This window comes from Ochotona princeps, chromosome 10 (assembly GCF_030435755.1).
Source record: "Ochotona princeps isolate mOchPri1 chromosome 10, mOchPri1.hap1, whole genome shotgun sequence".
In the NCBI taxonomy this organism is placed as follows: Eukaryota; Metazoa; Chordata; class Mammalia; order Lagomorpha; family Ochotonidae; genus Ochotona; species Ochotona princeps.
This window is the reverse complement of record NC_080841.1, coordinates 43,565,921-43,773,216: the sequence shown is the minus strand read 5'-3', so window position 1 is coordinate 43,773,216 and position 207,296 is coordinate 43,565,921. Positions and strand designations below refer to the sequence as shown.

The window sequence follows — 207,296 nt, the reverse complement described above, 5'->3', positions numbered from 1 at the left end:
CAGACAGGAAGCGGTCAGCGTGGACTCACTTATAGCTTACTAGGTGGGACACAAAGATTAGTTACTCCTTACTAGGGCATTGAAGATTTCTCTGCACACCCCTCCTTAAAACTGTTCTGCACCTAAACTGTTGACATATGTCTTGTTAGAGTTATAAGCCAGTCTAGACTTCCTGAAAAAAAAAAAAAGGCCAGGTTCAGCAAAATTATGCTTCTACACTATAAAAAGCTAAATACTACAATGAAAATAGACACGAGACAACTGAATAATAATCCATAGACATTTTAATGTGTATAGTACCCAGTTGTATATAAACTAAAATTGAAATGTCAATGAAGAAGTCACAGGATGTGGTTAAGAACTTGCATTTTTTTTCACATATTGGTTACTCAGTGCTATGCCCGCTAATTCCATAACGTTATAAATTGTTGCTGATGTTATGTTGGGCCTTTTAATTGATCGGTATGATACTCTGCTGGCTCTACCTCCAGACCAGAGATAGTCTCCCGAAGAAGCCATTGAACTTATCTGGACAATAAGATACTGGACTCTATGCTTGGTAGATGCTTGCAATGAAAGAATCTCAACTGAACGTGAACTGTGGTTATGCAACAAGGTGGAGGAATCCACCATGGGGGGAGAGTTTGGGCAGGGGTGGGGGGAATCCCAATACCTATAAAACTGTGTCACATAATGCAATGTAAAAAAAAAAGTGATACATCATCTGTCAAGCTTAAAAAAAAAAAAAAAAGAAGAAGCCTGTTGAGTTGGGAGCAGTGCATTGAAGGATGAGTTAATCCGCCAACATCTCAACCTGGGCGCGGGTTGGAATTGCAGCTGTTGCACTTCCCATCCAGCTCCCTACTTCTGACTTGGAAAAGCAGCAGAGGTCCCAAAGCCTTGGAACCCTGCACCCAAGTGGGAGACCCAAGGGAAACTCCTAGCTCTTGGTTTCAGACTAGCTCAACTCTGTCCATTGGAAACCAGTTGGGTAGAGGATCTGTGGATGCAAGATCTTTCAGGCTTCTCTCTCGGTAGCTTTGTGCTTCAAATGAGATAAATCTTAAGAAAATGCTTGCCAATAAAGGATGATCTGTAGTGGGCACTATTCAAAACAAAATAAAAAAAACAGAAGCCAACTGGGAACCCTGCTTCTCATAGGGGGGTACTGGGTACTCTGCTCCCAGTCCAACCATAGCGCTCCAAACAAAGGTGTTTTCAAATCTAACATCTCAAATTTGTTTCAAGTTTATTTTAAAAATTTTCTGTGTGTTTTTATTGGAAAAGCAGATCTACAGAGAGGAGAAGAAAGGATCTTCCATCTGTCAGTTCACTACCCACATGGCTACAACTGAAACTGGGCCCATCTGAAGCCAGGAGCCAGGAACTTTTTCTGCTTCTCCCATGCAGCTGTAGGGTCCCAAGGCTTTGGACTGTCCTCAACTGCTTTCCCAGGCCACAAGCAGGGAGCTGGATGGGAAGCAAGGCCACTGGGACACAAACCGGCACCCATATGGGATCCTAGCATGTGCAAGATGAGGACTTTAGTCACTAGGCTATCTTTCCAGGCCCCCTTAACTTTTATTTTCAAGGAGTTTTAAACTCCACCAGATTTTCGCTACTCCTAATTTTTCTCCCCCTTCTTCCCGCCCCCCTTAGGATCCCCTAGTTCTGGCAAACAAGTTGAATAATGTTTTTTAATACCATTATTTGTGTTTTCACAACAGGGTAGACCCCAGTGGCTGATGGATTTTCTGCTCATGTAAGTCCTTGGCTGCAGCCCCTGTCGTGTGGAACCTGTATATAAAGAAGCCAGCTCTTCAGTGTCTGGTGGCAGCTGCTGCCACCTCATATAAGTACAGTTCCCTGAGTGTTGTTTCAGTCCCCAGTCCAGAAGGCCTCAGTGTCCCAGGCAGCCAGCCAGGCAAGCATCTGACCAGTTCCTCTTGTGCATCATCTTTCTTCTTTCAGCAATAAGCCCAGCTCTGTTGGACTAATCTCCTCCTTGTCAAATGGCCTTCGTTATAACTTATTTGACTATGTCTCCTGCATTTATGAAGGGCAGCAGACACTGTCAGCCCGAGCTTAGACAAAATCTGAAGCTGAGCAAAGATAGGTTACCTACTCAAATCTGTGCTCCAAGAAGACGTGTGGACTTTACACATGAAACTTCTTCAATTACCTTTTGGCAGAGAAAGGCTGGTTTAGCTCTATTTCAATTTATCTATTTGAAAGAGACAGGAGGAAGTCATCTTCCATCTACTAAGTGACTCCCCAAATGGCCACAGTAGCCAAGACTAGGCCAGGCCAAAGCCAAGAGGCAGAAGCTTCATCAGGATCTTCTGCATGACAGTGTTCCCTCATCCTTGGATTGGCGAGATCAACGACATTTCAGAACCATGGAAACCACCTGGGCAAAACACTCGGAGCATGTTTCGCTTCGTGACACTGGATCAATATTGGATGGCCATTCCGCATCCCAGGGTACTGGGGTGGTTGGGAGGCTTGGTGTGACTTCTCCCCTTGTCTCCCTCCTCCCCCCCAGAAACAGGAAAAAGAAATGGAAAACTTGGAAACAATGATCACACACTCTTCCCTGAAGCTCAATCCTAATCAACGATGTAATTACCATCTAAAATAAAAATTTAAAAAAAAAACATCTCCCACAAGGCTGCAGGGGCCCAAGCACCTGGACCATCTTCTGCTACTTTCTCAGATGAGCCAGCAGGCAGCTGGGTCAGAAGTGGAGCAGTGAGGACTCGGCTCAAATCAGCACCTATATGGGACGTTGCCTTCGCAGGCAGTCTCGATATGCCACAAGACTGTCAGAAAGAGCAGTTTTTTGAAAGTCCCTTACCCTCACTAAATTCAAACCAGCCCACAAGGGACACATAAAACATGAATCTTCCTTTTCTCTGTAAAATATTGCTTTCTCTCCATTAAGTTACCCAGTTTTGCTTAAACTGGAAGAAGGATGCCTCTTTACTGTCACTCTTTTCACATTGACCAAGGGCACTGCCACCTCGCCTGAGGTATGGTCTGATTTTCTCGCTAAACTTCTCCCACAAAAGAGAGCCCTACACCCTGCCTCTCCTTCCTCACCTACTTTTCACTGGAAACCTTTTCAGCCAGGCTTCTGGATTTTTTTCTTAACTCCAGCTCATCCAAATTATCTTCTCAAAATTCACCAGTGACTTCTGTCCCCCACATCTTTGATTTCTTTGTAATATAAACTTCAAGGAATCACACACCCCACTTTGTTGTGAAATATATATGTGTATGTTTTTAAAATATTATAGGGGAAAAAAATCATAGGAAGAAAATTTAAATTTGAAAGTCAAATATTTTCACTGCAATTCATCAAGAATCTCAGAATTCATGCTTTGTTTTTCTTTTTTCAGATTTATTTATTGGGAGGGCAGATATACAGACAGGAGGAAAGACAGAGAGGAAGATCTGTCTGATGTTTCACTCCCCAAGTGGTCAAAATGGCCAGAGCTGTACCAATCCGAAGCCAGGAGCCTCTTTCCAGTCTCCTACATAGGTGTAGGGTCCCAAGGTTTTGGGCCATCCTTGACTGCTTTCCCAGGCCACAAGCAGGGAACTGGATAGGAAGTGGAGCAGCCGGGATTAGAACTGGCGCCCAAATGGGATCCCGGCATGTTCAAGGCAAGGACTTTAGCCACTAGTCTATCGCACCGGGCCCATGATTCATGCTTTAAGCAATATTCAGTGAGTGCCAGATTGCCATTAAACATCCTTTTATTATTATTAATGGAAAGGCAAATTTACAGAGAGAAGGAGAGAAAGACAGAAAGGTCTTCACAATGATTCACTCCCTAGAGGGCTGCAATGGCTGGAGATTTGCTGATCTTAAAACCATAGCTGGGAGCCTCTTCTGGGTCTCCCACATGGATGCAGGCCTAAGAACGTGGGCCATCCTCAACTGCTTTCGCAGGCCATAAACAGAGCTGGACTGAAAGTGGAGCAGCCAGGACACAAACCAATACCCACATGGGATGCTGGCACTTGCATGACCCACTGTACTGGCCGCTAAACATTCTTTTTTTTTTTTAACTCTTTTTTTTTTTTTTTCTCCTTTCCTCTGGTTGCCTCAGCATGGTTTTTTTTTATGTTTTTTTTTTATTCTTAATTACATTGTATTATGTGACACAGTTTCATAGGTACTGGGATTCTTTTTTTTATTATTCTTTTTTTTTAATTATTTATTATTTAACTTCATTAATTACATTGTATTATGTGACACAGTTTCATAGGTACTGGGACTCTTTTTTTTAAATTATTCTTAATTACATTGTATTACGAACTCTTTTTTTTTTTTTAAAGATTTCTTTATTTTTATTACGAAGTCAGATATACAGAGAGGAGGAGAGACAGAAAGGAAAATCTTCCGTCCGATGATTCACTCCCCAAGTGACCGCAACAGCCGGTACGGTGCCGATCCGAAGCCGGGAACCAGGAACTTCTTTCCAAGGCTCCCATGCGGGTGCAGGGTCCCAAGGCCTTGAGCCGTCTTCAACTGCTTTTCCATGACCAAGCAGGGAGCTGGTTGGGAAATGGAGCTGCCGGGATTAGAACTGGCGCCCATATGGGATTCCGGCGCGTTCAAGGCGAAGACTTTAGCCGCTAGGCCACCGTGCCGGGCCCTAAACATTCTTTTAAAGCACTGGAGATTTAGCAGTGCAAAGGAAATTCAATGTTTAATTTCTGAGAAATACAAGCTCAAGTGGTATGAGACAGATGAGAGATAATTTCTGGTTATGCAAAGCACAATAAAAGAAATACATGGGCAAGAACAACTTAAGGTAGGAAGGGAGTGGGAAGAGAACTTTAAAGAAGAGCTTGACTTGAGAGCTGCAAGATGAGAGGGATTCAGTAATGCAGAAAAACTGGAAGAGCAATATAGCCCTAGAGAATGGTAAGTATGAAAGTCCTGGGTTGGCAAACACTGATTTCCACGTTTTTAAGATCTTTCTGGTGCCACAGGCTAAATGTCAAAGAAGAAGAAGGGTTAAGAGGGCAATCAGTTAAGAGCCATCAAAGTAGGCCTGCTTGCGGTCCTGCAAGTTAAGCAATTAAGCAGTTGCATGAACACTGCATGCCTTGCAAGAGTGCTTGATCTAGTCTTGGTTCTTCTGTTTCTGATCCAACGTCTAGCTAATGTGTTTTGAAAAAACAGTGGAAGTTGGTCCAGGTATCTGGCCTCTACCACTCATGTGGGAGATCTGGTTGAAGGTCCAGGTTTCCGACAGACCTGACTTAGCCCTTGGCATTGTGGCCATTTGAGGAACTGACGGAGCAGCTGTTTCTGTTTCTCCCTCTCTGTCCCTCTGCCTTTCAACTATTTTTTTTTAAAGAGCTATTGTAACCATTTTATCTAGGGCATAAAAGAGAAAAAATAGTTTAAACCAGAGAAGCAGCAACAAAACAGGAAGACTGAAGTTGCAACTTAGAGGTTTAGTATGATAACAGAGAACTGTTCATTCAGATTTTGCGAGATAAATGTCAGTTCTCTCACAAGGGCGGTTTTGACAGAGAGGTGGACTCAAATAGGAAATGGAGTGAGTTAAAGGGAAAGGAAACTGAGAGAACAAAACCCAATGACTTTCTGAGAAGTGACCTTCTGATTATCTCATGGGACAAACGTTTGTTCAGTCAGTATCACACTGGATGTCTCTGCTGCCCTATACTGTAACAGTTCACTCCCTGGAGCTAGATGTTCCAGTGGTTCCTCGTTCTTTGTGGAATGTGTTTGGGGGAAAGGAATGAAATCTGATAAATGCTGTCCACATATTTTAATAGACTTCTGTGAGCTCACTAGCCCTTTGAAGATCATTTTTTAAGTTGTTTTCAGATTTATATTTTTTTATTTGAATGGCAAATTTACAGAGAGAAGGAGAGGCAGAGAAAGATCTTAAATCTGCTAGTTCACTCCACAAACAGACTTTAACCGCCAGAGCTGAGCTGACCCTAAGCCAGGAGACAGGTCTCTTGGATCTCTTGGACTTCCCAAGGCTTTGGGCCATCCTCCGCTGCTTTCTCAGGCCACAAGCAGGGCGCTGGATGAGAGGTGGAGCTACTGGCACTAGGATGGGCACAATACAATGCTAATGAGGCAGGTGAAAGATTAGCCTGTTAACCCAGCACACCAGCCCCTTCAAAGCTCATTATTAAGTCCCAAAAGAGTCTAGGAACCCCACATCAAGAATATGGTCCTTTTAATTAATTGGTCTCTTTCCTTTCTGGGTTCCTTGTTCCTTTAGTTACTCTCTCCTGGCATCAGTTGTAGTCTATTGTTCTTGTTCTGTCTCTCAATAACCCACTGATTTTTTTTTAAAGATGAATTTATTTTTATTAGAAAGATTTACAAAATGAAGGAGAAACAGAGAGAAAGATGTTCCATTCGCTAACTCATTCCCCAAGTGGCCGTAATGGCCAGAGCTAAGCTGATCCAAAGCTAGGGACCAGGAGCTTCAAGTCTCCCACACAGGTGCAGGGTCCCAAGGCTTTGGACCGTCCTCGACTGCTTTCCCAGGCCACAAGCAGGGAGCTGGATGGAAAGCAGAGCAACCAGGACACAAACCAGTGCCCATATGGGATCCCAGCAAATGTAAGGTGAGGACTTTAGCTACTAGGATATTGTGCTGGGTCTGTCACTGAAGAAATTAATAAGAGAAAAAAAATTTTTTAGAAAAAAGGGAAATAAAACCAAAAAACATAAAAACACATGAGTTGTAGGAAAAACAGTATACTGAGAAGGAAAGTTATAATATCAGGTGCTTATGAAAAAATAGAAGCGTAGAAATATCTCAAATAAAGTATCTAACATCTAATAATGCATCTCAAGGATAAACATGAGCAGGAAGCAATAAATGATAAAAATCACAATAAAAATAAATGAAATTGAAATTTGTAATAAGGAATAGCAAAGAAGATGAGCAAAGCAATCTTTTAGCCAGACTAGCAAAGAAGATCAAACTGAGAAAATTAGAGATAAGAAAGAAAGCACCCTAAGAGATTAGTAAGGTGATCTCTTCCTGCTGTATGGATCCTTTGATCATAGTGCAATGTCCTTCTTAATCTCTTTTTTTTTTTCATTTTTGATGTGAAAATCTACATTATCTGATATAAGAATGGCTACACCAGTTCATTTTTCTTTCACATTAGCCTTGTATATCTTTTTCCATCCTTTCATTTTCAATTTCCACATATCTTTGCTGGTGAGATATGTCTCTAGTAGGCAACAGATAGATGGGTTTTGTTTTTTGATCCAGTCTGCTAATCTATGATGCTTGATTGATTAGTTTAGTTAATTTGGATAGGTAGTAATTTGGGCCTAACATTTTAACAATAGGTTTGACTTAGTCTTCTTTTGTTGTTTTATTGTGATGTTATCCACATTTGGCTTTGGTTTTGCTAGGTGCTATTAATTTCTCTGCCAATAGAAAAACTTTAAGTACCACTTGTAGGGTAGGTTTGGAAGAAGCAAATTCTTTGAGTTTTCTTTACTATGGAAAATTTTAGTTTCATTTCCAAAGACAAAGGAAAGCTTTGCTGCGCAAGTTATTCTGGGCTGACATATTTTTCCTTTTAGAATCTGAAATATGTCACTCCATTATCTTCTGGCCTGTAAATATTCCTCTGAACATTCATCTATGAGTCCAATTGGGGTTCCTCTAAATGTTAATTAATTATTAAAGTTTTTTTTTTATTGCAAAGCCAGATATACAGAGAGGAGAGACAGAGAGGAAGGTATTCCATTTGATGATTCACTCCCCAAGTGACCACAACAGCCGGTGCTGCACCAATCCGAAGCCAGGAACCAAGAACTTTCCTCCAGGTCTCCCACACAAGTGCAGGGTCCCAAGGCTTTGGACCATTCTTGACTGCTTTCCCAGGCCACAAGCAGGGAGCTGGATGGGAAACCGGGCTGCTAGGATTAGAACTGGCTCTCATATGGGATCCTGGTGCATTCAAAGCGAGGACTTTAGCCACTAGGCCATGCTGCATCGGGCCCAATTAATTTTTTTCATGTGCATATTTAAGGATCTTTTTTCTATGTTCAACTGAAGAGAGCTTGATTATCATATGTCATGGTGAAGATTGTTTTCGTTCATTCTGTTGGGAGTTCTATGCCCCTCCTGGATGTTGTTTCCTAATTCTTTCTCCAGGTTAGGGAAGTTTTCCTTTATTATATGATTGAATACATTTTTTAAAGATCCTTTTTTATTTAATTGGAAAGTCAGATATACAAAGAGAAAGATCTTCCATCCATTGGTTCACTCTCCAAATGTCCACATCAGCCAGAGCTGCACCAATCCAAAACTAGGGGCCAGGAGTCTCTTCTGGATCTTCCGTGTAAGTGCAGAGTCCCAAGGCTTTGGGCTGCATTCTGCTGCTTTCCCAGGCCACAAGAAGGGATCTGGATTGAAAGCGAGGCCGCTGGGTACAAACCAGTAGCCATATGGGATCCCGATGTGTTCAAAGCAAGGACTATAGCCACTAGGCTATCATACCAGACCATTTTTAAACCCAGCTTTCCTTTTTTTTAATTTGTTAATTATTATTGTTATCATTTTATGATACAGTTCCATAGACCCTAGGATATCCCTTTCCCCCTTTCAAGTCCCCCCAACCACTGAGTTCCCCTATATTATTACTATAATATAGTTCTTCATAAACAATGATATGTCCATCATTGTGGCCATGGACAATGGCAGAGTTCAGCATCCCATTGTCAAGATATAGTGAACAGTTCCATTGGGAGTCTGTCTTTGATCTGGAAGTAGCAATGCATACTACATTGTAGCCTCACATCTAGATATGATAGTCTCTATTACACAGTTACTATACATCCGCTTAAATGAAAAGCCACAACAACAGGAAGAAAAGTAGAAATTCACAACACCATAAAGTGAAATAACATGCTGCTAGACATGATAATTTCCATTACACAATAATTATACATTCCCTTAAATGAAAAAAACCACAAAACAGAATCAACAACAGGAATAGAACAAAATGTACAATGTCATGAAGTCAAATAACATGCTGCTGAATGACTAATGTGTCACTGAAAAATGAAAAAGAAAATCAAGAACCTGCCTGAAGAAAATGTTGCTACTGTATGGGCTATGAGTCAGTGAAGAATTTAATGAGGAAGAAAGTATTTTGAAGAGATGAAACTATATGAAAAAAAAAATTCAAAATCCGTGCCTGGCGTCGTGGTCTACCAGCTGAACTCCTCGTTTGAATGAGCCGGGATCCCATTTGGTCACTGGTCCTAATCCCGGCAGCCCTGCTTGCCATCCAGCTCCCTGCTTGTGGCCTGGGAAAGCAGTCAAGGATGGCCCAAAGCCTTGCGTTCCTGCACCCACGTGGGAGATCTGGAGGAAATTCATGGCTCCTGGCTTCGGAGCGGCGCAGTACCAGCCGTTGCGGTCACTTGGGGAGTGAATCATCGGATGAAAGATCTTCCTCTCTGCCTCTCCTCCTCTCTCTTTATATCTGCTTTGCGATAAAAATAAATAAATCTTTAAAAAAAAATCAAAATCCGTGAAGTACAGTTTCCACTTATCTTTGTTGACTTGAACTTTTGATACCTTCGGACGTGCCACTATTCCTTTTGGTATGCTGGTTATGATGGCTGGTTTTTAGTTTTTATTTGTGTGTGTAAATGTTTATTTGAAAGGAAGAAAGACACAAATCTTTCATCCACTTGTTCACTCTCCCCAAAGCTAGAGCTTCGTAAGGCTGAAACCAGGCGGCCAAAACGGGAAAGCTTTCCCATGTGGGTTACAGAGATTCAGCTATCATCTACTGCCTCCCAGGGCTGCATCAGCAGTAAGCTTAATCACAAGCAAGCCAGGACTTGAGCTCAGCCTATATGGAAGGCTGGCATCATAGATGCATCTTAGCCACTATACCATATTGCCACTCTTTATTTTTAATTAATAAATAAAATTATGTACAACATGATGTTTTCAAATAAACACACTGTGGAGCTGTTAATTAGCGTATCTATTACCTCACTTTTGTGTGTGTATATGTGTGAACACTTAAAATGGCCTCTCCATGATTTCCAAGAATACGTTAACTATGTCATTATGTTGTAAAATAGCCCTCTTGAGTTTATTTCACCTTTCTATAGTCTGTGTCTCCTGAATTTTTTTAAAGATGTATTTTTATTTTGTATTGCAAAGCCATATATACAGAGAGGAGGAGAGGCAGAGAGGAAGATCTTCCATCCCATGATTCACTCCCCAAGTGATATAATGGCTGGTGCTGCACCAATCTGAAGCCAGGAGCCAGGAACTTCCTCCAGGTCTCCCACATGGGTGCAGTGTCCCAAAGATTTGGACCATCCTTGATTGCTTTCCCAGGCCACAAGCAAGGAGCTGGATGGAAAGCAGGGTTCCCAGGATTAGAAATGGCACCCATATGAGATCCGGGCACATGCAAGGCGAGGACTTAGCCACTAGGCCACTGTGCCAGATCCTTACTGGTTTTTTTTTTTAAATTTTATTTTTATTAGAAAGACAGATGTCCAAAGAGAAGGAGAGACAAGAAGATCTTCCACTCACTTGTTTACTCCCCAAGGGGCCGCAGTTACCAAAGCTGAGCTGATCTGAAGCCAGGAGCCCAGGAGCTTCCTCCATGTCTCAGGTACATGTCTCAAGGCTTTGGGCCATCTTGCACTACTTTCCCAGGCCCCAAGCATTGAGTTGGATGGGAAGTAGAGCAGTCAGGACACAATCCTGTACCCATATGGCATCCAGGTGCATGGAAGGCAAGGACTTTAGTCACTTATTAATTGCATCAGACCCTTTAGTGGCATTTTTACTACTGCATCAAGCTTTCGCTTTTACTTGGTGGCTTTGAAGGCACAAACTTCCATGAATCCTAGCCAAATGAATTTTAGCAAGCTGAGAGACCTTGAAGTTGGAGCTTCCCCAGGAGAGCCTCTGGGGACATATTCCTGACAGCAAGTTTACAGTCTGAGGCTGGGCCAGTTCATATCACCCACTGGTAAATCTGAGCACCTGGAGTATGGGTCAGGCTGGGTTGGACCACAACACAAACCAGTTCACAAGAGGGCTGGGACTGGGGGCTGTCTGGCCTGGGCTAGGCTACAGCCCCCACCAGCATGAGCTGGAATTGGGGGTGGGCTGTGCCACACCAGGTTACAGCATCCACTGAAAAATGCTAAAGTGAGCCATGACATGCTAGACTGGGAGGCTCCCTAGCTGGACCACAACTCCCACTGGTGAGTGTGAGTTGGGATGGGGATATTGAGCAGGGTTACAACACCTGTTGGCCTCATGTGAGCTGGATCAGGGGAAAGCCAGGCTGGGTTAACTGTTCCTACTGGTGCATGCATAAGCCCGAGAGAGTATGAGTGTGGGTTGGGCTTTGCCAAAGCATGAGCTAGCAGATACTGGCACTGAGGATGAATTCTGTCAAGTTAAACTGCAGACCCCTGGAGAGTTTAAGATCTGGATGTGAGAGTGGGCCCAGTAGGGAAACAGTGGGCACTTCCCTCTTGGATTGTCATGTTGACTGGTAAGTCTGAGAACCAGGACTGGGGCAAGCATGGCTAGACAGAGTGGTGCCCGCTGGCACCAGTGTGGACGGGATAGTGGGCTGGTTGGGTTGAGCTAGGCTTCAATGCCCACTGAAATGTATGAGAGCTGAATGGGATGTGGGACAGACTAGACCAGTCTGCTGTACGTACTGGCAAGCACAGGAACCAGGGCAGGGGACAGACCTCATGCAAGTTATTGTGGGTCGCTCTGACTAGCTGCAGCTTTCACTGGTTAGCATGAGGGCTGAATATGTGGTGGACAGGATCGGGCCAGGCTGTAACATCCACTGATTTGTGTAGAAGATGGAGCTGGAAACAGAACTGACCCAGCAATTACAACCACTAGCATGTGCATAAGCTGATTGGGGCAACCAACTGTGGCGGACCCTGTATTTGGCAAACACACACAAGAATCAGGTCTGGGATCACTTCTGATGAAGTTTCTTTGGGAATCCTCCAACTGATTTGCTGGATTCAGAATTCCAACCATGCAGAGAGCTGGGACTTCTCAGTGGCTTAGATGGAGAGTGGACAGCATATCCAGGTGTACATGGAGGATATGGCAGTACATTGGAGCCTGAGGAGGACACCTGCTACCATGACAGAGGACAGAGGACAGAACAAATCAATCAACTACCCTAGCCGAGTGTTGGCAATGTATGCCTGAGCAGACTCTATGGTAGACTATGTCAACTAGTCGATCCTGGAGAGATTTCATCATGTTTGGCGTGGTGAGATTGGCAGTATTTCAGAACCTCTTGAGTAAATCAAAACCCCTTAAGCAGGACCTTCAGAGCATGCCCCATGCCAGGGACCCTGGGGTGGTATTGGGTGGGTTTCCTCCCTCCCAGGGTGCAGAGGCATTTGGGAGGCTGAATGTGGCTTCTCTGCCTTCCCCCCTTTCCCCCCAGATACAGGAAGGAAAAAAGGGGGAATGTGGAAATAATGGTCTCACCCACCTTCCTGTAGCCCTTGACCTTTATCATCCTAACCAACTAGGTAAAAATCATCAAAAATAAAAATAATTATCATAAAAAATATTGCAGTCTGAGACTAAAGCATAGAAAATCTAATTCTGCCTCCCTCTTCCACTTTGAAGGACCTCTCCCTATTTTAGGATCATCCAATTGAGTCCTTTCCTTCTCTCTGTAAATCTGTCTTTCCAATTAGAAAAATCTTTAAAAAAGAAGCATTCTCTGTATGTATAGCTATCATTTCCCTTTGCCATATACCTCAACACATTCCTAGGTTCTATGGATTAGGCCACGGGCATTTCTTGGCTCTGTTGAGCCTGTAGAATGCCTTGCTCACACAATTCCTCTCAACAGATTTTCAGTCATGGCTTTATCCTCATGGATTTCATCTGTTACCCATATTTCAGAATGTGTGAGATTTCTCTTGCATTGAAGAGAATTTCTCATTCCAAATGATCTTTTTTTTAAAAAAAAAAAAAGATAGATTTATTTTTATTGGAAAGTTAGATATACAGAGAAGAACATCTTCCGACCGATGATTCACTCTTCAAGTGGCCTCAGCAGCTGGAGCTGAGCCAATTCGAAGCCAGGAGCCTGGAGCTTCTTTGAGTTCTCCCACACAGGTGTAGGGTCCTAAGGCTTTGGGCCATCCTGGAATGCTTTCCCAGACCACAAGCAGGGAGCTGGATGGGAGGCAGGGCAGCTGGGACATGAATCAGTACCCATATGGGATACTGGTGCCTTCAAAGCGAGGACTTTAGTTGCTAGGCTATCATGCCGGGCCCTTCAAATGATCTTTCAATCTTTATTTTAATTGGAAAGACATATTTACAGAAAGGAGAGACAAAGTTGGATTTTTATCTTTTTATTCTTTTACTTTCCTCTTAGTGTTCCTAAAAAGAGAAAAAGATAAGCAAAGGAGCTCAGTCCCCGCATACTGGAGAGGATGAATACAGTGTTCTCCCTCCGCTTCCACTTGGCAGGGCTAGCAAAAAACTTCATCTTGGGCAGTGTTGCGGATTTCCTTCTCTCTCTTAATAATGTCAGTTTGTACGACATGCAAGCAGTGCCTGAGGGCATCTCCTCTCTAGTGTTATCAGATGACACTGGCAGAATTACAGTTGAAACTGAAGAAAGCTGTTTTCCGGCAGGTTCTTGACTTTCCTGCTACAGGCAGAGCTGGCTTGGAGTAGGACTGCCCTGTGGACCAGGCCAGCTAGCCCAGTTTTCCTTGCTTGTCTCCTGAGAGGACTATCAACATTCCTGAAAACTCCTGGCTAGGACTCCCCTCCCAGCAACCCCTACTCTTTTTTTTTTTTTCCTAAAGATTTATCATTATTGGAAAGCCGGATATACAGAGAGGAGGAGAGACAGAGAGGAATATCTTCCATCCGATGTTTCACTCCCCAAGTGAGCCGCAACGGGCCGATGCGCGCCACGCCGCCGGGCCCTGGTTAACTTTCATACTTGTAAAGTTTAAAGTTCTGCAAGTCTTTAGAAAAACCTGAGACTGTTGAAGACATCAAGCCAGGAGTCCCAGAAGGAGCAATGATTTTGAGGGCTAAGAGTAGGGGTTGGGGCCCGGCGGCATGGCCTAGCGGCTAAAGTCCTCGCCTTGAACGCCGCGGGATCCCATATGGGCACCAGTTCTAATCCCGGCAGCTCCACTTCCCATCCAGCTCCCTGCTTGTGGCCTGGGAAAGCAGTCGAGGACAGCCCAAAGCTTTGGGACCCTGCACCCGCGTGGGAGACCTGGAGGAAGTTCCTGGTTCCCGGCATCGGACTGGCGCGCATCGGCCCGTTGCGGCTCACTTGGGGAGTGAAATATCGGATGGAAGATCTTCCTCTCTGTCTCTCCTCCTCTCTGTATATCTGACTTTGTAATAATAATAAATAAATCTTTAAAAAAAAAAGAAAGAAAGAAAGTTAACCAAAACAAGAAGACACAAAATGGCCTAGAACCAAGAATGGACCATTATACCATAACAAGTATGTTGTCTTCATAAATATTCATCCATTTGTATTCCTTGTGGCCATATATATTCATGTCTATGAATAATTACACTATATTGAGTTTTCCTGCAATAAATTATTAAATTACAATTCAACCAGCTCATACTTTTAAAATTCTTTTTGTATTACAAATGCTGCTGCAATAAATATACTTTAATACATACTTTTATGTAATTTTTGATTTATTTTGAAAGAATTACAGAGGGAGGGAAAGACAGAGAATGATCTTTTATCACCCAGTTCCCTGCTCAGACGACCACACAGTCAGCACTGAGCCAGGTAGGAGCCTGGCAGGAGCCTAAACACTTGAGCCATCATCCACTGCTTTGTTCAGGCCATTAGCAGGGCTCTGCATTGGAAGTGGAGCAGCAGGGGCTCAAATCAGTGCTCACATGGGTTCCTGTGCTGCAGGTAGCATTTTTAACCAGTAAGTCACAACACTGGCCTCCATTTTTATGTATCTTAAGAACATCATAGTGAAAACATAAAACAAAATTATATGACTCAGCTATTATACTGAGTAAACATAGCTAGAGAAATGAAAAAAATATATATCCATGCAAAAACCATTATTATGATGGTTTTTACACCATTATTTTTTGGTAACTGGAAAATGGAAACAATCCAAATGTCCATTGGTTGATGAATGAACAGAATGTTTTTGATTCGTACCATGGGCCATACTTAGTCATAAAAAGGAACGAAGTGTTGGCATGGCATGGAGAACACTGTAATCATTAGGCCAAATGAAAGGAGGCAATCATGGAAGGCCACATATTTTTTAAATAGTCTGCTTATATGAAATGTCCAGGACAGGCAGGTCCTTAAAGACATAACATACTGAGCAAAAATGTTTAAAATTGGATTGCAAAGATGATTGTGTAAGCCTATAATACAATTTTGAATACTTGAGATTATACCAAAATCACTGAATTGTATTCCAAAAGGTGAATCTCAAACTTTCTTTTTTTTTTTTTTGAATGGGTAGATTGTGTGGTGCAGTGAGTGTAGCTGCTTCTTGGGACATCTGAATCAAATACTTAAACATTGGATCCAGTCCTGGTTCCTTGGCTTCTGCTCCAGCTTTCTGCTGATTCCTGCTAATGCACAAAGGCCTGGGAGGCAATGGATGATGACTCCAGTGCTTGGGTCTCGGTCAGCAATATGGGAGTCCCAGCTGAAGTTCTGGCTTCGCAGCTCCGGCCTGATCCAGTTCTGGCTGTGGCAGGTATTGGGGAAGCAAAACTAGTGGATGCAGAATCCCTTTGTGCCTTTCACGAAAATGAAAATAAGTAGATAAACATTATTTAAAAATTATTCTTTCTCTAATGAAAGGGGGGGAGGTGGAGAAAAAATTTTTAGAAATAGCATGTCAGGATAAGTATTGAGTCTCCCTCCCCGCTTATGTTTTGTTTTGCCTTTTTTTTCATTTATTCATTTGAAAGGTAGAATTATAAACAAAAAGGGACAGAGAGATTCACTTTGCTGGTGTACTCCCCAAATAGCTGCCAGGCCCTGGTTGAGCCAGGCCTAAGCCAGGAGCCTGGGACTCCATTTGTATCTCTCACATGGTGGCAGGGGTGCTGAGGAGTTGCACTGGAAGTGGCATTAATATGGGATGCTGGCATTGTTGCAGGCAATACCACTGCCCCTCCCACACACGCACTTACCTACCTAATTACTTCAGGTAACCTCATCAAATTTCATGGCTATTACACAATCTACATGTCCATGACTTCACAAAGTCAACTTCCAGCTTGGCTTGATCCCTAATCTTACACGCATGTAAATTTTGGCAGCTTCTGTGAGATTTTCCAAGCATTTCAAATTTCTTCTGAAAATTGATCATCTAATCCCAACCTATTGCACCATCACCTACTCAGTTTCTGAAAAACTGCAAGCATTGTGGCATACAGGGTTACCCACTAGCATGAGTCACATTTTTACTAACTTCACATCTACCTTTTTACTAACAACATGCTCAGAGGCAGCAGAATAAGATTCAAGGATTTGTGCACCTGCCAACCTTCCAGGCACACTTGGATTGAGTTTCTGGCTGCTGTTTTTGGCTTAGCCCAAATCTGGTTAATGCAGGTATTTGGGGAAGTGTATCAGTGGATGGAAAGACTAAGACCTTGCTCCCTATTGCTCCGTCTCTTCAGGAGAAAAAAAAATCAACAACTAAATACCATCTTGATTTCCCTTTCCATTAACCCTACATCCTATCTACCACTAATTCCTTTTTTAGAAAAAATATTTATCTTTATTGAAAAGGCAGATTTACAGAGAGGAGAGACAGAGAGATCTTCCATCCATTGCTTCACTTCCCAAATGGTTGCAATGGCCAGAGCTGAGCTGATTTGAAAGCAAGAGCCAGAAACTTTTAGGACTTCGACATGGGTACAGGGTCCCAAGGACTTGGACCATTCTCCACTACTTTCCCATGCCATAAGCAGAGAGCTAGTTTGGAAGTGGGGCAGCAGGGATACAAACTGGTGCCCACACGGGATACTGGCACTGCAAGGTAAGGATTAGTTAGTGAAGCATTGTGCAGGACCATACAAATGTAATCCTGTTTTTTTTTTTTTTTTAATTTTTATTGGAAAGTCAGACTTACAGAAAGGAGGAAAGATGGAGAGGAAAATCTTCCATCTGATGATTCACTCCCCAAGTGAACACAACGGCCAGAGTCAAGCCCATCCAAAGCCAGGAGCCAAGAGCCTCTTCAGGGTCTCCCACGTGCGTGCAGTGTCCCAAGGCTTTGGACCATCCTTGACTGCTTTTCCAGGCCACAAGCAGGGAGCTGGATGGGAAGTGAGGTTGCCAGGATTAGGATTAACACCCAAATGGGATCCTGGCACATGCAAGACAAGGACTTTGGCTACTAGGCTACTGCATTGGGCCCACAGATATAATTCTTTAAAAAAGATTGATTTGTCTGAAAGACAAAGTTTGAGAGATAGAGGGACAAATAAAGAAAACATAGCTGCAATATGGCCAGGGCAGAGTTAGGACAGAACTGCATAGAAAATGAAATTAAAAGATAGATTGATTTTGGTGCAAAAATTCTGAAATCCATGTACTTGGTCTTCATAAAGGGTGACAGTATTGTGGCATAGTGGATCAAGCTGCTATCTGCAATATCAGTTCGTGATTTGGCTGCTCTATTGCCCATCCAGATACTGCTGATGATCTGGCAAAGAAGCAGAAGATGGCTCAAGGGCTTAGGTCTCTGCTAATCATGTGGGAGACCTTGATGAAGCTCCTGGCTTTTGGCTTAGTCCTTGCCCAGTCCCAGCCACTGCAGCCATCTGGAAAGTGAACCAGCAGGTGGGAGATGACTCATTGCCTCTCCCTTTCTCTAAGGCTCACTCTCAAATAAATATCTTTTTAAGATTATTATTATTGAAAAGCAGATTTATAGAGAGCAGGAAAGAGAAAGATTTTCCATCTGCTGGTTCACTCCCCAAATATTTGCAATAGCTGGAGCTAGTTGATCCAGACCCAGGAGCCTCTTCTGGGCCTGCCATATGCATGCAGGGTTCCAGGGGCCGTAGACCATCCCCCAGTGCTTTCCTAGGTCACAAACAGGGAGCAGAATGGGAAGTGAAGCAGCTGGGATATGAACCAATGCCACCTCTTGTAGGGAGAGGATTAGCCAGTTGAGCCATTGCTCCAGCCTCAAATAAATACATCTTTGAATAAAGCTCATGAAAAGCTGGCATTGAGCTGCCACTTAACAAATCAAGTGCTGGCTCACGTCCCAGCTGCTCTGCTTCCCATCCATCTTCCTGATAATTCCCCTGGAAAAGCAGCAGCAGATGACCCAAATACGTGAGTGCTTGCCACCTACATGGAAAATCCGAATAAAGTTTCTGCCTCCTTGTTTCAGCGTGGCCCTGAGGCAGCCTTTCTGGCCAATTAGGGAGACAGCCAGCAGATAGAATATCTCTGTCTCTCTGTCTCTCTGTCATTTTGCCTTTCAAATAACAATAATGAAAATCTAAAAATAACAAATCTGTTTAAAACGTTCACAAAGTTGTATCCTATGAAAAAAAATTATTCATGGGTCCCAAAATACTTTCACACTAAACGGTGTTATCTTTCTACTTTGTAAATCTTCTATTAAAATCTATGAGAGGAGCTGAAATTGTGGCATAGTGGGTAAAGCTTCTGCCTCTGACACTTGCATTTCACATGGGTGCAGGTTTGTGTCCAACTGCTCCACTTCCAATCCAATTACCTGTTAATGGCTGGGAAAAAACAGAAGATGGCCTATATGTTCAAGTCACTGCCACCACGTAAAGAAACTAGGATGAAGCTCCTGCCTTAGGCCTGGCCCAACCCTGGCACTGCAGACCTCACAGCTGTCACAGAGGATGGAAAATATCTCTATCCCTGACGTCATGTAACTCTTTCAAATAAATATCTAACAACAACAAAAGCTTTTTTTTTTTTTAAGATTTATTTATTTTCATTGCAAAGTCAGATATACAGTGACCGTAGTGGTTGGAGCTGAGCCAATCCAAAGCCAAGAGCCAGGAATTTCTTCCGGGTCTCCCACGCGGGTGCAGGGTCCCAAAGGCTTGGGCCGTCCTTGACTGCTTTCCCAGACCACAGGCAGGGAGCTGGATGGGAAGTGGAGCTGCTAGGATTAGAACTGGTGCCCATATGGGATACTGGCATGTTCAAGGTGAGGACTTTAGCCGTTAGGCCACTGCGCCAGGTCCAACAAAAGACTTTTGACAGACAGAATTGTTTTGCTCATCATGTATCTGGAATAGCCAGGGCAGGCCAGGTCAAAGTCTGAAGACAGAAATTCCATTCTGGTCTCCCACAGGGTAGGCAGGAGCCAAGTCTTTGAGCTGTCATCTGCTGCCGCCTGGGGTATATATTAGCAGGAAATTGGAATGTTGAGCTACAACTTGACCCAGGCACTCTAACATGGGATGCAGACATTCCAAGCAGTATCTTAACTGCTGTGCTAAACATCTATTTCACAAGTTTTTTTTTTAAAGATTTATTCATTTTATTACAGCCAGATATACAGAGAGGAGGAGAGACAGAGAGGAAGATCCTCCGTCCGATGATTCACTCCCCAAGTGAGCCGCAACAGACCGATGCGCGCCGACCCAAAGCCCGGAACCTGGAACCTCTTCCGGGTCTCCCACGTGGGTGCAGTGTCCCAATGCATTGGGCCATCCTCAACTGCTTTCCCAAGCCACAAGCAGGGAGCTGGATTGGAAGTGGAGCTGCTGGGACTAGAACCGGCGCCCATATGGGATCCCGGGGCTTTCAAGGAGAGGACTTTAGCCATTAGGCCACGCCGCCGGGCCCTTCACAAGTTTTTATATCCAAATTTCCATGACAGTTTATTTTAAAGGGTTTACTTGAAAGGTAAAGCAATACAGCAAGGGAGATACATACAGATTTTCCACTGGCTGACTCACTCCAATTGGATACAACAGCTAGCATTAAGAAAAGTGAAAGACAGACTTCTCATCTGGGACTACAATATGGGTAGCAGGGGCTCAAATACTTGAGGCCTAACCTGCTGCCTTCTTAGGTGCATTAGTAGGGAGCTGTATTGGAAGTGGAGTAGTGGAATACCAGCAACAAGCAGTGATTTTTTTTTTAAAGATTTATTTTTATTGCGAAGTCAGATATACAGAGAGAAGGAGAGACAGAGAGGAAGATTTTCCATCCGATGATTCAGTCCCCAAGTGACTGCAATGGCTTGTGCTGCGCCAATCCAAAGCCAGGAGCCAGGAACTTCCTCCGGGTCTCCCATGTGGGTACAAGGTCCCAAAGCTTTGGGCCGTCCTTGACTGCTTTCCCAGGCCATAAACAGGGAGCTGGACGGAAAGCACAGCTGCCGGGACTAGAACTGGCATCCATATGGCATCCTGACACGCTCAAGGAAAGGACTTTAGCCGCTAGGCCACCGTGCCGGGCCCTAACAAGCAGTGATTTAACTTGATGTATAACAAAGCCATATTCCCACGAACTTTGAAAAACACATTCCTTAGCTATTAAAAAAAACCAAAATGCAGGTCTTTGTGGCCAAATGGGTCCAACTGGAAACCATAATGCTAGGGGAAATGAGCCAATCCCAAAAGGTTAGATACCACATGTTTGCCTTAATTTAGATGAAATGATGTCAATATGAAAAATGGTACCTGTAAAATGTAATATTATCTCAGCCTCAAACAGCCTATTCCACATGCCAAAAGATACTGTGAAATAACCAATAAAGCAACAATCAATGTGAGTCAGACTGCTTATGATCTACATCAAAGAACTGTAAAACCTAATATACTTTTTTTTTAAAGATTTATTATTATTGGAAAGCCAGATATACAGAGGAGGAGAGACAGAGAGGAAGATCTTCCATCCAATGATTCACTCCCCAAGTGAGCCGCAACGGCTGGTGCGCGCCGATCGGAAGCCGGGAACCTGGAACCTCTTCCAGGTCTCCCACGTGGGTGCAGTGTCCCAAGGCATTGGGCCGTCCTCAACTGCTTTCCCAGGCCACAAGCAGGGAGCTGGATGGGAAGTGGAGCTGCCGGGATTAGAACCGGCGCCCATATGGGATCCCAGGGTGTTCAAGGCGAGGACTTTAGCCGCTAGGCCACGCCGCCGGGCCCAAACCTAATATACTTTTAATACCCTATGTTATTCCATAATGGAGCGGGAGAGCAGAAAAATCTTCCATCTCCCTAGAATGGGTGAGGTAGATATGAAATACAGCCTACCAGGATCATAACTGGTAACTTATAGACAACAGACTCAATTCAGAATTAGACAATAGTTGAACTACAAAGACATATAGCAGAAATCAAGAGCGATCCTGACAACCTCTTAACAGGAGGTCATATGCAAAGAGCAGGGGATGGACCCCAGAGCAGAGCAGGGGGACAGGAGGAGGCTTGTATCCCAACCCTGAAGACTCCCGGATCCTCACCAAGGTCTATCAGTACGAGCACCAAGGACTACATCCCAACTACCAAGGAGACCACGGGGAATTGGAGTGCCCTCGGAGGCCAAGAACTCTGAGGTCATCCACTCCCGCTTGAATCTACCACATGGGATGGAAGGAGCCCAAATCCTTCCTCGCAGGATCCAAGAGCATCAGAACAACAGCCAAGAGCCCTGAGCAGTCTGCAGAAAAAGAAGAACAGTAAACTTCCTTTGGGACTAGGGAGGGGAGCTCTCTCTGGTCCTCGCTTGGTTACAACTTTGAGTCCACACCCTCTCTGGCAATGACCATCAGGATCGCTCCGGAAACCCCTCAAAACAAATAACCAAACAAACAAACATACAAAAAATCTAGAATAGATAGAGAACAACAAGGAAAGCCTAGAATCAGACAGGAAGCGGTCAGCGTGGACTCACTTATACCTCACTAGGTGGGACACAAAGATTAGTTACTCCTTACTAGGGCATTGAAGATTTCTCTGCACACCCCTCCTTAAAACTGTTCTGCACCTAAACTGTTGACATATGTCTTGTTAGAGTTATAAGCCAGTCTAGACTTCCTGAAAAAAAAAAAGGCCAGGTTCAGCAAAATTATGCTTCTACGCTATAAAAAGCTAAATACTACAATGAAAATAGACACGAGACAACTGAATAGTAATCTATAGCCATTTTAAGGTGCATAGAACCCGATTGTATATAAACTAAAATTGAAATGTCAATAAAGAAGTCACAGGATGTGGTTAAGAACTTGCATTTTTGGGCCCAACGGCATGGCCTAGCAGCTAAAGTCCTCGCCTTGAACGCCCTGGGATCCCATATGGGCGCCAGTTCTAATCCCGGCAGCTCCACTTCCCATCCAGCTCCCTGCTTGTGGCCTGGGAAGGCAGTCGAGGACGGCCCAAAGCTTTGGGACCCTGCACCCGTGTGGGAGACCTGGAAGAGGTTCCTGGTTCCCAGCTTCAGTCGGCGCAGCACCGGCTGTTGCGGCTCACTTGGGGAGTGAATCATTGGATGTAAGATCTTCCTCTCTGTCTCTCCTCCTCTCTGTATATCTGGCTTTCCAATAAAAATGAATAAATCTTTAGGAAAAAAAATAACTTGCATTTTTTTTTGCATTTTTTTTAACATATTGGTTACTCAATATTATGTCCGCTAATTCCATAACGTTATAAATTGTTGCTGATGTTATGTTGGGCCTTTTAATTGATCGGTATGATACTCTGCCTGCTCCACCTTCATACCAGAGATGGTCTCCCCAAGAAGCCGTTGAACTTATCTGGACAATAAGATACTGGACTCTATGCTTGGTAGATGCTTGCAATGAAAGAATCTCAACTGAACTTGAACTGTGGCAATGCAACAAGGTGGAGGAATCCACCATTGGGGGAGAGTTTGGGGAGGGGTGGGGGGGAATCCCAGTACCTATAACACTGTCACATAATGTAATTAATTTAAAAAAAGAGAGAATTCAAAAAAAGAAAGAAAAAAATTCACAAATTCTGAAGTAATAAATAGGCTTACATGAAATCTTTCATCTCCAGCTTGTCCCTTAAGAGCCTCTTTAGGGTCTCCTACATAGGTGCAGGGTCCAAAGGCTTTGGGTCATCCTAAACTGCTTTCCCAGTCCACAAACAGGGAGCTGGATGGGAAGCAGGGCTGCCGGAATACGAACTGGCGTATTGGATCCCAGTGCATGCAGGTGTGGAAGAAGAGGACTTTACCTGCTAGGCTACTGCACTGGGCTCTCTCTAGAATTGTTTTAAGCACTTTATTTTACTAAATTCTTTTCCATAACAGTAACTCAGTATACAATCTGTTACAGGGAGGTGGGTGGTGTGGCAAAATGGGTTAAATAGCTGCCTTTAAAGCTGGCATCCCATTATCAGCACCCATTCAAGTACCTGGCTGCTCAATTTCCAATCTAGCTCCCTACTAATGTGCTTGGGAAAGTAGTGGAAGATGGCTCCCGTGCAGAAGATCTGGATGAAATCCTGGCTGCTGGCTGTGAACTGAGGCAGTTCTGGTAAGTATAGTCACTTGGGGAATAAAGCGGTAGACGGAAGATCTCTCTTTCATTAAACAAATCTTAAAGAGCAAAACAAAAATCCCTTATCAAATCTTGTGTTTTCTTGTTTTTGTCTTTAAGTAGCTTTGAGTTCTGGGTAATTTAAGAGCAAAGGTTTACTAGACTATTGGATGGCTGATAGGATAAGTGATCTGAGGAATCAGGTTTAGGTAAAGAACTAAAGACAAAAAAAAAAAAAGAAAAAAAAGGACTAAAGACAAGAACCAGAACAGCAGGTCCTATGCAGCCATTTGACTGGAGCCTGCTACCAGGTGACTGGACAGGTTTCTTCACTCAAAAAATCACCCTGGGGGCCTGTGGGCCTGTGGGCCTGGCAAGATGGCTCACCTTGTAAGCACCATGATCCCACATGGATGCTGGTTTGTATCCCAGTTGCTTCACCTCCCATTCAGCTTTCTGCTTATGGCCTGGGAAAGCAGTAGAGGACGGCCCAAAGCCTTGGGACTCTGAACACATGTGGGAGACCTGGACGAAGCTCCTGGTTCCTGGAAGGCTCAGCTCTGGCCATTGTGGCCACTTGGGAAATGAACTAGCAGATGGAAAATCTTTCTGTCTCTCCTTCTCTCTGTAAATCTGATCTGCCTTTCCAAAAATAAATAAAACTTAAAAAAATCATCCTGGGGGCGGAATCCAAATGGCCAAGATGAGGTTATGTATTCACTTCCATATAGCAGGTCGGTAAAAGGAAGACTATAGCAATGTTCTGGGACGCATTGCAGAGTTAGAGTAGCTAAGCTTTATGTAACTGGGAGGTGCTAATCCATCCCCCATAAAATAAATAAAAAGCAAAGCTGTAATTGGGTAGAATTAAGGAAAATAACCTATAAGTAATACAAGTGTTCCCTTATGTCTTATTAGATAAAAGTATAATGAAAATAATCTGGGTCAATAGTACAGGTTTGCTATTGTTCTTCTTTTAAAGGACAGGGTACATTGTTTAAGTGGAGAAACATAAATGTCAAGAGGCGTTTTGCTGCTGTTTGACAATGAAGTCAGTATTGCAATGGGTCTTTCAGGAGTAACAAAGACCTAATTTGGTCAGTAATATGCACTGACATGTCTTCAGTTTAAATGTCATATGTAACCTTTGGTTTGTAATGTCTCCATGAAATACTTAGCCAAGTCATTTTCTCATTTTTTACTTTGGTGGAGGGGGGTGGTTTGTTTCTTGTAGTTACAGCCTTAATATTACTAATTACAATGACATGTTGGGGTCAGCTTCGTGGCACAGCAAGTTAAGCTACAGCCTGTGATGTTTGCATTCCCTTTCAGAGTACTGGTCTAAGTTCTAGCTGCTTCACTTCTGATCCAGATCCCTGCTAACATGAATGGGAAGATTAACATAGGATGGTCCAACTTCTTGGACCCCTGCCACCTGCATGGGAGACCTGGATGGAGCTCTGTGTTCCTTGGGTTTCACAGTGTCCAGCCCAGGACTTGGGCACCATTTGAGCACACCAATGAATGGAAGATCAACTGCCTTTTAAGTAAGCAAATAAATCAGTAAGAAATTATGCCTTTTAGGCTATAGATACAGCAAAGAGTTGGAGGTGGGGAACTATTTCAGAAAACAGTGTCATGAAAATTGGCACGGACACGGGAAAATCGTGTCGACAGGCAAGAATAAACAGACAGGGTTAGATGAAGTTAAAGTGTTTAGCAGCCGCAGGAGCTTTGACTGTGAGGGGGGTTTTGTCAGTAAAGAATGGGCTTTTGAGCAGAAGTATAACACAGATGTAAATAGTTAAAACTAACCAGGCAGTTGTGTTAGCAAGGGCTGGAAGAAAGCAGATACATGAAGACAAGACAGGTAACATCCTCACCACAGTGATTAATTCCAAGACAGGAGGAAACCACTAGTGTGACTTTGGGCTTGTTGCGGAATGATAGTAGTGATTTGTGATCATTCAAAGTTACTTTCCACACTAATAACATTTTTTGGGGTGCTAAATATTTTTGACTTTCTCTGAACTACATTTCCCATTTTTTACTTTACTGCAAAGGCAGAAAGATAGATGGAGACGGACCTCTCCCATCTAATGCCCAAATATTGCACTGGGTTTTCAAGGTCGAACCAAGTTGAAGTTATAACTGCAAACTCAGTTTGGGTCTCCCACATGGATGGCAGGAACTCTACTGGCTGCCCTATCACTTGCTGCTTTGAGGGTGTATGTAAATAAGAAGCTGGAATTGGGAGAACTGGCCCAAACCTAGACCTCCAGTATTGGATGTGGCCATCCCGAGCAACATCTTGACTACTAGGTCCAAAGCCCATTTCAATTTTTGTTTATTCATTTGACAGGAAGAAAGATTGCTTTGATCCACTGGTTCATTCCACAAACGGAGCTTGGCTCAGGTCTGCTTGGATTGTGGTAGGAACCCAGTTACCTCACTTATCACTTCTGCCTCTGAGGCTGCACTAGCAGTCAGCATGAGTCAGAAGTCAGAGTGAAGTGCTTAACACAGGCACTTGGGTATGAGATGCAGGTAATTGCCAGGCTAAAGGCTTGCCTCTGAACTATCAGTATTTACAGTGATTGTTTTCCTAATCCCTGTTAAGACTGAAACACCACATGTTTTTATCTCAGTGCTACTTCATTTACTGAATGCTTGACTTTTTTTTTTTAAAGATTTTTTTTATTATTATTGGAAAGCCGGATATACAGAGAGGAGGAGAGACAGAGAGGAAGATCTTCCATCCGATGTTTCACTCCCCAAGTGAGCCGCAATGGGCCGGTGCGCGCCAATCCGATGCCGGGAACCAGGAACCTCTTCCGGGTCTCCCACGCGGGTGCAGGGTCCCAATGCACTGGGCCGTCCTCGACTGCCTTCCCAGGCCACAAGCAGGGAGCTGGATTGGAAGTGGAGCTGCCGGGATTAGAACCGGCGTCCATATGGGATCCCAGGGTGTTCAAGGCGAGGACTTTAGCCGCTAGGCCACGCCGCTGGGGCCCCGACTTTGTTTTTTTTCCTCTTCAATTTACAGAGCTTTTAAAGTTGTTATTGATATTGGAAATGTAGATTTACAGAGAAGAGAAAGAAAGATCTTCCAGCACCTGGCTCACTTTCCAAATAGCTTCAATGGCCAGAGCTGAGCTGATCTGAAGCCAGGAGCCTCCTCTGGGTCTCCCACATAGGTTCAGGGGCTCAATTGGCCATTCTCCACTGCTTTCCCAGGCCATTAGCAGGGAGCTCGATGAGAAGTGGAGCAGTTGGGACATGAACCGGCTCTCCTATGTGTTGTCAGCACTTACAGGTAGAGGATTAGTCTGTTGAGCGATGGCATTGTCCCAGTGCTTTTTAAATCTTAACTGGCCAAGTGGGAAGTTTTGGGATTCAAAAAACTGAACAAACTTTCACTTTTATCAAACCACAAACACATTTTCCCAAAATGTTCTAGAAAATCTACTAGTATCTTTGAATTGTTATTTTGGTTCAAGTGATATACAAACTTTTTTCAATAATCTTAATGATTAATTTTCATTAACTTAGTTTTGAAATCTGCTTCTTTAGGATTGACAATATTAGCTTTAATAAATAGGCTTTTCTTTCTTAAGAAGTATTGAATCCTGTTAGAATTTGTAAAATTGAAATGTCTTAAAAAACCTTTTTACTCTTCACATATCTAACTGTACACATTTTACAATCTTTATTACATGTTTTGGTAAGATTTATAAATTACTTTTACAGTCTACCATTAGTATTGTCGAATCCACTGAAATAAAATATTTTCCCTTATTCATGATAGCAACTCATCCTCAAGTATATTTTTTCACGTCCAGTGATAAAAATAACTCAAACATAACAAGCTGATCATTCACCCAAAGCAGAGTGTGTTATAAAAAATGTGCATGGCAAGGTAAAATGTTTTCCAGGTGTCTATGACAGGATACTCATCAGTCAATGGTCATGAAACATTCTAAACAATTATCTTGAACGAGTAATACTGCTTATATGACTAATATTATTGCTTGTGGCACATTTAAAAAATATTTATCTTTATTTGAAAGGCAGTGAAAGTGGGGGAGATCATCTATCTGCCAGTTCATACCCCGCAGCAATACCAGCAATATCTATCTGCCAGCAATACCCAGGGCTGGGCCGGATCACAGCCAGGAGATAGGAGAGGACCAGGTTTCTCATGCGATGGCACGGAGCTGAGCACTTGGGACATTGTTGGCTGCCTTTCCAGGATCATCAGTGGGAAGTTAGACCAGAAGCAGAGCCAGGACTTTTACGTGTGCTCTGATGGGGAGATGGCACCCTGAGCCAAGGCTTAACTCATTGTGCCACAACGTCTACCCCTTAATGCACATTTTAAATTCATTTAGAGGCAAAGTGACAGAGTGAGCTTCCTTCCACTGGTTCACTACAAAAATGCTCAAACAGGACATCGACATTAAGGAGAGGAAACAATGTAATCCTGATCTCCCAATGATGCCACCCAGGGTCTCTGACAGGAAGCTGCAGTGAGAAGCTGAGGCAGGCATCAAACCCAGCTACTCCAAAACGAGATGTGCACTTTTAACCTACTAGACCAAACCGCTAATTTTTAGTTAGCCAATTCAAAATACAGTAACACTATGCTATAATACGGTAATGTCTTCAATAACATAAATATTACAAGATTGAAACAGAGCAAGTCTGTAGTTAAGTTAGCTTGGATGGAGTGGTAGGGGCTTGAGGAGCCAAATGCCAATTGCATTAAATCTGTATTCAATTTATTGTTGGGTTTTTATCATGAGCTTTTTTCTGTTTTTTCTTTTTTTTCTTTTTTTTTTAATTTCCATCTTTCACTTTTCTTTCTTTCTTTTTTTTTTTTTAAAGATTTATTCAGTTTATTACAAAGTCAGATATACAAAGAAGAGAAGAGACAGAAAGAAAGATCTTCCGTCCGATGATTCACTCCCCAAGTGAGCCGCAATGGGTCGGTGCGCGCTGATCTGAAGCCTCCGAAGCCGGGAACCTGGAACCTCCTCTGGGTCTCCCACGCGGGCGCAGGGTCCCAATGCACTGGGCCGTCCTCTCCTGCTTTCCCAGGCCACAGGCAGAGAGCTGGATGGGAAGTGGAGCTGCCGGGATTAGAACCGGCGCCCATATGGGATCCCGGGGCGTTCAAGGCGAGGACTTTAGCCGCTGAGCCACGCCGTCGGGCCCTTTTCTGTTTTTTCAAACCCCAAATACCAGCCATTATAGCATCATTGTGACAAGGACAGATTGGAGTGATGTTACAGGAAGGAACCTTATTGAAATGAAAATGTTTTCCAAACTTTTAAAAGCATTTAGATGTACATAAAGAATGGATGTTACAGAACAGCCCAGCGCTATGACTTGCTCAGTTAAATGCTTGAAGAAAACATCAGATACCTGGTGCCTGACAAGTACTCGGTAAATGTACACTCCTTTCCCTTTAGTACATTTATTTGAAAGAAGCAATGGATAGATCTTGAGGATAAAGATGAAATGAGACAAGGGCCTCAGGAGATGGGGACAGAATCAAGAACATCAGCATTCCTTCAGCCTTGGGCTGAGGATAAATTTCTTTTGATAGAAACCACAGACTACGAGCCTGGCGGCATGGCCTAGCGGCTAAAGTCCTCGCCTTGAACGCGCCGGGATCCCATATGGGCGCCGGTTCTAATACCGGCAGCTCCACTTCCCATCCAGCTCCCTGCTTGTGGCCTGGGAAAGCAGTGGAGGACGGCCCAAAGCTTTGGGACCCTGCACCCGCGTGGGAGACCCAGAGGAGGTTCCTGGTTCCCGGCATCGGTTTGGCACGTATCGGCCATTGCGGCTCACTTGGGGAGTGAATCATTGGATGGAAGATCTTCCTCCCTGTCTCTCCTTCTCTCTGTATATCTGACTTTGTAATAAAATAAATCTTCCAAAAAAAAAAAAAAAAAAAAAAACCACAGACTAAATGAAGACAGACCTGACAGAGAGGGGAGGAGTTATTAGAGATTACACTTGAAGAGAAAAAGATTACACTTGTGGAAAAGCAACAGCACCAGAAGTGAAGATGGATAAATTTGAAATCTGCACTAGATGCAAAACACAAGTTATTGGGGCTCCTGAAATGTTACCTTGTAATAGCTACAACAGCAATTCAGAAAATGTTTCCCAGGCATATCTGGCAACAAGACCAAAGAATGCAGTGGCTGCATTCATTCAGACCAGGAACTGCTAAGGGCGCCCCAGTAAGCAGGAAAGTGATCTGTGAATAATTCTCATCGCCCTCCCAGATGGGGATGATGCAGGGCACAGATTAGGCAGAGAAGGCAGTAAAATAGAAAAGCGGACTGGAGGTGTGAGGGATTCTACATCTCGCTTATGTCAGTGACTTATGGCAACATAACTGACCTACCCTTAGTCTTTATATTTGGGAACATAAAATCCGTTTGCATTTCAAAACCTCACAGTTTAGAACATACTTTTATTTTTACTTATTTACTTTTTATTGGAAAGTCAGATTTACAGAGAGGAAAGAGAAAGAATCTTCCATCTGCTGGTTCATTCTTCAAGTGACTGCAACAGCCGGAGCTGAGCCAATCCAGAGCCAGGAGCCAGGAGCTTCTTCCGGGTCTCCCACATGAGTGCAGGGTCTCAAGGCTTTGGGCCATCTTCGCCTGCTTTCCCATTCCACCACCAGGGAGCTGTAAGGGAAGTAGAGCAGCCAGGATACAAACGAGTGCCCATCTGGGATCCTGATGCATGCAAGGTGAGGACTTCAGCTACTAGGCTACTGTGCTGGGCCCGTACATACTTTTAAAATAGTTAAAAATCACACTGCCTTCTAAAGGGCAAAATCCAAGTTTACTTGGGTCATCACAAGATCTTCCTTTATGTAAAGAAAAAAACAAACCTCATTTGCCATCTGCTTAGTATTAAGCACATGAGGTTTCATTCACTTTATCAGATTTAAACTATTCATTACTCTAATTTTCTTATGTATTAACAGCTGTAACCACATCAAGTGAAATAAAGGAATTTCGATTATTCTTTATTTATCATTTGTTAGGATGCCAAAAAAAAAGTCACGAGCACCAGGCCAAAATTGATGTGATCAGACAAGGAATAAATCTACTTAAGTATTCTTTATTTTTAATCACATGTAATTTCTTTTCAGATTTAAAAATGTTTTAATAGCATGAGCTCATAAATAGGAAGCACAAATTATTACAATCGGTACGAATGCCCATGTTTTCAAAAAGTTTCCTTATTACTGTGGAAATAGATGACTACAGTTATTCCAAAAATTAGTAAAGAGAACATTCAACTTTTCAGAAAGATTTAGGCTGAATGCTTCTTACATAACAATTTCTCAAACAAGTATATGACTTACCCCCAGATCACATCTGCAGAATCAACAGAGCAAAATACAGCATTTCTAAGGAAAACAAACTTTCATTTTGGGATGTCAGGGTACCTGATACTAGAATTTGGTTCCTTTTTTCTCTTCCTCTTAATGCCCCAGACTGCTCTGAGTGGCTTGTATTTGGAAATTACACAGATGGGACAGCAGGATTAAGGCACTAAGAAGCCAGTGAATGCTGGATGGGGTAGCCACTGGCTATCTTTCAGGTAGGCAACACTTCCACTTCATTTCATCAAGGAAATTAGATGCCTGTTTCCTTTCAATTCAAAGTCGGCAGCAATGTGTGGGAAGTCAAGGGGTACTTGTCCTGGCCTTCTACTGGAGGAAAGCAAACTAACCCTCAAAGATTCTCACTCCCAGTGATGGGGTTTTTCAAAGGCTTTCTTCTAAAAGTCTTATTCCACACATTATTTCCTTCCCAACAGAAGAGAATGATGCTCCCAATTACTAATCAATGGGTTTGGAACACACAAATTACATTATAAGGTGAGGGGGAGGGGAGAATGAGTGAGTAAATTACACAAACTGAAGACACCTTGATTTACTAGCAGACTTTGGAGGTGAGAAGAGGAAGATAGAAAGAAGGGAAGAGAAAGAACCAGGGTACTTACTGTTTAATCACTATCAGCGTTTTCATAGAAGACAGCTTCTAGGAAGGATACTGAAATATTCTTAGCAGCATTTAGGTGAAAAAAAGGGGTTTATGGTCTGGGCTGTAGCCTTAATAAACCAGTTCCAAGTAGTCACAGGCTTGGAGCTGGAGCAGAGGAACTGGGAACTGTCCATACAGTACAGCTAAGAATTGCCTGTATCAAAATTCCTGGAAACTGAGGTCTTATTTTTTTTCTTTTATCAACAGAGTAAGCAGACACTTATGGTAGCAGAGCAGAAATGGTCACAATGTCCTGTCACGGCAACTCAAATGAGACCTACACAAATATGGCTCTGGATTCTTTCAATTTTGTATTGTGATTATGTATGTACAGTGGGGTTGAAATTGAAAATTTCACTCATATTATCCCTATTTTCTTGCTTTGGGAAATTAATAGCTTGGTCTGAATTTGTAAAAGGGTGATAAGGCTGAAAGAAAAAATTTAAAAACTAACTAAAATCAGCTATCAGATCCCATCAAGAATGGTTTATTCATTTTCTTCTTTGTACATCTTGCTTAGGTGCTGTACTAGAGCTACAAGCTCAGGGTTCCCACCACAGGCATCGATCTGTTGGTAGGCTTTAGATTCAAGCTCTTTGAGAGTATTCCGCGTGTATTCAAATGAACCTACATCCTCAAGATAATGCACACAGTATTTTTTAATATCTATGTTTTCTGTTCTCTGGCGCAGGATATTCTGCACCTGGGTGCTCTCAGGCCTTGACCAAATAGCATGAATAGTCGGGAATGAGAACTTTCCCTCTGTTAGATCTTCACAAAAACTTTTGTTTTCACTATATTCTTTGGAGCGTAGATTAGCATAATCATCTCTAATCTGGAAAAAGAGTCCAAGTGTATTCAGCAGCGGCTTTAAATCTTCTTTGTAATCAGAGAACAACTGCATGAGACCCACGGCCAATCCAAACAGGCCACCTGTCTTCTGCAGTACCATAGCTCTATATTCTTCTTCTGTGGGACATGTGTAATTATCCCTCCAGTAAATATCTAGGCCTTGTCCCTGATGGAGTTCCAAGAGCTGGCGGGTAAAAAGTGTCACTGCATCAGGGTGATCAAGGGTTAAGACTTTCTCTAAGCCAAGGAAATACACGTAATTGGCAGAATTGATGACAGATGGAATTCCATAGATGCTGTGTGCCACTGGGAAGCCACGTCGGAGTTTTGAGTTGTCTTCGATATCATCGATGAGCAAACTGGCATTATGTAACATTTCTGTCACTTCGATGATAATCTAATAAAAAATAATGGAAAATTCCTCTTTATTTGAACTACTCAGAACAGTTTACACCTATGTTAGCAGATAATGAAAGTCTTTTAAGTTTTTAAAGCTGGGCCCAGCGGCATGGCCTAGCGGCTAAAGTCCTCGCCTTGAACGTGCCAGGATCCTATGTGGGCGCTGGTTCTGATCCTGGAGGCTCCACTTCTCATCCAGCTCCCTGCTTGTGGCCTGGGAAAGCAGTCGAGGACGGCCCAAGGCTTTGGGACCCTGCACCCGCGTGGGAGACCTGGAAGAGGTTCCTGGCTCCTGGCCTTGGATCGGCACAGCACCGGCCGTTGCGGTCACTTGGGGAGTGAATCATCGGACAGAGGATCTTCCTCTCTGTCTCTCCTCTCTGTATATCTGACTTTGTAATAAAAATAAATAAATCTTTAAAAAAAAGTTTTTAAAGCTAATAATTATTTAGCAACTCCAACATGAAATAATACATTGCATGAGCATTAAGTTAGGTCAAGTGCTTAAGAGTATTATTAAGGGTAACAATGAGATTAAAATTGCCTAAATACCTGTAGTTTGTCTTCTGGAACTTTCAGCCAATGATTAAATGCTTGTGACAGTTTGGTTCTCACTTGTTTACCTGAAATTAAAAAATAAAATTTGATGGTGGGGTTTTTTTTGTGTGTTTTTTTTTATTTAATTATTAATTATTTAACTTCATTAATTACATTGTATTATGTGACACAGTTACATAGATACTTGGGTTCTCCCACCCCTCCCCAAACCCTCGATGGTGGGTTTTTTAATCACAAGAAACACATGCAGTAACTTCCTTGAAAAATGATCAGACTTGACTTATTCAGCCTCAGGAATCCATTACCTATTGCAAAGCTTACCTTCCACTGAGAATACCCACTCCCTACCAAATACACACACAATACACTTTAGTCACCTCCTGGCTCACTCCTTTCTTGCATTTTCTTTTTTAAGGATTTACTTACTTGGAAGACAGAGTTACAAAGAGCAGAAGATAGACAGACATATATAGACACACAGAAATCTTTCATCTGCTGAATCACTCTCCAGATGGCTGCAATGTCCAGGCCTGGGCCAGACTAAAGCCAGAAGATCTGGGTCTCCTACATGGGTGCAGGGCCCTTCTTCCACTGCACTCCTGGGCACTGGATCACAACAGAAGTGGAGCAGCTGGGACTTGAACAGGGACCCATATGGGATGCTGGTATCTTAAGTGGCAGCATTATGCACTACACCACAACATTGGTCTCCAAATCTTTTCATCTTATATCAACGATTACGGAATGAAATTGGCTTTTTAGGAACTAGTTTGTTTCATTCTTTTTGAAAAGGAAGGCAGGAGCCAGTGCTCTGGCTCAACAAGTTAATCCTCCACCTACGAGATCCAGTATCACAAATGGGTGCCATTTTGTGGCCTGGCTGCTCTACTTCCAATCTAGCTGCTTATGATCTGGGAAAGCAGTGGAGGATGACCCAAAGTCTTGGGCAACTGCACCACTATGGGAGACCCAGAAGCTCCCGGCTTCTGATCAGCTCTGCTTTGGCTGATGCAGCCACTGGGAAGTGAATCAGCCATTGGGAGAGCTTTCTGTCCCTCCTCCCGGTATAGACCTTTCATATAAATAAATCTTTAAAAAAAAAAAAAGGCAGTTTGGCTATTTAAAAAATTTTTTTTTGTATTTTCTTTTTAATATTGTCTACACAGTTGAGAGGGATGCACGTGCTTATGTGGGCCTCTGATTAGGGTAGGGAGGGTCAGGTATGCAGGAAGGTGGGTAGGACAAAAGTTTTTTTTCCTCCTGTGTCTGCAGGAAAGGAGGAGGGGGCTGCTGCTCCTCGTTGTCAAACTACATTAGCACCTGGGGGTTGGGGCCAGTCACCTGATGATGCCTTAGAGACGTTGATGTGGGGAAGAATGTTCTGAGAGTGTTACTTGAGTGGTTTTGATAGTACTAAAAAATTGTTTTGTTGCTTCAGCAAGGAGAAAATCTTTCCAAGGTCTATTGGCTGCCCAGGCCCACTTTAGTGCATCCCCAGGCCCAAGAACATGTTGCAAAGCTTGGCCAAGGAGAATGGTTCAACCTGTTCTGCTTTCTATCCTCTGATGAGGCACTCGATGTCCTTTGCTGGTATAGATGAACTAGCTGTCATGGTCCTTGTGTGCATATGGGCATGCTGTCCACTGCACAGGCATCAGTATCTGAAGAGGCTCAGTCCTCATACATGCACTCCAAGGTTAGACCATCGATCTTGTGATTTCCCTGTGGCTAGGGTCTGAGTCCAGCGGTCTATTTGGGGAGTCTCCCAGGAAACCTTGCCTGGGGTGACATCAGACTTCTCCCAGTCAGTGCAGGGTCAGATTTGGTCTGCTATCTGCACCAGCCGATGTATATATTGGTGGATGCAAGCAACCTGGTCAGTTTCGTCTCAGCTCTGTATCTCACATAAACCCATAAGTGCTGTGGCCCAGCCCAGCCAGACTGCCACAGAACCAGTTCTTACACACAACAGTGGATGCCAAGGTTAGTCAGGCACCAAGCCTGCCCCCAATCCTGATTTTTGTACATGCTGGCCTCTGCTGTGGCCTAGCCTGGTCCAGCTGGAATCCAATCCAGCTCTTGTCCATACCCATGAGCACTGTCTTAGTTCTGTCACCCCACCCAGATCCAGTCCTCTGGTATGCTAACAGGTGCTATTGCCTTGTCCAGCCTGGTCTGCCCCCAGTACCAGTTCTCACTCTTACCCATGGAAAACAGAGGTCTAGCAGGGGAGTCCTGGAGGTTCCCCTACTAGGCCTGTTCCCAGCTTTAGGTCTTAAGAATGCTCAGTCCAGGATGCCCCTAGGCCAGCTCTAGCTAGTGAGTGCAGCAGACTAGCCCACTCCAAACTCCACTTCTCATATGAACTGGTTGGTAGGTATTGCTGTCCAACCTGGCTGGTCTGCACCCCATCTTGGCTCTCACTCATGTCAATGTGTGCAGTGCACTCACCCTGCCTGGCCCATCCCTAGACCCAGCTCGTTTGTATGCCATTGGGTTCTGCAGCCCAGAGTGGTCTGAACTGCCCCAAGCTCTGGCTCTTGCGCTCACCAGCAGGAGCTGTGGCTTACTAGGGGAGTTCTCCCAGCTCTTGTGCTTACCAGTGGGAGCTGTAGCCCAGAAGGAGAGTCCAGAGTTCCCTACCAGGCCTGTTCCCAGCCTTGGGTCTTGTCCATGCTGGTGGGTACTTCAGCCCAGCCTGGCATGGCCTACCTATAGTCTCAGCTCTCACTGGGGGTGTTGCAGCCTAGCCCAGAGGGGCACTGCCCACATCCTGTCCTGGCTATCATGGATGCCAAGGCTTGGCCCAGTCTGGCCTACACAGATGCTGTCCAATGCTGCAACCTGGCCTGGACCAGCCTGCCCCCAACCCTGGTTCTTTCACTCTCCAGTGGGAACTGAGGCCTAGCAGAGGAGTTCCCCAAAGTTCCTCTAGTAGGCCCACTCCCAGCCCTGGATGTCACACATGCCGGCAGGTGCCACAGCCCTGGTTGGCATTGTCTGCCTTTAATCCAGTCTTTGCATGTGCACGTGGTGCTATAGCCTGGCCCCATCAAGCCATCTCCTAGCCCGAGCTCCAGTTAGTATCAGGTTGGTTCCTGTCAAATGAGTTCTGTGGTCCGGCCTGGTTTGGCCCATTACCACCCCCACTTTCTATACACATCATTGGGTGCTGCAGTACAAGAGGTGAACCCACAAGTCTCCTATAGAATCTATCCCCAGATCAAGTTCTCTCATGTTCTGGTGGGTCCTGTGGCCCAGCCTGGTGTGGCCCACCTTCTGCTGACACTTGTGGGTGGGTGCAGTGGCCTAGCCTAGTGAGGCCTTCCCCCTACCAGCCTCTGCCTTTGTGTGCAACAACAGATAGCAGGTGATATATTATTTAGCCTAGCTCAGGTCTCCCATGTGGGCAGGTGCCTTAGCCTGACCCAGACAGACAAACCCTGTTTTCCCACTTCTAAACCATTCCATCTCAGCTCTCTTGCCTACCTGTGGGTGCAGTAGCCTGGTCCGTGGAAGACCCCAGAAGTCATTCCTGCCCTGTCAAACATGCCCTCAGCCATTTCCACTCCAATATGTTCCCAGACTCCCGTTCCCTGGGCAATCTGCAGCAACCTCCACCCTGGCACGTCTAAGCCTAGTGTACCTACTTTCCCCACAGATCTTAAAAAAGAAAAAAAAGGCAATTATGCTGACATACTGGCATAGTTCGAACAAATTTGGCATTCACCAGGCCCAGAATGCCCTTCAGCTATTAGTTACCTAGGCACATGGCAACCTAGGCAGCTGCCCACAACTGGGGGTTAATGATAGTTAATTGGCACTGTCAATCTTATAGAATTTAATGAAATATACTTTGCTACTGGATTACTTCATAAAATTATCTTTATAAAAATATCTACCTTTAAATTAAAGATTTAGAGGTGGGGAGCTCTGTTATGTTCCATTAAATGACAGCACCACACACCTTGAAAATAATTCTCTAAAAAATTATTTATTTTTATTTTATTTGAAAGACAAAATGAAACACACACACACGGCATAAAGCGAGAAAAAGAGAGAGAGATCTTTTGTCCATAGTTTCACTTATCAAATGCCTGAAAAAGTCAGAGCTGGGCCAGGCCAAAAACAGAAGCCTGGGACTCAATCTCTGTCTTACCATGTGGGTAGCAGGAACCCAAGGGTTTGATTCATCACGTGCTGCTTCCTGGGATACACAATTAGCTAGACTGGAAGTCAGAGGAGCTGGGACTTGGATCAGGTGCTCAATTTAAGATGTGGGCATCGTTAAGTTGTATCTTAACTACTATGCCAAATATCCAATTATGAAGATTCCCTTTTAATATTTCAAATTCAGTCAAAAGTTAATCTCTTTGTTTTGACTAAGGTACATTTTCAATATCCACTTTTGCTTATGTGCAAAGCTCAAGAAGTCTTTGGGTGGGGAGTTACCACTGGAATTAATTTCAGCCCAAGTATAAAAGAATGACAGACAAGTAAAACATAGTTCATTTAGCAAAAACCATCTCTGAGCTTCCTGCTAAATGAATCTACAACAATATCCCAATTTCAGGAAAATGGTTATATAAAAAGCTATGTTTCAGTAAACACAAGCATAATGTTCCAAGTCCTGTTTTCTCTGTATTAGTCATCTAAACAAACGAATATACATACTCCTATCATAAAGGCAACTGGGACAAGATTTTTTTTTCTGCAGAAAGTCTGAAAAAGAGTGTCTCTGACAGGTCTAGAAGTAGCATTTTCTGCCTACTAATTTTTAAGTTATGTGGCCAGGGTAGCAATTACATAGTTTACACATCTACTCTCCTTTCCAGCTTATGGTCAGTATGGGCTACACCTAACATGTTCAACTCTTGGAAAGTAGTGCATACCAATAAGAAAAGTTCTGAAGATGAAGAACACAGAGAATTGATGTGCACTCACCTTTTTCTATTGAATATTATCTATAAAACAGCATAATAAATTGCTTAATTTGCCAGTATTGTGGCGCTCTGAAATGGGATGGCAGCTTTGCAAGTGGCACTTAGCTGCTGTGCCACAAAGCCAGCTCCTAAACCTGGGCACTCTGATGTGGGTGTCTAAGCAGTTTCTTCAATGTAAGCTGTGACTGTACCATGTGGGGTACTTCAATGGAGTTTCTGGCTCCTGTCTTTGGCTTGGCCCAGCCATGGCTGTTGCTGGTATTTATGCAGTAAACCAGCAGATGGAAGATATCTCTTTTTGTGTCATTCCACACTTAGAAATAAAGTAAATACAATCTTTTTCAAAAAAGCAAAATGCAACATATACATATACATGAGTAGGCAATTTTTAAGACAGAAAGCTGTGTCCCATGTGACATATCCTTTCACGGGTATATTGTGAGCTACATTGTAAATACTGTAATAAAGTAAAGCTTTTCATTGTTAAATACATCTGCATAAATTATACATATCCTTAAACAGTGGAGACTTTGAATGTGAGGCATCCACGAGCAACAAAATACCCAATGAAGAGGCAGCTACTGTGGCTCAGCCAGTTAAATCACTGCTTGGGACACTGGTGCAAATCCTAGTCACTCCCCACTTCCAATCCAGTTTCCTGCTAACGTGTCTGGGTGGCAGCAACTACCTGGACAGGGAGACTTGGATGGAATTTCTGGTTCTTGGCTTTGGCATGGACCAGCTCTGGCTGTGTGAAGACTCCTTTGTCTCTCCCTTTTTGTTTGTCAGTCTGCCTTTCAAATAAATCATTGTAAACAGTCAAAAAATGAAACAAAAGCCCTTCAATGAGGTAACAAAATGCTTTGACTATTTTTTAATTTAAACTGTCAAATATTTTGGTTTCAAAATTTCTACTTATTTATTTTTATTTTATTTGAAAGGAAGAGGAACAAAAATCTTCCATGTACTGGTTCACTCCCCAAATGCCTGGAATGGCTGGTATTAGGCCAAGTAAAAGTTGGGAGCCAGGAAATAAATCTGGGTCTCCTGAGTGGGTAACAGGGGACACTACTAGCATCGGAGTAGCCATTTCCTGCCTTCCTGGGAGCACATTAGCAGGAAGCTGGATGCAAGAGGAGTCGGGACTCATACCAGGTATTGCAACGGAAGTGAATGAGGTCCTAAGTGGCATCTTAAATTCTATGCCAAAAGTCAGCTTCAAGTCTTTTTTTTTTAAGGTACATTATATAACTGAATTTTAAAAAGGATGGTTCAAAAATTACCTGCATTCAGGTCCAACCTAACTCCAGTGAGGCTGGCCTACATTCAGAACTCAACTAACAATACCTGCTGGCGTGGATGTGGTGAGAAAAGTACCGTCCTTCACTACTGGTGGGAGTGCAGGCGAGTACAACCACGATGGAAATCAGTATGGAGAGTGCTTAGAGAATTGCAAATAAACCTGCTATAGACCCAGCTAAACTGCTCCTAGGAATATACCCAAAAGAAATTAAAACTGCATGAGAAAGGGATCTGTAATCCTATATTTACAACAGCACAATCTACAATAGCAAAGACATAGAAACAATCTAGATGCCAATCCAAAGAGTAGTAGTAAAGAAACTGTGGTACATCTACTCCCTGAAATATCATTCAGCCACTAAAAAGAATGAAATTACACCATTTGCAACCAGATGGTCCCAACTAGAGACCATTATGTTCAGTAAAATAAGTCGATCAGAAAAAGACAAACACCATATATTCTAATATAAGGGTACCATACGCATATTGAAATGTATAGTGATGGGGTAATGGAGACTACCATATCCAGATGTGAGACACAATGCAACTTGCATACTTCCAAAAGATGGACTTCCAATGAAAGTGCTGGACATATCTAGACCATGGGATGACGGACTGTCTGACATTGTCTGTACCAGCAATGCTGGGGCACACTTAAATAGCAGACTAATGGAATTGTAACTCCTTATGAAGGAATGTACTGTTGTGATAATATGGGAAAAATCAGTCCGGGGGGTGGTTGGAGGGGTATTCCAGACTATATAGAATTGTACGATAAAATTCAAAATTTCAAATAAAAATTTAAAATAAAAGGAATATGCCTCCTTCAAACCTGCCCTATAAAGGATACTTAAAGATGTTCTCTTAACAGAGAAGAGGAATAGCACCCATCAAAGCCAAAAGCAAATGTGAAGAACATCCCAGTAAAATAACAGAAGACTAAATCAATGAACAACCCACTGCTAAAATGACAGGACCAAATTACCACTCATTCATATTAACCCTGAATGCAAATAGCTTAAACCCACCAATCAGATGTCATAGATTAGCAGACTGGATTGAAAAAACAAAACCCATTAATTTGTTGCCTACAGAAGACATATCTCATCAACAAAGATAAGTGGAAACTCTCATGGATTTTTTTTTATTTAGTTTCATCTCTTCAAAACACTTTGTTCCTCATTAAATTCACTGACTCATTAAAAAAGGAGAAATTATAAATCTTTATTCAGCATTTTTCTCATATACATTATCTTAAATAGAAAACAGCAAGAGTTGGCAACTCTGTTTAGTCACATGTAAATGACCACCACTGCAGGAAATTATTACCCTAAATGACCATAGCTAAACTGTTACCTGGTAACTGAAGCAAATACTTATAGGGTTCTAGAAGAATTCTTTGGACTGTCTCTTGAGTCTTTTCCATTGTCTTATCTGTCAAGAAGAACATAAAGATGATTTCATAAACCAAATTTGCACATCGAATTGCAAAGAAATGAGTACCTCAAGGCATTTTTGAAAGGTAGATTTTGGGTTTGGCTTCCAGAGAAAATTAACATATGAAAGACATAATTTACAAAACCCAAATGATTTTATTTTTATGTAATACTTACAATAAAGTAGACTAGCTGGCATGGATGGGCAGGGGACAAGCACTAGTCATTACCAAGTATGGGGTTTCCTTTTGTTTGTGGGGATCAAATGTTGTAAAATTAGATTGGGGCAATGGTTGCAGATCCCTGTAAACAAATGAATCATATACTTCATTTATTTCTATTGAAATATTTACTTATTTATTTTGAAACAGTTATAGGCAGAGAGAGGGACAGAGAGAGCAGGGACAGCAGACATCTTCTGTCTGCTGCTTCACTCCCCCAGTGGCCATGTCACGGCAGCCAGTGCTGGGCCAGGCTGAAGTCAGGAGCCAGGACCTTCAACCGGGTCTCTCACAGCAGCAGCAGAGGCACAGACACCTGGGCCTGTTAGAGTGTTCCTGGCTCTGCACTGGCCCAGCTCAGGCTGTTGTAGCCATGTGGGGACTCAATCAGTGATTAGAAGATCTCTCTTTCTCACTCTAATTGTATCATTCAAAGAAATTTTTTTAATAAATTGTTCTATAATTCATTACAAAAATTAGTCAAAATATCTTCCTATCAACATTTGGATGGTATGTTCTATATAAAGTTTAAAGATAATTCATTACTCTGGCATTTTTCTCACTTTATTTCAGAAAATCTGGCTTAAGACATGCATTAACTTAAGCGTAATTGTATTTATTAATTTTTTCTTTTTTTTTTTTTTTGGTTTTCGACAATCTTTACATGGTTAATTAGGGCACAAATGTTCAAGGGCTACAGGAAAGCGGGTAAGACTATTATTTCCACATTCTCCTCTTTTTCCTATATCTGGGGTAAATGGGGAGGTAAAGGGTTAAGCTCCACCCAGTCTCCCACTCATCCCAGGTCCCCGATGTGGGCATGCTCCAAGGGTCTTGCTCAAGTGGTTTTGATAGTTTAACAGTTTTGAATTGCTGCCAGTCTCACCATTCCAAGTAATTTATTAAAATATCAAAAAGTTCACGGAGAGTAACAGCAAAAATATGAATCTTGGTGCAAGAACTTTAAATTCATGCATATACTGATGAACTTTTGGGAAGACCCTCATATTAAGCATCTTAATCTTTTTAAGGTTATTTTTATTGGAAAGTCAGATTTATAGAGAAGGAGAGAAAGAAATATCTTATGCCTGCTCATTCATTCCTCAAATGGCTGCAATGGCTGGAGCTGAGCCAATGCAAAGCTGATCCAAAGCCAGGAGCCAGGGGCTTCTGGATCTCCCATGCAAGTGCAGGTTCCCAAACATTTTGGGCCGTCCTCGACTACTTTCCTAGGCCACAAGCATGGAGCTGGATGGGAAGTGGAGCAGGCAGGATATGAACCAGTGCCCATATGGGATACTGGCGCATGCAAGGCGAGGACTTCAGCCACTATGCTATAGTGCTGGGCCAGCATCTTGTTTTCTTCAACTCTTGCTTGTTTGAAATGCAGAGCAACAGATAGGGTGAAGACATGGAGAGAGAGAACTGTTAAGAGGGCCAACTGGGATTCAAAGCACCTCTTGTTAGGACGCCAGTCTTTGTGATGCAGGTTTAACTCATTGCATCACAATACCGGCTTCTCACATCTTTGGTCCAGCGATTTGAGGTTCAGTACTTTTGTCTCTTGCCTCTAGGGACTGTGAACTGCTTTCTAGGATCAGGAGCCCTCTTCTAACAAACCTTTCTGGATTCAGCACAGATACAACACAAAATTACACACAGCTCCTATCAGCTGCTTCTCATTCCAACAGCTCGTGTTGGGCTAGGCTGAGAATGGATGCTTAGAATTCAATTTGAGTCTCCTACATTTGAGTGTTCCTCTGCAGCCTGCTGCCTCCTATGGTACACATTAGAAGGAAACTGCAAGTCAGGAACATAGCTGGGACCTGACTCAAGCACTCATATAATGGATGCAGGGTATAGGGGTATCAGAGCCATCTTTACTGTTTCCTTTGCTGATGAGGAAACTGGATCAGATGTGCAGCAGCAGGGACTCAAACCTGTGCTGATAAAGGATGCCAGCTTTGAAGGAAGCAGTTTAACCCACATGCCATACACCAGCCTTGTGATTTTTAAGTTAAGTCAAATATGTTTTAGAGGCTGTGAAAAAAAAAATCACATTTTCCTCCTAACCTAGTTAAGTAGAAAAGCATACTGACTTAAACACAGAAGGATGCACATGTAAGAGATGCTTTGAAAAAGCCTCTTTAGTACTGTTCAATAAAACTCTATAAACTCAATCTTTATTCTTACTGTTTTGAATCTTCTTTTTTCTAACCCTGAGGACAAAGTAACCTGGGCCTGGGAACTGTTTTGAGTTCCACAACTCCCTGAGAATGCACTTGGAAAAGCAACTGAAGACAGTCCAAGGACCCTACACTCACATGGCACAGCCAGAGGAAGCTCCTCGCTCCTGGTTTTGGCCTGGCCCAGTCTGTCACTGCAGCCATTTGAGGAGTGAAGCAGATGGAACAACTCTGTCTCTCCTTCTCTCTGCAACTCTTTCAAATAAATAAATCAATCTTCAATAAATAAATAAATCTTTTAGTTCTGGGTTACTAAACAGATGTATTGCACAGAAGTTAGTGCTAACCTTTTTTAGAATTGTTACAGGCTGACAGTATTTCTCAAAATAATATGTACAGATTTAAAACATGTACTCCTTCCTTTGTTCTCTCAGAAAAATTTGAGAATATTCACTCAACAAGTCAATGGTCCTTTCCCACAAGATGTTTATACACAAACACTGTCAGTGGTGACGAAACAGGAACCTCAATTTTTCCAGGAACTGAAGACCAATCAGTCTCATTTTTCTTAAGAGTCCAGGAGCTCCTGGGCAGGTGTGTGGCCCAGAGGTGAAGTGTCAGCTGGGATACTTGCATCCCATATTAGCATGCTTCTGAGTTTGAGCTCTGACTCCACTTTGGAGTCCAGATTCCTGCCAATGTGCACACTGGAAGGCAGTAGGTGATGGCCCTAGCAGCGGGGTCCTTGCCACTCCCAGCCTCGCCCCTGATCTGGGTGTTGGGGTTATTTGGGGAAAGGACAAATGAAGTACAGTTGCAGTGGAACAGCCTGATGAAGCTAAGCAAGCGCCCTGACAGGCCCTAAAACAGTGTTTTCGCTGATCCATAGTCTTTTTGCTTTACATAAATGAATCCCACTAAGCTTCGGTGGAATTCTTTCCTGCTTCTGTCCTAACCTTCTGCTTTTTCATGAAAATTCCTCGCTGATTGCCATCTCCTCGGCTACTTCAGCAGTCTTCTATGGCAAGTTTCCGGGGTTCATCTTGGCTGCAGCATATGGAATACCTGGGCAGGTTCAGGCTCCTCAGCTTTCAGCTGCACTGCCTGCTCCTGTGCCTGCGAAGCAACAGGTGACCCCACCCATCCTGGGTGCCTGCCACCTATCTGGTAGAGCGGGGCGGTGTTCTGGGGGCACTGGCCTGGCCTGGCTCTGGCTGTCCTGCGCATCTGGGTGGTGAGCCTGCAGAGGAGGGTCTCTACTTTTTTTTTTTTTTTTTTTTATCCTGCCTCCTCTTTCAAATTAACACATACGTAGACAAGCCTTTACACACACACCCCTGCACTCACACCAGGTGCAAGCACAACCGGTGCAGCCTTCCAGTTCAAACACAGTCCCCTCTCTCTCCTCGCTGAGGACCTTGGGAAGAAGATAGATCTCTGCTCTTACGACTCCAGCAAGAACACCAGAAAACGTGCTGAAACTGAGCAGCACTCCCCGCGGCTTAGCCTTCACTTCCTCACCCTGCAACTCCTGACAGCTGACTTTCCAGCTCTGTCTGCAGCACGGTTCGCACTCCCGACCCCTTCAGCTCTTCCCTGCCTAAGCCAAACTCCTGTCACCTTTCACACCAGCTGCCACTCCTCTGTGGTTCCACTGCAATTTCTCTGTCTCTCTCAGGTTCTCAAACAAGGGTCAATGCCAGCTAAAGCGCCGAGAGCACACGTGAGGGACTTGGATGCCACGTGCCTGTCCCGTGTGTCAGAGTTTGAATCACAACCCCAACTCGCATTCCGGAAATAAAAATTCCACGCAGTATACTTTTTTTTTTTTTAAGGGTAGGGTCTAGTTTCAGAGTTGCTAAACAGACACACAAGCGAGGTGCAGAGGGAAGGCGAGGGTGGATCTGAGGGAAGACACTCAGGCAGCGAGTCGGCTAGGCTGGTCCGCATGCCCTCTTCCGCCCTCCGGGGTCGCCTCTTCCTGCTCTTCTCTCCCCGGTCTCCCGAGAGGGGATGGAAAAGCCATACACAATCCGGTTCAGCATCCGGGTCCTCTCCTTCCTTTCTCTTTCCCCCTCTCAGCCTCCCCCGCCCTCCTGCCCATCCGGGTCCCCCCACCCCCAGCCACCACTGCTGCCGCTCTCGGTTCAACGGTGAGATCACGACTTACACGCCGCCGGTCCGAGGAGTAGCAACACCCAACATCAACTTCCCACTCTGCCGCTGAGAGCGAGGCTCCTCCTGACGCCTACATGAATCCCTCCCCCTACTTCACCACCGAACTCTCCGCCCTCCTCAGCAGCCAGCGACGCCGCATTACTCGGTGCAAGAAAATGCGCCATCCCGGTCTCACTGCGCAGGCGTCGTTGCCGCCTCCCCAAGGCCCGGTCGTCCCGCCCCCGTTCCCTGCCCCTCCCGTCTGGCGCGGCGCGGGGCACTGTGGGATATGCAGTTCTCGCTGACCAAGGTTTGCGCGATGGACCGGGAGGCTGGACTACATTTCCCGGGAAGCTTTGAGGAGTAACTTTCTGTTTCCATAGAACTGGTGGGAAAATGGCGTCGTTGTTTGTATCCTCCGGGCCAATAGGAAGAGAGCATAGGCGGGTTTTAAAGAACTCTGACCAATCCAAGGTCGTCTGAGGGGCCATCCGGGAACGAGGTAGGGGAGGGGAAAGAAAAACAGGGGAGGGGAGAGAGGAGGGAAGGAGGGGGAGGCACGGGGAGGGGGGTAGGTAGACCGATGTTTGCCCGTCAGTCGAGTCCGGAGTGAGGAGCTCGGGCGCCGAAGCTGAGGGAGACTCTTCAGCTTAAGCTTGCCGCCGCCACGGCCGCCGCCTGGACCTTTGCCTCGAGGGAGCCGCAGAGGACCCATCGCCATCGTCCTCTGGAGGGCAGCGCGATTGGGGGCCCGGACCTCCAGTCCGGGAGGGATTTTTCGTCGTCCCCCCTCCCCCCAGCGAGGAAGCCCGGGCGGCCGCCAAACAAAGGTACCAGTCGCCGCCGCGGGAGGAGGAGGAGCCGGAGCCTCAGCCTCAGCAGCCGCTGGACCCACCGCCCTTCTTCCCCATCTCTCCCCCGGGCCTGCTGGTTTTGGGGGGGCGGTGGAGGAGAGGGGACTCTGGACGTGCCTGGGTCAGATCTCGCCTCCGAGGAAGGTAGGGACATTTTCCGGGGCTTTCGCGGTCTCCTAAGGAGGGGTGGGGGTTCTTGTGGGAGTCCGTGGGCCTGGTCGAGGAGCAGGGGAGCAGATCGCTGTGGTGGTCTCACCCGCGCCCCTGTTCGGGGCCTCTGCCTCCCAGGGGCCCCCGCAGTTGCCGAGTCCGAACAGCCCCTGCCCGGCTGGGCGGCCGCACACTCAGCGGTTTAGCGGCCCTCGCTGGGGGGCCCAGGCGGGGTGTGTGTGTGTGGAGGGGTCCTCTGTTTCCGAGGATCTCGCTCGCGCTGGTCTGGACGCGGGCAGAAGCTCTGCGGCGGGCCGGTCCTGCCCTCGGCCCTGGGGCCCGTCTGGCCGGTGTGGCCCCTGGGGTGGGCCCCCGGCCGGGCTCCGGCCCCGACGTGGGGCTGCCGCGGCCGGTGTGGGGGGGCGGGGAGCGGGGAGCAGAGCCGCTCTGCTGGGCGACGAGGCCCTGGGGAAGGCCAGCCGGCCAGCCCCATGTCGGACCCCGGCCGGGCTTGTGAGTTTCTTCACTGACAGAAATGGCGTCATTGTCGGAGACGGGAAACTCCGTCGGGTCCCGACAATGGGGACGGGAAGCTACCGAGCTGTGTAGGTGGCTGGGTTTGCGGGGACGGCGAGGCCAGAGGAAGCCCCATATCGGATCGTGGTGATCTGGGGGTGGTGGGCTGGTGTCCTCCCGATCTGGGCTTCGGGACATCGCTGGCTGGCTTCTTTCCCTTCTCCTCCGCCAGTGCAGAGGGGTGCCGGTGGTGGTAACCGGGTGTCTTTTGTTTCCCCTCCAGGTGCAGGTGAATCTGGTGTTTTCGAGGGGAACGCGGTCCCAGAGTCATCATGAAGGTATGTGTGCCTGCAGAAAACGAACGCCTGCCTGGGTTTTAGGATTCAAGGAGCAAAGGGGCTGGAGCCGCGGCGCTGTGGGGAGAGGAAGGTGTGTTTGGTGGCCTTGGCGCTGAGACCTGTCCCCCGAGGAGAGGGGGATGAGCTGGGGGCAGGTGCACGGGCTAGGCTGTTCTGTTGGGAGTGAGTTAGAGGGTGTCTCCTGGAGGCTGATGGCTCCGTAGAGAACGGAAGCTTTTTATAGGGAACGGTCAGAGGAACCGCACGCGTGTACAAGTGTTTTCAAAGGGAAAACAAAAAGCAGGTCAAGTCATCTGACTCTAGAAACGAAACTGGATTGTGGTTCTATCGGTTACCCTGCTGAAAGAAAATCTTGTTTAGTGTGCGAACGGGACTGTGGATATATTTTTTTTTCCCTAGTAGAAAACCTGTTTGATAGCCACAAAAAAAATCCTCCTCATCTGAAGATTTTAAGAGGGAATTTTGGTGATCTTTCCGCAGTCCAGAGCTGGCCGTTGTTCTTTGTGTATGTAGGGATTTAGGCTTGTGCGTTTCCCCTTCCCCCCTCCCCCCTTATTATTGATCTCTTTGGTCTGCAATTGTCAGTCGCTCTGTTGCATTGTAATGTTCCGGGAAAACGGATGGCCGGGTTCCTCTTCAATGTAAACATGTTGACTAAATGGAGGATCTCTTTTGAAAAAACGCAGTTTGTCTAGCTGGTGGGAGAAATTATAGCAGTAGAAGTCCAGGTGTTTTGTTTTTTTCACTTGTGAGGATATATACATGACTCTATAAAAAGCACGAGGTATCTGAAAGGTTGATTCAACTGGTGGGAGTTAGGTGCTGGCAGGGATTTTGTCATCCGTTGCAAATGCAGAGGCGCTGTGCTGGGATAGCGGGTTAACAAGCGCAGCAGCACAGCACCGTAGGTTAGGGTGTAAGTGTCACTTAGTTCTGACAGTTCCTTTGAACTGGTTCTTCAAAAATATATCTTCAGATCAAGACTGCCTTTTCAGTACTTCATCTGAGTTCCAATTTGTAATGAAATTACAAATTTCATTATTTATTTATTTATGAAAATGTAAACAAACATTATTGTAGTGTTGTTTGTGCAAGAAAATAAAAGCTGTGGCTTTTGAAATCCTCACTATTGGAAGTACCTTAGTCCGGTTCTTTCTTGAGTGTGGGCACCATGAGCTGCCTGAGACAGCTTGTGCGGGCTGAGTTGCTGTCTTGCTTTCTTGAAAACATAACCAGTGATGTTTGAGAAACAAACCTCTTTTGTTAGAACTGCTGTGTGGAACAAGAAAAAAGTTGATTTATTAGCAAAACCATGTATTTCCCTGGATGTTGGCTGAAAACTACTTATGGGCTGAGTTGAATAATATATACTAAAAAGTGTTAGAAGCTGAATAAATTCAGGGTTTAGTTTGGAACAAATGTTGTAATCTGTCACAGTTCCCAGTGTAGTGCTTGACACATCTTTGGTACTCTGTAAATGTTTACTTAAAAGAGATTTAAGTTGAAGGTCTTTTAGATATTCTTCTCTTCCTTTAGTTTTCCTTAAAGAAAACAAACAAGAAAGCAAAAACTTGTCTGTGAAAAATGAAAGTATATTTGAAACCTTAGTTTTAAAAATGGTACTAGGCAAATGCAAATTTTTTGGTATTATTTTTGACCTACTAGTTTTAAGTGTTCACTATTTCCATTCTTACTGCTTTTTATAAAAATGTACTGTTAATGTGAAAAGATTTTAAAAGGAAAGAGATATTTTTAACTTTATATGAAAAGAACTTCCTGTTGTTGTAACAGGTACTCTTATGGAATTTACTAGTAATGATTGGTGCTAAAAACTTACTTCTTATACCTTTTACTCTACCAAAAGATGACAAGCTGCATATGATTCATATTTTGCCTTAGCAAAAATTGCAACTCCAACATATTTGATGTTGATTGTATTGAGCCTAAAATTTTTTTTCATATTCCCAAATTCAATATAACAATGACAATTGAGCTATAGAAGGATTTATACCATTTATTGCATCTTACCAGATATATTTGTACTTTCAAGCAAATTTTGAAATTTGAATTGTTCTATTAGTGACAATTTTTTTTTTTGTTAAATTACACAGTATGGTGGTAAGTGAAGGAGGATTTATTAATAGCTTCTGATCATTTCTTCAAAATCCCAAAATAAAGAAAAATATCCTTGCATATGAGACAACTCCAAAAAGCTAACAGAATACAGAATATGTGTATTTTGAAAAAAAATCTATGCCTGCATTTTAAAAATGTTTGTACCCAGATTCATTTTCCCTGAACTTTTTGGAGTACTCCTCTTATTCCATTCAAAATATTATGTTTGAGCAGAACTTTTCATGTAATATTACCTTTAGAAGACATTTATGTAAAAACAGTTCTTTTACTGGCTAGTGTACTTTTATGTGGCTATATTTTTTTGCACAATATATTTTTGACAAACATGTTTGTAACACAAAAGATTTGCTGTATAGTGTGTTGAGTTGTTGAGTTTATTTGTTGTGCTCTTTCAACATCAATAGTAATACATAACTAGGAATTGATAGATTATTAGATTATTAACCTATTATTATATAGATTTTTAAAGATTTTTAATTTCTATTTGAAAGGCAAATTTTTCAGATAGAGGAGAACTAGAGAGAAAAGGTCTTCCACAATTGGCCACAACAGCCAGAGCTAAACTGATCCAAAGCTGGGAGCCAGGAGTTTCTTCTAGATCTCTCATGTAGAGACTTGGGCCATCCTTCGTTGCTTTTCCAGCCCGTAAGCATAGAACTGGATTTTAAGTGGAACAGCTGGGACAGGAACCGGCGCCCACATGAATGCTGGTGCCACAGGGCAGAGGATTAGTCTGCTGCTGACTGCACTGGTCCCAGAGTTCATAAAGACTTAATTTTAATTATGTCACATTTATTTCCTACTTTTCTCCTAACACTTTTTCTGCGTTCATACTATGCTTGTTATTAACGTCATTACATTGCAGTAAACTTTCAAATGAAATTGGGCCAGACGAGCACAATATTGAAGGGGAAGAGTGATTTAACTGGTTACACTTAGAATATGGGTAGGTATGTTTTTTCACATGTACATTTCTGTCTTCAGTAATCACTGACCATGTAAACCATATAAAAATATATCACACAAAAATGGAGTGATGACAAATGCCCCTGTTAAAGCCCTGTGCATTAAAAATTTCACTCCTTTGCAGTCCTATTAACTTCCTTCTCTCTCCTTTTCTTCCCTCCTTTTCATAAATTATTCATCTATTTTATTTTTTAAGTTTTACTTATTTTACTTGAGAGTGAGTTACAAGAGGTAGGGAGATGAGAGATGGATTTTCCATCTGTTAGTTCACTGCTGGCTGATCTGGAGCCTGGAAACTTCTTCCAGGAATCTCACATGGGTACAGCCAGCTACCTTCCCAGGTCATTAGCAGGGAATTAGGATCAGAAGTGGAGCAATCAGGACTCAAACTGGTGCCCGCAGGGAATGCTGCTGCCCAAAGTGGAAGATTAGCTTGCTATGCCACTGGGCTGGCCCCAAACCTTTCGTTTTTTAACAACTCCTTCCATGTGTTCGGCTGTGTGAAATATAGGTGAAATCAAGGAACTTAAAATTTAGCACAAGAAAAATAAAACATACAGCAAACTGAATTATAAGAATACTTATCATGTAACAATTCTGGTGAGTACTCTGGGATGACAGAAGAGGACATCTGATCCAGAGAGCTAGTGAAAGTTTTCTGTTGGACTTCGTGTTTTAACTGAATGTTGAAACTTTCATTTGGCAAAGAGGATTAAAAAGAGAAAGTAGGAGTCAGTGGTTGGGATGCCCTTACTACATTCGGATGCGGAGTTTGGGTTCTGGTTCCACTTGGTGGTTTTAGTTTCCTTCTGGTGCGTACATACTCTGGCAGGCAATGGTGATGACTGGTGGTTGGGTTCTTGCTTACCCACGTAGAGAACCTAAATTGAGTTCTTGGCTCCCAGCTTTGACAAATCATGCCATTGTGAACTTGCTCTGTCTCTCTACTTCTCAAATAGTAGTAACAGTGTGCTTCAGACAAGAAAGGGTTAGCACTGGAAGATACACAATCGGTTGATGTTTCTAGAGATTGTAAATAGTTTGCTGTGGCTGAATTAACATAAAACATGCTTTTGGGGTGGGCTAGAAAGGCAGTGATGGAAGATGTATGAAGTGAGGGGTCAGAAATTTTCTTGAAAGCTGCATAGAATCACTGAAGGTTTTTACGAATGCCTGAAGATGCTCGATTTGCATTGCAGAAAGATTTCATAATGCTGTAGTAACTGAAAAGTGACATGTGATTGGAAGCAGGTGCGAAGTGAGTGAGGGCCTGAATTAACGCGGCAGGAGTGGGGCAGGGTAGAAGGTCTGAGGCATTCAGGACCTAATTCACTCAGAGTGGGGGGAAGTGTGGCTGTTTTGAACCAAAAAGTAAATTTTTATTTTAATTCTATTTTCCATGAATTTTTGAAGTACTCTTACATGGTATTTGAAAAGTTTTAAGATTTGTAATATGGAGAACGTGTTCAGTGCTGTATACTTGTGATTGCTTTGATGAACAGGTAATTTTGTAAAACATTGACATGCTTTCGGTCCGTATTGCTAATTCTTTGCTTATCATATCTTTTAAAAAAGCTAAATGAGTACGCAGTTCACTGAGAAATGTGTTTTTTGGTCAACTTGGCCAGTACACTTCATCACTGCACAGACTGTGTGCCTCGTCGTGCCAGACCTGGTGCTAAGCCTAAAGCAGGGAGCAGTGCTATTCAGAGTAGGAAGTTAGAGTGACAGGAGGTGCTGCTCTGAGTGGTGATGGAGGGGCCTCCTGAGGAGGTGACTTTATAAGTATGAGGACATGAAAACGTGCTACAGGAAGCCTGTCTGTTTTTTTTTTTTGTTTTTGTTTTTGTTTTTTTTGGGGGGGTGAAGAGCGTTCCTGCAGGACAAATGAAAGCAAGAATGGAGGTTAAAAGTATTTGGCTTGTTTGAACTTGGCATATTGAAGGAATGGAAAGGCCAGTGGGACTGGGGTGGTGAGATAGGAGGCTAGAGTGTCGTAAAGACCCATACAACACAAGGAAGGCATTATAGGCCATCGTAGGAACTTAGATAAAATCGAGTGTCTTAGAAAATGGTTAAGGATCTTCAGCCAGAGAGTGAAGTGATTGGATACAAATTTTTGGAAACTGTAAGTACAATGTACAGAGCGTAGGACAACAGGGGTGGGAGTAGGCAGCCCAGTTGCAGGACTGTCAAAGAGAGTCCTGGTCAGAGAAGTCACAGGATGGGTAAATATTTGAAAGCAGGGATGAACAGATTTGAATGGATTGGATATGAAGTCAAGATTCTGCTTGCTGCTGCTTGCAGATGAGCAGATCAGTAGCACCCTGGGGTAACTGTGCTTTACAAAACCTTTCTGTTGTGATTGCTTGGTGGTGGTGGTGGTGGTGGGGTTCCTTGAGTTGTGTATAGCCAGAGGCATTGCCAACTCCTAGGCTTCCTTGATTAGTGAGCAGTAAGTATTGAGAGGGGCATTCTCAGTTTTTTGTTTTTGAATTTTAAATGGTGAGATACAGTTGTTGTGCCATGAAATTCAGACTTTAAAAATTTAACAGTTCTTTACTTTTCAGTATTTTAATTTCTGTTATCTAACTGTATCTATATTCACTTCTGTTGTCTAACTCCAAAACATTTTCATCCTCTCAAAGAAATCTCTGCCCATTAGCAGCCACTCTCCCTTATCCTCTTTGGAGATCCCTAATCTATTTTTTTAACCTGTAAAGATTCGCCTGTTTGGGACATTTGGCATCAGTGAACTATGTGTCTTCTTTCACTTTGCATGATGTTTTCAAGGTTTATCCGTTTTATAATTTTTCGTGCTTTTCTATATATCTTTAGAGATAGATTTATTTTTCTTGGAAAGATTTACAAAAAGAAGAGGAAACAAGGGAAAGATCTTCTGTCCACTAGTTCACTCCCCAAGTGGCTGCAATGGCTGGAGCTGAGCTGATCCAAAGCCAGGAGCCAGGAACTTCTTCCAGGTCTCATGCAGGTGCAGGGTCCCAAGGCTTTGGGCCATCTTCTGTTGCTTTCCCAAGCCACAAGCAGGGAGCAGGATGGGAAGTGGAACAACCGGGATAAGAATTGATGCCCATATGAGATCCTGGGGCATGCATGGTGAGGATTTAGCCACTAGGCTATCGTGCAGGGCCCCTGAAGTGGAATCTTAATCACTCTGCCAAATGGCTCCATCCTCTAAGGTTTATCCAATTTATTATATGTGTCAGTACGTTGTTCTGTTTTTATTGTTGAATAATACTCCATTTTATGGATCTATATCACTTTTTAAAAATGAGATTTATTGAAAGGCAGAGTTATAGACAGATGAAGAAACAGAGATCTTCCATCAACTGTTTCACTCTGCTGGCGGTTACAGTGGCTGGTTGGGCCAAGCTGGAGTTAGGCGCTAGGAACTTCTTGTGAGTCTCCGACATGGGTGCAGGGTTCCAAGCACTTGGGCCAGTTTCTGTTGCTTTTTTCCCAGGCACTTTATCAGGGAGCTGAATCAAAAGTGGAACAGCCAGGACTTGACCTGGTGCCCGTATGAGGTGCTGGTGCTGCTGGCTATGGCTTTACTTGCTAGGCCTCAGCACCAGTCCTGAGAACCCTCTCAAGATAAAAATCGCTACATTTCTGCTATTGTTAGTAGTTCATGAAATCTTGACATTTAAGTTTTCTGTGGAAATAGTGTGATTTTCGAAATCTTTTTATTTTCTTTTAAAAAGATTTATTTATTTATTTATTTGAATGGCATGGTTACTGAAAGAGATATTTTCGCTCCCCAAATAGCCACTACGACCAGTTCTGCGCCAGTCCAAAGCCAGGAGTCAGAAACCAGGAGTTTCTTCTCAGTCTCCCATGTGGGTGTGGATATAAGGAACTGGAGACTAGGACCATCCTTCCTTCACTGTTTTTCCAGGCTTTTGCAGGGAGGTGGACTGGAAGTAGAGCAGCCAGGTCTCAAACAGGTGCTATAAGTGGGGCTATGCTGTGACGCTATCCCTATTTTATTTGAAAGTTAGAGAGAAAGAGAGTGTGAGAGAATCTTCTTCTATGAGTTCTCTTTACAGGTGGCTGCAACATGTAGGGCTGGGCCAGGCTGAACTCCCACATGGTCTCCCTTGTGGGTGCAGGACCCCAAGGATTTGGACCTTCTGCTGGGTTTTGCAGGCCATTTGCAGGGAGATGGCTCAGAAAGGAGTATTTGGGACATGAACTGACACCCATATAGGATTGGGTGGTGACTTTACCCAGTATGCCTTAATACTACCCCCAAATGTGAGAATATTTATATTAAAATTGGAAACGTTGGGTGTTATTTATGAGGTCAATATAAAATTGATGTAATGAGTGTACAGTGGATTTCAGGATATTTTTGCAATGAGATAAGCTTCTTTTAGATTTTCCACTGACTTTTAAAAATGGCTTTTGTGTGATTGCTGTTAACATTTTGTACAGTTACCTTAATGGGATTATCTGAGGCAAGGATAATATCTAATTGAATAGCTATGTGCACTTTTCTTTTTTAGCTGTTAGAGGTAAGTTTAAAATTCAGCATTGCCTTGTATAGTGTTGTTGTTTTCCCAGCTTTACATTAATGGTGGTAGTAAGTTGGTGGAGGAACTAATTCTCTAGGCCAACACTATTGATTTGTAAGAATGAAATCTTTCACAAAATAATGCATATCACTTGCTTTAAAATTTTCTTGAAGATTTATTTATTTATTTGAAAGGCAGAATTACAGTTAGAGAGAGGGGTGGAGAGAGATCCGTCTACTTAACTGATTCATTCCCGCAAATCATGGCAGCTGCAGGGACTGGGGCCAGACTGAAGCCAGAATCTTCTTCTAAGTCTCCCATGTGGATGGCAGGGACCTGAACACTTGGGCCATTGTCTGCTGATTTCCCACGTGCATTAATGGTGAGTTGGATCAGCAGTGGAGGAACTGGTGCGGTAGCCTAACAGCCAAAGTCCTCACCTTGAACACGCCGGGATCCCATATGGGTGCCGGTTCTAATTCCGGCGACCCTGCTTCCCATCCAGCTCCCTGCTTGTGACCTGGGAAGCAGTCAAGAATGGCCTAAAGCCTTGGGACCCTGCACCCACCTGTATGGGAGACCTGGAGGAGGTTCCTGGCTCCTGCCTTCGGATTGGCTCAGCTCCAGCCATTGCGGCTCACTTGGGGAGTATAAATCATTGGACAGAAGATCTTCCTGTCTCTCCTCCTCTCTCTATGTATCTGCCTTTCCAATAGAAATAAATAAATCTTTAAAAACAAAGAGAGAGAGAGATAAAATAAATCTTTGGAAAAAAAATAAGTGGAAGAGCTAGGATTCAGATCAGCACCCATATAGGATGCTGAAATTATGGTGACCCTTTTGACTGCAACATCACATTGCCAGGATTGCATATCATTTTTAAGGTGAAAATTTTAGTCTTATTAATTGGGAGATACAAGAAGAATGATAGATAGCAGTATGTGTTGGATAGTAAGACATTTCTTGAGTTTTTCTTATTTAAGCCATTTTCTTGGATCATGGATAAATTTTTGACAATATGATTTAATTCTAGGATTTTTGAAGTTGCATTTAAAGGATTTGTTGTTACCATCTGGTAATTTGATATTTTCTTGATGTCATTAAATAATTGCTCATTACTATTATCAGATTTCACTGAAAATCACTCTTGGGACTGTCTAGTGCTGTGGGGTTGTAGGCTACGCCTCCCTCTGTGGAGCCAGCATCCCCTGTGGGCACCGTTTTTATGCTGGCTGCTCCACTCCCGATCCAGCTCCCTGCTTATGATCTGGGAAAGTAGAAGAAAATGGCTCAAGCCTTTGGACCCTGCAACCAGATGGGGAAACCTGTGAGCTCTAGACTCTTGGCTTTGGAGTGGCTCAGCTCTGGCCATTGCGACCACTTGGGGAGTAAATTAGTGGGTGGAAGATCTCTCTTTTTCTCTGTTTCTCTTCTCTGTGCCTGTTTTCCAAATAAAATAATAATAATTCTTTTTAAAAATCACATTTTAAAAACACTTTAACAGCACAAATAAGGTTTATAAACTTAACACACCTTTGAGCAAATGGCGTTTAAAGGAAAGGATTCTCTTTTTTACTCATGGTAGAAATTACACAGGAATGTTACTGTAAAAACCATCTTTGTTTGGTTTAAGTACTCAGTAAATAGTGACACTTGGTGATTAAGAGCATATGGCTTGGAAAGAACGAGGTTTGTTTTCACTCCTGTTCTTTACTTGGCTGCTGAGTTTTGGATAAAGTTACTTATTTTTTAAATGAAAGTTAAGTACCAATTTTATTTTATTTGCAAGTTGGAGATAATAATAGCTACCTTGTAATGCTGTGTGAGTACTAACTGAATATATTCAAAATGCATTATGCTAGCCTGGCAGTGTGGCCTAGTGGCTAAAGTCCTCGCCTTGAACCCCCTGGGATCCCATATGGGCGCCGGTTTTAATCCCGGCAGCTCCACTTCCCATCCAGCTCCCTGCTTGTGGCCTGGGAAAGCAGTTGAGGACAGCCCAAAGCTTTGGGACCCTGCACCTGCGTGGGAGACCTGGAAGAGTTTCCTGGTTCCCGGCTTCGGATCGGCACAGTACCGGCCGTTACAGTCACTTGGACGGAAGATCTTCCTCTCTGTCTCTCCTCCTTTATGTATATCTGACTTTGTAATAAAAAATAAATCTTTTTTTTTAAAAAAAAAGAACAAAAAACCAAAATGCATTATGCTGGGACCAGTGTTGGAAGGCAGTGGGTTGCAATGTGGGCCTCGCACACAGGAGCACAGATTTGATCCTGCCTCCCCTGCTTCAGACTTAGCCGTTCCCTGATGCCCCTGGGAAGAAGCAGAGGGTGAGCCAGGTCCGTGGGCTCATGCCAGCCTGCTGGAGTCTAGGCTGAAATTCCTGTCCCTTGGCTTCCTCCTGTCCTGGTTGGTGGAAATCACGGGGAAAGTAAGCCAGTGGACCAAAAATCGCTCTGTCTTTGCCTTTCTCTCTGGTGCTCTGCATTTCAAATAAGTTAGTAAATCTTTCAAAAAAAAATTGTTTAGACTACTTGGTGTAGTCCTGCATTGTCAGTCCTTGGAGACTGTACGGGGTCCTATTAGCTGATAGGGAATTTTTTAATCAGTTGCCTGAGATAAAATTGCAGTTTCTACACCAGGTTGTGGAGTGTTTTCATACACTTTCTGACAAGGTGAGTGTTCTTACGTAAGTTGAATAGTAGTTACAGCACCTACCCACCTAGTAGGGGATGACTAATGACTAAGGGTAATTTGCTACATAGCAGGTTCTCAGTAAATTGTAGTTACTGTTAATTAATTCTATACAAGGAATGTGTAAAATCTTACCAATGTAAATAATATTCAGAGTGACTTAGTGATCATAGTTTTAAAAATTAAGTTAAAAATTGTTTTAAATATATATTTTTAAATTTACTTGAGAAGCCTAGTTACAGAGAGAGGAGAGGGAAAGATGCTTCATCTACTGGTTCACTCTCCAAGTGGCTGCAATGCCAGGGCTGGGACAGGTCAAAGCCAGGAGCCTAGAGTGTTCTTTGGGTCTCCCATCTTGGACGAAAGGGCCCAAGCACTCGGGCCATCTTCATTGCTTTCCCAGGAATGTTAGTGGGGAGTTGGAGTAGAAGTGGAACAGCCAGGGATCAAATGAGTACCCCTATAGGATGCCAGTGTTACAGGCAGAAGACTAAGCCATGCCACAATGCTGGCCTCAAGTTTTGTGGTTTTTTTTAAGATTTATTTTTATTTGGAAAGCAGATTTACAGAGAGAAGGAAAGACAGGCAGAGAGAGAGTGAGATATCTTCCATGAACTGGTTAATTCTCCAAAATGGCCACAGTGGTCAGAATTGAGCTGATCTGGGTCTCCCATTTGGGTGCATGGCTCAAGGATTTGAGCCATGCTTTGCCGCTAAGCAGGGAGCTGGACTGGGGGTAGAGCAGTTGGGGCATGAACCAGTGTCTGTATGGGATGCCAGTGTCACAGAGAGAATTAGCCTGTTATGCCACCATGTCAGCCCCATGGCCCCTGAATTTTTGGTTTTTTTTAAAAAGATTTATTTTGTTCATTTGAAAGACACACACATACACACACGTTCCTTCTGCTGATTCACTTCCCAAATGGCCTTAACACCAGGACTGGGCCAGGCCAAAGCCAGGAGCCTGGAGTTTCCTCTGGATCTTCCATCTTGGTGCAGGGATACAAGCGTTTGGGCCGTCTTTCACTGCTTTCCCAGGCTTTTAATTAGGGATATGGATTGAAAGTGAAGCAGCTGTGACACAAACCATTTGGTATGCAGTATCATGGGGTAGCTACCATGCCAGCTCTAGCAAGGGCTAGAGCTGAACTGGTCTGAACCTGGGAGCCAGGAATTTCTTCTGAGCCTCCCATGTGTGTACAGGGGCCCAAGAACTTAGGCCATCCTCTGCTTTTTTTTTTTTTAATATTTATTTATTTTTATTGAAAAGCCAGATATACAGAGAGGAGGAGAGACAGAGGATGATCTTCCATCTGATGGTTCACTCCCCAAGCGGCCGCAATGGCCATAGCTGTGCTGATTCGAAGCCAGGAGCCAGGAGGTCTCCCATGTGGGTGCAGGGTCACAAGGCTTTGGGCCGTCCTCAACTGCTCTCCCAGGCCACAAGCAGGGAGCTGGATGGGAAGCTGGGCCTCTGGGATTAGAACCGGCACCCACATGGGATCCCGGCGCGTGCAAGGCAAGGACTTTAACCATTACACTATTGCGCCAGGCCCATCCTCTACTTCTTCTCCCAGGTCTTAATCAAGGAGCTGGATTAGCAGTGGAGTAGCTGGGACTCTAATAGGCACCCAAATGGAGTTGCTGCATCCCAGGTGGAGGATTATATTGCTGTGCCACTGCGCTGCCCACCTCCCCCACTTGTATGAATTTTTTAGCTTAAAAGTTTACTTGGGGGAAAAGTTGCATATTTATAATTGAAAAACATGTTATTCTAGTCTTTTTAGAATCATAAAGATAAAATATTTAGTGCAAAGTAAGCCAGATTTCTTCATTCCAAGAACTGTCTGCTGTCATTTTAACCTTTATTTGGCAGGTACCTTCCTCATGTAGAAGGTATGATAACTTGTCTTCCTTTCTAATTTGCTGTCATCTTTTTGAATGGGATTCTCTTAGGGGAAAGGTTAATAAAACTTTGAAACCTAAAGGATTGTTACTGGAGAAGGTGAACCACTGGAGATACTTGTTTTGGGTGGTACAATCACCTTTAGTTTTGCTTATATAGTCCAAATTTTTTTTTCCCAGCTTTTGATCATATCACTGTTGGGATGTGGAGCTGATCTGGCATGGTATGTTTGTGGGGACAGGGCAGGTGAGTGACAGGCCCTGCCAGGGTCCAGAGTCTCTGTTGTGGGGGAGAGCTGAATAGGCCCGAAGGCAAAGGAAGCACTATTGCTGTCAGAGTTTAGTGAGGTAGCTTATACATACTTAGCTATTTTAATTTTTGTTTTAAAATATTTTATTTATTTATTTGAGTGTTGGATTTACTGAGAAGGAAGGAGTCATAGAGCTTCCAGCTGCTGATTTACTCTCCACATGGCTGCAGTGGCCAGGGCTGGACCAGGCTGAAGCCAGGAGCCAGCAGTTTCTTCCAGATTGCCCACATGGGTGTCAGGGCCCAAGGTCTTGGGCCATCCTCTGCTCCTTTCCTAGGCACATTGACAATCACAATTGGAGGCAGTGACTTTACCCACAGTGTGACAATGCTAGCCTCCTAAAATTTATCTTGATACGGATATCTACTAAGGGACTAGTTTCTGGTTTTTTTTGTTGTTGTTGAACATTATTGCTGGAAGCTGCTCAGTGAAGTTTTTTTTAAAAAGAAAAATCATGAGCTTTTAACATTTAGTAAGTCATCTATTTTTACTTTGTCTCAAGTTAAAATATTTTTCTTTTCCTTATTATTTATTTAAAAGATGGAGTTACGGAGAACTGTATTGACCAGGGCTGAGCCAAACTGAAGTCAGGAGGCAGAAACTTCTGTCAGGTCTTCCACATGAGTGCAAGGGCCCAAGCACTTGGGCTATCTTTACTACTTTCCCAGGCACCTTAGCAGGGGTCTCAATCAGAAGTGGGGTAGCCTGGACCTGGAACTTGAACTGGTACCCATATGGGAACCAGTGCTACAGGTATAACTCACTTTGCCCCCGAAACTGACCTCTGTAATATTTTTCTAAACTACTTCTACTCCAAGTAAAATTAGAAGTTACAATAAAAGCAGTAAAGTTTTTTAATGATTATTAAAAATTGTATAATTAAAATTGTAATACACACTTCTGGTCTCATTTCCTGTATTTGTGCATATAAAGTTACAATTACTTTTTTTTTTATTTCTAAAAGTGGACTCATATATATTGTGCATAGCTCCTTTTTTTGTTCTGTATTGATACATACCAATCTTATTATTTTAATTTGTAAAGATTCATTTATTTAATTGTCATAGTGACTGATTAAAAGATCTTCTGTCCACTGATTCACTCCCCAAATGGTTAGGATTGGGCTAGGATGAAGCTGGAATTGAGAGCTTTGTCTGGGTCTCTCCTTATGGTTGTGTATATTCAAGTAGTTGGTCCGTTGTCTGTTGCTTTCTCAGAAATATTAGCAAAGAGTTAGAATTAAAGTGGAGCAGTTGGGCCTCAAACCAGTGCTCCAGAATGGATTCTAGTGACACAGGCAATGATTTCACGCACTGTATCACGGTACTGGTCACTGTATCTTTTTTTTTTTTTTTTTTATGGACTTAGCAACATTTTATTTTCTTCAATGTGTTGGTTTCTCTATTTGCGTATGACTGACCACTATGATTAAGCTTAGCCAGTTATGCCTATACAGGCCTCACGGCAGTGTTTAACCCTCAGTAGGTATTCAGTAAACATTAATATATATGAATCTAGTGCTATTGGATGGTGAATAGAACATGCATGTGCTGCTTATTATGGCTTATTATTGTGTGAATTATTATTATTATTATGGCTTCTTATTATGTGAATTATTATTGCAGTTAGTATCAATGAAAGCTTGCCATGTAAGAGTGCCGCTGGAAGGATAGATGTGAGAACTGGTGAGTGCCTTCTTTTGCCGTATGGCACAGTAGTTGGGGAAATTCTTTTTTTCTTTTTGAATATATATGTATATTTAATTGTAAAGGCAGATCAGATTTACAGAGAGAGGGAGAAACAGAGAAAGCTCTTCCATCTGCTGATTCACTCCCCAAATGGCCACAAGAACTTCTTCCCCAAAGTGTACAGGCAGGGAGCTGGATGGGATGAGGAGCAGCTCGGACACAATCTGGTGCTCATATACCGGCTCTTGCAGAGGGAGAATTAGCTAATTGAACCATCACACAAGGCCATTGGGGATATTCTTAAGGAACCTATACTGTTCTGTGGGATCCCTAGTAGTATTTGTTGGAAAGATTAATTTGGGGCCACAGCATTGTAGGCAGTGATTCCCAAAGATGTCCAGGGTCAGAATGATTGGTTTATAAGGGATTCCTTAGTACTACACTTACATAATTTTTAAAATGGCAATTAGCATTTTAAAGTTTTATAATCATTAGTTATTTCTTAGAAGAACCGTTGGAAGCAGATCAACAGCATTTTTCCCTTTTTATGGTTGAAGAAGCAGATGCAAAGATGTTGAGTGATTTGCCTACAGGCACACATTAAACTGATTGCAGAACCTAGGCTGTAGTTAGTAGACTGAACCATACTGCCTTTCTGCTAGTTATTAATTATAAACAAATAATAAACTTGTTGCCATTTTGTGACCTTTTCATGGCTTTATTGAATAGTAAGTGAAGTTTAGGAACTTTTGCCTACTTTTTATTGTTGGAAGATAGCAATTTTAAAGCCAGAATTTACTTGCATTGGGTTATTAAGCATTTTTATGTAAATTTATCCTGTTAAGAATAGGAGAATTCTATGAGGATATATTAAAATGAATTACAGCAGTGAACATTTGGTACAGTGATTAAGATGCTGTTTAGGGTGCCTGCATTCCACGTTGGAGTGTTTGTTCAAGTTCCAGTTTGCTGACGATTCTGCTTCCTACTAACACAGTGGTTGAAGACCCACGTACTTGAGTCCCTGTCACCCATGCGGAGATCTGGATTGAGTTCTAGACTCCTGGCTTTGTTTGACCCAGTGTAACTGTTGTGGAAATTTGGAGAGTGAACTGTAAATTTAAAAGATCTTATCTTCATATAAAATGAAAATAATTGAGATGTAAGTGGATTCCTGACACGTTTGTAGAAGACCTGGGTTGAATCTCTGACCTGTTGCTTTAGCCTGGCCCAGCCCTCGCCATTGCACATGTTTGGAGTGAACCAGCAGGTGACAGTTCTCTTTTTCTGTTTCTCTACCTCTGATATACAAAAATAACAAAAAACCAAAACAAACAAAGAAGCAAGCAGAGAACAAAGAAAGAAAAGAAAAATGTACTATAATAGACTTAATTCTTAGGAGAATCTTTGCAGGCATGATGATATTATTATAGGGTCCAGTGCGGTAGTCTAGTGGCTAGAGTCCTCGCCTTACATGTGCCAGGATGCCATATGTGTACAGGTTCATATTCCAGCTGCCCAGCTTCCCATCAGCTCTCTGCTTGTGGCCTGGGAAGGCAGTGGAAGATGGCCAAAAGCCATGGGACCCTGCATCCACGTGGGAGATCCAGAAGAAGCTCCAGATTCCTGGCTTCAGATTGGCTCAGCTATGGCCATTGTGGCCACTTGGGGAGTGAGCCAGTGGAAGGAGATTATTTCTGTCTCCCCTTTGTGTAGATCTGCCTTTCCAATAAAAATAAATAAATCTTTAAAAAAAAAATTACTGGGCCCAGCACAGTGGCCTACCGGCTAAAGTCCTTGCCTTGGACAGGCTGGGATCCCATATGGGTACTGGTTCGTGTCCCAGCTGCTCCACTTCCTTGCTGCTCCCTGCCTGTGGCCTGAGAAAGCAGTCGAGGACGGCCCAAAGCCTTGGGACCCTGAACCTGCATGGGAGACCCAGAAGAGGCTCCTGGCTCCTGGCTTCAGGCTTCAGATTGGCTCAGCTCCCGCAGTTGGGGCAGCTTGGAGAGTGAACCATCGGACGGAAGATCTTCCTCTCTTCTCTGTCTCTCCTCCTTACTGTATATCTGACTTTCCAATAAAAAGTAAAAAAAAAAATTATTATTGTAAATTAGTAAGAAAAGGCAAAAGTGTTTTGAAGAGCTAGTATGTAAGATAGGAGAAAAGTGAATCTTCAGGTTATTTTGCTGCAGCTTTTTGATTTGAAGGTTGAATTGCAGCATGGTGACCCAGGTAGCCACAAGAGGCCATGAGGCGTTTTGGATTCAGAGCCCAACTGTTCTTCCAGATGATAACATAGAGGGTTAACTAACTTAAAATATGCACATAACCTAGGTGGCTTCTCTTGAGTCCTTTGTCCACCTGAAACACTTTTTGTTTACTTGCTTAGACATCATTTCTTTTACTGCATGCCTACTCTCATTATAAGCATTTTTCTCTAATTTATGTTTGCCACCTCTTCCCCCAGCACCAGTGAAGAAAGAATCTCTGCTGTAATATTTTTACATTGATTTGGTGTGGGAGAGTTCAAATAATTCACAGCTTGTAAAGAGATTTGATTTAAGGAATCATTCAGAGCCTGGACATTATATATTCACTTTTGGAGTGTTAACACAGAAAGTTTGACTGGAGTATATTGTAAATCTTTGATAATAATGCTTATTTGTGGGGCTGGCAAGGTGATGTAGCAGGCTAATCCTCCACTCTGTAGCTGTGGTGTCCCATATGGGTGCTTGTTTTTGTCCTGGCATCTCCACTTCTACCCCAGCTCCCTGCTTATGGCCCAGGAAAGCACAGAGTATGGCTCACGTCCTTGGAACTGCGCACCCATGTGGAATGTCTGTAAGAAATTTCTAGCTTCTGGCTTCCATAAGCTCGGCTTCAGCTGATGCAGCTGTTTGGAAGCCGATAGAAGGCATTCAGTCTCTATCTCTGTAAGATAAGCCTTTCAAATAAAAAAAACAACTTTAAAAAATTGTTTTTGCTCTTTAGTAGTTAACATTTCTATTTTTTTAGTAACCATGCTAATCTAAATTCATCTTTTGTTGGTATGGGAACTTTACATTTCTCACGGAGTCAGACTCATCAGTTTCATCTTGTTCTGAAATAGAATTAAAATATTTATCAGTCTGTCCTGGTCATGTTCTGTGTGTCAGCGTTATGGTTTTTGTTGCAATGATAATTTTGCTGCTACTTAGTGTTTAACATATATCATCCTGTTATTTACATTTTTTAATTTAGTCCTTTGATCATCCTGAGGGTTATAAAGGTGCTTAAAAGAGTTCGTGGAAGAAAGAATTAAAAGCTAAGATAGGCAGGGCGTTATGGTGCAGCAGGTGCTGCTGCTTGATATGTGTCCTTTACTGGAGTACCGTCTGGTCTTGCTTTCTGTTAATGCATCTGGGAGGCAGCAGATGGTGGTGAGAAGTTCAGTGCCAGTAGGCTGCTTTCCTTCTAGAGGGTCCACAGGGTTGGTTTCCTTGCCCTTTTCCTATTTCCAGAGGATTTAAATGTTTGTTTCATTGTCATGGTCTCCTCTGTTGTCAGAGCCAGCAGGGGTTCAAGCACTTGGGACTTCCTACTTGGCTTTCCCTGTTACATTAACTGGGAGCTGGACAGATCTTAAACCAATGCCCATATGGGATGCTGGCATCAAAACAGTGGCTTAACTTGCTGCAATACAGCTCCAGTCTAGAATATTTACTTTAAATAAATGTTTTGTATTTAATTTTTAAAAGAATTTGTATTTAATTTTTAAAAGAATTTGGTTTTTATTTGTTTTTTTAAAGATTTATTTATTTTTATTGCAAAGTCAGATAAACAGAGAGGAGGAGAGACAGAGAGGAAGATCTTCCATCCAATGATTCACTCCCCAAGTGACCTCAACGACCGGTGCTGTGCCGATCTGAAGCCAGGAGCCAGGAACTTCTTTCTGGGTCTCCCATGCTGGTGCAGGGTCCTGAGGCTTTTTTTTTTTTAATTTATTTATTCTTATTGGAAAATCAGATATACAGAGAGGAGGAGAGACAAAGAGGAAGATGTTCCATCTGATGGTTCACTTCCCAAGCAGCTGCAATGGCTGGTGCTGAGCCAATCTGAAGCCAGGAGCCAGGAGCCTCTTCTGGGTCTCCTACACGGGTGCAGTGTCCCAAGGCTTTGGGATGTGCTCAACTGCTGTAATAGGATTATGGTTTTTTTAATCCATTCAGCCAACCTAGATCTTTTAGTTGCTGAATGTAATCCATTTACATTCAAAAATTAGTGTGGATAGGTAAGAACTAAGACCTGTCATTTTATTTACTGGATTATGATTCTGCCTGCTATGGTAATAAATTTGGTGGTGGGATGTGTTTCATTGTTTACTTCTAATGCGTGACATCTTGCAGGGTTTCTTGTAAGACTGATGGTGGTAGCGAATTCACTTCAGTTTTTGCTTATGTGGAAAATACGTAATTTCTCTTTCACTTTTGAAGGGTAGTTTTGCTAGAGGTATAATAGTCTTGTTTAGATTTTTTTTCTTAAATTTTGAATATATTGGCTTCTGCTGGCATGTGGGCTAAGGGTGCACACTTGCAAAGAGTTTAGGGATGGCGCTGACCGGCATTCAGGGACCTAGGGCCCATGCTTAGGCAGGTGGAGTAAGCCTGGGGATTTCCTCATGTTCTTGATCCAGGTAGGGTTGGGGAGGGGAGAGGGGAGCCCTAGATTAGCGTGCTGGCATGGTTCATTGGTGGACTGGTGTTGGGAAACTAAACATGATTGGGTTTTGGGTACGTGGAGGGCTACGGTCCCAGGACGTAACATGTACCAGAGGATGGGGTGTGGGGACCCATCTATGAGCTTGGGTTCCTGGTGGGTAGGCAGAGCTCCAGGCCAGTATGCTACCCAACCAGAGGACTAGGCTTGGAAAGACTTGGCTGGATAGCCCATGCACTCCCTGGCACAGAGACTCTGGATTTCTCAGGGAAGGAGACACGGGGATATGTGAGAGGGAAGGCTACTGAGGCAGTATGTTATAGGTGAGGAATGACTTTCTGGGGGACTTTGACCGACAAGGCCACTGTACTTGCAGGTAAGTGAGGGAGTGAGACCAAGTGGTTCGAAGGAGGGAAGCTGGAAGACCTTTCTGGGTCAGACTGATGTACCACTCACGTGGGAAACCCAAGCCAGGCTAGTGAGCATCGACCACTGCTGACTACCACCCACCAGTGCACACTAAAGGCAGGGCTTGGGGGGTACTCTTGGCAGGAATCAACCGGAGTACCTGCCGGTGACTGTCAGAACAGGGGATGAGTAATGTTAGCCTGGGCCAGGACACTAACTAGCATGCTAGAGAACCAGGTCTGGGGTCATATTCTGTCGGGGACATGTGGACCTGCCCCTGGGAAACTACAATGCCATCGAGCTGGGAGTAGTGACAGGATGAGCGAGGCATTACCGTGGAATCCCCCGATACTCATGGGTACTGGGGTTGGAAATAGGCTGGGCTAGTCCAGGATGCGGCACCCATAGGCATAGCCAAGAATTGGGTGTGGGGCGGCCAGGGTGCTACATCCACCAGCATACACAAAGGCTGAGACAGAGGCGCAGACTGTGTCTCATAAGGGCCTTGCACCCACTGGCGCATTTGAGATCTGGTGTGGGAATAAGCCTTGTGGGAGAACTTAGGGAACTCCCCTATTGGGCTGTAGCTCCTGCTGATGAGCAGTGATTTAGGCCTAGGTGTTGGTCAGGCCGGGCAAGGCAGGTCCTCCTTTCAGCAAAAGTGTGGGTTGGTTCTTGGGGTGGAGGTGGGGGCAGGTCAGGCAGGCACCAGGATGGGGTTCAGACCGAGGGCTGGCCAGGCCAGGCCAAGCTGCAGATCCGATGGCAAAGGCCAGGATGGAGGATGGGCTATGTTGGGTTGAATGAGAGCAACAATGGCACGTACAGAATCTGTGAGTGGGAGCAGGCCTGGTTGGGGGGCTAATGGGACACTCCGGCTGGGCTACAGTTCCTACTTGGTGAGCACAAGAGCTGGAATGGGTGTGGCAAACTGAACTGGACATGACTGCAGTATACCTTGGCATGGTTATGGACTGTGTCTGGGGTGTGTTAGACTGGGCTAGGCTCTAGTACCCACTGGTGCTTGTGAGAGCCGTGGTGGGCATAGGATGTGCTGAACCATTTGAGAGCTGGATCTGGGAGTGGCAGGGCTGGGCTGTAGCACCCAACAGTAAGAGCTAGAATGGGTTTGGGCCAGTCAGGCAAGGCTGCTGTACTGCCAGGACAGAATGTGGACCAAGTCAGGCGGACTAAGGACCCAAAGGAATACATGAAATCTGCCACTTGGCGGTAACCTGATGGAAGAGCTTGGGAAATTCCTCTTTCAGGATGCAGGCCCCGCAGGTGAGTGCAAGAACCAAGACTGGGAGCAGCCCAGACTAGGCCAGGTTGCAGTACCTGCCGGCATATGTGTGGGTCAGATCTGGGGGCTGGGCAGGCCAGGCTGGGTCAGTTTATAGCACCTACTGGCAGAAGTGAGAATGAGGATGGGATACAGGACAAGCCAGGTTGGGCTGCAACACCAGCCTGTTACATTAGAGCCAGGATTGGGGGCTGGCTGGGCTGGGCTAGGCTGTAGTACCCAGCAGCATGAGCTGGAACTGAGGCAGGCCGTGCCATATTGGGCCGCAGCATCCACCAGCACATGTAAGACTGGGGTGGGGGGTCATGAGCTTGGCAGGGAACAGTGGCTATTTCCCTGCTGGGCCATTGCTCCTGCTGCTGAATGCGAGAACTGAGACTGGGGACAGACCTGGCAGTGCAGGGCTACAACACCTGTTGGTCTGCCTGCAAGCTGGATTAGCGGGAGAGCTAGACTGGGCTAAGTGACCATATCCACTAGTGCATGCATGAGTCAGAGTAAGTGCAAGCTGATCAGGCTTTGCCATAACATTGGCTGGCAAGTGCTGGGAATGAGGGCAAATCCTGTCAAGCTGGACTGCAGAGCCACCTGGAGAGTGCAAGATCTGGGGCTGGGTGTGAGCCTACTAGAGGAATTTGGGCAACCCTCTGGTGGCTTCAGCTCCTGTCATTGAGCATGAGGACTAAGACTGGGAGTGGACCTGGCTGGACAGACAGTAGCATCTGCCAGCATAAGTGTGAGCTGGACAGTGGGATCAGATGGACTGAGCTAGGATGCAACACCCATTGGTATGTACAAAAGCTGAATGGAATGTGAGACAAATCAGACCAGTTTGCTGCACATAATGGCATGCGCAGGAACCAGGCCTGGAAGTGGGCCTGGTGGGAATAATTGGGGGTCACTCTTAACTGGGCTGCAGTTTCTGCTAGTGTGGTGGACAGGATTAGGCTAGGCTTCAGCATCTTTTGGTTTGCCTAAGATATGGGGCTGGAGACAGAACTGACCCAAAAACTTCAAACTCCAGTGTGTGTGTGGCTTTTGTGGGTGAAGGATTGAGCTGGACCCTTGACTGACTGGCATGCACAAGGATTCAATTTTGGGGTTGCCTCTGGTGAGGTGTTTTTGGGGATCCCCTAACTGGACCCCAAGTCAGAACTCCAACCATGGGGAAAATCGCAGGATCTGTGGTCTGACCATGGAAGTACATGTGTCAGAACTGGGCCTCCTCAGTTGCTGAAGAGGGTAAAGTGGCTGGCATACCCAGATGCACATGGGGGACATGGCAGTACCTTGGGGGCATGCAGAAGACCTCTAGTATTATAGCAGATAATGAAGGGCAGCAGAACAAATTGGATAACTCCCAACCAAGCTTTGACAGCAAGTATCTGAGTGAATGGAGAACGTAGACTGTAAGGCATTGAACCTTGGAAGGATTTCCTCATCTTTGGAGCAGCAAAATCAGCAGCATTTCATAACTGCCGAAACCACTTGAACAGTACCCTTAGAGCATGCTGCATTTTGGGAACCCTGGGTTGACATTGTGTGACCATCCCTCATCTTCAGGTATGATGCGGTTAGGATGGTGGGTGTCGCTTCTCCCCTTCTCTCCCTTTTTCCCCCAGATGCAGGAAAAAGAAAAATTGGAAAAATTGTCTCGTCCACCTTTTCCGATTCCGTGACCCTTTCCACACTGATCAGTGGTCCACATGGACCCTTCTCAAGTATTATTATTATTAGAAGTAAGACTGACTTTATAATGTACTATATCAATCAGTGGACGACCTCATTGAGCGAAACTGGCAGCGATTCATAACCGGAGAACTATTAACACCACTGGAGCACATATCTCAGAGCATGCCCCACATCCGGGACTCAGGGTGGGTGGGAAACCAGGTGGGGCTTCTCCCTCAATATCCCCCTTTACCTCAGATACATGATGGAAACAATATGGACATAATAGTATTACCCACTTCCCTATACCCCTGAACCTTTTTTTTTCTTTTTCTTTCTTTAACTGTAATTAACTATGTAAAGATTGTCAACAACAATACAATAAAATAGATTAAAAAAAAAAAAGTAAGACTGAAAAAAAAAATAAACAAAACTTGAATATATCATCCCATTCTCTTCTGGCCTACAGGTTTCCGTTTAGTAGTCTGGTGTTAACCTATTCATTTTCCTTTATATGTAACTTGACACTTTTTTCTGTATTTACTGTTTTTTAACCTTTGACCATCTGATTCAGTATGCCTTGGTGAAGACTGTTTTTGGCTGAGCTGGCTTGCGGTTGTGTGAGCTTCTTGTATTTGGATGTCCGTGAATCTTTGGCTGCTTTTCATTTAGCAAGTTCTCAATGCCATTTTCCTTTTCTTCTTCAGGAATACATAAAATATGAATATTTGGTCATTTAATGCTAACCCATTTTTCTCATTGACTTTCTTCATTGTTTTAAATTCTTTTCTCTGTATTTTGGTCTGATTCTACTATTTCCCAATTCTTGTCTTTGAGGTCAGAAGTTCTTTTTTTCCCCTTGGTCTATTCTGCTGTTAAAGCTCTCAATCATTTTTTATTTCACTGATTACAGATTTCATCTCAAATGTCCATTTGTTTCTTAATGATTCTGTCTCCTTAGTAATTTTCAATCATATTGTTCATTAAGATTCTCTTATTTCTTTACTCTGAATTCTCTTGTATTTGGTTGAGTTTACCTACAATCATTTTTTAAACACTCTGTCATTTTTTTTCTTTATTTTTGACGTTCTTTACATAGTTAATTAGGGCACAAAGGGTCACGGGCTACAGGAAAGTCGGTAAGACTATTATTTCCACATTGTATTTGTCATGTATCTGGGGTAAAGGGGAAGTTCAAGGAAGAAGCCCCACCCAGTCTCCCAGCCATCCCAGGTCCCCAATGTGGGGCATGCTCCCAGGGTCTTGCTGAAGTGGTTTTGACAGTTGAACAGTTATGAATTGCTGCGAATCTCACCATTCCAATCATGATGAGGTCGCTGAAGAATCCACTGATTGACATAGTCTATCTTAGAGTCTCTGTTTGCCCAGTTTTTCACTGCCAACATATGGCTGGGGTAGTTGACTCACTTGTTCTGTCCTGTATTTTCATGGTTGGGGTTCTGATCCAGCAGTCCGATTGGGGAGATCCCCAGAGAAACTTAGTCAGAGGTGTTCCCAGACCAGATTCTTGTGTGTACTTGCAAGTACAGGACCCCGTACAGTACATTGCCCTGATCAGCTGGTGGTTGCAATTGCTGGGTCGGTTCTGTTTCCAGACCTGTTTTCCACTGGAACTAATGGGTGTTCAGTCCAGCCTGATTTTGTCCAGCACACACTCGGGACTCACATAACCAGTGGGGGCTGCACCCTAGTTGGAGCGACCCACAATAACCCCCACCAGGCCCACCCCTATCCTGGTTTGCCAGTATATGCAGCAAACTAGTCCAGTCTGTCCCACATCCCATTCTGCTCTCATACATGTCAATGGGCGTTGAAGCCTAGTTCAACCCAACCAGTCCAACTATCCAGCCCACACAGATGTTGTTGGGTGCCTTACTGTCTAGCCACCCCAACCCCTGTCCTGATTTTCGTGCCCTCCAGTGGCAGTGGTAACCCAAGAGGGAGGAGCCCACTAGTTCCCTTCTAAAGGCTACTCCCACTCCTGGATTATGCACTCTCCAGGTGATTCTGGTGTGTAACTTGACAGAATTAGCCCCCAGTGCCAGCTTCTGCCAGCTGATGCTGTGGCTAAGCCCAAACAACCCTCACCTACTCTAATTTTTGTTTGTACCAGTAGGAACAATCAGCCTAGCCTGGCTTTTCCCTGATCTAGGCCACATGAGGCCCACAGGTGTTGTAGCCCTGCCTAGTCTGGTCTGCCCCCATCTCAGCTCACGCTCTCCAGTAGGAGTAGCTGTCCAGCGGGTGGGGGGTGTGGCCCACATTCCTTATGCTGGCTCCGCCCCCTCCCTTCCTGATTCACACATGTGCTGGTTGGGCACTGCGGTCACATCTGTTACAGGTCACTTCACCTTGACATTCCGTAAACTGCACTGGTTTTTGTCGCTACAGAACCTGGCTCGACCCACACTCTGTTCTGTTGCTTGGTTCAGCCTGTTCTGCCCCTGACCCATGCCAAATGTATGCTACTGGGAAACTTTCCATGGCCTGTTCTGGGCTGTTTCCTATCATGCTTCTTGCGCTTACCTACAGGGACTGTATCCTGCCAGAGGAGTTGCCCAGGCTCCTCCATCAGAACCTGTCTCAATGCCAGATTTCGGGCATAGCATGGAGTCAAAGATCCAGCCCTACTCAGTTCACCTCCTGTCCTAGCAGGAACAGTGGCTTTTCCTGCTGGCCTTCAACCCAATCTGGTTCTTGTTGTTGGATGTTTCAGCCCAGCCATGGCTTGTCCATACCCACATGGAGCTCACACATGGCTCAGTAGGGGCTGAGACCTAGCCTAGTCTGTCCCACATCTACCCTGGTCCTCCAGAGCACCAGATGGTGTTGGAGTCTAGGCCGGCTTGGTGCATCCAGTCCCAGTCCACACTTGTGCCAGGGAAGACTACAACCGTATCCTGATCAGAACGTAGCCTCCATTCCAGCCTCTTAGCTCCCCAGTTGGGCCTGTTCCCAGCCATAGATCGCTCGCCTGCCAGTGGTTGCTCTGACTCAGCTTGGCACAGCCTCTCACCTGTCCTGGCCCCTGCCCTAGATGCTGTGGCTTAGTGTCCCTGGTTCATGCAGACCAGTAGGTGCAAGAGCCTAGCCTGGCATGACCTGTGCTCCATCCTGATTTCTAACTTTGCTTGTGGGCTAAGGTTTGCTCAGTCCTGCCCAGTCCACCCTGTTCCATTACCAACCCACACATTAGCCAGCTGTTGGAGCTACTTTGTCCAGCATCTCTGACCCCCAGGTCTGGACCATGTGTTCACCAGCGGGAGCTATGACCCGCCAGGGGAGTTTCCCAAGTTCCTCCACTTGACCCAATCCCAGACCCCGTTCTCATACATGCCAGTGGGTTTTAGACCAGTGCCTGGCACAGTCTGACCTTCCATTTGGCCGTGTATGAGCTGGTGAACGTGGCAGCCCATCCCACCCCACACCCTACTTAGGATGCACATTCAGGTGCTGCTGCTTTGACCAGTCCAGACTGTTGTCGGTTATTTTACCCGTGAGTGATGGCAGGCTCCTTGGTCACACCTAGCTTAGTCCATCACCACCCCAACTTTTTTTTTTTTTTTTTGAAGATTTATTCGTTTTATTACAGCCAGATATACAGAGAGGAGGAGAGACAGAGAGGAAGATCTTCCGTCCGATGATTCACTCCCCAAGTGAGCCACAACGGGCCGGTGTGCGCCGATCCGATGCCGGGAACCAGGAACCTCTTCCAGGTCTCCCCCACGGGTGCAGTGTCCCAATGCATTGGGCCGTCCTCTCCTGCTTTCCCAGGCCACAAGCAGGGAGCTGGATGGGAAGTGGAGCTGCCGGGATTAGAACCGGCGGCCCATATGGGATCCCGGGGCTTTCAAGGCGAGGACTTTAGCTGCTAGGCCACGCCGCCGGGCCCCACCACCCCAACTTTTGAGCTAACCAGTGGGGCTAGTATTTCCACGGGGTTTGGCCCACACATTCTCCACAGAATCTATCCCCGGATATGGTTCTCTCGTGTGCTAGTTAATAGCATTGCCCTGCCTAATGCATTTCTTTTGTTAAAAAAATTTAATTATTATTTTTATTGGATAGAAGAGAAGAAAATACAGAGATCTTCTGTCCATTGGTTCACTCCCCAAGTGGCTGCAGTAGCTGCAGCTGCGCTGATCTGAAGCCAGGAACCTGGAACTTCTTCTGGGTCTCCCATGTGGGTGCAGGGTCCCAAGGTTTTGGGGCATCTTCGACTGCTTTCCCAGGCCACAAGCAGGGATCTGGAAGGAAAGTTGAACAGCAAGTATTAGAATGGGTACTCATATGGGATCCTGGTGTGTGCAAGGCAAGGACTTTAGCCGCTAGGCTACTGTGACAGACCCTATACCTGTCATTTTATAGATTAACTTCATTTTAGGACCTAATTTGGAGGATTATTGTGTTCTTTTGACGCAGCATGCTACCTTGCTTCTTGTCTCCTATGTCCCTATTTTGATGTCTGCCTATCTTGTGTGTCTGGCCCTTCTTTCTTTTTTTTTTTTTTTAAAGATTTATTTTTATTACAAAGTCAGATATACAGAGAGGAGGAGAGACAGAGAGGAAGATCTTCCGTCCGATGATTCACTCCCCAAGTGAGCCGCAACGGGCCGGTGCGCGCCGATCCGAAGCCGGGAACCTGGAACCTCTTCTGGGTCTCCCCCACGGGTGCAGTGTCCCAATGCATTGGGCCGTCCTCGACTGCTTTCCCATGCCACAAGCAGGGAGCTGGATGGGAAGTGGAGCTGCCGGGATTAGAACCGGCGCCCATATGGGATCCCGGGGCTTTCAAGGTGAGGACTTTAGCCGCTAGGCCACGCCGCCGAGCCCTGGCCCTTCTTTCTTATAGAGCAGGCTTTATGGGAAAGAGTTTATGAATTAGCTGGAATAGTCAGAGTCACCTGTGTCTATAAGAAACACAGTGGTCTAATTGGCTACAATTTGAAGGCATAAAAATGTGGCTTTGGAGTGAATCTGGGTTTTATTGAATGTGTGTCTGTGGTCCACAGAAGAGTTCATTGTCAGACTCCCTGGCCAAGTGTGAGAGTCAAGATCTTGTTTTTGGTGCTGTCCTATTGGCAAGCCTGAGTGAGCAGGGGCTTGTGGCACCAGTTGCTGTGCTATAGGACTAGGTGATGTGGATGGACCTTTACTCGTCTCTTGCTAAGCTTATAATACCAAGAACCTTGGTCCTAGGGTTATGGTAAATGAACTGAACCCTATTTGAATCCTACTGATTGCTTCTAGGTAAATAGGATTTTACCCTAAAGGGTATGAACTCAGACAGGTTGACTTGTACATAGGTTTTCCCCTATTTCCTGTGGGTAGATTCCAGTGGCCTCAAGAAATTTAGTGAATTGTTAACAGTCCTTGTGTTGCCAGGTTTAATTTGGTCATTACCCATATTACTCAGGGTGGGAGCATTTTTTTCTTATGAACTGCGTCTGGTGTTAACCTCCAGAAGCTATGGCAAATGCCTTGGCTCACTTAAGAGTGTATGAGTGTAGCTCTGGGACTAATGCCCCCAAACTCCCCGAGTTGCAGGATATAAAGCATCTGTTTTTTTGTCTTACATGTCACCCTGAATTTGACTACAATGCTGATAAGAGCAGAATACAGGCGTGTTGTGTGGCTTTTTGTTGCACATTATGGCTCTATATCACCACTTCTTTTTTAAAAGACTGATTCTTTTTGTTTGAAAGGCAGAGTTAGAGAGACATGAGAGAAAGGCAGCTTGAGAGCGATTGATCTTCCATTTCCTGCTTTACCCCTCCAAATGTCTGTAGTGGCCAAGACTAGACCAGGCCGAAATCAGGAGCTAGGAGCTTCTTCCAGGCCTTCTACCCATGCACCATTGCTTTCCCAGGTGCACTGGCAGGGAACTGAATCAGAAGTGGGACAGCTAGGTCTCAAACTGGCACTTGTACAGGATGCTGACTTTGCAGGTGGATGTCTAACCTGCATAGTGCCAGTCCCAAGTATTTCCATTTGTTTCTTTTCCTTCCTTCCTTCCCTCTTTCCTTCCTTCCTTCCTTCCATCCTTCCTTCCTTCCTTCCTCTCTCTCTCTCTCTCTCTTTCTTTCAGATTTATTTGTTTATATTGGAAAGTTAGAAACACAGAGAGAAGAGACAGAGAGAGATCTTCCATCTGCTGGTTCACTCCCCAAGTAACTGCAATGGCTGGAGCTGAACAGATCCTAAGTCTGGGAGCCAGGAGCTTCTCCCTTGTCTCCCATGTGGGTACAGAGTCCCAAGGCCTTGGCCAATCCTCTGCTTTCCCAGGCCACAAACAGGGAGCTGAAAGGAAAATGGAGCAGCCAGAATAAGAACTGTCATCAATATGGGATCTCGGTGCGTGTGTAACACAAGGACTTTAGCCACTAGGCTACCGTGCCAGTCCCCTACCCATCATTTCTTAATCTTTTGTTTTATGTTTTCTAGGCTTTTATGTCAGATGTGTAGGTCACTAATTTTTTTTTTAAAGATTTTTAAAATTTGTAGCAGAAAGTCAGATATACACAGAAGGAGGGAGAGAGAGAGAGAGGAAGATCTTCAGTCTGATAATTCACTCCCTAAGTGGCCGCAGTGGCTGGAGCTGAGCTGATCTGAAGCCAGGAGCCAAGAACTTTTTCCGGATCTACCAAGTGGGAGCAGGGTTCCAAGGCTTTGGTCCATCCTTGACTGCTTTGCCAGGCTACAAGCAGGGAGCTGGATGGCAACCAGAGCTGCCGGGATATGAACCTGTGACCATATTGGATCCTGGTGCGTGCAAGGTGAGGACTTTAGGTGTTAGAGTACTGTGCCGGGCCCTGAGCTTTTATTTTTACCATGGAATTGCCCATTACCATTAATTAATAATGGGAGTGCAAGAAGGAAGGGTGTGGGTAGTAGAAAAGGGAAACTGAAGAAAATGGGAGAAAAGTTGCTGCGAGTTGCCTGGTGTTCTGATGCCTGTTTCTTTCTCCAATCACATTCCCATTCCTAAAATATAATAATTTACTCTAATTATTACAGGGAATGGAGAACTGTTACTTAAAGTTAAGGTTTTACGGCAAAAGTTTTTTTTTTCCCCTATGTAAGTGTGAAGCTGTCTGTAAAGATTGAACCCTTGTGGCCCAACACGATGGCCTAGTGGTTAAAGTCCTCACCTTGAATGCGCCAGGATCCCATATAGGCCCTGGTTCTAATCCTGGCTGTTCCACTTCCCATCCGGTTCCCTGCTTGTGACCTAGGAAAGCAGTGGAGGATGGCCCAAAGCCTTGGGGCCCTGCCACCTGCATGGGAGATCTGAAAGAAGCTCCTGGCTTCAGATCGGCATAGCACTGGCAGTTGCGGTCACTTAGGGAGTGACCCATCAGATGGAAGATATTCCTCCTTGTCTCTCCTCCTCTCTGTATATCTGACTTTGCAATAAAAATCTTTTTAAAAATGTATGGAAGCAGGAAAAACAGAAATATAATGGGAATGATGACTGAAGATTCATCCAAAATTCTTATAGATATTAAAGTGAGTACATAAGAACATATCAGAACTGCATCCCATGCTGAAGGCCTGCCCTTCAGCTAAGAGGTAGGAAACCTGATTAACTGCTGAGGCAGAGTATATATAAGCTTGAGAGCTAAAAACAACAAGGGCTCGATATTCTTTTTTTTTTTTTTTAAGATTTATTTATTTTTATTGGAAAGTCAGAGATACAAAGAGAAGGAGAGCCAGAGAAAGATCGTCCATCTGCTGGTTCATTCACGAAGTAATTACAATGGCTGGAGCTGAGCCAATTCAAGTCCGGGAGCCAGGAGCTTTTGCCGTGTCTCCCACGGGTGCAGGGTTCCAAGGCTTTGGCACCTCTACTGCTTTCCCAGGCCACAAGCAGGGAGCTGGAAGGAACTGGGGCTGCCAGGATTAGAATTGGTGGTCATATGGGATCCCAGCGCATGCAAGGCGAAGGCTTTAGCTGCTATCACACTAGGCCCACATTTAACTGTTTTTAAATATACACTTGTGGAGTGCTTACAGATATTTGGGAAGGGAAGCAGCAGATAACAAAATCTCTCAAATAAAGAAGTGAAGTTAAACAATAATATCACAAAAAAGCACACATAAAACTAACATTAAAAACGGTGAACTCAGCATAAGCATAATTAAATGTCTCTGATCAGTTCATCACATTGTATTTTAAGATCATTTTACTTGGAGAACAGGTCATTTAAGCCTTGAAAGATTAATGGAGATTTATTGACCTAAATATGTTGAATTTTCTTTAGTATAAAATTTGTTATTTTTCTTTAAAATTTCAGAAGGAAATTTAAAACTGCATTTAAGTAATATTATATCACACTTAATGTTAGATATTCCATGATGAAATGTTTTATTTGCTTAATCATTTTATGATTGTAATTAAAAGTTCATTGTGGAAAACCTAGAAAATTAGACAAGAAAAAGAATGTCCATAACTCATGTTGCAGAATTAACTCACTCATTTTGGTGTATGCTTTCAAGTCTTTACATGTATATTTTTAGAAAATTGTTTATAATTGTAATTCTTCTTTGTCATCTTTAAAAATTAGCACCTGAGTGGGAAAAGCAGTTTTCTGTGTAAGTTGGATACATAGAAGTTTTTAAAGGACTATACATCATACTACCTGGTAGACAGTGCAGTGTGATTCTCAGTAGATACCAAATACTGCACGCTTTTGCTACACCGATGAGCTGTTTGTAAAAGTCACAAAATTTGCGTTTTCATTTATTTGTTTATTTACCTGTTTGAAAGGCAGAGTAAGAGAGAATAAGATGCAACTAAAGAGATCTATTACCTGTTGACTAACTAAATGCCCACATCAGCCAGAGCTTTTTCTGTTTACCTGCATGCTGTTTTGATAAAAATGAATGTAAAATGAATGTAAAACATATTGTTTTCTATTAAAGTTAAATAATATCTTACATGATTAATCTTTCCATGTCTATTTAAATCTGATTAACTTGCTTCAAAATATTCTTGTTCTTCCTTTCTCCAATGTTAATTGTATAGCTTCTATGAAACATTGCTATGCAATAGTTCTTAAGTTGTTTTTAGATCTGTTGAAAGCACAGGCTTTGTAATTTGAAAATTCTGTGGTGGGCCCAGCACGGTGGCCTAGCGCCTAAAAGTCTTGCCTTGAACGCACCGGGATCCCATATGGGCACCAGTTCTAATCCCGGCAGCCCCACTTCCCATCCAGCTTCTTGCTTGTGGCCTGAGAAAGCAGTGGAGGATTGCCCAAACAAAGCCTTGGGACCCTGTACCCTCATGGGAGACCTGGAAGAAGCTCCTGGCTCCTGGCTTTGGATTGGCTCAGCTCCAGCCATTGTAGTCACTTGGGGAGTGAATCATCAGACGGAAGATCTTTCTGTCTCTCCTCCTCTGTATATCTGACTTTGCAATAAAAATAAATCTTTAAAAAAAAGAAAGAAGATTCTATGGTTTATTGCAGTATCTACAGAGATCCACAAAAAAAAGATTTTTTTTGTATCCTGTTTGTTGAAGTTTGCTCTAAATTTTTTTACCCATTGTTCACTGAACCTTCGTTTATCTGAATTTGATACACACACACAGAGCTGATTTCTGTGTTGAATATATACATATATGTACATTTCCACAATCCACCAAAGATTGAATTGCCCTGAGCTGATTATATATTCTGAAGTAGTCTTGAGTAGAACAACATTACCTTTTATGAGTTAGAGACAATATTAAGGAATACAGATCAGTTCAATTGTAGAGTGAAATCTTGTACTTATTACACAACATAAAATGTTTGGTTCTTGAGGACATGAGAATGTCAGGGGTGTAACAGTTTTTGCCCAGGATCATAGAGCTGTAAGAGTTGACAGCATGAAACTAGGTTAGTTATAATCCCACGAAAGGTAACTGTGGTTTTGAATATTTTAATCATTTCAATACCACTATATTCTGGTGTATCAGTGTCTTTATTTTATACCAACTTCCCCTTCTTCTGAATCAAAGCATGTATGGATAGGCTAATATTTTGCCAAAATCTGTTTACTCTCCAATTCCTGCAAATACCTCGACTGAGCCAGGAAGAGATAGATAACTGACAACTCAATCCGGGTATCCCATAAGGAGGTCAGGAAACCTGCTCCCAAGAGTGTGCATTGTCGGGAAACTGATGAGTGTCAGTTCCAGATATCGTGATGTAGGATGCGAGTATGTTAGCTAACCTAGGTTAAATACCTGCCCCAAACAGGAAATCATTAAGATTTTTAAAATTTTTTTAAAAAGTTTTATTTATTTTATTACAGTCAGATATACAGAGAGGAGGAGAGACTGAGAGGAAGATCTTTCATCCGATGATTCACTCCCCAAGTGAGCGCAACTGCCGGTCCCAGTGCTCTGGGCTGTCCTCAGCTGCTTTCCCAGGCCACAAGCAGAGAGCTGGATGGAAAGTGGAGCTGCCGGGATTAGAACCGGCGCCCATATGGGATCCCAGGGTGTTCAAGGCGAGGACTTTAGCTGCTAGGCCACACCGCCGGGCCCAAACATTAAGATTTTTTACTCCGCAAGAACTGTGCCATTACTAATGATGTGTAATACTGCTAAGTAACATGTTAATTTAATTTTTATATTTCTTTTTAAAATGTAAGTTTTTAATGTTTATATGGTTGAGGGATCAGCTCCCTTTGGGCCTCCAGTTAGGGTGGAGAGGGTCCAAGTATGGAGGAAGGTGGGTGGGACCAATGTTTCAATTGGTTTTTTCCTTAGTCTGCTGAGAGGGAAGGGAAGGGGGCCACTCCTTGCAGTCAGATTTCATTAGCACTCAGGGGTGAAAGACAGTCACCTGGTGATGCCTTATAGACCCTGATGTAGGGAAGAATATTCCAAGGATGTTACTTGAGTGATTTTGTTAGCCCTGAGACGTTATCAACTTTGCTGCACAAGGGTTGAGAAAAATCTTTCCAAGATCTTAGCCGACCAAATCCACCTTAGTATATCCACAGACCCAGGAACATGTTGCAAGGCTTGACCAGGAGAGTGATCCATCCTATGTAGCTTTCCATCCTGTGAGGAAGCACTCTACTTTCTCTGCTGGCCTAGATGAGTTGGCCGTCATGTCCTCTATGTGCATCTGGGTATACTGTCCACCTCACAGGCATCAACATCTGAGCAGACCCAGTCCCAATACATGCACTCCAAGGTCTGACCATATATATTGTGATTTTCCCTGAGGCCAGGATTTGAGTCAAGGTTGAATTGCGGAGTCCCCCAAGAAACCTCACCTGGTATGACCTCAGCCTTGACTCTTGTGCACCAGCCCATCAGTGCACATACTGGTAGCTGTAGCTGCCTGGTCACTTCTGCCCCTAGCCGCATCTCTCATGCAGACTGATGGATGCTGTGGCCTAGGCCAGCCCATCCCACAACAGGCCTTGTCTTCATGCACACCAGTGGGTGCTGTGGCCTAGTTGGGTGACCCCCAATTATCCTCATCTGGCCCACCCCATTCCCAGCCCCAGTTTTTGCATGTGCCAGCATATGTTGCAACCTAGCCCGATCCGTGTCACATTCCCATCAGCCTGCTCTGCCTTCAGATCTGGTCCACATATATGCTGATGGATACTGCAGCCTTGTCTGCCCTGGCCCATCCCCAGCCCTGGATCTTGTTTTTGTGCTCACCAACAGGAAGTGCAGCCTAACAGGGAAGTGCCCACAATTCCCCTACCAGGTCTGCTGCCAGCCCCAGATCTAGCATTGGCCAGGGGGTTACCGTGGTCCAGCCTGACGTGACTTGCCCAGTCCTGGCACTTGCCAGCAGGTATTGTGGCCTAGCCCAGTGTGGCCTAGCCCAGTTCCAGCTCTCATGCTCACCACTGGAAGCAGCAGTTCCTCTACCAGGCTCTTCCCAGCTCTAGTCCTGCTGACAGGTGCTGTGGCCCAGTTTGGCATGGCCTGCTTCCAGTATTGACATTCATTGGCAGGTGCCTTGGCCTGGCCCACCCTGGCCTCCTCCCAGCCCCAGCTCCTGTGAGTTCTGTTGTCCAGCCTGGCTTGGCCTGTCAGCACCCCCAGTTCTCACACAAACCAGCAGATGCTGCAGTCCCGCAGCGGTGAGCCCACAGATCCCCTACAGAATTTGCCCCCTGATTTGGTTCTGTCACGGTTCAGTGTGTGTGTTTTGGCCCACCTCATGCCCATATACTCCCGGGTGGGTACTGCAGCCTATCCCAGCCAGGCAAAGTCCTTTAGCCTCAGCTTTTGTGTGTGTCCACATCTGCCACATGGGCGGGTGCTTGCCCTGACCCAGACATGCCCTGCAGTTCCCACCCTCTAAACCATTCAGCTTCAGTTCCCTCTCCTATGTGTGAGGGCTGTGGCTGCTCCGTGGAAGACCCCCAAAATCACTGCTCCCCTCTCCAACATACCTCTCATGGTTGGTCCCCATTCCAGCATGTTCCCAGACCCCCTTCCCCAGGCAATCTGTAGCCCCCACCACTGCCCAGCCACATTCAGTGTGCCTGGGTGACAGGGTGGCACGTCCAGGCTCAGTGTCCCCCATGTTCCCCGCATATCTTTAAAGAAAAATAGAATAGGGAGGCTATACAACTGTGCTGGCACACTGATATAGTAACACACAGTGTGCATTAACCAGGCCCAGGATGCTCATCAGCTTATTGGCTCTTTTTCTTTCAGAAGTGTAACACTTGCCTAGGTTCAAGGAAACCTAGGTAGTTGCATACAGCTGTGGGGTAATTTTATATTTCTAATTCTTCCACATTTTCCTTGGTTTTTTGAATGAGATAAAGAATGAATTTTTAAAATTTTTTTAAGATTTATTTATTTTTATTGGAAAGGCGGATATACAGAGAGGAGGAGAGACAGAGAGGAAGATCTTACATCCAGTGGGTCATTCCCCAAGCGGCCTCAACAGCCAAAGCTGAGCCAATCTGAAGCCAGGAGCCTGGAGCCTAATGGATGCAGGGTCCCAAGGTTTTGGGCCATCCTCTACTGCTTTCGCAGACTACAGGGAGGGAGCTGGATATGAAGCGGGGCTGCCAGGATTAGACCTGGCAGCCATATGTGATCCCGGTGCATGGAAGGTGAGGACTTTAGCCACTAGGCTATCGCTCCAGGCTCATTTCCTTGTATCTTAAAAGTAAAATTTGGTCTGCTTTCAGTAGTGATCTCTTATGTATTCCACCAATTTGCTTGCAAAGGACCAAGCATGTTCAAATTACGTTTACTGGATATGTTAAAAAGGATAAGGAAATGGGAATAAAATCATATTTAATTTTTTTAATTAGGGAGTCAGGTAAGGAAGGATTATAAATATGAGATTTGAGAATATAGACAGTGTTTTTATTCTATTGTGTGAGTGTCTAAGAGCTCATGCACAATAAAACTAAGAGAATGTGTTGAGGGCATCCAATACTACCCTAGGAAAGTTTGTGAGACTTGTCAGTTGTATTTTCAGCTGTGTTTTATTTCAGCAACTGGGTACAAAGTATAATCAGCAAGAGGAAAAGGTGCATGTTGTGAAGTCTGGGAGAAACCAGGTGCAACTTTGTCCCAGTAGAGTTACAAAACAAAACAAAAAACAGTGAGAGTTTGATACAGTGGTTAAGAAGATTCTTGGGATGCCCACATCCCATATCAAAGTATCTGAGTTCTGAGTCCTGGCCCAGCTCCCCATTTCAGCTTCCTGCTACTGTGTACCCTAGGAGACAGCAAGAGTTAATTCAAATACTTGCATCCCTGCCATCCACTCCTAAGGTGACCCAGGTTGAGCCCCTGTCTTCTGGCTAGGGCCTGGCCCAGCACCATAGTGCATTTGGGAAATGAGCAGATGAGAGATGAGCCCGCAGGTGAGAGATCTCTCTTCATTTGTTTCTAACTGCAGGTCTCCAACATGGGTGCAGAGTAAATAAGGTAGAATGTTACCAAGTAGCCCATCAGGGGCAGGGGTTTAGCATAGAGATCCAGAAACGGGGTACTACATTCAAGTCTCAGATCTAGAGTAACTAGGTTCATTTTAGTGCCGTGGCTGCTTGGCTGCTTACCCTACTTGATAATGTGAGCTGTACAAAGTAGCAAAGTTCAAAGTGAAGGCTCAAGTTATTAGGCTCCTGCCGTCCATCTGTTTTAAGCTCTCAGCTCTTGGCTTTAATCTTGGCCCTTGCCCAGCTCTGGCTACTGGGGACATTTGTTGAATGAACCTGTGAGTGGGAGATGTCTCTGTCAAGTGCTTGAGCTTTCTTCCACTGCCTTTCTTAGACCATTATCAGGGAGCTGGATCAGAGGTGGAACAGCCAGGACCACTGTCTTGATATGATGCTGCTGGTGCTGTGCGAGATGGCTTACCAGGTACACCACAGTGCTTGCCCCACTAGTAAATGTTTAAAAACCATAAATAACAGCAAAATCCAGTTGGCCCGTCTACTGAGAGGAATTATGAATTCATCATACTGTAAATTTGAAATTATTTGAAAATAGATATTTATTGAGCATGTGCGTATCTTTTTCTGTTAATTGTCTTTTATATTCTGTGCTCACTTCCCTCCCCCCCCTTTTTTGTTTTTTGTTCTACTGGATTGTAAAAGTTACTGCTCGTGGAAGAAAAAAGCTCTCTTCCAAACATACAAATCATCTCTGGATACTGCCTATATTTGTTAGTGTTATTCTTAAAATTCAAGTTATTTTAGGAATGTAGTTACAAATTAATTATATGAAAACTTTAAATCCACATCTATTAACCAGAATAGTATCTGCATTGTCACGTTTGTCCTGTGTTAACATAAGAATATCTATATATCCCTAGAAATTTAAATAAATCAGAAGAGATAAGATTCTAAGTGGAATTTTTAGCATTCACAGTCAGATAAGAGGAATCGACATTACTAAGTGCTATAGTATTTAAGATCTTGTTCTGATTACCACAGAAACAAGGGAGCTTTCACAGGTAACACAGGTAGACAACTTCTTTTGCCCTGAGAAAAAGTTGCTGTTATTTTTCTCTTGCGGGTGAGGTCAAAACCTTATTCACATACACATGAATCCTGTTTTGCAAGTTACATTATTCTTACAACAGTTTTGAACTTATCTGGAAGTTATAAGAACCTAGCGGTGTGATCACTTTACAAATCATAAGGCAAAATGAAACTATAATTAACTTTATTGTTCTCCTCTATCTGTCTGGACATAATTAGTAACATCTACTGACATGGCAGACAAAGCAGTGAATAGAATTTCTTAAGATGTAACAGGTCACTAGAGATTCATCAAGAGAATGCTTCTAAAAATTTGATTGCAAACAACATCGTTAAGATTTGCACAGAATTTTGCTCAGTGACAACTTTGAGTTTGTGTATCCTCACTTCCCCACCATGTGGTTATTCAGGAGAATGGCTTTTTCTCAAATTTATTTGGTGAAATGTACATCCAGAGGGTTATGATAGGCCAGGTTTTGCCTGTTCAGTATCCCAAGCCTAGTAAGATGAGTTAGTCCTTGAAGAAAATGACATTGATTTTGTCTCAAATTCAGCTACTTTCCTTCAGGCAACAATAGTTAAGAACAAAGATGTCAAAAAAAATTTGTTTTGGTATTTGTGTTTCTGAAAAAGGAACAGTTCAGCTCAGAAACAGGAACCCAGATTGTAAGTCTAATTTGTAATATTTCAATAATACAGTAAATGAACTATTGATTGAGACTTCTTATTCATTTTTGTATGCCCTGTTCCTAGATTAATGCATACATACAGGAAGAATCCAGGGAAAATATATTGAAGCAAAGGAATTAGGCATTATGTAGCAGCTTTCATGAGATTTCTTATAAGCTGAAGACTGGCTTAATTTTAAAGCTTATATTGAGAGGCACCGTGTATTGCGAGGTAAAAAGCATAAATTCTGAAAAGAGAATAAATACCTCAGTTCAAACTTACTGGCTATATGATCACTGAGACAACTTACTTCACTTCTCTGAGTATAGATTAGCATTTGTAAGGTGGGTGAATATTGGTAAAATTAATACAAATATACATAAGTTAAAATATTTTGTAATATGTATCTATTATATATTACATACTTAAATATCATTCACTGAACATTTCCTTATTTTCTGGCACAAGATAAAGAAACTCTTGTTCCTTTTATAGATGCCTTTTTTTAATTATTTGAGAGAGAGACACACACACACACACAGAGATATATGTAACGAAAGCTTCATGTGCAACGATTCTGGCTAATACCAAAGCCGGGAGCCAGGATCTGCCCAATCCAGGATTACCCTGGGCCAGTAGGAACCCAATCACTTGAGCCGTTCTGCTGCTACCCTGGGTCTGCATTACCAGGAAGGTGGATTCAGAAGTGCAGCCAGACATAGAACACAGGTACTTCTGTATGATAGTGGGTATCTTTAATAGGGAGGCTAAAAGCCTGTCCAGTTGTTTTTGTTAATGGCGGGACTGGGTCTTGAAATCAAGATCTAGGTTGCTGCTCTATTGTTATTTCCCTGTCTTCCTGCTTGCCCCTGTCAGGGGGTGGAAATGATCTTTCATTTGTTCCAGGGCCTATTTGGTGGAGCTAGGAAAATATAATGTAGGCACACACACATCTTTAAGTATTTTTTTGTCTCTGTGTTTATGACACAGCTGTTAGTTCAAACCATGTTTCTAGTTCCGGTTTAATACTTAAGACTTTGTTGTCTTTTTCATTTCATTGGCAGTAAATAAATGGCTCAGGATATTTATTTATTATTATCAATCAGTTTACTTACTTGGTCTGTGCAGCAAAGCTTCCAGCCTCTTTTATCCGTTCTCAGCTCTCTCATGTTCTCAACTACAGGATCTGCCTATATCTCCATGTGTCTCCTAAACAACTAGGATGTTGGTGGTGCTGATCTTGCTGGAACCTGCTGGCCATTAGGTCCGAGGGCCACTCGGACCTACCTATTTTGACCCATAGGATGCCAAAGTTGGTATTATTTTTGATATGGGACCAGTGCAATGCACTGAGCTGGAAGTGAGTTCACTCCCAACTCAGCACATGTGTAGTTTACTGTTGTCCCTGCAGTCTTAAAAGTTTTCCCACACAATGCACAATGATGCCTGATGTGCCAATGTTGGAATTCTTGATCTGCTGACCGTTAGGTCTGGGAGCTACACAGACCTGTTTTGGTTGGAACCTGTAGTATGTGACCTTGGTGCAATGCACTGAGCCAGAAATGAGTTCACTCCCAGCTTAGTGTATGCACAGTCCCATCTCACAGCCTTGTCTCTCTACACAAGATGGCTACCGATGCATCTCTGGTGGGGGTCTGAGCTGTGAAATCCACCTTGTTCCTGCACCACCTGTTCAGGATCTGCTGCTCTGACTCTGCTCCTGGTCAAATCAAACAAATCAGCAGGATGAGCAGTTCTTTGCCTGGGTTCACCTTCTGAACTCCCATTGAACTCCCTTTCCCAGCTAGTTGCCAGTGGAACACAGATCAGCGCTTGCTGACTGCCACTGGGGTGTCTCGTCATTGCAATACCATTCCTTTGTCTCCACTGCTTTTCTGTGTCTGTCAGTCTCCAGGTGCCCCTCTGCTATTGTTCTGTCCACTCCCTATTTCCTGAAATGTGCCTTCTCTGCTTCACCCTGGCCAATGATTCTTCGTCTGTTTAAATGTGTCTTTACCCTATCCCTCCATCTTGATTATGTTAACCTTATTTTTTTTAAGTGATATATACTCTTTTAAAGTGATATATATTCTGTTGTATATAGGTGTGCTTTTCATTCATTCATTCTCTTGAAATAATTTCAATTATTTTTTACTAACTTTTTGGTATTATCATATTCAAGTAGGTCACTTTGATAGACTTTTTCTCATTTGTGTGTTCAGTTACATTTATTGCTAAATTTTTTTTAGCATCAAATTTAATGATGTTAGGACTGGTGTTGTAGTGTAATAAGTAAAGCCATTGCTTGCAATACCAGAATACCCTAGAAGCACTGATTTGAGTCCCAGCTGCTTTACTTCTGATCCAGCTCCCCACCAATATAATATGCCTGGGAAAGCTGTGGAAGATGGCTTGAGTGCTTGGACTTCTGCTCCCATGAGGGAGACCTGGAAGAGGCTCTTTGCTTTCCACCGGTTTCTCCTTTTCACCTTCTCTGAACTTTGCCTTTTAAAGAAATAAAATGAATCTTTAAAGAGGGAAAATACTGCAGTGTCTCAACAGGCTAAATCTCTCTATGGTGCTAGCATCCCATATGGGTTGCATTTCTAGTCCCGGCTTCTCCATATCCATTCCAGCTCCTTGCTTAGGGACTGGGAGAGCAGTCAGAGGATTGTTCATTGCCTTGGGCCCCTGCACCTACATGAAAGATCCAGAAGATGCTCTTGGCTCCTGGTTTCAGATTGGCTGAGCCTTGGCCATTGTGGCCAGCATTGTGAATCAGCAGATGGAAGATCTCTTATTGTTTCTCTCCTTCTCTCTGTAAATGTGCCTTTCACATAAAATAAAATCCTAAAATCTTAAAAAAAATACAATTACTCCAGTAAGACATCATCTGGCATGCTTTGCTTTTTAAAAGATAAATCTTGAATAATTGTGTTTCTTATTCAGTGTCAATATTAACAAGCCATTTAATGAATTGATTTAGCTATTGTCTTTCAGAAACTTATTTTATGTATTTCATTTAGTGATGCCCAGAGGCACATTAAAGACTATTATAGGCTTATTTTTCGTTTCTATGCTTCCCTGGTATTTTGGCATCTTGAAGGATTGTTACCTACGAATAATTTTTAAATTGCCTATGTTTTGTGGTGTTCCCATGGAATTCTGTGGTAAATGCCAGTAGGACATTTGGTGGGTTGACTAGAGAAATACTTACTTGTTTAAACAATGCTGGATAACGGAGGTAGCTGTTACCGTGACAACTAGAAAAACCTGTTCTGTTTGCTAAACAAAGAAATGGTAATTTTGCAGTTCAGAATCCTTTTTGGCATGGAGGTATTAAGCAGAAACACTGTAGTCTCTGATATGATCTATGATATTGACTAAAATCAGAAACAGAGTAAAGGAAGCTAAGAGATTTTTTGTTTGTTTTTTTCTGGCTGAATATATACATATGTATATCTCTTAGAGTTAGTATTGCTCAAGGGCTTCTTACTTAGCCTACAGACACAGTTCTTTGTGTATTTCAACATTAAATATAAATCTGTTGAACCCAGGATAGATGTATGCGCTTGGTGGTCTTTCCACCCTTCTCAAAAGTTTCTTTTTTTAAGATTTATTTATTTTTTATTGGAAAGTTAGATATACATAGAGGAAGAGAGACAGAGAGGAAGATCTTCCGTCCATTGATTCACTCCCCAAGTGACCGCAACGGCCAGTGCTGCGCCGATCCTAAGCCAGGATCCAGGAAATTCTTTCTCGGTCTCCCACGCGGGTGCAGGGTCCCAAGGCTTTGGGCCATCCTCAACTGCTTTCCCAGGCCACAGGCAGGGAGCCTGATGGGAAGTGGAGCCGCTGAAATAGAACCGGCACCCATATGGGATCCCGGACTTCAGCCTCTAGGCCACGCTGCCAGGCCCTCAAAAGGTTTTAAAATGCTTCATGTGGAACATCCCCAGAAATACTAAGCCTCCCATGATTAGAATTCGGTGTTACTACTTCAATATCTGAGTTGAATTATGGGTATATTTTAAGGAAACCTCTTCCCTATGTATACAATGCTTTTTTATACTCTTGTAAACTGGCATCTGCAGTATTTATATGGAAATTCTTCATGAATTTGCCTTTACTTTTTTTTTTACCTTTTACTTTTAACCCATAATTTTTCTATAGATTATTAGGTAGTAATAATTGCCTTTACTTGGCAAAGCAGTTTGTGTGTAGCATCTTGTTGTTCATATTTGTGAAATAGGATCTGTTAGCGTATCTTAGAGGAGGCACAGAGAACCCACCCAAAGATTACTTTAGTAAGTGATAAAATTGAACCTAGACCTCTAATTCAGGAGTTTATACTTAGAATTACTATGCAAAGCTGTATAGCCTTAATAAGAAAATTCCAAATAACCTAGAGCCCAATTCACTACAGCCAGGAAGAAGATTTTGTTATCTTTGTGATGTGATACTGTATCTGGGATTTCCTTCAAAATAATAAGGGTTTGAGGGGAACAGATAGCGTGATTGATAAAACAGAATTGTCTATGAATTGTTAATTGTGAAAGCCAGATTATAGATATTTGGCTGTATTATGTTGTTCTGTCTTATTTTGTATGTGTTTGAAATATTCCTTAGTATGTATTTTGAAAAGCAAATAATAACTGCCAGTCATAAAAAACAAAATAAAATTTTCATTTTAGAAATAACAAAGGTTTACTTTGAAAAACCTTCCATTTTCTTGCATTTTGCATATTCCCAGTAATTTGTTAATGAAAAATAATGTAGTGTTGGTTAATTCCTATCTTTCTTATATGTTAATATAGTTTTTCCTGTATATACCATTATTTCCACATTTCTGGAAGTGGAGGAAAGTATATCATTTTACAGTTACCAAACATTTTTTCAGTATTTTGTAATATTTTTTCATTAGACTTTATATTTGGAAAATTGAATTCTAATCAGTATTGAAACATTGAAGTGACTTAGTTTTTGATTTGTGGTTATTTATCGTGTGCAGTCATTTAGATGAAATTTTGTTTCTTCAATATTGAAAGGAGAAAAAGGAGCTAGTATCAAGTCAGTTTCATTGATATAGTGAATTTTTTTGCCCACGTCCATTGTTTCAAAATACAGTAACTGTAAGTAATTGTTTACCTCAGATATCATAACTATTTTCTTTTTCATATTAATTCTCAGATGTGGAAACTGACACTTAGAGAAATTTGCTGGCCTCCATAATCTCATATAGGTGGTGCCTGGGATTTGAGACCATTATGCTTTGAAGCCTGTGGTGTCAATCAGTACACTCTGTTATCATATTGGACTTATGATGGTGTGATGTTTTGTACCCTGCTAGATTTATATACACAAGTCTGACCATGTTGCATGTGGCTTTACACTTGGTCACCAAGAAGTGATTGAATGTGGTTTTGATTTTAGTTTCCGTAAGAAGTTTCATTTGTATTTTAGATAGCATTTAAAAGTAGTTTTATATTTTCACTTCTATGTAATTATGTATGTCAAAGCATTCCATTGAGACTGTACTCACAGTTCTTTGATATAGACTTGTTATAATGTCTTAAGGGCCCGACACAATAGCCTAATGGCTAAAATCTTTGCCTTGCACGTGCTGGGATCCCAGAAGGGCGCTGGTTCTAGTCCCAGTGGCTCCACTTCCTGTCCAACTCCCTGCCTGTGGCCTGGGAAAGCACTAGAAGACAGCCTATAGCCTTGGGAGCATTGACTTCGGATTGGCACAGCTCCGGCTGTAGTGGCCTCTTGGGGAGTGAATCAGTGGATGGAAGATTTGTCCCTCTGTCTCTCTTCCTTTCTATATATCTGCCTTTCCAGTTATATCTATATAAAAAAAAGTCATAAGATTCTAGTTATTAGGTGAGAATTTTGGAATAGAAAAGGGACCTAAGATGAAAGAGAAACAAAAGTAAGATATGAACATAGATCATCATTGTTCCTATGTTCTTTCTAGCAAATTAGCACTGTTCTCACAGTGTGTTTCATTATTGGTAGCTTTTATTAGACTTTGGGTTTCTCTTTGCAAGTCTTGCTCTAAGAGTCATTTCTTTTGTATGCCTTGTTTTTGTGTGTTCTAGCTTGAAGGAAGGAAAGTATTATCCTTCAAAATAATAATTTACCCTCATGATATTTGAAGTAATTAATATTCTTTGTCAGCATGGGTTTTTATGTTATTGAAGGTAGAAGTTGAGCTTATTTTGGAAAAAAAAATCTTCTCTAGTTTAAGAAAATCAGCCCAATAAGCATGTCTGGTTCATTGTACTTGAAATGTTTCCAGTGTCTGATGTGAATACTAATGAAAATAATACAGGCCTGAGTTTATATGTATTAGTAATCTAAAGCTGTTGCTTTGATTCCTTTTTACTGTTCAAGAATCTCTTTAAAATTTGAATCCGATCTTTAAATATTTGTCTTTGAGTATGTACAGTCCAGCTTACAGCTGACCTCTTGCTCTCTTCTACATTTGTACTTTTGAATTCCTATCAGTTTTCTTTTAACTCTACTATTTGTCTCTGAAAATAAAATTTTGCCAGTTAGCAAGGCAGGATGTGCTAGTGGAGGGTGCTGCAAGTTGTGGAAAGTTAGGACCCTTTTTTCAGGAACACTGCCCTGCCAATTAGACTTTCCTCTCAGTGCCACTCCTTACTACTTGAACCACAAAGTAAATTTTAAAATTCCTGTTTAAATGACAGCATTTTTTTTTAAAGATTTATTTATTTTATTACAGTCAGATATATAGAGAGGAGGAGAGACAGAGAGGAAGATCTTCCGTCTGATAATTCACTCCCCAAGTTAGCCACAACAGGCCGATGCGCACCGGTCTGATAATTCACTCCCCAAGTGAGCCGCAACAGGCCGATGCGCACCGGTCCAAAGCCGGGAACCAGGAAACTCTTCCAGGCCTCCCACGCGGGTGCAGGGTCCCAATGCACTGGGCCGTCCTCAACTGCTTTCCCAGGCCACAAGCAGGGAGCTGGATGGGAAGTGGAGCTGCCGGGATTAGAACCGGTGCCCATATGGGATCCCGCGGCGTTCAAGGCGAGGACTTTAGTCGCTAGGCCACACCGCCGGGCCCTAAATGACAACATTTTTTAATATGCTTAGTGTAAACCATTATGAACTGATCTACTGCGAGAAGACTGCCACACTCCAGTTAGCATGTCCATTACTACCCATGATGTATATTATATTATGTAGCAGTTTTTGAATGAAGTACTGTAAGGCCTAAAACCAGTAGTTTATCTGGGATTTAATCATAATGTTAGCCAAGGAAAATGGGATTTTAAGTGATCTGAGGTAGATAAGTTAGAAATGCATTTTTTTTTTTAATTGGAAAGGCAGGTATACAGAGAGGAGGGGCAGAGAGGAAGATCTTCCATCCGATGATTCACTCCCCAAGCGGCCGTAACCGCGGGTGCAGGGTCCCAAAGCTTTGGGCCGTCCTCAACTGCTTTCCCAGGCCACAGGCAGGGAGCTGGATGGGAAGCTTGGCTGCCGGGTTAGAACCGGCGCCCATATGGAATCCCGGAGCGTTCAAGGCGAGAACCTTAACCACTACGCTATTGCACCGGGCCCTAGAAATGCATTTATTAACTTAAGATGCAAAAGTAATGTAAAACTATCTAGTTATAGTTACTAATACAAAAAATTCAAAAAATTGTGGTTATTATCTTTTAGTGAGGGTAAACTGACAGCATGAATGAATTGAGATGCAGACATTTTGTTGTAGATTTTTAAATCATATAGTTGATTAAAAATCTTATGTTTGATTTTTGAGCTTTAAAAATAATGTTTAAAGAATTTAAATAATGTTTCAAGAAATACGTGGAAAGGGGACCATCACAATGGCTCAATAGCTAAGTCTTCACCTTGCAAGCATCAGGATCACATGTGTAGATGCTGGTTCGTATCCTGGCTGCTCCACTTCCCATCTAGCTACCTGCTTGTTTTTATTTGCAAGGTAGTGTTAGACAGAGGGAAAGAAAGATCTTCCATCCACTGGTTTACTCTGTAAATGGCTACAACAGCTAGGGCTTAGTTAGGCAGAGAGGAAGTTCATGTGGATCTCACGTATGGCTCGCAGGGGCTTGGGACGGACACAGATGGTACAAGGACCATTTTCTACCCCGTTCCCAGGTGCATTAACAGAGAGCTGGATCAGAAGTAAAGCCCCAGGGATCTGCCCTGGGTTCACATGGCATGTCAGCTTTGCAGGTGACAGTTTACTGCTGCACCACAATGCAGGCTCCATAGCAGATTTTGGCTCAGTAGTTTTTTGGGGGACTTCCCAGATAGGGTTCCATCTGATAGTTTTTACCTGGAGTGTAAATGCATGATTTTTGCGGGGTGCGGAGGGGTGGGAGCAGTGTTTTCAGCTTGGAGTTTTCTGGTTAGATAAAACAGAGATGTTCTGTATTTGGATGGCTATCAATATATAGCCTAAATTTTAGAAGATATATTTTCAGACCATAAGCTTCTTTTTTTTTTAAAGATTTATTCATTTTTTATTACAGCCAGATATACAGAGGAGGAGAGACAGAGAGGAAGATCTTCCGTCCGATGATTCACTCCCCAAGTGAGCCGCAACGGGCCGATGCGCGCCGGTCCGAAGCCGGGAACCTGGAACCTCTTCCGGGTCTCCCACGCGGGTGCAGTGTCCCAAAGCTTTGGGCCGTCCTCAACTGCTTTCCCAGGCCACAAGCAGGGAGCTGGATGGGAAGTGGAGCTGCCGGGATTAGAACCGGCGCCCATATGGGATCCTGGGGCTTTCAAGGCAAGGACTTTAGCCACTAGGCTACGCCGCCAGGCCCCAGACCATAAGCTTTTAAGGCCTGCCTGCTAGAAAATGGATCTTTCTCTTTAAGTGATCATACAGTAAATAAATACATATTTGAATGACTTAATTAGTAAATGAACTTATTCATAATATGGTATATATATTTAATAGTAAGATTTACATAATATACATTTAGAACATTTAAGTAGAATTTTTGATAAACATTTTACATATTTCAATTTAATTCATAGATTGATTTGGTAATAACACTCACCACTATAGATTTCACTTTAGCTACAGCAGCATTATGTACATGATTTTGAGTTTTGATTGTTGGAAGAGATTAGAGTTTAAATGTCAATTTTAATTTTGCTTTTAAAATTTTAATTTGACATTGCTTTGCATTTCTAGGCCCTCGATGAGCCTCCATATTTGACAGTGGGCACTGATGTGAGTGCTAAATACCGAGGAGCTTTTTGTGAAGCCAAGATCAAGACAGCAAAAAGACTTGTCAAAGTCAAGGTACAGTACTGTAGATATTTGTCTACTGTTTGCAATATTTAGTGTTAGATATTTGTACTCTGATTTTTTTCTTTGTCGAAGAATTTGTTTTTCTGAACAGTAAGTTTCCAGGAATTAAAGTTGTGAAGATATGCCTAAAACATGATTTTGAAAGTACTCCATTTGGAATGAAATTAGATTATCATAGTTCACATTTTGAATGTTGTTTTACAATAGGCTTGATATTATTTGTGTTGTTAGTGTTTTATATATTACAAGAAAAATGAAATTGACAAAGAGCTAATGATTTCTCTATGGTCTTTACATTAAATTTGGAGTAGAATGGGAAAGATCATAATTCCCAGTTTAACCAAAACTCAGGGTGTGACTTATAATTAATGGTGTACATAACAAGGAAATAAGATACATCTGATTTTTAATTCTTTTTCCTCTGTCCTTCTTGAAAACTGTGGAATATTTAGGTTTTGTCTCAATAGAGTAAAGGTATAGTTACTTATATTATAATAAATTAATGTGGACAGATGAAATATTTGAGTATATGCAGTGTTATTTTTATTGTGGCATTTCCTGTTGTGTAGTTTCACACACTTGTGTTTTCTGAGCACTCAGTTTTTCTGTGCTACTATCCTTGGATATTAAAGGAAGGGAGAACGTTTTATCAGTGCTATTACTTTTCTGTATCAATTTTATGTGAGTAAGGGAAAAGTCTTCCATTCTGGTAGTGTCCTCAGCAGAAGTTAGCATGAAGATAACACTTTTGTGCCAGTTAGGAAAAGTGTTCTCTTGGGCAGGAATTCTTTTGACCCACAAATCACAGGCTGGATTGTAGCACTTGCACACTTAGCTAGGCTTTCCTGTATGTCGTGAGTGAAGCAAGGAAATGACATGTAAATTAAGTGAATGAAGTTGTTTTAAGTGTCTGGCTCTTCTGCATGTGCTAGGGCATTTCACAAAGTTCATGGAACAAGGGAATTGAAAGATGTTTATTTTAGTGTGAAAAATGTTGAAATCTGTGCAGATATTTGTTAACAAATACTTTTTTTGTGAACCTTTTGAAGAATTCTTGTATTGATTTTATCAGGTACCTTATACCCTATAGATAAAAAGTATTTAAAACTTCTCTAAATATTTGCAATTCAAGGTTAATGATTTTCCTAGAGGGTTGTATTTCTTAACCAGTTTATAGTTCAAAGTAAGTATATTTTTGACAAATTTATTGATACATTTCTTCACAGGTTTTCATTTATTGTATATATCCTTACTGCTAAGTACAGTACAAAGTTACTAAAACTCCAGTATTTAGGCTTTTTAGTCTGTATCTCTGAATGGTTTACAGTTTAGGGAAAGGGCACAGATTCCTAACACTTTGCATTGGGAGGAAGTGTGGTAATGCCTTTGTGTGAAATAAAGTTGCTTGGGTTACCAGTACAAGGCAGCTTCTTTCCTGATTGGTTGGTGAGTGAGGCTGTTACCTTAAATCATTACCACATACACCAGACAAGACCATGTTAATGATTCATTCTTGTAAGAACTGTTATCTTAGGTTGAGAAAATAATTGTTTTTGCTTCTGAATAGGGGAAGCTATCATGTTTTTCAACACCAATTAAAATTTCAAACTTTATTTTAACCTAGTGTCTACTGTTCTAATTTCCCACTCTGTGACTTTTAAAATAAACAGAGTAAAGTTCTGAAGGTAGACTCCCTGTGTGTGAATCTCAACTCCACCGTGTAATTTTACTATATTTACTGTCCTTCTGCTTTCATTCTTTTTTTTTTAGTTAATTTATTTGAAAGGCATAGTGAGAGAGAGAGAGAGAGAGAGAGCGAGCGAGCGAGCAAGGGGAGCAAGTGCTTCCATCCTGCTGGTTCACTCTTCAAATGGCCACAATGGCCAGGATGGAGCCAGGAACCTAGAATGTCACCTGAGTTGCACGTGGGGGTGACAGAGACCCAAGTTCTTGGGCCATCTTCTCCGGTCTTTCTGTGCATGCTAGCATGGTGCTAAATGAGGAGTGGAGCGACACGGATTTGAACTAGCACTCAGATGGGATGGCAGCATTGTAGGCAGTGGTTTTTAACCTGTTGAACTACAACACCAACCTCTGTTTTCTTGTAAACAAAACCTACCTGAAGGGGATATTTTGAAGATTAAGTTTTTGATAGTTGGGTTTGATAGCTTTTGCTAAATGCTTGCTGCTATTGCTTGTTGTTAAGCTAGGCCTTCACAAAATAATATAGTAGTTAAAAACTTAATATACATTTTTTTCCTCATTTTTAGGAAAAATAAATTGTACAACTAAACTTATAAATAAGGGGTGTGTACGATATTGAGTAATTTAGATGTGATATTATTGGTCATTTGTATTTTTAAAAACCTAGATGCACTTTGGGCACTGGCCTGATTTTTCAGTGAGTTTATTTAGAGATTGGGATTTTATATAAATTAGGCAGCTGTTATTTTACTTGTAGTGAAAAATAGTGTATTATTGTGTTTGTATTGCTTGAATATTTTTGGTGACTAATTAAGTTTTAATCTCTAGGTGACTTTTAGACATGATTCTTCAACGGTGGAAGTTCAGGATGACCACATAAAGGGTCCACTAAAGGTAATTCATTTGTTTATTATGAATTCTCATGTTTGGGAAATAGTAAGCATACTTGGTCATTTTTTCTTTAATTCATTGGCTATATTGTTACTGAGTTGATAGAATTAATATGTGATTTTTTTTTCTCCTGTGAATGGATAGAAAAAAGATTGGAACATCATATGATAATAAAACCTAACAGTTTGTTCCAAAATGAAATGAACATCAAGCAAGCCGTTGAATGCTTTTGCTTATAGGCCTCAGTTCTATATTTCATTAGTAAAATGATAGATTTTTGGGGATTTTTGGATAATGAACTGGGAGTTATATCTCTTAAGTTTATTGGTGATCCAAAAATTAGTGAGAAAGTTTTTAGATCTTTCAATTCTTTGGAGCAACTACTAGCAAATAAATTATTTTGATTAGTTAGGCAATTCTAAATAATGAGCATGTTGATATTCCTAATAACTAAGGAAAAACTTTTGTGTTCATTTTTTTCTCATAGGCAGTGAAATAAGTTATTTTACTTTCTACTAGTGAAACTAAACGGAATGTGTGGGTAGCACTATGTGGTCTTTGGTCCTTTCAAATGTCCGAAAATAGACTTGTCTTGCTAAGACAATGTTAAAAAATGTTAAGTGAATTGAAGAAACATTTGTTGCAAGAAAAATGTTTTACTTATTAAACAGTTTCTGAAGACTTGTATATATATGTTTATCTGCTAGTTTTGTTGTTCAGTTTTAAAACTTTCAATGACATCTCTGGGGTGTTAGTAATTTGCTTATATTGTAGGCATTGTGAAGATTGATAGTGTATTTATCAGCAATTTCCTGATCAAATAAAAATATTTTAAGTGATTTTCATTGGTAGTACATTCTAACTCTTAAGGAAATCATACAGGTATAGTATAGTGGTAGTAATAATAGTAGAAGCAGCAGTAGTAGCTTGTTACTAATTAATAATATTTGCTACTATTATTTTAAATTTATTTCTGTAAGGGAGTAAGAAGCCAGAGAGATGTACTTGTGTGATAGCTATCATATCTCTGATAGACTCTCCCAAAGCCTGTTATGGCTGGTACTGGGCAGAATGCAGCTGACAGGTGGGAGCCTGGAATTCAGTCCAGACCTGCTTGTGGATGACATGAATCCAGTTACTTGAGTCATCACTGTTCCTTGCTATGGTCTGTATTAGCAGGAAGCTGGAATCAGGAGCCAAAACAGGGCATCAAACCTAAATACTGATGTGGGACGTGGCTAAATACCTTCCCCATCGAGCTACTTTTTGGGCTTTTTTATAGATTTATTTATTAATTTTTTTTATTGGAAAGGTAGATTTATAGAGAGGGAGAGAGAGGAAAAACAGAAAGATCTTCCATCCACTGATTCATTTCAAATGGCCACAACAGCCACAGCTGAGGTGTTCCAGATCCAGGAGCCAAGAGCTTTTCCCAGATATCTCAAGTGGAAGCAGAATCCTAAAGCTTCAGATCATCTTCCACCGCTTTCCTAGGCTGTAAGAAGGGAGCTGAATGGGAAATGGAGCAGCCAGGACACAAACTGGCATCTGTATGGGATCCTGGCTCTTGTAAGGCAGAGCCCAATTTCATCATCGCGCTGGTTGCAAGAGCTGTTTTTTTGTTTTGTTTTGTTTTGTTTTATTGTCCCTGCCCTTTCCTAGAAAAGTGGACATCTGGAACCAATGTCCGTTTCACAGGTAGTGGTTCCCAAGGTGGGTGTGTGTGGAGAGGTTCCCAGGACCCTTTTAGAAACATTGTACTGGCAAGCACTTTTCACAATAATATTTAGGTATTTGGCTTTTTCCTTAGGCTGACGTTTTCACTGATAGTAGCAAAGCATTGATGAGTGAAACTGCTGGTACCTTGACAAATCAAGTCATAGTCACTTTGTTCCTCACCGTCATGTAGTCCATTAAAAGAAAAAAGGGCAGGTTTTGGTTTGCTTCTCTTTTAAAACTTTTTCTTAATTTTTTCAAAAACACTTTAGGTAGGAGCTGTTGTGGAAGTAAAGAATCTTGATGGTGCATATCAGGAAGCTGTTATCAATAAATTAACAGATGCAAGTTGGTACACTGTAGGTAAGAGAATGAATTTTCTCATAAAATATATTTTTAATTATACAAATAAAACTTTAATATCAATAAAGCAAAATTTCTTTTACTCACTTTCTCTCCTGATACCACAGATGTTACTGTTGTTTTTCCAAATCTTTAAAAAAATTATTTTCAAAATGTATGTAACTTCACATAATTTGCAGTTATTTAATGAATTAATACATATATTATGCAGTTCGATTTCCAGCTTTTTTATTTCCAGGTATATCTTAGAGAAATTTTTTTCTTAACGAGTTTTAAGTGAACAGTTCAATAGTGATATTCACATTGTTGTATAGCATAGATATTTCTTTTGACATTATTATATTAATATTGATACACCATTACGTATTCTTTTTCCTATTGATGTTTTTGCCAGTTTTCCGACTATATCATTACGTCCTGGAGATGTAGACATTATCCTGATATATAGACTGAAAATTCAACATAGATTAAAAGGAAATGTTCTTTTAAAACCTTAATAATTATTGAAAATTACCTTCCTAAGAGACTGTTAATTTATATTCTGTGACTGTGGCTGTATCTGTTTTACATATCTTGTCACATTTGATGTTATTATTATTTTTACATTTTTCACAGTTTTGGCACAGTAGTAGCTCAGTTTTGTATTGGTGTGTTAATCTAGTGGCATGATGCATCTTTCCATGTTTATTGAAAGAAACGTAATTTCATTTATATTCTCTATTACTAATTGTCCTCTGTTCCCCATTCCCTCCTGTTCCTGTTGACATGACTCATCTCTTACTCTTTTTAGGATATGCATTCTTTTCACATATTCTGGATAATAACATTTTACTAATTAACTTACAAATGCGTTCCTTCTTATGCTTGCTTTTTTTTAGGTGTCAATTTATTTTTTTAAATTGTGTGGTACAGTTTCGTATAGGCTGGGATTCACCCCCGACAGATTTTCCCCATTTTACTACAATGGGGTAGTCCTCCATAAGGAATCATAATTCTTTCAGTCTCTTATTTAAGTGTACCCCGACATTGTTGGTACAGACAATGTCAGACACTTATCCTTGCTTTTTATTTATATAGTCAACTTTTGTGTGATTGTCTTTTCCTCTGTAGTTTCAGTATTGTTCTTTGCTTTTTTGTTTTGTTTTTGTTTTTTATGTTGGAAAGACAGAGTTAGAGAGAGGAGAGATAGAGGGAGATCTTCCATCTGTTGGTTCACTCCTAACCTAGGTGTTGGCTGTAATGGCTGAGATTGGTACAAGCTGAACTTGAACTGGTGCTCATATAGGATGCCAGTACTGTAGGTGGAGGCTTAGTTAGCTCTGCTACCGTTCTGTCCCCTACACTTTTAGTTTTAAATCTTTTTTAAGGATACCTTTCTTTTGACAGTTTTATAAATTAGTATTTTAGCGTATTTTAAATTTCTTCTTAATTTTATTTTTGTTTTACAAATAGCATTCTATCTTGCCTACAATTAACTTTTTCTAAATATTTGAAATGATGCTTAAGTATTACTCTTCCTGAATTGGTGACTAATTATCCTAGTATAATTTTTAAGTGGTAGTAATTCTTACTCCTTAATGACCTCAGAGATCAGACTTGAACACCTGTTAGAATGTCTCTTATAATGTCAGAATTTAATATAGCTTTGAAATACCATATATATTTTTTGTTTAAACAAATTTGGAGGGAAGGTAAGAAACAATCTTAATAAGTATATAAGTTGTAGTGTTGAGCAGTTCTATATAGGTATAATTCTGTGTAGGTGGTTCTATTTAGATATTAAATATGGTAGTTTTGTAACATGGCATTTTTATTACTGATTGGCTTACTTTAAGCATTAGTGTATTTAAATGTAGCATATCCCAAAATCAAATTCATCATAAAAATATACCAGAAAGTTTGATAGTGGATACTATGAAAAAATTATGTATCAAAGACTTTTTCACCAAAATTAATTTTAATTCTGCTTTTATGTGCATTTTTTTGAGATCTGTGTGTATTCTGTATCTAGAAAACCAACTATGCTAACATTATAGTTTTTGTAATTCAGAAAGTTTTTTTAATAGTTTTCATTCATGTATAGTGAATGAACAAATAGAAGTATCCATGCCTTGGTTTCCTTAGGTGACTCTGTTTCTTTTTTTTAAACTTGGAAAATATGTTACATGAAGAGAGGGAGATTTCTTTTCATTGGCTGGTTCACTCCCCACGTGAACTGCCATGGCAGATGCTGAGCCAGGCTGAAGCCAGAAGCTAGGAAAACTACTACATTTCCCACATGGATGCAGGGGCCCAAGTATTTGGGTGGTCTTCCACTGCTTTCCCAGGCACATTAACAAGGAACTAAATCAGAAGTAGAACAACCTTTGTGTGCTCCGTGGCCTGATGGATAGTGCAGCCACCTTTCATGTGGGTGTCCCATATGTGCGCCAGTTTGAGACCTGGCATCCGGCTCTCTGCTAATGCACCTGGGAAAGTGGCAGAGGATGGTCTAAGCCTTTGGGCCCCTACTCTGACATGGAAGAATTGAAGGAGGCTCCCTGGCTCCTTGCTTTGGATCTGCCCAACTCTGACTGCTACAGATATTTGGGGGTGAATCAGTGGATGGAAGGTTTTTGTCTGTCTCTCTCTCTCTCTCTCTCGCTGTTCCTCTCTGTGTAACTCTGACTTTGAAATGAGTAAATCTGTAAAAAAAAAAAAAAAAAAAGTAAAACACCCAGGACCTACCTGAACTGGTACCCATTACGATTCCAGTGTTGCAGGTGGTGGCTTTAACCCATTGTATGTATTGTGCCAGCTCCAAAAGAATAGTTTTTAAATTGTGCAATGTTGTGATTTGGTATATGTACATTATGACTTGATGATTAAAATAAAATTAGTTAACGCTTCCATCGTCTTTTAGGAGATATTTTAGTACTTTTAATCAGTAATGTTTACCCGGGTATGAAAGTTTGGCATTGTCTGGAGACATTTTTCATTATTTCAGCTGGGAAGAAGTTGCTGCTGGCACCTGCTGAGTAGAGGCTCAGATGCTATTAAATGTCCTATGGTTCACAGGCTAATGTGCCAAGGTTGGGAAACACTGTTTAAATAATGAAAAGACAACCATATTTTAGGGCTAATTCAATGCTAGCATTTGTAATATTTCTGTGTCATAGGTAAATGTGTCAGTAGCCTAACAGTAAGAAAACTTCTTTCTTTTCCTGTCTTGAGATGGGCTAATTAGCATATAATTGCTTTCCTCCTGAAATGTCAACTTTTTGTTTTTATTTGCAACTTCCTATTTTAGGGGAGATGTTTTCATTTAAGTTATAATTTCTGTAATCTTATTAATCTTTCCAAAACCTTCAGTAACTTCTATCTCTGCTTCCTCTTATAGTGTTTGATGATGGAGATGAGAAGACACTGAGAAGGTCCTCACTGTGCCTGAAAGGAGAGAGGCATTTTGCCGAAAGTGAAGTAAGTGATCATTTACAACTGAACATGTCTTAATGTTTTGCCTTGAGGGAAGTAAATTTCTGTTTTCTCAGCAGAATCAAATTCATTACTTTATGGCATCATTATGATGTATTCTATGAAACCAATTTTAAACCCAGCTTTCCAACAGGAGGAATTATCCTCTATTTCTATTCTAGTATTTATCCACAAAAGAAATGTACCTGCTAATTATTTTTAAACAGGTTGTAGATAGACTTGCTTAGTTTGTAAATAATTGTTGAGAATAAATGTCTGCTTTGTAGTCCATTTGAACCCTTTTATACCCAAGGATGTGTAGATACTACACAATATTCTCAACTACTAATTGACATTTTTATAGTGTCTTCCAAAAGAAGCTCTTCCTGAAATAGTCTTCCAGTCTTCTATGTCTTTTAGTTGTTTTCGTTTTCTTCATAATTTTTTTTTACCCGTTCTTCATTATTTTTATTAGACCTTGACTGAGTATCGTCTGTCTTATCTATCTGATTATTCATCCTGTTGATTGTCTGCCTTACTAGAATCTGTCTCAGTGACAAGGACTTTGTATGTCCACTTTATTCCTGTAATGGTTCCTGGCATAGAGCAGGAAAGGCATAAATTTTAGTTTACAGTGTATCACATTTGTGACATTATATAGTAGTTTCTATTTTTTTCCCCAGCCTACAGATCAGAAATTGTTGGCCAGAGCTATTTTTTTTTTTAAAGATTTATTTATTTTTATTTGAAAGTCACTTACAGAGAGAAGGAGAGAGAGGAAGATCTTCCATCTGATGATTCACTGCCCAAGTGCCTGCAAAGGCCAATTCATAGCCAGGAGCTAGGAATTTCTTCCCGATCTCCCACACAGGTGCAGGGTCCCAATGCTTTGGGTCATCCTCTACTGCTTTCTCAGGCTACAGGAAGGGAGCTGGATGGGAAGTGGAACAGCTGGGATTAGAACCGGCGCCCATTTGGAATCCTGGGCAGGTGCAAGGCAAGGACTTTAGCGCTAGGCTATTGTGCTGGGTCCTTGTTTTTTCTTTGAGAATATTTTTACTTCCCATAGTTATTGAATTCCCATTTAAATTCATGTTCTTTGTATTAAGATTCTGTTTCCAATTTTGTTGCTTCCTGTAATTCTGACTTATTGTATTGCTTGATATTTCTAGACCATGGTTCATACTTTCTTTTGGTTCCTGCTGAGCCCTGCTGCAGTTGTTACAATCTTAGTTGTTACTTAAGACTCCTAAAAATGCTTCCTCCTCCAGAATGACTTTTGTGAACTGTCAACCAAAATTTGATCTCTTTATCCCTTAATCCTTTTGCATTTCTTGCTTTGTGATCTTGTTATTTTTCTTAATTTCCCTATGCTATAGGATTTTAAGCTGCTTTGAAGAGTAAATGTGTTATTTTTATCTTGATAAATTGTTCTTTTCCCAGGAGTGTTTTCTACACAAAAGCCTCGGTAAATGTATATTGAATCATTATAGAGGTTTAAATTTAGGAATAGTGGTGAAGTAACAATTCTGAGTTCATGTAATCATTATAGGTAATTGATATCCTTCACAAAGAACATGTACATGATGATATTCAGTGAATAATACTTGATTTTTCATCTGAATATTGCTTGACCTGAAGAAATATCTAAAATATTGATTTTGATTTTAAGTGGAGAATTTTCAGTCAGAATGGTTTGTAGTAAAATGGAGGAAGTAATATGAATAAATTGCCATGTGTCCTTTCAAAGAAAATATATGAGAGAGGAATTTATTCTACAGTTTATATTCCTCCCTTAACTGATATTTTAAGAAATGGTTTTAATATTTGGACTTTGAGAGGAAAGCTATGTCATATTGGCTGTGTTTTGGGGCATCAATGCCATTAATAAACTGCATACTTAATCTTAAAAGCTTGGAAATGTAGTATTTTTGTGATAGGAGATCACAGTACCATTTTAAAGATTTATTTATTTATTTTATTGAAAAGGCCAATGTATAGAAAGAAGGAAATAGAGATCTTCCGTCCGCTGGTTAATTCCCGCAAGTGGCTACTGCTATGGCCAGAGGTGAGCCTATCTGAAGCTAGGAGCCAGGAGCTTCTTCAGGTCTTCCATGTGGATGCAGGGTCCCAAGGCTTTGGACCGTCCTCTACTGCTTTCCCAGGCCATAAGCAGGGAGCTGGATGGGAAGTGGAGCGGCTGAGATTAGAAACTGTTCCCATATAGAATTTCGGTGCATGCAAGTGAGGATTAGCCACTAGGCTGCAACACCAGGCCCAACGTACCATTTTAATCCATTAAAATTTCAACACCTGAACCACTGATTCTAGCCATAATCAGCTTCAAATATCTGCTTCCCACTACCCAGCATCTGTGGAGCAGTGCAAGAATTTCTACGGCGCATTTACAATTTGAGTATTCTGAAGTTTTCAAGAACTCTGTGCATTTACTCCATGCAGTTAAAAACTTAAGCAAATTTATAAAAATCCTAGCTCTGTATTTTCTGCAGCCCATTTTAGGTAACTGGCCTATAGACATTTTCCTCTGAGGCGTGTGGAATTTTCTTCGTTCCTGATGTAGCTGCTGGGCCATAGAGACACTGCGTCTTACTCACTCACCATTCATACTAGAGAAAGGGTGTGCTTTTTTTTTTTTTAAATTTCAGAATTACTCCCTCCCCCGCCCTTAGAATTACATTTAAGTGCTTCCTAAATAACTCAGATTTTCTTCCCTATAACAAGTGAAATGACAGTTTAGCAGAAGGTGGACCCAGATCATTGTATTTTTCCTGTTTCCTTCAAAATTTGAAATTTTCACCTCTAAGGAACTTAATGTGGAGTTACTGACAAGTAATTATGTTTTCTAGAGGAGTTTACATTTGGCATGAATGTGCTTTAGACAGCTTTTGCTTTTTACCTGCTTTAAGTTTCATTGGCATAGGATTAGGTTGTATACAAACTGAATTTGAAACATTAAATAGTTTTGCCTGCCTTTTGAAGCACTCTTTATTTCACCATCCCTTATGGCTAGTACATTTTCCCTGTATCCTCTTCTTTATTATTGAGTTAATATATGTTAAACACATTAACATCTTATGAATTGTACAAAAAATAGTTAACGTACTTCCCTTTTTCACAAATGTGCTTAATCATTGTTTTCAACAAATTTTTCTCATTTGGAAAAGTTAAAGTATGTCCATATTGCCTAGCAGTTAGATCCCATACGCAAGTACCTGGCTGTTTATGCAGACACTAGAATACTGTGGTAATGGCTTGGTAGATGGGTACTAGAACCTTGCATTGGAAAGATCCTTACTCCTAGGCTCTCGTCCAGGCCTGCTGTGTTTGTTATACACATTTAAGAAGAAAATCAGCATGGAGGAGCTGTCTCTCCCTTTCTCTCTGCCTTGCAAGTTTTTTACTGCTAATATTGATAATTAATCTTCTTGTGTTACTTACTAAGTATTTTATGTTAGGAATTGAGCATGTAGTTGACCCCCACCCTGAGATTTTTGGGTCCTTTAAAAAGGTGTGATCTCTCACATGCTGTTTTATGTTTGTTTAATTTGTGTTTTGATTATTAGGAGGTTCCTGTCGATCACCATACAGGCAATGAATTATCTTGAGAGAGTCGTTAGTTTTCCCCTAATTTTTTCTAGTAACATACTTGATTTTAATTTCTTTCTTTCTTTCTTTTCTTTTTTTTTGAAACTAGAATTTTCCAGCTATAATGAAGTTGTATGTTAGCCTTCCTTTGGGCGAGCTTTTCATCCTTAATATCGTATTTTAAGATTTGAACATATCCTTAAGATGCTTTGGTTTAAAAAAGAAAAAAAAAGGAAATACTTGGAAAGTAATAAATTATGATGGATTTCTGTTCTTGCCCACAGACCCTAGACCAGCTCCCACTCACCAACCCTGAACATTTTGGCACACCAGTCATAGGAAAGAAAACGAATAGAGGAAGAAGATCTAATCATATGTAAGTCTTTTCTTGTTAGTTGAACCCGACATCATTTCCCCTTCTAGTATTTTTTTTTTAAAGATTTATTTATTTCGGGCCTGGCGGCGTGGCCTAGCGGCTTAAGTCCTCGCCTTGAAAGCCCCGGGATCCCATATGGGAGCCGGTTCTAATCCCGGCAGCTCCACTTCCCATCCAGCTCCCTGCTTGTGGCCTGGGAAAGCAGTTGAGGACGGCCCAATGCATTGGGACCCTGCACCCGCATGGGAGACCCGGAAGAGGTTCCTGGTTCCCGGATTGGCGCAGCACCAGCCGTTGCGGCTCATTTGGGGAGTGGATCATTGGACGGAGGACCTTCCTCTCTGTCTCTCCTCCTCCTCTCTGTATATCTGACTTTGTAATAAAATAAATAAATCTTTTAAAAAAAATTGTAATTGACAAAATGCTAACTGGATCTAGTAGTAGTTTCAGATTCCTCACCATGTGGGATTGAGGCTCTCCTTGGTCAGCCAGCCTTTACAGCTTTGTCTTTCTGCCTCCAATTTGTGTTTTGGTACTACAGTCAAAGAGGGCTTGTCATTAATCCCTGAATACAGCGCTTATTTTCTGATATCATGCTCCTTATTCATGTTTCTCTTGTCTGTTCTGTCTCCCTTCCCTGTCATTGTCATGCTCATTCTTTAATTCTCAGAAGTGCTTTTACTTTTATATGAGCCATTTTATGTCTTTTCTGTGTTTCTCTGAAACCAGATTTGTTTTTGTCTCTGCTCTGAACTGCTGTTGTATTATCTAATGTCAAAAACAAGATTTCTTAGTATTGTACTCTTTGTTGTCCTTTCTTAATGATTTTATTGGCTGATAGTGGCAGTTCTCCCTGTGTCATTTTTTTAAAGATTGGGGGAGCAATTATCCTGGACTGATTTTTCTCCTTTAATCTTTTATAATAACACCAAGTAGAAAGACAAGACTTTTAAGAAAATAATGTGCTTTCTTCTAATAAAGTCCTATTCTGTAGAAACAGAGATCAATTAACTTTAAGTTAGCCATTTTATACATTTTTAGGATGTATGATAAAAATTTTGGAATACTTTTATTCATCATTGTTTTGTTTATTCTTTGTGAAGATAGATGAAAATATTTTGTTTTCTCCCTAGACCAGAAGAAGAGTCTTCATCATCGTCTAGCGATGAGGATGAGGACGAGAGGAAACAGGTTGATGAGCTACTGGGCAAAGTTGTCTGTGTGGACTATATTAGTTTGGATAAAAAGAAAACGTTATGGTTTCCTGCATTGGTAAGTAGCTCCAGTGTAAAAAACTAAAGAAAAAAGATACTTTAAAAAAAAATATTTATTTTTTTATTTTTCTTATAGGGAAGTCAGATTTACAGAGAGAAGGAGATAGAGAGAATAAGATGTTCTATCCGTTGATTTACTCCCCAAGCGGCTGCAATGGGCAGAGCTGAGCCAATCTGTAACCAGGAGCCAGGAGCTTCTTTCAGGTCTCCCATGCATGAGTGCAGGGTCCCAAACCTTTGGGCCATTGTCCACTGCTTTCCCAGGCCACAAGCAGAGCTGGATGGGATGTGGAACAGCCCAGGCCCAAACCAGTTCCCATCTGGAATCTCGATGCATACAATGTAAGGATTTAGCCACTAGGCAACCACATCAGACCCAACAATGCGCTTTCTAACTAGTGTTTTTCTTAAGTTGAAATGGAAAACTATTGTAGCATTTAGTTCACACAAGGAACATTTCAGAAATGTCTTTGAGGGGTGAGCATTTTTCCTGTTGGTGAAGACACACACCCAGTACCAATATCTGGTGCCTGGTTCCAGCTCCTTGCTTTTCTCTATGGGAGACTTGGATTGAGTCCCTGGCTCCTGAGTTTGTCCAGCACAGTCCTGATTGTGTATGTTATGGAGTGAATCAGCAGATAGGGACTCTGTAGCTATCTCTGCCTCTCAAATAATAATGTAAAGCAGTGTCTGAGTACAAAGAACTCTTGAAGTCATCCAAGAAGTGCAAAATCTTGATAATCTCAGAAGCTGCTTATTTGAAAGTTGATTATACTATTCTATTTTGGGTATGAAATTGAAATTCAGAGGTCAGCCTTGTGGTGCAGTAGATTAAGCCATAGGTTATGATGCCGGTGTCCCATGTCAGAGTACTGATTTGTCCCTGCTGTTGTACTTCCAATCCAGTGTCTCTGACTGGGAAAATAGCAGCAGATGATCCTAGTACCAGATGGAAATCCCGGATGGAGTACCAGGCTCCTGGCTTCAGCCTAGCCTCCTGCAGCCATGGTGGCCATGTGGGGGGAACCAGATTCTGTCTGTCTCTCTCTTACTTTGCCTTTCAAATGAATAAACAAATCTTCAAGAACATTGAAGTGGAACCTGTGACAATTTCCAGCCTCTCCATAAAGCCTAGACTGCAAAAGAAGCACAGAATCTCTTTGGTTAACAAAGATATCTAAGCATTTTTTTGCATACTTACCTAACCAGGCTGTTTACCTCTTTGATAATGGTTTTGCCCTTACCTTAAATAGTCCTTTCATAATCATGGCAGCCATTCTACATTACCCTAATTTCTGACTTTCTGTGTAAGAAATTCTTTTTTGTTTTTAAGATTTATTTGTTTTTATTGGAAAGTCAGATATACATAGAGGAGGAAAGACAGAGAGGAAGATGTTCCATCCAATTATTCAATCCCCAAGCAGACGCAATGGCCAGTACTGGACCGATCCAAATCCAGGGGCCTGGAGCTCTTCCGGGTCACCCACTCGGGTGCAGGGTCACAAGGCTTTGGGCCGTCCTCGACTGCTTTCCCAGGCCACAAGCAGGCAGCTGGATGGGAAGCGGAACCATCGGGATTAAAACCAGCGAGCATATGAGATCCCGTGGCGCATTCAAGGTGAGGACTTTAGCTGCTAGGCCACCATGCCAGGCCTTATTTGTTTTATTTTGAAAGGCAGAGTATACAGAGACGGAGAAGGTATTTTATCTGCTGATTTGCTCCAAAAATGACTGCAATGGCCAGAGCAGAACTGATCCCAGGTTGGGACTTCTGGGTCTCCCATGTGGTTACAGAGCCCCAAAAACCTGGGCAATCAATCCTCTGCTACTTTCTCAGGCCATAAGCTTAGAGCTGGATCATAATAGAGTATGGCGACTTGAACCTGTGCCCTTATGGGATGCCAGCATCACAGGCTGTAGAATTTGCTTGCTCCAATAGAATTTCTTTTGAGAGGCAATGAATCCAGTTTTCACTCCAGCTTCTTTGTAAAGCTCCTGGGTGCCTGTACTTGGAGGAGATCTGGATGGAATACCTGGCTCCAGGGGCTTCATCCCAGCCCAGTCTTGGCTGTTGTGGTATCTGGGGAGTAAGCCAACAGAAAAAAGATCTCTTGCTGTTTTTCCCTGTCCTGTCAACCTTCTTTTCAAGTAAATATATACATGAATCTTTAAAATGTTTTATGTGTGTTTCTCAAATAAAAGAACATGGAAATTATTACTGGGCCATGCATGGTAGCCTAGTGGCTAAAGTCCTCTCCTTACCAGCACTGGGATCCCATATGGGCACTGGTTCTAATCCTGGCAGCCGTGATTCCTATCCAGCTCGCTGCCTCTGGCCTGAGAAAGCAGTCTAGGATGGGCCAAAGCCGTTGAACCCTGCACCTGCATGGGAGACCCGGAAGAGCTCCTGGCTGCTGGCTTTGGATTGGTGCAGCTCCAGCCGTTGCGGCTGCGTGGGGAATGAATCATCGGAGGGAGGATCAAGTTATTACTATGCATTATACCCTCCCAATTTTGGACAGCTGATAGGGTTTAAATTTTTCCCTTGTTTTTCAAACATACTTTAATTTTTAAATTTATAAATATGAAGAGTACAGACTTCAGGTATTTTTTAGATACAGCTCTGAGAACCATCGTTCCTTCTTCAGTGTTCCTTTTTTTCTTTTAATGTTTACAATAACATACTTTGAGTTTAACAGTCATAAGCTTAGTGTACTGCTAAGCATATTTTAACAAATGAAAAGTAAAAAGATCACTATTCCACAGAAATACAGGCAAGAGTTAAAAATAATAAGTCAAAAGATGTCACTTTCATTTTTAAACATTTTGGGGAGTTATATTCTATATTAAGAAAATATATCAGAGAAATGATACTTGTCTTTTTTGGGACTGCCTTATTTCCCTCAGTGTACTATTCTCCAGTTATTTCTATTTTGTTACAAAAGACAGGATTTTTAAAAAAACTAAATAGTGTTTAATCATATAATTTCATCAGCTTTCCAGTCATCGGTTGATAGACATCTGGGTTGATTCCATATCTTAGCTGTTGTGCTTGATTATTTTTGAACTAGAGTGTGAAATTGTGTTCTAAATTAAAAATGTCTACATAATCACAGAAACAATATTTGTGTTTCTAGTTTTTAAGTAAAGAGTAAGTTTTATCCCAGTACCTATGAAACTGTATCACATAATACAATGTAATCAATGAATAATAAAATGATAAAAAAAAAAGTAAGTTTTGTACTTGTTAATTAACAATAACTTGTTAGGAAACAGTTGCATATTTCTGGTAGTATAAATAGCTGTTTACTCTGATGTGACACTATAGCAGGCTTTTTAAGTAAGATTGTATCTTTCAATCCTGACACTGGAAAATAGCCTACATATCCCCATATTTATAGTAAGCAATCTTAGTTTTGATGATTCATAAGATCCTTCTTTTCCTTTTTCTTCATTAAGTTGCTGTCTTCCAACCAAACTTCATTGTAATTCAGCATTTAGAATATTATTTTTTTGGTGATTTCATTCCTTGTTATGGTTTCAGTTGAGAAGATAAGTGAAATACCTTAGGGACCAAGGAAATAATTAAACCTGGGTAAACAGGATTAAGTGAAGATTAAGGTTACCCTGACAGAACTGGAGAGCCAGCCTATGTACTCGCCATTGAACTCTGCCCAAATGTATCCCGTATGAGTTATTTAAAAGAAAAATCCTTATCACTGCAAAGAAAAATGGCTGGTGGATTTGACTTACACACCCCAAGTTTTGGACCCCTGATATTTAGGCTTTTGGCTACCAAATTGCTTAGATTCCAAACCTCTGTGCTCAGCTTTTTTTTAACATCTCTGTCAGGGATTCTTTAGCTACTTGTAAAGGTAACCCTCAAACTCCTTCCTTATACCTTCTCTCTTGTATTTATTCCTTTTACAGTAAATGACTGTCATCTACCTGTGTGTGTAAAGCAGAAAACTCTGTGTCCTATTTTCCCTCGTGTCAACCTCTCTGTTTCTGAATATTTTTCAGCCCCACTTCTCTTTTCATGAAAGATATGTGTGTTTGTTTGAAAGTTGATAGAGGGAGGGGGAAGTAACAGATCTTCTGATTACTGGTTCACTTCCTCGATGTCTGCGAAAGCTAGGGCTAGGGCAAGCCGAAGCCAGGAGCTAGGGAGTCCGTGTGGGTCTCCCATTTGTGTGATGTTCTGCTTTTCCAGAGGCTTTACAGAGCTGGATTAGACATGACACATCTTGGTTTAGACTCAAACCCTGTCTCATATGAGATGCTAAACCCTGATGCCAGGTGTTTTTGAACTGTTGTACAACATTTTTTTTTCTTTTGAGAGGCAGAGAGGTGACAAAGAAAGCTAACATCTGCTGGCATACATCCGAAACACCCCCAGTGGCCAGGCTGATCTGAGAGCTAGGACCTGGATTTAGGTCTGCCACATAGGTGGCAAAAAACTGACTACTTACCTTGTTCCTGCTGCCTCCTAGAGCACCTCAGGGGGGAGCTGGAATCAGGAGCAGAGCCAGGACTTCAGCTCGGGGAACTCCAACAGGAGGTGCAGGCATTCCAAGCAACAGCTGAACCACTGAGCCAAGCGCCTGCCCTCAGAGTAATCTCTGAAAACACAAATATTCTGCTGTTTCAAATTTCCATATTTTCCATTTCAGCCTAAGGATTAATGTGGCTTCCCAGGTTCTTGATATTCTGTCCTTTTCTTAGCCACGAGGCAGCTCCTCAATTAAGGCTCTCACTCTTTTCTGACTACAACTTTATCCATGGCTGTAATCTAGGCTTAGCTCTGCTTCTACTTTGAATACTGCATTTGTGCCAGAAGTCTGAATAACTCAGACAGCTTTATATAAAGATATCAATTCCATTTAAAATTAGTTATGCACTGTCCCTCTGTATGTGTAGCTCAAACTACAATTGGTTGTAGAACTTCAGGCTTTCTAAACCATTTGTAAAAGTATTTAAGTAGTCGTCATGTAGTAATTACCTGAAAATATACTCTTAGTTATAATCATTTTGTGTTTTTTAAAGGTGGTTTGTCCTGATTGTAGTGATGAGATTGCTGTGAAAAAAGACAATATTCTTGTTCGATCATTCAAAGATGGCAAGTTGTAAGTATAATTCAGTTGGTTTGAAAAAACTAAAAATATTTGCTGTTTTCCTACATGGCTAGATTGACTAATGAATTAGTTCTTTCCAATGATCTGAAGATGTTAATTTACATCTTCTGAAAGGTTTTAAGGAGTGACTGGTTTTCATGTGTAGGTGTAAAATCTTATGTTTTTGTATATTCATTTCTAAATACAAGCTTTAGACCACTTGGCCATCCTGACAATCCCGTTGTTCATTTCTAATCTAGTTTCTTAGTACTTTCTATTTTTGACATTTGCTCATATAATAGTAACTGAGGATTTATTGAAGCAAACTTGATATATCTCACATGTCACATTGTATTTATTAACATTAATATAGTGTGCCTGAACATTTCTTCAGGGTTTGTTCTTGACTATCTTATTATTAAGAGTTTCAACTATTTCTTATATCTAGTAATTGTAGTAATACTTGGGCAATAATTGACTTGCTCTGTGATCTGATGATTAAAATGACTTGCTGTAGATGTTTTTAAGGATGCAGAAAGTAGTTGATTTCATGTAGAACCCTTTTAGTGTGGAGTTTGCTTTTCTTAAATGCAAACTAACTAGAGAAGTCAGATGTTTTGTGCTGAAACTTGTTTTATATCAGTAGTATAGAAGAGTTATCTGTCATGTTTGAAGGCTTGGTGTTTGATTTTCAGGTTCTGAAGTGTGGCTTCTAAAAATAATATATGAAGCTAATTTTAACAAAATTGAGATAACCAGGGAAATTTGAACACTAAAATAAATATTGACTGGATGTTGTTAAGAAATTGTTGGGGATTGGTAGGGACTGCCAACATTATGGCACAGAGGTAAAGTTGCTGCCCACAGTGCTGGTATCCCATATGGACGTTGATTGGAGTCCCAGCTAATCTGCTTCTCATTCATGTCCCTGCCAATTTGCTTGGGAAAGCAGTGGAAAATTATCCAAGTGTTTGGGCCCTTGCCACCCGTATGAGAGACCCAGGTAAAACTCCTGACTTTGGCCTGCACCAGCACTTGCTGTTGTAGCCATTTGGACAGGGAATCACTTGGTGGATAAGCTCTTCATCTCTCTGTATATCTTCCCTTCCCTCTCTAAAACTGCCTTTCAAATAAATAATTAAATCTTAAAAAAGTTGTTCAGGGGTAGAAGAAATGGAGAATGTTATTATTCCACTGGTTCACTCCCAAATGGCCACAATGACCAGGTCTCCCATGTGGATGCAGGGTCCCAGTGGGGCTTTGGGCCATTCCCAGCTGCTTTCCTGGGACATAAGCAGGGAGCTGGAGGGGAATTCGTACAGCTGGGACACAACCTCTTGCCCATCCGGGATCCTGGCCTTACAAAGGAGGATTTAGCCAATTGAGCAATTACTCTAAGCCTAAGAGTGTATCTTAAGTATTCTATTCTTTTCCTCCAAAGGGCAATTATGTGAGGTGATGCATGTGTTAGTTAATTTGAGTATAATGATAATTGCACATGAATATATAGCAGATTACTACATTGTATACTTTAAATATATAAAATTTTGTCAATTGATAAACCTGCAAAACTGACTTGTATGATTTTTAGATATGTGATAATAGTATGTTTATATATTTTTAAAAATATTTATTTATTTTTAAAAGGTCTCAAAGATTCATAATGAAATACCATAAAATAAATTATATAATCTATGGGATTTCCTTCATTAGTCCAATTAGGATAGGAAGACGTAGGCATGAAGATAGATGGAACAGTAATTACGGGTTTATAATTATTGTTTTAGGATTCATTGTACAATATATAAATACAACATATTTGTATCCTTTTAAAATTTTCAAACTAGAAGTTTAAAATTGGCAGGCTAAAAATCTGAGATAGTTTTCAGGCTTTCGTTGATTTAACTAAACCTGGTGCGGAAGTTAAAGAAGGTATTAGTTCAAAATCAGAAATTGCTGATAACATTTGTCAGTACCTCACCTGGTTGTTGCCATCTGGTCTTTTTTACTATTGGAGAATTCCGTGAATTGAATTTTGTATTTGTGACTTATGAATCTCTTTCTAAATCTTACACCAAGTAACTTCTTATTCTTTGTATTTCATTTATACATTTTCATTATTCTGCTTGGGCAGAGGACTCAAATATCAATTTGAGGATATTTTGGTGTTTATAAAACATATCTCTCTTTTTTTTTTTCATCTGAAGATGATGTTTGATAACCAGCAAGAGCATTAACAGATGGTCAATATCAGGGAAATGCAAATTAAAATTACAGTTATATAAGACATCTCTTAATATGGGATCATCCTCTAGTTGATTTTGTCATGATTTTTGCAATCCTGTTTTTGATGACTTATGTTGTAAATGGCAGTATGTCTGTATTTTCAGTATCTTCTTGAGTTGTATAATTGAGGAAACTCAATCTGTCATATTATTCTTTCTTTGTAATTAAAAAATAATATAGTACTTCAGTTCCAAGAAAAGATGTCCATGAAATTACAAGTGATGCTGCACCAAAGCCTGATGCTATATTAAAACAAGGTAAGGATAATCCTGAAATAGATCACAGATAATTGAAAAATGATTAGGTGTTTTGAAGAGTGAAGTTCCTTTCCTCTTAAAAATTTTGTTGCAGTTGTTTGGGGTATGCATTTTGCTTAGTGGATAAAATGATAGAACAACAACTCATTTCACAGTAGCTGGGAAGCTATACACTTAAAGTTATGTAGAAAACAGATAAGAAAATGTATCATCAATAATTGATATTCTGTTGCTTTTGCTGAAGAAATATTAGTTACTGGAGAGGGTTCTAGAAAGAAGCAGAGTAACTTTGAATTGGTTGAAAAAGTAAATGAACAGGGACCCGACATGGTGGCCTAGCGGCTAAAGTCCTGGCCTTGAACACACCAGGATCCCATATGGGCGCCGGTTCTAATCCCGGCAGCTCCACTTCCCATCCAGCTCCCTGCTTGTGGCCTGGGGAAGCAGTCAAGGATGGCCCAAAGCCTTGGGACTCTGCACCTGCGTGAGAGACCTGGAGGAAGTTCCTGGCTCCTGACTTTGGATTGGCACTGCACCGGCTGTTGTGGTCACTTGGGGAGTGAATCATCGGATGGAAGATCTTCCTCTCTGTCTCACTTCCTCTCTGTATATCCAACTTTGTAATAAAAATAAATAAATCTTAAAAAAAAAGTAAATGAACAGCCCTAACCCAAGGACTACTAGTTTTGATTGAAGAGTATGATAATATTCCATGTGTTACTTGATTTTTGCCGTTTTAAAGAGTTGTTTATTACCTCTTTGCTGTTATTCACTGAATCAAGTAATATGCTATATAAATTGCCTCAAGCCATCAAGGTTTTAGGGTTTATATCTGTATTGTAAAATCAGAATAATTATGTCTAGCTAGTTTAAGTTATTAAACTAGTTTTAATTTAGGTTTAACTAGAGCTGTGAAGAATATGTTCATAGTTGCCATTACGTACTGAATGTTTATTACAGGCACTGTATGCTTATGACACAGTAATACTTAATAATTGTTGGAAAATATGAAGTGATTTTTTCTGTATTAAATTTGGTTTTACTAGATAAACTTAATTTCTGTTCAACAGAAGAAAACTGTGGTTTTCCTCTTATATTTGTTTGAACCAAAGTAACCTTTCAGTGATCCCAGTTTTGCCTTCTGTAAAACTGCGTAGAACTCAAGAGCTTATGAATTACTTCATTAAAAGACATTGTAGCAAGAAGAAAAGATGTTGAAAAAAAAATAGGTGCTAGCCTAGTACCTAATTGATAGTACTTAAATGTCAGCAATATTTTTATTACCTTATTTAATAATTATAGACAAATCAGTCATCTTAATTTCTCCAGTTCATATACTTTGGATCTCTTTTCAGCCTTTGACCAGGCACTTGAATTTCACAAAAGTAAAACTATCCCTGCTAACTGGAAGACTGAATTGAAAGAAGATAGCTCAAGCAGTGAAGCAGAGGAAGAAGAGGAAGAGGAAGATGATGAGAAAGAGAAGGAGGATAACAGCAGTGAAGAAGAGGTAAGTGAGATTAGTAGATACCTTTAAAAGTATGTTTGTTAAGATTTGACATAAAGCCATTAATCACATAAACCTTGTTAGTCTTAGAAATAGTTCGTAATAAAATTGTAGTTGCAGTACTCATTTTAGTTAAGGAATTGCTTGCTTACTTTAAAATACACATGTGATCTAATAAGTGTAGGTATGTTAGCAAGCTCAAAAATGTTTCCTAATCTTGCTATACTTTTAATTTATCAAGTGATTAAGAAATTATCCACTTATTACCTAAACTTGCTTTTTCATCACCATGTTACCACCTGTCACTGAAATATTTACCCCTGAATATAATGTTTAGAAAATTATAAAATATATCTTCCTTCTAGTATTAAGACAAAAGTCAGAGAAGTAAAGATTGATAACTATTTAATTTTTATCTGATAGAGATGAGTGGATAGTTTATATATATTTAGATCACAAGTCAAGTATCTGTGAATCTGTTTGAATGAAAGAACTAAACTTTTAGCTTTTTTTTTTTTTAAAGATTTTATTTTTATTACAAAGTCAGATACACAGAGAGGAGGAGAGACAGAGAGGGAGATCTTCCATCCGGTGTTTCACTCCCCAAGTGAGCCGCAACGGGCAGGTGCGCACCAATCCAAAGCCAGGAACCAGGAACCTCTTCCAGGTCTCCCATGCAGGTGCAGTGTCCCAAAGCTTTGGGCCGTCCTCTCCTGCTTTCCCAGGCCACAAGCAGGGAGCTGGATGGGAAGTGGAGCTGCCAGGATTAGAACCGGCGGCCATATGGGATCCAGGACGTTCAAGGCGAGGACTTTAGTCGCTAGGCCACGCCGCCAGGCCCGAAAGTTTTAGCTTTTATTTCAGGTAATCTGGCAATGTCAACCTACCTTTAGCTGTTTCTTGAATATCTTCATAAAGTTATTAGGTTAGAGTGACATAGAGAAAGCTAATATGCTTGACTATGAAGAAAGTTGCTTTGAATGTGTTCAGGAGACTGAGGTAACTAATTGTCAGTGTGTGTATTTAGGTAAGTCATGAAATTCTGCCACTTAACTGCAGTAAACTATTAATGAAATGAGACTGGGAAGTTATAATTTAGTCATCTGTATTGACAGTGGTATAGATATTTCCCTGCTTTGATCTCTGACAACTTTCTTTTTAAAATGCTGAAATGAGCCAGCAAAACGTTGCATAAAACCTTGGAGTGACTTTCCATTACTGTCAAGTTTCAGTGCAGGACTTTCGACCCCTGCCTCTTTTTCCTCACTGATTCCCTTGGTATATCTTCCCTCTTTTGAACTTTATGTTGTTGCAGTATCATCTTGTTTATTTATTGCTCAGCCTTTTCACGTACTAGTACCTCAACCTCTGTTTCTTTTCCCTTTGCTTCCTTCCCATCCTTCAGTAGCCTCATCAATTTGCTAAATCCCACATATATACCATCTCTGTAAAGGGAAACCTCTGTAAACCATCTATTTATTTGAAAAGAGTTAGAGAGGTGGGGGGGGTCTCCATCTGTTGGTTTATGCCCCAGGTAGCCACAGTGACCAATGATGGGCCATGATGAAGCCAAGAACTTTTTTCAGGCCTCCACATGAGTGGGTGACAGAAGCCCAAACATTGGAGCCATCTTCCACTGCTTTTCCTAAAACATTAGCAAGGAAAGCACCAGATGATGTCCCAAGTTCCTAGGACCTTGCACCCAGTTGGGAGACATGAAAAAGGCTTTGGACTCCTGGCTTTGGATCCACTTCAGCTGTTTTGGCTACTGGGGTCGTGAATCAGCGGATCAAAGATCTTTCCTTCTGTCTCTTGTTCTCTTTGTAAATTTGCTTTTCCAATAAAACTAAGTAACAATAAATGTTTAAAAAAAAAGGTCAAGCAAATTGGAAGTGGAGCAGCTGGGACACAAACTGGTGCCATGTGAGGACACTAGTATAGCAGGTAGCAGCTTTACCTGGCACTCTGCAGCACTGGCTGCAAGGACCATACCTTGTAGTCCTACTAATGGTGTCCATCAAAGTATGTCACATTTTAACATATAATCAACAAATATTAGCAAAACTTTTGTTGCTTAGTGATTTTTGGATTATCTTGTAAAAGTGAATCAGATTTCTACTTGAAACATTTTCTTAAGTAACACACATTTTAAAGAGGAATAAACTTGGCAGTTCATTAGGACAGATTTTCTTACATTTGTATCTGATCTATATGAACTAAGTTTTTTTATTTAATACATACAGATTATTTGGTAGAGAAACAGGTACAGACAGAGAAGTAACACTGCTGGTTCATTTGTTAAATGTTGGCAAGTCAGGGCTGGGTCAGTTTGAAGCTGGGAGCCAGAAACTCAGTCCAGGTCTCACCCATTGGCAGGATTTCAGTTACTGGAGCCATTACTTGCTGCTTCCCAGAATGTTCATCAGCCAGAAGCTAGTATTGAAACCCAGATACAACCACATGGTACATTGACATCCCAATCAGTGTTTCAGTAACTATTTCAAATGTCCACCCTTGGGTAGTGTTTGAGTTGATAAATGTGAATACATCATCAGCAAATAAATATTTGTCATTAATTTTTCTCTGACCTGCTAGCAAACCTAGTAATTTATCAACGTGTCAGTTTTAAAGTTGGCCTTCCTTTTTACTAGTTTTAAAAATAACAAAACAGTTCTCACTGGAACACTAACATTAGGCCCATGATTTTCCAAATCAAAAAGTGATATGTTCAGATGGATTTAGAACTATCAATTGAACTTTTTCTATTAGAAATATTTTTGCTTCAACTAGAGTAACTGTAAAACTTTGCTATATATTTTCAGTCACTTTCTGCAGTTACTCACAATCATGATCTTTAATGGCAGGCTCCATAGGTTATTTTTCCTTTTATTCGATTCAGCACCTGTCCTAGTGCCTACCCTTTAAGGTGCTCATTAAATGTTTGTCGAATGGATGAAAGTCATTGAATTGGTGAGTTCTTCAATCTTACCTACTACCCTGCTCCTTGCAGGTTGCTTCAGGACCAGCTCCCTACGGCCACAGCCCTTGGCCACAGCAGCAAGAAGCTAGTCCCTCCCTTGTAATTGATAAATCGGGGAATTATTTTATTACTTGAAGATTTTCATAAGTCTGAATCTTCAGGTATTGTAGATCAAGTTTGTTCCCCACTTTACTGATTATATAAGCTTGACATGCTATACAGTGGGGCTGTATATCATGAATACTTGTAGTTACAGCTAATGGGGCTCAAGCCTGTATAGTTCTTTAAGGACCAATAATAGCTTTGCTGTTAAGCCCTTACTAAGTTTTAATATAAATGAGAGTAGGTCTTCTTGGGCCTGTGACCCTAACTGAAAGAATGGTAAAACGTTCATGGCTGGTTCTGCTAGTGTCTTTTTTTAATATGACAATTTGTATTTGGAAGTCCAGCTATTGAGATTCTTCTGTAAAGCATAACGTGTCTAGACTTACAGCATAGTTTTGAATAGCTTAGTATTTAATTATTTAGTAAAAACTTTTTTGAAATGTCTTAATGAGTATTAAAGTGCTTGTAGGAAATCTTATTCTATAATTAAAACACTTAATTAAAGGTTGTAATATTTTTTCTTCTATGCTTAACGCTAGGAAGAAATAGAACCATTTCCAGAAGAAAGGGAGAACTTTCTTCAGCAGTTGTACAAATTTATGGAAGATAGAGGTGAGTTTTTTCTCTTTTATTCATACTTATGTCTTATGTTTCAGTTAGATAATTAGCATTTTAAAAATAATTCTATTTATTAAACTTTGTATTACCAGTAATTACCACTGTCTGACTTGGTTGAGGAATTTGAGACCATTTAAATAGATACTATATCCATGGAAATATACAAACTTGTCTGGGCACTTCCCCATTTCTCCATTGGGAGTCCACAGTACTAATTTTTTTTAAAGATTTATTTGTTTTTACTGGAAAGGCAGATATACAGAGAAGAGGAGAGACAGAGAGGGAGATCTTTTATCAAGTGGTTCCCTCCCCAAGTGGCTGTAACAGCTGGAGCTGAGCCAATCCAAAGCCAGGAGCCAGGAACTTCTTCCAGGTCTCCCATGTGGGTGCAGTAACCCAAGAGTTTGGGCCGTCCTCAACTACTTTCCTAAGTCACAAGCAGGGAGCTAGATGGGAAGCGGGGCTGCTGGGATTAGAACCGGTGACCATATGAGATCCCAGCGAGTTCAAGGCGAGGACTTTAGCAGCTACGCTATCCCGCTGGGCCCCAAAGTACTATTAAGAGACCATAGTGATGTGGAAATCTAACTGCTGGTTTAGAATCTGCACAAAGGAGCCTGATGTGATAGCCTAGTGGCTAAAGTCCTTGCCTTACATGCACCGATATCCCAACTGCTCCACTTCCCTTCCAGCTCACTGCTTATAGACTGTGAAAGTAGTATAGGATGGCCCAAAGTCTTGGGATACTGCACTCATGTGGGAGAGCCAAACGAAGTTCCTGGCTCCTGGTGTCAAATTAGCACAATTCTGACTGTTGCAGCCACTTGGCAGGTTTACCAGTTGATGGAAGGTCTTTCTCTCTGTCTCTCTTCCCTGTAAGTCTGACTTTACAATAAAAAAATATAATAATATAAAAAGGAAACTGCACAAAGACCCTGATTGAAAAGTTTCCTCAAAAATCATTGCTTGGGCCCAGGGGAGTAGCCTAGTGGCTAAAGTCCTTGCCTTGCCCACGCCAGGATCCCATATGGGCACCAATTCATGTCCCAGTGGCCCCGCTTCCCGTCTAGCACCCTGCTTGTGGCCTGGGAAAGCAGTCGAGGACGGCCCAAAGCCTTCGGACCCTGCACCCACATGGGAGATCCAGAAGCAGCTTCTGGCTCCTGGCTTCAGATCAGCTCAGCTCTGGCTGTACTCGTATTTGGAAATGCCACAACACTGTAGGAATTAATGTCTTGTAAATCCCTTTTTGTAATTCTGGTATGTAGATGCTGGCACTGTTAGTCTTCCTTTGTTTTCATCATGGACACCACAATACCTTTTCACCATTTGATGTAAGATGTCTGTGATTCCTGTACCATTTTTGGTGTGAATAGAAGCTCAGCCTAAGAAGTATGATGTTTCTTAAACTTTTGTCTAAGAGAAATGAAAAAATGAAATAAAAGTGATTACTAAATGTATATGAAAGAAGAGTAATAAAACATGATGAAGTCAGGCACACAGTTTTGCAGAGTACTCCCCATGGATTGCATTTGTCGTCTCCACAACTACTTTCTAATGGCTTTAGTGTCCTTGTCCAGCCTTCTGCATGTGTGGATGAGATAAATCTGTAGCTCTGTCCTAGAATTATTTCTTAGGATAGTACTAAATTAATTAATTACAAATAGCAACCATAAAAACAGTTTTCGTAGTAAAGCAGTGGAATATTTATCATCTCAATATTTTCTGCAGTTTTATCAAATTGTATTTCAATAATTTTCACAGCTTTGTTTTGTTTGAATTTCCTTATGTAGTATTTTATTCTCTTTCTTTCCAGAGGGTTGCAAGTGGAATTAAATCATTAAAAATTTCCAAAAATGCAGTAATCAGGAAATTTAAAAATGTGAAAAAGGCTTGGGAATAGATACCAAGTGTTTGCTCCACAAGGGATTTTTTTCCTTTTAGATTCTACACGAAATATATTCCCTGGTATTATTTGAATCTTTTGAAATTTTAAGTTAAATGTAGCATAACTTTAATACGTTTTGTGTTTCTTCTAACAGGTACACCTATTAATAAACGACCTGTACTTGGATATCGAAATTTGAATCTCTTTAAGTTATTCAGACTCGTGCACAAACTTGGAGGATTTGATAATGTAAGTATATTCAAACATGAGATGTCTTTCTCATTATGTGTATTTCTCAGCTCTCTGTTGTCTAAAATTATTGCCTATTGGTAAGAATGTAAGCAGATAAGGAAAAGAAAATGGAGAATAGAGTTTAGAAATGTAGAACTGGCCTCCTTTGATAATATGTACGTTTTTAATAATTTTTAAAAAATTGAACTTTGTTTAGTGTGTCTAGCATATGAAATTCCTATATGTATCTGATACAGTGCAACAGTACTGGTAGACATTCTTTTCACTTTTCAAAGTTTTAATGAATGGAGCAAAAAATATCTTCTTGACCTTATACCCATCTTTAAACTTGACCTTGTCCTCCTTTGGGGTTTTAAGTTTGAAAAGTTAAGATCTCTGACAAAATCATTGTTGTTCCTAGTGTTGGCCCAGCCCAGCAAATATGCACATGGGCATAAGGTGATTGTAGTTTCTTTCACTTTCACAGAAACCTTATCTTTGATTTCTTGGTAATTTTCTTCCTGCCCATCGCAGCTGTCACTCTACAGGGACAATCTTGTCAATGCCATGCAATCCCAGTGTATGTCTGTAGGGGCAACAAGAGGTGCTATCATCAGTGTTCTTTTCAATGACCACATTGTGTCCCAAATTGGCTGGCCAGACCCAGTACTCCTTTACTGGGTTTCATGAACTTATCCAACCTCTTGGGCCTGCAACCACTGTCTCTTTTTCACTAGACTATATATTTGTGTTCTTAATCCTTTCTTAATGCCTGGGACAAGGCAGAAAATTACTATTTTAAAGTACTGTGATATGTGACATTCATCAACTTGAGAATGTTCTGTAGAATAAAGTGCTTTTACTAATTTCAGCAGAGCGAGTTTGATCTATTAGCATTTAAGTTTTATGGGAAATAGTCCTTTAAAATTTTTGTTTCATTAGAAATTTTGATTTAGGAACCTGGATAGTTTCATATTTACTGTAATTAAGTTTGTTCAAAAGTCAAATGGGTTAATATGTTAACATTTGTAAATTTGGATTAGTATTTTAACATTTGTAAATCTGAAGTTTGTTTAAGTACTGAAGATTATTATAAGCCAAATTCAGAATGTATCAGGTTAGATATTTCTTTGAAATTTGAATCACTAAATATAAATATACATTTGTGTTTGTGTGTGTATTTGCATGCTATATCCATTTTTATACTCTGCATCAAAATGTTATTACTTTCACACTTGAACTTAGCCATAAAGCTGAGAACTAATCCACCTTTCAATTTTGGAATTTTCATTTCATTTTGTCCTCCTTTAGATTGAAAGTGGAGCTGTTTGGAAACAGGTCTATCAAGATCTTGGGATTCCTGTCTTAAATTCAGCTGCAGGATATAATGTTAAATGTGCTTATAAAAAGTAAGTTAGTGTGCTTGATATGGTTGTCACTAGTATTGTACCAAGAAAACAGAATAGAATTTATCATATAACTGGTGCTATTTCTTTGAAGTAATCAGAAAGCTTTACTAACAGTTTATGATAGCCTTTTCTAGACTGCGTGTTACAAATATTAAGATTTATGAGAAATGTGGAGTAGAAGTGTTTTGGAGCCAAGTAAATTTATAAAATACTTACTAGAGATTTAAAAGCTGATGTTTTTGCATTGAGCATTTGGTGTAGCACTTAGTACATCTTCTTTGCATATTGGAGTACCTGGGTTTAAGACCTGACTCCAGTTTTAGCACCACTCTGGTTGCTCTGTGAGGCAACAGGTGATGGCTCAAGTATTTGGATTCCTGCCACCGCTTGGAAGACCTAGCTTGAGGTCTGGGTTTCTTGATTCAGCCTGGCACAGCCTTGGCTGTTGTAGGAGTTTGGAGGATGAAACTAATAGAAAATTTGTTTTATTATTATTTTTTTTGACATTAGATTCAAAGGAATCTGCTTGTGAAATCTGGTTCTGCTAGTTTTTACCTGTGCCCTTGGGTCACTTACTTATTATAATAAGCTTCAGTCTCTGTATTTGTAAAATTACTGATTACTACCTACCTCTTGAGATTATTCTGATGATTAAAGTATACTAAGGAATGCAATGCCTCACAAGTTTAAAATATTTGACATATAGATGCAATGTGCATTACTAAGACTTTTAATAGATATTACTATAACTGTTGTCCAATGTATTATTACTGTCTTCTTAGTACACATTTTTTAAATGAACATTTGATATTTTTATTTGTAATAGATAGAATGATAATATGACTTTCTGAAATCTTACATGGATATACCTCCTAAAATATGTTTATCAAATAATTTCGTGTTTCCAGATACTTATACGGTTTTGAGGAGTATTGTAGGTCAGCAAATATTGAATTTCAAATGGCATTGCCAGAAAAAGTTGTGAACAAGTGTAAGGAGTGTGAAAATGTAAAAGAAATAAAAATTAAAGAAGAGAATGAGACAGAGGTCAAAGAAATAAATACTGAAGAAGACAGGACTGTAATACTGAGAGAAGAAAAGCCAAGTGAAGATGAAATTGAAAGAAAGGAAAATATTAAACCATCTCTGGTAAATCAGATATATTGTTACTTGTCCTTTGCCTTCTTTAACATCCCCCATCCTCTGTAAAGTTCTCTCAAATAATTTATTATATAATATTACAGTTTTATTTGTACATTTCCTTCAGATGTGACTTTTATGTAATTTTGATAATATGTGCTCCAAATACCTGTTAGAAATTTTTGTTTAGTTTATTCAAAATGGCAGAGTTTCTTAAAAGTAATAACTTTGTCAACTCAGTGTTAGTTTTGGTTGTATTCCTTCTCTTGCTAAACAGTCAAGATCATGGATAGTAAAAATTTTTACTTTGGTTGGTTTAGTTCCTTTGATCTTTTTCCAGGGAAGTAAAAAGAATTTATTAGAATCTATACCTACACAGTCTGATCAGGAAAAAGAAGTTAATATTAAAAAATTGGAAGAAGATGAAAATCTGGAAGACAATTCTGCAACTAGGGTAGATGAATCTCTCAACATAAAGGTAGAAGCTGAGGAAGAAAAAGCAAAATCTGGGTAAGAAATTTGTTTTTGGTTATACTGAATTTTGGTTAGCCAAAATTTTTGTTTTGTTCTTTGTATGAATCTAAATCTGATTGATATAAAAATGCTTTGCCTTTATTATATAAATACATCCTTCAGAGACCCTACCAATGTAAATCTGTCGAGAAAGATCATATTTTTGATCCATTCTTGCTCTCATCATTGAAATTCATATAATTTTTAGATAGAGAAGAACATTTTACTGAATTAAGTTGTGCTCAGTGACCAGATAATATAAATTTGGAAATATGTCCTTTTCTAAGTTTTGTACATGATATATTGGTTATATATTCAAGAGTTGTGTTTATTTCTTAAGCAAAAAAATTAGAGGAAAAAGTACTAATTAGTTTTTTAAAGGCCAACATTGTTAAGATGCATTTTGTGTGACAGTTACATTACTAACATTACTTGTTTTGGTCACTTTGCAATAATAAACTTTTTAATAATGCAGTTGATATACTTCCAGTGGAATCCTGGATTTCATAGGTAAACTTTGGAGCTTAATCTTGTTTCTGAGGTTTTAAAAACATAAAAATCTCCATTGTTGATAGTCCATTTAAGTAAGAGTGACCAGGATTTTGTGACCGTATCATGCAAACAAGGAACATTCAAAATATTCATTTAGTAAGACTTTTTGTTATGTTTTGTTATGTTTCTTTGTGTATGAATATGTATTTCAAGTACATATTCCTTGCACTGGAGATTATTTCAACTATCAGGCAACTGAGTAAAGACTTGTTTTGTTTTGTTTTGTTTTTACCTAAAATCTCTTGATAATCTTGAGTTCTTCTGAAATTTTGTTGGCCATTTGCAGAAAAACCTGGAAGAATATACTAGTCTACTAGATGAATATAGTAATAATGTTTATTTATCATACTTTGTTGTGTTTATTTGTGTATAAATGTGTATTTGCAGTACTCCTTCCTGGAGACTATTTTACATAGTAATAAACCTAGTAAGGATTCAGCTTCAATAAGGATTCAGCTTATTTCATACAAATCTGATGTTTAGATCTGCTGATATTTTTCGGGCATCTGCTGTTTGCCAGGGCACTGTGATGAATCTGTATTTTACTTATTATTAATAATTGTCATTAATTGTTCAGGTGGGGGTTTCTGATTATTGATTGAATTGTACTTTTAGGTTTTAATCTGTTTGACCTTCACCTACATGCCCTTTTTATGTATTGTAGGTGTTTATAATTATAGGCATGCACCACATAACAATGTCTTGAAGCATGGACTGCATTTGAGAGTGGTCCCATGAGTTTACAATATAGCCTAGGTATGCAGTAAGGTATACCATCTAAGTTTGCGTAAGAGCACGGTGATGCTCATACAACATCAAAACTGCCAAACAACACATTTCCAAGAATTTATCTCCATTATTAAGCAGTATGACTGCCCTGATTTGTAGATACTCTTGAAAAGCATTATATGTTGTAAACATCTATACAGTATCTCTCATAGGGAATACGTTACAAGAGCTTCATTGGATTTCTAAAAGCACAGATACTAACAATCAACATACGTACACTCATGAATCATGTAACAACAGGAGCCTTATTGAGAAATGTGTTATCAGGCAATTTCATCACTGTGTGGACATCAGAGTGTAGTTATACAAGCAAAAGTGATTATCTGTTCTTAGGGCATGTAACCTTACTGAACTAACTTCATGTACGTGGACGTTCTTTAACTGAAACAGGAATACAGTGCTTGATTGTCCTATGTTGTTTCTTATAGATACCCTATAGCATTACTATGTAGTGCCAACTCGTGTCTTAGAATTTGGGGTGCTTCCTTTGCATCACTACTGTTATGCTATGGAACTATTTAAGAAAAAAAAGTGGGGGAAGTTATTTAAATACAGGTATGGGCTGTGACAGTTCATCTGATAACCAAGAGGCCTACCAAGTAGCTGATGTGCCACTAGTGTACACAGCTTGGGCACACTAGACAAGGAGTTGATTCACATCCAGGATGGATTGTAGTAGACAAGGAGAGATTTTGTCAAGCTGCCTTGTGAATTATTTATTTCTGGAATTCAGCACTTAGAGTTTTTGGACAAACCTTGACTGTGGGAAATGAAACTGAAGGATGCAAAGCTACAGATAAAGAGGCCACTCTGTAATTGACTTATGAATATAATAAAGAATTTTATAATTGCAAAGGATTAATATGCAGCTGTTTTAAGTTATAAGGTATGGGAGATTTAAAAAGTCAATAGGTAAAATGCCTGACTCAGTGTCTGACCCATAATAGTTTGTTTCTTTGTAAGAGGTATAACATCCAAATTGAAGGACTTGGTATTTCTTTAAATTCAGATATATTTGGTTTTCCAAAGCGTAGTTTTCTAAAAGACAACCAGCTTAAACACATATATTATTTTATGTGTGTATATGCTTATAAACTATGTAGTACATGCATTGACTTAGTTTTTGAATCAATGTGTTGGTTGCATTTTATGGTTTCAGAGAATGTCTTTCTTAGCAATCTGTCTTGCATCTCATTTAGCATATGGCCTTCTGAATTTACCACTGATTTTTTGTTTAAAAAAATATAGGATAGGTTTCCTTGGTTTATTGCCAGTAATTATGTTGTTTATTTGTTTATTCTTCAGTGTATCATGTCAGTGAATTTCATTTGGTTTGTCTCTGAGGTTGACATTACATGCAGTTTTATTTTGAGTTGCTTTTGTTTTATTAAAGTATATTAGGTTTTTATTCTAGTTTGAATGAAAATTTGTTCCTGACTACTACTTTTAAAGTATGGTTTTGTTATTATTGCCATTTTACAGGTGTATTCTATTTATGATGTGATATAAGATACAATTTATTTTCATTTTTTTAAATACAGACTTTTTATTCTTTATTTTTCTTCTCTTTATGATGATTCTGAGATGTATGATAAATCTCGTTACCATGACATACAAGAATATAATTTCTTACTGACACACAAGAATATGATTTTGTAACTTAAATAAGTAGTATTTGTTCAAAAAATTCTTAAACATAACATTTTAACGTGTTCACAATTTATCACCAGTGGCACCATTTCTACTAATTTCTTAAGATATTATCATAAAATTCATCTGATTTTAATTTAGATTTTAGCTTTAAAGATTTATTTGAGAAGCTTGAAGGTGGCAGTCCAGGATGTAGGGGGGAAAAGATACCTGCATATACTGATTCGTTCCTCAGATGCCCACAGTTGCAGGGTTCAGCCAGGTGAAGCTGGAGGCTGGAACTCACACATCGCCTGCTGCCTCCCACACTGCATGTTAGCAGGAAGTTGGAATCAAGAGTGGAACTGGGCCTTAAATGTAGGCACCCTTATAAGAGAGGCAGGTTTTCTAACCAAAGGCTTAACTGCTAGGCCAAACATTTGGCACAGGCATTAAATACCTCTTCCTTTGACTGTCACTGAGACTTTAAAATACAAGTAAGCATTGTAGATTTTGTGACATTATTTCAGATACTATTAACACAGTTGGTACTTCTTTGTATTTTTTACTTGACCTCCCTTCATCCACCTTCTGTAATGTCCAAAGACAGAAGAATGTGATGGTGTCTTAGTGTTTCTTACCTTATTTTTGTTGCTTGTATGCCTAATGAGGAATGCCAAAGTATGTCATCAGTAAAACAGGTTTCATGCAAGAAGGAAAACCTTGATTATCTATGGAGGAAGGCTTTTTATACAAATAGTATATCCGTTTTATATCTAATTACTAAGCTGCATTTTTGGTTCTGTTTTATGTTGTTTATTCACTTGTTACCTGTAACAGGTTCTTTCTGAGAAAAAACTGTTGTAGTAAGTACAAATATACTGCAGAGCAGATGAAAACTGATTGTAGTCTTGGGTCTATGGATATGTTTGATTGTAGTTTTTATAAATCTAGCAACTAAAAGAGAGCTTTTTCTCCAACTTATTTAATACAGATTTATAACTATATGAAAAGAATACAAATACTAAATATTAGAAGTCCTTGATGTTGACTAAAAATAGCTAAAATGCTTCTAGAATAAGTCAGATTTTCAGTTTCATGTATTTGGACTTGACCTCTTATGTAGTGTTGGGTGTTTGTGGAAAAATATGCAGTAGATATGTGATGAAGGAAAATAGATTATTAAGTCTAGAAGGATAAGATAAACAAACATGATGCACTGTTGTTGTACCTGTGACAGAATATCCTTGCGCAAGTTAAAGTAATGCTTTGAGAGAACGTTTAAAATTTGGTTGCAGCATGTTTTAGAGTTTTTAAGAGTAGAGATCTGTTAATAATTTTTATTTTAAGCATCTTGAAGCTAGAATTCCTTCAAAGAAAAACAATTTTAGTTAGAAAGTGGTAATGACATATATTATTATTTTTGTCAACAGAGATGTAAAGCACTTTTTCAAACAAAACACAATTGTTCCAGTTGGCCGTACTAGTTTCTTACTATTCAGCACAACTTTCATTCTTCTGAGTTTGGAATTTTTCTTTTAATGTACTTATTTTCTAATCTTCATTTTTCTGTAAATGTGACTTTCTGTAACCGTGGTCATCTCACACAGTTTTTAGTATTAAACTGAAACTCAATTCCATACACTTGGAACCTGCTATTCCTGGAACAATCACAGCCACAATTTTTATCAATATATGTGGTTTGGAACTAAAAAGCTTATGAAGTGTCTTTTATTAACTCTGCAATTTTTTAAACCTTTCAAGAGACGAAATGAATAAAGAGGAAGATGAAGATGATGAAGAAGCAGAAGAGGAGGAGGAGGAGGAAGAAGAAGAGGATGAAGATGATGATGTCAACAATGAGGAAGAGGAGTTTGAATGCTATCCACCAGGCATGAAAGTCCAAGTGCGGTATGGACGAGGGAAAAATCAAAAAATGTATGAAGCTAGTATTAAAGATTCTGATGTCGAAGGTGGAGAGGTCCTTTACTTGGTGCATTACTGCGGATGGAATGTGAGGTAACTTGAGTTTTAGCTAGTGTTTTTTATTACGTAAAAACACTTCTAAAATACTTTTCTGGTTTTAAACTTAATAACAGGTTATAGACTTGATAGTAGTCACATTAAGATCATAGAGCCAGGGCCTGGCGGCGTGGCCTAGCGGCTAAAGTCCTCGCCTTGAACGCCCCGGGATCCCATGTGGGCCGCCGGTTCTGATCCCGGCTGCTCCACTTCCCATCCAGCTCCCTGCTTGTGGCCTAGGAAAGCAGGAGAGGACGGCCCAGTGCATTGGGACCCTGCACCCAAGTGGGAGACCCGGAAGAGGTTCCAGGTTCCCGGCTTCGGATTGGCTCAGCACTGGCCATTGCGGCTCACTTGGGGAGTAAATCATCGGATGGAAGATCTTCCTCTCTATCTCTCCTCCTCTCTGTGTATCCGGCTTTCCAATAAAAATAAATAAATCTTTTTAAAAAAAGAAAGATCATAGTGCCATACTAAAAGTATGTAGTTTTTAGTGTGTAAATACCTCCCTTAGTGGTTTCGTACTGAATAGTTTCAGTTTGAAGAAGATATACTTAGTGTCTGGAAAACTGAGGTCTGCATGATTGATATTTTATGTAATTCATGTAGATTGATAGAGAAATCAAAATAGAAAAATCACTGGAAAATATAAATAAAATCTGAGCTTCTTCACATGTATAAGCCAATTATCTGACTCCCTCTTCCTGTTTTAAACAACATTGCTGCAATAAAGTCTTTTCTTTTTTCTCTTTTTTTAAAGATTTATTTATTTTTTATTGCAACGTTAGATATATAAAGAGAGAGAGGAGGAGAGATAGAGAGAAATATGTTCTGTCCAATGATTCACTCCCCAAGTGACCACAACAGCTGGTGCTGCGCCTATCTGAAGCCAGGAGCCAGGAACTTCCTCCAGGTCTCCCACACAGGTCCAGGGTCCCAAGGCTTTGGCCGTCCTCGACTGCTTTCCTAGGCCACAAGCAGGGAACTGGATGGGAAGTGGAGCTGCCGGGATTAGAACTGGTGCCCATATGGGATCTCGGCACGTTCAAGGCAAGGACTTTAGCCACTAGGCCATGGTGCCAGGCCAAATAAAGTCTTAAGTCAGCATTTCTTTCCATCAATGTAGGCAAGGATTTAAAACTCAAGATTTCTTACAAAACTGTCACTATTTTGTGAGGTTCTTATCTGGTGTTAATAGCTACTATGTTGTAGCCTTACTCAGATCACTCAGAAGTTTGTGTTTTCTAAGCAGTGTTTATGGAAATGTAAACAAATTTGCCTATCTATAATGACTTTTTGGCTACTAGTGACTTAGGGATCTAAGGCAAGCTACAGATTCAGTTTTTAGGTTTTTTTTAAATTACTTTTTCTTTACGTATGTTTTCTTTGTTTTATTCAGGAAAATTTGTATTTTTGGAAATTTGTGTTATTTGTATTTGAGGCATTCTTAGTATCATTATCTAACTGAAAAAAAAAGCTTTTAGTCGTGTCATAACTGCAAGATTGATTTTTTTTTTTAGGATTATGTATTTTTTTTTTACTGGAAAGACAGATACACAAAGAGAAGGAGATACAGAAAGATTTTCCTTCCACCATTAGTTTCCTTCAGGTCTCCCAAGTGGCTGCAGGGTCTCAAAGCTTTGAGCCGTCCTCCACTGCTTTTCCAGGATATTAACAGGATACTGGGTAGGAAATGGAGCAGCTGGGACATGAATCCCATCCATATGGGATCCCGGCACATGCTAGGTGAGGATTTAACCGTTGGGCCATCATGCTGGGCCCTGAGTTTAACTTTTGATCGGTAGCAGTTGAATATATTGGGAACTTTCTTGGTTATGTGGCTTGTGATTTAAGATATATCAGGATTTGACTATAGTATTATTGATACTGATTGAATTTTCTCCCTTCATTTCCAATTTGTCTCTCCAAAGTCAAAGAATTGGGAATTTGTTTAAAACTATATTTCCTTCCTTCCTTCCTTCCTTCCTTCCTTCCTTCCTTCCTTCCTTCCTTCCTTCCTTCCTTTCTTCCTTTCTTTCTTCCTTTTACTCTCTTTCTTAAGATTTATTTGTATTGGAAAGGCAGATTTACAGAGAGAAGGAGAGACAAAGATCTTCCATCTACTAGGTCATTCTCCAAATGGCCTCAATGGCCAGAGCTGAGCAAATTTGGAGCCAGAATCTTCTTCCAGGTCTTCCACATGGGTGCTGGAGCCCAAGGATCTAGACCATCCTCTCCTGCTTTCCCAGGCCATAAGCAAGGAGTTAGATCGGAAGTGGAGCGGTTGGGACTAGAACCAGTGCCCATATGGTATGCTGGTGGGTGAAGCTGGAGAATAGGCTGTTGAGCCACTGTGCTGGCCCTAGAACAGTGTTTTCTATAATGAGGATCATTAGCTGCATTTACTTCAATACCATGAAATTAATGAGAAATTTTTACAAGAACTTCAATGTGTTGACTGTAGTGAGTGGTATTATGGTACAGCAGATTACACTGCCACTTGTGCTTCTGACATCGCATATTAGAGTGCTGGTTCAAGTTCAGTTGGCTCTTGTTTCCGTCAGTTTCCTTTCTCTCTTTCTCACTCTTTAAAATAAATAAATATTTAAAACGTCAACTGTAAAACTTGTAAATAGCTGACAGTAGTTCTGTTTTGTATGTAGAAATTATAGAAGACTGAAAATAAATTATTAAGTCTGTGATTTGAAATAAAAATGTATTATGTTTTAAAGTATCTTATTTCTCCAAGCAAATTGATCTCTTTAGAAGGAGAGCTCCAGAGAGGAAAATAGCCTAGTAAAAAGCTTTCATAAATGAGTTCAGTCCCACTTATTGCCAACATTCAGTTACCTTTTTTTAATTTAATCACAGTACTTTTATTCTTCTGACAAATGTAAGATGAACATCTACTGTATGAGCATCTATGTATTTAGCACTCAATATAGTAAGAAATGGTTCCTGTTACATATACTTCAGCTTCAGCTGAATTATACCATCAATCCTCTCTATATGTTGCTTACATTCTTTGAACCAATTGTTGCTTTTGTCTCCCAGCTCTTTTGCTCACTTGTAGCTTTGTAGTACTCTCCTGTCAAAAGCATAAGAACTTCTGTACGCCTTTTCATTCTTTGCCTGGACATTAGATCCTGGCTGGAATTTAAAAAAAAGAAGAAAAAAAAAATCCAACTACACAGAAGGCTCTTATTTTACTTATTTACTTTTTTTTCCCCAGAGGTAGATTCATTGCCAAAATACTTTTAAATTCATGGCTGTAGACCTCAAGTAGATCCTTCTTCCATTCACTTTCCTTCATTTGTAATGGAAATTACTTTTTATTTTACTGTTTTCTTTTCATATCTATAACATCTGTCTCCATCCACACTCAGCTAATTCAGAGACTGAAAGAAAATAAGAAAACTTCTAGACTTGACTTGTATCTTCAGAGTAGAGATGTCCACTTCCCTTTATCTTTTGGTACAGTTTTCATTGCCTTGCCGTTAGCCATTATCATACTGAATTTTAAAACCAGTCTTGTAATTGCCACACTGTTTTGTTTCCTAATCAGAGACATGAGCCCTTTCCCATGCTCCTATAGATTCTGATTATTTTTCTCAATGTGAAGATGACTTTTTTGTTTGTTTTAGTTTTTATTGTAAAGGCAGATTTATAGAGAGGAGGAGAGAGACAGAAAGATCTTCATTCCTGGATCACTCCCCAGATGTCCTCAATGGCCAGAGGTGAGCTGATCTTGAGCCAGGAGCTTCTGGGTCTTCCACCTGGGCACAGGTCCCAAGGACTTGAGCCATCCTCCTTTGTTTTTCTAGGCCACAAACAGGAAGCTGACTAGGACAGGAACTAGGGTCCATATGGGATTCTGGCACTTGCAGGTAGAGGGTTAACCAATTGAGCCATCATCCTGGATCCTGCGCATGACTGAAACCCTTATCAGATTGACTATTAATCCCTATCAGATATGTGATTTTCAAATATTTTTTCCCATTCCATATTTCCAAATTCTTTATTGTCTCCTTTGATATGTAAAATTATTAACTTTCTTACATCTAATTTGTTTATCTTTGCTTTTATTGTTATATCCAAGAGCACATTACCAAATCTAGTGCTGTGAAAAATCTTTCTGTTTTCTTCTAAGAACTTACTAGTTTTGACTGTATCATTTAGGTTTTTGATCTATTAAGTTCATATTGGTATATGAAACATGATAGTCAATCATTTTTGTGACCCTCTTTGGTCATAAACAGCTTGTCTCCTGGTTAGCAACCAAAATGGAGCTGGGACTTGAATGAATTTTATTGGAAATATTTCCTGTGATTTCTGCTCTTTACCACCTTTAAAATTTTCCAGTGTTAGGGACTGATGTTTGTGTTGTAGCAGGTAAAGCTGCCAGTTGTAACGCGAGTATCCCATAAGGACATCAGTTCTAGTCCTGGTTGCTTCACTTCCCAACCAGTTCTCTGCTCATGGCCTGGGAGATGCAGGAGAAGATGGCACAAGTTCCTGAGCCCCTGCCACCTACATGGGAACCTGAAATTCCTGGGTCAGCCCTGGCTACTGCGGCCATGTAGGGCATGAACCAGAGGATGCAAGATCTCTCTCTTTTCCCATATTTTCCTCTCTAACTCTGAATTTGAAGTAAATATTTGATTTAAATTTTAAGCATCACTTTTCAGTTTAACTTGTCTATTCCTTTCTTCTAAAGAATGATCTATGTTCTTCATATGTTCTTTTACTTCCGTGTAATTGGATCCCTGATACACTTTCATTGTGTAGATCATTGCATTTATTAATTTTGGTGAAAGAGTGCAAAGGTTTTCTGTTCACATGCCTTGAAATAATTATCCTGGTGATGATAAAAAGAAAGTGAAATAACCCTTGGAAGTTGCTGCATTTTTATACAAAGCAAGCTAGCGGCATAGAAAATGAAGATTATTTGACAAGATTTTGCAAGTAAATATTGACAAACTTTTTTTAGTAGGTTTTGGAGACAAATGATAGTAAACATTTCTTTCATGAATAATGATAACAGTTCAATTATTTATTGCATTCCATAGACTTAAGTTTGTGTATGTATTCAGCTGAAAATACTAATAAGCTTGAATTTGTTACATTCAGTAGTTGTTGTAGATTGGCAGGTACATTTAATGCAGGAGATGAACTTGGACATGTTTCATTTCATTATTTAGTTAAATGCCAGACACATCAATATCTTTGTTTAAATGTGAGCAAGTTCCCTAAATTTCTCATATATTAACAAAGTAAACTTTTTGGGTGTTTGAATGTTTGTGTCACAAAATACAATTAGTGGCATGGTTGTTAATGGTTTGCTGTGGTCTTTATGTGCTTGGTAAAATGTTCTATGATACATTGTTAGTATTACATGTCACTTCTGCCTAAAGACCTATATTTTAATTTTACACATTTATATTTCCTAGGAAAACCTACATACATAGTTACTGTACCACCCTGTTGAGCTGCTTGTGTCAAGACATCTTAAATATGACTATGATATAATATTCAGATTTCTATTCATATTGTTAATTACTATTTTGTTTTCGATGTGGAATTAACATTGTTGTATGAAATGGAAATATGAAATGCTAGTAATATGCTTAGGTAGTTTTTGAGTAGTATATATTTTAGGATATTTTAGATGCATTATTGAAAGCATGAAATTGTGTTCAATAGGTCTCTTCACAAGTCTTGCTTTAGATGTTCCATAATATTAAAAGTATGTGTAAACTTTTATTTTTGCATAAACTTTATATAGTAGATAAATATTAAGAAAATTGCCTATGAAATTTGGTATTGATAACTAAGCTATTTTCATCATGACTTGGTATTTTCCCTTTTAAAATATATTTTCTTAATTATGGAGGGGAAATCTCATTATTAATGTAGTCTTAATTATTGTAGATGTGACATTTTAAAAAATTCATTTTTTCCCTACATTAGACTTTTATGTATAGAAACAGGATTTTACATGTGTATTATTCAGCAATTATTAAATGTCTTTATTATACATAAAATACAGATAATTTTGCTATCTTAATGATTAGTCATGAAAATTTTAGGCTTCATCTTTTATATTTCATATATCTTAAGTGATTTTTAAGTATTATGTCAGTTTAGTTTAGCTATGAAATTAGTTTTAAAATATCTTTATTTTGCATGTAAATTATTTTACTTACTAAAATATCTCTGAGACTATTCTTTCAGGGTATAGACATTTGCTTACTATCACTATTGCTTTGAAAATTGGGTTTCAGAAGAACCAAAATCTCAATTGAAATGGGCATATTAACTTTTATAGAATATATGGTTGACTAAGGTTCTTTTTTGTTTTTATTATTGCTTAATGATTTCTTAGATGATTTATCAGTATATCCAACAAAAATAAAGCATAAAGCTTTAATTATAGAACTCCTATATTTCTCTGATGAGAGCAAATTTTTCATGGTCTCTGAATGGTTTCTTATAGCTGAATATCAGTATTTTAATATAATATTTTTAAAAAGCAAACCAAATACATTGTGACTTATTTTAGAAGGTTTCAGGTTTGTAATGTTATTTCGTGACTTCTGTTTAGTGTGTCCTCTGTTAAACTGTCAGCTCCTTGTGAGCAGGAATTGTGTTTGTTACATTTGTTGCTGCATATCCACTGCCAGGTACCTTACCTCTCATAAAGATACACGAGGTTTTTGTCTAATGAATATGTCTAGGTGTACATAATAATTCTTGGAGTCTCATACAAAGTTTGACTTTAGAGATTTTGCATCTAGTTGCTTCATTTTATATAGAACCAGGAGCATCCAAGACCTTCAGAGGTCAAATAAGTTAGTTATGGATATGTTCTCTTTTTTTCTATTAATTGAATATTAAATTTCAGTAGAACTAAAATAAATCATATGTATACTTTGAAAATACCTTCCTTAGTACTTTAAATGAGTATCATATTCTTGTCTATATTCCATCTATAGCATTAATTATAATTCACCAATAACTAGACTGAAAAGTATAGGCTAATCAGTTTTAATTTTGTTTGTTTTTAAAGATTTGTTTATTTGAAAGGCAGAGTTACAGAGCAAGAAGGAGAGACAGAAAAAGACAAAACTGCATCCACTGTTCATTCTCCCAAATGGCTTCAACAGCCAGGACTGGGCCGGCGGAACCCAGGAGTCAGGAGTTTCATCCAGGTCTCCCATATGGGTGGCAGGGGGCCCAAGGACTTGAGCTGTCTTCTGCTGCTTTTCCTATGGTACCAGCAGGGAGCTGGATGAGAAGTGGAGCAGGCTGAACTCAAACTGGTGCTCATCTGGGATGCTGGCATTGCATGTGATGGCTTTACCTACAGTGCCACAATTCCACCCACGGTTTTAATTTTCTAACTCAATATTTGCTTTTAATATTTGTTGCAGTACCTTTTTATTGTTTGAATAGTTGTTATAAAAGAATTTAGTAAGCCTCTGGTGTAGCAAATTTTGTGCTCATGAAGAAAACAACTAATTCTTCTCATCATAGTTTACAAGGTTCAGTCCAAGGCAGGCTGAATAATCTTTTTTTTTTTTTAATCAATAAACCAGTCTACTCAGGTTTTCACATTCTCTCATAAAATGTTGTTTCTACGAAAAAGTTGCAAAATGTTTAATTTATTTGTAGACCAACCATGTAGGCTAACTTTCTCTTCTACAGCTATATTGTCTGTAACCATAACTCATTGTAAAAGGCAGATAGGCTTGGATAGAAATCTAGATATTTAGCAGTTAGGTTGTTTCTCTATATACTTGCTGCCCATAATTGCTATTCTCTGCAGTAGAGAAACCATATCAGAATGTCTAATGTCTTAATTTAATGTGTGATACTTAAAGCTAAGTGAAGAATGTGGGAAAGCCCTTGTTGTGTACACCAGTGACCATAATAGCTGAAAAAAAGGGCGTACATGTATTTAGGTTAACTAAGGAAAGTACTTTAAGCATTTTAAAACCCTCAGATTTGTTGACCTAATTAAGGTATCCCTTTAAGAAATTACCTCGAGGAGTAAACTGATATTTTGAAATGGTACATCAAGGAGGAATTCAGTAATACTTTATAATCTTATGTTAGTTGTAATTTTATGCTCATGCTGCTTATTTTCCAGTAGTTTTAATTTTTATTCAAGATATTTGAAATGGAGTTGTTAGTAAGCCTATAGTAAATGTGTTTCAACATATAAAGCCTAATTTTAAATTTATTCAGAAAGTTTTCATTCATCTACTGGTTCACTCCCAAAATGTCTGCTGAACCAGTCTGCAACTAGGACCCCAGAAGTCCGTCTGCGTCTTCTACAGGCATGTCAGGTATTCAAGTAATTGAGACTGCACCTGCAGCCTTCAAGAGTCTGCAGTAAGTGGAAGCCACTGCGTTCAGAAGTGAAAGCAGAACTTGAATCCAGGCATACCAATTGCCACACTTGGGAATTAAAATTCTTGGCCCACTAATACTTAATTTTAAGCTAATTAGCACTGGTAATCATGCTAGTCTAGCTCTTTCTTACAGAAATGTGAAAATATTGATTTTTCGGGGCACTATTTTTTCCAATTTATATTTGTTTATTTTGCTTCTAAAGTATGCTTTTGTGAATAAAACGGAGCACTTGGATAGTGCTATAATTGATAGTTACGTAAGGGAAAAGAACATTTCCTAGTTTAGAAATGCAGTGAAGTTATAGCTTACAATTTATCCTCTGATTGTCTTTTATTCTTGTAAGATTCATCAGGCACCTCATTAAGTTTTTGTTAAGATTTATTATTTTTTTTTTTATTGGAAAGGCAGATTTACAACAAGAAGGAGAGACAGATCTTCCATCCGCTGGTTCACTCATCAAGTGGCTGCAGTGGGCAGAACTGAGCCGATCCGAAGCCAGGAGCCAGGAGTTTCTTCTGGGTCTCCCACGTGGGTACAGGGTCCCAAGGCTTTGGGTCATCTTCCACTGCTTTCCCAGGCTACAAGCAGGGAGCTGCATAGTAACTGGAGCAACCAGGACATGAACTGGCACCCATGTGGGAGCCCGGCTAATACAAGGCGAGGATTTAGCCAGTAGCTATCGCGTCAGACCTGCCTCATTTAAGTTTTAAAATATTTGTCTGACAGCATGTTTTTATTACTGGTCTCAACCTCTGCTTTGTTCTTCCTCTCCACGGGTACTATTTTATTGAGACTTTTTAGTCCCTGGTCAGTTGTTCTTCTCTGTGTTAAATAACTAGACCTTGAAATGCCATCTATTATTATTTTAATATTATTACTCTGTTTAACAGACAGTTCATTTTTCTGTTCTTTAATTCACCACTTCCTGATTTTTGACAAACCTAAAGTGTAATTTAATTCCATTCCCTTGTTTAAGTTTTCTATTATGTGAAATAAATTTATTGGTGGTAGGTTTTTTTAAGGCACACTGTGATTTTAAAAGCTATAATGATAAAAAATATATAGGATTTTAAAAAAAGTTGTAGTGAGAGTGTAGATCTAGGTAGGAAAAGAAAAACCCCCAAAGAAAGTTAAAATAAAGGATTAAAAAAAATTCATGAAAGTGCTGAAAAGTAATAAAGAAGTCAAATAATAAAGGAATCATATAACTTAATATTTATATATTCATCTTATCACTTAATTATTTCAACACAAAACAGAACCAGGAAGTTTTCTAAGGAATTTCTTAAAACCAGACAGAATATTCAGTGGGAATTTTAAAACTATTTTCCAGAATAATCGGGCCGTCTTGTTTCATTATTACTATTCTGATACACAGTTAATCCTGCAGTTTGCCCTTTTCTAGGAATCTGCCTGATCTATGACTCTGTGTCTAAACAAAACTCACTGCTTACATCTGTCATCAGTCAGTCCTCTCATATCACCCTTATTTTCTAGTGACTATAAAGTGTAGGATAATAGGGAATACCGGTGGAGCTCAGGCAGGGAACCCTGATCTGTCTACCCTAACTGAGCATCCGTTCTCTCATTACTTATATGTTTGTGCTGTCTAGGAAAATTATTTCTAAGAATTTTTTCCAAATATTTGTTTACTTACTTGAAAGAGCAACAAAGAGAGGGAGATCACAGGCAAATCTTCCCTCTTCTTGTTCACTGCTAAAATGCCCACAACCTTTAGGGCTGGATCAGGAAAGCCAAGAGCCAGGAACTTCTTCCAGGTCTCATACATGGGTGCAGGGACCCAAGTAATCAAATCGCTTTCTGCTGCCTTCTCAGGCACATTAGCAAGTTTGATGTAAAACAAAGCATCTGGGACTTCCATTGGCACTATGATACAGGATGCTTATATCCAAGCTGGCATGTTAACCCTGTGCCCCAATGCCAACCCCTAAGAGAATTTAAGCAGCAGTTACTATTTCTGAGTAATAAAGTTATCTTCCTCTATTCCTATGAACATAGTATCTCTGAAAACGTAACTGTTTTCCTTTGTTATGTTTGATATTCTGTGTTAACTTATACAGATGTGTAATATCATGGTTTTTAATTCCTAAATTGAAATCTGCTATATTACCCTAATTTGACATATAACTTATGGGCTCTGCATTGTGGAGTGATGGATTAAACCTCTTTTTGCAATGCTGTCATCTGATGCGAGTACTTTTTTTATATCCAGTTGTTCCACCTTCTGTGCAGCTCCCTGCTAATGTGCCTGAGAAAGCAGCAAAAGCTGGCCCATGTTGTTGGGCCCCTGGTACCCACACTGGAGACCTGCATGAAGCTCCTTGCCATTGGTTTTGGCCTGACCAGGTCCCAGCTGTTATGGCCCTTTGGGGAATGAACCAACAGAAGGATTATCTCTCTGCCTCTTCCTCTCTTCCTCTCTCTCTCTGTATCCATCTCTGAAGAAGCTCTACCTTTCAATTAAATAAGTACATCTTTAAAATAGAAAACAAAAATGCAGGGTTTTTTTCCTTATTGATGTTAAGAATCGTACAAAACCAGCTACATAAAAGATAGTCCTTTATTAAAAGTGCAAAAAAAAAAAACTTTTAGTTCAGTGTACATTAATCTTAAATGTAGCCATTATGAAGTATCTTCATTGTAACCCATCAAAAAATAAGCAACTTGTTTTATTCTCTTTTAAACAAAATTGGTTAGCTTTAACTTTGCTTCATAACTGAACTCCAGTTGAGCAGCCTGTAGGAATTTATGTTGAACTTTGCAGAGGGAAGAGATATTTTCTTTATGTTCATGATCAACCCTTAATTTTGAAAGGAACTAATTGCCTTATGAAGCATAATACAATTTCTGTATTAACAGAAACATTATAAGTACCAAAGGATATATAGATCATTGCTACTGTGCCAGTGTAAGTAGCAAGAGGATTATGTTTGGTACAGTAACACTTGCTTTAAAGCTATTCAAAATATATTCTTATCTTTACTCTGTTTTTGATACAGCCTTTATTTAACATGGAAATAAACTAGTTCCTGTTGTTGAGACTGGCTTGATCAGAACCACATGACTAGTAGGCAGCAATTATGTTAACAGTTTTGCTTTCCCTGTTCTGTCTTATTCTCATTGTGGCCCTCAGCAACTTTGAGTAGCTCACCACAACAAAACCCCTTGTATGGAGTTGGGTCCTCAGCTTTGCTGCAACCAGTAGTTTGCACTAGCCAGTTAATTTTCCCTGAGGGTTGCCACAGACACTTTTCCAGACATGTACTGGAGTGAGAACTTAGTCAGGTAATTACCCATGTTGTTTACCTTTTGATTTGCTCCTTACTTCATTTAATATCTCCAATATTGAGGACATTTTAATTCAGAAGTCGTTTTCAGGGTTCATGTTGTAGATTTAGATATGTCACGGAGTTTTCTATTTTGTGTGTAATTTTCAAACAACAAACTGTTAAATGTTTCTTTTCCCTAGCTTAATTTTTCCAAAAATGAGCCATCATTCATTTTGGTTTTAGGCACACAACTTTATTGCAGTCAGTAGTGACTTATTACCTATAAAATCCTGAAGACTGTCATCACTGAATTAAGTTGCTATCTCAGCTCTTGGAATTTTCCAGCTATCTGTGTTTATAGGAAACATCAGAATACTGGAAAACTGGGGCCAGTGTTGTGGCACAGGACCTTAAGCTGCTGCCTGTGATTCCAGCACAATTTATGAGTGCTGGTTCCAGTTCTGACTGTTGAACTTTTCTAATCCAGGTCAGAGCTAATGTACCCGGCAAAGCAGTGGAAGATGGCACAAATGCTTGGGCCCCTGCCACCATAGTGGGAATTCCATTCCAAATGGAATTCTTGGCTCCTGGCTTTGGCCTGGCCCTGTTCCAGCAATTGTGGTGATTTGAGGAGTGAATTAGCAGATGGAAGACCTCTCTTTCTCTTTCTCTACCTACCACTTGTTCTCTGTAATTCTGCCTTTAAAATAAATAAATGTGAAAATTAATCTGGAAAAGTTGGCTCAGTAGTCTTTTTAGTATTTTGTGAGAAGACACTTTTTTTCCTAGGTGATTTTGCATTATCTGCAAATTATAACAAGATCCTTTTCCATCGCACTGTGCCAATATGCCACGACATATCTGTCATATCACACTTATCTTCCTGACTTGTATAGTGGGGAAAAATGCATACTTGCTGCTTTAAGTATAAAACAAAGGGGGAAAAAGTGTAAAAAAATTTTTTTGTCAATTTTTATTGTGGTTTTTTTTTTTTCCCTCTGTGTTAAAGCAGAGAAAGAAGGCAAGAGATCTTGCTTTCTAGGCTTGGCTCAACCAGTAACAGCTAACATTACAAACTCTCTGAATAGGTATTGGTAGCTTCTTCACCAAACCAGAAAGTTGAGCAAAATGACCTCTGAAGTCTTACTCAGTTCTAAACTGTTATAATTCTGCATATGAGATTCTCTTTGACATAGTATAGTTCCTTCTGTGGTATGTGTTATGCATATATAAATTAGTTTCTTTTCATTTTAGATATGATGAATGGATTAAAGCAGATAAAATAGTAAGACCTGCTGATAAAAATGTGCCAAAGATAAAACATCGGAAGAAAATAAAGGTATTTTGCTAAATGTCATTCTTTCTTGAAGAATTTTTGCAATTAAATGTGTGTTTCTTAGTATTCTTTGTGTTATACTGACTAGAAATGTTGGTTTTATTGAATGTTAGATTTTATTATAGTTTTGTTACATGAATGGAAAGCCTTTTAGAACCAGCATTAAATAATCTTTGAGACTAAGCCTCAGAATTGTATGAAATAACCAATCCAGATTTCATTTAGCGTGACTAAGAGACATGAGCCATTGTAATATTTGTAAACCATTCCATGGAAGGAAAGAAGATATCTGAAGGCAAGGGAAGAGCCTATCTGGCAATTCTTTTCGTCTTCATGTTTAACCATGGGCAATAGCTTAGAATGTGTTCATAAGACTGTATTAATTACACCCTACATATATCTAATGAACTCATGTGGAAAATTAATGTTATTTGTGCATTCCAAACTAGATATTTCTGAATGTGTGTTCAGATTGTTGGTTTTGTTTAAATTTCAGAATATTTGCATAGATTCCCTGGTTGATCATCCTTAATTTGAAATCTTCAAGTTATTTCAAATTTCTTATTCAGGATGCTCAGTTTGCTTGTGGAATACTGTTATTCCCAACACAGAATCTATAATGAACATTTCAAAGGTTTGAAAATGAGCAAGGAGAAACTTGTGTTTTTTCAATTAATATTTAAACCTAATGTGATTTAATTTAAAACACTTATGTAATAAGCACCAATTACTAGCCTCAGTTGCCTAGTGCCAATTTAATTCTCCCTATTAAAATAATAATAGATGTAAAACCTTCTTGCTCATTCTATAGCAGTTTGGTAAGTACTTTAAGACGATTTTTATATTCTTTGTTTTTGTCCTATATTTAATAATATATTATTAATTGGAGTTAAAAATGGATAACATTGTTACTAATAAATGTGTCATAAATTATGGCTAACATAAAATACTTTTTTTCTTAATATAGAATAAACTAGACAAAGAAAAAGACAAAGATGAAAAATATTCTCCTAAAAATTGTAAACTTCGGCGCTTGTCAAAACCTCCATTTCAGACAAACTCCTCTCCTGAAATGGTTACCAAACTGGATCTTAGTGATGCCAAAAACTCTGATACAGCTCATATTAAATCCATAGAAATTACATCTATCCTTAATGGACTTCAAGGTAAACATAAAAAACCTGCTGCATGCAAGTATTTGATTTTGGTTTTCATAAGTCAAATTCTATAAAGGTAGTGCAGTAGCATTCTGTTTTTAACCAGATTTTTATTCATTATTGTTTGAGATAGAGTTTGCATTAACTAAGGCCTCGAAATCTTTTCTATTATTAGTAGAGCCAAGAACACAATAGCATTTTGAAAAATGTAATATTCACCCTATAGCACTATTATTGTATCTCTTTTTTCTTCTTTTTTATTTAAACATTTTTTAAAAGATTTATTTACTTATTTATTTGAAAGGCAGAGTTGCAGAGCTAGGAATAGACAGAGTGTTTCTATCTGCCAATTCATTGCCCAAACAGCCACCGTGTCTAGGGCTGGGCCTGGACAAAGCCAGCAGCTTTAGCTGGTTCTCCCACAAGGTTGCAAGGGCCCAAATACTTCAGCTGTGTTCTACTGTTTTTCCCAGGTGCATTAGCAGGGAGCTGCCAGGATAGTCACCAGTACTCACAGGCCATGATTTAACTCACCACTGCCCCCATGTTGACTGGAAAGATTTGTTTTATGTATTTGAAAGACATAATAACTCAGAGAGGGAGAGAGATGGAAATTGATAACTTTCACTAGTTTACTCCCCAAATGGCTGCACACGCCAGGGATGGACTACACCAAAGCCAGACGCCAGGAAGTCCTATCTTGTAACAGTGACCCAAGTACTAACACTATGACATGGGGATCAGTATCACTGCAGTAGTTGGATGTACTGTGCCACAACACTGTCCTGTATTTTCCTTCTGACAGCATGTAGGGAAAATATTTGATGTAATGCGTAAGTTGCCTCCTGGGATGCCCTCATTCCATATTAGGGTCCCTGTTATGTATCCCAACTCCTCATCTTCTGGTCTAGCTTCCTGCCATGGGAGGCAGGAGGTTATGGCTTAGGTGCTTTAGTCTTTACCAATGTATCTGAAAAACATAACGTGAATTCCTGGGTCTTGACTTTTGCTTGGCCCAGCCCTGACTCATATGGCATTTGGGAGTGAAAGAGTTTGTTCATTTATCTCTCACTGCCTAAAAAAAGCAATAACAATAATTAAGGGCCTAGTGGCTAGAGTTCTTGGTCAGGATCCCATATGGGTGCCGGTTCTAATCCCGGCAGCTCCACGGCACATACAAAGCGAGGATTCAGCTACTAGGCTATCACGTAGAGGCCTGTTTGTTATTCTTAAAGAAGTGTTCTTTAGTTTAGCAAAAAAAAAAAAAAAAAACCTGAGCAGCAAGCAATACTATCTGAATAGAGTTTCTGTCAAACTAATCTCAGATTCAACTTCTCTGAGAGTTTGAAAAGCTCACCCTTGTTAGAATAGTTGTAATGGATGAGCTAAGAGGAGTAGTAGGGTGCTCTGTGTTTTCCAACTTTAGCATTACTGTGGTTTATCGCTTTCTGTTAGAATTAGAGCAGAATGTTTCTGCTGGATAAAATGATGTCACTGATACTCAGGCAACAGCCTACATGGCAGAGTGCTGGGATTTCATCAGTGTATAGAGCCAAAGAGAGAGAATGAGGATATCCATCCTAGGGTCTCTGGTGCAGTCCTTAGAATCGCGTTGTTCTTGATAGCTGAAATCTTCTCCCCCACTTCCCTTACTCTTACTTTGAGGAGCACATTCTATTATAGCTTTTTAAGAAGCAATTGTGGGCCCGGCGGCGTGGCCTAGCGGCTAAAGTCCTCGCCTTGAAAGCCCCGGGATCCCATATGGGCACCGGTTCTAATCCCGGCAGCTCCACTTCCCATCCAGCTCCTTGCTTGTGGCCTAGGAAAGCAGTCGAAGATGGCCCAAAGCCTTGGGACCCTGCACCCGTGTGGGAGACCCGGAAGAGGTTCCAGGTTCCCGGCTTCGGACTGGCGCAGCACCGGCCGTTGCAGCTCACTTGGGGAGTGAATCATCGGACGGAAGATCTTCCTCTCTGTCTCTCCTCCTCTCTCTGTATATCTGACTTTGTAATAAAATGAATAAATCTTTAAAAAAAAAAAAGAAGCAGTTGTGTCAGAAAGAAGGTAAATTTTTAGAGATGTGTATATATATCTTCATTCAATTATTCATACATGCTATAATAGAATACCACAGACTGGGTGATTTTTACAGAGGAATGTGTTCTCACAGTTCTGAAGACTGAGACATTCAATTATATGAAGTTGTCAGCCTCTGCTGAGGGCCTTCTCACAGCATCAAAACATGTCGGGGGCATCACACTGTGAGAGAGCTGTGTGGCATGGTCATGAAGGAGGGCGAGCAAAAGGACCTGCTGGAAACAGTTTATTTTATGACAGAGCTGCTGCCTACAAAGCTAGCATATTCCCAGGATAACATTAATCCAGTTAGGAGGGTGGCACCCTCCTGATCAAACCCTCTTAAAAGGTCTCGCCTCCCAATACTGTTAGAATGGCAGTGTTACATACATTTCATTTGTGTTTTGGGAGGGAATATTTAACTCAGAGTAGCTGGGTTGGAGCCTTTCATTGGTATTAATTCGTTTTTGTCGTTGTTGTTTGTTTTTGTTATGTTTCTAGTGTTGATTCTATGAAGTTCAGAATTTTTCTAATTCCTGATACTTTGTATGTGACTTGTTTTGCTTATTTCTTTACTTTTTTCTTCCTCTGGAGTCTTGAATCTTGGTTTATAAATCCTCAATTAGCTATCTCTTATGTGGATATATTTCCACCCCCTGTTATGTGGTATTTTTTCATTCTAAGAACTTGGGTGTCTCTATTCCAGGAAATTTTAAAAAATAATCTTGTTGAATATTTCCTCTTTCATTTAATCTTCTTTACAAAGAAATTTTTTGTTAGTACTTTGGTATGGTTTCTTCTGTAGTATACTTTAACATACTTTTGAAAAGTTTTTTGTTTGTCCTTTTCTCTTTTTCCTAATTTCTAATAAATTTCACCACTATATTTTTATTGACTATTTAATTGGTTGCTGTAATGTTTAATTTTTAATTAAAATGTGTTAATTTATAAGAATTCTGTTGTCTGCCTTTTTAAAATCATATTGTACTTAGGTAAATTTGGAGGGTTTTTTAAATTTTAATCAGTTCAAATCACAGATCAAATTTTTTACTTCATTGCTTACACTTTGATGTGTTTTGATAAAAACATACAGTGGTGTAACTATTACTGTAATCATGATAATAGGACATTTTCATTATTGGTGGAATGTCTTTAAACATAGTTTTTTCATCTATAAAAAGGGTATCAGAGCTAGCAACCCCAAAAGGTAGCTGTTAAACACAGAGGCTGCTATATAAAGTGTTTAGTACGTAAAAGGTATTACTAGAGTTGTTTTCTTTACCATTTTCTCCTTTTATTTTTTAGCTTCTGAAAGTTCTGGTGAAGACAGTGAGCAAGAAGATGAGAGAAGTGCTGAGGACATAAGTAGTAATGACAAAGAAGAATCCAAGATCGATCATTTGACTCATACCAGAATTGAACTTATTTCTAAAGAAGAACAGAACAGCTCATCTCTGCTTGAAGAAAGCAAAGTTCACACAGATTTGGTAATATCCAAATCAGGATCAAAATCTCCAGAAAGACTAAGAAAAGATATGGAAGGATTATCTGAAGATACTGATTATGAAGATGATGATGTCACAAAAAAGCGAAAGGATGTCAAGAAAGATGCAACAGACAAATCTTCCAAACCACAAATAAAACGTGGCAAAAGAAGGTATTGCAATACCGAAGAATGTTTAAAAAGTGGATCACCTAGCAAAAAGGAAGACAAGACCAAGGGCAAAGAATCACTTTGCATAGAAAATAGTAGCAACAGTTCTTCAGATGAAGATGAAGAAGAAAAATCAAAAGCAAAGATGACACCAACCAAGAAATACAATGGTTTGGAGGATAAAAGAAAGTCTCTACGGACAACTGGCTTCTATTCAGGATTTTCAGAAGTGGCAGAAAAAAGGATAAAGCTTTTAAATAACTCTGATGAAAGACTTCAAAACAGCAGGGCTAAAGATCGAAAAGATGTCTGGTCAAGTATTCAGGGACAGTGGCCTAAAAAAACTCTGAAGGAGCTTTTTTCTGATTCTGATACAGAGGCGGCAGCTTCCCCACCCCATCCTGCCCCAGAGGAAGGAGCAACAGAGGAGTCCCTACAGACTGTGGCTGAGGAGGAGAGTTGTTCACCCCGCGTAGAGCTAGAGAAACCATTGGCAGTAGGTGTCGACAGTAAGGCTGTTGAAGAAAAAACAGTAGAAATCAATGACAGAAAAGCCGAATTTCCAAGTAGTGGCAGTAATTCAGTGCTAAATACACCTCCTACAACACCTGAATCGCCTGCGTCAGTCACGGTAACAGAACCTAGTCAGCAGCAGTCTTCTGTCACAGTGTCAGAACCCCTGGCTCCAAACCAAGAAGAAGTTCGAAGTATCAAGAGTGAAACTGATAGCACAATTGAGGTGGATAGTGTTACAGGGGAGCTTCAAGACCTGCAGTCTGAGGGGAATAGCTCACCCACGGGCTTTGATGCCAGTGTGAGTTCCAACAGTAGTAATCAGCCGGAGCCAGAACATCCTGAGAAAGGTGAGGAGGAAGTCCATATTGATTATTTTTAGAATTTCCTCTCTTGTATTTTTAGTGGTTTCACAGTACCTCTTGTTATAATGTAAGGCACTTAGCTGATTTATTTGTGTAAACATAGTAGAAATGGGAATTTGAAAGATAATTTGAATAATACTGAAATTCATTTAAAAGTTTGAGAGGCCTTTAAAGCCCTTTGCTTGAACTGTCCATAACCTTTCACAGTGGACAAGAACACATGCTAGAAATTGCACCCTGGCACAAATCCACACCTGTTTGAAAAACAGCTATCTACACTGATTGACAAAATGGCATGAGCAGCTTAAATATGTTTCTGTAACATTGTCTTTGAAGTTGTCATGTGCAGTTTTTCACAAACATTCTGATTTATTGACAGACCCCTCCACCCTTAACCAAATACCATGTTTAGGGGTTTGGAGCAACCATCCAGGCACTGCTTTCCTCAGACAACCGTGTCAAACTGATTTTCAATCCTGACTAACTTGTGTGAGTTTGTAAAGGAATTTGCTTTCTTAGATGCATAGCTTCCAAATTGAAGGACCAACATATGTGTCAATAATCTACAGCATTGCTTTTTTGAAAGAACCAGTTGACTTTTGAAGTACATTTTCCAATTGTAGATAGGAGTGCCTAGGGTATGTATTTTGTATCATATATCCAATTTCTATCTGCTACCTTTAGCTTTTTTTGCTAAGATAATATACCATGTAAATTAATTTAATGTTTTCTCACAAATCTTCAGTTAAAGCATTTCCTCTTTTAAAGAAAATATTTGTGTGCAAGACAGAATGAGCTCCCATGCACTGGTCTGCTCTCCAAATTCCTACAGTGGCCTAAGGTTGGCCCAGAGAATGACATGAGCCAGGAGCTCATGCTAGGTCTTTCCTAAGAGTGGCAGGAGCCCAACTAGGGAACCATCTCAGTTGCCTCCCAGGATCTGCATTAGCAGGAAGCTGAAGTCGGGAATCAAACTCTGAAATTCTAATGCAGGGTGCAGGTTTCCTAACAGGTGTCTTAACCACCAGGCCAGTCACCTGTCCTAAGACATTTCTTCTTAAAATTAATAAGTAAGCAAAAAAGTATAGTTGCAGTTAAATCATGGTGATTTTTTTTCTTTCATAAGTATACAGCTACTGTGGCTGTATTTGTGTGCTTTACTTAACCTTCATGGAAGTAAACTATCTCGGCATGTATGAAAGAGTCTTAGCACAGATAGGCTCTCAACAATACTATAAAAGTTTACAACTGCAGTTTTTGTTAGGTTGTATTTTCGCCATGCTCATTATTAAACCTAACAGAGAAGAGTTAGCATGTAGTATTTTGGAAAGTTTTAATTTCTTAGTGTGTGAAAGTATTAAATTAAACATTCCTGAAGAAAAACCTGGTGATCACAAAATCTGTGCTTCAGCATAAATAGTTTTTAACTCACTTTCTTTATATTTCACTTAAATTGTATCAAAATAATAAGATATGAATAACATGAGAGCCAATGAAAAAAAACACTAAGAAGTTTCAGTTAATAAGCCCATCCCATTCTCAAAGAAGTTGTATTTGTATGTATAGAATGTTGATTTTGCCACTGTAACAGAACCAAGAAACTTTGTTTTTGTAGCAAACCTTATATGATTGTATAATCATGTTAATTTATATAACATATTATGGCATCTGACATTTGAACTAAATGGAGGCAGCACTTCTTTTTTTTTTTTTAAGATTTGTTTATTTTTATCACAAAGTCAGATATGCAGAGAGGAAGAGAGACAGAGAAAAAGATCTTCCGTCCGATGATTCACTCCCCAAGTGACCGCAATGGCCAGAGCTGAGCCAATCTGAAGCCAGGAGCTAAGAGTTCTTCAGGGTCTCCCACACGGGTGCAGGGCTTTGGCCCGTCCTCGACTGCTTTCCCAGGCCACAAGCAGGGAGCTGGATTGAAAGTGGAGCTGCTGGGATCAGAACCGGCGCCCATATGGGACCCCCCCGGCGTGTTCAAGGCGAGGACTTTAGCTGCTAGGCCACGCCGCCGGGCCCAAGACAGCACTTCTTTAGTGTCTGCATGAAGGTGTCTTTTTTGTACTCCGAGATGATAGAAATACTTAGGAAAAACACAAAAGTATAGTGGATGCTAAGGACCAAATGAAGAACACATTACTCTGTGGTAGTGATGTAGCAATGAAGCCTGCAGTATGAGAACAGGACTTGAACTAGTCAAGGAAAAAAGGAGACATTCATCATGTGATGATATCATTTGCCATCTGGAAGATGAGATTTTTTTCTTAGAGCATCTGCATTGAATTTCTAAAACATGCATGCACACACATACCATTACAAATATTTACATAGATGTATTTGTAATGTATATTATATTGAATATATTACATACATAGTTTATATATGAACTAAGCATTACCCTGGGAACTAAGTTGTTTTAAAGCAAATTGGTTAAAATAAAAGTATAAATTATGGAAAAAGTTTATCCTATTAATATTTTATATCATTTCAAATTGTATTATAAGGCATTACAGCATTGACTTCTTTAAGCAGTAATTAGATTTTACTGTTTTTTGTGAATATAAATTTCAGCTTTTATTTTCAGCAAATAAGTATTCTTCAATTTCTAAATACATAAACTCCCAGAGCTATGTTGAAAACAATTTTAATTTATACTGATTTTTCTAAGAATGATACACATACTTTCTTTTAAAAAAACCTAATATTTATTACATGTAAGAATTTTGAGAATTCATTAAAATTTTATTTTAATTTCCTTGTTAATTATAAATCTCACAGAGAACATTGGTGTGGAATTGCTTTTTTACAATGTGTAATTAATTTATACCTAGGGTGTGTTTGATTTTATTTTGTTACTTGATTTCTTTCCCATTGTAGCCTGTACAGGTCAAAAAAGAGTTAAAGATGCTCAGGGAGGAGGAAGTTCATCAAAAAAGCAGAAAAGAAGCCATAAAACGACAGTGGTAAACAACAAAAAGAAGGGGAAAGGCAGTAAGTGTGAAACCTCTAGGTTTTGAAGTGTAATAGCCGATAAAAGGATATTCAGAATATGTGATAGATCAATGTTTTGATTTTTTTGCAATGTTTTCATTTTTTTCTTGCTACCTTCAAACTTCACACTAAAATTTTCTGTCCTCTGTATGTAAATTAACTCATCTTCTTCACACTTCCCTTAGCCCTCCTCTTGTTTTTAAAAATAAACTTTTTAAAAGGGAAAGGGATAGTCACACAGTTCTCTGATCCTATAGTAACCTCTGGGACTAAGCAAGTTGGTGTTGTTCTGCAATAGTATTGATTGTTGATGAATGATTGAATAATTCTTGTAAAAATAGTAGTATAATATAAACATGAACTTCATTGCTATCTTTATATTCCACTGTTTTTTCCATTTGCTATTAGATATATATTATACATTTAGTTATGGATTTTTATTACTATGAAATTTGACTGCTTAGTGATTCTTCAAGACAAAGTGATCATAGATAGAAACAATCAAGATAGCTTTAGAATCCTAATTCCAGTAATTCCAGTCTGTATTTATCTTTGGTACTGCAAACTATGTGACCCAAGAGCAGCTACAAGCTAGTATGCTTCCAAGTAAACACTTCACTCTAGCAATGACTCTGTTCATGGACGTACATGAAATATATTATACTATCTATATTTCTCCAGAAGGCTGCACATTGTATCTCTTCTGTAGATAAAGGAAGAAGCGGAAAATATGTAAAGAATTTTTTTTCAGGTGTCCCACACTGACCTCCTGCTGCTCTTCCAGGAGACTCCTGCCACCTCCACTGGCTGACCTTTGCTAGCAGCCGGCTTGGCTGCACTTCAGTGCAGAAAAGGGTTATTCGGCCAGCTCCCGAGGTTCTGCTGAGCCCATATGACTTCCAGGCGGTGAATATGGCATCCCTCGGGCCCCGGGCGGCTGTGCTCAGCAAGGCCATGAAAGCCAGGCGGAGGCAGGCCACTGCATAGAGTGGGACCAAGCCTTGGGTGGCTTAGCTTGGAGCTGCCAGGGGTTTCAAAGAAGCAGTGGCGGGGGCTGGGAGGGAATTTCTGTTATGTGTAAAAAAGTGGTGGAGTTTATTTCCAAAAGAGCTTGGTGGGAAGGAGGTGCTATGTACCTTTACTATTTGTAATACTTTTCAGCCTTTTAAAGCCTTATTAGTCTTTTTTTTTATGGCTATTAAAAGAAGAATCAATATACCATATGCATGTATTGTCCATCAGTTAGTTGGTGTAGCTGATGGATATTTATAATGATAGGATATATTTTTCTTGCATTATGTTATTTTTTGTATTCAAGACTTTACTACTTAAATTACATTTCCCCGCGAGGTCTCATTCAACAAGTCCGTTAATATACCCATACAGTTTAGAGGTTCAGCAGTTGATTATATTCTTCCATTTTAATTATTGAGCTTCTGCCATGGTAAATCAGAATGAACTAACTTTTCTCTGAGAATATTTTATTAAATTTAATTGGTTGCTGATGAAATCTAACATAATACTTTATGTCCAAAAAAAGAGGTGATTTGTGGAAATACTAATCCCATCACTTATTTACATGGTAAGCTGTCAAGGTTAAGTATTTGAATTCTAGTCCTGAATCTGAATTCTACCAAAGGCATATGTAGCTTATTTTTTACACTGGCTACTAAATTGTTCATATATTACTGAATATATTCATCAGAAGGAAACTGAAGTTACCAGGGGAAAAGCAGTGGTTTCTTTTAGTGAGCTATTATTTGTGACACAGGAGTTATATTAGAAGAAATTCATTAGACATGTTAAAATTGTGCATATTCTCAAGGAATTTATTCAATATGATTGAGCATCATGTATGTGGCCAAAAGAAGGAAAATGTTATGTGCAAACTTTTTTTTTTATCTTTTTATTTGAAGTCAGAGTTGCAGAGAGAAAGGGAGAAACAGGTCTTTCATTTATTGGTTCACTCCAGAATGGTTGCAGCTGCTGAGGCTGGGCCAGACTGAAGCCAGGAGCCCAGAATTCCATCTGGGTTTTCCACATTGGTGACAACAGCCCAAGTATGTAGGCCTTCATCCTGAGCTTCTATCCCAGGCACAGGCTTGGGTTGGAAATGAAATCGTGGAGATTCCATCCGGCATTCGCATGGGATGCTGGTGTCCAAAAAGCAATAGCCCAACCCCACACTCTCCAACACTTGCCCCATCTAAAGTTTCAGAATTAAGAAGTTTGCATAGCTTTAAAATTTGCTATATTTTACTTTATATATTAACATTATAGAGTAATAGAAACCTTGAGGTGATTGCTTTGTTTTTGACAGGATATATAATTTGGAAGGTTAGTTGGGTTTTTTAAAATTGTATTATTATTATTGCAGTTTAAACAAGAAAAAGTTTTTTTTTAATCTTTAACTTGGATGTTTGCATTTATGTGTGATTGTCTAGTTTTATAGGTAGATTGTTATACTAGGAAATTCAAATAGTTTTATGTAATTTATTAAAATCTGTCATGGATTCTTTGTTACCTTTTTGTTTATTAATGTTTTTATTTTTCCTTTAGCAAACAGTAGTGACAGTGAAGAACTTTCAGCTGGTGAGAGTATAACTAAAACTCAGCCGGTCAAATCAGTTTCCACTGGAATGAAGTCCCATAGTACCAAATCTCCAGCAAGGACACAGTCTCCAGGAAAGTGTGGAAAGAATGGGGATAAGGATCCTGATCTAAAGGAGAACAGTAACCAACTACCCAAAGTTTACAAGTGGAGTTTTCAAATGTGTAAGTGACTTAAGATTTGACATAATTGCTAACTACTAAAAGTGGGTGATAGGGTCATGAGTTTCTTTATACTTCTCTGTATTCTGTGTATGTGAGGGATCTCTATAACAAAGATAGTTATGTCTTATATAGGACACACTAGGGGCTAGTGCAGTGGGACACAGGCTGATCCTCCACCTGCGGTACCAGCATTATATATAGGCTCTGATTCTAGTCTCCACTGCTCCAGTTCCAGTCCTTCTCCCTGTTTATAGCCTGGGAAGACAACAGAGGATAGCCCAAAAGCTTGGGCCCCTGCACCCTCATGGGAGAGCTGGAAGAAACTCCAGGATCCCAGCTTTAGAACAGTTCATCTCTCTGGCTGTTGGGTCCGTTTGGGGGGTGTGAAATAGTGAATGGAGGATGTCTTACTCTTCTTACCCTTTCTCTCAACATGTATGTGTGTGCATGTCTCAATCTCTGCAACGTTTTCAAGTTAAAAATAAAAAAGACACACTTGAGTTCTTCATTTAGGGAAAAACCTCAGGTATTCTAAGATTATGAAATGTTTTAAACCTTTGACATTTTTCTCCCAGTAACAAAGTCATATGCATTCATGAAAAAACTAAAAAGTAAAGACAACAGAATAGTTTATGAACAGTTTTCACTGAAAAACATAGAAAGTTAACTTTTTTATGTCTTCCTAGTCTTACTTCTAAGTATGATTTGCTTTTCAATTTTATTTTAATACCTATTCATTTGAAAAGAAGGGAGAGAGAGAGACAGAGACAGAAGACCTTTCGTCTACTGATTCACTCTCCAGAAGCCCACAGTAGTGAAAATTAGGCCACGTTGAAACTGGGAGCTATAGAACTAGTCAGGTTTTCCACATGGACAATAAGACTTTCAGAATTTTGTATTAATAGGAAATTGGAATTGAAACTAGAGCTAGGCTAGAACCTGGGCATTCTGAAATAGCATGTGATTGTTCTAAGCAGTCTTAACCACTGTACAAAATGCCTTCCTTAAGTCAGATTTCTTTTAGTGACACATCATAGTGTTACTGTTAATGATTAGAAATCTTACCATACATATTTAGATCATAAGGTCTGATTCTGTACATATTCATCCCTCAAAACATATTGTGTACTTATTATGTGCCAGACTAAGGAAATAACTATTGTGAAGTGTTAGTTCTTTTGCCTTGACTTTATTCCATAACCACACTACGTCCTTGTATATATTTACCACTTTTGTTTTCAAAAATTCGTATTGGATGGGCATTTGGTTAAGATACTAGCTAGGACATCCACATCGCGCATCCAAGTACCTGAATTTGATTCCCGGCTCTTGACTCAAGCTTCCTGCTAATTTAGAGCCTGGGAAGTGGCAGGTGATGGCTGAAGCAGTTGGATTCCTGTACCCCGTGTTGGGACCTGCATTGACTTCCTTATTACCTCTTGGCCACAGCTGGGCCATAGTGGCTATGTGAGAAGTCAACCAGTAGATGGGAGCTCGTTCTGTCTGTACCTCTCTAATTAATTAATTAATTAATTAAAATGCATATTAATTAATGTTTTAAATTCATAGCGGACCTAGAAAACATGACAAGTGCTGAACGCATTACAATACTTCAAGAAAAACTGCAGGAAATCAGAAAACATTATCTGTCATTAAAATCTGAAGTTGCTTCCATTGATCGGAGGAGAAAACGTTTAAAGAAGAAAGAGAGAGAAAGTAAGTATTTTCATCTTATTTTATTTAAGTGTATTTTATCTAAGCATTTGGATTAATATGTGTTTATGTCTGTATGTCAGACAAGTTATTTAATCTCTTTCTGCCTGGGGTCAGAGTTGTGGCATAATGGATTAAGCTCATGCAGTGCCAACATCCCATATGACTGCTGGCTTGTGTCCCAGCTGCCTTATTTCAGTCCAGTTCCCTGATGATGGTCTGAGATAGCAATGTAAGTTGGCCCAAGTGCTTGGGTCCCCGGAACCCATGATGGGGTCCAGGCCCAGCCCCAGCCCTAGCTATTGTAACCATCTAAGGAATAAACCAGCAGATACAAGATTTATTTCTGTTTCTTCCTCACAGTAACTGCCTTTCAAGTAAATAAAATGTCTTTTGCCTTAGTTCCCTTATCTAGAAAATGGAGAGAATTATCTGTAATCATGACACTCACTTCCATAGGGCTTGCAATCTAGCCCCAAATCCAAATAACATTTTTGTTTTGGTTAGTGAAAGGCAGTGATTCCATGGGTTATTTTATTTTTAAATATGCTTTAAAATTTTTTTGGGGGGAAGTCAGATATACAGGGGGAAGGAGAGACAATAAGAGACAGATCTTCTGTGCTGTGCCACTGGCACACGCAAGACAAAGGCGAGGACTTTAGCTGCTAGGCACCAGGCCCTAAATATGCTTTTTAAATGGCCACAAATGGCTGCAACACCCAAGGCTGGATCAGACAAAAGCCAGAAACTAGGAACTCTCATCCAGGGATCCAAGCTGTTGGGCTAACCTGATGCCTACCAAGGTACATTAGTAGAGAGATTGATTGGAAGCAGGGTAGCCAGTAGTTGAACACTGTCCCAAGTAGAAGCTTAACCCAGTCAATAGTACCAGCCCTAGAGCTGGTATTAAACTGGCTGGTAATAAATGTCTGTCTTTAGCAGACACAGTATGGTGTTTCAGGTTAGTTACACGTCATGTAGTGATCAACTTAAGGCATTTATATTGTTTGTAATGAGAATATTGAAAAAACAAATCTTCATTTCTGTTTGGAACTGCATGGGACAGTATTTGGATTGTAACCCTCTGTATCCTGGTTCAACAGGATTTATTTGGCAGTGACTTCTTGCATATTAACCAAATTCTTTCCATACTCATCCCCACCACAGCCTCTGGTAACCACTATTCTTTTCTTTGCCTCGTTGAGCTCAGCTTATTTGAAATGCTACGTATGATTGAAATCATGTAGTATATGTCTTTCTGTTCCTGGGTTTTTTCACATAACACTGTGATCTCCAGATTGATCTGTGTTACTGAAAACTAAAAATTTTTTGTTAGCTGAATAGTTTTCTACTAAATAAATGTGAAAAATATGTGTATATTTTCTTTATCCATTTATATTTTGATACATTTACATTGATTCTACATCTTCATTATTGCAATTCCAGATCTTCACTATTGTGACTAGTCAATATGGTACAAATAAATTTTTGACATACTAATTTCATATCCTTTGCACAGAGACTCACTCGTGGTTCCTAGAGATTATTTTTGTTTTTATGTTTTTACTGTTTTCCATTGTGGTTACAGTGATCTATATTCCTGCCAACACTGTATGAGTTATATTAGGTTACAAATGATCAGGACATTTTGGTTGAGACTTCAGTGACAAGAGGAATTAATCTGTTTAAAATCATGAGGAAAGGAGTTATATTAGTTTACATGGGCTGCCAATAAGAAAATATCACAGAGTGATTTAAATAATGCATATTTAATATTTCATAGTTACAGAAACAAAGTCCAAGATGAAGGTGCCAATAGGTTTAATTTCTTCAGTCCTGTCTTGAGTTACAAGACAACTGCCTTCTCCTTATGTCGTCACATAGCCTGTGTGTAGAGTTCTCTGCTGTCTCTTCTGATCTTTATATCAGTCCCATTGTAGATTAGGATCGTACCCTTATGATCTTAATCAACTCAGCAATCCCAAATATAGTCATATTGGAAATTAAAACTGTAACAGAATTTTAGGAAGACATAATTCAGTTCATAACAAAATTACTAGCCAGAGAACAGTCCTTTTATCAAACCTGGGGTTTTTAAACTTGGCTCTAGTGACGTTTTGTGTCAGATCTTTCTTTGCTGTGGAGAGCTGTATTGTGTGTTGTGGGATGTTTCTCAGCCTCTCTGACCAGTATCCACTAGATGCCAGTGGCACCCACAGTTATGTCTACCAAAAATGTCTTCAGTCATAGCCCAATATCCTCAGGAAAAAGAGAGGCAAAGTCATCACAGGTTGAGAACCATTACTCTGAAATAGAAACACATTTGGTGCCATTTGCACCTGGGAAAGCAGCAGAAAATGGCCCAACTGCTTATTCCCTTGCCACACGTGTACAAGACCCTCATGAAGTTATAAACTCTTGCTTTGGTCTAACCCAGCCCTTGTCTCTTGGCCATTGTGGGAGTGAGCCAGTGGATGGAAGATCTTCCTCTATTTCTCCCTGTAATTCTACCTTTCCAACAAATAAATAAATCTTTTTAAAAAGATTTCTCTGGACAATTAGCATTGCAGATCATTCTTAGTGTATATATCTACATATATACACTAAAAGCAAGAGCTAAGAACAGCACACTAAAATTTGCATTCTTACTCATTGCTAAAAGCGGAAGCAATTATCTTGTAAAACTTTTAAAATATCTATTTGGAGAACAAGGTAATTGCAGTTCCAGCAGTGATCCTTAGGGGAAAATATGTAGCTCAAAAGTTTGTGTTATGTATATAATAATAGTAAGTAGAAATAGTTAAAGTGTATGATTAAATTGGTGAGAAGTAGATATTTAAAATTTTGTTTATGATACACATGATATTACACTTTTTAGTAACAGAAAGCAATTAGAAATTGAATGTTACATTTTATAAATACAATGGGGTACTACTTCACTTGGAAAAGAATGAGATGTGGGCCCAGCGAGGTAACCTAGTGGCTAAAATCCTTGGCTTGCACGCATAGGGATTCCCACATGGACACCAGTTCTAATCCCAGCAACCCTGCTTCCCAACCAGCTCCTTGCTTGTGGCCTGGGAAAGCAGTCAAAGATGGCCCAAATCCTTGGGACCCTGCACCTGTGTGGGAGACCCGGGCTCCTGGCTTCAGATTGGCTCAGCTCCAGGGGTTGGGGCTGCTTGGGAAGTGAACCATCGGATGGAAGATCTTCAGGGAGCTGGATGGGAAGTGGAGCGCTGGGATTAGAACCAGTGCTCCTGTGGGATCCCGGGGTGTTCAAGGCGAGGACTTTAGCTGCTAGGCCACACTGCTGGGCCCAAATAAATAAATCGTAAAAAAAAAAGAATAAGATGTGCATGTATAGAGATGGAACACACTTTTAGACCCAGTATATCATGTTTGCTTCTGCTTATGTTTTTAAATGTACATATTTTAAATTTGAATGTCATATCTCCAGATTTTAGAGATCAAATTCATGTAAAATAGGTGTTACAGATATTTTCTGTAAAGAAAATATAAATAATACGTACTTGTTTTTGTGGGCCAATTTGTAGAAGCTATTCATCCCTTCCTCTATAGCTGTGAACTCTCTCAGTCAGTAGTAGGTGGACACTAGGGCTGTGTCCCAATACAATTTTCTTTACAGAAGAGATGGGCCAGATTTGTTTTTGGCTAATAATTGGCTATCCTAAGAGAGTTTTTAAAAATTAGAAATTACTGGAGTTGTTAGGAAGGTGAATATTGGAGAGTAGGATGGTTGTAAATGAGGGGGAGATTAGATTTTCTAAGTTACTCCACTGGAAAAAAAATCATTTTGTTAAACCTGTGTGTTTAACTACATTGAACACATATTTATAATTATGAAAAAAATTTGTGTGTGTGGGTTTTTTGTTTTGTTTTGTTTTGTTTTTGAGAATTTTCTTTCTTCCTTCCTTTTTTTTTTTTTTTTTTTTAATTGGAAAGATATAGAGAGGAGAGACAGAGAGGAAGATCTTCCATCCAATGGTTCATTCCCCAAGCGGCCGCAGCAATTGGAGTTGAGCCAATCAGAAGCTAGGATCCAGGAGCCTCTTTTAGGTTTCCCATACGGGTGTAGGAACCCAGGGCTTTGGGCCATCCTCCACTGCTTTACCTGGCCACAGGCAGGGAGCTGGTGGGAAGCAGGGCAGCCAGGATTAGAACTGGTGCCCATATGGCATCCCAGCTCATTCAAAGTGAGGACTTTAACTGCCACACTATCACGCTGGGCCTGAGATTTTTTTTAGAGAAAATAACTTGGGTATCATTTGCTTTGGAATTAAAAAGAATGATTTCGTTGAGATGGACTTGTGTTCCAAAATATTTAGCCTTCACCATTCAGATTTATTGGGGAAAGAAAAAGAAAAGAGGCAAAAAGATGCAAGAATTGGGGCAAAGAAATTTTGGGTTATATAATAGATTTTTCCTAATGGATTCAAAGTTCTTTTTGGTATTGTTTCCAAAGGTGTGTAACATATTTTGTTCCCATGTCTTATAAACTGGTCACACATTTTTCTGTATTTAATCCACCCTGAAGCGTTCCCTCATTTGTCCTATCTCAATACTGCGGTAGCTGGCCACTCTCTTAACTGGTCCTGTTGTAAGAGATCCTCAGAAGTTCACAGAAAGTCCATATTGTGGAAAAAAAACTGCATGAACTTTTTTGCACCAAAGTAAGATTATTTCATTCCATTTTACCCTTAAGCTTTTTAAAGTATCCTCATACAACGGGTTTTACTACAGAGGAATGGTATTTTATTTTCCTGAATTGTCAGATGTACTTTCACCAAAAAAAAGTAAGCTCTTGGTTTGGCTTCCTCTTTTCTGTAGGTGCTGCTACGTCTTCATCATCTTCTTCACCTTCATCCAGTTCCATAACAGCTGCTGTTATGCTAACTTTAGCTGAACCGTCAATGTCCAGCACATCACAGAATGGAATGTCAGTTGAGTGCAGGTGACAGCAGGACTTGCTAAAGCACTTTGCACTTAATGGCTGTTGAGGGCCACGTCTTTTTTATATACTGCACAGTGGCACAAAAAAAAAAAATCAGACAAGCACTATTTTATATTTAAAAATTGTTTCTTGACAAGCTGACTTGGCACTTAAGTGCACTTTTTTTATGAAGAAAAAGTACAATGAACTGCTTTTCCTCAAGCAATAATTGTTTCCACCTTGTCTGGAAATTGTGTGTCTGGTAACTTGAAGGCCTTCCACTGTGGCAAATGGAGGCTTTTCACTGCCAGGAAAGACAATACAGTACACTTAGTTAACGGGGTGGGCCAGAACATGGTAAGATAACTTACTGTATATGTATTCCCTTGTATTTTGTTAAAGCTGGAACATTTGATATTTTTCCATTTATTTATGAAAAAATATGAACCTATTTTCATTTGTACAAGCTAATTGTTTTTTAATGCAAGTCACCACAGGGTGGCTTTAATTGTATAAGTCAAGCACATGTAATAAATTCAAAACCTGCAGTCAACAGGATATTAGACATCAATCCTGGTAACCAAATATTATGAAAGATTCTCTTTAAAAAGACTGAATATGTTTACAGGTTTGAATTAGGCTAAAAGGTCTTGCAGTGGCTTTTCACGCCCCTTCAAATTGGAATGGAACTACTGTACTTTGCCATTTTTCTATAAATCAGTATTTTTTTTTAATTTTGATATAATACATTGTGTGAAAAAAGAAAGTGGCTAATAAACTGTATTAAATCTTAAACAATGTATAAAGATTGTACTTAGCCAGTTCAAAGTGTATATTTATTCATAATGAATTATAACAGTTATATTTTTGTGTTTTCTTGTAAATGTTTCTTTTCCTTTAAATACAGATAATTCATTTGTATTGCTTATTTTATTATGAGCTACAACAAAAAGACTTCAGGAACAACTATTAGGATGGTTCAAGGTTGTTGATCTGAACTGTCTCGAAAGGATGGCTGTTTTCAGTATAAATAGCTAATTGGGACAGTAGGCCTATAAAATTAAATGCCTTGTATAAAATTCAGAATGAACGCAAAGTTGTTTTCACTTGTATTGACTTTATGTTGTATGATTCCAATCTCTGTTCTGTTTGGCACTTGTATTTAATTCTTCACCTTTGTAAGACATTTGTATATTGCGGATGTGTTCATTCAAACTATTTAATACCTGGCACTGTTATTATACAGTACTTTACTGTACAGACTGTTTTACTGTTTTAATTGTAGTTCTGTGTACTTTTTTTGGATGGAGCTGGCATGTTTTGTTTGTTTCCTGGCAATTCGACATGTGAGAATTTCAAAGCGTTTTGTTGTAGATGCTAACGTGTCAGAATCCTTTACATTCAACTTTTCTAAGAAAAGCATTTTCAGTCTTGTAGTATGTGCTTACTTACAGTAACTAATTTTGTTGAAAATGGTTTCAAGTTATTCAAATTTGTACAGGACTGTAAAGATTTGTTGACAACAAACTGTTGAAGAAAAAGCTTATAGAATAAAAGCTATAAAGTATATATTAGAATCTGCAACAATGAAGAATTATGTAATATATTGTACAAATGTAAGCAAAGGCTCTGAAATAAAATGCCATAGTTTGTGAATCCTTGATTTTGTTTCTAAAAGATTAAGTAATTTTAAAGCTTCCTTAAGTGATAATTGAGACAAATACACATATCCAGCACGTATTACCCTCGAAGGGTTAATTAACACACAAAAAAGGGAATCTTACAATTTATTAAAATGCAAAATTAATTTATTCGAGGAGGACTTTATTAGTTTAATATCTTTGCATACACGAAATGCTTTTTGCTTGAATCTCCGTGTAAATAGTTTTCTTACGATTTGGAGGTTTATATTTTTTCTTTCACTTGAAACAGTTACCGGAAGCTTTTTTTTTTTTTAAGATTTATTTATTTATTTTATTACAAAGTCAGATATACAGAGAGGAGGAGAGACAGAGAGGAAGATCTTCAGTCCAATGATTCACTCCCCAAATGAGCCCAATGGCCAGTGCTGCGCCGATCCGAAGCCGGGAACCAGGATCCTCTTCCGGGTCTCCCATGCGGCTGCAGGGTCCCAATGCATTGGGCCATCCTCGACTGCTTTCCCAGGCCTCAAGCAGGGAGCTGGATGGGAAGTGGAGCTGCCGGGATTAGAACCGGCACCCATATGGGATCCCGGAGCGTTCAAGGCAAGGACTTTAGCCGCCGGGTCCCGGAAGCTTTTTAACTTTGTATGCCTCTTATGTACTTCGTAGAGTTCGTGGAAGGTGGTAATAAATGTAAGTGCATTTTGGTGCAAAAAAAAAAAATCTTGGAATTACAGTTTTTTTCTTGATATGCATTTTCCAGGAACTCTTTGAAGACCCCGACCCATATAATTTAGTGTAATGTACTCTTGATGCATACAGGAATCAGTGGGCTATAGTTTGTAATGCTTTTTCCCCAGAGAGTCTTATATTTATTTCTCTGGAAAGTGGCAGAAAGAGTGACAGAGAAGACACAGTCCATCTTCTGGGTCACTCCCCAAATGGCTGCAAAAACCTGGGATAGGCCAGACTGAAGCCAGAAACCCTGAACTGGAATCTGTCTCCCAGTTGGTTGACAAAAAGTGCTTCTCCCACCCCCCATCCCACTGAGGTTCATTTATTTATAAAGATTGTAAAAATTGATTTGAAGGGCAGAGTTAAAGAGACAGAGATCTTCCATCTGATGGTTGCAGTAGCCAGAGCTGAGCCAGAGGCTGAATGCCTAGCACTCCATCCAGGTCCCTCCATGGATGGAGGAGGTCCATCTTCCACTACTTTTCCAAGTGTATTAGCAGGACACTGGATCAGAAGTGAAGCAGCCAGATTCCATGTGCCACTCCCATGTTGGATGCTGAATTGTCGGTCTCTCACAGGTTCATTTAGGAGGAAGCTGACCAGAAGAGGTGTAGCTGGGTCATGAACCAGCCACTAGACAAGTACACCTAGGTGCAGGTGTCCTAAACCATGGTTTCAGCTGCTGCGGCACGGTGCCACAGCATCTGCCCCAGACAGTCCCATTTAATTAACCTGGGCTGGATATTTGTTTCATTTTTTTGTGTGTGTAAAGACTCCAGAATAGAAAACCACTGCTTTGGCCAAGCTTTATTATTTATTTATTTTTTTAATTTTTAAAAAATTCATTCGTTTTAAAGGCAAGTTACAGAGAATCAGAAATCAATTTCCATTTGCTGGTCATTCCACATATGGTTGTAATCGCCAGTGCTAAACTAGTACATTTAAGTCCTTAAAACTGATATCCCTTTGGATGGCTCTTAAGTTTTTCGTAGTGAGATTACCTTTTGTTTTTTTCCCTATATTTTCGATCTAATTGAAAATCACTGAGATCTCCCATGTGCCAGTTTGCCCACAACAGGGGTACTGAGCCAGACTGAAGCTAGCAACCCAGCTTGGTCCAGGTCTCCCTCATGGATGGCAGGCTCCCCCCATTCTTAAACCATCCCGATGTGTTAAGCCTCTCTGTGTTTGCATTAGTGGGCAGGTAGAATGCAGAGCCAAGTCAAACTTCAACCTAAGCATTCCCTCTGTCCTGTTTGCCTTCTTACCTCTCTTCTAGTCTCCCCAGATGACTTGAAAATTTTTTTAACATTTATTTTATTTTTATTGGAAAGTCAGATATACAGAGAGTAGGAGAGACAGAGAGGAAGATCTGTCCGATGGTTCACTCCCAAGTGGCTGCAACGGCCGGTGCTGCACCGATCCAAAGCCAGGAGCCAGGAACTTCCTCCAGGTCTCCCATGAGGGTGTAGGTTCCCAAGGCTTTGGGCCATCCTCCACTGATTTCCCAGGTCACAAGCAGGGAGCTGGATGGGAAGTAGAGCTGCAGGGATTAAAATCCGTGCCCATATGGGATCCCGGTGCATTCAAGGCAAGGACTTTAGCTGCTAGGCCACCACACCGGACCCCCCAAATTTTATCTTAGTTTATAGTACATGATAAAATTAAGGCGAAATTGTTAATAACCAAGGTGAGCCTCTTGTCTGTGTACAGCACAAGGCCAAAACCCTAAGGCGATGGTCTTGTGGGTTCAAAGTTCCTCACAAGGTGGCTAAATAAGCAGGAGTAATGCATGAATCTGACCCCGTAACTTGGAGGAGTCTTTGTATGGTTTGATGGAGCTCGTATGGGGTATGCACAAGGCACGTGAGGGAAGTTCTGATTGGAGGGGCTAGGTATCAGGTGAGCCTAGTGCTGGAGTGTTGTAATTAGTTCTCCTATGAAAGTGGGAACATTGAGCAACAACCAAAGAAGGATGCTAAGACTATTATTTCCACATTGTTTTTTCCTGTATCTGAGATAAAGGGAGAAGCCCCACCCAGATTCCCACCCATCCTAGGTCCCCGATGTGGGGCATGCTCTGAGGGTCTTGCTCAAGTGCTTTTGATAGTTCAACATTTATGAATTGCTGCCAATCTTGCCATTCCAAGCACGATGAGGTCGCTGCAGAATCCACTGATGGACATAGTCCACCTTAGAGTCTCCGTTGCCCAGTCTTACCCACTTTTCCTGTATCCCTTGAACCTTGTGTCCTAATTAACTATGTAAAGATTGTCAAAAATAAAGAAAAAAATGCAAAAAAAAAGGATGCTAATAAAGCATAAGATGGGGGAACCTACACCAAGAATCTTTTGAGCATGGGTTCGGGAAAATGAGTAAAGAAGCAGTCTGGTGTGGTGTGTTTATTACAGTGTTTTCCAAACATTTTTTTTTTCCTTGGTGTGAGAACCTTATGGTCAGGGATGGTTAATTTTACCTGGAAAAGAATTCGTGAGGAGCCTGGCACTATAGCTTAGTGGCCAAAGTCCTCGCCTTGCACGTGCCAGGATCCCATATGGGCGCTGGTTTGTGTCCCAGTTGTTCCACTTCCCATCCAGCTCTCTACTTGTGGCCTAGGAAAGCAGTTGAGGACGGCCCAAAGGCTTTGGGACCCTGCACCCATGTGGGAGACTTTGAAGAGGTTCCTGGCTTTGAATTGGCTCATCTCCAGCCATTGAGCCCACTTGGGGATGGAGGATCTTTCTGTATTTCCTTCTCTCTGCAAATCTTTCCATTTAAAAAAAAAATCTTAAGAAATAAAAGAATTCATGAAATACTTAACATTTTCTGTCAAATGAGATGATGAAGAAGACAGAAAAGAGATCTTCCATCCCCTGGTGTACTCCCCAAATAGTCACAACAGCCATGGCTGGGCCAGGCTGAAGCCAAGAATGGAATTCCATCTGAGTATCCCGCACAGGTGGCAGGGACCCATAGAGTTTGCTGGTGTTATACAAGGCAGCGTAATGCTCTGTGTCACAATGCCATCCCTAGAACATAATTATGAGAAGCCAAAATTAGGGCTTAATAATCAAAATCGGGACCAAACACTGGAGTAAACATTTGACAGGGGACTTAAAAGATGATATATGGGTATCTTCTCAGTAAGTTATTGTAGTTTAAAACACACACACACACACACACACACACACACACAAAATAAGGCGGGGCAGGGGTGGGGACGAGGCGCTGCTTCCCATATGGGCACTAATTCAAGTCCTAGCAGCTTCATGTTCCACTTCTGACCAGCCCAGTTCTTGTGGCCATTTCAGGAGTGAACCAGCAGATGGAAGATCTCTGTCTCTCCCCCATCTGTCTCTGAAATTTTTTCCAATTAAAAAAAAAAAAATAAGTTCATGTAAAAAAAATGGCTGCTCCATATGCTTCCCAGTTAAATCCTATTTTACTACCCAAGCTATCAATGCAACAAATAGTCACTGGACACTGTTACAGCATAGAGTGTATATATTGTATTATATATTATATTATATTGTATTATATTTTATATTATATTATATTATATTATATTATATTATATGATAAGATTATATTGTTAGAGTCCAGGCTAAAGCCCCCGGACCTTAGGGTGCAAGCTAGTCAACCCCCAAAGAACGACAAAGAGCCTTGCTGGTAATACAATCAGGAAACAGAGTTTATTGCACCAGCATGCTGGGGTCAGACCACACTTGGGGCACGCAGGCCAGCTAAGCGGGGCTGTTCCATTCCCATACCCATTATCTTTATGGCTCATCCTATTCTCACACCCTTATCTTCCTCCTGTTCCCGGGACTGGAGAAGAATTGTGCCCTTGCCCTCCTGCACCTAAGTTCACAAAGTTGCAAGGCAGCAAAGGACAGATGGCTAAAGCGGAATCCTCCCAAAGTCCAGGCGCCTCCTGGCCTAGCAAAGTAGCAGTTATTTCAGCACAAAGGAATCTCACACTGCCCAACAAAAACATTCCATTCTAGCATTTTTACATACTATCATCCCAACATAGCATTTTATTATTCTAACATTTACCTACACTTGAACAATATAAGGTATATTATAGCCTAATCCTCATGCCTTTAAGTCTATATCAAATTACATTGTAATGCAAACCGTAATCATGAGAAGTACAAGAAGGGTTTCATCAAGATTATATTTCCCCATTGTAAATATCAATTTATAAATAAGATGGTATCTGTGCTGGAGAGGTAAAATTTTCCAAAAAAGGGATAAGGCTATTCCAGAAAAACCGGAATATAGAAGTTAAGTAAAAATAGACTAGAGTGTTCAGACAGGCAGCGAGATGTGTCGCAGAAGGCCGGCTTCGAACACGGGAGTTCTGAGTGCCCAGCAGACACACCGGAGGCAGTAAGAGCCTGTGTGAGGCAGATACTCTCAAATGTGTTTCACCAAAGATGTAGGAAAAGCACAAAGAACTCCCACATGCCGTTCGCACTTCTGAGTTAATGCTTCATTAAATATGCCTCTGGAACCTCATTTATACCCACCGTCGTCTTTGACAACTCAGGAGGTTCCCTCCACTTTCATTGACACAGCACTCCCAGACCGCCTGACTCCCATTCGTACTGCAGGCCTCAACTTCTGGTGTAAGAAATGTTTTCCCCTGCCACGATTAGGTTTCTAGGACACAGGGCGAGGACTGTCAGCCAGAGTGGACAAAACAGCCCTTGGCCCCGGACTCCTACCTCTCTTCATCCACGAGCGGAAGGGGCGTGGCCCGGAGGCGGACGTGGCCCGGAACCCGGAAGCCGCAAGTCACGTGTGGCTGTGTGGGAGGGCTCGGAGCAAGTATGGCTGTGGAAGGGAAGAATGAAAAAAAGAGAAAGCGGAATGCCGAGTCGGGGTGAGTGGCGCCGAGTGCGCGTGGGGGCGGGGAAGGCAGTGTGTTCGTTGGGGCGGACGTGCCATGGCTGAGTTTGTGGCGTCCGTTTCTAGAGAGAAGCTGGGCGGCGGCGTTGGCGGGCATCAGGCAGGAGACTACTTGGTGGGACAGGTGGCCGGCAGCTTAGCCCAGGGCAGGCGGCCCTCGGGAGGCGGCGCGGCTCGACTGGCGGCCCTCTTCAGCTCGGCAGAACCCCACGTTCAACCCGTGTATGTGCCTGTGTCTAAAGTAAGTCACTGCGTTCGTCCCGAACGGACGGCGACTTGGGGGTGACGAGTGGGACTGTCAGCGATCTTGTTTGACTTTTGCCTGCTAAGATGCTCTTTTGGAGAGATGAGTGAGTGATGCCGACAGGGTATGAAATGTTGAGGGATGAGATATCAAGAGAATGACTTTCAACTTTTAAAAAGGAAACCACTAAAAAAAGAAGGCGGGAGGATGAGGAGGAGGAAGAAAGAGCATCCCAGACTGCAAGACCTGTGCTGCCAGAACATGCCAAAAAAGTCGCAGTGAAGAAGAAAGTCTCCACAGCAGACGAAAATTTGGCAAACAGGTTGGTAGCGTTCTCCTACTTGTAACCATTTTAAAGTTCCTATTCCTGCTGTCTTCAACTGAATTTTTTTTTCTCATTTCGTGATTCTAATTTTTTTTCTTTCCCAATAACAAATTTCGTGGTAGACCATATAAGGGAGGGTAAGTGGAAAAGGCTGAGGCCGACCTTGTGTCCGTGGACAGAGGGTTGTTGCCACTCTCCCATCCTGCATCTTTACCCCGTTCAGAATCAGCCTGGTTATTTGGAATCATAACTCACGTGAGTGCTTCATCTGTGAATATTTCAGCATGGATATAAAAGATAAATTTGGTTTTCAACTCAACCAGTTTCTGCCACTAACTCAGTATTTTACGGTGTATTTGAGTCAAGAGTAGAGCCGTCGTGTTTCCGATGGCTTTGTTCATCTTGTGTCACTGTTCAAGTCCTGTGTATTTCCTTTCCCTTTTACTTTGCTCCCTGGGTAGAGCACCTTGTTACCGTTTCTGGGAGCTGTTCATTGCTAACAGTTGTCAGCTGCTTCTACTGGGGTTCATCATCTCTCTATGCAGAACCTGTCATCCACGCTCACAGGATGCCGTTTGCCTTCTTACCTACATTGACTGTGTACGCTTCGTGTGAGTTCTGCCTCCGTAGGGATGGGGCCAGCCAGCAGGTCCATCTACTTCTCTTTCCTGTATCATGGGTCTTCCCACTGTGTACACATAATCCACAGTCTCATCTGAAAAAGAAACTGAAGGAGAAAATCTCCCCGCTGCTAGTAACCTGTCTGATGCCTTTCAAACCATGCCCTCAAGCCTTCTCTCCAGAGGCAAATTGGCAGAAAGAATGATGTATTCTGGCTGGCGCTTTCTTCTGTCGATCTGTTCACTCCTGGTGGTGGGGATGTTTGTGTTGTTGCCCTGACCGTATCTCTGAAATGGTGCTCCCTGAGGGCATTCTGACCTACTTGCAGATTTAATGAACAATATATACAGCTCTTTTTAAAAATATATATATTTTTATTGGAAAGTCAGTTATCTTCTAGTTATCAGTCTAGTTATCTTCTGCTATGACAAAAATGTTTTTTAGGTGCCTGGTATGATAGCTTAAATGACTAATCCTCCCCTTACAAGTGCTGCAATCCTATATGGGAACCGTTCATGTCCCAGCAGCTCCGCTTTTCCTCTAGCTCCCTGCTTGTGGCCTAGGAAAGCAAAACCTTGGGACCATGTGGGAGACACAGAGGTTGCTCCTGGCTCCTGGCTTCAGATCGGCTCAGTTCTGGCTGTTGCACCGTTTGGGAAGTGAGCCAGAGATGGAAGATCTTTCTGTCACTTTGTCTGTGTAAATCTGCCTTCCCAGTGAAAGTAGTTAGATATTTTTAAGAAATCTTTTTTTGGTTACTCTGCTTCAGTGACTCCCCTACTTTGTAGAATAAAATATAAGAACTTATGCATAATGTATAGTGGCCTTCTTGACCTGTGTCCCACCTTGCCATACTGTCTCATTTCCTTTCAGCTCCTGCTAGGCACATGGAACGCTGTTGTGAGCAGAACAGCAGACGCGGATCCCTTCCCAGGGGCATGTCTAATAGGAGAGTAATGAGAGCATTTACAGAGGACCAGCTGTGTGCCAGATGCCGCTTAGTCCTCTTGTTTCTCCCGTGCTCCCGTACCACAAACTGTGGCTATTACAGCTGTACTGTGCTGGCTCTTTCCAAGACCACTGAAAGGCTTTTTGGATTGGATTGGGCATATGTGAAAATCTGAACTGAACCCTTTAGTGCTGGTGGGTGTTTGGGCATCTCAGATAGATGATATTCAACCGGAATGTTTGCACAGCTATTCCAGAATTGTAAAAACTGAAAGCAGAACCACCTGTGGTCCCAGGCATTTCCTGTAAGGAATGTTGAGCCTGTAGTCTCTTTGTGTTCTCAGACACTAGAACTGAGCATGACCCACTAACTATTTGCTGATGAATTAGTCATTGTGTGATTCTTTGTACCCACCTCTCCGGTAACTCTTTGGGATTCCTGTCCAGTTTTCTTTTTGGATTCATACTGAGGCCTTATCCATGTGAACCAGTACTTTGTATTGTATTTTCCATTTCAAGCTTCACTCGGAAGGAAGGGATAGACTCAGGAGAGGATGGCTAATGGTTACAGGGGTGTTATTGAATAAAAGGAATAACTTCTAATGATGTGTAATACAAGAAGCTTAAGTGTGGCTGATTCGACAATTAGTTGGTTATTTTTAAATAGCCACAGGAAGAGATTTTGAATGGTCCCAGCAGTAAAGAAGCAGTACATGTCTAAGGTGGTAGAAATGCTCCATTCCCTGATGGGATCATAACCCCATAGGTGTATTAAAATGTCACACTGTACTCCACAAATACATATAATCATGAGTAATATGTGCTAGTTAAAATGTTTTTTAGTTTTGATGAATATTTAATTAGTAGCAGATTGTTATAAGTGGGGAGTCTTTTTTTCTTTTGCCCGGATTTATTTTTTAGAGTATTTTGTAGGCATATAAACCTTTTTAAAATATTTCTTAATTTTTTTTTTAGTAGTACCTTTGAAAAAAGATTTGTTTTTTTTGTTTTGTTTTGTTTTTTTAAAGATTTATTCATTTTATTACAGCCAGATATACACAGAGGAGGAGAGACAGAGAGGAAGATCTTCCGTCCAATGATTCACTCCCCAAGTGAGCCGCAACGGGCCGGTGCGCGCCGATCCGAAGCCGGGAACCTGGAACCTCTTCCGGGTCTCCCACGCGGGTGCAGGGTCCCAATGCATTGGGCCGTCCTCAACTGCTTTCCCAGGCCACAAGCAGGGAGCTGGATGGGAAGTGGAGCTGCCGGGATTAGAACCGGCGCCCATATGGGATCCCGGGGCTTTCAGGGCAAGGACTTTAGCCGCTAGGCCACGCCACCGGGCCCAAGATTTGTTTTTTATTGGAAAGGCAAATATACAGAGGAGGAGAGAGACGGAGAGGAAGACCTTCTGTCCGATGATTCACTCCCCAAGTGACCGCAATGGCCAGAGCTGAGCCAATCCAAAGCCAGAAGCCAGGAACTTCTTTCCAGGTCTCCCACACGGCTGCAGGGTCCCAAGGCATTGGGCCGTCTTCGACTGCTTTCCCAGGCCACAGATAGGGAGCTGGATGGGGAGCAGGACCGCCGAGATTAGAACTGGCGCCCACATGGGATCCTAGCACATTCAAGGCAAGGATTTTATCCGCTACGCTATTGTGCCAGGCCCATATAGTAGCTTTTAAAGAAAAATTATTTTAAAAAGGCTACTAGGGCTCAGCACAGTAGCCTAGCAGCTAACGCCCTCGCCTCATACATGCCAGGATCCCATATGGGTGCTGGTTGTAATCCTGGCATCCCCACTTCCCATCCAGCTCCCTGCCTGTAGCCTGAGAAAACAGTCAAGGATGAGCCATAGCCTTAGGACCCTGCACCCATGTGGGAGACCTGGAAGAAGTTCCTGCCTCCTAGCTACGAATTGGCTCAGCTCCTGCCTTTGCGGCCACTTGGGGATGGGCAGTCATCGGAAGGAAGATTTTTCTTTCTGTCTCTCCTGCTGTCGGTATATCTGAATTCCCAATAAAAATAAATAATAATTTCTTGAAAAAGTTTTATTTATGTATTTGAAAGGCAGAAAAATGGGGTTGCGTGGGTTTGGGGGTGCAGGACAGATCTTCTGTCAGCTGTCCGTAACAGTGTGGGTTGCTGCAGGCTAAAAACAGAGGCCCAGAGCTTTCAGTGTTTCAAGTGGATGACTGATCCAGCCACCAGTACCCTCGTCTGCTGCGTGCCCAAGTGCATTAGCAGGGAGCTGGGTTGGAAGTGGAATAGTTGGGACTTGAACTGTTGTGATGTGAGCTGCTGGTATTATAAGTGGTGGTTTAACACCAGGGAGTATTGCTTTACCTCTTAAGTTCTACACTGGAGAAAGAAATTGGGCATTTGTGAGTTGTAACCTTAATTTGCAAGAATTTTGTGAACAACTTTTAAACCAAATTTAAATGACCTTTAGGTGATTTTTTTGTTGCTGTCACTCTTAAATGGTAGCTTCAGTTTATCTTCAGAAATTGAGCTTTATGTATTTATTGAGTTACAGAATTTGTTTTCTGAAGACAAAAGTCCATTTTTTTTTTTTTTTAAGATTTTATTTATTATTGGACATACAGAGAGGAGGACAGAGACGAAGATCTTCCATCCGATGTTTTACTCCCAAAGTGAGCTACAATGGGCCTATGCGCGCCGATCCGAAGCTGGGAACCTGGAACCTCTTCCAGGTCTCCCACGCGGGTGCAGGGTCCCAATGCATTGGGCCGTTCTTAACTGCTTTCCCAGGCCACAAGCAGGGAGCTGGATGGGAAGTGGAGCTGCCGGGATTAGAACCGGTGCCCATATGGGATCCCGGGGCTTTCAAGGCGAGGACTTTAGCCGCTAGGCCATGCTGCCGGGCCGACAAAAGTCCATTTTTAAATGATTCTTCTTTTAAAGTTCTGTGAGGTGCACTTGAGTTATAGTTTAGAAAAGAGTTCATTGGGAAATAGTTTTCATAAGAAGGTGAAAAGTGGGACTGTGTTTAGTTAACTACTAGGCTGCATTCGGTGACTCTTGATATTTTTGTTGTTGTTGCCTTAAAAAGGGAAAGTGCGCTAGCAACTGCTGATTTAGAAGAAGAAAATCAACAGACAAAAGGACACAAAAGGAAAAATACACAACCCAAAGTTAAAGGAGCAGCTGGAAAAGTACTGGATGATGCAGATCATAGCTTGGATGTTAGTCAAAGAAAGAAAAGTCAAATCAACAAGGAAGAAGAGCGATTAAAGAATGAGAGAACCGTGTTTGTTGGCAACTTACCTGTCACATGTAATAAGAAGGTGAGTTTATAGCTTATTATATTGTGCAAAAGTCGTGAAGCAATAATAGCTTTCTTTTTTTTTTAATTTATTTTTATTACAAAATCACAGAGAGGAGGAGAGATAGAGAGGAAGATCTTCCGTCCGATGATTCACTCCCCAAGTGGCTGCAAAGGCTGGTGCTGCGCCAATCCAAAGCCAGGAGCCAGGAACTTCCTCTAGGTCTCCCACGCGGGTGCAGGGTCCCATGCCTTTGGGCTGTCCTTGACTGCTTTCCCAAGCCACAAGCAGGGAGCTGGATGGGAAGTGGAGCTGCCAGGATTAGAACTGGCGCCCATATGGGATTCTGGCACGTTCAAGGTGAGGACTTTAGCCACTAGGCTGTGGAGCCTGGCCCAGGACAAATGTTTAAATTTTTTTTTTTCTCCCATATGCACAGGGAGGAAAGGGAAGGGAATCACTCCTTGTTGTCAGACTACATCAGCACCCTGGGATGGGGGACAGTCGTCTGATGACACCTTAGAAACGCAAATATAGTGAGGATGTTACTTGAGTGATTTTGATAGTTCTTAGACTTCGTCATCTTTGTAGCACTAGGTTGAGAAACTCATTCCAAGGTCTGGTGGCTGACCAAGTCCACCTTACTGCATCCACAGACCCAGGATTATGTTGCAAACTGGCTGTGAAAGTGCTCCAACCGTTTCTGATTTAATCCTCTGACAGGGTAGTATTACTGGCCTAGATGAACTGGCCGTCTTGTCCCCCATGGGCAGGTGTTCTTGCTGTCCAGTGCACAGGTATCAGCAGCTGAGGGCCAGTCCTGACACATGTACTGCAAGATTGGATCATACATATTGTGACTTTCCCTGTAGTGGGTTTTGAGTCCAGCCATCTCGTTGGGAAGTCCCCCAAGAAACCTCATCTGGAGTGACCTTGGACTTGACTGTTGTGTGCACCAGCCAGTGCAGAGTCAGTCCGTCATCTGCACTAGCCAACATACATACAGCTGCCCTTCACTTCTACCCACAGCTCCATCTTTCAGTCAGACTGATGGGTGCTGCAGCCTACTACCATCCAGCCTGCCACAGGCCTAGTCTTCACAAATACCAGCAGCTGCCACGGCCTAGCTGGTGCACCCCCAGATAACTTCCACTGGGCCTGCCCCCAGCCCTGGTTTTGTGCATGTGCCAGCATGTGCTGTAGTGTAGCCCAATCTGTCCTGCATCCCATCTGGCTCTCTTGCACATCCATGGGTGCTTCAGCTTAGCTCAGCCCAACCTGCTTGATCTAATCATAGGTTTAAGGGATAAAATTTCCACAGCCTAGTGGTTAAATTAGGAATAGTCAGGGAATTTCTTGTGATAAGCATCTTTTTTTTTAGATTTATTTATTTTATTGGAAAGGCAGATGTACAGAGAGGTGGAGAGAGAGAGGAAGATCTTCTGTCTGATGATTCACTCCCCAAGTGACCACAATGGCCGGTGCTGCGCTGATCCGAAGCCAGGAGCCAGAAACTTCTTTCCGGGTCTCCCACGCGGGTGCAGGGTCCCATGGCTTTGGACTATCCTCGACTGCTTTTCCCAGGCCACAAGCAGGGAGCTGGATGGGAAGTGGAACAGCCGGAATTAGAACTGGTGCCCATGTGGGATCCCGGTGCGTTCAAGGCGAGGACCTTAACCATTATGCTATCATGTCAGGCCCGTGATAAGCATCTTAAAATTAGTTTTAGTGTAACTGTTCGGAAAGATGAGAGAATCTATGGAAGACAGAAGTCTAAATTTTTTCACATATGATTATGAATATAAAAAATTGGACGAGCAAAATACTATGTATTTGGTGGCTACTAATATGAACTTCATTTTTGTTTCTTATGTGAATTTCAGTAAAATATTTTGTGTGGTCGTTTGGTTTTTTTGAAATGGTCTTTAAGAAAGCAGTAAAAGGTTATCAGTTTAATTCCCTTTTGTAGCACTTAGTTGATGTTTTGAAATATACATGTGTTTGTGAATATATGTGTATATGCATGGATGCACACACAGATACGTATTTAAGCCATGTTATGTATTTTCTTTATGTTTTAGAAACTGAAGTCATTTTTTAAGGAGTATGGGCCAATAGAATCTGTACGATTTCGTTCCCTGGTAAGTTGTCTCTTCATTTAAAAGATGAATTATCCTAAATTAGTTCCATTTAACTTCGAGTTACTAATTTCTTGAAATTCATGAGATAAGGAAGTCTTGACTTGAGCTTGGTGGATCAGTGGGTTTCAGTGTAGCCCAAGAGCTGTTACCGGCATCTCTGGCTGACTCTTGGACTGTGTTGGTAAGAGCTGATGATAAAATGGTATCCTTGTTACACTAAAACCAGCAGTGTCTTCTGAGAGGACTTTTATTTTTAGTGGCAGTATAGTAGTCAGGAAAAAATAATACTTGCTGAATAGCACTTCTGGAATGTTGCAGTCCTTTTCACTATGAAAGGGTGGTTGTAAATAGTATTTGATGCTGTTGGCATATACTGAAGAACTATTTTCTTGAAATCAGTGTAACATGAATAATTGATTTCACTGTCTGAGTATTCTTGACCAGGTTCCATGTTCCTTGGAGCTTGAAATAAGCATTACTATGTTATTTGGTCACTGCTTGTTAAATCTGAGATTTAACAACATCACTAAAATTTTTTACTTATTATACAAAGTTCCTTTGATACAGTATTAGTAGGATTGTTTCTGCTTTTATTATTTTACCATAATGGCTTGTAACCACAAAATTCCTGAATCAGGTATTTAGGCTTCAAGTAGAATATAATTAATTTGAAGTAACTTTAAGTATAGAGTTTAATAACTTTTTTTTTCTCTGAAAAGATTCCAGCAGAGGGAACTCTATCCAAAAAGTTGGCAGCAATCAAGTAAGTTTGTAATTAGAGGAAGTAAATTATCTTAAACTCTCTTCCTTTTTGATGAAAAATTCAGACCATTTCCTAACGGCTTTGTAGATTTTTATGTTTTCAATAGTATTTCATGCTTTACTATTTTCTTGTGTCTGTAATACCTGCAAATTTGTCAGGAAGCTTTAGGTGTAAAATGTAAATTGTACCATCACAGAATGTATTGTCCAATGATTTACTGGAATATATGCCATGAGAAATTGCATTCATGTTTTTAGTGTTTGGAAGAGCAAACTGTTTTATGCAGTTTTCTGTCCATATTGCCTGTTACAACTCAAAATACCGTATTTCATCATTTCCTGCTAGAGTCACTATATTCTTTTTTTTTTTTTTAAGATTTATCTTATTTTTATTGCAAAGTCAGATATACAGAGAGGAGGAGAGACAGAGAGGAAGATCCTCTGTCCGATGATTCACTCCCCAAGTACCCTCAAAGGCGGGTGCTGCGCCAATCTGAAGCCAGGAACTAGGAGCTTCTTAGGGTCTCCCACATGGGTGCAGGGTCCCAAGGCTTTGGGCCATCCTCAACTGCTTTCCCAGGCCACAAGCAGGGAGCTGGATGGGAAGTGGAGCTACCAGGATTGGAACTGGCGCCCATATGGGATCCTGGCGGTGCGTTCAAGGCGAGGACTTTAGCTGCTAGGCCACCGCATGGGCCCGACACTGTCTTCTGTGTGTGTTTGTGTTTAAGATTGATTTATTGGGGTGAGAGGAGCGTGGCACTGCTGTACAGTGTATTAGGTCTCAGCCTGTCATGCTGGCGTTCCACGTGGGCACAAGTTTGAGTACTGACTGCTGTGCTCCCAATCCCGCTCCCTGCCTGGGTAAGCAGCTGAAGATGGCCCAAGTCCTTGGGTCCCTGTACACATATGGCAGGTCCAGAGGAAGCTCCTGGCTCCTGGCTTCAAAATGTCCCAGCTCTGGCCATTGTGGCCATTTTGCGAATGAGCCAGCAGATAGAAGATCCTTCTCTTTGTCTCTCCTCTCCATAAATCTACCTTTCAAATCAAAATGTGGGGCCCAGCGCAATGGCGTAGTGGTTAAGGTCCTAATCGCCTTGCACGCGCCAGGAACCCATATGGGCGCCGGTTCTAATCCCTGCGACCCCGCTTCCCATCCAGCTTCCTGCTTGTGGCCTGAGAAAGCAGTCGAGGATGGCCCAATGCTTTGGGACCCTGCATCTGCATGGGAGACCTGGAGGAGTCTCCTGCCTTCAGATTGGCTCAGCACCAGCTGTTGCAGCCACTTGGGGAGTGAATCATCGGACGGAAGATCTTCCTCTCTGTCTCTCTTCTCAGTGTATAGATAACCAGACATGTATTAGGTCTTCCTGTGTGCAGGGGGTTGTTCAGATGTTGTGGGGAACAGAAAGCTTGGTAAGATACAGCTCTTCTGGAATTACACAAACCTTTACATCTGTGTGGGTTTGACACCAAGCAGCTTAAATTTGGTTGAAAGCCAAGGTTCTGACACGTGTTAAATGAGTAATCTTAAAGAGATTAGGTGGGACATTCCAGAAAAATGGAATTTGCACCTATGATTGTCATCAGCTTCTCCTCCTTCCCCCACCTTTTATTTTAATTTAAAATTTATGTGAATTAGTAATGAGCCAGATGATTCAAAACCAGAGAGTGAGAAAAGTATATACAATAAAGTTTGTCTTCTACTTCTTTTTCCCTGGTGAGCCAGTGCACTGTCCCAGGCTAGTAACTGCTGTTAGAGTCTAATACAACCTCCTGGAGACAGCTTCCAAACTGTTAAGCATGTGTATTCTCTTCCCCACATGTGACTTCGTCCATGGGTGGTAGTACTGTATAACTGCAAACTTCTCTACACTTGATGTAATGTGGAAATCCATCTGTTTCGGGGTGGAAGTGTTTCTTTTTGTGTGTGTGTGTTGTGCAAGGTGTACCTTTATATTTACACATACACATGTATATACACACCTTATCTTAATATACTTACCACTGTTGGATGTGCAGCAGTGTTTGTTTCCTAGTCTTACTGCCATTGCAAGTAATGCTGGACTGAATGAGTATACTGTGTTCAGGTAATTTTTGTGCTAACTTATTTGTATGATAAACTGTTAGCCTAAAATTGAATCCATCTGTATTTGCATTTGTGCTCTTGGTTGCTATCCAGTAGAGATGGGATCCTGCATTCCCACAGCTTCACCAACAGTAGCTTCTTTAGAGAAATGGTAAAATCTTGAGCTTTTTGATAATCACAACTTGACAGAGATTTCTTATCCACATTTCTCTTTTGAGTGAGCATCTTTTTATATAGTTAACAGTAATTTGTACTTCTTTTGTCTGAATCATTGTATCATTTGCCTGTTATTTATTTTGGTGCTGGATCATTGGTCTTGCTGTTCTGTGGGGTGTTAATGAAGTCAGCCTCCTGAGTTGTGAAGTACAAATGCTTTTGGCCTGATGATTATTTGCTTTTTGACTCTTGCTAATGGAGAATTTTTCTGTGTAATTAACTTTGCCTTTTTCATGTAGTCAAAGTTTGAAAATAATTTTTAACTATTAAGTATATTTGCCTCCCTTAACAACATGCAGTTAGGATGTATAGGTTTTGTTTTGTTTTTTTTTTTCCTTTTTCTTATTGGAAAGGTAGATAAACAGAGAAAAGAAGATACAGAGACATCCTCTGTGTGCTGGTTCACTCCCCAAGCAGCCACAATGACCAGAGCTAAGCCAGTCCCAAGCCAGGAGCTTCTTTCTGGTCTCCCACATGGGTTCAGGGTCCCCATAAAAATTAAAAATATATTAAAAAATTAAGATATTAAATATATACTTATCCATATTGCTATATGCTTCTGTAGCTTATTATCATTTTTTTAAATATTTCATTGTACAGAAGTCCAGAATTGGTTTTTCCATCTACTGTTTGTAACATTCAGGTTATTTCAGTTTTTGCCCATTTCAGAAAGATAATATTACATTGCATTTCTCTGGAGCAAATGCCTAGATGAAGATATTGCAGGTCTTATAAAAATATATGACCAAACTAAAAAAAAAATAAAATATATATATATATATAAGGTCATATATATATATGACCTTTCTCAGAACCATCAAATTGTTTTCCAAATTGTAGCATTTAAACATTTGTTTATTTCCTTGTTTTTTTTAATTTATTTTTATTGCAAAGTCAGATATACAAAGAGGAGGAGACACTGGAAAATATTCCGTCCAATGATTCACTCCCCAAATGACTGCAATGACCGGCGCAGTGCCGATCCGAAGCCAGGAGCCAGGAACTTCTTCCGGGTTTCCCATGCGGGTGCAGGGAAGGCTTTGGGCCTTGCTCTACTGCTTTCCCAGACCACAGGCAGGGAGCTGGATGGGAAGTGGAGCTGCCAGGATTAGAACCAGCGCCCACATAGGATCCCAGCACGTTCAAGGTGAGGAATTTAGCTGCTAGGCCACCGTTCTGGGCCCTGTTTATTTGCTTTCATTGGAAAGTCAGTTATACAAAGAGGAGGAGTGACAGAGAGGAAAATCTTCCATCCAATGGTTCACTGCCCAAGTGACCACAACAGCTGCAGCTGAGTCAATCCGAAGCCAGGAGCTCAAAGCCTCTTACGGGTTTCCCACGTGGGTACAGGGTCCCAACATCTTGTGCCGCCCTCAACTGCTTTGCCAGGCTATAAGCAGGGAGCTGGATGGGAAGCAGGGCTGCCAGAACGAACCAGCGCCCATATGGGATCCCAGTGCATGCAAGATGAGGACTTTAGCTCCTAAGCTACTGTGCTGGGCTCCAAGTTGTAACATTTTGTATTTTCACCAGTAATAAGTGAGAACTCAAGTTGCTGCACATCAAGTTGAGCCACAGTGCATGCCCGATTCGTTGGATTTTGTGTCTTGCTGTGAAGAGTTTTGGCTTTTTACATTCTGAAGGCAAGACTTTTTCAGATACTTTTTTTTTTCGGACTTTTTCTATTTCGTAGTTAGTTTATTTATTCGAAAGGTAAAGTTACAAAAACAGATACCGAAATCTTCCGTTCACTGATTTTCTCCCCCAGATGGCCATAACAGTCAGGCCTGATCAGGTTGCAGCCGAGAGCCTCAGTCCCCCCAGGATTCCTACGTGGGTGGCAGATGCCATAGCGCCTGGCTTCTCCTCCACTGCCTTTCTAGGGAGCCAGATCAGAGGAGCAGCTAAGACAAATCTGGCACTAGCGTTGTATATGGTACAAAGCTTAACTTTTTAAAAGGTATCTCATAAAGATGAGAGGTTATAAGGTTTTTTTTTTTCTTTAAAAGATTTATTTTTACTGGAAAGTCATATTCAGAGAGGAGGAGAAACAGAGAGGAAGATCTTTTGTCTACTAATTCACTCCCCAAGTGGCCACAATGGCCAGAGCTGAGCTGATCTGAAGCCAGGAGCTTCTTCCGGGTCTCCACATGGGTGCAGGGTCCCAAGACTTTTGGCTGTCCTCGACTGCTTTCCCAGGCCACAAGTAGGGAGCTGGATGGGAAGCGGGGCCACCGGGACATGAACCAGTGTGTGATGCCTGTCTCCTGATACTCTGTCAGAGGCGGGCCTCAGCAGCCAAGCCTTGGACTTTGGGTGGTTTTTTTTTTTTTTTCCTGTGTTTTGGGATTTTGTTTGTTTGTTACAGGAAAATGTCTTTCAGAAGAGCATCTTCTCTAGCCACGCGGGTCTTCTCTGTTCTGCTTGTCCCTCTGTTAGTATCTTAGACTTTTCTATCTCAGGAAGAACTGCCACTGTTCTCTCCTGACCCGCAGTGCCTCTGGACGCACTCCAGGGTCCCACCCATTCGGGGACCTGTAGATCCAGGTCCACGGAGCAGATCCTGGGGATGGTGCACACGGAGTGCCTTCCTGGCTGGTCTCGCCTGCTTGCTTGTTGTTCAGCTCTGCCAGCAGAGGGCAGTGCTTCCCCTGTCTGTCTGGAAGGGAGGGATCCTGCCTTGGCTTCCAGATTGCAGCTCTAATGGCTGGCTCCAGCAGAAGCTATGGCATAGTGGTTTGTTGCTAATGTCTAGCGATGGCAGTGATGTGCTTTCTAACTCTGTTGTTGGTGAAAGCAGAACTCCAGCTGACATTAATTATGAGTAATTAACGCTCTAGCTTGGTTCAGAGCACAGTACAGTGGAATACAGATGCACATGCTGCTGCCAAGGAGCTCTTTTCCCATAGATTGATAGAGACAACAATACATTACTAAAATTTGTACAACGTTTTTTTGGATGTGTGACTAGGGACACACCAGAGGCAGCAGGTGGCAGCTGAAATAGCTGGGGCTCTGTCACCCATGATGGAGACCTGAATTGCATTCCCAGCTCCTAACCTTGACCTTGGGCCACCCTGGCTGCTGTAGACATGTACAGGAGTGGTGTGTCAGCAGATAAGAGCAAGCTCTCTGTTGACTTGCTCGCTCGCTCTCTCTGCCTCTGAAATGAAAGGAATGAACAGTAAAGCACACCTGGGTCTGTCGATAGAAACCGTTGAACAGTGTCAGTGTTACAGAATGTCATGATCAGTATTCTCCAGAACCCTTCTTCCTGCTACTCATTTTGTTGTTGTTGTTGCAGACAGAAAAGTTTATTTGTGAAGGAACCAGGAGAGCAGGGACGGGAGAGGCAAGAGGAAAGAACCTGCTGAGAGAATGCCAGGAGGTGGAGTGCCTCTTGAAAGGGGAGGGAGAGACCCGATACTCATTTGTGCCTTACTGATTTTGTTACTTCGAAAACAAGAGTTAGATGATTGCAGAAAAAAAAAATCCTTAGCCATCAGTAGGCCCATTTTATTGGCTTCACACATCCAAAATTTAGCACCATTTTGCAAACCTAGCGAATTAATGAGCCATTAGAAAAAATGAAAACCAGTCACAACATGCCACCCTTTGAATTAATGCATGCCTGCCTTTGGTGGTGATGAAGGGGTCTAGTCTAAGTCTGATTGAACCTCTGGATTCAATTGCCTGTTTGCAAGGAACACAAAGGATAAGGTACATGTTGAACTGCAGTTTGAACTTGCAGCCAGCAAAATCCAAGTTGTGGGAAATGCTACGGGGGTCAAATAGTTAAAGAGGTTAAGGGGTGGGGCTGGATCTCTGGCTTGGTAAACTAAGCCTCTAGCTGCTGGGCTGGTATCTTACATGAGTGCTAGTTTAAGCTCTAGCAGCTCCACTTTTTTTTTTTTTTTGATTGATTGATTGTTTTAATTGCTAAGTCAGAGATACAGAGAGCAGGAGAGACAGAAAGGAAGGTCTTCCATCCATTGATTCACTCCCCAAGCATCTGCAACGGTCAGAGCTGAGCCAGTCTGAAGCCAGGCGCCCAGAGCCTCCTCTGGGTCTCCCATGCAGGTGCAGGGTTTCAAGGCTTTGGGCCATCCTCAGCTGTTTTCCCAGGCCACAGGCAGGGAACTGGATGGGAAGTGGGGCTGCCAGGATTAAAACCGGCACCCATATGGGATCCTGGCGCATTCCAAGGTGAGGACTTTAGCCACTAGGCTATCGTGCTGGGCCCTGTCAGCTCCACTTCTGATACAGCTCCCTGCTTTTTTTTTTTTTAAGATTTATTTTTATTTCAAAGTCAGATATACAGAAAGGAGGAAAGACAGAGAGAAAGATCTTCCATCCGATGATTCACTCCCCAAGTGACCACAATGGCCAGTGATGTGCCGATCCGAAGCTAGGAACCAGGAACCTCTTTCGGGTCTCCCACATGGGTGCAGGGTCCCAAAGCTTTGGGCCGTCCTCAACTGCTTTCCCAGGCCACAAGCAGGGAGCTGGATGGGAAGTGGAGCTGCCGGGATTAGAACCGGCACCCATATGGGATCCCAGGGTGTTCAAGGCGAGGACGTTAGCTGCTAGGCCACCGTGCCGGGCCCAGCTCCCTGCTTGTGGTCTGGAAAGCAACAGAGATTGGCCCAAGTCCATGGGACCCTGCAGCCACATGGGAGACCTGGAAGATGCTCCTGGATCCTTGCTTCAGATCTGCTCAACTTTGGCCATATGGCCATTTGGGGAGTGAACCAACAGATGGAAAATCTCTTTCTTTTTCTGTGTGTGTGTGTGTTTGTGTTCTTTCTGTTACTGTGCCTTCCAAATAGAAATGGAAAAAAAATCATTTAAAAGATAAAAGGTACACTAAAAAGGCCTCCTAGGGCACAGTAGCAGACTGGATCTCGGAATAGACACTTAGTGATGAAAGCTTGTGGTTATGCCTGCAAGTGCTTCCTGGAGGGAAAGAGAGCGTTCATCTGGGAAGAGGGGCACTGCAGTTAGCACTGGCTTCCTGGGTGTCAGCCTGCTACTGAGTCACCAAACGTACATGGCTGTGCACTTTTCTGTGTCGATATTTTATCACTAGAAGGTGAGATGAGATTAACTTTCACATCTGTTTATGTGTCAGACACGTATCCATAGCTAAGATTGCAGTTCTTTTTCTTTTTAAAGATTTGTTTACTTCAAAGGCAGAATTACAGAGAAAGCAGGGAGAGAGAGAGAGATCTCTAATCTACTGGTTTGCTACCCAAGTGAGCACAACAGCCAGAGCTGGATAGGTTTGAATCCAGGAGCCAGGAGCTTCTTCTGGGTCTTCCACTTGGGTGCAGGGGACCAACATCTTGAACCGTCTCCCTCTGCCTTCCCAGGCTATTACAGAGAGCTGGATCAGAAGTGGAACAGAAAGGACTCAAACTAACACCCCAAATGGGATGCTGGCACCACAGGCGGAGGCTTAGCTGGCTACACCACAGCACTGGCCCCAAGATTGCAGTTTCTAATAGTTGTTTTGTTCAGGGGTGGGTGGGTGCCCATGGACATTTCATGGGTGGCCTGCCTAATCACTCAAATTGATGACTCCCTCAGAAGATGTGTTATGTTTCTGCTGCTCTTTATTAATTTTGTGTTATTTTTGCATAATTACTAAATATTAATTCAAAGAGATGAAACTTTATTCAGGTCTCTTGTCATTTGTGTTGATTGAAAGTAGAAAACACTGGATTTACTTTTGAGATTGACAAGTTTTTTCTTTTGTTTGTGCAGGCGTAAAGTTCATCCTGATCAGAAAAATATTAATGCTTATGTTGTGTTTAAGGATCAGGGTGCTGCCACCAAAGCACTGGCAAGGTAACTTTATTTCTGAGACTCGTACAGGATTATCTTTATATAAGTATATGTGGTTACATTTTATTATTTTTTTCTTTTTTTATTATATTTTTGACAATCTTTACATAGTTAATTAGGGTAAAAAGGTACAAGGGCTATAGGAAAGGGGATATTGAGGGAGAAGCCCCACCCAATATATGTGGTTACATTTTATATCGTTTACTTTTTCTCTAGAGCATAGATTACAGTAATTCAGTGCTCATTTTCATGATCTTTTTTTATTATATTTCTAATACAGAAATGGAACCCACATTGCAGATGGATTTCGTATTAGAGTTGATCTCGCATCTGAGACCTCATCTGTAAGTTGTATTTGATTTGTTTAAACAACTTAGAGTCTGATAAAAAAAGAAGCGTTTCTTCTGAGCGTTTGCTGGAAGAGGAGTGCAGTGGATAGTTTGAACACACGGAAAGGACAGAAAGAACAAAGCCTTTGTCCCTCTGTGGTCACGGAGCTGATCTGAGAGCAACACAAGGGCATAACAGGAGCTTCAGGAACAGAGTGATTTCGCATTGGAAATATTTATTCCTAAATTTTATTTAGGAATAATCCTAAAGACTTAGCCTGCAGGTACATTAGATGGTCCTGTACGGCACTCTGCTTTACAGACTGAGGTCTAGAAAGTTCAGTTCTTTGTGAGACAGTTGTTGAGAACCTGCAGTTTCTGGCGTACAGTTCTAAAACAGTGTGTACTATCCGGGAGCTTGCTGCCTAAGGAGAAGAGCAGAGGGACAAATTGTGCCACTGTTTTATTAAAAAAAACACTGATTATTGCCTTGCCTGCTTTGTCAGCAGTCATTAGGGGACATGCCAACAGAAAGACAAGGAGGGTTTCCAGGAGAACTGGTCTCATTCTCCAAAGATGAACGTGCATTCTGTAGACAGAAAAGTAAAGGTGGTGATGCTATTAAAAAGCATATGTGATGGGGACAGAAGATTAATGAGTTTAGGGAATGACAGGAACTTGGGGTGATCATTAGGTGACTTGGCCTTGAGAGGCAGTTGAAAGAGCTGCTATTGGATGAACAGGGGGAGAACTTGATGCACTGTGTTTCATGCTGAAGTGTCTAGATTCTGTTGAAGCTGTGGCCCAGAAGTCTGACTGTGAGAGTGATAACACCAGACTTTCACGAAGGTGGCTGGAAATGAGTTAAGGATGAGTTGAAAGAATTCACCCAAGTGTATGTGTTAAGTTTCAAAGCAGCCTCATTCAGAGATTACACTGACCTTGATTGAAGAATGTCTTGATTCAGGTCCTACCATGGCGAAGCTAACTACGGCATGAGGGCTGTGCATTCATAGAGATGCACACCCCTACTCGTTCATGTCTGTATCGTCCATGAGCTACTCTTGAGCTGTAACTGCGCAGCTCAGTAGTGCCAATGCTTGCAGTGTAGCCTAGAACAGTACACGTTTGCTACTCTCAGTACTCGGTATAGTAAGACTTTACCGAGTGCTGCATTCTAAGTCACTCCTTCCTCTTGTGCTTACTGTCCAGCTAGAAAGACAGAAGGAACAGAGAACCAAGGGCCAGATGTGGTGAGGTCAGGAGATAGTTGATCCATCTGATAGGAGTGAAAGAGGGTTAGGAGGGATTTTAGGATATCTTCCATCTTCTACTTTAATGAAAATTTTAAATATTCTTTGTGTTTCAGAGAGACAAAAGATCAGTGTTTGTGGGGAACCTCCCTTACAGTAAGTATGTCTAAAGAAATATATGGTAATACTGTTGTTAAGCAAGTAAAGGGAAGTGAAAGCCGAGGCAGAATTACTGTTGCACTTTAACCTTGAAAAGCTTGCAAAGTAATGACTTTGAGGGGCGCAGTGCATAGCTTGCTCTATTGTTGAACGCCTCCAGCTTTCTAAAGAGATGCTGAGTGTTTATTTCCTTTTTTGGTTGACTGTCTAGAGGTTGAAGAATCTGCTGTGGAAGAGCACTTTTTGGATTGTGGGAGTATCGTGGCTGTGAGGATTGTGCGAGACCAGGTTACAGGAATTGGCAAAGGCTTTGGCTACGTGCTCTTCGAGGTATGGAGGATGGAGGCAGTGTCACTGCCTTGGAATTGCTCATTGCTTTGAATATTTGGTCACCATTCAGAGCCATCATTTTCACTCAAATTCTTGGAAAAACTTAATTCTTACCTTGGCATAGCCGAGCACTGTTGTTGAACTTGCACTGTCTTCATACTGTTACTAATATTTTAGGAAGAACATGGTAAAAGAACTAAGTCTGAGTCCCCACATTTCGTAGAATGGACAAAATAATTGGTCATTTACTTTCTATATTTCCATATAAATATAAAATTTGGCTACTTGCTTTATGTGGTTTTCTGTTGCACACAGATTCCACTGTATGATACCATGTAGTTGAGACTTTGTTTACCTAATATTGGACACTAGAAATACTGTCTTCTTATAATGCGAAAGCCTCCCATTAGAGAGGCTTTTTTTTTTTTAAGATTTATTTAATTTTGCTAGAAAGTCTGATATATAGAGAAGAGGAGAGACAGAGAGGAAGATCTTCAGTCCATTGATGATTCACTCCCCAAGTTGCCACATTGGCCAGAGCTGAGCCGATCTGAAGCCAGGAGCTTCTTCCAGGTCTCCCATGTGGGTGCAGGGTCCCAAGACTTTTGGCTGTCCTTGACTGCATTCCCAGTCCACAATCAGGGAGCTGGATGGGAAGCAGGGCCTCTGGGATTAGAACTGGCGCCCATATGGGATCTCAGTGCATGTAAAGTGAGGACTTCAGCCACTAGGCTATCGCACCGGGACCCTAGGTTTTTGGATTTAAACAGAGCTCTTCAGAGTAGCTGGCCCATCTTCTCAGGGAACATAATGAGTTTTTATCTTCCATGCAAATAATTAACAGGGCTCTGGAGAAAGATGATTTGTGAGAAGGAGGTGTGTTGTCTTAAAATATTGCATTTGACAAATTGATTTAGTTGAAACCCTGTTTTGCAGTGAAATATAAATGAAGTCTCAAATTGTGCCTTTCTGAACCTTTGATGACATTCCAGTTTTATTAATTTCTTTGCAGATGAAGTAGTTGTGGACATTAATGCAGTTTTTTTCATTTCAGAATAAAGATTCTGTTCTTCTTGCTCTGAAACTAAACAATTCGGAACTAATGGGAAGAAAACTCAGAGTCATGCGGTCTGTTAACAAAGAAAAGTTAAATTCAAAGTCAAAACATTCAGATCCACTTATGAAGACTGGCAGTAAACCTAAGCAAAGACTTAATTTTGCTTCCAAAAATATAGGACATTCTAAAGGTTTGTTTATTGGAGAGAAAGCAGTGTGTGCTAAAAAGAAGAAGAAAGGCCAGAAGAAAAGTGGACCAGTTAAGAAGCAAAGAAAACAGAAGTAGCAGTCAGAAACTGGACTTCTTTGATCCCCTCTGAGCTCTGCTAATGAAACAGGGTGAACCTGTGTATTGGGTTTGCTCATTTTTCACGTCTGGAGTGTATGAAATGTGGGCACGTGTGCATTCTTACTCGTGTACGTTGTAAATACCGCCTCTGAAGCACTCAGGATGTAGTAGAACATGGAAGATGTGCCACTACTGATGGTAGTGATGATTTCAAGCCTAAAATGAGCATTTAGAATTTTAATAATACTTATTTGCTGTGTTTAAATTTTTTTTGATTTTTCTGTTTGTAGAGGCAGAGCTTCTATCTGCGAATTCACTCCCCAAATGCATGTAGTAGCTGGAGCCGGCCCAGGCTGAAGGAGGGAGCGGGGCACTTATCCTGGTCTCTCACGTGGGTGGCAGGAACCCAAGGCCTTGTGCCATCACCTGCTGCCTCCTATGGTGCACGTTGGCAGGAAACCAGAATCAAGACAGAACTAGGACACAAGCACTTTGTTACAGGATACAGCCATCCCAAATGGCTTCTTAATTGCTAGGGCAAACTTCCAAACCTGTTAGCCAATTGTTGGATATACAAAATAATTAGGATGGGAAAAGACAGTGAAAAATAATAAACCTTGATGTTGATTGCTCTTACAGCAAAAGTCCTGGAATATTGTTGTCAAGATTGCTAACAGGGCCCAGCATGGTAGCCTAGTGGCTGAAGTCCTTGCCTTGAACACGCCGGGATCCTATATGGGCGCTGGTTCTAATCCCCACAGCTCAACTTCCTATCCAGCTCCCTGCTTGTGACCTGGGAAGGCAGTCATGGATGGCCCAAAGCCTTGGGACCCTGCACCTGTGTGAGACCTGGAAGAAGCTGCTGGCTCCTGGCTTCGCATCGGCTTAGCTCAGACCATTGTGGTCACTTGGGGAGTGAATCAACAGACGGAGGATCTTCCTCTCCGTCTCTCCTCCTCTCCATCTATCTGGCTTTGCAATGAGAATAAATAAATCTTAAAAAAAAAAAAAAAAAAAAAGCTTGCTAAGAAAAAAGGTTTGAGAGTTATTATATAGCAGCACCTCCTTTTTCATTCTTTTTTTGTTATTTCGTTGTTGGTTTTTTTTGTTGTCTGTTTTGTTTTGTTCTCATTTTTCATTCTTATGCTTGCAATTGGGATATGTAGAGATGGATTTTTATTTTATGTGATCATCCTAACAGATAACCAGAATATTAAGTGAAATGTTGCTCTGACTTCACCTGTGATCATATGGGTTATTGAAAGTGCTAAGTAAATTTGCTGTAAGAGGCCTTTCTACTTTTATTTCTAGTTCTTTGTTGTTTGAAAAATGCCATCCCTTCGGGTGGCACAATGGCTTGGTTGGCTAATCCTCTGCCTGGAAGTGCCAGTATCCCATTTGGGCACTGGTTACTGTCCCAGCTGCTCCACTTCCCATCCACCTCCCTGTTTCTAGCATCAGAAAGCAGTTGAGGATGGCCCAAAGCCCTGGGACCCTGCATCCACATAGGTGACCTATAAGAGGCTCTGGGCTCCTGGCTTCTGATCAGCTCAGCTCTGGCCATTGCCATTTTTGATTTACCAATCAAAATAAAAGATATATTTAAAAAAAAAACCTAGAAAGTTTACTGTCTATGGTATCAGCAGAATGAGACAAATTTTCCTCCAAAAAAGCATAACTAAAGGAACTCTTTTGCCTTTAAAAAACTAAGTATTGGTTTTGAAAGAAGTAGAGAGATCTATCTGCTGGTTCACACTTCAGAGGCCATAATGGCCAGGGCTGGGCTGTGCTGAAGCCAGGAGCCAGAAACTTCATCTGTAGGTGGCAGAGATCCTCCTATAACTTACCCCCGTCATTAACCAGCTGGATTGTTTCTTTCTCTTTTTTTAAGATTAATTAATTTTTATTGGAAAGGCAGATACACGGAGAGGAGGAGAGACAGAAATATCTTCTGTCCGATGATTCACTCCCCAAGTGACTGCAATGGCCAATGCTACGCCGATCTGAAGTTAGGAGCCAGGAGCCTCTTCCAGGTTTCACATGCAGGTGCAGGGTCCCAAATCTTTGGGCCATCCTCGACTGCTTTCCAGGCCACAAGCAGGGAGGTGGATGGGAAGCGGGGCTGCTGGGATTAGAACTGGCACCCATATGGGATTCTGTTGCGTTCAAGACGAGGGCTTTAAGCTGCTAGGCCATGGCACCAGGCCCTAGATTGTTTCTAGTAAAATACAGTAATTTAGGCACAGAATATAAAATTCAGCAAAGGGAAAGAATACTATTGCATGCCCTTGGTGCTTAACCTTGTAATAAGCTGATATTGCCTGACAGGTCTAAGCTGGTGATGTATCCGGGTGGGAGGCCTGAGTAGGCGTCAACCAAGGAGGCTAATTATGGGAGCAGAATGTACAAGGAACATACATCACTTTGATAGATAGGATGTGGGCTGCATAGAGAGTTTTTACCAGTTGTTTTGGAAATCCTGTCTTCTGGGACTAGCACAGGTCTTTAAAATATAGCTCTAGAAAAACAGAGCTCTATTTTTCTATGCACAGGGACTGGATTTAATGCCAAGTGTAAGAATAAATATACCTGTGGTGCTTAGAGCATTGGATTTTGTTTTGGGGTATTTGTTCATAAAACTCATTTTTCTTAAAAGAAATGTAAAGCTTTATTTATTTTAAAGATAACAGGGCCAGGCTTGGTAGCCTAGCGGCTAAACTCCTTGCTTTGGCACGCCCTGGATCCCCTGTGGGCGCCAGTTGTGATCCTGGTGGCCCCATTTCCCATCCAGCTCCCTAAGCCTTGGGACCCTGCACCCTCGTGGGAGACCCGGAAGAGCCTCCAGGCTCCTGGCCTTGGAGTGGTGCAGCTCCGGCCGTTGCAGCCACTTGGGGAGTGAATCATCGGATGGAAGATCTTCCTCTCTGTCTCTCCTCCTCTCTCTCTCTATATATATGACTTTACAATAAAATTAGATAAATCTTTTATAAAAAATTACTGATCTTTGAATCTTGCCCTTTGTTGGTTGCCTTGGCAGTTCAGATGAGATGGTTTTGCAGACCCGTGATCCAGATGCTCTTGTCTCCTGGCAACAGGTGTTTTTTCAATAGGCAAATGTGTGTCACATGTTAAACTGCCACTTGCGTTGCTAAAGTCTGACACTGGAATGCTGAGCCTGAGACCTGCCTCTGCTTCCAACCCAGTTTCCTGCTAAGGCACACCCTGGCATGATAGGTGGTAGATGATGGCTGATGTCCTTGGGTCCCTGCCACTCATAGGCAGACCCCATTGCCTAACTTGCTGTCATGATCATACTGGGTAGTGAACCCAGCACATGGAAAATTCTCTCTTGCTTTGCCTTTTGAACAACATAAATTCAAGAAAATACAGGCATAAGAATGTAAAGTGAAGAGACTCAAAGGCATGGACTGTGGCTCTTAGAAACATGTTGCCTCATACATTTCTACTTCAGAGTAACTATGTCCAACATTTGTATTTGCATTTACTACACATCTCAGAGAGGCGGGATAAAACGGACTCAGATGTTGAGGAGTTGTGTTGTAGGCCTCCTGCTCGCTGAAGCTTTAGTCAAGCCATTTGTTACTCCTGAGGCTGGGAACACATACTGGTAGCAGAGTTTCACTGACACTTTTTTGGATGGGAAGAATTGAATCCTGTGCATGGAGGGTGTAAGAAAAAATGCTTTGTTTTTTGCATGCAGTCCTTGGAATCCTTTGCTTTGGTACATTTGCACCATCACACATGCCTTTGGTCTGTCAGCCTTCCTGAGTATCTCGGGCCAATCCTCACTTAAGCAGGAGGCCACTGCCAGGTTCCTAGACTAGGTTAGGTAGGGCCTTCAGCTACCTGTGTCTTTAGAACCCCTTGCAATAACGTCTGACCCCAACTACCCAGAGTTAAACCAAACTCCCTGGGTTAAGGGCACACTCCTTTATAAAGACTGCCTTAAACTCACCCACTTAAGGTTCTCCCCCTCACATGAGTTTATGGCTATAAATTGGGGGTTCTCCCATCACTTTCTCAGGTTCTAAACTGAGACCAAGTGCTACACTTAGGCAATTTGAAATGGTAAAAGATACAAATCAAAAGCAGCGTAAGAGATGGCTAGCAAGAAAGCAATGGAGTGGAGGGGGCTCATTTTCTGTTCGAAATCAGGAAATATCACGCTCCTAGCACCCAGCACATAGGGGTATTAGTTGCACAGTACCCATCTGGGAAGCCCATTATGTTTCAGTGCCCTTATTTTCAGTTGAAAGGCAAAGTGGCACACACAAACTGCTGGTTGACTCGCCAAGAGTCTGCAACAGTCAGGCCTGGGCCTGTGGTACCAGGAGCTGGAAACTGCACCGCGGTTTTCCCATGGCTGCAGAAGCACTTACTGCCTCCAGGGGTGGCACCCTAGCAGAAGTTGTAGAAAAGGTGGGGGTGGGGGAGCACAAAGGGGCCCCTCACAGGGAAGCCAGCACCCCAGCCCATGTGTCCCTGCCGGAATATTTCCCACATATATAGAATATTTTAAATTTGCTGTTGAGACATTTTCTTTTTTTAGAGATTTTAAGGAATTGCTCTGTTTAGTTTTCTTCTGCTACTCACCCTTGACTGGACTTGAGAAGCAACACAGTTTAGGAACAAATTAGGAGCCTGGGGTTGCGGCTTTGCAGGTTGGAATCCCGCCTACTCCACTTCGGATCCAGCTCGCTGCACGTGCGCCCAGGAAGGGCAGCGGAGGCTGGTCTAGTCCTCAGGGCCCTGCGCCCACGTGGGACACGGGTCTGACCCAGCCCTGGCTGTTGCAGCCATTTGTGCAGTGAACCAGTGATGAAAAATCTTTCAAAAAAAAAAGTTCAAGCTTTAATTGACCGCTGGCCGCTGTGTTTCTCCCACCCAAGCTTTGGGAATCACGCTTCCCCGCGGGTCTGACGCAAGTCCCGCATTCCCCGACACAGCCGGGCGCAGCGCCAGCGATGGCGACACAGCCCACGTGGCCCGCTGCGCAGGCGCCGTAGCAGCGCGCCGCCCTGCGTTCAGGCACTGCCTCAGACGTCCTTCGAGGTCCTCGGGCGCCCGGGCCGGAAGTGGCTCGCGCTCGGTCTTTCCGCGCCGGCGACTGGGCGGTCGACGGTGCTGAGCGGAGCGTCCGTGTTGGGGGTTCGCGGCCAACCGCTGCCGTCGCTCTCCGCGGCTGAGAGAACATGGTGGGCCGCAACAGCGCCATCGCCGCCGGAGTCTGCGGGGCCCTCTTCATCGGCTACTGCATTTACTTCGACCGCAAGAGAAGGAGTGACCCCAACTTCAAGAACAGGCTGCGAGAACGTGAGTGCGGCCCCTCGCCCTGGCGCCCGCGTGCCCAGGGCCGCGTGGTGGGGCCCGGCCCCGGCTCGGGCTGCGCCGCTCCCCGGGACTGCCGGGCCCCGCAGGATTCCCTCCATTTTCCCTCCAAACCCGTCTGCCGCGTTGAATATTGTCGAGTTGGTGTTATCGTGACGGTTGGGAACCGCGTGGGTAGCCGAGGAGCCTTTTTTTTTTTTTTTTTTACTAGTCACTACTATCTCATTAAGCGTTGGACGGATTTTATTTAGCCCGATTTCATTGGCATTGCTCCACCTTCTTGGGGTCGCGCTGTGTCCGCCTCCAGGATAGGAGCGAATGCTACAGAAACGGCAGGGGAGTCCAAAGGGCTGCGCTCCTCCCGTGGCTCAGCCTTATTTCAGACCTGCGACAAATTTTGGGAGAAATCTGTCAGAATGAAACCGTATCACCTAAACCCAACCGCTCCCCGCTTTGGGGCTTGGAAGTGGGGGAGGGAAGGAGGAGGCCTGTTCTTTGGCAACAATAGAAAAGTAAAAATGTGATGTCTTTGGAAATGTTTTCGTCTGGGTTACTTAAGTGAAACAGTTTTGGAGGTTAAAATTTACAAGGAAGTGCCTGAAGGTAGGAAGGTGCAAAGAAGGGATTATGCAGCCTCATGCTGTTCATTGGGCTCTCCCCGAGTCGTTTCCAGTGCGTTAATGGCCGCCCGTGGCCTCTCCTGCTGTTTAACCTTCAGGAGGGAAGGGATGTGTTGATCTGGGATTCAAATGCTGGCTTTTCCAGACCCGGCTTAGTCACCGATGAGCAGCAGCTTTCTAGATCTTAAGTTCGTGCGCTGTAAGAGTAGGTAATGCCTACTTTTGTGCAGATTAAGTTGAAGGACCCCCCCCCCCCCCAGCAAAGGCACGGTTCCACCATAAATGCTGGCTGTGTGACTTTTGCAATTTAAGTCATATTCCCAAAGTTTGAAAGAAAAAAAGACTGAAACAGATGGAGCACTCTAAAGAAATGGATTAATCCACTCCTTTGGAAACCCTGCTGCAAACCACTTGGGAGTGTGGCAGTACAATGGCTCACAAACCAATCATCCTCTTGCAAGTGCCAAGATACCATGTGGTCGCAGGCTTATATCCTGGCTGCCCCACTTCACATCCAGCACCCTGTTTGTGCCTGGGAAAGCTGTGGAGGATGGCCCAGAGCCTTGGGACCCTGTGCCCTCTTGGGATACCCGGGAGAAGCTCCTGGCTGCAGATCAGCTCAGCTCTGGTCATTACAAACATTTGGAGTGTGAACCAGAGGATAGATTATCTTTCTGTCTCTGCTTATGTATGTAAACATGCCTTTTATGATTAATTAATTATTGGAAAAGCAGATACACGGAGAAAGATTTTCCGTTCATTGGTTCACTCCTCATGTGGCTGCAGTGGCTGGAGCTGAGTCAGCCAATCTGAAGCCAAGAGCTTCTTCCAGGTCTCCCACGTGGGTGCAGGGTTCCAAAGCTTTGGGCCGTCCTCTACTGCTCTCCCAGGCCGGGACATGAATTGGCAGCCATATGGGATCCTGGTAGATGTAAGGTGAGGATTTAGCAGGATTAGATAATTAAAATTCTTAGTAGTGTGATTCTTGTTAATGTTAAATATCATTAATGTGAGTTTCTGTTTTTAGTTATTAAAGTGAGTTTCATCATCTCTGTTCGAGCCTTCTGTAAATGACTGCTTTGGGACTGTTGCGATGCAGTAGGTTAAGCCTGAGTCTCTTAACAGTCCTGACTTGCTCCACTTTGGCTCTAGCTTCTGCTAATGGACGGAGGAAGGCAGCATGATGGTTCCTAGTAAATTACTCGGGTCTCTGACACAGACAGACGGAGGCTGAATCTGGGTCAGGAATAGCCCAATCCCGGCTGTTGCAGCTACTTGGGAAATGAACCAGCAGTTGAAAGATCTCAGTCCCTATCTTTGTCCGTGCCTTTCAAACAAATGGATTTTTTTTTTTTTAAGATTTATATTGGTAAAAAAAAAATTTATATTGGTAAGTCAGATATACAGAGAGGAGGAGAGACAGAGAGGAAGATCTGTCCAATGATTGACTCCCCAAGTGACTGCAACAGCTGGAGCTGAGCCAATCCAAAGCGAGGAGCCTGGAGCTTCTTCTGGGTCTCCTTTGAAGGTACAGGGCCCCAAGATTTTGGGCCGTCCTCTACTGCTTTCCCAGGCCACAAGCAAGAAGCTGGATGAGAAGCAGGGCAGTCAGGATTAAAACTAGTGGCCATACAAATGGATCTTTTAAAACAAATCAATTATTGTTTTACAATTTATTTCATCAACTCCCCATGGTTGTTCCTGAGGTATCTGGTTTTTACTTCATGCTATTGAATAGAGGCAGAATAATATTGAAGTGCTCAGGCTCTTTGAAGCTGCCCTTGTTGTGACCTTGGGAAATTTTGTCCTGTTTAAAATGAGTAGAGATACATTGTTTTATTGTTATCTTTATTGATAACACTTAAACTATTAGATATATAGCATCTAAAACTGTGTGCTCTTTGTAAATAAAAATCATTTGTTTGGGAGACAGGAACTAAGAGATCTCATGTCTTTGGTTCCCTCAGTTGCCACAGCAGAGCTGGAGCTCCAGCCAGGAGTTGGGAATTCCATCCGACGCCTCCCCTGTACTGGCAGGCACACACACTAACTTGAGTCATTACCCACTGGCTTTTGGGGTTTGAATTCATAGGAAGCTAGGATTTGGATTAAGAACCAGGACTGGAATTCCGAATCCAAATATGAGAAGCAGGTGTTTTAACTGCTAGTTCAGATGCCTACCCAGGAATGCCCTCTTAACTAGCAATAGCAGTGCCTTGTTTTCTCAGGTCAGGTTCTAGGGTCTTCACGTCACTTTGGGTTCCCCTCCGGTGTTTATTGCCCTCTGTAGTATTGGTTCCAGCCTGTACTGTTATCATTCAGTATGTTGTAGAGTTAGTGTTTAGTGGTTTGCTAGAAAAATCTGCAGTCTGTTGTGAGGCCTAGAACTAGCAAGGGGCACTTCAGCACTACCTTGCTTTATTCTGGCTTGTAAGAGTAGAATAAGAACACATGAACCCCCTGATGTTAGGTAAATGGGCTGCTGCCTTGTTAGCTGTGAGTTGAGACTTGGATTTTCAGTGCTTTAAGGTTTTAGGGGACATTTGCTTTCAGATATGGCCCAATTTCTTTGGCTAGCAGGATCAACTCCATATCTGCTCTTTGCTTTCATGCTTTTTTTCAAGGTTTATTTATTTTTATTGGAAAGGCAGATATACAGAGAGGAGGAGAAACAGAGAGGAAGATCTTCCATCCGATGGTTCACTCCCCAACTGACCGCAACGACCGATGCTGAGCCAATCAAAGCCAGGAACCAGGAGCTTCTTTTGGGTCTCCCACGTGGGTATTGGGTCCCAAGGTTTTGGGCTGTCCTCAACTGCTTTCCCAGGCCACAAGCAGGGAGCTGGATGGGAAGTGGAGCTGCCAGGATTAGAACTGCTGACCATATGGGATCCCGGATCGTTCAAGACGAGGACTTTAACCACTAAGCTATCATGCCAGGCCTGCTTTCATGCTTCCTAAAATACATATCCAGAGACCAAGTGCAGTGGTGTAACAGAGCAGCCTACACACTCTAGGCACAAGTCCTAACTAGCTAGCAATAATTGAGTTGATACTTTAGCAGTCCATTTCTTTTTTTTTTTTTTTTTTTTTTCTTCTTCTTCTTTTCTTTTCTTTTTTTGGGGGGCGGGGAGGGGCAGATTTACAGAGAGGAGCCACACGGGTTGTTGGCCATTCCCACCTGGATGGGAAGTGGAGTATCCAGGACATGCCCTGGCCCAGCAGATCATTTCTGAGTACTTGTTTCTTACCTGCTTTTACCAAATACACACATCTTGTAATTTTTAGAGAACTTTCTCAGATGTTATTCTTTTCCTGCTTAAGAATGCCACTAGTTTTAACATTCAACAAAGGTAAAATCTGGTATATTTCATCAATTCCTTAAAAGTAGTGTTCTACTTCTCTTACATGTCCTGTGTGTACTAGAAAGGGGTTAGCTCAGTTTGTTAATTATCACTACCTGTTTCCCATGGCAGAATGGTCTCATCTCGTGCGTTGGTGGACCAGTATTCTCGAAGAGAGAAAGCTTTCGCCCCGCTGTCATGGCGCCTGTAGCTGACTGAGCAGGACTGTCCCCGTGGCCGAGACCAGGAAGCCGCGCAGACAGAGTTTAGTCAGGCAGGCTCACAAATGGAATTAATGAATGTCTGCCACGGAAATTTGACTTCTTTTGATTCCTATTTTTGTTAATTACAAAATGAAAAGTCATATTTCTTTTTTTTGTAGGAAGAAAGAAACAGAAGCTTGCCAAGGAGAGAGCTGGGCTTTCCAAGGTAACAGTCCATTGTGTTTTTGTTTAAATTACTGATTTTATCCCTTGCAGAAAGATCTAAAAATCTGTTTCAGTGTATTGTGAGAAAGCTTGTTGATGTTAGATGTTGATTTTTTTGGTTTGTTTTTTCTATTTTAAAATAACTTGCTATTTTTAGAAATAGATGAGTGATTTAGTTCAGCTACATATTATCTTTCACTCTTTTACTTTTGCTGTCTGTAGCATGGGACAGCTTACTGTACATAGACTATTTAAGGGGCCGTAACATGATGGTGTCCAGAAGACATTAGCTCCAAAAGGTTAAAATGCTCCTTCAAAATGATAAAATATAACATCTGTTGATTTAATTTTCCATATTAAAAGAGCTATTTGCTGTTCTTTTCAACTTTTCAGGATTATTTGTACCTATTGATCCAAACTCCCACTCTTTTTGACAAATTTTTACCTTGTAAAATGTAAATGTAGGTGTAAACTATTTTCTCTTCGTAGACCCTGTGTTCATGATTATTTTTAGTGACTACAGGGGTTTATCTACTTGATAAAAAATGTTCTGTGGCATTTCTGAATAAATTCAGTAAGTAAGTGTTAATCATCATGCTTGCAGTTATCTATTTCAGTGAAATATCAGTGTCTGAAATTCAGATAAAATCCGTTGTCTGGATTCTGAAGACTTGGATTACTGGATTGTTAGTGGTTCTTTTTTTTTTATTCTTTAAAACAAATTGAGATAAGAAAATTAAATCAGTAAAGGTTATATTTTATTACTTTGAAACTGAGTAATCAACACAGCTGTGTGGTGCTGGTCTGCTGGAGTAAGACTGGAGGGATCACTTGTTGCTCTCCACTGTCCAGACCTGCCTACTTTTTTGAATTGTGGTACGTGCATTATTATTATTATTTGTGGCCTTGTCTTGCTTACCACATCATTCAGTGTGATAACCTGCAAACTTATTTGAATAACTGTTTATGATTATAATTGCAAAAGAAATTACAAGTAACTCACATGCTCAACAAAGAGAAAATTGTTGTGCTGTTGCAATTTTTCAGTGATGTATTTCACTTCCATTCAAAAACAACTCATCTTTAATAAGGTATTAAAAATCTGTGAAATAATGCTGAATTGGTAGGACAAATTGATTATACTGTAAAAATCTACCATAATGGCCATCAAAAATAGCAAAAGGTACAGTTGATATAGATAATTGACTTTGGGGGGTCATAATTGATTCAGGGCTTTCTGAGAACTATTAAAATGTCAGATTAATTAAGTTTTCCTTTCATTCATGTTACTATAGACATTGTAACTGTTGAAAGTATTAGTGTTAAGGATAACTTTTACCAGTTTTTTAGAATATCTTGTTTTCTTTTTATTGGTTTTATGTGTATTATACACTTTGGCATTTTTATGTCAATTACTAAAGGGTCTATTTCCAATAGTTACCTGACCTTAAAGATGCTGAAGCTGTTCAGAAGTTCTTTCTTGAAGAAATACAGCTTGGTGAAGAATTACTAGCTCAAGGTAAGAGTTACTGAAAGACTATGGAACAAACTTTATTGTTTATAGTGATAAGGTGTTTTTCTTAGGTATTTTGGCTGTTTTTGCAAAAGTGTTGCAAATATTTCAGATTTCTGGCTGCTTAACAATGTGAGGATTATTTTATATCTGACTAGTTTTTGGAAGAAATATCTTCTCAGTTTTCATTGCCTGTGACATTTTTAATTGAATTTAAGGTTTTTGCAATATATGATGATAAGTAGTTTTTACAAATCTGTTTGCCATAATGTGATATGGGATGTATGTATAATTGAAGAGCCTAAGGCAAGAGTATGTTAGCACCTTCATCTAATCTTCAGGTTTCCATTGTTTAGAGGAAAGAATGGCTAGTTAAGTCCCAGAGAACATTGATTAGCCTAGTCCAGATCACAAGATGAGTTCATGACCCTTCATTTCAGAAGTTACCAGTAGTGTCTGATTTGAAGATTTTATTTTTATCAGACAGGCAAATTTATAAAGAAGGAGAAACAGTGTCACATTAGTGTTTAACTGAAAAGTGCAGTTGTTCATAAAAATGGCATCAAATTTGTATTAATTTTTTCTCGTTGTGTCAGTAGACAGAATTGAACTACATGATTGGGCCGTATGTGCATGTTTTGTTACTTGCATCTTTTAGGGGAAGAGATAATCCATTTAAAATGATGACTTTATTATTATTATGTCTCTCCTTTCCCAAGAAACAATTTGTTTTCAAAATGTTATTTACTTGAAAGGCAGAAAAAAATATAGAGAGAGGAGGGGTGGAGAGGGAGAGAGAACATGAACGAATCTTGGTGCTGGTTCACTTGCCAATGGCCAGCAGGTCAATGCCAGGAGCCTGGAGCTCTGTATTTTTCATGTGGGGGAAGTAACACAAGTACTAGCCCATCATCTGCCTTGCCAGTGCATTAGCAAGAAGCTGATTTGGAAGCAGAGTTGCTGCCTTTTGATGCTAGGCACTCGGATACAGGTACAAAGTAATCTTTTACATGAATTTATTTGCAAGGCAGAGTCACAGAGACAAAGGGAAAGGCAAGATTTTTTCATCCACTGGTTAATTCCTCCAAATGCTTGCAATGGCTGGAGCTGGGCCAGTCTGAAGACAGGAGCCAGGATCTTCTGGGTGTAGGAGCCCATGTGCTTGGGTCATCCTGCACTGCTTTCCCAGGCACATTAGCAGGAAGCTGAATCAGAAGTGGAGCACCTGGGATTCGAACCAGGATCTACTGGTAGGCTCTACCTACTATGCCAAAATGATGGCCTCGCAAAGTCATTTTTGACATAATTAGAAATTGTTTGATTAACTTTACCAAGTAGTTGCGGATGTTCTAATCCCTTGTACTCAAATTACTAACAGATAGGAAAAAATTAAAGTGTCTAGGAGAAGTTGCCAAAATATAAGAAAATCGGAGAAAGATGCTACTGAGGAATCATTTCCAGGTCTCTTACTGGCCTCCCAGGAAGCACTTGAGTTCTGCCAGTGATCTCAGAGGGAAGTTCCAGCAAGGCAGGGATTAGTTTAGAATGGCACGGCTGCTGTATTCTTGTAACACTGAGTTTGATATTCCCATTATGTTCAATAGATGCTTTTAATTTTTAAGATTTTTTTCTCTTTCAAAGGGAAGTGATAGAGACATTTCATGCACTGGTTCACTCTCCAAATGGTCACAGTGACTGGCACTGATGCAGTTCAAAGCCAGGAGCCTGGATCTCCAACCGGGCTGCATGTGGCTGACAGGGACCCAAGTATTCTGACCATCCTCCACTGCCTTTCTGGGCACATTAGCAGGGAGCCGGATTGGATGTGGAGAAGCTATGTCTGAACAGGGCACTGGATCCTGTATGAAGCTCTTGATACTGTTGGTACTGCCAAAAGTTACCCCTAACAATGCAGCTATCTAGTCAGTAAAATTGTTAGAAATCACTGATTTACATAGGAAGGGAGCTCAAGGTGACGTGTTGATTGATGTTGTACCAGCGGTGCCTTGTTCATATTTTTCTGTATTGTTGAATTCACAGAAAAGAAATTGCAGTATTGATTCTGAGGTGTTTTATTATGACTTTCAAGAAATGGGAACTGAGTCAGCCAATTTCTTCTCCCCTATACCGCTTCACTGAATGTTACTGCATGGGTGCACAACAGAGGGTTGGGTCTTGTGTTGGCTCCCTTTACATCATTTCAGAACTTGGCTCAGCCTGTTGGCTGAACATACCCAGATGACAGTGGCCAGACACAACTCGGGTATAGATGAGACGGTCACTTTCTTGCATTAGCAAGGGGACGGTTCAGCTCTCTGAGGCTGTGGTTGAGAGGTGTTGAGGAAGCTATTAGAAATTTTTACCTGTATGCAATTGCTATAAGAGACTTTTATCGGACTTTTATCCCAAAGGTGTTTTAATCTTTACACAGCAGCCAGTGGGTGGGATAAGAAGCAACACCATAGATACCAAATTCCGTAATGCAGAAAGAACACTGGGAGCCATAATTGTGATAGCCGTGCATTCAATTCAAAGGCTGAGGTCAAGTGGTGGCGGGTTATTGGAACTTAGCCAGTCTGTAGGGCTAAAAAGAGGAGCAATGAGTGGGTATGGTCTGAGGACATTATCTTTGGTTATTAATTGCTTTCATGAAGGCTGAGTGAACAGTATTTTTGGTGGATTCCTTGGTGTGTTAAGCAGGAACTTAAAATTTTTTAAGTTGTATTTCCATGTGATAGCAACCATTTGGTACAAATGTTTTGCATAAAGTGAAATTGAGTGTTTTTTTACTTCTGTCATCCATCTTTTAGTTTGCTTTTCTCATAGAACAGTACTCTTCAGTTTGCAATTTGTTATGTAATTCTTTCAGAAATGCTTTAAATATACAAATGATAATAAAAATAAGTATGTCTTCACCTTTTTTCCCTTAATGTATGTTCATTGGAAACTTCCATTTTATAACCTGTGATCTGACTGATTGATAACAGGTTCATAATTCAGTTATATGAACACATACAGATGTTGATGTGGAAAATTGAATTTTTTGACAAATGCCAAGGATTTTCAATTTACAAAGTTTATATGAATCTTACAGGTGAATATGAAAAGGGTGTAGACCATCTGACAAATGCAATTGCTGTGTGTGGGCAGCCACAGCAGTTACTGCAAGTGTTACAGCAAACTCTTCCACCACCAGTGTTCCAGATGCTGCTGACGAAGCTCCCAACAATTAGTCAGGTAAGGACTAAATGTGTGGGGCGTTTTGAAACAGTAATTGGCAAAGCACTTACCAGTTTTCTTGGTTTGTGTGAGCGTGAAACTAGATATAAAACTTGTTCTTATTTCGGTTTGAGTTGTATGATTGGCTAACATAGAGCATAATGTTTAAAGTGCTAACTGTTGCAGTGGGTGAACTGTTAGCAGGATTTAGCTCTTTGAAACAGAGAGTACTTTATGTTGACCTTAGGGTTCCAGTTAAAAGTTTATCGCACTTAAAATACTGTTTTTCTTCTTTCAGAGAATTGTAAGTGCTCAGAGCTTGGCTGAAGATGATGTGGAATGATGAAAAATGTCAACATAATAAAATCGCACTTCAAAATATTTTTAAAATTCTTGGAAGTTGAGTGGCTCTGGGGGAATAAACACAAATAAGCTTGTTAATGGACTGTACTACACTGAAATCTACCAAAGTTCTTGTTTGCTTTGTGTAGATCCATTTGTCTGTTTTATTTATTTTCCCAGTGAAAAGTGTATTTTGATAGAAAGCTTTTCATTTTATAAATACACTAGAAGTCACCAAAATATGAATTTTGTCTAAAACATGCAAGTTACATACATAACAGCATACTAAACTATATACAAAAAAATGGTGAAAGAAAGCTGAGGAGTGCTACTTTTTGTAAACTAGCACATTTTGAGATAAATTAGAAAATTAAATGGAAACTTGGCTGTGTTGTGAAAACTGATCATCGAAGTTTCTTCCCGAGCTCATTCAGTCTAATGTAACCCTGTACGGTGTGCTGCTGTGCTGTGCTAACAACCGCAGCCTGTCCTGCGGTGTCAGTCCTGAGACATTGTGCTTACCTCCGTGGACTGCGTTCCTGTGTCCTGGATATTTACCTCCACATGTTTGGGATATGTGGAGTTGCAAAAAGCACTAGGAATTAGATCTGCATACGTCACTAGTCTAGCTACGTGATCTTCGCCAGTTCCCGTTGTTTCACTGTGTTCATTTGTGAACTGAGGAAATGAGCCTCCTGGTTTCTGAAGTGTCCCTTTCCACTCCAATTCACTTGATTTTCTGGTGGACATTTTCAAGTCACCTTTACCTGAGAAGTTTATTTGGGCAATCTTGTCTGGCACTTTTTTTTTTTAATGTTCTGAATTTTGCATGCTTGCTTGACTTAGAATTTCTGAATTGATGTTTTTAAAAATGGTGTAAATACCTTCTTGCTTTTCACTGAAAATATATGGGCTGTCACTGTTCTGTAAATTAAACTAAAAGTTAACCTTTATTGTGACTGGGATGATGTGCTTGTAGAAATGTGTTGTTTCCTTGTGCATTTATCTTGGTGTGCCTCCTTAATCCTTCCTCTTGGTAATCTTACCAGTGACAAAGTTGCAGCCAGAGGTTAGACTCCAAAACAGAGTAAGCATTGACGGCTTCAATCAGACTGTGCAGCATTCCTCGTTATACATATTGTTTTTATTCCATCTGAAAGTCTAGAGAGGTACCAGAGATTTTCTTATATACTAAGTTTTATATTGGTTTCTTTACAAGCTTGTCTTAATCTTGGTGTGGTGTGTTTTGTGACAGTGGTGGTGTATTGGGAATGGTTTGAATTGGGGTTTTACTTTTGTTTCCGCCTCTGGTTTAGCTGCACAGCCTGGGCAAGTCGTATTACATCTCTGAATTTATCTCAGGAGTAAGTGACGCACATGTGATGATTATCCACAGGTGGCACAGACGGCCTTTCGGGAGGAGATAGGCCAGTGCATTGGTCTTGCTGACAGCTCAGTGCTCCATCCACTTTGCAGCTAAGAAACCATCTGCGCTACTTCCAGCCATAGATCGATAGGCAGTCACAGGAGACTAGAAGTAGAAAACCGTGAGACAGAACTCAGCAAGAACATACCAAGAAAAAAGAAAAATAAGTGCAGGCTGGAGAGAGAGGGGCAAGTTAGATTGGGGGAGAGTAGAAAATACAGCCTTGATTTGGTAACTGCTTTAGTATGGGCTATCTTTTAGATCTTTGAAAATAACCAGTTGTGTATTTCTTGAAAAGACAAGTATCTTTGTTACATAATTTCACTTTGCATCTTTAGTTTAAAATTGGGTGCCATTAAAAGCTAGCTGTGTTAGAACTAAACAGCCTAATTGCTGTACCCAGCTCTTGTCAGTGGTCACTGTGTGTTAGTGGACATTGGCGTACTTCTTTGGGCAAAGGTAAATTGTTTGGTCCCACAGTTTGTACTTCCAAGGTAAACATTTAAAAACAAATTTAACATGGTAGGCATCGTTGTCACTCTGTTCAGAGAAAACTGGAACTTTGCATTCACATTTAGTTGATGCAAAGTGTGTAACACGTACTGTGGATAGCAGGTAGCCAGTGAATGATTCTTCTTACCCTTCAGGAAGTTAGATATTTTACCGGCTTCTTGCCTGCCTCTGACTGTTGAATCAACCTGTGGGCCAGAGTATTAATGTTAGTGTGGAAGAGATTGTGGGAAAGTCAGTAACATGCAAATATATGAGATGCTCCTGTTGGTTATTGCTTGTGCCTGAGCTGTTGAAGTGAATATTGAAGGGCGTGGACAACATTTTGACATGGTTTATATTGCAGAAGCGAACACTTTTGAGTGTGCCATCTAAGCTTGTTTAGCTTACCTCCCTTTGAGGATGTCAGGGAGAGAACCTACAGCCTCCCCCTTAGGAGAATATATGTCTGCTGCTGCCTTCAGGGGCCTCCAATTCTAGGGAATGAGCAACTGCTTTCGTGCCCATAGGGGAGGGAGGGAGTAGGAGTCAAAGAATGTTAGTATAACTTCTTCATGTATCAGAATCACCTGGAAAGCTTTTTTTTTTTTTTAAAGATTTATTTTTCATTGCTAAGTCAGATATATGTATAGAGGAGAAGAGACAGAGAGGAAGATCTGTCTAATGATTCACTCCCCAAGTGACTGCAAAGGCTGGAGCTGAGCCAATCTGAAGTCAGGAGCCTGGAGCTTCTTCTGGGT

The 207,296-nt window shown here is 41.1% G+C and overlaps 4 protein-coding genes and 1 non-coding gene across 13 annotated transcripts; 4 read left to right on the top strand and 1 right to left on the bottom strand.

Moving 5' to 3' along the window:
• Nucleotides 1–31,848: 31,848 nt before the first annotated feature.
• Nucleotides 31,849–45,931, bottom strand: GGPS1 (geranylgeranyl diphosphate synthase 1). The gene is made up of 4 exons (XM_004578524.3): nucleotides 45,751–45,931; nucleotides 41,094–41,171; nucleotides 33,487–33,557; nucleotides 31,849–32,932 (listed from the first exon to the last, which is right to left on the bottom strand). Exons 2-4 carry the CDS (start codon nucleotides 41,161–41,163, stop codon nucleotides 32,171–32,173), a joined length of 903 nt encoding a protein of 300 aa, XP_004578581.1. The 5' UTR covers nucleotides 41,164–41,171; nucleotides 45,751–45,931; the 3' UTR covers nucleotides 31,849–32,170.
• A 259-nt stretch (nucleotides 45,932–46,190) lies between these two features.
• On the top strand, nucleotides 46,191–164,270 carry ARID4B (AT-rich interaction domain 4B). 9 transcript variants are annotated; one of them, XM_058669368.1, is made up of 25 exons: nucleotides 46,191–46,239; nucleotides 47,541–47,595; nucleotides 94,818–94,928; nucleotides 97,470–97,535; nucleotides 99,521–99,611; nucleotides 102,991–103,070; nucleotides 106,955–107,046; nucleotides 108,180–108,318; nucleotides 113,367–113,446; nucleotides 115,901–115,977; nucleotides 117,333–117,487; nucleotides 121,109–121,181; nucleotides 123,230–123,324; nucleotides 124,618–124,715; nucleotides 125,624–125,864; nucleotides 126,196–126,365; nucleotides 131,103–131,357; nucleotides 140,187–140,306; nucleotides 144,323–144,407; nucleotides 145,372–145,570; nucleotides 148,943–150,154; nucleotides 153,059–153,172; nucleotides 155,732–155,947; nucleotides 157,517–157,663; nucleotides 162,512–164,270. In XM_058669368.1, exons 2-25 carry the CDS (start codon nucleotides 47,590–47,592, stop codon nucleotides 162,637–162,639), a joined length of 4,050 nt encoding a protein of 1,349 aa, XP_058525351.1. In that variant the 5' UTR covers nucleotides 46,191–46,239; nucleotides 47,541–47,589; the 3' UTR covers nucleotides 162,640–164,270. The 9 variants fall into 9 exon arrangements, with proteins under 9 accessions (XP_058525351.1, XP_058525350.1, XP_058525352.1 ...); XM_058669367.1 differs by lacking the exon at nucleotides 46,191–46,239 and adding an exon at nucleotides 46,306–46,567; XM_058669369.1 differs by lacking the exon at nucleotides 46,191–46,239 and adding an exon at nucleotides 46,306–46,735 and having other exon boundaries at nucleotides 131,103–131,249.
• Nucleotides 164,271–169,811: 5,541 nt separating this feature from the next.
• Nucleotides 169,812–190,051, top strand: RBM34 (RNA binding motif protein 34). Its single transcript, XM_004578527.3, has 11 exons — nucleotides 169,812–169,883; nucleotides 169,976–170,150; nucleotides 170,333–170,475; nucleotides 175,121–175,355; nucleotides 177,416–177,475; nucleotides 178,195–178,238; nucleotides 186,309–186,392; nucleotides 186,670–186,733; nucleotides 188,088–188,127; nucleotides 188,342–188,460; nucleotides 189,515–190,051. The coding sequence occupies exons 1-11, from the start codon at nucleotides 169,831–169,833 to the stop codon at nucleotides 189,800–189,802; spliced, it is 1,305 nt and encodes a 434-aa protein (XP_004578584.2). The 5' UTR covers nucleotides 169,812–169,830; the 3' UTR covers nucleotides 189,803–190,051.
• A 4,839-nt stretch (nucleotides 190,052–194,890) lies between these two features.
• On the top strand, nucleotides 194,891–205,573 carry TOMM20 (translocase of outer mitochondrial membrane 20). Its single transcript, XM_058669365.1, has 5 exons — nucleotides 194,891–195,139; nucleotides 199,501–199,547; nucleotides 200,984–201,065; nucleotides 204,154–204,296; nucleotides 204,577–205,573. The coding sequence occupies exons 1-5, from the start codon at nucleotides 195,019–195,021 to the stop codon at nucleotides 204,619–204,621; spliced, it is 438 nt and encodes a 145-aa protein (XP_058525348.1). The 5' UTR covers nucleotides 194,891–195,018; the 3' UTR covers nucleotides 204,622–205,573.
• On the top strand, nucleotides 195,417–195,550 carry LOC118759176 (small nucleolar RNA SNORA14). The gene has a single exon (XR_004996021.2). It is a non-coding gene; the product is annotated as a small nucleolar RNA SNORA14 (small nucleolar RNA).
• Nucleotides 205,574–207,296: the final 1,723 nt, after the last annotated feature.

Coding starts and splice junctions, on each gene's coding strand:
- GGPS1 (XM_004578524.3), bottom strand. CDS start 41,163: ATGGAAAAGACTCAAGAGACAGTCCAAAGAATTCTTCTAGAACCCTAT. Junction 33,558..41,093: donor GTATTTGCTTCAGTTACCAG/GTAACAGTTTAG, acceptor TTTTAATTTCAG/GTAAACAAGTGAGAACCAAA. Junction 32,933..33,486: donor TTCCAGAAGACAAACTACAG/GTATTTAGGCAA, acceptor ATTTTTTATTAG/ATTATCATCGAAGTGACAGA.
- ARID4B (XM_058669368.1), top strand. Junction 117,488..121,108: donor ATAACAGCAGTGAAGAAGAG/GTAAGTGAGATT, acceptor GCTTAACGCTAG/GAAGAAATAGAACCATTTCC. Junction 157,664..162,511: donor AAAGAAGAAAGAGAGAGAAA/GTAAGTATTTTC, acceptor TCTTTTCTGTAG/GTGCTGCTACGTCTTCATCA.
- RBM34 (XM_004578527.3), top strand. CDS start 169,831: ATGGCTGTGGAAGGGAAGAATGAAAAAAAGAGAAAGCGGAATGCCGAG. Junction 175,356..177,415: donor CTGTCACATGTAATAAGAAG/GTGAGTTTATAG, acceptor TTTATGTTTTAG/AAACTGAAGTCATTTTTTAA. Junction 186,393..186,669: donor GCCACCAAAGCACTGGCAAG/GTAACTTTATTT, acceptor TTTCTAATACAG/AAATGGAACCCACATTGCAG.
- TOMM20 (XM_058669365.1), top strand. CDS start 195,019: ATGGTGGGCCGCAACAGCGCCATCGCCGCCGGAGTCTGCGGGGCCCTC. Junction 201,066..204,153: donor TGAAGAATTACTAGCTCAAG/GTAAGAGTTACT, acceptor TGAATCTTACAG/GTGAATATGAAAAGGGTGTA. Junction 204,297..204,576: donor AGCTCCCAACAATTAGTCAG/GTAAGGACTAAA, acceptor TTCTTCTTTCAG/AGAATTGTAAGTGCTCAGAG.